General features: G+C 39.5%; 1 protein-coding gene across 1 annotated transcript; it reads left to right on the top strand.

Annotated features, from left to right (window-relative positions):
* The first annotated feature begins 67,616 nt into the window (after positions 1-67,616).
* On the top strand, positions 67,617-189,737 carry LOC140693667 (uncharacterized). The gene is made up of 20 exons (XM_072957379.1): positions 67,617-67,750; positions 73,889-74,106; positions 151,845-152,700; positions 154,188-154,273; positions 154,741-154,861; positions 156,156-156,221; positions 157,021-157,084; positions 158,443-158,510; positions 160,470-160,601; positions 161,969-162,076; positions 163,941-164,051; positions 164,433-164,494; positions 166,718-166,802; positions 175,587-175,831; positions 177,839-177,964; positions 181,600-181,643; positions 182,596-182,682; positions 185,346-185,496; positions 186,254-186,361; positions 189,500-189,737. The coding sequence occupies exons 1-4, from the start codon at positions 67,617-67,619 to the stop codon at positions 154,255-154,257; spliced, it is 1,278 nt and encodes a 425-aa protein (XP_072813480.1). The 3' UTR covers positions 154,258-154,273; positions 154,741-154,861; positions 156,156-156,221; positions 157,021-157,084; positions 158,443-158,510; positions 160,470-160,601; positions 161,969-162,076; positions 163,941-164,051; positions 164,433-164,494; positions 166,718-166,802; positions 175,587-175,831; positions 177,839-177,964; positions 181,600-181,643; positions 182,596-182,682; positions 185,346-185,496; positions 186,254-186,361; positions 189,500-189,737.
* Positions 189,738-288,358: the final 98,621 nt, after the last annotated feature.

Below are 288,358 nucleotides of genomic sequence, written 5' to 3'. Positions count from 1 at the left end.
GGGGTCAGACTCTCCAGGTGTAGAACAAGGCAGAACAATGCAGAGAAGAGATCTGGAGGTGATAAAGATATTCCCTAATCATCAATTTCTCTTTCTGCAAATTGGGGATTATAATCATCTCCTCCGCATGGACGAGGACCAGATGGGATAACGGATGCAAAGCATTCAGCATGAAGCTTAGCACATTGTTAATACTTGTTCAGGATTAAAGTAGCCTCTGAAGGTTGCTCGAGACTCTGATCAGAGGGAACCTAACTGGCGAAAACAATTCTTTTCTAATAAGTCTCTTATTTCAAAACAAACGAAATAGAATCCAAGAATGTGCCTCCCATATTTAGGATAATATACCCACAAGTTTGTATAGTTGCAAACTTTCTTGACATGATGTTTGGATTCAGAAAAACCCTGGCTCCAATCTGGTCTCCAGTATCTTTACTAATCATTTCCTGTGACCTGGGCAATGGTGTATTTAACATGAGCCAATGTTGTTTTTCACCCATAAAAATAAAGGAAAAATAACCACTACCTTACAGATGTGTATCAAAAGTAAGACAGGGTCTAACACAGCACAGAGGCTCAGAACTTAGCAACGTTATGCTTTGCCATCTCCACAGCAGCTCAGTGTGGTACTAGATATTATACAGCGCAGATACATGGCAGACCTTTCTTTTGCTGCTCAGAGTGTTTTCTTTTTAATATTAAAAAGATTTATTTTACGTAGATATTTTAAACACTGTCCATGGATTACCCTACATTAATAGATCAATATCCATGCATTTGAAAGTTTCAGGCAAATATTCTAAAACCAGAGACGGAGATGAATGTTAATATACAATTGACGAAAAGGCAGCAAATCTCAATAATCCTCAAATACACTTTGATGTTTTCTATTACCAGATAGCAAACTCTGAGACCAGGCTGGCTTAACATGCCTCATTTTCCGACCTGACTTTGTTTTCCTTTGACTACGCTACATGGAGTCATTTTGGACAATGACGCAATTTTCCTTGCCTGGCTTGGTCAGGAGACACTAAAGGAAAAAAAAAATGTTTGGGGGGAAATTGAATCACTCTCCCTTCTTTTAGAGGGAACCTGCAAATGTCACTTAATGAGAAATGTTCTCAGTGCAGAAGAATGCACCGTGATGAGTGCGTTCCCCGCTCCCGATGGCTGCATCAAGCCCGCATCACCATCAGCATTCAGCGCGACACCAAGACCCGCAGGAAACCATTCCATTTGTAAAAAGGTCAAACATTGGTAGCCCCAAGCTTTTGAAATGAAGCAGAGAAAACAATTTCAGAGCTATTTACTCCCCTGTTCTCTGACAGCTTTTGTCCCGGCTTCCAGTAAGAGAGATTTGCTTTTATAGTCACAATCATTTAAGCAAATACGATGCTTGTGGCTACAAAAAATGCATTTGATTGCTTTCTTTGAGTCAGAAGGCTTTTATCTTGTTTCTAAAATCATAAAGCCCACCAGGCACTGCATTTTTCCAGTATTGAATGACGTCCATCCTATACATTTAGGTAAACAATTAAGGGTAGAGATGATGACAGAGGAACTTTGGTAATGCAGGAAGGAATTTATAATACATGAGGGCTCTTTCACAGTGGAAGTGATGTGCCTTTTGTAGGGCAGAAGAATTGCTATGATTGTTTGGCAATCACATGTCTCATTTCTGATATATTTCCTAGCTTTTTTGTGTATTAACAAGAATATATTGGGAGATCCTTCAGCATTGCTTAACAGAAACATACATACAATTATCAAACTTGCTGTCATACCCCTGGAAAGCTGTCTCAAAAGCAGGAGAATAGTAAATATAAATGAGACAGAAGCATCAAGTGTAGTTCCTATTAGGAACTGACGGTTGGCATGCATTCTATGTACACTGCTAATAAAATGAGGGATGAAGAAAAAAAATTGCAGGAAAATGGCTTCCATTCAATTTTAAATGACTTACATTTAAAGTGAATCTCTTCATATATCGAGCTCCCAATTTTATAGAAATGTTAGCAATTTATAGAGACATTCTTTTAAAAGAACATTACTACTATTCTCAATTTATAGTGAGGAATTTCAATAATTTCATGACTTTCCGGAGGTCACACACTGGGTAGGAAAAAAGTTTGCTCCTGGATAATATGAAACAAGAAAATGAAATCTTATAGAATGATGTATTCTCAAATGTTTTCTTTAGACCCGTTTGAGGTTTTACTCTGCCTTAAATATCATATAGATCTTTCTGAAATCCACTCAGCAGCTATGAGCTATTTCAGGCCAATAATTGTGACATGTTCCAAAATAGTCAGCTTTGTTCGACATGTATTTCAGCATCTGTTATGTTACAGGCTTTGTTAAACAGAAGGACCAGGAAAGACAAGATCCTTTCTTCTGTGGAGTTCAAAGCCTTACAGGTAATTGTACGTGCAGCCAATGCTCCAGAAGAAGTATCAGAGGAAGATGCTATCATAACACAGAGAGAGGGGTCAGGCGGTCCTGCCTATGGTAATTGTGTTAAACTGAAAATTAAAGACTAACTAGGGATGAACAGACAAAAGGGAGAACCAAAGAAAGTCCAAGAAGCCCAGCAGGACTGGAGTATAAGGTTTATGATGAACAAAAGATGAGGCCCAAGGACTTAAATTAGACTATCTTGCATTAAGATCTATCTGAATTTGCTCAAAGTATCATTTTGTCAAATCAGACTTACTGGAATCTGCAATCGTATATAGTGTCAAGCTTTACTAATAGTTTTAAGGATATAACTAATCTGAAGAATTAGCTACAACAGAGGAAGGTTTGGGACCAACCAGTACAACTCCACATGTCCTTCTTCACACATTACAATGTGTCCTTTGGCCCATATTTAAAGATGCACTGTCTAAAGGATGCATGGAGTCACCGTTTACATGAAAAGGAATCACACTGCCCATTGCAAAGCTTATGTAACACTTCCCCTGGCGCCATGCCCCGTAAGTCCAGAGTTCATGTTTTATTGCCATGAACCATCCTATACACACCAGGTACGTTCTGCTACAAGCATTCTATAAATAATGACTCTCCCACTAGGAAATACCAATGTGGGGCTCAACAGCAGGTCTGTCAATAACACGCTTTCAAGGAAATTCGACCAGGTCCTCTTTTCTATTTTGAGGACATTTCATGGTAAAGTGAGAATGTTCTCACAGTCATGCTATTAATTCTTTCTTTTCTACCTGCAGAAACTATAAATCTATGTTATACATTTTGGATTGATCATGAAAGTGATGGCAAAGGCTTAAAGGATCTTAAGCCTGATATATAGAACATACAGTAACATATGGAGGCTAGATGGAAAAAGGAGAAGGTTATAGGCATGAAGACTGAATTCAGACTTTTGGAATGGTGGGATCACTTGAACTAGGGCATCCCACAGTAGTGCCCAAGAGAAGGATGCAGACGCTAGAGTTGTTTATGAGTCAGCATCTGCAGGACTTGGGGATTAATTCAAAATAGGAGGTAAAAGAGAGCAAGGGAATTAAGGATTGCCTATATTTGGGCAACAAGGTAGATGGGGCCAACAGCTGAGATAAGTAAACATTAGTAGGGGAAATCGATCTGGAAGTCCAAAATATGGTCAGTTTTAGATAAGTCAAGTTTGAACTGATTAGAAAATGTGAAAGGGAAGGCTTTCAGTGAGCAGTTGTATAAAAGGGTCAGAAACCAAGGAGAAAGCCCTGGGCCAGAGAGTTGAGAGGGACTGGCAGAAATATATTAATTGAGGCCATGGGAACTGATGAGTCATCTGAAGAGATCAATTAGGAAGCAGGCCGGAGGAAAGCTGGACAGTTTTAAAGAACGCAAAGTGGATAAGGCAGACGAATAGACCACAGTGTGGAATCGGGAAGCCAAGTGCTGGGCCGATTTTAGATAAATGAAGAGAATGTTTGTGCAAAAAGCTTCTGGGTGTCCAAGCAAACAAAAGCTGCCCTTTGACTTAATAATGTGGATGGGACATTGGACTACAGCCCAAATACAGAGGTGGAGACAGAGTGAGTAAACAGCTCCTATACCAGAAATTGACACATTGTAACTGGCTAAACTTCAATATAAAAAAAAGGAAACATATTGGAGCTTCTCATCTAGGCTATATTAAATTTTGAGACTTGTGTCTTTTTCAGTATTCCCCTTGACCGGCAGAGGGCTACACATAGAACATTTTAAGGAATACTTTTTTGAAAAGGAATATATTTGAAAATTATTATCTGAAGATAGGCTGAATCCAGATTAAGTCTTTGTTTTTTCACGTGCGAGGGAAAACTTTCAAGTTTTCCCTCACACATAACTGTCCAGTGTGTTCACCAAACTCTCTTTTCCTATTTTGTAACTGCTTTTTTTCATTTGTTTGTTTGTTTTTTGACCTGTCAAATCTGGTGAGCATGTGTGCACTTGGGGAATAAATAATCCATTCATTTTGGCTCAATCAAAAGAGCAAGAAAAGAAAATTTGATACATGTTATTATAAAATGCACCCCAATGTTCATAGCAGTGCTATATACAATATCCAAGACATGGAATAATCTAAAATTTCCATCAACAGATGACTGGATAAAGAAGTTCTGGTATATTTATACAATGGAATACTACTCAGCCATAAAAAGTAATAAAATAATGCCATTTCCAGCAACATGAATGGACCCAGAGATCATCATTCTACATGAAGTAAACCAGAAAGAGAAAGAAAAATGCCATATCATATCACTCATATGTGGAATATATATTTGACACTAATGAATTCATCTGCAAAACAATAACAGACTTGCAGACATAGTAAGTAATCTTAAGGTTACCAGGGGAAAGAGAGTGGGAAGGGATAAATTTGGGAGTTTGAGATTTGCAAATGTTAGCCACTATATATAATAATAGATAAAAACCAAATTTATTCTGTATAGCACAGGGAAATATATTCAATATCTTGTAATAACCTTTAATGAAAAAGAATATGAAAATAAATATATGTGTGTATATATATATACATATGTGCATGACAGGGACATGATGTACACCAGAATTTGACACATTGTAACTGACTGTACTTCAATAAAATAAAATACAGTACAATTTATAGAGGAATGTTATTGACTTGCTATTGAATTATCCACAATACTCTCCTCATATTTTTGTGAGTAGTGGAAAGATGACTGTATTTCAAATGAAAAGGGACTAATATGCATTGAGACGTTGATATGCTCATATGGATTCTAAGTTTTAAATTGAAAATGTTGGCAAGAGTAAAAACTATCCATTTTTTTAGCTGGAAATAATAATAATAGCATAATAATAATATATTGTTTTTAAAAGAGATCATATCACTGATTCATCAGCAGTAGGATACTTTTCCTACAGAGGAGCACATATTTTTACTTATTTTCTATTTGGTAATCAATGGCCCTCAGTTGAAAGATTGTTTATTGAATTTAGGAATCAGTATTTAGGCAGGGGAAAGAGGAAAACCATTTGAATGTGAAGAGGATCACTAGTTATCTTTTATTATATTATTTTAATCAACTGAACTTATTGACTCACTGTAGGGCATTCAAGAATCACTATGAGAAATTGCTATTTTGCCTTTTGACTGAGAGGTGGTTCAAGTTTGAGCTCATCGAATCATTAAGGGCTACTTAGCACTTACGTGCAGAATTTCCACAGCCCTTCTGACTTTCAGTGAACTCACTGAGAGAAAAACACCGAAGCTGCTAAACACATAAAACAATTGAGAGATGTGATAACATTTCTGTTACAATTATACTGAAGCTCATGACAGCTCGCCATTCTGAACATCTCAAATGCCATCAGGTTTATGATTCTATAAATCTGCAGAATGCCTCACTGTGAAGTAATGGTCACCTGTTTCCAAATTAAAATGGTATCGTAACACTGGGGGCCAATATGCATGAAGTTGTTAACTCTTATAAGTAAACCATTAAACATCGGGAAAATCTTTCTCCGATTTGCTATTTCTGAAATAGCTATGAATTTAAAGAATTTCAAAGAAAAAAAAAGAATTCCAAAGAGGCGAAGATAATTTTTTTCACTTCTTATTTTGGGAAATAAATTAAGATGTTGCAGACTTCTTGATCCAGTCCTGACTGCAGACGTGGTTAGAGCGAAACACAGCGGGATGTGTAAGGAATCCAATCATCACTTTTAAATTAATAAATGAGGAGTTTCCGAGAAGGCATTCCTGAACAGAGGACACAAAAAATGAATTAACATGTATTAGAGAGACAAAAGGTCTAAGACCATGTCAGAAAAAAAATGTATTACACCAGCTGGACTGGAATCCTGCCATTGTGTCCTTGTTTTCTGTAGAAAAGGACACAAGCCAACAGAAAAATTTCCACACTATTTGCTACAGGCAAACATGTTATAAATTCAGCTTCTGAACGTAGCTTCTGAAGTAGAATCCAAGAAAAATTATAACTCCGCAGGTCAAAACATTTCACCTGTCTTCTAGTCCCGACACCAAGCTCATCCACATGGTACCTGGAAGTACCACGTCACCCCAGAAATTAGGTACCTGTGTTACTGCTGAGAAGAAACGCAGAAACAGGGAGCAGTGGTGGAGGAGGTCCCGGGGAGGACAGGGCCGCCGGCCGCCCCTGAAGCCAGACCCAGTGACCTGCGGCTGCTCCTCCGCCCATCCTCGGGTTGTCAGTGCCACTCCCTGTTCCCGCAGCAGCAGCTGCTTTGGGGGATGCAGCCCCAAGAGAGCGCGTTGCAGGGACCATCTGGGTGGCATGCGGGCTGCACCCCGTTAATCCTCCATGAACTTTTGAGATTCTGCAAGTGGACACGGAGATCTTGTCTTGTGGCCACTGGAGATAAACCTCACGTGTAAGTGCCATTGCTTTTTCGATCTACCAAACTGGAGGCTCTGCCTCTTTCTTCCCTCCTTATGTTCTGAGTAAGGGGGCAGTTTCAGGTTTCACCCGAGAAGCTCCCAAGGTTGTGAACCAACAAACAGTCTATTTGATTAACTCCAAATTAAACAGATACCAGCGAACTGGGCACATTTACTGTGTTCAAGGGATTCAGTAAATATGTATTGAATTAATGAGTTGCCAGCACAGAATAGAAAGACAAAAGAGGGTGTGTGCTATTTAATCTTACTGTGTCTGAGACTGAGTTTTAGACATAAATTTGGCTCTTATTAATTCCCTTCTTGCTGGGGAATCCCTTGGCATGGTTCCTACATCCTGCAGGTTGGCTGTTTGTGAATATTTTGTTAAACGTGGTTTCCCAGGTGTGCCACAGGGGGCCCAGTGCCAATCCAAGCAGACTTTGGTTCTTGAATCCCTTACTAATTACGTGAATTTAGGTAGGACACTTCCCCTAGACGTGTCCAATTCCCTTTTCAGAGCCATTGTGTTAGTTTCTCTCTCTCTCTATTTGGTCTTCACCATTATATGCATATAACTATAAATTTCTTTTGGGGGCAATTGTGTGAGAGTTCCCCACTAGGTAAGTGTTCCTCCACCTTCTCAGGGTACAGCTGCTGGGTGATGGGTTAAGTGCACCTTTGACTCTACCAGGCATCAGTAAATACTTTTCAAAATGTACCAATTTACATTTATACAAGAAGTATATTAGAGTTTTTATGTTATCTCATATCACCATCAACACTTGACATTCTGTTATTCTTTAAAGTTTTCCAATTTTAAGAGAGGGAAAAATTTCAATGACACTTGAATTTTCATTTTGCTGTTTACTAGTTAGATGGAGCAAATTTTGTCTGTTGTTCATTTGGCATCCCATTTTAAGAATCTGCCCTTTCCTAGGCTAGGCCATTTTTTATTTAATTATTCAGGTTTTAAAAGCTTGATGTGCAGTGGATCTTTATAAGATGAAGATATCAATTCTTTGTTGCTTAAACATGCACAAATAGGTTATGCACATCAGAAGATTCACTCTTATTTTTTGTAACATTGCCACTTCATGAAAATATTTCAATGTCCTCACATTGATCATTTTTGTCCTCTGACCTCTTGGCTTTGGGGGCCTTATTTAGGAAACCAGTATCTGCTTTGATAATCAGCATTTTCTCTTGCATTCTTTAATGTTTGCTTTTTATGTTTATGTCTTTAATCTGTGTGGAATTTAACTATTTGTTGGTGGTTTGTTTTAAGACTCATGCATGATTTAGAAAACTCGAGAGGAGAAGGAAAGGATATTGTATTTACCCATATTTTTACTTTTCCCATTGTTCTTTCTTCCTTCCTGATGTCCCAAGATGCTTTTTTATCATTTCCTTTCTGCTTGCAAGCACTTACATTAGCTGTTCTTTTAGCGTAGGTTCGCTGATGACAAGTTCTCTTGGTTTTCCTCCATCTGAATTCTCTGAGTCTGCCTTGATCTCTGCTTCATTTCTGAAGGATATTTTTGCTGGAAATAGAATTCAGAGCTGACAGTTCTTTTCTCTCAGCACTTGAAATATGTCCTTCAAATTCCTGCTGGTCTCCACCATTTCCAGCGTGAAGTCTGCTGTCCTTTGAACTGTGCTCCCCTGCAGGTGGTTTCCCTCTGTCTGCATCTGAGATCCTTTTCTTTTTCTTCAGTTCCCAGCAGTTTGACTGTGGCGTGTCTTGGCTTGGGTTTCTTTGGCTTTGTCCTTTTTGGATAAATCCTTGCTCAGCTTCTGGAATCTGTAGGTTTATGTCTTTTGCCAATTTAGGATAATTTCAGCTATTAGTTATTTAAGTACTTTTTCAGCCCCACCCTCTTTCTCCTTTTCCTTCAGGACCCCTAATATCTGTGTCATTTTGCTGTTGACATCTGTTGATTGTCATTTCTCATTCAAGTAAAGTTTTCCTGTTTCTTGGTTTAATAAGGGATTTTTTTTTATTGGACCCTAGACATTTGGGACATTATGTTGTGAGAGTGTAGATCTTCCTTAAATAATCTATTTTAACTAATTTCCTCTGGCACTATTCCAGTGGCAGAATGGAGAGGGGTGCTATATTCTTACCATGTGGAGGAGCAGTCAGGATTCTCATCTATGCTTTGTTGATGTAGAAAGAGGAGGGGCTTTTGCTATTGCCAGTTGGGGTGGAAGTTCTGACTCCAGCTTCTCCTTCAGCCCACTTCACTGGCTGCAGTGGGAGAATGTGCCCTCTTTTAAGGACTCATGTGATACGATATGTTCTACCTGCTTACCACTTGGTCATCTCCTATTTTATGGCCTGTAAACTTCATAATATCTGCTAAGTCTCTTTTTCCACGTCACATACCATATTCCCATATTCTAGGGTATAGAGCGTAGAACTTTATGCCCACCACACTGCAGAACTGAACTTTTCAATAAAAATAATATCCAGGTCACGAATATGAGCAATCTATATAATTTTATATTTACTATATTAAAATAATCAAAAAGGAAACAGGTAAATTGCTATTAATAATATTAAGTATGTTTTATTTAACCCAATATATCCAAACTATCATCATTTCAATATAATTAGTGTAAACATTCTTATTGACAAATTTACATACATCTCTCATACTAAGTACTTTAAACTTACAGCACATCTTAATTTAGACTAACCGCGTTTCAGGTGCTCAGTAGCTTACGTGTGGCTTGTGGCTACCATATTGAACAGCTTGGGTTTAGACTGCTTTGGTCAATAAAACCTACAACTTTCTTTTCTTTCCTGACTTGGTCCAGTGTCAAGTGTTGTATGAGGTTTTTACTAGCCTCACAAGCTAAGGTTGTTTGCTTTGTTCCTTAGTTTACTCTGAATGTTCATAAATAAATAAAGATAATATGCTACTTAAAAGATTGATATAACCAACTGAGCATGGTGTTTTGGGCATGGGGTGTTGGGAAGGATTCTTATTATCAGTGCAATTAAGTTACAGGTTGCTGGTTTATTCAGACATTCTCCGTATTTAACCAATTTTGATAATTCAGAATTTTCTAGAATCTATTGATTTTTCATTTTCAGTTTAACAGTCTTACAAATCTATAGATATTATTTTATTTTTATCTGGTTTTGTTTATCATTAAGTATAACCTTTTGCATGAAATTTATAGAAGGATATACTATGTAAAGTAAAACATTATTTTTCAGTATGTAGCTCATTACATTTTTATATTTAATCAGTATAACCAACACCATAATCAGAATATAGGACATTTTCATCATTGTAAAAAGTTTTTTTCTGCCTCATTGCAGTTAATTATTTCTTCTTTCCTGGCCTCTGGAAACCACTCTTCTGCTTTTAATCACTAAAGAATAAATTTTTTGTTTATAGAATTTTATGTAAATTCAGTCAGACAGTATGCAATCTTTTGTGTCCAACTGAGTATTTTCAGCATCATTCTTTTGAAATTCATACACTGTAATGAATGTATCAGTAATTCAGTCTTCCTACTTCAGAGTTGTATTCCACTACATGGATGTGCCACAACTATTTACCTATCCCCTTTTAGAGTTGCAAATTTTCAATCATATTTTCTTCTATAAATTGTGTAATTTTAGTTTTTTGTTTGTTTGTTCACTCTTTGGCTCATTTTGAATTAATTTTTCTGTATAGTGTCTGGCTCAAGATTAATTTTTCTAAACATAAATCTAGTTGCATTTCAAACTTTATTAAAAAGATGAGTCTGCAGTTTGAAAAGTGTGCTTTTTCTCGACTCACTGGGTTTTTTAAAGTCAGGTAGTATCAGTCAAATAAACTTCTTTTTCAAAATTATTTTGTCTAGATACCTCTTTGTATATTACAGCTTGGATTTTCCTATAAATATTAGAATTAGCTTAACATTGTAACTGAGACTGCACTGAATCTATCAGTCAATCATGTGATAATTGACAACTTAATAATATTGAATCTTTCAATTTATGAATCTGGTATAAATTTTCATTAATTTAAGTCATCTTTATTTTCTCTCAGTGATGTTTTATCATTTTCAGCATCTTGCACATGTTTTGTTACATTATTTCTAAGTCTTTTATGTTTCCAGATTCTATTATACATGCTATTTCTCAAAATTTCATTTTCCATTTTGTTATTGTTAGCATATAAAAATAAAATTCTCTTGATTTACTCATTTTTCAGTTCTGATAATTTTTTTATATATGCTTTAGAATTTTATACAGTAGGTCAAGTTAGCTGATGGTGTTGTGTTAATCTTAGTTTTTAAAGATTTCTTGTCTTTTCTATCATTTAATAACAGAGGAGTGACATTTGTCTATTTCTCCTTCAAGTTCTGTCAACTCTTTGCTTATGTATTTGAAGTTTGATTGTTGAATATATAGACATCCAGGATTCCTATGTCTTAATGTTAATTGATTGGTGTTCTTCTTTATACTTAATAATATTCCTCTCCTTTAAGCTTATGTGGTATGATACTAATGTAACCACTCTACCTTTGTTATGATTACTGGTCGTGTGGTATATGACCTCTTTAACCAATATTTTACTTATAATCGAACTTTTTTCTTTGTATTAAAGATATTTAATTTGGCTTTTTCACAGACAGCATAAAGTTTTATTTTGCATTCTTCCAGTTTGATAATCTGTGTTTATTTGGAATATTTAAATAGTTTGTAGTTAATAAAATGTTTTGGATAAGAGTGAATTTGAGTTTAATTCTACCAGATCTCTATGTGTTGCTGGTTTACTGATGGGCACAGACCCTCCGGTTCCCTTGGCAGGGCTGATGACGGGGTGTGGGTGGGAGGAGTTGAACCCACGTCCACGTGGGACAGGAATGTCCCAATCCACGGCCAGGGTCACAGCTTTTATCTTTTAGACCATGTCATGTCAATGGAATCTAAATATTTTCCACCTGTTTGAGCTCAAGGAATAATAAGTCGTAAACTCCCCAGTGGTTGTTTTTCACCCTTACCTTGTGAAGTTTGAGCTTCATGATGAAGGTTAATATATGTAGATTCACATAGTATGTAATCTTTTAAGACCAGCTACTCTCCATCAAAATAATACGCCTGTGATCCAATCGAGCTGTTGCATGCATCAATAGTTTATTCCTTTTTATTGTTCAGTAGCATTCTTTGTATGGACGTGGCAAAGCTTTTGGTTTTGTTTTAAATATGTTAACTCGTTGAAGAACATTTGAGCTGCTTCCACATTTGAAGATTTAACAGAGTTTTTGTAAATATTTATATACAGGTTTTTGTGTAAACATAAATCTTCTTTTCTCAGGGGCGTATACTAGTGAGCAACATTGTCAGGTCGTATGGTAGTCTATGTTTAACTCTATAAGAAATTGCCAACAGATTTTTCCAGAGTAGTTACACTAATTTGCATTGCTATCAGCAATTTATGAGGGGGAGGGTGTAGCTCAGTGGTAGAGTGAGTGCTTAGCATGCACAAGGTCCTGGGTTCAATTCCCAGTACCTCCATTAGAGATAAATTAATAAAATAAATGTAATTACAGCCCCCCAAAAAAGATGCTTAAAAAAACCCATTTATGAGAGCTTAGTATGGATGTGTGTAGCTATGTGGGTGTATATGTATTGTCATATATGTGTATGTCATCAGTACTTTTAATTCTGTCTGTTATAATAAACATGCAGTGATAGCCTATAGTGGTTTTAATCTGCATTTTCTTCATGCCTATTGATGTCAAAATCTTTTCATCTTCTCTAAGTACCACTTTAAAATAAAATTATGGTGTCATATATTATCTCTAAGCCATATAAACCTGCTCATTTTTATTTTAGTTTTTGTCTTTTTTATTGAATGAAAGGTTCTTTAAATATTATAGTGCTTTACAGGTTTCATAAGTTCCACACAGATGATTTCATATAATCTGATAAAACCCCTTTTTCCCCATCCCTATATTGCCCCTCGTCCCCTTATCTCTCCCCACGGATAACCACTAGTTTGTTATCTATGTCCGTGAATCTGCTTTTTTTTTGTTGATTTATTCACTAGTTTGCTGTATTTTTTAGATTCAATGTATAAATGATATTGTACAGTGTTTGTCTTTATCTATCTGGTTTATTTCATTTAGCATAATGCCCTCCAAGTCCATCCATGTTGCTGCAAATGGCAACATTTCATTCTTTTTATGGCTGAATATTATTCCATTATATATACACCACATCTTCTTTATCCAGTCCTCTGCTGATGGACTGTCAGGTTGCTTCAACACTTTAGCAATTATAAATAATGCTACTATGAACATTAGGATTCATGTACCTTTTCGAATTCATGTTTTTGCCTTTTTCAGCTGTATATTCAAGAGTGGAATTGCTTATTTTTAAATCATTGTCAGTGCTTACCTAATTGCATGTAGAATAAATTCATATTTGACTTGTACATTTTGACAGCCGTCTTTCTTAACATTAAATATTTTTGTGTTTAAGAATTTTGTTTTGCATTTGCAATTTGAATGTTATTTTTCTTTCATGCTTATATTATATTAGTTACTGTTATTTTTCTCTTACCACTGCTTTCTGTCCAGTATTTCAACAATTTTATGGTTTTCTTCATCATATCACTCCCTGACCCACCTCCCACTCTAAACCAGTCCTAAGCCATCATGAGAAGTGTCTGCACCTTGAAGTGGTTGGTTATCTATTGCTTAAGTGTTCTATCTCGAGTGGAAACTTTAACCTTGGTTTCTAATACTGAATCTGACTTTCTGCTTTGTAGAGTTTTGAGTCTGGGTCATTCGAGAAAATTTGATTCCTTGGCCTTTATTCCCTGCTCTCAGATGGGGGTACAGCCACTTCACAACTTTTGTCCATTCAGGGTTTTGCACTCTCTGCTCAGCTTATAATCTTTTGAGATAATCATACATTTTTAATTCTACACATGGTCATTTCTTTTGATTTTATTTTACTACTTTTGATTTTATTTTATTACTTTACTGAAGTACAGTTACAATATGTCAGTTTCTGGTGTACAGCATCTTGCCCCAGTCATGCATATACATACATATATTTGTTATTGTTTTCACTCTTTTTCATTAAAGATTATTACAAGATATTGAATATCATTCACTGTGCTATACAGAAGATACTTGTTTTTTTAATCTACTTTTATATGTAGTGACTAATGTTTGCAAATATCGAACTCCCAAATTTATCCCTTCCTAACCTTTTTCTTTCAGTTGACCAAAAGATTGTTTACTATGTCTGCAAGTCTGTTTCTATTTTGTAGATGAGTTCACTAGTGTCCTCTGTTTTTCTCTTTTTTAGATTCCACATATGAGTGATATCATATGGCATTTTTCTTTCTCTTCCTAGCTTACTTCACTTAGAATGATAATCTCCAGGTCCATCCATGTTACTGCAAATGGCAATATTTTATTATTTTTTATGGCTGAGTAGTGTTCCATTGTATAAATATACCACAACTTCTTTATCCAATCACCTGTTATGGGCATTTAGATTGCTTCCATATCTTGGCTATTGAATAAGGTAATAAGGTGCTGCTATGAACATTGGGGTACATATATCTTTTAAAATTAGAGTTCCCTCTAGATATATGCCCAGAAGTGGGATTGCTGAATCATGTGGTAAGTCTATTCCTAGTCTTTTGAGGACTCTCCATACTGTTCTCCATAATGGCTGCACCAAACTGCATTCCCACCTTCAGTGTAGGAGGGTTCCCTTGTCTCCACAGCCTCTCCAGCATTTATTGTTTGTGGACGTTTGAATGATGGCCATTCTGGCTGGTGTGAGGTGACACCTCACTGTAGTTTTGACCAGTATTTCTCTGATAAATAGCGATATTGAGCATTTTTTTGATGGTTGTATTTTTATATACCCCAATCATACCTTTTAGTTAGCTCTTTCAATACATTTTCTCTACTATTGCCATGATTTGGGCCAGAGGTGTCTCCTAAATTCTTAGGTCATCTGGAATTTTTCCAAGTGTTCTAATGGTCTATGCTAGCTCTGTAATCCTATGTAAACACCTCAAGTTGACCTAGAGCATCAATTCACTGCATGTTACAACTACGGATATGCATCTCATTCTGTGATGTTAGCATTCACCTGTGTTCACACACTATTTAATTTCAATAGAAATTAATTTTAAAGACCTGCTGTATAGCACAGGGAACTTTATTCAATTTCTTATAAAAGCTATAATGGAAAAGAATCTGAAAATATATGTATGTATATGCATAACTCAATCGATTTGCTATACACCTGAAACTAACATTGTAAATCAACTACACTTTAATTAAAACAAATAAAATTTTAAAAAAAGAAAAAGGAAATTAATTTTTTATTTAATCATTGTATTTTATTTTATTATTATTTATTATTGAAGTACAGCCAGTTTACAATGTTGTGTCAATTTCTGGTGTACAGCATGTTTCAGTCATACACAGACATACATAGACTCTTCGTCATATTCTTTTTCATTATAGGTCACTGTAAGACATTGAATATAGTTCCCTGTGCTACACAGGTTGGTGACCCAGAATGTCTCCAGAAAAAATTATACACCCATGGGATCTTGTGTCAAAAGCAGTCACAAGGTCTGAAAGACAAATACACCTACGTCATCACCTCACTTTAGCTAAGATTTACTTACATGTGATACCTTGAAAATGTGTTGCCTGTGAAAGTAAATGGGCTTCCAAGGATTAAGTGTGATAAAGTAATTTCACACCATCTTTATGAGGCTAGCCATCACAAAGGAAGTGTGGTCTAATGGAAGAATTACTTACCTAATTATCAGACACGAATACATTACACTGAAAGATTGTGTTTCAATTTTTCATTGAAAAATTGCTAAGACCAAATCAAGTTCTTATAATTATATATAGAATTAGCAATGAGTTCCCTAAAAGGATTTTTTTCCTAATTGTATTTTGTCATTACTTTGTGGTCCAGAAAGCTCTGATTAAAATCGGGATTTAGATTCTAAATGTATTATTAATGATTGGCAGAAATCTTATCTGGGAGTAATTAGTATTTAAGATTAGTATTTAAGCTCTTTCTAATTGAAAACAAATTTTGATCATGAGTACTAGAAAGCATACTTAGTACATTTTCTGACTTTAATATATATACTGCTTACACTATATCTCATTTTCTTAATAGTAGTTATATAAGAATCACTTAATGAACATTTTTTATCCATAAATATTATTGAATTCTGCAAAGCAGCACAGGTTAAATAAATTTGTATAAATTTATATTTATATAAATTAAATCAACTGAAACATATTATGAGGGTATGTAACACCAAAGTTATAGTTAAATTTCTAAATAAAAGTTACTAGCTCTCTCCTATTTGAACTTAAGCCCACAAAATCATTTTTCTCCTATAACCTCTTAACGGCATTATTAAATTTCAACTACAAAGCTTGAGAAAAGTGCAGCAATGACTTCTGCCCAGGCAGTCTAGGCTAACTTGTATATTTCTACTGATTTTCTGTCTACTCGCTCGGTCAGTTACTGAGGGAGTGGTGCTGAATTCTTCAGCTGTAATTGTGGATTTATCTATTTTCCCCCAATTCTGTCAGTTGCTGCTTTGTAAATCTTGAAGCTCATTTATGAGGGACATAAATATTTGAGTTCACTATGCCTTCTTGATAAACTGAGCTCTTTTATCATTAAGAAGTGACCCTCTTTATCCCAGGTAAAATTCTTTGCTCTAAAACTTATTTTCTCTGATAGTAATACAACCACTACAGTTTTCTTTTGACTAATGTTAACATGATTGTTTTCTATCCTTTTATTGTAAAACTCTTTGGTTGTTATTTAAAGTGAGTTTTTTTGCAGGTAACATGCAATTGGATACTGTTTATTCATCTAATCTGAGAATCTCTGCATTTAGTGGGGGTTTTTTAGACATTTACACTTAATGTGATTATGGATGTGTTGAGTTTCATTTTACTCTCATGCTTTTTTTTCATTTGTACCATTTTTTCTTTGATATTTCCTCCTCTTTTCTGGCCTCTTTGGGGATTAACTGGATAGTATTTTATATCTTTTATTTGTTGGCTTATTAGGTATAGCTCTTTTTGTGCATCTAATGGTTGATTTATGTTTTATCCTTGATAGCACTTTGATTTCTCATTTTATTTGCTTTATTTTTCTCTCACTCAATATGTGTATATATTTAAATTTAGAAATGTAGTTTCTATTCACTTACATATTACATAAATATTTTATATTTATATACTATGAGTAATTATTTGAGTTTTTTGAGGTATAGTCATTTATAATATTATATTAATTTCAGGTGTATACTATAATGATTTAATATTTTTATAGATTGTACTCCATTTATAGTTATTATAAAATATTGACAATATTCTCTGTGTTGTACAGTATATCCTTGTAGCTTATTTATTCTATACCCAGTAGTTTGTACCTTCTAACTCCCTACCCGTGTTTTGCACCCCCTTCCCTTTCTCCAATGGTAACCAGTAGTTTAGTCTCTGTATCTGTGAATCTGTCTAGTTTTGTTGTATTCACTAGTTTGTTTTATTTTTTAGATAGAACATATAAGTGATATCAAAAGATATGTCTTTCTCTAACTTATTTCACTAGCATAATACCTTCTAGTCCATCCATATTGCCGCAAGTGGCAAAATTTCTTTCTTTTTTATGGCTGAATAATCTTCCATTGTATACATTTACACCACTTCTTACCCAGTCATCTGCTGTTGGGCACTAGGGTTGCTTCCATACCTTGGCTATTGTAAATAAAGCTGCTATGGACATTGAGGTGCATGTAACTTTTTGAATTAGTGTTGTTGTTGTTTTTTAGTTCAGATATATTCCCCAGAATGGAATTGCTTATTTTTGAATTTTAAATTTTAAATTTAAAGACAAACATTCTGGGGGCTCATCTTCCTTGTGCAGGACCCCTGAGCTGGGGGGCCTGATGTGGGGCTCGGAGCGCTTGCTCCTTGGGGGCAGCCTCAGCAATCGTAGTTACTCTCTTGTCTGTGGGTTGCCCGCCTTGGGGTGCAGGACTTGACTCCAGCATTACTCTGCCCCTCCTGCCCATCTCATTGTGGCTCTTTCTTTGTATCTTTGGCTGTAGAAGATCTTTTCTGGTAGGTTCTGGTCTTTTTCATCAATAGTTGTTCTGTAAATAATTGTAATTTCGGGGTGCCCATGATGGAGGTGAGCTCAGGGTCCTTCTCCTCTGCCATCTTAGGAACTTCAACCCGCATATAATTATTTTTGAACCAGTTGAGAATGAACTGCACACATGAGGCCTATGTAACTAAAAAGCCAGTACTCTTTGTGCATAAATGACCCGACTCCCATTAGTGGGGCACTGGGGTCGTCTGAAAGGGCTAGAGGAGTTACCCGAGCTCATCCCTCTCCAGTCCCTCTCCGTGATTCCACTTTAGTAGCTTGAAGCCAGCTGTTGGGAGGATCCTCAACCCGTAAATGGATTAGGATTAGCCTTGTAAACACCCCATGAATCTTCCTTCACCCTCCCACTCTTAACGCCACAACAATAAATTATCCAATTCATTGTATCCCCTGATTTGGTATTAGACATTGCAGCAACTAAACAAGGAAAGAAGGTTAAAAAGGAAAAAAAAGGCAGGTCTTAATTTTCTACCAGTCGGCTTTCTCATGCTTTTCTTTCCAATTTGATTCAGCAACATCTGATTCAGTTCACAGCAACTATAAATGAGTACTCAGAGTACAACCTTTCTTTTCTTACCAACTCCAGAAGGAGCCGCTGTTGAAGTCTTCCTGTGGACGGGCTATGACTCCTGCAGCCCCCACTGTTGCTCTCTTGTGATAAGCCGTCCAGTGTGAATCATTCTTTGGTTTAAAAAGGTAGAAAGGACTCCATCAAAAATGCGCATCTTTTTGCCTAATGGTGTTGCACTTAGAAAATTGCTTCTTCTGCTTAATATTTTTAAAATTTTTGTTCAACTAGAGAAGAAAATGTAATCAATCACTTACCATGTTTGTGTGTGCATAATATTAAAAGCCCAGTAACCCCAAAGACTCAATTTTGTGGTGAGAATGTCTATTTCTTATTAGTTGTGGTGAAATATATGTCAGATGAAATTTACCATTTTAACCAATTTTCAGTGTGCAGGCCAGTGGTGTTAAGCGTGTTCACCTTGTGCACATAATCGCCAGAAACTTATCATCTTGCAAAACTGAAGCTTTGTGCCCTTTAAGCTGTTCCCCACTTACACTTTCTGCTCTTCTTGGCAACCATTCTACTTCCTTTCTCTATGAATTTGACTACTATCGGGTCCTCAGATAAATGATATCATACATTATATATCTTGTTGTGATTGGTTTAAAACCCAAAGCACAATGTCCTCAAGGTTCATCCATGATGTTGCCTGTGCCAGAATTTCCTTTCTTTTACAAGACTGAATAATATTCCACTGTGTACATGTACCATATTTTGTTTTTCCATTCATTCATACATGGACACCGGAGTTGCTTCCACTTTTTGGCTATTGTGAATAATGCTGCTATGAACATGGGTGTGCATATGTTATATTTTTTAATTAACCTAAGAGATTGACTTAGTAATGGCACAGACTCCAAATTCTTAAACTTAAATAAATTTTCAAGTTGAAATAGTGAAGCTGGCTCTTTTTTACCTTTCCCCTTCTCTGATCTGGGACATTTCACTTATGTCTGGGAAAAATATTTCCATTTCAGAAAACCCAGAATTTCAAAAGCTATGAATTTCAGTGTCATCACAAAAGCTATACATACTAAAATAAACAAGGATCCTTTTTTCTCCCCTCATTATCTAAGACCAAATCTTCAGCTTTTTGTCTAGATTTATCCATGCATTATCCCATCAGAATTGTCTACTGTCTTATAATGATTTGAACAATAGATGAAATCTCTTTTTTCTTATTCTGGAATCACAGTTACTCTGAAAACTGGACTCCTTTGCATCATACTTTATTGTGAGTAAAATTATGCTCAGTTTTGTTTTTTTTTTACATTTTTTATTGATTCATGATCATTTTACAGTGTTGTGTCAAATTCCAGTGTTCAGCACAATTTTTCAGTCATTCATGGACATATACACACTCATTGTCACATTTTTTTCTCTGTGATTTATCATAACATTTTGTGTATATTTCCCTGTGCTATACAGTGTAATCTTGTTTATCTATTCTGCAATTTTGAAATCCCAGTCTATCCCTTCCCACCCTCTACCCCCCCCGGTATCCACAAGTCTGTATTCTCTGTCCATGAGTCTATTTCTGTCCTGTATTCATGCTTTGTTTTTGTTTGTTTTTGTTTTTTAGATTCCACATATGAGCGATCTCATATGGTATTTTTCTTTCTATTTCTGGCTTACTTCACTTAGAATGACATTCTCTAGGATCATCCATGTTGCTGCAAATGGCATTATGTTGTTGGTTTTTATGGCTGAGTAGTATTCCATTGTATAAATATACCACATCTTCTTTATCCAGTCACCTGTTGATGGACATTTAGGTTGTTTCCATGTTTTGGCTATTTTAAATAGTGCTGCTATGAACATTGGGGTGCAGGTGTCATCCTGAAGTAGATTTCCTTCTGGGTACAAGCCCAGGAGTGGGAATCCTGGGTCATATGGTAAGTCTATTCCTAGTCTTTTGAGGAATCTACACACTGTTTTCCATAGTGGCTGCACCAAACTGCATTCCCACCAGCAGTGTAGGAGGGTTCCCCTTTCTCCACAGCCTCTCCAGCATTTGTCATTTGTGGATTTTTGAATGACGGCCATTCTGACTGGTGTGAGGTGATACCTCATTGTAGTTTTGATTTGCATTTCTCTGATAATTAGTGATATTGAACATTTTTCATGTGCTTTTTGATCATTTGTATGTCTTCCTTGGAGAGTTGCTTGTTTAGGTCTTCTGCCCATTTTTGGATTGGGTTGTTTATTTTTTCCTTATTGAGTCGTATGAGCTGCTTATATATTTTGGAGATCAAGCCTTCGTCGGTTTCACTTGCAAAAATTTTCTCCCATTCCAAAGGTTTTCTTCTTGTTTTATTTCTGGTTTCCTTTGCTCTGCAGAAGCTTGTAAGTTTCATTAGGTCCCATTTGTTTATTCTTGCTTTTATTTCTTCTAGGAGAAAATTTTTGAAATGTATGTCAGATAATATTTTGCCTATGTTTTCCTCTAGGAGGTTTATTATCTCTTGTCTTATGTTTAAGTCTTTAATCCATTTTGAGTTGATTTTTGTATAAGGTGTAATGGTGTGTTCTAGCTTCATTGTTTTACATGCTGCTGTCCAGTTTTCCCAACACCATTTGCTGAAGAGACTGTCTTTATTCCATTGTATATTCTTGCCTCCTTTGTCAAAGATGAGTTGACCAAAAGTTTGTGGGTTCATTTCTGGGCTCTCTATTCTGTTCCATTGGTCTATATGACTGTTTTGGTACCAATACCATGCTGTCTTCATGACTGTATCTCTATAGTATTGTCTGAAGTCTGGGAGAGTTATTCCTCCAGCCTCTTTCTTTCTCTTCAGTAATGCTTTAGCAATTCTAGGTCTTTGATGGTTCCATATCAATTTTACTATGATTTGTTCTAGTTCTGTGAAATATGTCCTGGGTAATTGGATAGGGATTGCATTAAATCTGAAGATTGCCTTGGGCAGTGTTATCATTTTGACAATATTGATTCTTCCAATCCAAGAGCATGGAATATCTTTCCATTTTTTAAAGTCTTCTTTAATTTCCTTCATCAATGGTTTATAGTTTTCTGTGTATAATTCTTTCGACTCCTTGGTTAGATTTATTCCCAGATATTTTATTACTTTGGGTGCTATTTTAAAGTGGATTGTTTCTTTACTTTCTTTTTCTGTTGATTTATCATTAGTGCAAAGAAAGGCAACTGATTTTTGAACATTAATTTTGTAACCTGCTACCTTGCTGAATTCTTCGATCAGCTCTAGTAGCTTTTTTGTGGACCTTTTAGGGTTTTCTATATATAGTAACATGTCGTCAGCATATAATGACACTTTTACCTCTTCTTTTCCAATTTGGATCCCTTTTATTTCTTTCTCTTGCCTGATTGCTGTGGCTAGGAATTCCAGGACTATATTGAATAGGAGTGGTGATAGTGGGCATCCTTGTCTTGTCCCAGATTTTAGTGGGAAGCTTTTGAGTTTTTCACCATTGAGAACTTTGCTGGCTATAGGTTTGTCATATATAGCTTTTATTATGTTGAGATATGTTCCCTCTATACCCACTTTGGCGAGAGTTTTTATCATAAATGGGTGTTGAATTTTACCAAATGCTTTTTCTCCATCGATTGAGATGATCATGTGGCTTTTGTCCTTTCTCTTGTTGATGTGATGTATTACATTGATTGATTTTCATATGTTGAGCCAGCCTTGTGTCCCTGGGATGAACCCCACTTGGTCATGATGTATAATCTTTTTTATGTGTTGTTGGATTCTATTTGCTAAAATTTTGGTGAGGATTTTGGCGTCTATGTTCATCAGTGATATTGGCCTATAATTCTCTTTTTTTGTAGTGTCTTTGCCTGGTTTTGGTATCAGGGTGATGGTGGCTTCATAGAATGAGTTTGGGAGTATTCCCTCCTTTTCAATCATCTGGAAGAGTTTGAGAAGGACTGGTATGAGTTCTTCTTTGTATGTTTGGTAGAATTCCCCTGTGAAGCCATCTGGTCCTGGACTTTTATTTGTAGGGAGGTTTTTAATTGCTATTTCTATTTCCTTTCTAGTGATCGGATTGTTCAAGTGTTCAGTTTCTTCTTGATTCAGCTTTGGTGGACAGTATGTTTCCAGAAACTTGTCCATGTCCTCTAGGATATCCAGTTTGGTTCCATATAGTTTTTCATAATATTCTCGTATGATATTCTGTATTTCTATTTTGTTTGTTGTAATTTCTCCATTTTCCTTTCTTATTTTGCTAATTTGTTCTCTCTCTTTTTTCTTCTTTTTGAGTTTGGCCAGAGGTTTGTTGATTTTATTTACTTTTTCAAAAAACCAGCTTTTGGTTTGGTTGATTTTTTCTATGGTCTTGTTAATCTCTATTGTATTTATGTTCAGTTTTAAAAAAGATTTTCTACTGTAGTTTTGTTTCACACACACACACACACACACACACACACATGCATGCAATTTACATGGTGGAGTCCCAGGGCAATAACCCACAGAAAACCCTCAATGTAGTTAAATGAATTGTGCTGCCTAATGAGTGAATTTCACAGATCCCTTGTGCCAGTCTTGTCTTCCTTGGTTCTGAGTGTGGGGAGGGTTGTTATCACTATACAGCAATAGGATTTTCACTCATTCACAGTCATTTTATAAAAATCAAATGCAAACTCATGGTTACCAGAGGGGAAAGGGGGGAGGGAATGATAAATTGGGACTCCAAGCTTTCCAGACACTAAACTATATTCAATGCCTTAAAGTAAACTGTAATGAAAAAGAATATGAAATTGAATATATGTAGGTGTATGTGTGGCTGAAACATGATGCTGTACACTGGAAATTGACACACTGTAACTGACTACACTTCAATTAAAAGATAAATCATTGGCCAGTCATTCTCAACCACACGAGTGAAAACCTGCCCTGTGTCACATCCGGCATGACTGATGTTATTCTCATTTGGCTTTGAAAGTGATTCTCCACATGTCTGCCTTCCTTGCAGAAGTGGTTTGCAAGTGTGTTTGTGAATGTATTCATTTCTGAGTCCTAGCTGAGTTGCCAAATGGTACCAGATCTCAGTGTGCTGCTCTGTGAGAAAAGCCTCCTCTTTCACTTTATAAAAAAGCATCAGTAACTGCCAGGGTTGATTTAATTGCAATCATTTCCCCTTTGAATCTCTGGACAACTTTCCTGGAGACTCTCTCGTAGGGATTTATCTGGCAAACAGATCTGTCTATACGTACTACAGGGATATGTAATTCAAAACAGATGGACGCACTATCCAAAAGAAAGACATACATGCAGATATTTAAATATTTAAACCTGGGTTTTCATGACTTGAGGATAAAAGATTACTTTTTTTATATATAGATATATATAACTGAAGTATAGTCAGTTTACAATGTTGTGTCAATTTCTGACGTACAGCCTAATGCTTCAGTCATATGTACACATACATACATTCATTTTCATATTCTTTTTCACCACAGGTTACTGCAAGATATTGAATATAGTTCCCTGTGCTGTACAGTATGAACTTGTTGTTTGTGTATTTTATATATGCAGTTAGTGTCTGCAAATCTCAAACTAATGTCTGGTTTGCATAATGCCTGCAGGAACGAGTCTTAATGCGCATTTTTAATTTTAGGCACCCACCTGCCTGGCAGGCACCGGTCCTTTCAGTCCTTTGGTGTTTGCCTTCTGCAAGTTCATGACCTCCTACTGTTGAGGCTTAGATACGAGTGGGTGCTTTTTTCTTCTTTTCTTTCATACAGAGTAAGTTCCAAAAATGTACACAAATCAATGAGGTCAAACTGTGAGACAAAGCTTTATGTTATGGGAACAAAGTGTTAAATTGTATATTTGAGCCGTTAGCCTGACCCACAGTCTGCACGAGGAAGCGCTACAGAAAACAGCACAGACGCACAGCGAGAAGTGTGCCCGTGACCTTGAACTCCTTCTCCTGGACATTTCTGTGAACTCAGACTCCTGCCCAGAGCTCAGCCCTTGGAGAAAAGACCCTGTTCTCCAGAACAGACTGTGTCTAGACTGCCAAGGTTTATAATCTTCCTCTGTTATGCAATATTAAACATTTCCTGAGCAAAACGTGATTTATACTCAGTTGCATGTCTCTGGAATAGATCAGTATATTAAATCATGTAATCATTTGTATTCAAAAGACCCGTTATTATGAAACAGCTGTTCATATATCTCTAAGATAAGGGAACTCCAGAAATTCTTAGGGAAGACAGAAGAAAAATATTTTCTTTGTGAAGAGAAAAATTTCTATCACAGAAACTGCCAGCTCAGGAAAATTGTGATAAAAATGGCTGATTGCTACTTCAGAACAACAAAAACTAAGAAATAGGAATAACAAAGTCATCAAACGGCACAAATAAAATTAGTAAACTTTTTTTTAGTATATTGTAAAATAAATACAAAAAGAGTAAGATTTCAAGTTCATGTACTATTACTAATTAAGGTAAATCCTTGAACACTATGCACCAGCTTAATAATTTCCTATAAAAGTATTTGCATGTATTCTTTGTAATCTTTGATCTTGCCACAGTGTGAGTTATTATGCAAATGTAACATTTTCTTTTACGTTTGATTCGTATTTCTTTTTTTCTTTCCATTTCTTTGAACTTTCTCAGTTTCTCTTATTGCTTGTATGTGTCTGATAAATGATCAAATCACTTAAATTCATGGAACGTAAACATTTGCTTAACTATATTCAATTATACTGCCTTTTTTCAAAAGATTTCTTTCTGTGAATCTCAGACAATGTTCCCCATAAGTGTTTCTCTGTTTTTTACCACCTGGATCAATTTTAAAATATCATTTCTTTGAAAAATGTTGAATCTGAACAGTTCGATAGATCAACTTAAATTGCAGTTTCAATATAACTCATTTGATACTTTCAACTTAAATTGTAGTTTTAATACAACTAATTGACTTTAAGACCTTGGGCTAATAGGAAATTGAACTAAAGAACTAGGATTGAAAAGATTTAAATTATATGTATATATAAAGAGAGCACAAAAGATCTGGGTCACTGTTGTGGTTTAGCTCACATATTCATGTTTATATAAAATATTTTTGCTAGTTGTAAACTCCAGTTAAAATCATATACCTTTATTGTGACCCATGTATTATGTGGACAAGATTTGTATATTTGGGTTTGTGTGTAACTGTGTGCATATTTAAAGACAAGCCTATAACCGTACACCATTATTATTTGAAAAAGTCTGTGAACTATAAAAAGGGAAACTCAATAGTTTGGAAGGAAAATGACCGCCATCAGTCTGGTTTAAGAAAAGCAGCGCGGAGCAGCCCAGCCCGCTTTGTCGCCCAGCGAGCACAGGCTTGTGTGCTACCAGGATACACTCACTTCACAACAGCAACGGACTTCTTTGTTTGTGCTGTTTTTAGCAGAAGAGTGAGAATTCTTAGCAATTACTACCCGCCCCTGTGTTCGTTTTGAATGTTCTTATGCTTCCAAAGCCTGGAGTGGTTTCTTGTTTTCAGGTCGATTTCCATGACTTATTTTCATGACTTACATCACAATGACTTTCAGGCCCCAAACTCAGAATAATACAGAGGTTGGACTTTTTACATGCAAACCATTTTTGAAGATTAGCACTTGGCCATGGGAGAGCACCAAGTTTGACTTTCCACCTTCAAAAGGGAGGAAAGCTTGAGTTAGCTGCATGTGTTGGTATTTACTGTGTATTTAATTAGTACACTGCTGTTATGATCATTTTATTAAGTCACAATGTCATATCCAATGAAGGAGCTAAATTTTCTCTGCATCTATTATGTTCCTACACTATTCAAAATTTATGTACTTTTCAAGATAGATGGATGCGTACAGACGTTCACGTTCAAAGACTGGCTTTGTGACTTAGTTGACATTACAGAGTATGTTGCTTCATGGTTTAAAGATCTGTGTGGATTGCTGGACTTTGTGACGTATGGTTCACTGGATGAGTTGGAAGGCTCTAGAAATTTGACAGTGTCTTCACTGTCCGTAATCTGGTTTCACCCTCAGGGTAATCAAAAGATTGATTCAATAGTTTAGTGTCATGAGACCCTACAAAAGGATTCTATAACCCTCTGATCTTATGTTGTTTGTTACTATAATAAGTTATCAGAATTGAGTCTTGAAGAATGATGGCTCCACACGGGCTGTGCATGGCTTTGGGGCTGAGGGTGTCGGTGTCATCTCCCTGGGGCACCTTGGAGCCTGGCACCACCATGAGCACCCGGTCAGGGTGGTCTGAGGGCCTGAGTCAGGATCTCCAGCTCCTGAGACAGATGTCTTCACAAAAGCTAACCCAAAATCAACTGAATGAGAATTAATTATAGAGAAAAATGAAATGAGTGAGGAAGAGCTCATGAGATGTTTGTGCTGTGATTAGTCTTGCTATTAAAGTTCTGTTCTCTGATGGGTGCCTGAGAAAACCTTTGTCTTTCTTCTTATCTCTGTTTCTCGATGTAGTCAGCTCTGTTTATGTAAAGTGAAATGGAACATTCTTGGAGTGATATCTTACTTCCTATGACCACTTGGAATTCAGGGAAAATACCCTAATATTGGCATAAATACTAAAGATTCTGAGAGGCTTGCAGTGTGACTATAAAGTCTTCACAAGCCTGTCTTTGGAATCTACAGTCTTTAACCCCTGTTAACATCTCTCTGAACTCTAAGGTTCTCAAAACATAATTTGAAAAAACTTCAATAGTATGTATCTATTTCTAGATTTTCAGAAATGCTAATTTTTACATGGATTAGTCCTTAACAAGCTCACTTTAACATTAGAAAAAAGGGACTTAGGGAGAATTTCAACTTCAACTTCCAATGAATTATGAGAGAATTGCTATAAAGGGTAATCATGAATTACCAGTGGGCTCCAAGCGGTGGCCGGCTAATTCCAACCTGCAGACATGTTACAGTTTGGCTTAAGCAGCTTAAAAGAAACATGGACTCAGCATTGAAAAATCAGAAGATTCAAATAAAAATATTCATTTCTGGCGCTGCCTGACACTGGAGAGCATCTGCCAGTGTTAGAAATATCTTCCCTCAAGGCCACCCTCGGCTTTTGCTAAGTTGCACTGCCTCTTATAAAAGGGGGGTGTCCTGGGTGGAACCCCTGCTGGTCTCCTTTGCTTCTGTTATCAGCGTGGACCCTAGAAGCATTTGAGTTTACAGTCCCTGATGTTTGTTCCTTTTTTTAATTGAAGTGTAGTCAATTACAATGTGTCAATTTCTGGTGCACAGCATCATGTCCCAGTCATGCGTATATATACATATATTCATTTCCATAATCTTTTCCATTAAAGGCTATTACAAGATGTTGAGTATAGTTCCTTGTGCTATACAGAAGAAGTTTGGTTTTTTATCTATTTTTATATATAGAAATGGAAGCAACCTAAATGTCCACTGACAGGTTTTTTTTCTAAACATGAATCTCTTCTCAATAAATGGGAAAAATTCAGAACAGAAAAATAGATACAACTAAGCTCATAGCCTTTGTAAAGATAATGAGTCAATAAAAGCAGGGTTTCATCTTTCTGGACAATGAACAGTATTAGACATGTGTTCTATTAAAACAAGTAGCCCACTGCAGTCCATCAGGACTTGCTGGGTTGAAAGAGACCATCACAGCATTGTAAGGAAAAATTAGCAACTCTACCAAGTGTTTAAAAATTCTCTTTATGTCAGCATCATGTCAGAGGCTAAGATGAAAACTGATCCATATTCTTTCTTCACTTAAAAGTCATTTGTGCATAGCTCTGATGAGTCAGAACCTGTGTGCTGGAATACACCTCATGACACTATCCTAAAGGCTCTTGGCTGGTTATAGTTGGAGGCAGATGAGAAGGGAATGCAAGATAATTTAGCAGCACAATCTAAATTGTAATCCATCACTTTCAGTGACAAATCACAGAAGTCACCTATAAAAAGTTTATAAAAAGTCCAAAGTCAAAAGAAACCGCACAGTTTTGTCAATGAGTGTGGAGCTACAATCTTCATGGCTTAAAGTTAATTTGTGATCACTGAACAGAGTTAAGTTTCATCTTTTGACTAATAATATCTTTCCCCAAATAAATTGTAGCAAAGATAAGTTGCAAAGAAACATTCTCAATCATTTCTGTATGCAGATTGGGCTCTGAGAATCCCAGCTACGATTTGACATATTGATCTTATTCGAATACCATTTTCCTTATTGGAAAACAATTGCTCAGTTTTTATTTTGCTGGTTTTTATTACTCAAACTTTAGCAACTAGACATTAAGATATGAGAGAATCTGTAATAAAAATATGAAAAGATAAGTAAAGAAATATTATGGCATAGAGGTAAAACTGTTTCTAAATAAGATATTTTTTCAAAGCATCTCATGAAAAATCCAGCTACCTTAATCCATTTAGAATAGTTACAGAGCATTTCAAACCTTTTGAGAACCTTAGCTGCAGAAAGATTAGTCAGTCCTCTTTCTCATTTTAATCAAACATTTCAGCATAAATTCACTCACCCAATTCTAAGGGCCATTTCCTCTGAAATTATCCATAAATCTTCTGTGTCCTATGGTAGAGAAATGTAAAATTTAACAACATTTTTAAAAAGCGTTAAAACTAAACTTTGCTGAATTTTTAGTGGAGCCCTAAGTTGAATATGACATCCACAATACTTGGGAAGCTACTGAACACTTGCAAAAAAAATTTGGATGAGACTTTCTGACGTGTGGCTCCATATATATTATTAGTCATTCTAGTTCTTTTATTTCAAGGAAACATTTTTTGACTCTTTCCAAAGCCTTTCATCTTTGGTAAAACTTTTTCCTCTATTGCTAGTATGCTCCATGACCTTGAGCAAATTGTTTACTTGGCTATAGGCTTTTGATCAACCCCATATATAATTAAGATGATAAGTGTTTGAACTTTACAGAGTCTGAAATTAATTATATAGCAAAATTTTGATACCATGCATTTTTTGAGCATTTAATTTTGGAATAATTTTAGATCTGTTGAAAAGCTGCAAAGATAATAGAGAGTTTTGGTTTACTTTTCATTCAGCTTTTTAGTGTTCATGATCTATTTGTCAAAACTAAGAAATTAACATGTATACAGTATTACTAGTTAAAACTTTGGCTTTGTTTGTGCTTCACCAATGTTTCTGCTGCCTTTTTATTTTTCCTGTCTAATCTAATCTGGGATCTAATCCCCAGATCCCACACTGCATTTAGTGCTCAGGTCTCCATAGCCTCTGTCAACCTGAGACCATTTCTCAGTCTTTCCTTGTCTTCACGACTCTCCTGGAAATACTCCTTAGTTAATGTCCCTCCTTGGCCGTGTCCAACATTTCTAGGCACAGATGAAGATGTTGCTGGTGGATGTAACCATTGTCCAGGTTCTTCTCCCATCCCAGAGAGAATTCAGAGACAAGATGTGGAGGTTAAGAAAGCAAAGTGAGGATGGAAAACACACTCTCAACGGTAGGTGGGCAGGCTCAGGTGAGCAGCTTCCCTGAGTTTCTTTGAGAAGTTGGTTACATAGAGTGTAAAAATGAATGGACAGAATACTCATTGGGGAGGGTAGGGTTTGGGGTCCTATTCCCTCATTTTCATCCCAACTCCAGCTTCCTGAAGGGAGGAAGGATTTTTGTTCTTATTTAGTCTGGATCAGAAGTGTCATGGTGTCGGTGCGTGATGGGTGGTTCTAATCTACAAGGCTAATTTTATTGAAATGAGGACATAATAAGCAAGACGTTACATTCAGACACTGGAGATTCCTGCCTTTTCCCACCTTTCCTTGTCGATTCCAGACACCATGCTACCCCAAACTGTGTGACCACTTATCAGCCCAGAGGTACCTGCTTGTCTTTCTCTGCCCAGGGACCCCTGGTGTCTGCACGGTGAAGGGTTTCCTGCATTTGGCCGGTGCCCCTCCTTTCTGCCCAATTCCTGCCATTTGACCTGCGTCCCCTTTTCTCTGTTCATATCTAGCTCTCTGCCTGCTCTCACAGAGGTTTTAGATTCTGAGGAAGAACATCACAGCTGCCCTTCTCACTGCATCCTATCAGAGTGACGTGATATCAATATGACCTTGCACTGGGGGCACTGGCTTTGATCACGGGTTAAGTCGGTGTCTGTCCAGTTTCTTTCCTTCTGTTTTCTCTTTCCATTCTCCCAGAAGCACAGCCTCTAAGTCCAGCCCACACTACAGGGAAGGGGAATGAAGCTGCACCTGCTGAGGGAAGGGCATTGCAGAACTTGTGTTCATATATTAAAACCACACCATATAGAGCAAGTTTGGCGACTACACAAAGACCCTGTTTCTCTTTCAGTTTCCTACCTATGGGTTCTAATGCCTGTCAATGGATCTCACCTGCTGCAAATGCCTCTACAATATTTAATGAGAATTCTTCTGAAGAAAGATTTGCCTCTTCTTCTACACTGCTTTATGCAATGTAGAAACCTCATGGAGATTTACTCTATTTTTTGCATTATAATCTAATATTATCATTATTGCATTGTTCAGCTTTTCCAAATTTTGCCATTGAGAGTCCTCTCCAATTGGCTCCTGGGGCCCTTTGACGTACACATCATGGCTTTTTGCTTTGTGTTTGTGTGTGTTTGTTGCCCCAGAAGGGGAAGAGAAAAGACCTCAGTTCTTGTCATACCCAAAAGATAAGAATTCAGACAGAACATGCAGTGCTGTGTAGTGAAAGATTTTAAAGGATTTATTTAACACCTCCAAGAACGGGAGGCGGGCTGATCCAAGGGCAGAGAGCAGTGGGCTTTGTCTCTCCTCTTACACCCTTGCTTAGAGGTGGTCTCTTGACTGATGGCTCTTGCCCCTGGAGTGCTGAGTCATGCTTGTCCCCTTTTGCACGTGTCCTTACCCACGATGCACACAGAGAAACCCAAGGGGGTGCCTCGACCACAATGCTGATTATTTCACAATGAGCACTGAGTCATGTCTGGTTAGACCCTTGTTGCTACTGCACAGTCATGGCTGTCGGGTTCTATCCAGTTTCTTGCTGGCACTCATTTTGAGGAAATAAAGTCCCTTTATGCTGAAGGCGGGCACACCAACATCTAATGGACCAGCCTCCCTCTCCTCCACCTTACCTGTCAGGTGCCTCCCACTAATCTAACTACATAACATGTTCACTTGCATACTTTGTATCTGATGGACTGCAGGATAATGTTCATCTTGTAGTTTCACTGCCTCCACCCTAGGACCATCACTGCCTCCATGGAGCCCTATTAGTTTCCTAGGACTTCTATTCCTAGCACGTTACCACAAGCTGGGGGGCTTCAAAACAGTAGAAATGACTTTCTCACAGTTGGGAGGCCAGAAGTCTGAAATCAAGGTGTGAGCAAGGTTGTTCCCCTATCTGTTCTGTGCCTGTCTCCCAGCCCTGGTGGCTGCTGGTGACCTGGCTCTCTTTGGTTTGGTGTCATCACAGAAACCTCCTCCTTGCATGTCTCTCCATGTCTTCCCCTGTTTTGCTAAGGATGCCAGTTATTGGATCTAGGGTGCACCCTAATCCAGTATGACCTCATATTAAATAATGACGTTGGCAAGAACCCTACTTCCAAATAAGGTCATATTCTGAGGTTCTGGGTGGACATGAAATTTGGAAGGACGCTAGTCACCTCACCACCATTTTAGAAACCAAGATCTGGGCACTGCATTTTAAAATGAAAAATCAGTGTGTGTATGTCTATGTATAATATACACATAATATATGTCATCATTATATAATTATTTGTAAATAAAATGTGATATTTATAAGATGTTACAACCTACTTGATGAGTGCATTGCCTTTTTCCTTTGTTTTACCCTGTATTTCCAAGTCAAGTAACTTCCTTAGATATATTACTTAAGATATATTTAATCTCTGCAATTTGAATACGTATCTTTCAAAATAGCTTTGCTGAAATCAAATCTTATTGAGAGAGATGATTAGACAGGCTTCCTGATTCAGGCTGGTTATCAACAAAGGGAAGAAGGTGCCAGGCTGTTGAAAAACAGGACCTTTTCTATTCCCCTGCAGCCGGCACCTCAATTCCAAGGACACAACCACATACCGAGACATTTGATGTTCTACAACTGCAGTGTCAGTCCCGAGGACCTACCCAAGTATCTCTTTTTTTGTTCTCTTTCTGGCCAAAGTTTCTGTTTTAGGGCTGAGCTCTGTGAGAGAAAAGAGCAAGTAATAGAAGATGTTTGAGGGGGAGGGTACAGCTCAGTGGTAGAGTGTATGCTTAGCATGCGCGAGGTCACAGGTTCAATCCGCAGTCCCTCCATTCAACAAATAAATAATCATGTATATTCGAATCCATATCCAAAATTATAATGATACATTCACAGACATAACGTTACTTTATTGTTTTCATATTTATGTAAATGACACTATGATATACATATTCCTTTTTGATTTTCTTTTAGTCTTTCATTTTTCAAGATTTATATTACTAAATACAGAGTGTTTTAGTAGCTACACATTTACAATGTCATGGATATAAGAAAATGTAGAATAATTGAAAATTCATTTCTCTATTACCCCAAATGTAGGTTGTTTTGTTTTTCAATATTAAAATCATTCCTTAATCGGTATCTTTGCCCAAAGAATTACTGATCCTTCATGTATGTGGATGACTCTCGAGGATATTGCTAAACGCCATGTTCTCCAAAATAGTTATTCTTATATATGTATGCTTACTAGCAATGTAAGCAAGGTTCTGCTTCTCCAAGTCTGTTCCTAGTTGATATTATCATATATATAATGTTCTTTTACATATCTATACCATATATTTATATTTTTACCATTGATAGATGTGAAATTGTATCTCACTGCCTTAATAAATATTTTATGAAAAAGATTATGAAAATGAATATATGTATATTCATATATGACTGAAGAATTGTGTGATGCACCAGAAATTGACACAACATTGTAAACTGACTATTACTCAATAAAAAAAAATAAAAATCAAAAAAGAAATAATTTCCTTAATTTCTAATAATCTCGAGCTTGGAAAATACGGGGATATTTTTGGTCATCCCAATTCTCCTTCTGTAATTTGTCTGTTCAAATCCTTGGTTGATTTTAGTTATGCTTTGTTTTTATTTTTAGAAACTGTTAATGCATTCAGATACTAAATCTTGTCTAGTCATATGTAATGCTAACATAATTTTGCAGTTCACAGCTTCTGTTTTATCTTCTTTTATTATCCAGAGATTCCAGATTTCCACGTAGTGAATTAAATTGTGCTTCTCACTTTTGGGTGGATGTGTGTGGCAGACTGTGTGTTTGTGTATGATGTACACATAATTATTTTAAAAATTCTTCTTTTCCTCAAGTTATATATTCTTTTAAATTATGTTTCTTCTATCTAGATTCTATTTTTGCATAATACAAGGTAAATACTCTTTTATATTTTGTTTTTCCATTTGGACATCCAATGTTTCCAACATCACGTATTAAATAAGCCATCATCTCTCTAGCAATTATGGTTGAAAACCACTACTTCTGGTACCTTCTGTATCAACATGTATGTGTGGTTTGCTTCTGGGCCACCTTTTCAGTTCCATTTCTCAACTGTCTATCCTCATGCCAGAACTATAATATCTTTTTTTAATCTCTTATTTTTAATTTTGGGGGGAGGGAGGTAAGTAGGTTTATTTCTTTATTTACTTTTAGAGAAGGTACTGGGGATTGAACCCAGGACCTTGTGCATTCTAGGCATGCGCTCCAACACTGAGCTATACCCTGTCCTCCTTATAGTATCTTAACTTTAATCTATTTTGCCACTTTTTAAGTCAAGTCTTCCCTTTTTGCTCTTCTATGAGTGCAGTATAACACACTGGTTTATCATGTAATATTTGAAGGTAACACACCAGGGTTCAAATCTCAGTTTTAGCCTCATTTGCCAACATGCCATCGGCAAGTTACTTAGGTTTCCCGTGTTTCGGTTTCTCATCTGCAAAATAAAAAAATTATTGGTTCCTATATCATAGTGTTCTTTCAAAAGTTAAATATCCTTCTTCACCCAAAGCATTAGAATTGTTCCTAGAAAATAGTAAATGCGTAATAATTAGTCAGGATTCAAAATTGTCTTGATTCTTCTCGGTGTTATACTCTGTACATTTTAAAGCCAGCATTTCAAATAGTTTAGTAAACTGTCTCCAGATTCTGAACTGAAATTTCACTGAGCTTATAGAGTAATTTACATTTTCTAGCCGATTCTCTGAAATCGCTTTGTTTGGACAGCATTAACTCCTAACCCTAAATTATGACAGATATACATTGTTAGTCCTGATGAGCAATATTTTATGAAGGTGTATTGTAAAACTTCATGACTATAAAAGGATTTTAGAAACTGGGGGATTTTTAAGGATAGAGGAATAGCAGAATCAATTAGCCCCTTGTGTTACAAATGGGAACGCGAGGGTCACACTTGCTCTGTGTGTCCCGAGGCCTGGAGCAGGTCTGAGGCCCAGTGACTGACGTGTGGCTATCTGCATGCACTAGAAATTTCTTTATCCAAAAAAGCTTTGCCATTATTGGTCATTAAAAATAACAAGACACTAATGCTAAAACTCTACTGAACGTTACTTAGTGCATTTTTGATGGCTCTAACTACACTTAAATATTTTAAAGTGGTCCAGGTCAATAGGACCATAAATTGATGTTCTGGAGAATATTTAATCGTTTCAGCTGCAAAACAAATAATAGCATAAGAATCAGCTTTTACTGTGTGGATTTCGGCTCAAGTCATAGCCCTCCTTTTTTCTTTTTCCTCCAAAGCCTATTAACCACTTACCCACTCTGTAAACATCTGGGGGCTGGGCACATCCTGGCCAGCTCTGGTTTGGGGCTGATGCAGTCTCAGACACGCCAGGCTCTGGGCTTGGCGAGTCCGTCCAGATGACGGCCTGGGGAGGAGAGTGTGCTGGTCATGTTACTCTTAAGAGCATCTATTTCATCAGTCACACCCACCTGATGGTAAAAACCGTATTTGACTGCAATGCATCTTTCGAATCCTGCTTCACTGTCACCTCCTCTGTGAAGCTGTGTCCGACATCCACCAGAGGAAAAGGAGAAAATGTTTTTGTAAATAGCGCCTTCTTTCAAGAAAAAAATAATATAACTATTTCATAATTGGATACAAGACTGGCTACCAGATGATTTCTTCACAAATTTACTACACCTAAATTTTATTTGTATCTTTTTAAAAATTAAAGTTTAATCCATTAAATGTGCAAAACAAAAAAAGAAAATCTACTTGGCACACTTTCAGACTTGATCTATTTTTGTTAATTTTTGTGTATAGTGTAAGGTAATGGTCCAGTTTCATTGTTTTGCATGTGGCTGTCCAGTTTTTCCAACCAGTGTGGAAGAGATTCTTTCAGAAGATTTCGGTGTTCTTGAATTGGCAAAGACTTGTTTTGTGTCTTATTGTATAATCCACCCTGGAGAACGATCTGTGTGCTCCTGGGAAGAATGTGCGTTCTGGTGCTGCTGGATGAAATGCTTTGTCTGTGTCCGTTTGGTCTAATGTATGTTTCAGTTTACATATTTTCTTGTTGATTTTCTGTCTGGGTGACCTACCGTTTACCAACATTGGTGTATTGAAACCCCCTATTATTATTGCATTATTGTCTATTTCTCTCTTCACATCTTTTAGTATTTTCTTAATAAATTTAGGTGGTCCAAAACAAATTCATGATGATGATTATGCTTTTGGTATTGTTGCTTGTGAGCCACAAATAAATATCCTGGTGATTAGGTTTAAAAGAGGAAAATTTCTACTTATTTCCTCAGGTAGTTTTGCTGGGTTTCAAGCAGGCAGAGTCTTAATTCACTTTCCTGTCTTTAAATCCTTGAATCCTTGAAAAGGATTTTATAGAGGAAAAGAAAATCTGCATTTGTTGTCCGCTCGCTGGTCCATTTTGCAGCAATTCAAAGCAGGATTTGTGATTTCCAGTCCTTTTTGGATGCATTGGCTCAGAGAGCTAGGATTGAAAGGCTTTCCTGCCTCAAAGCCTCTGTTTTCAGTAGCTTGTAACCAAACTAATTAACTGAAATGAAGTGAGTCATGTTTGTTGTCAGTTGAAAAGTGAATCTGGCCCTATGGAAACAAATTCCGTAAAGTTACTTTAGAGGATCAGATTAAAACAATTACATATTTTCATGAAAATGTGTTAGTGGTGTGAGTCAGCCCAGATTCCGCATCACTTACATCCAAACAAGTAACAACCATCCGAGGACCATGGCGCTTTGCCTGTTTTTTATTCTCATCAGGAACACGAGTGTGGTCTCATCATGTTACAAAAGAACACTTGATATGTTAGAAACAAAACAAAACAAGCTATTGTTCATTTCTAGGAATATAAGGGCAAAACCAGCAACAGTTATAGGTATATGATTAACAGCCAGTCACGTGGGAATTTGTTTCTTCACTCCTTCCTTACTAGTTAAGTAACATCGAACAGGTTACTTAAGTATTCTGTGCTGTAGAACCAAGAAACAGCACCCAATTCATGGCATTGTTATAAAAAGTGAAGTAAGCCAGAAAAAGAAAGAAAAATACCATATGATATCAGTCATATGTGGAATCTAAAAAAAGAAAGGGAAAAGAAAAGAAAAATAGGACATTAATGAACTCATCTACAAAACAGAAAGAGACTCAGACATGGTCAACAGTCTTATGGTTACCAGGGGACAGTGTGTGGGAAGGGATAAATTTGGGAGTTTGAGGTTTGCAAATGTTAACCACTAGGTATAAAAATAGATTAAAAACAATATTAAATATCTTGTGACAACCTTTAATGAAAATGAATATATGTAAATACATGCATGACTGCGACATGATGCTGTGCACCAGAAACTGACAGTTCATATTTGACTATACCTCAATAAAAAAAAAATAATAAATAAAAAATTTTAAACTCAAGTGGGATGAGAACCAGCTTCTAGATTTGACAAGGATGTATGGTATCAGTAAAACAGAGCATAAGCTCTGAATGTACAAAGCACAGAATTTTTGCTTATGACAGGTTAAATGAAGGCATCTGAAACTCAACTTTTCCAAAAGGAAACTGACCTGTGTTCTGTAACACGTGCCCATCCTAAGTCGGAATGTCCTCTTGGTCTGCCCCACCTCTTCCCAGCCTGTTTCACCACATGGACAGGTGATGAGCAGAGATGAATCTGCTGTCACTTCAAGATCACCCTCTCCACACAGCACAAAGTCCGATATCCTTGGCACCATATATAAAAACTTGGACACATTCTACTATTCTAAATATTTAAATAATATTGAATCTTTAAACAATACACTCTTCTGGTCAGTCATCTTCAAAAGAACATGGCAACAGTCATTTTTCCCTTCTGTCTTATATCTTGTGAGGGATTATGTGGCATTTTGTTAAGAGCAGAGATCTGTTTAGGACCCATCCTCCCAGGACGCTTGGTTAGAGGAACCTGACCACCCCCACTGTGCTCTTAAGTAACTTGAATATTTGTGTCAGGAAGGCCTTGAAAACATGAATAATGGGGGCAATGGGTCCAACAGGCATTGAAAGTGATGCTGTCTAAGTACTTGTGGGGAGATCTTCTGCATGAGTTTCCCAAACTATTAGGAAAGAGAAATCAGAGCCTCATTTGCTCAGCAGTTGCATTTCTTGAATGAACATAAATAAAATAGCAATTTAGTTTTATGCAATCATGTCTGTGAACTTAATGCGTGCCAGCTCACAAGAGAGGAATGCACTCAGTGGACTGTCACATCAGCTCTTTGCATAAAAAGACCAGATGCTAGATGGTGGTGAACTTACCAAGAGGATGCACTGTGTGAAACTGGTCCAGGGGGACCCCACGAGCTTTTCTGTGAACTGTTACTTGAAAGTCTATTATGCTTTTTTTTTTAACCTTCTAATGCAAAGGAATCTGCCGACAAATTTAAATTTAATTTAGAATAAATAAATCTGCAAAAATAATTACAGTGCTGCATCTTTTGTAATAAACAAAGGGCCTCTTCATTATTTCCAAAATGACTAACATTATTTCTGATAACTAAGTTTCTTATAAGTAATTAACTCCTTCAGTAAAATTTAAGTCAGTGTTGATGGTTTATTTTCTACTTATTTTAAGGAAGTCAGTGATGTCTCATTTTTATTTTGATTTCTTTAGGGTTTTATCAGGTACTTTATGAAATATACTAGCTATGTTTTAGCCCCAGCATGCACACTTTTAAGCTAGAAAAGTTCTTGGGTTGAATTGTAATAGTAGTAAATAACTCATTCATGTAAAATAGCAATTTTTATTATGGGAGGTAATAAGAAAAAATCCTAGCTCGGCGATAAGTGGTGACAGTTTCCATTCTTTCTTGTTAGTTTCTCTTTAGAGCAACTGTTAGAATTTCAGTTTTAATCACAAAATATTGATGTGTTTATTAAATAGATAATGATTATTTCAACCATATTAACTAAGTTAGATAAGTGAAAATGCAGTAGATGTCTAAAAACATAGAATTTTGATTTCAAATTGCAGACTGGAAATCTGAAGCACAGGTCAGGGAACTTTTCTTGTAAGAAGCCAGGTAGCAAACATCGTAGGCTTTGCAGGTGGTGAGGTCTTTGCCGAAGCTATTCAACTCCGTTGCAGTGAAACATCCAGAGGCAGAACATAAACCAACAGCTGTAGCCGTGTTCCATCAAATTTGCAAAACAGGCAGCAGACTGGATTTGATCCACGGACCAAAACTGGCTGACCTCTGAACTCAAGTGTTCAGAAACCCATGCCTACATTGTGACCAAAATGTCCCTGAGGTAACAGTGTTGTTTTGGATCTCAGAGTTTGGCATCTAAACCTGGGTTTGACTCCCAACCCAACCTTTCCCAGCTCTATGACGTTTGACAAGTTACTTTGTGTTTCAAATTCTTCAACTGCAAATGGAAATAAAACCTATTTTGTGAAAAAATATTGGAGAATTCAGTTTGGTGCAGCCATTGTGGAAAACAGTATGGAGATTCCTCAAAAGACTAAATAAAGACTTACCATAAGACCCAGCAATTCCACTCCTGGGCATATATCCAGAAGAAACCCTAATTCAAAAAGACACCTTCACCCCAATGTTCATAGCAGCACTATTTACAGTAGCCAAGACATGGAAACAGCCTAAATGTCCATCAACAGATGGCTGGGCAAAGAAGTTGTGGAATGTTTATACAATGAAATATTACTCAGATATAAAAAAGAACATAAAGCCATTTGCAGCAACATGGATGTTCCTGAAGAGTGTCATTTTAAGAGAAGTAAGCCAGAAAGAGAAAGAAAAATACCATATGATATCACTCATATATGGAATCTAAAAAAAAAGAAGACAAATGAACTTAGATATAAAACAGAAACAGATTCACAGACATAGAATATAAAGTTGTGGTTGCCAGGGGAGAAGGGGATGGGAAGGGACAAACTGGGAGTTCAATACTAACAGGTATATATAGAATAGATAAACAAGTTTATACTGTGTAGCACAGAGAAATATATTCAAGATCTTGTAGTAGTAGCTCATGGTGAAAAAGAATATGAAAATGAATGTATGTATATTCATGTATGACTGAAAAATTGTGCTGCACACCAGAAATAGACACTACATTGTAAATTGACTGTAACTCAATAAAAAAATTCAAAAAAAATTGGAGATAATGACCCAGATAATTCATGTAAAGTGCTTAGCAGAGTGTATTTGGACACATGAAAAGCAGTTAATATACCTTAGCAGTGTTCTCACTTTTCTCTAAGATTATAGAAATACTATATAATATAATATAATATATACACTGTATGATTATCATTCTTCTCTCCCTAATATTATATATTACATAATTCATAAGTCATGCCATTTATGCAGTTCAACCTGACACAGATATTATTTAATTAGGAACAATTTTGTTTTTGAAATTTTTATTGCCCAATAACTTTTGGTGTTTTTTCCCCTTTAGTTTTGTATGTATGTTACTTACAATATCTAAAACAGCTCTGTATTGCTTTAATTGAACACACTTTCATTTAGTCAATCAATTTGGGGGATAAAGGTAGGAATAGGCAAAATAGGAAATGCTAAACCTAGACACTTTAGAATTAAAGAAAACTGGATAATCTGCTGTATTTAATTAAGCTGGATTCACATTAAACTAAGTGATTCCAAAGGTTTTCACATGTTAACCACCAGTTATATGTAACAGCAACATTAGGAAGAAATAAATTTGGTCTTGAAAACAAGGCAAATGAAATACATGCCTTTCATGTTTCAACTCGTACAAATTGGTAAAATCTAGACTTCATAAAATAAAAATACAATCAACATTTACCTTGTACCCTTTCATCTGTCAATGGACATTTAGGCTGTCTCCATTTCTTGGCTATTTTAACTAGTGCTGCTCTGAACATTGGGGTGCAGGTGTCTTTTTGAATTAGGGTTCCTTCTGGATATATGCCCAGGAGTTGGATTGCTGGGTCATAGGGTATGTCTATTTTTAGCTTCTTGAGAAATCTTCATACTGTTTTCCATAATGGTTGCACCAAACTACATTCCCACCAGCAGTGAAGAGGGTTCCCTTTTCTCCACAGCCTCTCCAGCATTTGTCATTTGGGACTTGTGAATGATGGCCATTCTGATTGGTGTGAGGTGGTACCTCATTGTAGTCTAAGATGTGGTATATATATACAATAGAATACTACTCAGCAATAAATAAGAATAAAATAATGACATTTGCAGCACCATGGATGGACCAGAGATTGTCATACTAAGTGAAGTAAACCAGAAGGAGAAAGGAAAGTGATACCATATGATATAAGTTATATGTGGAATCTAAAAACATGACACAAAAGAAATTATTTACCAGACAGGAGCAGACTCACATAGAAAACAAACTTATGGTTACCAGGGTGAAAGGGTGGAGGGAGGGAAAAATTGGGAGTTTGGGATTTGCAGACACACATTACTATATATGTAAAATAAAAAACAAATTTCTACTGCATAGCACTGGGAACTATATTCAATATCTTGTAATAACTAAAATGGAAAAGAATATGAAAAGAAATGTACTTGTATGAATGAATCATTGTGCTGCACACCAGAATTTAACACAATGTTGTAATCTGATTATACTTCAATTAAAAAAATTTACTTTGAGTTATAAAAATAACTTTCAGTGACATTTTTCTTTACACCGCATATATATACATATTTGTATAAATGTATATATGACTATATAATTGTCTAAATATATTGCACAATTTTTGGTCTCAGTAGAGTTTAGTAAACAGCTGTGTTGATCATAATTAACCTTCTGGTCTTCATTCCGCAAAAGTGAACACGACTCCTGAGCTTGCACCCGAGGGCCCTGGGATATTCAGATTATTACTTTCATTTCACCTGATAGTTACAGTTTTTTATCACGTGTCACCTGGTACAAATCAATAAAAATCATACTGCTTCGCCTTTAATTTACCTGCAGTCTGAATGCAGTAGTAGCCTGACTGTGGGATTAGAGCTTTGTGACACCACAATGCTCAAGGTGTTTACCCCTGTTTGCTCTTTTTCAGAGAGACATGAACTTAATATGTACACCCAGAAATTGATGAATTATCTTGTTTCTTCTAAGACCATACTGAGTTTGAATTCTGGAAGAAGATGATACTTTTTGTTGAACTCCACAGGTGACTTGTACCCAGCAAAACTAGAAACGCATTGTTACCAAAGTGCACATTTTGACTATTGGAAGTTTTACATATTTCAAGATTTTAAAGAATTTTTAAACACTATCAAATGATTTTTGACAGCATGGATAGTGAAGATATTCACAAATGTCTATTTGAAATCTCTTTTCTCCCTTGTACATTAATCACTACTGTGATTTAGAGTAATCACAGGACTTTATCACTACTAACAAAATGTGTTAGAATTTTACCATTTTTCCATTTAGCCCTGATTGTAAAAAAACAAACACACAAATAGTGAGTCACCAGAAGTCAGCTTACAAATTAAGTAGCTCTCATTCTCCTTGGTTTCTTTCAAAACCTCAGTTGGTCGGATGCTCAAAGAATTCCTGAGCAGTCTTTTCTCATTTGATTCTAACAACTGTAGGCCAGAAACCAAGATACCTTAAATACATAAATATATAAAGATGTGGTTTACCTCAAATGTCTAAAGCTCCAGAGTTCTTCTACCAGAGGCAATCTAAGCTTAAATTAATTGAAAAAATCAGGAAGGAAGTAGTTATCAAACAATACAGAATTTTTTTTAGAGATAATGATCTGCTTTTCCCCTCAAAAAGAGTAAATGTATCAACTATAATACAACCTTCCCCAACACAAACCAAAATAGATTCCAAAAATCCATCTCATACTCATCATACTTTTATATGAGTTTTAAAATATGCTTCCCCCCAAAAGTTACTTGTAATTTTTTCTCGTGGTTGACTGGTGATCTAAAGATTCTATTTAAAGATAACATTTTTAAGGAATCTGGCAACCTACTGCTCTAATGTTGACATGACTTCTCTACATAGAAGTCAGTCCCTGAAAAAGGAGACTGAAAACCTGGAGAAGAAAGCAACTGAGTGAAGCTGGTTGAGTGAGTGACACAGGAGAGGGTGTAGAGGCCCCCAGGGAGGACCTGGAGGGTCCTTGCTGCTCAGGAGAGCCAGTGGTGCCTCTCTCCCCAGCTCTGTGCTGGTGGCATGTTGGTCGCTTAATACTGGCCACGGTACGTGGTAGGTCAGAAATGCTACAAATCAAGTCTGCCTTTCTTTCTTTTCTTCTTTTTTCCTTCCTTCCTTCCTCTCTCTCTGTCTTTCCTTTTCCCCTCTCCAGAGCCAACTCTTAAAGATTTACAAGCACACTCCTGAATCCAAACCCTGTTAGAGTAGTTTCTGAAAAAGACTCAAATACATTTTCTTTACGTTTATAAAGCATTAAGTGATAATCTCACTTAGAATGGTGATGAGTAGAATGAATAAGGAAATAAGAATGAGTCAAAATCAATAGTAGTCGCACCACTTTGACTTTAGATGATAGACCACAGTTTATTTTTTAATTCATTCACTTAATCACCTCTGGCTTGGTGCTGTGTATCCTGCATGCCAAATGCTATGACTGAGTCCAAGAGTTTTGAAGATGAGTAAGAAAAACCTGCCACTCAAAGAGCTCACATCTGAAGGAAAACTCACATAAACAGAGAATATGTATTAAATGCAAATGTAGAGATGTGCTTGGGATATTGTAAGAATACCAAAAAGAGAACCCGTAACAGTGTAAGAACTTTATGACGGACTTCTAGAGGGCACGGCATCTAACTTTTCAATGAAGCTCCTTGGAATGTAGGTACTACAATGTATACAGTTTATTAAATCAGTAACAAAGAAATGGTTCCTTCCACCTAAAATCCTAAATTCAACAGCATATATTTAAGATGCCTAACTGTATCAAAACAAAAACACCACTCCAGTCTAAAACAGATCTCAGCTCCCTTTGAATCCAAGTATATATCCATCACAATATCATGGCATTTTCTGTGTTCAAATTGTCAAAGAGAACTTGATTTGTTCTCAGACTATGAAACAGAAGGTGCATGTAATGGAAAGAAAAGCAACATTTTCAATGTAGGTTTTTTTTTAATGGCTCAGAGAGTTATAACCCCAGGTATATATGCTTTAAGTTTCATTTCTGCATATGCCAAAGAAAATATATTTTGTACTTGGCATACAAGAGGAATTTACAAGACCTTAGTTGAAGAAATTATAAATTCTTTAAAATGTTGTCAAAAAGTAATTCAAATACTGGAATGCACAGGCCATGTCTAGACTGCATCAGATGCTTTGTGAGGATATCCAGAGGTACTATTACTGCCTTTGCAAACAATCGAAATTAATTGTAGTTTTTGTTAAGTCATTCACACTGGCAGTGATAAAGTCCATTTTGGACCACTGGCCATTGAGTACTGACTGACACCAGAGAAATCATCTGAAAATCTGAGGTCTAAGGAAGAGAATATTTTTGTCTGTATCTGAGGCCGTCCAGCTTGACTAAAATGAATGTGATACTGGTTAGACCCTGAGCCATGGCTTCCAGTCATGCCATTTCATGAAAGCTCATTTTCCTCAACTAGTTTGTGTTGAGCATCTGTCACTGAGGTGTCATTAGTAAATTTCTAGAATGTTCCCCACTGTAATTTTCCAGGGGTGAGGCATAAAACATAGAGAAGATACAAAAAAATGGTTCTTAAAAATAAGTATGTCAATAAACTACACATATTTGAGATGTACAACTGAATGAATTTTGATAGATGTACATGCCCATGAAACCAGCACACAATCAAGATTGCTAACATTTCCATCACTCCCCAAGGGGTGCAGTTTCAAAATCCTAATTTATACAGGAACTATACAACAATAAATGTGTTTTAAAATATATAAATATACCTGTCAGAGGATCATCAACTTAGTAGATGCCATGGAGCTATTCATAGGGATAAACATGATCAGAGCTGCCATATAGAAAATTAAAATAGTGATCTTGGTCATTATTATGTAATAGTGAAAACATGCCAATTGGGTTCACTAGGATGAGAGGATTATACAAAAGACAAGCAAATTTAAAAATGGAAATCGTAACTGAGAGCTGGAGAGTGCTTTGCATTTTCAAAATACTGTCAGAAGCATCATCTCATTTAATCCTAATAAATTCTCTGTTAAAAAAAGAATTATTTTGACAACTGCACTGCATGTGAAGTTCAGAAATGTAATTTAAGTCACTTGAAGACACAGGAGTAAAAAGAGCTAGACTGGAAATTTAATCAGCAATATTTATACCCCAAAGTATAGATGCCTGATCGTATGAGATGGTTTTTCAAGAAAATTCCTTCAGCTTACCTGATATGAGTCATTTGACCATGAATGGACAATGAAAGTTACCTCTGATCACCAGAAGTATTTTCCTGAAAAACATGGCAGGTGGTGGGGTGTTCTGGCCCATTCAGAGTAAGCCTAGGGCCCCAGGGCAGGGACTGTGGCCCCTTATTAATATTCAATCATGAATTCCCTCTTTTTCTTTTGAAATACAAAGGAAAACATGATAAATTTCTTCCTCAGTTCTTTGCAGGAAATAGACAAGAAGGCTTCCAAAGCAAAAATCTTAAGCAAGTGATTCTATAGAACTTCCTTCTCTTTCAGTATAGGGATGCTGGATAATTCCTGAATGTAGGGGAGAAAATATTACTGTGAGAAGGAAGATTTATTCCCTGGTAATAGCAGGGAATTTCCTTGAGACTATCTAAGAACAGCGATGTTGTGTAACGTGACTTCTATGCTTCCTGGTAGTTGTAAGTGAGGTCTGGCTTTTGAAAATGTTGGCTCAGTGACAAGGAGGGTATGAAACTCACCTTTAGTTCAATTTATTGAGCACTGGCTACGTCCAAAGGTGCAAAAGTTATAGGGCAGGGACAGGTTCAGTTCTGAATCTTACTTCTTTGTGGAGAAATTCTAATTGTTGCCCAAACGAGAATATACAGATTCAGAGCTCTGTTCTTTAAAACGTCACATCACAGCAGCAGTGCCTCCATCTGAGAATCAATTTGGCGAGGCTGTTTGGCAGAAAGGCCGGAGATCAGGGTGGACTCTCACACACAGAGCAGCAGACCACAAAAATGAGCTGGACACCTACACTGGAGACAGGTCCACATTTCCTGCAGGTGAGCTTGGTTAAGTATGGACCCACAGATTTCTAACGTCTGGAGGCTGCTCGGTCATCACTACTGCACAAACTGGAGCTGATTTATTATTGCACCAGCTATGGTTCCTGCTTTAAAGCAGAGGTTTTTCTAACTGGTATACTGAGGTCACTGTGTATAATTTAAGGGCTAGGGAATAATACTTCTAAGTGGAGCAAAATATTTAACACAAACAAAATTTCAGTTTGCATATAATTAAAGTGTAACACTAGAGATTCTGAAACTGGTAAGGGGACATTTTAATTAAGTTGTTTCATGCTCAAAGGAAGATTGGCATCAGTTTCATTAAAGGTTTTACAAAGCTCCCCTCGTCCATTCTGGTTTTCTGTTGATGTTCTTACCTTCATCTTCCTCGCATTTCACAATGTCTTGAGTTATTCAGGCTCAGTGTTTAAATAGGGGTAGAGCGTTACTGAGAAGAGACAGTAACAAATGGAAATTGGTTCTTGAATTTTTCATCCTAACCAGAACTATATTTCCCAGAACTTCTCAGCCAAACAGTGAGCTTGTTCTATTTCTGGAAAATTTACATTCTTTTTTTTTTTTACTTTAGATGTTTTTTTCAGTTACAACACCTTAAAGATCAAAACCTATATATATATTGAATTTTTTTCATATGCTCAGCACTGTTCTAGTTGTGTCAGGAATTCAAAAAGATGAAACCGAGGCCATGACCTCACGCCCTGGCAATCTAACTGGGGCTGATTAGCATTGTGCAGGGAATAAAGACCAGGAAACAAGGCGGAAAGTTAGTGGTTAAGTCATGCTTATGACATGCGTTCCCCCAGCAAACATTCACAGGGCATATTGTTTCAGATGCTCTTCTAGGGGCTGTTCATACAAAACTGAACAAAACTGATGAGATACCTGTTCCAGCATGGCTTAAAATGCAGTAGAGCAGACAGTAAGCAAGGTAAAAAGTAAATATATTAAAAAGAAAGCTAAGCAGGAGCATTGAGGAAGAAAGTGTTACTGGGCAAGTCAGGGTCAGTTGAGGAATCTCTGCAGGGCACTCAGTGAAGGACTCACTGGGTAGAAATCTGAAGGAAATGAAGGACTGAATTGGCCATAGAGGTACCTGGAAAAGCACATTCGGGCAGCCGGGATGTCAAGTGCAAATGTCCTGTGGCAGGAATATGTTTAAAGGGGCACAATAGTAGATGAAGCAAAGACAGAGGGAGCATTGGATTATGGGGTGCCAGATCATTAAATGTAGTTCATTGTAAGAACTTTGGTTTTCACTTGGTGTGAGACAGCTTTGAGATAAGAAGGGACAGAAATCAAGTGGTCGGTAGATAGTGTAAGAAATTAATAAACAGAAACCTCACTTAAGTAGAGCCGGGAGACCAGCAGGGGTGCTCTCAGGCAGAACCCAACAGGAAGAAGGAAGTCTCCACTTCTTTCCTAGCAAGGACTCAGCCATTGAAAAGCCATGGGCTCTTTGTTTACTGCAGCACCCCCCAACTTCCTTTCCCCTCTATAAAAGCGGCTCCTCCCCTTGCCCTGTGGAGACTTGCATGTGGCTCCCAAGACTGCAGACCCTGATTTGTAATTCTCTGCTGACTCCAAATAAACCATCTTTGCTGGGGAAATGTCTGGCAGTCTGTTTCAGGATAGGAAAAAGGATAACTTCAGGATTTGAAATTGGAACCGGATTTTGATAGGCGGATAGTGTGAATTAGTGTATTATTATGAATAAAAATCTCAATCTGAGCAAAGACATGGTTGAGACCTTTAGAGGCCTTCAAGGTAAGGTGCCTACTTTGCCCTGAATTGAGAAAACCTCCTGGGATGGGATAACAACTGTGGAACGAAACTACTGATGGCCTCGAAAGATATGAAAAGAAACTTGCATGTGATAAGAGAGAAGAGTTCAGAATCTTGGAAGTTTTTGACCTCCAGGCTTTGAATACATTGGAGAGAGACCAGAGCAGGACAAGAGACAAGAGGAAAAATAGAGAAAAAAGAAAACTGATTTCTACAGCAGTTTGAAAATTCAAACTTCGATTCCTTGCCCTCAGTGGACTTTGAATTTCGCCCCCGGTTTGTGAATGTCAGTGCTTCTGTATGGATGGAGCCATTGATAATGGTAATCTAGTATGAAGAATGTGGTAACGTGTGAACATTTACTGCAGTGGAGTAACCTCAGGCTAACCCCTGCTGATCATTCAGTTGTCCACATTTTGAGAGGAGACAATGTTTTGAAGCCTTTTTTTCTAACAGTAAAATAATAATAATAAAAAAGGACTTTAATGTTTGCCTCCTACTGCTTCTCTGACATGGAAAGATTTTCACACAGGTTGATACACGAGGTAAAAATAAAAATTGTTTTTGCCGAGCCATTGGACTGCAAAATGCAATAAGTTTCTAACTGGCCACACTAGACCAGTGTTTATGACTGTGGGGGACTTGCTGATGGCAGGGTATACTCTTAGGTGAGTGGGGAATTTGGGAAATTCTATTTTCTATATGTGACCTTTAGCAAGTATAGAAGATGAGAGAAACATTCTTTTCAACCTTGACTGGTTTTGCAAAGTAATCCCCATTAACTGAGTTGTCACTGTCAGTGGATGGTTAAGCTAACTGAAGTCAGTTTACATACGTGAGCTGGAAAGTTTCATTTTCTGAGCCAAAATCAAAAAGGTGTAAGGGAGCATTTTGTGAATAAAGAGCAACAGTGTTTCAAATATGTTTTATGAATTGCTGGTGATCTATTCATGTCAACACTTAGTTGTTGTTACTGGCTTAAATGAGTCAAATCTGGCATGGAAATATACAGCAATGCCCTGATTACAACACACAGTCATTTACTGATGGGGAGAAACAGAAAGCAAGGGTCTAAGACAAGGTTCCTTGAACTGCGGCCCATGGACCAAATCTGCCCCCCTCCAGCTTATTTTTATAAATAAAGTTTTATTGAAATACAGCCAACTGCATTCATGGCTGCATTGCTGATGGCTGTTTTTCCAACACCATGGCAGAGCTGAGTAGTTGCTATAGAGATTCCCTGCACCCAGAGCCACATGTGTGATTACTATGTGACTTTTCATACAAAAAATTTGTTGTGTCCATTCTTTTAAGAGAAGCCAGGGGCCTCATGAAACAGCTGTGAGTGTGGTTGTTTACGGAGAGCTTCTGTGAACATCCACCATCATTCAACGTCTGATTTATTAGTAAAAGTAAAAATAGATTTTTCCAAATTCTGTAGCAGTAACGTTTTTGGTTGCCTTAGGAAGAGGTGTATTTATTTTTACGGACCAGACTAATACCAACACAACGAGTTTGCAACACACCAAACAATTGTTAACACTCACGTTTCTTGACCAAGGCAGTAAGTCATCTTTTTGTTCTCAGTGCCTTTTATTATAATAGTGTTGTTTTCAAGCTACATGAAAGAAAACTGCTGCTTGCTGCGATCACAATGGAAAGGCAATTCACTTTTTTTTGTATTTCTTTTTATTGAAATATAGTCAGTTTACAATGTTGTGTCAATTTCTGGTGTACAGCACAATGTTCCAGTTATACATAAATATACAAATATTTATTTTCAAATTCTTTTACACCATAAGCTACTATGAGGTATCAAATATAGTTCCCTGTGCTATACAGTATAAACCTGTTTATCTATTTCATATATAGTAGTTAGTATCTGCAACTGTCGAACTCCCAGTATATTCCTTCCCACTCCCTCCCCCCGGTGACCATTAGTTTGTTTTCTAAGTCTGTGAGTCTGTTTCCATTTCATACATAAGTTCATTTGTCTTTTTTACATTCCACATATAAGTGACATCATATGGCATTTTTCTTTATCTTTCTGACTGACTTAACTTAGAATGACATTCTGCAGGTCCATCCATGTTGCTGCAAATGGCATTATTTCATTCTTTTTTATGGCTGAGTAGTATTCCATTGTATATATATACCACAGCTTCTTTATCCAGTCATTATAGATGAGAAATTCAGATCTATTACATGCCACATATACCAACCATTTATTTAAAAATTGAAATTTGTTGTGTTTACTGAGGAGATTATCCATTTTCTCTCTTTTGGAGAAAAGCTTTATATGCCTCTGTCTCATGCATGAAAACTCAGCAGACATCACACTTTACAAACAGAAGAGAAAAACTTGAATTGTGCCATCAGGTGATGGAAAAGCTAATTTCAGTTACCAAGTACATCAGCTATTTTTATTATTGCTGGCAGAGCTGTCACAGCCTTTGTTTAAAAAACTGAATTGATGAGTAATAAAAAAGTCAATTTTCATTTGTTTCAAGATAATTGTGAAATTTTTTTTGAAGGAACTGAGCTTCTTTCCATTTTTGCAACAGATTTTAATTCTAATGTAATAATCAGCTAAAATAGCAGGAATGGTTGAGAGTAGCTTTTCTCAGACTTTGTGGTCTCAGAACACATTCCCATTCAAAACTTAGAGCATGAAGGGGTGTTTTGTTTATGTCAATTGTATCTACTATTGGTGTTCATACTATTAGAAATTAAAACTGGGTAACTTTAAAATATTTATTAATTCATTTTTAATTCTATTTGTGGTAAAGTACACTTACCCTAAAATTTGCAATGTTAACCATTTTTGAGTGTACAGTTTAGTAGCTTTAAGTATATTCATATTGTTTTGTATTATTAATTTATTTTTAAATGACAATAATCCACACAGTACATAGTGATATAAACATTTTTAATGCAAAATGACTATTCATTTATTTTTAAAAAGATAAATACAAAGATTTTTCTCCCAACATCTATAAAGATAAAAGTGGCATTGTTTTACATGATTTTTGTAAACATTTCTTTAATGTTCTGGCTTAATAGAAGATGCTGGATTCTCATATCTGCATTTGCATCCACTATAGCACAGTACGTTTTTTGGTGGAATTATATGAAGAGATGTGGACTTGGTATAAATATGTAGTTAAAAAAAGAAGAATATTTTAATAGCCTTTCCAAATAATTGTGGATTTGTCATGTAGCCTGCACTGTGCACATGAAACAGAATAAAAATATGAAAGGCAAATGATATCTTTGTATACTGAAAAATAATTTTGACCCCCCGAGGTCCTCTGTAAAGGACCCACATGGGTCCTCAGACAATTACAAGTCTGGAGTATATAGTACTGTGCAAATTATGATACGACTTCTTGGAGGCAGGGGGTTAACACCAAACACTGTAGTTACTTAAAAATCACGTTTTTAATTTTTCAAGAAATTGTGGTAAAAAAAACACATCACATAAAATTTACCATTTTAACCATTTTTAAGTGTAGAGTTCAGTACAGTTTAACAGTACTAACTATAGTCCCATCATTGTGCAACAGATCTCTAGAGCTTTTTCATCTTGCAAAACTGGTACCCAGAGGCCGTATATCCAACATGCACAAGAATAAAGTTGAACCCTTACCACCTGCTTTATTTACTGATTTCACAAGTGACATCTTTTATAGTGTGTAACATTAACAGAGATTTATAGCTACTTCTATGATTTTATCTTTTAAATTATGTACAGAATAAAAAGTGATTTAACTATCAACACTACAATGCTACAGGATTATTTACTTGTGTATATATCTCCTTTACCACATAGCCTTATAGTTTTATATGTTTTTATGTTTCTGTCTAGCTTCTTTTCATTTCTACTTGAAGGAATCCTTTTAGTGTTTCTGCTAGGGCTAGGGCAGTGGTGATGAATACTCTCAGCTTTTGTTTATCTTGGAAAGTATTAATGTCTCCATTTTTTTCCAGCTTCATAAAGGTATAATTGACAGATAAATATTGTATATATTTAAGGTATATGACTTGACGTTCAATATACATATACTTTATGAGGTAACCACCACACTCAAGTTAACGAATATATCCATCACTTCACATAGATTTCATTTTAGTGTATGTGGTGAGATTACCTAAGACTTGCCCTTCCATCAAAGTTCAAGTATGAAACGAAGTGTTAACTATAGTTACCATGCTTTACATTAGGTCTCCAGAACTTATTGATCCTAATTAACTGACATTTTATATCCTTAATCAACATCTCCCTGTTCCCCCTCTCCCTGGTCCCTGGCAACCACCATTCTCTGTTCTGCTTGTATGAATTTGACTATTTTAGTTTCCACATATGAGTGAGATCATGGAGCATTTGTCTTTCTGTGTCTGACATATGTCACTTAGGAGTATGTCTTCCAGGTTGATCCATGTTGTCACAAATGGCTAGATTTCCTTCTTTTTTTAAGACTGAATAACATTCATTTCTGTGTGTATCATTTGCACATATACAATTATATGTATATAAATAAAACATGAATGTATATATACATCCACACATATTAAAGTTGTTTGTTCATTAGCACAAATTTGTTTATTAACATTTGTCTGTTGACACATGTTTAAGTTATGTTCAAATTTGGTTATTGTCAAAGATGCTGCAATTAATATGGGAGTGCAGATATTTCTTCAAGATACTAATTTCATCTTTTTAAAAAATATATAACCAAAAGTGGATTGCTGGATCTATCTGTAATTTTTTGAAGAACTCCCATTCTGTCTTTGTAGGGGTTGTACCAATTTACATTCCCACCAACAAGATACAAGGATTCCTTTCCTCCACATCTTCACTAACATTTATCATTTGTCTTTTTGATATACCCATTAACAATGTTACCAAGAGCACACACTGGGGAAAGGATAGTCTTTTCAATAAATGGTGCTGGCAAAGCTACATGCAGAAGAATTAAACGGGATTCTTACACACGTTTTACAAAAATCAACTCAAAATGGATTAAAGATTTAAATGTAAGATGTGAAAATTTAAAACGACCAAAATAAAACATTGAGTAAAAGCTTCTTGGCATTGGTCTGGACAATGTTTTTTTTTTTTTGGATATGACCCCCAAAACACATGAAATAAAAGCAAAACATAACAAGTGGGATTGCATCAAATTAAAAAGCTTCTGCACAGCAAAAGAAGTAAACAGCATGAAACGTCAGATTATGGAACTGAAGAAAATATTTGCAAACATGTATCTGAATAGGTGTAAATATCCAAATATATAAGGAACTCTTACAGCTTAGAAGCCAAACAGTAAATAACCTGATTTAGTAATGCAGAAAGACTTGAGTAGTCACTTCTCCAAAGAAGACATACAAGTGGTCAACAGGTATAGGAAAGGGGCTCAATGGCATTAATCATCATGAAAATGCAAATATCTGTCATTCTGAAGGACAGTTTACTGGATGCTGTATTTTTGCTTGGTGTTTTTGTTTTTGTCTTCTTTTAGTATTTTGAATTTATCAACCCATACCCTTCTGGTCTGCAAGATTTCTGCTGAGAAATCCATTGATAATCTTATAGAAGCCCCCTTGTATGTAATGAATCATTATTCTTTTGCTGTTTTCAAGATTCTCTTTTTGATTGTGATTTGCCAGTTTGATTATAATCTGTTGGTGTGAGTCTCTTTGGATTTATGTTAATTGGAATTTGTAGAGTTTCTTGAATTTGCACTTCCATTTCCTTCCTCAAGTTTGTAAAGTTTTGATCATTATTTATTCAAATAGGCTCTCTGTTTCTTGCTATTTCATATGCATCATGAATCTATTGCTTTCCTGGCATTATTTCATAGACTCTTAATTTCTCTTGTGTTTCTTCATTTTTTTTCTTTTAGTATCTCTGATTCAATATTCAAGTGACCTGTCTTTAAGTCTGATTCTCTCTTTTTCATGATATCTGCTTCTGAAGCTCTCTAGAGAAAATGTCAATTTAGTTATTGCATTCCTTAGCATCAGAATTTCTATTTGGTGCTTTTTCATAGTTTCTGTCTCTCTTGATATTCCCAATCTGTGCATTCATTGTCATCATGATTGTATTTAGTTGTCTATCCAAGTTATCTTTAGCTTATCGAGCATCTTTAAGACAGTTATTTTGAATTCCTTGTGAAATATTTGCAGATCTGTTTCTGTATAGTCAGTTTCTGGAGATTTATTTTGTTCATTTGATTAGGCTACTTCCCCCAGCTTCTTTGTATACTTTGTGGTATTTTGTTGAGATTTGGGCATTCGAAAAAACAGATGTGATTATAGCAAAGTTGCAGGATATAAGGTTGATATACAAAAGTTAATTGCCTTCCTATATGCCAGCAATGAACAAGTATAATATGGCTTTAAATCCACAATATCATTTATATTAGTGACCAATAAAATGAAATACTTAGGTATAAATTTACCTAAGATTTACAAGATCAATATGAGGAAAACTACAAAATACTGACAAAAGAAATCAAACAAGACCTTAATAAATGGACAGGATGACTCAGTATTTTCAAACTGTTAGTTCTTCCTCCCAATCAAAGTCTCAGCAAACTATTTCATGGATATATATATATAGAAACTGACTTTAAAGTTTATATGAAGAGGCAAAAGACCCAGAACATCCAACACAATATCACAGAAGAATGAAGTTGGAAGAGTGACACTCTCTGACTTCAAGCCTTACTATAAAGCTACAGTAATCGAGGCAGTGTGGTTTTGACAAAGTAGTAGACAAAAGTATCAATGGAGCACAACAGAAAGCCGAGAAACAGACCCACATAAATATAGTCAACTGCTCATCAGTGAAGAAGCAACGGCAAATGGCGCTAGAATAGCTGGACATCCACACTTTGAAAAATGAATCTAGACATTGACCTTAGAGCCTTCACAAAAAATAACTCAAAATGGATCACAGGACTAAATGTAAAACAACAGACCTACTAGGTAAATATAAAATAAAAGTCCTAGAAGATAACATAGGAGGAAGTCTCAATGACCTTGGGTATGGCAATGCAATACCCATGGCATGATTTGTAAAATAAATAGTTGACAGGTTGGATTTTATTAAAATTAAAAACTTCTACTCTGTGAAAGACAGTGTCAAGAGAATGAGAAGATAAGCCATACACTGGGAGATGACATTGGCAAAGACATGTCTGATAAAAGAATGGTACCCAAAACATTTGAAGAACTCTTAAAACTCAGTAAGAACACAAACCAATTAAAAAATGGGTCAAGAGCCTTAACAGACACCTCACCAACGAAGATGTACAGGTGGCAATAAGCACATGAAAATATGCTGCATATCATATGTCATCAGGGAAATGCAAATCAGAATAGCAATGAGATATGATTACACAGTTATTATAATGGCCAAAATCCAGAACACTGACAACACCAAATGCTGGCAAGTATGTGGAGCAACAGGAACTCCCATTTGTTGTTGGTGGGACCTCAAATTAGTATAGCCACTTTGAAAGATAGATTTAGCAGTTTCTTAGAAAACTAAACATACACTTTCCATGTTATCCGACAGTCACATTTCTTGGTATTCACCCAAAGGATCTGAAAACTTATGTCCACACAAAAACCTGCACACAGATTTTTATAGCATATTTATTCATAATTGCCAAAACTTGGAAGCAACCTTGGAAGATGTCCTTCATTAGATGAATGGATAAATAAACAGCTGTATGTCCAGACAATGAAATAATATTCAGCACTAAAAAGAAATGAGCTATGGAGCCATGAAAATACATGCAGAACTTCAAATGCATATTCCTGTGAAAGAAGCTAATTTGAAAATGCTATGTTCTGTAAGATTCCTATATATTTTGGAAAAGGCAAACTATGGAGACAGTAAAATTATTGATTACCACAAGTTGGGGGTCGGGGGATGAATAGATTGAGCACAGAGGACTTTTAGGGCAGCGAAAATATCTGTAGGCTACATAGTGATTGATAGTTGTCATCACACATTTGTCCAAACCCACAGAATGTACAATACCGAGAGTGACCTGTGATGTCAATGATGTCTGGTTAGGATGTGCCAGTGTAGTTTCACCAGGTTTAACAAATGAACCGCTCTGATGGGGGTTGTGGATAACAGGGGAGGCTGTGCATGTGTGGGGGCAGGGGGTATATGGGAAATCTCTGTACTTTCCCTTCAGTTTTTCTGTGAGCCTAAATCTGCTCTAAAAGAAATAATGTCTTAAAAAATTTTTTTTAATTACAAACAAACAAACCAACAGCCACACGTCTCAGTTTTACTGTCTTCATACCTTCACTCAGGGAAAGACCTTGACTGTAAGCTTGGCTGGAGATTTGGGGAGTACCTAAAACCTTTTCTGAAGCTGTATCTTTTCTGAGCTTGTGCGAATATTCCCCAGCTAAAGAAGTTTACCCCCTTCTCTGGATCGTGTAAGCTCTTGCTCCTCCTTGGTGTCCATCTGCAGTAAGGTGGTCTCTCCGATTGTGTCTTGGTGGCCTTCAACCTGGCCCCAAACTGCCAATCATGTTGGTGCTCTGAGTCAGGCCAGATGAGACCCATCCCTTGGGTAGCCTTCTGGAAAGCTGGACCATTGACTCACAGTGCACTCTTCTTTTTCTCTTCTGAGTAGAGAGATGAGCCTGGGGGTTGGCGATCTTATCCAGATCAGGCTTTGCTGTGACAGGGTGTGGTGGGCAGATGCAAGGAACCTTCCTCCTGGCTTCTGCCCAGTGCCTTCTGGCTTTGCACTCATCCAGGGAGCTGCAATATCTTACCTGGTTTCTGGCGTTCTCCCAAAGGCACTTTGGGCCATATGTTGTTAACTCCATGCTTCTGTAGGGGAACCTGGGCCTGAAACTTCCTACTCCACTATCTTGCTGATATCACTCCAGTAAATCTCTTTTGAAATATACATTTTTACTGGAAAGGAATCTAATAGTGTAGTTATGAGTAGAATTTCCTAAAGAATTTTTTTTAAACTTTCAAAAACACCTTTTGCTTAAAATGCATTTTGGCTCATTTAATCTTTTTTTAAACCCTTAGTGTGCTTGACTAATTTTAGAAATCAGCAAAGACATTTTTTATGAAACATCACATAAGTCAATAGGAGCATTACATTATTAATATCTATTTTCAGTGGCCATGATTGGCTTATTATTCTTCCTTTGCCTGTTATAATGTCTAATATATCATCATGAAGAGAAGCAGTATTCAAAACCTAATAAATTTTGTTATGCTTTAAGTGGCTACAATTGAAAAAGTAAAAACATTTTCCAGCATGACTTAGTTTCAGGTGTGCAGGTGAAAAAGGAGATAGCATACTAAAGCACTCAGTCAGTGTTAATTCCCAAGAGAATTTTACTCAGGGTCATTTGTCTCTCTCTCTTTTTTTTTTTTTTTTGCATAAATACATATGTAAGGAAAATTAAGCAATGATGTGTTTTTAAAAGAATTACAAACTAAATTGAATAATTGCTTTTCTTTAAAAGAAACATAGTGTATTGAGAAATTCATAGCTCTGATAATAGTTGATCAATATTGTGCTTCTTTGCCCAAATATAAAAACATTAACACTAATGAATTTATTGAGCATTCTTTATGGACAAGGTCTTCAGGACTGCTGGAGGGTATTTCTCTACCATCACTTAGGCAATGACCAAAGAACATTAAAATTGGATTTTTTTCTGATAAGTAAAGCACATAGAATTACTACTTCTGACCATGCCAAGGTATGCAGATATTTTATATTTAGAGTAAAATATTTCAAAAAAGATACTTTTCTAGAGTAACATTTTTTTTGAGCCAAAGAATAAGTCTCCAAATGCATTCCCATTGGACACACTTGAGTATTCCTGCTTTTAGGGATAAATCCATTGGTTAAGTGGATTAAGATATAAATAACAGATCAAGACCAACTCGAATAATGATATGTAAGACAAGGATATTTAGAATTCGGACTTACAGGAAGTTTTGTATGTCTTTAGAAAACATGCTTTTCAAATTCAAGATGACATCTACAAATATCAGCAATAATGGATATAAATGACAGATTTTTAAAATTTTGACTTTCAAAGTTTTATACCCTTTATGCTTGCATGCTTTGTCTCTTTATCTCTAAATCAGTATGTCTGTCTGTTTTCACATCTACTTATCTGTCTCCGCAATTTGTCTATTACTCTACTTCATCTAAAAATAGTTTTGGGAGCATGTATAACAAATATTTCAGTCAAGAGCTGGGCACTGCAGGACATTTACCAGGTTGGAAGTCCTGTCGCAAATATTTTTCTAAGTTCTCATGAACAGAATTCCTTCAATCTCTTTGCTCATTTTCTGAAGAGTGAATGCAAGTCTGACAAATATTTGATGAAAATATGAATATTTGGTGAGCGTAATTGGGGGTAGGTGGAGAATGAGAGATTTGTTTGGTAATTAATCTTACATTTGCTCTACAAATTTTGTCAAGGATTGAAGCGGAATGACAGATAGTTTGGACTCTAATACTTGAGGGTATATTGGATATCTAGTATTATATGAGTTAATCATTGATTAAAATTTAATAAACCAAAGACTCAGAAAGAACTAGAAAACGATTCATTTCTCCAAACCGTTCCTCCTCCTGATGGAATGCTAATGTAAATTATCACCTGGAGCGAGGTCAGCCTGGTAACTACCCTCCTAGCATTGTTGGCTTAGCTCTCAAAGTTTGCCCTGTTAGATTTTCCCTCTTCCTGCCCAGATGTTACTTCACTGATCAGCCTATGTCTTTTTGGCTCATCTTAGGCCAAGTGAAATATCACAAGACCACCATCAGGGTAAGATGTCATAATAACAATTATAGTGCAAGATGGCAGTGCCAGACTTCCTTCAGTGCTTCAGATGGAGATCAAAGCAATGGAAACTTTGCTTGACTAAAATTGCTAAAATTCTTGAGGTTTTGGTGACTGTCTTGCTGGCTTATACTCTTTTAGCTTATTATGAAACATCTCCAAACCCTTGATGTCACAGTGATTTTGCCAGGCAGCACAATGGGACTCACTCTGTTGCATGTCTATACACTTCTTGTGGGTCTACTTATTTCTGGAATTTCTTCACTTAAAAATCACAAAGGAATAATTTCCATTGCAGTCTTGAGTTTATGCTCATTTATTTTAAAATACAGCTAGACACTTGCTGTGGAAACCAGTAAATCTCTGAAATGCCTTATGTTAAAGTAGAACAGAAATAAACTCATCTTTAGAAAAAATATGTCTCCTTAAGTGTATATGAGTTTCCTTTAAGGATGAAATAATCCACATTTCTTGTCCAGGAAATATTTTTAGGTTAAATCTTTATTCTTTTGGTGACTTGTTTCTGGGAAAAGACCAAGCCCTATCATACACTGAGCCACAAATGTCAAGGCAGATGCAGTGGGAGGCAACTTGCAAGAAGTTATGGTGACTGATAGAGCAGATCATAACGTATAATAATTGCCACTCCCTTAGTTTACAAACATTTTCTGTTATATAGTTAACAGATTCATAAATCAATGCTGGCAAAACAAACAAACAACAACAAAAAAAACTAAAAACAGGATATTAAAAATTACCAAATTTTTTTGAATTTGGCAAAAGTCCAATATATCCAACATTATGTAAAATACAAATGCTGGCATACAAAACTGAAAACGTACTATTCATTCAGAAAGGGCATTTTTCACTGTACAACTTTACTCTTGACTTAGTCATGTTCCTTTCTTCCATAGTTTGATGAAATGAATGGTATATTTGAAAAATTCGAATGAAATAAATAAGATATTAAGGTGCTTGTGATTGGAGTAGTGTGGATTATTAAAATGCAGCGTTTTACACTCTGAATCTAAAAAAGTATCACTTAATCTAATTAGCCACCAAAATACAGTGACATTTTTGTCCATCTGTTACAGCATTACTCAAAAGTGATAAAGAGCTTTCAACTAAATTTGAAAAGCATGCTTGTGATAGTTTGGCTTAATAGGAAAGACTCTACAGTACATGTGAAGCCCACTTTGATCCTCATTAGGAGACATCCAAAAATACAGTCACTCCACAGGAAAGGAGAAACTAAGCATGAATTTCCTAGTTTCAGAAGATGTGATCACATAGTCTGACAATATATAGGCTGACACTTAAAATGTATCCATTTGTGTGCTCAGGAATAAAATGTATGTGACATTTATACGTCTGAATGCCTGCAATAAAATAAAATATATATATATATATACACACACTACACTACTATTTATTTACTTATATGTTTATTTTAAAATAGTAGTAAAATAATAATTTAACTGACCACAAATAGTAGTATATGTGTATATTATTTTACCAATGCTATTAATACTATATGTAAATGTATATACACACACTATTTATGGCTAATTAAATTATTATTTTAAGTGTATATATATATATCTCACCTGTATGTATTACTATATAATGTTCAGTAAAAAAAAAGCTGAAATACAAAGTTAATATGTAGAATGATCACACTTTTGAGACATGGCATTTATTAGGATAGGATCGGCCATTTGGCAGTCAAAGACAGAGCTTTCAGTTTTGGATCACTCATACACACAAAGGCAGACAAGGGTCAGGGAACCCTCCTTCATCTTGAAGCCATGTCAGTGGCACATGTGGTCCCCAAGGGCACTGTGTTTAAGAAGGGAGGGGTGAAGGAGCTACACCAGCCCGAGCTGGCATGCCCAGAGGGTGAAGCATGTTTTGTCACCACATCCATCCTCCAGAACTGGACCCCAAGCCCACACACACATTCAAGAGATCCTAGGAAATGACAGGGATGCAGGAGCATCTGGTGAACACTAACTCTGCCACAAATGTACTACCTTTAGAGAATAAAATATTCTTTATGAAGGATGCTATTAACATCAAGATATTCATAGCTTTCTGAGTGTTTGATTATGGTTAATTTCAATTTGTACTTTTCTCCCCTTTCCCAAATACTCCATAATATATAATGTTTCCATAAAGTAATTTTGAAAGTATTGAAACTGCCAAGTAGTCATTGACTCCATGTCATATTATTATATATATTCTTTTCAAGTGCACATGGAACATTTTCTAGTATTGATCATGTAGTTGGGCACCAAAGAAGCCTCAACAACTTTAAGAAGATAGAAATTATCTCAAGCATCTTTACTGACCACAATGCCATGAAACTCGAAATCAACTACAGAGGAACAAAGGAGAAAAAAAGGAAAGCATGGAGATTAAACAACATGCTATTAAAAAAATCAATGAGTCAATGATGAAATCAAATCAGCAGTTAAAAAATATCTTGAGACAAATGAAAATGAAAATACAACCACATGAAATTTATGGGACACAGCAAAGGCAGTGCTAAGAGGGAATTTTATAGTGATACAGGCCTTCCTCAAAAAAGAACAATCTCAAATGAACAATCTAACCCACCAGCTAAAAGAACTAGAAAAAGAAGAGCAAAAAACCACAAAAGGCAGCAGAAGGAAGGAAATTATAAAGATCAGGGAGGAAATAAATAAAATAGAGATTAAAATAAACCATAGAAAAAACATCAGTCAAATCAAAAACTGATGTTTCTGAAAAGTAAATAAAATTGACAAACCTCTGGCCAAACTCACAAAGAAGAAAAGAGAGAGAAGCACTAATAAGCAAAATAAGAAATGAAAATGGAGAAATTACAACAAATAAAATAGAAATACAGAATATCATACAAGAATATTATGAAAAACTATATGGAACCAAAATGTATAATCTAGAGGAGATGGACAAATTTCTGGAAACATACAGTCCACCAAGACTGAACCAAGAAGAAACTGACCACTTGAACAAACCAATCACTGGAAATGAATTCAAATTAGCAATAAAAAATCTCCCTACAAATAAAAGTCCAAGACCAGACGGCTTCACCGGGGAATTCTACCAAACATACAAAGAAGAACACATACCAGTCCTTCTCAAACTCTTCCAGAAGACTGAAAAGGAGGGAATACTCCCAAACTCATTCTATGAAGCCACCGTCACCCTGATACCAAAACCAGGCAAAGACACCACCAGAAAAGAGAATTGTAGGCCAATATCACTGGTGAATATAGACAAAAAAATCCTTACCAAAATATTAGCAAATAGAATCCAACAGCACATAAAAAAGATTATACATCATGACCAAGTGGAGTTCATCCCAGGGACACAAGGTAGTTCAACATATGCAAATCAATCAATGTCATATGTCACGTCAACAAGAGAAAAGACAAAAACCACATGATCATCTCAATAGATGCAGTAAAAGCATTTGATAAAATTCAACACCCATTTGTGATAAAAACTCCCGTCAAAGTGGGTATAGAGGGAACATATCTCAACATCATAAAAGCTATATATGACAAACCTACAGCCAGCATAGTACTCAACGGTGAAAAACTCAAAAGCTTCCCACTAAAGTCTGGGACAAGACAAGGATGCCCACTATCACCACTCCTATTCAACATAGTCCTGGAAGTCCAAGCCACAGCAGTCAGGCAAGAGAGAGAAATAAAAGGGATACAAACTGGAAAAGAAGAGGTAAAAGTGTCACTATATGCCAATGACATGTTATTATATATAGAAAATCCTAAAAGACCCACACAAAAACTACTAGAGCTGATCAAAGTATTCAGCAAGGTAGCAGGTTACAATATTAACGTAAAAAAATCAGTTGCATTTCTTTACACTAATGATGAATCAACAGAGAAAGAAAGTAAAGAAACAATCCCTTTTAAAATAGCACCCAAAGTAATAAAATACCTAGGAACAAATCTAACCAAGGAGGTGAAAGACTTATACACAAAAAAGTATAAACTGTTGATGAAGGAAATTAAAGAAGAGTTAAAAAAATGGAAAGCTATCCCATGCTCCTGGATTGGAAGAATCAATATTGTTAAAATGGTCACACTGCCCAAGGCAATCTACAGATTTAATGCAACCCCTATCAAATTACCCAGCACATATTTCACAGAACTAGAACAAATCATAATAAAATTTATATGGAACCACAAAAGACCTAGAATTGCCAAAGCATGACTGAAGAGAAAGTAAGAGGCTGGAGGAATAACTCTCCCAGACTTCAGACAATACTACAGAGCTATAGTCATCAAAACAGCATGGTATTGGTACAAAAAAAGACATATGGACCAATGGAACTGAATAGAGAGCCCAGAAATGAACCCACAAACTTCTGGTCAACTCAACTTTGACAAAGGAGGCAAGAATATACAATGGAATAAAGACAGTCTCTTTAGCAAATGGTGTTGGGAAAACTGGACAGCAGCATGTAAAGCAATGACGCTAGAACACTCCCTTACACCATACACAAAAATCAACTCAAGATGGATCAAAGACTTAAATATAAGACAAGATACAATAAACCTCCTAGAAGAAAATATAAGCAAAACATTATCTGACATACATCTCAATAATGTTCTCCTAGAAGTAATAAAAGCAAGAATAAACAAATGGGACCTAACAAAACTTACAAGCTCCTGCACAGCAAACGAAACTGTAAGTAAAACAAAACGACAACCTACAGAATGGGAGAAAATTTTTGCAAATGAAACTGACAAGGGCTTGATCTCCAGAATATATAAGCAGCTCACACAATTTAATAAGAATAAAACAAACACCCCAGTCCAAAACTGGGCAGAAGACCTAAACAAGCAATTCTCCAAGGAAGACATACAAATGATCAATAGGCACATGGGAAAATGCTCAATATCACTAATTATCAGAGAAATGCAAATCAAAACTACAATGAGTTATCACCTCACACCAGTCAGAATGGCCATCATTCAAAAATCCACAAATGACAAATGCTGGAGAGGCTGTGGAGAAAAGGGAACCCTCCTATACTGCTGGTGGGAATGCAGTTTGGTGCAGCCACTGTGGAAAACAGTATGGAGATTCCTCAAAAGACTAGTAATAGACTTACCATATGACCCAGGAGTCCCACTCCTGGGCATATATCCAGAAGGAACCCTACATCAGGATGACACCTGTACCCCATTGTTCATAGCAGCACTATTTACAATAGCCAAGACATGGAGACAGCCTAAATGTCCATCAACGGATGACTGGATAAAGAAGCAGTGGTATATTTATACAATGGAATATTATTCAGCCATAAAAAATGGACAAAGTAACGCCATTTGCAGCAACATGGATGTTCCTGGAAAATGTCATTCTAAGTGAAGTAAGCCAGAAAGAGAAAGAAAAATACCATATGAGCTCACTTATATGTGGAATCTAAGAAGCAAAACAAAACAAATGAAATATAAATACAATACAGAAACAGATTCTTAGACATAGAATACAAACTTGTCGTTTCCAAGGTGGGGGTGGGTGGGAAGGGACAGACTGGGATTTCAAAGTGTAGAATAGATAAACAAGATTATACTGTATAGCACAGGCAAATATCTACAAGATCTTATGGTAGCTCACAGAGAAAAAATGTGACAATGAATATATATATGTTCATGTATAACTGAACTGCTCTACACTGGAATTTGACACAACACTGTAAAATGATTATAAATCAAAAGAAATTGTTAAAAAATAAAAATGAAAATATTGAAACTGCCAAGTAATCATTGACTCCATGTCATATAATCTTAGCTTTTTATTATTTTTAGAAACTGTTCATTTACTTTTATTTTTTAAATCACTTTTTCTCTCAGTTAAAAATAACTGTATTCTGTTAGCATTCACTTTGTGGTGGGTAATATAAAATGTATGATCATAAATAATTAGATTTTAAGATTGAACAACTTAAACACAGTTAAATGTATTCTGTCAATGTGGTAGCATAATATTTGTAAGTTTATGCTAAAACTATAAAAAACAAACTGTCAAAACAGGAATAAAAAGATAATAAACTCTGTAGCTGAGAAGACATGATGGGAGAAAGTAAGAGAATGCATTTCAGTTATAATCGTTGACAAATGTCAAAATCTCAAACATTTGTGTCCCTGAGACAAACACGTGTACCAACTAAGGGGTATGAGTATTGTGAAATCTTTTATTTTTCAAATCAGTTGTTTCAGCATCCATCTTTTGAAGTATATCAAGACATCCATCTCTCTCTCATGAAACCCAGTTTGGGCTTGAATCATCCCAAGAACTCAGAACTCTTCCACTGAAAATGGTCTGTCAGCTGGAGATCATCATCCTTCTAAGTGAAGTCAGCCAGAAAGAGAAAGACAAGTACCATACAACGTCACTCATACTTGCAGTCTAAAAGAAGAACAAAGAAACTAATGAACTTATGTATAAAACAGAAACAGACTCACAGACATAGGAAACAAACTCCCAGTTACCAGGGAGGAAAGGGGGTGGGAAGGGATAAATTGGGAGTTCAATGTTTTCAAATATTAACTAGTATATATAAAATAAATAAATAACAAGTTTCTTCTGTACAGCACACGGAACGTTATTCAGTGTCTTGTAGTCACCTCTAGAGGAAAAGAATATGAAAAGGAATATACGTATGTATATGTATGACTGAACTATTATGCTGTACATCAGACATTGATGCAACATTGTAAACTGATTATACTTTAATAAAAAAAATCATAGACCATTAAAAAAAGAATCAATCATGTTTCTAAGTATCAGGTGAAGAGGAAATCGGAGGATTCATTTCACTGTTTTTGCCTCTGCCAATGCTTCATTGTGGTGTTCCTGAAAATTCTTCCTGCAAAGTCATTTCTTCACAGATTTCTGTGTGCATCACACATTCTAGTTCTTGAAGTTGCAGCTTTTTAATCAAAAGGGACCTGCACAGCCATTGTTCCTAAGTCACACACACTATTATCATGGTGCTTCAAAAAAAAAATAAAGGGGGGGCACAGTTTCCTACCCTTCCCTAATCCACCGCTATTTGACGTGTGGCATCACACCAAAGCAGCTCCTTCCAGCAAGAAATGAGTTTATTCTTCTACCCCTTGAATCTGGGATGGTCTTGTCTCTTGCTTTGACCAACAGAAAATGGAGGACGTCACGTATGGCAGCTCTAAATCTAGGATCCATGGGTCTTGCACCCTCCTTCTCATCCTCATTGAATCCTGCTGCTGCCAGTTGGACACACCCAGGCCAGCCAGCTGAGTGAAGAGAGGCATGTCACCCCTGTCACCAGACCCCATAGTGAGTGAGGTCTCCAGGATGAAGGTTGTCCCCAGCCAACCCATCAGAGAAACACGCAAAGCCAAGCTATGATCCATCATGCATGGCCAGGTCAGCAGAGCCACACGGCTAACCCTGGATTGACAGCAGTAACAGGCGATTGCTGTCTTGAGCCCTGAGCTTTGATGTGCTGTGTTACACAGAAATCTCATCCCCACAAACCTGGAGACGGCCACTCTGGGGCTCAGGACAGCAGTCCACATTAACACACTGTTCTTCATGTTGAGTTTCACTGATTCCCTTAACTACAAGTGGACATCATTCATCAAAGAAGTTCTGCTAACACTGAACCACAAAGGGAAGTGACGGTCTGGGGCTCACTGTCCCAGCAGGCTTTTTCCCTCCGCAAATGTCCTGACCTTTTCAGTAGCCACTGTTGCCAACAAGCATCTCCCAGAAGAAACAGGGACGTTTCTGGAGGTGATGTACGTTTAGCTCCTTGACTGTGGCGAGGGTACCATAGGAGTATGAATGTCTGTCCAAACTCATGAAAATGTGCACATTAAACATGTAAACGTTTTTTGTACGTCAATTATACCTCAATAAAAATGAAAACAGTGTCAAGTGTTGTCATAACCTTCCCTGAGGGAAACAAAAACCACAAAAGTTATGTTCAACTGGATCTGTTTCAAAGTAACTTTCTCTATGTATCTGGACATAGAAGTGACAGATGGCTTCTTTTGTCAACTGGTAAACCTCAACTGTTCTACCCCAAGTGTGACAGAATGGGGGTATCCTGGCTGATTACAGGGAGGATAGTGATTTCAGTTCCCGGGTTTATTGTGCCATAGCCCGACTTGGCCAAATCACTCACCCTCACTGAGCCCTAGACCTCTTTTCAAGAATTGGTGAAGGAAACATGCTGGCTTCTGGATGAAATCATGTAAGCACAACTTGGGCACGGAGCACCCTAAGTAGCAGGATTAAATAAACGCCCGCGATGATTACGACGAGGAAGACAGCACAGGCAGACATCTGTAGGAATTTGGGGACCACAGACACTAAAATCCCAGATAGCAAAAGACCAAAGTCCATGAACTTACACGAAATGTATGGTGCAAAACCCCTTACAACACAGAGGCAGCATCAATGTTCTCAGCAAATCGGGCTCTCCCCTGTGATGTGGTTTCCTAGAGAGCAGAGGCTCATCTCTGCTGCAGATGTGGTGCCCGGTGGGCATTAACAGTAAATGCACGGGGCGTGGTGAAGAGCTCTGGAATAGAGCAGCCAGCCAGCGTTCCCTGGACATCACCACTCTCCTCAGTGAGATAGACGAGGACCTGCTTGTCCCAGGGTTTGCACGAGGACTCTGGGCCTGATGCGCTGTCACTTAACAGGTGTGTGATTTCACGCAAGCTGTATAATTTTCTGGGCCATATCTATAAAATGGAAATGCTAATAACACAATCTCACAGTGTTGTGGTGAGGACTGAATTTTTATATGTATTATATATACATAAATACGTGCTCAAAATTGTCCCTAGCATATAAATTCTAAGGGTTGACTGTTAATAAACATGTAATATAATATAATATAATATATTATAATATAATATAAAATAATATAATATAATATAATATATCATCCCTATATAAATTACCTAATCTTTCTTCATCTATAAAACAAAAATTTTAATCATTTACATTTACACATAGGGTTGTTCGAGTATTTAAAGAAATAAATATACGTAAAAGAATCAGGACAGTGACTGGAAAAGTAAGAATGCAATAAACATTGTTCATCACTAAAATTCATAATTAACATGTCAGTGATTCTTAGAGGTGTTTCAAGGGAATTTCGTGACTTATTTTATACATTTTATCCTTAACTCTCTTAAGAACCCATCCTCCTAAAATTTCCTTAAGTTTCATACTGGCTGTCTTACTAAATATTTTTTGAATTTCAAAGTTATCAACTATCTTATTGGCTTCAAGTTGCTTCTATATGGACACATGAACCTAAATCATATTGGATATAAAAGGATCACAGAAAGTCATTTCTGGGTTTATTTTGATAGCATCCAAGCTAAATATCGGCTCCATTATTTTTAGGGAATATACAATCACAGTGTTTTTTTTTCATTTCAGGATAACTTGATAGCTTCTAAAATATTTTCACCTGCATCATCTCATTTTATTTTTTTAACATTTTTATTGATTTATAATCATTTTACAATGTTGTGTCAAATTCCAGTGTTCAGCACAATTTTTCAGTCATTCATGGACATATACACACTCATTGTCACATTTTTTCTCTGTGAGTTATCATAATATTTTGTGTATATTTCCCTGTGCTATACAGTGTAATCTTGTTTATCTATTCTACAATTTTGAAATCCCAGTCTATCCCTTCCCACCCTCCACCCCCCTGGTAACCACAAGTCTGTAATCTCTGTCTGTGAGTCTATTTCTGTCCTGTATTTATGCTTTGTTTTTGTTTGTTTGTTTGTTTCTGTTTTTGTTTTTGTTTTTGTTTTTAAGATTCCACATATGAGCGATCTCATATGGTATTTTTCTTTCTCTTTCTGGCTTACTTCACTTAGAATGACATTCTCCAGGAGCATCCATGTTGCTGCAAATGGCATTATGTTGTTGGTTTTTATGGCTGAGTAATATTCCATTGTATAAATATACCACATCTTCTTTATCCAGTCACCGGTTGACGGACATTTAGGCTGTTTCCACGTTTTGGCTAATGTAAACAGTGCTGCTATGAAAACTGGGGTGCAGATGTCATCCTGAAGTAGATTTCCTTCTGGATACAAGCCCAGGAGTGGGATTCCTGGATCATCTGGTAAGTCTGTTCCTAGTCTTTTGAGGAATCTCCACACTGATTTCCACAGTGGCTGCACCAAAGTGCATTCCCACCAGCAGTGTAGGAGGGTCCCCCTTTATCCACAGCCTCTCCAGCATTTGTCATTTGTGGATTTTTGAATGACGGCCATTCTGACTGGTGTGAGGTGATACCTCATTGTAGTTTTGATTTGCATTTCTCTGATAATTAGTGATATTGAGCGTTTTTTCTTGTGCTTTTTGATCATTTGTATGTCTTCCTTGGAGAATTGCTTGTTTAGGTCTTCTGCCCATTTTTGGATTGGGTTGTTTATTTTTTTCTTATTGAGTCATATGAGCTGCTTATACATTTTGGAAATCAAGCCTTTGTCAGTTTCACTTGCAAAAATTTTCTCCCATTCCATAGGTTTTCTTCTTGATTTATTTCTGGTTTCCTTTGCTCTGCAGAAGCTTGTAAGTTTCATTATCAAATTTCTTTTTTAGGAAGTAAGTATCCATCTTTACTTCTTTTTCTAATCTGTAACTAATTGTGTCAGCATCATTTGTTTAAGAAAACTTTCCCTCATCTGTTATTATTTTTTATCCCTGTATTTTTAAAATGAGGTAGTATCCAGGGACTTAGCAATATCCACAAAGCATGTCTCAAAAAATCTACTCTATTTTGTTTCTGAATTTACCTGTATTCACAACATGTGCATTTCTGTTAAAAATGGCTTCCCTCCAACTGATAGACACAGAATGAATGCAATCAAAAAAATTATTATGGGGCTGTTGAATCTAGGTCTCAAATGATGAAAATATTCTCTTCAAGAAGAAAGTCAAAGAGAGGGTGAAGATGAGGAGGGGCTGAAGAGAAAGGGAAACATCCTTTGTGTTCTGGCTTCCATATTATTTAGCTCAAGAAGAATATATTCTTAATAACTATCAAATTAAATAACATTTCTCAATGTCATATTATAGAAGATTATGCATATCATGTTTCTGAAGCTCCCAGGGGGAGCTTTTGTGGATTTACAGGAAAAGCCTCATGATCTGGACAATGGGAGAGGATCTGGGGCTTAGACTCTAACAAAGACATCACCGTGTAGCACTACTGTGTGATAACACCCCCAACACCACCGCAGGCTATCATGAAAAACAGGGTTCCTGGGCGAGCATTTACGCAGTAAAACAGAGATTCCAAACAGAAAAGCCAGAGTCATCTGTCCATTTAACACCAAGATAGGTAGTGGACACATGGCCGGGTATCATATGGAAGAGGTCAAACCTCTTCAGATATCAATTCAGGATGATTCAAGTTAAAAATATTTTGAAAAATCTCACAAGCCAAAAATAATTCTCGATGACCTGAAGTGTAACAATAAGATAACCAGTGTGTGCAAGATAGACAAGCCCACCCTCCTACACTGTTGGTGGGAATGCAGTTTGGTGCAGCCACTGTGAAAAACAGTGTGGAGATTCCTCAAAAGACTAGGAATAGACTTACCATAGGACCCAGGAATCCCACTCCTGGGCTTGTATCCAGAAGGAAATCTACTTCAGGATGACACCTGCACCCCAATGTTCATAGCAGCACTATTTACAATAGCCAAAACATGGAAACAGCCTAAATGTCCATCAACAGGTGACTGGATAAAGAAGATGTGGTATATTTATACAATGGAATACTACTCAGCCATAAAAACCAACAACATAATGCCATTTGCAGCATCATGTTTGCTCCTGGAGAATGTCACTCTAAGTGAAGTAAGCCAGAAAGAGAAAGAAAAATACCATATGAGATCGCTCATATGTGAAATCTAAAAAACAAAAACAAACAAATAAACAAAAACAAAGCATAAATACAGGACAGAAATAGACACACAGACAGAGAATACAGACTTGTGGTTATCAGGGGGGTGGAGGGTGGGAAGGGATAGACTTGGATTTCAAAATTGTAGAATAGATAAACAAGATTATACTGTATAGCACAGGGAAATATACACAGAATGTTATGACAACTCACAGAGAAAAAATGTGACAATGAGTGTGTATATGTCCATGAATGACTGAAAAATTTGCTGAACACTGGAATTTGACACAACATTGTAAAATGATTATAAATCAATAAAAAATGTTAAAAAAATAAAAAGATAGACAAGCACACAGGGATGCAAGTATGAGAAAGCTTTGTCACAATCACAAAAGCTCAGGGGACCACATCAGAACAAAGATGAGCCCCTTTGCTGGATGAAAATAACTGGAAATGATCATCCGAACACAAAGTATATCTGTTATTTGTAATTACATTTATATATTCTTTTATCTCAAGCGGCATAACGTATTTTTAAAGTCTATTTTCCAATAATCTTTTAAAAATAACCCTTAAGACCTGAAATAAACTAGTTTTCCACTATTTTCCTATATGGCTATCTAGAAAGCACAGCCCTTCGCTATCTGCTATAATCAAGATCCCTTCACTCAATGAAGTGAAAATTATCCAAAAATATAACCTTGAGAATATTTATTAAAGTATCTTATTTTGCTATTTGTGTCATTCTGCAACAGGAAATCCCTTTAATTTAGATATTGTCTTAATCAGAATATTGTGTTATCACTTCTAACTTATATATCTTTTCATGTTTTTTCCTCTTTCTTCTAAGTGGAAGCAGAATCTTCCAGTCTCAACTTTACTATCACCATTCCAGACAGCATTTCTGAATAAGTCATATTTTAATATTGCTTCTTCACTTTGAATAAAGCATGGATCTTTTCACTACACTTAAAATAAAACTCGATAAATATTTATTGATCACTTAAATATATCAGGCACTGTGATTAAGAATATAAATAAATAAATTTCATCCTTTAAACTATTTTTTTAAAATGCACTACTGTTAGCCCCATGTTATATACAAGAAAACTGAAACATACTGATGTTAAATTAAGTTTGGGGGTCATCGACCACTATGGACTGAATGTTTGTGTGCCCCACCCCATAGTTCATCTGTTGAAATCCTGGTGCCTGTGCGAGGTGATTAGGTTGTGAGGGTGAAGCCCCCAAGATTGGGTCAGTGTCCTTAGAAAAGAGACCCCACAGGGATCTCTCACCCATTCCATCATTTGAGAACACAGGAGAAGACTTGCTATGAGCCATAAGGTGAGGCCCTCACCCAGGACATTAACGTGCTCATACCTTGATCTTGGACTTAGCCTTAGAACTGTGAGAAAGACATTTTTGTTGTTTATGTCACTAATGTGGTAGGATTTTGTCACAGCAGCCCAGCAGAATAAGACATCTGTCAAAGCAATGGTCTAAGATTGGCATCCAACCAGTCAGACTCCAGAACTGACCTGCTCTTGTGATTTTACAATTACTAACCCTTCTTCCTCTTTCCCAATTCTCCACTACTTTAGCCAAACATCAAAATCACCTGTTGAGTTTTTCTTTAACACAGATTCATCAATTCTACTCTTTACCTCCATCCTGATTCAGCAATTCTGAGTTTTACTCTTTGATATTCTCAGCATTCTCCCAATCTTAAACAGAGGAAATCAAATGTGTGATTGTGATGCTCAGTCACCAGGGAGAGCTATGGCCTTAGAACCGACACTTCCTATATTCAGGGACAAAATCTTGACTTATTCAGAACCCCTATTACATCTCTATAGTCTTGCTGCTAATAGATACTCCATAAATATTTCCTCAGTGAGTAAATCTTTATAGGCCTCAACACTATTAAACAGTTGCCTTAGGGTGCTAGTATCTGAAAAGTTAATTGGAAAAACCTAAAATAATGTATTATATTGAGTTGATTGCTAATTTTATTTTCAAGACAGTACAGAAGGGAACTGGGGGGGAAGAAAATTTGTAGTACATTCCTAAAATTTTGAAAATTGTATGGCTACTGCTAATTGACTGTTATATATTGTGTGAGAATAATAATCACAAGGTTTGACAAACTGTAGGTGATGAACACTTTTCAGTCAGAATGTACAAGGCAGTGAACATCAGGTGTGATTACACTGGACTCCAGCAGCTGAATTTCAGACCTGTGTTTAACCACAAGCGTTTGTCACGATCTAAAAGATAAATTCTGTCTGTTACAATGTGATCAATTTTAAAGTTAAGTTTATTTTCCCATTTCATATTAAGTTTGTACTCACGGTTCTAAATAACATGGTCTCCGCATAGTACACTTTAAATGCAGTTTTCTGTGTAATATACATTGCTTTGATATACAGTGACATTAAAGTCATTTCCTTTCTAAGTTTGATTATGTCAGTATGATTTTTACTTGGCAATATTGTGAAAACTATTTTCCTAGCTTTTAATGTGTACACAATATATGTTTATAAATTAGCAATAAAAGTAATTTAGGCAAGCTTCTAATTATTGAAGGTCAAAGAAATACTATTATCTAAAAATTTATGTGGTTTTCTAAAAATTATGGGAATTTCTTACTGGCCTATTTACTTAGATATTTAAAATAGCACAGTGAAATATAAATTATATATATATATATATATTGAATTTGATAGATACATTACTCTTAACACCATTCTTTCCTAAAGTAAAAAAAAATTCATGTATCATTTCAAAGAAACACAGTAGAAACCGAAATGTACAGGAATTAAAATTTTTATTTCAAATTCGTAGCAAACAAAAAGTGAAGCAACTGCGTTATTTGGTAGACAAGCTACCACCAGGCGGCGCAGCTGATCCCCCAGCCAGGAGTGGCCGCGCGCTCCCGCTCGCGGGCGCCGCGCTGGGTAACTGGGAGCCGTATCGCTGCCCTCTGCGCCTGGGCTGGCCGCCGTGGGGCGCCAGCTACCGGCTCGGGTCGGGGCTGGTTTTCTCGCCGGCCATCGGGGAAGGCCGCTGGAGAGAGGGGAGGGAGGACAGGGGGTGGGAGCGGCGGGAGGGCAGCCGGAGAGCAGGGCGAGGAGGCGGTAAGGGGAGGGAAGGGGGAGGGGAGAGTAGGGGAGGGGCCTCGCGAAGCTGGGGCCAGGCCGGGAGGGGTGCTGGCAGGGTTGGGACCGAGAAAGTAACTCCAGGACGAGACCAGAGCGCCCCGCGCCGCGGGCACAGGCGGCGTGGCTGCGCCCGAGGCCGCTCCGCCGCTCCCGCACCAACGTAAGCCCGGCGCGGGCGCCACCGTTCAGCGATGCGCACTCCTGTCCCTAACGTGGCTGCGACGCCCAGAAAGTCGCCCAGCCGGGATTCGGACCTGGGCAGGGGCGGCGGGACACGCGGTGCGGGGACATCCAGCATCTAGGCCTGGCGTGGAAGGGAGGACTGCCCACGTGGCCGGCCCTGGCCCCACGTAGACCCTCTCCAGGCAGGTTGGGGCCTCAGGTCCTGGCACGCGGGCCCCAGTGCAGGGCTGGCGAGTGTCCGGGGTCAGAGCCTGGCTCCCGGAGCTGGGGCTTTGGGCTGTCCGAATCAGAGAGAGAAAAGGTCTCCAGCGGGAAGTATGTGCGCCCTCTGACGCCCACGCGTGAGTCCGAATTGGAGTGGAAGGGGCTGGGGCGCTGCTGGTCGTGCTAAGCGTGCGGGGTCTAGAGACCCAGGGCGGCAGCTGCGAGATGGGATCGCCCCGCGGTAACCCCGTTGCCCGCGGGCATCCCCAGATCTGGACCGCGCATCGCATACACTCGCAAACAGCCCCCTCCCCCGGAGCTGAAGCGTGTTTCCCTCCCTCGTCCCCCACCCCTGACTGCAGAAAGATAAGCTTCAAATTTGCACTCCGTGTCTTAAATGTGCCTGAAGGTATTTAACTGCACGAGTGAATAACAGCATTAGTTTCAACTTCGTTTTAATCCCTGCAACAATAAACTTTGAGAACAACAACAAAAGAAAACTAAAACCAAAACTATGAAAATTCTATGTGACAATATTATTTGTTGGTACATGTAATTAGTTAGATTAATTATACTTTATTTCACTTAAGGAAACAATACTGTAAAAAATTTCTATTAACATGCGCAATAAAAATACCTATAAATATCACTCACTTTTACAGAACTATTATTCAAAGTGTTTTACATTTGCAGAGTCAGACTTGCCATGAAGCTGATGGAATTTGTTTCCGAGCACCTCATTTGTACAAGCCTTTCCAGGGACCTGAAAATAGTCCTAGAATGTGTTTATATGGGCAGTTATTTTTGTTACATTTAGAAATATAATTATAATTGTGATTTTTTTTCTTATTGCAGTTAATATTTTAGTTTGTCACTGATATTTATAATTTGTCTTCTATTTCTTAAATAAAGCCGCTTCAAAAAGGAGGGGCTTTAAAATTTAAAGGGTCATATAGCCTTGAGCTGTATTAGTTAGCTATATGAATGCACTGCATTAATTTGTTTAATTAATATGACAATATGCTTTACACACAAAGAAACAGGACAGGAAAGTTAAGGAACTTCTCTATGAAGGCTGTTTAGTTAATGATATAATATTCAAAACAAGGCCGTCTGGCTCTTGAGTCCCTGTTCTGAAAGTCCACGCTTATAGACATAGATATTAACACAGATGGAACTCCAGACTCTGTCATATATGTATGCAGTATGGCTTAATTTATGTAAAATTCCAAACAGGCAAAAATAAATGGCATGTTTTACAGATACATACATTTACATTAAAAATACAAAGACTAGCAAGGAACTGGTTAACATAGGACCCATGGTAGGAGTTACCTCTAGAGAAAAAGGAGAATTTAGTGGGGAGGAGCCTCCAAGGGCTTCAAGTGTCTTTGCCATCGTATATTTTTAAATGATTATCAGAGTATTATTTTACTTTAAGTCATATGTAGCTAATAGATACCCTCATGTGTGCAATACGTATAAAAAATTCAATAAAAAGTTGTCAAATATTTCAAAGTACATAGGTTCCCCTAAGTATATGTAGAAAATCCCAAATCTCTTTCTTTTTACTTTAAATAGACAGGAACTGTATTTTTTAATTTAATGGAATAAAAATAATACATTTAGATTTTAAGCTATATTTTGGCATATTTCAAAGGAGAACACATCTTTATTTTGGTTTCATCATGAAATATTAATAACATAATAACCAAAAGTACCTGGAATCTTGGTAACCATGAATAATTAGTGATTTAATCACATGTATTACCAAGACCTGGTTCCATCTAAGGATAGACACATGGAAAGAGTGTCATACTTATCAGACCATAAGAAGAAGCTGGGAAATCTGCAAAATCACACTGCTGCTGAACCCATCAGAGTGCTGACTTTGAAGGGATATCATCAGGGTAAAATTTGAGGAATGCTGGCATGAGCCTCCAGACAGACAAGACACTGGCAATCCCTCACCTCTCCCAGAGCACTGGAAGTGTTAGGTAGTTAGATAAGCAGGGGCACGAGGCAGACAGGTGGAGGAGAGGGAGGATGGTCCGGAAGATGGTGGCATGCCTGATTCCAGCATAAAGGGACTTTACTTCTTTTAAGTGAGTGCCAGCAAGAAACCAGTTAGAGCTAAAAGACTGGAACTGCATGGTAGTGACAAGAACCTAACCGGACAAGACCCAGTGCTCATTGTAATATAATTAGTATTGAGGTTCAGGCCCCTCCGTGGGTTTTTCTGTGTTCATCATGGATAAGGGCATTCACAAAACGGGACAAACATGACTGATCACTCCAGGGGCAAGAGCCATCAATCAATCAAAAGACCACCTCTAAGTGAGGGTACAAGAGAAGGGAGCAAGGACCATTGCTGTCTGCACTTGGATCAGCCTGCCTCCTGTTCTTGGAGGGGTACTTCACCTTTCCTAATAAAATATTTCACTGCACAATGCATTCATCTCCCATGTGAATTCTTATCTTTCGGGTAAGTCAAGAACTGGGGCCTTTTCTTTCCCCCTTTTAGGGTAACAGAAGGAGACAAGGTGGCCATGCAAACAGATACAAAAGTATCAAATAACTCCTTAATGAACTGCTCAAAGCTGAGCACTCCCAGTTGGGAGAGTGTGGAGTCCTGGGAACACAGATGGTTGCAGCCCCTTCTCCATGGACCTCACTGTTTGCTTGTGAAAAAGCCTGGGGGCAGGAAAGAGTGGAGAAAACATCCCTCAGCTGGTGTGTTCCTGTTGCCCTGGAATGGCACTGCTGAGGGAGAAAACAATTCTTACCTGGATGCTTTCCCCAGTGGAATAATGTCTTAAGATGCTGAAAATAAAGGGCAGTAAATCCTGTCACTTTCAGCAGGTGAAAACTCAGAGTTTGATTAATTGAGACAGGCAGACATCCTCCTTGTTTCAGAAAATTAAAGATTTTTTTTACCATGGAATGCTGAGCAGGATCACCAAGGAAACTTGGCTCCAAAGACTCAGAGACATGTGAGCTACCTATGACTGATACTAAATGAGGAAAATGTGGAAAGCCTCTTTGTTCCTCACCATCTGGAGTAACCAGGACAAAGAAACAAGCAACAGCAGACCAACCCCCAGCAGAGGGATAAGAGCACACAGGGACCAAGATGCAGGGTCACAGGGAACATCTACAACTGAAGGTGGACCAAGCACATTCCAGAATAAAACTCAGATTGTCTGTCAGTCTAGCTCCCATCCTAACCACAAGGTGACACTGAAGGAACCTGAGGTTAGCCATGCATGGCAGGTAATTGAAACAACCAGCAAAACAGAAACACAGCTCAGCTCCCCAAGAAAGCCTAGCAGGAAAAGAGGCGTGCCTATTTCCAGCCTTAAACATTATTTACTTAGGCTTCTGACCCCCTACATGGAATATGTAGATTTAAAATAAAAGTTATGAGACCTATGAAATTGAAAGAAAAAAATCCACTGTTGAAAGATAAAACAAATAATAGAAGTGAAAATCAGACAGGGGATATAAAATCACTATGATTAATACATCAGAATTTCCAGTGAAAAGACTTGAAGCTATTCATGAATAGATGGGTCATTTCAGCAGAGAAATGGAAACAATAAGAAAATGTCAAAGAGCAGGCTAGGAATAAATTTAAACACATGCCCAGCGAAGGAGATGAAGAACGCCTTTGACAGGCTCATCAGTAGGCCTGACACATTCAAGGAGAGCCTTGGTGGACTTGAATATAGGTCAACAGACATTACTCAAATGAAAACAAAAGAGGAAATTCTTGGAAAATTTTAATAATTTAAATTTAAAAGAACAGAGTATCCAAGAGATGTAGGCCTATCAGTCTGAAATATATTTAATTGAAGTCCCAGAAGGAAAAAGAAAGTAAAAGAATGAGGAAAAAAATATTGCAAAATGAATGGTCAAGAATTTTCAACAAATAATGAATTAAAAAACAACCTAGAAATAAATTCATACTGCTAAAGGCCAAAGATGAAGGGAAGCATTAAACTCTGTCAGAGAAAATACATGATCATCTTTAGGAAATGGGGTGTCTCCCAGGTGTTTGAGGCCAGGTGGAACCAGAATAAAGATATCAACGTGCCTAAAAAAATTATGTATAATTTAGAGGAGTGAATGATCTGCAAAAGGGGTTAAGAGAAATCAGAGTAGGGAGGTAACAAGGTCAGTTATACAGTGTAAAGTATGCTTTTCCTGGCTAGAAGTTGGATCACCCAGTCATATATAGTGTACAAATCAATGAATCAACTAATTAACTGTATGAACATACATAAATAACAAATAAATACAACTTAAAATTATATTCTGATGCTATTATATATCCAAATGATAAAACAAAATATGTCTCGGTATTTGTACTCAAATAATATAAATTTCTGATGATTTTTTTAATGTAAGTATAGTCAGTTTACAATGTATCAATTTCTGGTGTACAGCATAATATTTCAATCAGGCATATAAATACATATATCCCTTTTCATACTATTTTTTATTATAGGTCACTGAAAAATATTGAACATAGTTTCCTGTGCTAAACAGTATAAGCTTGTTGTTTATCTATCTTATACATAGTAGTGTCAGCAAATCTCAAACTCCCAATTTATTCCTTCCCACTCCCTTTTGATTTGCTTTTCAATAACATTTGCTTCTTTCTTTCAATGTAATTTCAGTAATTATGTTTCCAAAATCTTAGGTTGATTTTAATATTCTACTAAGTTGAGCTTAATATTCATTGACAGATATTTTAAAGTTCATAGTTTAAACTGACAAATATTACTATGCAAAGTGCACTCAACTTTACTACTGTGAATCATGTCTTGAATCAGAAGAGCTCTGGGACCCTGAATGAAGCAACCACATCAGTCAAGCACTAATCCAGAGGCAGGAACCATGTGGTACCTTGAATGTGGACATTTTAATTAAAAGTATTAACTATAACAGGGAATCATCTACTAAAGTGTAAAGGGTCCTATAAAAAAATCTAGGAATAACAGATAAAAGAACAACCAGATCTCCTAGAGATGAGTTCATGAACTACAGGGAAAGACACATTTCCTGAAGTGTGGAGAACACCCAGACCTCTTTTTAGATGGTGGGTATATCTATGGCTCATGAGAGAGTGGAGAAGTTCACCGAGGCCACAAGCCTCCCAGGGAGTACAGGAAGAAATTTTTAATAGGAGGTACCCTGCTGGAAAATCCCCACTAAGAAGCCACTGTGGAGTTGCTGGAAAAATCTACCCCCAAGGAATATCCTGAGCTTCTTATAAGTCAGGTACTTCTGGAGTCAAGGGACTGGAGGAGCTATGCCCTCTGCTGAGCTTGGAAGTTGACATGGTGCAGGAGCCTGCCTAGGAAAACAGAGCAGACTTGGAAGAGAAACACCTTTCTTACTCTATTGTCTCTCTGGTACTCTCTACTAACAAAGCATGCCATCTGCCACAGGAGAAACATCTACAGGGTCCAGATATATTATTTCACAGCAGTCATTTAAGAGTGGTTTGCAGCAGAGAGGCAATGCACTGATAACAAGTATACTACATTTTAATGTCTCCCAAGAAAAATGCATCTGGAAAAAAAACACTGTCAGCCATCTGGTCTAGTGTGAGCCACACATTTTGCACTACATGCACTTGCTATTCTAAGTATTTGCCAATAATAAGGGGAAAGAAAGAGACAACAGAGAGAAAACATTCAAAAGCATCCCAGAGATGGTTATGTCAGTGCTTTCAATTTGTGAAATCTCATCAAGCTGTAAAGTTAAGTTTTATGCACTTGCCTTATCATTTTCATATTTCAATAAAGACTTTTAAAGTAAGGCATATATGTGGCAAAGTTTAATTTCTGATTACGTAGCACTCCATAGAATTCATATATTTAGCTCTATTGGCACATGGATTTCTTTATATTTCAATTGCCAATTCAATTGCAATGACTCTGAATTGAACATAATTGTATTTCCAGGCTCTCAATAAAGATTTTTTTTTAAATTGAAGTATGAGTGTATTTTGGAAGGAATGATTTGTCAATCATGCAAAATATGTGTTTTCTTTGACTTCTTAGAGGTTCCTAGGTTGCCTCTAACTGAAAGTTATAGCCATTATAAATGCGATCAGGAAGCTAGTAATTATTGTATGGTAATTGCTTTATGGTAAAAAACCAAATGACCCTCATTTCATTCACTAAGTTCTTTTATTTTGAACTGAAGTATTTTTGACTTACAATATATTAGTTCAGGTGTACAGCATGGAAATTATGTATTTTTATAGATTATACTGCATACAAAGCTATTGTAAAATAGTGACTCTTTTCCTTTTGCTATCCATTAGGTCTTTTTGTATCTTGTTTTATGCATAGTAGCTTGTATTCCATAATCCTTTATATTAGCTTTGCCCCGCCCCACACCCCTCTCTCCTGAAAACCAACAGTCCGTTCTCTGTATCTGTGAGTCTGTTTCTGCTTTGTTATATCTCTTCCATTATTACCGTTGTTGTTATTATTATTATTATTATTATTATTATTATTATTATTACTATTATTATTATTATTATTACTGTCTTCACCATTCAATGGAGAATCAGTCCCTGTCTTAGAAGACATGTCTTCAACATTGTTATTAACAAGTGAATCACCTTTTGTGGTAGGCTAATTTCATTCATGGTCTCATTAATTCTTTTCTAAATCCTGTCATTTTCTTTGTAATTTTCTGCTCTTCCCTTTGACAATGGGCTTTTCTACGTCTCAAGCTCTGGTCAAAACAATGTTAACAAGTGTGATATAAGCTGAAAATTCATTGAAGATAGAAGAGTGCACTTTTGCTTGTCCTGTTCATGACATGACCTACTCTCTCTTGAATCCTCACCATCAACCTGAGAATGAGCTGAGACTAGCTTCCTGGCAGCTAAGAGACCGCATCAAGCAGGGTTGTCGCCCCAGCTAAAGCCAGCCAAGTCTGATCAGTTCACTACTAACCCATAAGCTTATTATACAGGAGAGAGAACCTTTAGCAATGTCAGTCCAACTCAATTCAGAATAGCAAGACCTCCAAACTGAATCAAAACCTTGCAAAAAATAACAGGTAGATGTAAAATTTAAGTCACTAAATTTTGATATGTCATGGGAAAATATCGACATAGCATAACTTTTCACTTCTGACAGAAGGTTTCTCTCTCACTCAATATTTTAAAATTAAAAAAAATGTTTTTTATTTCCTTAGGAAATATTATTCATAGGACACCTCTTGAGTTTTATGCATTAACAAGGAATTAAGAACCAGAAAAAGCAGTGATATTCTTACATGAGATGGTCATGTGAATTTATTATAGTTAGAAAACATTTTTCTTCATACTAGCAAGAGAAATTGTGAATCTAAATTTCACTATAACTAAGATACAGAATATTATGTACTATGAACTTGTAGGGTTCCTTGGGAAGAGTTAAAAATTTAAAGTTAAAATCTACAAGTGTTGAGTCCACCAAATGAGAGAATTGATTAGAAAATAATAATGGTTTTTATTAATTACTTTTGGACCTAGAGATGATCATATTATCTGAAGTCAGAGAAAATCAAATATCATATTATATGCTGAATCTAAAAATGATACAAATGAACATATTTACAAAACTGAACCAGACTTAGAGACATAGAAAAACAAACTATGGTTACAAAAGGGGAAAAGGCAGCGGAGGGCTAAATTAGGAGTCTGGGATCAACAGACACACAAGGTATAGCACAGGGAACTCTATTCAATCTCTTGTAATTACCAATAATGGGAAGGAGTCTGAAAAATTATATATATATATACTAAATCACTATGCTTTACAACTGAAATTAACACAATATTGTAAATCAACTCTACCTTAATTTAAAAAAATATAATAAAGCCAGCAATCTCTCAGTGCTGGTCATTGGCAAAACAAAAACAAACAAAAAACCAAAAAAGACAATACTGGTGATCTGATTCCCTCATTAAGAGATGTTGCAAGAGTTAAGTGAATTTTTTTTCAAAATTATTTAGAAATATTTTACAATAAAAAAGTGATAATTGAATAAGTGTAGGCTTAATCATTGTTACACCAAGTGTGCATCAACCCATAGGTTATTAAAAAAAACAGAGCAAATTTAATGACTGACAATTAGGGCAATAATGATGAACAGCTGCCCAAACCAAACTGTCCCAAGTCCTGAATCATTGTGAAAACTCAGGGAAACAACCTGTGACTTGATGAATAGCCAATAAATATAATTTATGTGAGAAATGCATTACTATATTTTATGAAGATTTGTGTGTGTGTGTCACTCGGTGATGCCACATGTTGGGCTCAGCTGTGATTCATGGGTCAAGAGAGAATGGGGAGCATTATTCTGTTAATAGCACACACAACAGCTAAAACATATATCGTATTCCAAAACAATGACCCTTTGTTTTTATTTTTATACTGTCTGTCTGTTTTGGAGATAAGAATAAACAAGAATTTTAAAAACGAAGAGCACTAAAAACATTCTCTAAGACTATTTTTTTGAGAAATGTTTGTTGAGCACCTCTTCTTTACCAGCTACTATGAGTCACAGGCAAAGACTGTCTAACTCTCCTTGCAGAAGTTGGATGGGAAGAAATAATATCCTTTTAACTAATCACAAAGAAAAAGTTATAATTGATGTTGAGGACCTGAAAAAAGCCATCTGATTCTTCTTCTACTTCTAGTCTTATGTAATTTCAACTCTCCAATTTTATGTTTGCTTATATAGCTAAGAAGATATTTACAGTATTCTTGAATGATGATTATTTATCATCTCTAAATGTTTTTTCTTTTGACCTATCCTTTCTGCTTCTTTGAGCTACATTGGATGACATTATCTACCCACATGTGCACAATAATTTTCCCATGAAAATGAAGCTTCTTAGAGAAAATCTATTGTTGCTTGGGTTAACTTTACAGCACTTCAGATCCAATTATTTATTTAGGCCATTAAGTGTTTGAAAAAGAAAGACTTAGATTTGAAACCCAATTTGGTCACTGACTGGTTTCAAGAAATTGGAGAAAATTATTTCCTATCTCTCTCAGCTTTAATTTCCATACGTACAAAATTGGAATTAAAACATTTGCTCACTTTATCCCACAGACAGGTGTAAGAAGAACATGAAATGCAGTTTCAGAAAGAACTTAGTTAATTACAATGAAACGTGAAGCATACTCCCTTAATGATAAGGAATTAAAAGTTCGTACATTGACATATCTGATTTCTCATGCATTGGATATTTCTAAATGGGAATAATCCTGTTAGGGTTGTAAGGGTGAATGTTTTATAATTAATTCTAGCCATTCATTCCAATATCACATCCCTGTATTCTTTGTGAGTTTGGTAAATTTAAGATGTTCTGGGTTCCCTTATAAGTGAAGCTGCATATTCTTGCTTTCTCAGGGAAGGACTACATTTCTAAGGGTCTCTTTCATTTTGGCTGTGAGGGATCAGACAGCTTCATTGTTCAGATGATAGCTTAACATTCAGAGAAAAATAGGAAGGCAAAGAATAACTGGAAATCAAACTATTTTCACAATTTGGAAAATTTATGCACATTTCTCAAATCACGAAAAATCATACAGTAAAAAGTCATGACTATAAATCTTAAAAAAGTAATCTTGTGGGTTTCTAGACTTTATATTATATTGCCTTTCTAGGAAATCATTACTACATATCACTAAAAAATATTTCATACCTTAGGTTAATAGTTATAAGGGGGGACACATATGGTACAATAAAAGAAAATGCCATGAGTGATCATTTTTCTGAGAGTTTTAAATTTTATATCCAAAAAGAATATCTGATTGCCTCTCCACTTTTATCTCCTGCCATCAGGCTTGGCCCAGAGAGGCCTCATCTAGACCCTCCAGCAGCCATGGATACTTCGTATCTTGTAGTCCACATATTTGTCACCTGGGATACACTTTTCAGAATATCTCCTATGTATCCTTGAGACATTATGTCTTTTCTGGGATAACATAAATTAGGTCCCTTTGTAAAATCTATCACTTGACATGTTGTTAAATAATAATAATAATAATCAGAAAAGTCCTGTGTTTGTGGTGAACATGAAGTTGTAACATTCTGCTGAATACAATACTCACTGTTATATTTTTATAGTTGTATAATGGGTATATTTTTGCTGAATATCTTTCAGGTTAAGAAATATTATGTTGCTTTAATTTCCTTAAATCAAATCACTTGTATATTAACACCTCTTCCTTATGTGGTGAGAAATATTTGTTCTATTCAGCCCAGTTACTCAATGGGGAGATGTTCCCTCCTCACTGGCATTTTTATATTTGACCCTTGGGGACTTTCACTGGCTGGTATGTTAGACAATGCACTCCCCTACACACACACTCTCTCCCTGACATGATCTATTCAGCACATAATCTTGGGTCTCTGCTCATTTTGAAAGCATCCAAACTAGTTGGCTAATGTCCTGTCACTACTATCATTCACATAGACAGAATTGAGGTTGTCAGGCTCCAAGCCAAAAACCTATGTCTAATATAAGTCCAACTATAGGCAATTGCAAAGTATTTACTTGAGGAAACTCACAAGGGAAAGCTGCTCAGCCCACCCAGACTCAGTGCCCAGCCAATGAATTGCAGTCTCAGGACCCAAGGCCCCTAGTCCTGCATGCCTTTACACTTACCTCATTTCCTGGCCCAGGCCCTCCTCTTGGAGGCTTCATCATCAGGGTCTTACTGCAGGGGAGACTCTCAGGCACCTCTGCCAAGTTAACCTTATCAGGGGCATTTGAAAATATTTTTCTCCATGCTATCCTTGCCCTTACCCTTTGGCTCCCCACAGACCTCAGGCTCAATGTGACAGGAGCATTTGGTTTGGGGGCTCCTTGGAAATTAAGACAAATATTTTCACTGATCCACCTGACCATTGTCTTGGGCAATATCCTGGGGGAAAGTGAACCGCCATGGGAACTGGCACTTTCTCCTGTTTAACCTCTAACTGTGTCATCTCAGCAAGTGATAGAAGGCTTTACTGTTACATTCATCTGGCCTTTTGTCTTGATCAACTACTTCAACATCTGACAGCTTATCTCTCTTTAGCTCAGAAGGCTCTGGGTAAGGCCCAGAGATGGGGCACAGCAACAAATGATGCACAGCAACAAATGAAGTGTGTAGTAATAGAGCCAGAGCTTAGGAAAATACTCTATGAACATCATCATTTTCGGCCATACAGCTGTTTTTCATTTATACCCTTTTTGCCTTTACACATTTTGGAATACTGTAATTCTAAAATTTGAATATTAAAATTAGTTTCTAACCATTGTCCTTTTAAGTCCAGAATAGCCACAATTCCCAGGACACAATGCTTCTCTGACTTTGAGGAGGGTTACCATGGTCTCTCACTCTTTGCTGTGTAGGATACAGTTATAAGAATAAAATAGAAATTAACATTTATTAAACAATCCTGTCAAATGTGTGATAGGAAAATATTCTTTCTGTGTTATCCTTCCAAGACTTAATCTCTCCTGTATCTTAAGTCAATTGCTCTCTTTATGAGTCACACCTGCTTCTCTTTCCTGTGTGTTTAATATTTATGCTAGTGGGTTTTTGACAGCATTATCTCTTATGATCTTCATCTCCCCTCTACTCCTCTTCTCTTTCCTTATTTTTTTTGGGTTTTGTGTTTTGCAGTTGTACTTATTTGTTTGTTTGTTTGTTTGTTTGTTTATGCATGCATGCTTTCTGATGGAAAGGATAGTTCACCAACTTCTGGCCACTCTGCACTGTTACATATTGTGAGAAGTTAATGACAATACAATGGGGAAATGGAGAATGTGCACACAATCAGAAAAGTGAATCTTGCCTCACTCTTGTTGTCATGCTTTATTCCTTTTGACACTATAATTTTTATATTCTGGAATTTGCCATGCATCAGTGTTTCATGCAGATTGATTGGGTGGGAGCAGTACAGGGAAAGAGACACCATTTGTACCCTTGAATCATACAGCATGGTTCCTTGACTCTGTTGAGAAATTCCAGATTTTTTAAAAATATAAATATTTTTCCCTAAGGGAAAAACTAGATTTTAAAAGGAATAAAATCAGAAGAATATATGTCCTATGGAAAACATGACTGGCAGCTTCAGGTTTAAAACAAGAAAGAAAAGAATATTGTAGAACAAAATATATGGTTATCCATATTATTTTCTAAAACTGAGTTTCATACATGTTTCTATTTATTTACAATCCCCAAGTTTGAAATGGAGAATAAAACTAGTCTCTTAAAATATTAATTCTCAAATTGTTTTTTAATATTTTAAAGAAGAAAACATTTTGAGTTTATTCCTTTAATAAACTTACAACAATTAATTTTTGAATGTCTTAAAAATAGCTTTTTAATGCATCTGAAACTATATACAACATCAGATATGTTATTAGAATCTGATAGCATAATATCAATAGATGAGAAATTGCATCTGCAACCCTTCTTGTCTTCCTTTATGAGTATGGAAATGAGATACTGTCAAATATCTCTTTTCAATTATCCATTTTCAAATATCCATTGTCAATTGCTCAAACTTTTGATATTTTCTGGGGGTTTTTGACTTGTAATAAATCACAATTGTATCAGATCCAAATTTTTTAAAAAGCAACTTCCTTAGAAAAAAGTGTTCCCAAATTTATATTATAACCAAATAAATTAAACTGACTTTTTTACCTTTGATGTAGGGCTGCTCTCATAGGGTATGATGTCCCTTTGGAGAATTACTGAGGAACAACACTGATAGAAATTGAATACTGTTTGGAAGAAATCTGTGAGAATCAGATTTGTAAGAGGACAATAAAACATGTTTTACTGCTGCATTATTCAGTAACCGTTTGGTTAAAAGTGACATTGATTCAAACTAGTTTAAGCCATAAAAGATTACTTATCAGCCCATACCTTGAGAAGGATAGATACTGTGATAAGGGAAATAAGAATTACCATGGTTCTTAGTGAACTGAAAAAAAAATTAATGAGAGACAGAAAGTGTGATGTAAGCAAGATGTTTATTAGTAAATTAAAAGGTACTAAAAGAGAGTACACTCCTGACAATTGGGAGCAGGCCAACCGAGAGGAAAAGTGCTTATTTCAGGTGAGAATGGATTCCAGGCTTCAAATATGTCACTAGCAACTTGTATCATTTTCTGCATCTCGTTTCTGACTTCTTTCTGAGACACCCTCTCTTAATTTTTATGACTGATGCTCATAGAGTTCCAGTTTAACAAAGAACTTATTTTTCAGGACCTCACATGTAGAGAGAACCCCCTTTCCAAATTCCACCTGGAAAATCCATATATGTCTACTTCTACCACACAGAAAAAGAATCAATCAAGATAAATCAAATTAATCAAGCAATCCCAATTCTGTCTTGCTTAACTTAAACCACATAATCATCCTTAAACCAATTGCAATCTGTGGAATTTACATTCTAACAGAAATGTTGGTCTCTGTGTTTTGCAGTGACTGCTTCTTGACAAATTATCCAAACTTTAGTTGTGAAAATTCATTTTGCTTTTTGGTTCTCTGGGTCAGTGATTCAGACAGGGAATGATGGGGAAGCCTTTCTGCTTCACTTGACATCTGCCAGGGCATCTCAGAGGCAGGGGTCTGAAGTAATCTGAAGTCTCTCTCACTCATATGTCTGCAGATTGAAGTTAGAGGGAGTTGGACAGATTAGGGACAGAATAGACAGGAATCCTATGGCATCTCTCTCTTAATCCATGTGGTCTCATCACCTGACCTCAGTATGATGCTTAGGGTAATCAGGCTTTTAATGTGTCAGCTCAAAAGTTCCAGAACAAGAGATCCAGGTGGAAGGAAGTTGCATTTCCTTTTTCTTAGAGTCAGAATTTATACAATGTAACTTCTGACACATTATATTCATTAGAAGTGAGTCAATAAACCAGTCCATATTCCAAAGACTCACATATCTTGTGACAATTTGAGAACATGTTTGAAACAACCTCAATGTGCCTTATTTCAGGAGTGGTAAATGACACATTTTGATAGAAATTCCCACAAAGTAGAAGAATAGATAACAAAAAAAAAAGGGGGGGTGTATATGTTTGTTACAACCATGTAAGAAATAAATACATAATAATAACAATCAATTTTAGTTTTAATAGCCCAATATGCTATAGATATTATCTAATTAATTATAATTTGCTATTACAGGTCTAATAAAGTTAACAATTATTTATATCATCTCTGAATTATCACTAAGCCTTTTTCATTGTTAGACATTTTAATCAATCTTTCTATTTATGAGTATTAATTTTCATTTTTCTATCAATTGGTTAAAATAGATCTTTATGAATTTTTTTTTAGGCAAAGTAAACAGGTTCAAATTCTTCTTGAGTCCCGTTTACTTTAAGTGGATTTTATCTTGAAAAGGAATATCTGATCATAAGCTTTTATTTTCAACATTAAACTATGGATGATGCTGTGAGTTTGTTTTTTCTTCTATCATTTTGTGTTTCAAAAGAAAATGTGAGGAATATGAGTTTGTTTATATGCTATTTTTAGTATGAAGCTAACCTTTATCTTTGACTTTTCTGTTATATATTTTATGGGATGAAGTTCCTTCGTCTCTCCTCTTTGTTTACATGTAGGTATCTTAAGAATTATATTACATGTAACATAGTGAGCATTTCATTACACATGCAATGATTTTTAAATATTTTTATTTGTCTAGAAAACATATCCACACTATAATTTTGGCTACAACTTCTTCCCTTTTTGTTCTGTTCTATCAGTAATCACCTGTAATCTGCATTTTAGAATCACCAGTTTACAGCTTCTACAGATACTTGCATCTTTTTTCTGTTAATTTCATCTTGTCCTGTGAATTCAGGGAAACCTTTTCAAATTGTTCCCCATGTCACTTAATCAATAACATTCTTCTGAGAATTCAAAACAATTTCCCAAACATTTTCCAAATTATGGAATAGATCATTTTCAGAATTAATATCCTCCTTTAAGTGTTCTGTATTTTGTTCAATATATTTGATTCTGTACTATACTTTCACGGCTCACAAGTTGTTAATAACTATGTTTTTCTTTTAATATCATTTGAATTGTAATCCTTCCAACATTGTTTATCAAGAGGTGGGTTATGTAACTTGATCTCTATTCTTCTGAGAGTGCCACATCATCTTGAATAATGTAATTTATAGAAAGTTTTGAAATTGGGAAATGTGAGTCTTCTACCTTTGTTTATCTTTTCCATTTTCGTGGTATCCTGGGCCCTTGAATTTCCATATCAATTTTACAGTCAGTTTATCAATTTCTGTGAAAAAGTTTGGTAGAATTTCAATAGGGAATTCACTGAATCTTAATCAGTCTGGAAACTACTGATGCTTCAAATATATTGTTTGCTAATTTATGAATATGATATCCCTTTCCACTTATGTAAGTTTATCTTAATTCCTTTAAAAGAGGTTTTACAGTTTTCAGAGTACAAGTCTTGTAGTTCTTTTGATAAATAGATTTTAAACATTTTATTCTTTTATATGCAAGATCATAAATGTATGGAATTTGTCCACTGCTATTGTATAGAATTTCAAATAATATTTTATAGTGATTTGATATCCAACAATCTTGCTAAACTCATTTGTTACTTCTAATTGTGTTTCAGTGTGTGTGAAATCCTTTGTAATTTCTGTATCCACTCACATGTCATCTATAAGTATATGGAAACATTTTTATATTTGGCAAGGCATAACTCATGTTTTCCTTTAGTTCATGAAACATGATTTACATTAGTTCTTGGGAGATATTTGTAGAAGTTGATATAAAGTCTTTGTAAAGTGTATCCCACATCTAAGTTTTCTCAGGGACAGTTTCTTTACTCTTTTTTTCCCTATTGTGTAACACAGTTTTGTGATTCTTTGCATGTCTCATAAACTTGTTCTTTTTTTTAAAAAAAACTGAACATTTAAAGTAATATAATGTGGCAATTGTGGAAAAAAGATTTTTGTTCTTACTGCTTTTTTTTTGGTACATTTCCTGAACAAATCTATAAAGTCTGTGTTCTATATCACTTGTCAGCAGAACTATCTCTTTTGTTAGCTTAGCGGTCACTTAATAACTTCACACATTTTACTTAAATGTGATATTCCAATAAGTCTCCTGGATATTGCTGAGGGGTTTTATGTGCATGTTAGACACATCTTTAATGCTCCTTCAGTTTACAGCTATGCTTCATCTCTCACTTTGGAGTTTCAATATCAGCCAGCAGTGAGATATTAAGACCTTCTCAGTTCCTCCTGGGCTTAAAAACTGCCCAATACATGACCTTCCACATTCTCAGGAATATATCAGAGCTATTTAAAACCCCCATGGATGTCCTATTTTACAATTTTTCCTTTTAAGTCTTTTGGTCTTCTTCCCATTTGCCCCAGTTGTTGTTATTGGCTCAAGCAGTTTTGGTACTAAACAATTATGGCTGATGATTTTTAACATGTGTCCTGGGGTAAAAATTTCCACTCTACATTCTGACTCACATCAAATAAAAAGCAGCTGTTGAATTTGGGCTCACAGGGGGCTGCCATGCCAAATAATAATAAAATATCTGTAGGAATGAGGCTCTATGGGGTAGTCCAAATCTATTCTACCCTATTGGGACACCAACTTCAGGAAGTGCTTCATATTTGTTTATATTTAAATAGATACAGAAAAGTACTTAAAGAATATTATCCTATTAATGCAGTGAACAGAGGGTAGCTATTTTAAGATTGTAAATCATATATAACTTTCTGTAAAAGTTAAATGTGCTAGAAAATTTTATATGGGTTTTCTTGGTATTACTTTCAGGTATGCAGCATAGTGATTCAGTATATTTGCTGATTTTATTTCAGTATATGTTATTACAAGATATTAGGTATAATTCCCCATGTTATACAGTAAATCCTTATTGCTCATCTATTTTATATATTGCAGTCTGCATTTGCTCATTCCATATTTTCTTAAGATTGACAATAAGACCAGGTCACCCATTTCATCATAACTTCAGTGAAGTTTAAATTATAATTCCTGACAAATTATTTTTAGTAAATACTCAACATACATACACAAGGGCATCTATTTAATAATAGTTCAATCATTTAAAAAAAAAAGAACCTGGAAGGCTTTTCCTACCTGAGAAGATGTCATATTTTCATATTTTAAAGAAATAAAACAACGTAGTATAAACATCACAGTCAACAAATCAGCTTCTTGAAATAAAATGGAAAATTTTAAAATAGAAATAAAACACATTTGAATGAATCTATTCTGTGATAAAAGTATCACAAAAATTGGGCAAAGTGCTGCTTGTTTAAGGGAAGGTGTTGGAAAAACTGAATCACAAAGATTATAACTTTTGATTTCTACATATCAAGATACACAAAGACCTATATGGGAATAGTAAAATCATAAAGGTAATAGAATAAAACCAAGGAAACTATATGCAACATTGTGTTCAGTAAGGGATTTTAATAAAGCATTTGAAAGCACATATACAAGGCCAAAATTTAAAAACTCTGGTTCAGTATTGGCAAATTTAATATTGTTGTTCAATCAAAGGCACAATTGGAAAATAAGCTGAGATGATAGAGAAATGAAGGTATTTGCAAAATTAGTATCTGAAAAATACTTCACATCTACACTATACAAGTTTATATAAACATAATAAAAAACAATAGAGACCAAATGCAAAGAGAACAAATCTCACTAATAAGCAAAGCAAAGAGAGACCTCTGTACATATTCTGTACATGATATGTCCTTTAGTGTATATTTTCAAGATATTTATTACAGCATTCTATGTGGAAGCAAATAATTGGAACCATCCTTGTTAGTGATTACTAAAAATAACAATGCAAATGTAGGATATGTGTAATACATACGATGCCATAATAGGTAGCAAAACAGATATGTATTAACTAGAGGCCCTCAGAGCATTTTGATGAATCTTAAAACATGAAGTTGGGTAAAAACAAGAAGAAAAATAAAATGTCATTGTATTATCATTTCTCAATCCCATTTATGCATGTAAACAATGAAGATATGTGAAAAAAAATACATTATACTTAAAAGGATACATAATATTCAACATATGTGTGTAGACACATATATTCAATTATTCATGCCCAAAGCATTAGAATATCTCTCTTGGGGGAACTGGGGATATTGAAAGCATGTAGAAAGTAGAATTGGGAAATATGTACTTAATTCTTGTACTACAAGTCTGCAATAGTGAGAGGAAAAACAAAAATACAGCTATTCTAACCTAATGGGTAAAACTTAAATCTTAACCTGTGATACACTGGTTTTATACTTTACCTCCTACAATCCCTTTTCACAATCAAACTATTATTTATATAACAAATAAATGTTAATTTCCTGGATGCTGATGCCCAATATATTGGGTATGTTTTCCTATAATATCAAGATAATAAAGAAACCTAATTCATTGTGCTGTTTTAAAGATTACATGATTTAATATGGGAAAATATTTAGAACAATGTTTGAGACATATTAAAAGCTCAGCAAAATTGCCTTCTTGAAATTTTTGATTGTATATATATATATATATAAACAAAATTTTAAAATAAATAAATATATATATATACTATACTATGTACAGTATTTAGAATAAATGATATTGCAATTTTATTTCATCATTATTAAGTGATTAGAAATCTGCACTCAGTATTGTTTCACTTACTTCTAAAGCTTACTGATAGTCTCAATTTTGAACTTTGTCTTTGAAAAATTTAAGAGTCTTATAGTTAAATATGACTATATACATAATATATTTAATATATGAAATATTTGTAAATAAATGTATATATACTCATTTAAATAAAACTGTAACTGATTAGATCACAGCAGAAAACCTTAAAGAGACCTGGATTCTTTTGAATGCTAATTTCCACATTCACACATCCTCAGAAATTTTGCTTTATTACTGTGCATTCTGTGATGTTTTGGGCATTTTTCTCCTCTGTGAGTCACTTTCACCATTAAGACAGCTTATCTGATGAGTAAAATATACATAGGAGTTCCTAAAATCCCTATGCTACTCCAACCAGTCCAATATTCTATTGTTCTCAAGGAGTTAGACAATGCTTCTTTCCTTGCTGCCTTAGCTAAGTGTTCTCAATGTCGCGTGACCTGGATTAGATTTTGTGGTCATCTCAGAACTGAATTCTGTGGCTAGGAGAATGGGAGTCCTTCACGGAGTTTAAGATTAATCATTCCCATCAAACTCAAGGAGAGAGTGGAATGGGAATGCCATTTCACAAAAGAAAAGCTGAGTGCTCTAGTTAGAATTCTAGGGAGTGAGTCTTAAGTAAAGTACCAACAAATAGAACCTTTAAAATGAATACACAATAGTTCTATACATTCCCTCTAGAGTCTTTTTCTTCTTTTTTTTATTATAAAGGATTATTCAAGATGTGTATCTCCATTTAATCTGTTTTCCTCATGTTTTTAAAGACTTTCCCAATATATCTAAGTTCTTGGCTTCTCCTTATGACAACATTTCAGATATTGACAAATCCATTGGTTTCATTTTTTAAATATTGTTTGTGGAGTATTTAGAGGCTCTGCTGTAACAGGCAAAAAAAAAAAAAAAAGAAGAAGCACATATATTTTCCTGATAAAACATCTGTGCTACAAAGATATTCAATGTTGTATTTCTTTGTTATTCTTTAGCTTTAGACAAACAAAACCAAGTGCATATAGTTTGATGAAGTCTAACTGAAATTATCATGGTCAAGCTAAAGGATATAGGTTGGTTGCATCACCCAACTACATATTCAGTTTTCCCTACAGTGTAAGCATAAAATCACTGATGCTGACACTCGGAAATGGCCTATCAACATGATGCTGGACATGTGCCTGGTAAGGGAACCAGGAAAATTTCAGAGGATGTACTATGCTTTTCTTTAGAGGCATGCAATATATTTGAGGATGCTTTCAGAGAATGTGTATAAAGAAAGAAATGAGTGTAGGGCTTTTCTCTCTCACCTATAGGTGTCAGATTGCAGAAAAAACACAAGCAAAAAACCTCACATTTGGGGGATTGGAAGATTGTTTAGATAAAATAAAATATAACAACATAAGTAACCATAATAAATTTATCTCTGACCACTGAATGGCAAGGATTATAGTTTATCCAGGAAACTTGGATTTTTTTCATGATTAGTCTAAGCTGCAAGTGAATATTTTACTTGATGTTGCAACATGTAACATGAAAATCACTAAATCAGCTTGTTTTGTTCCTTTCACAAAGTATTTAATAAATAAAGAAGGTACAAAAATTAGAGGAGCATATCTCAGTACTGCAAATTTTGCTGTTTAAAAATAAAAGTTAGAATATATTAAGGTACAGATTTTAAGCTTTAGGACATAGATTATAAAATTCAAGAGTTAGATACAAACCTTCTACATCCCAGAAACAATATTGTAAGGCAATAAAGTCCATCAGGAAATTTTCTAGAGAATCAAGCACAACAGGCCAGTACATATTGTTAGATTTCAAATAACAGAAGACTCCAACACAATTTGCATTTAACTGTATGTATATTATTTGTATACAAGACATTTAGAGACAGGATATCTTGAAACGTTATTTGTTGACATGCAGTGACATCAACAAAGACCCAGTTCTTCTCATCTTTCTTCTTTGCCATCCTGAGGGTTTTTGATTTGTCCAGCCCTCAGATGAGGCTAATGGCTGATGAACAGGAAGGAAGTTGCTGCATACTGATGTAGCCTAGGTGGGTAAATTCATCCTGCAGTAAAAATGTCTTTTTCTGAAGACAAAGTCATTGAATTTATCTACAACAAAGTCCACAAGCTGGGATTAATAGCCCAGTGGCCTGCATTATCAAAAACTCATGAAAATAGTCCCATAGTGCCTTGCACAGCCAAATAAGCACATGGAAGACCGGGCTAGACTAAGAATTTCAATGAGATTTGTGTCCTGAATGGGTGAATTTTTTTTCTGCACCCAGCAGGGATTCCTACAGAATTGAGAATTTTCTTAATAAATCTGAATAAGAATAATAATCTTTCTCATCTAGTGTGATATTGGAGGTCATGAATTTGGTCATTCTTTGATTCCTATGTGTTCAATTCTGCTTTACAAATTTTTTGGTTGGCAAATTTTTGAAGCTGGCTTTACTTGTTTTTGTCTGGGAGTAATTTTTTAAATGTCAAATCTGTAAGAAAATTTTAATCTATTTTGCTGATACAAAATTTTACTTATTTTCTATGTCTTGATGATTTCATTAGAAATGTAGAAGACTAAGCCTGTGGGTAGGAAAACCCATCTGATTTCAATATGTTTTACTCTTTACATGATACTACGTGAAGGTTTTATTTTATGCATATGGACATTAATACATTAAAAATATTTTTCATCAATATGAATATTTTGATCAACTGTTTTATCTTAAATTACTTTATAGAAAAAAATGAACTGTCATTGATGGTAGTTCTATAGGGTATGTAATTATTGCTATTCATATAATTCATTAGGAGGTAAAGATAACAAATTATTTTAATGAGTCCCCAGACATAGATTTGATTCAATCTACAAACTCATGTATGTTTTTGTGATATATTCAAATTAAATTGTCACTATCTGATATTCTCAGAATTGTTCTTTCTTGTAAAGTAATAAATATAGCACATAGATCAAAACAACTTCTTTACTCAAGTGTTATAGCACTTCCAGGAAATTATTAACACTTCCGGCAAACCTTCTACTTATGATTTTAAAAAACAATATTATTATTTTCCATTCAATATGGTAAACTCAGACATCACTGTATGATGATGTGCAGTAGAACCATGAAAAGCCACTTATCTAAAGAATCTTATTTAAAATATTTCATAATTATTTTATCCAAACAATTGCAGCTATCACTACATAAATGTACAAATGTTTAAAATAGTAAACTCTAGAGTAAACTGCGTGGACTGGAATTCTGGCTCAGGCATATTCTGGATATAATCAAGTAACTTATGTGTTAATTTCCTTATCTGTAAAACTAAGGATTAAAATAGTACTTTCCAAATGAGTGATTATGGTTATTGACATTACAATACAGATAAAATGCTCATTGAAGGCATATTATTTTAATTATTAAATACATTTTCTTATCTTGAGTGTATGAATATATATGAAACATAGGATATATATTTGGTCTTTGCTGCCAATTTCTGACACAGAGCTTCTAAATCTCTTGTAACTTCCTGGATGATGAGAATATCTTTTGTTCTAATGAGTAAACTCTTGGTGGCTTTTGGATAGCTTCAGCATCAGAGCTGGTCACCAGAAAGACCAAGCCATTACCAGAAGTTTGGAACTTTCAGCCTCATCCCCTGTTCTCCAGGGAGGAGAGATAGGCCAAAAATTGAGTTAATAATCAATCATTTCTACCTGTATCTCAGCACCTCCCTGTGTCTCAGGGCTGACAGCTTTTCCTTTTCTATGTGAAAAGAAGTGTTTCCTATGTTCTGTGCATTCTCTGAAAGGCATAGAAGGGCTCCTTGTTTCCTTTTTTCTGGACCACTACTTGTCATCTACTTCTAAGCAAAGATCACTCATGCTATTTAAACTTGAAAAGATTCAGTGCTACTATATTTAAGGTGTTAATAAGAAAGAAAAAAGAGAAAAAAGAAAACAGACAAAGATGGAGAGGACAAAAGAGAAATAAGCAAAGAGAAGAAAAGGAAGGAAAGGAAAGGAAGGAAGAAAGAATGATATAGGGAAAATGATAGGCAACAAAAATAACATTTAACATTGTTTTGTTAGCTAAACTATAGAATATAGGATGCAACAGAAACATCAGAATTCTTTGATATGACCCTTTAACATCAGATGAGAAAACTGAAGAACTGCTGTGCTTGGTATCCTTGAGTTCATTCATCAGTGCTTATTTAGTGCTAATAAAAGTCAGGCTTTGGTCTAGACGCTAGAACACAGCAGTAAATAAAAGAAAGTCCCTATTCTGGGGATCTTCTTAGCAGAATTAAGATTCTTGTTCTGATTTCCCAATTCCCAATTACTCTGCCTACCTCATTACACCCATGCCCTAGTGAAAGTGACCTCAATGATGGCATGAACCTGGTGTGTATTTTTGGAAGAAGTGGCTACGTTTAGCATTTTAACATGCTAAGAATCTCTGGTCATAAATATAATTATTTAAAACACCAAATTATTAATTAGAAAATTATTTCCATAAAATGTATTCTACTGAATGTGTGCTGGCCTCACTAAAAAATGAATAAATGACTTGTGGTTGGTAGATAAAAGTAGCAAAGGGATCATTCTTAGAAAGTTACATTATTCTTTGTTTATGTTTCCAGTCTTTTAGTGTGCCAGTTATTCTGGCAAACAAACAAGCAGCCCTTAAATACTGTTACAACACAGAAATCATGCTTAGGAAAAGATAAAGGCTATATTAGAGAGGATTTTAAAATACTTGGAAATATTGCACATGCAAAACAGATAGAGGAGTTGCAGAAAATGCTACATTTTTACTTGTGTTGATTGGCATAGGTAGGGGAATGTAAATTGCTTGGGGTCCATCAAAACACGGCAAGTGACTCAAAGATGCCCCAAGTGACATTGTACAAGCTAGACAATTTGTCACTAGAAACCTCTTTTCATTTTTGAGTGTGTCTTTGTTTGGAATCACATTGTTGATTTATCACATTTTATAGTGCATTTAGTATGCATTTATTTAAAAAATTAACATTATTCTGCAAAAAATGTTTTCTGAGTATAGATTAAAAAAATGTTTAAGAGCTTTGTAGCAGGAAAGCATAAACTGAACAGTCCTATGTCAGGAAGGTCTACAACCTTCTCCTGCTTTTACCTTCTTTTCTTCCTTATCAGAGTCTCTGTCTTTTCTTTTCACTTTTCACCCCCATGGGGAAATGTCTGTCTCTTTATCAAGGTCAGATTTAAATGTCAGCACATTGTGAGGCTGGTCTCACCTCCAGTTCTGTCTTTCTTTTGTTAATCTCCTCATTTTCTGCAATTCTGAATCGTTCACATTTACTTCCTTTATAGTAGTTTAGAAAAATCAGTCCTGCAGTGTTGATAGGATTAGAGTAATGAGATGAGGAGGCAGGAACACTATTTAAGAGTCTGATTGCATAATCCAAGTAAGAATTGATGCTGACCTGATATAAAGTAATGTGGTGGAGATGAACAGAAAACAATAAGAAAGGTATTAGGTAATATAAAATAAAAATGTGAAATTAAACAAAGTAAAGCACAAAACCAAAAAACAAAATAAAGGCAAAAACAGAAAACCAGATGAAATAAACTAACAAAAAAACCTTGATTCATCAGACTAAAGAAAAACAGTAGAATAATTTGGGTGAATATATAATATATCATCTGAATCAGGAAACAGTTTAGGGTGAAAAGGAACACTATTGATAATTAAATCAAACAAGAAGCTTCTAACTAGAGCAGGCTTGTGAAAACCTGGGCATCTGGTCACCCTGAGGATAATGGAATCATTGCTGAATTATACATTGAAATGTATTTAAATCCTAATCTTAATTAATCACTACTTTTCTGGGAAAATTTTTCAAAATTAGCTAAATGATTTGAGGGTTAGTTTTATCTTGCCAAAATTGGTCTAGATGTACTGAAGAACGGTGGGTGAAAAGGACTAAATCTAAGCATCTAGCTATATTTCTAAGATTGTATGAAAACAAAGAGGATAAAAGCTCTCCTTCCTCTCCCTTCCTTCCCCACCCATCCTCCAACTCCTGAACACAGATAAGCAAACCAGACCTCCTCTGAAGAAGCCAGGTGCTCACCATGATCACATTGTCAAACCATGGGAAGATGTTACTCCTTGCTAACCACATTCTTGAATCAAATGATTAAGTTCCAAAGCTTCAACATCGTGTTTTTACTGATGCTTTCAAAATGTGTATCTCCAATCTCAATATCTCCAATGAATGGAAGACAATATATTTTATGGGGTACTCAACTCAAATTTTTGAAAACTAGCATGTATTTTACACTTAAAAGATATCCAATTCAGATACTAGATTTTCATCAATTACTTGATCTGTATTTGGATTTTATAAAATTTGCAGTTCAGAAAGTAGAGTCACAACCTAAGTTGATCCAAATACAAGGAAAATTTTTCAGTGAGTTGAGTAGCAGCTTTAAATTTAAGTTTAACTTCAGTAGATTAAATAAAATGTAAAATTTTGTCTCTGCTAAGTACCAGAGGCTACCACACAAAACAATGTAGGAAAAACAGGTGTCTCAAAGTTACAGATTCACAAATTGCATGTTTACCCTACCCTCAAATCTGCTTCTCTCCTAGGCTTCCCGACTACAGTACCTGGCACTGTCATTTACCAGTGGGCTAAGGTCAAAAAACTTGAAGTCAGACAACTCTAGGCTATTTCCACCCCTCATATTCAGTGTCCAGGAAATTGTAATATAAATGTAAAAAAAAAAAAAACTGACCACCATTCACCAACTCTGCTGTTAAAGCTCAAATATTTATTGATTCTTCTTCTTTCACTTTTAGTGCCTATATGCTATTTCCCAGGCTAACTAATCCTTTTCATCTGAATGTGCTACTTAGTTGCTCAGAGTTCCTCAAAATATTTTCATTACTCATAAAAAACATACTGCAATCAAAAGTCTGACATGATCTGGTCAATTTTCGCTCTGTTGACTCACCCGCCATCTGCAGATCATCCAAGGTGTTTTCCTGATTATGCCCTGACCACAGGAAGCACATCCCACAGTAAGGCTTTACCTTTGCAGACCGCTTTGAAGTTATTTCTCATCTAGTTACTTGGCTAACTCCCTTATCTTCTCATTGAGGCTCTCCTATTTTTTTATTTTATTTCATTTTTTTAATTGAAGTATAGTCAGTTACAATGTATCAGTTTCTGGTGTACAGCATCATGTCCCAGTCATACATATATACATACCTATATTCATTTTCATATTCTTTTCCATTAAAGGTTATTCCAAAATATTGAATATAGTTCCTTGTGCTATATAAAAGAAATCTGTTTTTAATCTATTTCTATATGTAATTGTTGCCATATGCAAATCTCAAACTTCCAAATTTATCCCTTCCTAAACCATTTCCCCCAGTAATCATAAGATTGTTTACTATGTCTGAAAATCTGTGTCTGTTTTGTAGATGAGTCCATTAGTGCCCTCTTTTTCCTTTTTCTTTTCTTTTCTCTTTTTTTTTTTTTAGATTCCTCATATGAGTAATATCATATGGTATTTTTCTTTCTCTTTCTGGCTTACTTCACTTAGAATGACAATCTCCAGATCCACCCATGTTGCTGAAAATGGTATTGTTTTATTCTTTTTTTTTTTAATCAGTGAGTGGCATTCAATTGCATAAATATACCACAACTTCTTTATCCAGTCATCTATCAATGGACATTTAGGTTGCTTCCTTGTCTTGTCTGTTGTATATATTGCTGCTATGAACATTGGGGTGCATGCCTCTATTTCATTAAATAAAAACTCTCTCACCTTTCAAACATTCATTCTATTTTCTCTTAACAAGTTAAACTCTAATTTGTTTTCAGAACTCTTCTTACATGGAGAACTGTCACAGCATAGTGGTTAAGAGTACAGATTTTTTGGAGCCATATTTTCTGGGTTTTACTTTTTAGTAGTTATGTGATCTTGAGCAATTTTACCTTACCACTCTGTGCTCTGGTTTCCATAACCCTAAAAATGAGGCTAATAATAGTACCTTGATAGTGATAATGTTACTTTATCTAAGGGGCTTAAAACAGGGCCTGGCACATGGAAAATACCCAATGTTAAGTTATATATTTATTTGTTATTATTTATTTCTCACATTAGAGTGAAAGATACATGAGAAGGGGCAATTTGTCAGTTTATTTACACAATCTTCCTAGATCCTAGAAAAAATGCCTGGCCTATACATGAATAGAAAGGCCAGAGTTAAAAAATATACATACAGATGCAAGAAGACATCAACAAATAATAATAATTAAATAAGATAATGCCCAGAAGAAGTATTCAAACAGGGAATTGGGAGAAGAGAGGATTAAAAAGAAAATCTATCTGTACTGTTTTGAATTAAATTAAATTGTTCTTTTAGTTTCACTCTTTTGTTAGCTCATTTCTGCATCCATCCTTCATTTAATACTTTACATAGGTAAGGCTAACTTGCCTTGGCTTATCAACAGGGAAAATTATGTGACACCCAAGATGCTCCATTTGAAAGCATGCCATGTATTGCAATTAAGAGAGGACCATGTCAGTAAATAGGAACCTGGATTCATTTCTTGACTATACCACCACAAGGGATTGATACTGCTTTGTGTCTCTCATCTTAGTTTTCTCATGAATGGAACTGGATTAAGTAGTTACTATTCACCTTCTAGCTTTCTAATTTATTGCATTTTTGTGGTATTCTCTGACTTTTTCCTGAATGTGTTCTATCTTTGTCCTCTTTCTGTCCTCAATTGGCACCAGTAGAAGGCATCAAAGTAATTTTAATATCATGGTAAACAGAGCATAATTGCAAAAATAAACATAAGGCACAAAATTTTATGCTATATATGTGTACTCACTGATAGTTGAATGTTATGCTATTTGGATTAGCATGGGTAATCATTTCTTATCTTGCCCAACCAAATATGGTAATATGAATTGTTAATTGATTGCATAAAGCACATGAAAATGAAGCAGTAAAAGTAAGTAAAATAGAGAAAAGAAGGGTACCAGATAAAATTACAAATGGACAAAATGAGGGCAAGCAGATTCTATAGCCATCATAATTTATATATTTCCTATGGCTTCAAATTCTTTCTTGTTTCACAAATTAACCAAAACTGCTTTCTAGTGGAATAAGAGAATGGAGAAAATCAACAAATATGTGTAATCCTGAATCTGATTTCCAAATGGGCATCTGAATCAGTGAGGATGTGTTGTCTTCAAGTTGTAGAAAATCTGAATAATTTTGGCTTCTACTGTAGGCACTTGTATGCTTTCCTTTAATAGAGATTTTAGAAAAAGAGAATCTCACAGAGCGTGCTCCAGTGATGGAATGATGGAATCCTTTTCAAGCATTCTGCTGAGTATTCTGGCTACTCCTCCATTCATCAGATGGTGCTGGGGTTTCAGTATCACATCCTCAGTTAACAACATCTGAAAGCAGCAAGGAAGGAGTGTGCAGAGGAGATCTTTCTTACTACTCTCCCTTTTCATCAGGAAGAAATAATGTTCCCTGAAACACCAAGTATTTTCTCTTATGTTCTCTTTGAAGACAATCTCCAGCAAACTAAGCCAATTGGGCTGAATATTGGTCATTCCCTGAGTTTAAGGTGCCATCTGAAAACACTGATATCCTTATTAAGTTTATTTGTGGTTTTTAACAGATAAGTGGGAAGGAAAGACAGACTGTTGGGTCAAAGTGTGTTTGTTTATTTGTAGTTGTTCTTCCTTTTCACATGTCCTTTAATACGTAATAGTTCTAAACAAGGTCTATATTATTTTGGGCCTTGTATAAGATTGTTCTTCATTTCTTTAACTTTTATTTTAATATGATTTGCCCCTCAGGCTGAGTATCCCCACCGCCTTCCCAGGAGCAGGAGGTGAAAACATGGAGCCCTTTTTTGGAGTTTTGCTGTAGGATTTTGTATAAGTAAAGTTGATAAACACACATAGGAACATTTCTGGACCTACTATGTGGTGGTGCACTTAATGCTTTTTAGATTTTTAAGTATCACAACTGCTGACTTCCATTGATCTTCACAAAATGAAAAATAGAAATAAGTTGTGAACAAATCACTCATAAACTCTTTAGCCACAGTTGAATCAATCATTTCCTTGTGATTGCATTTTGGGAAGAGGGTTACAAATAAAGCAAAGTCCCTACTGGGAGAGTTTCAACCACCAAAACAACCAAACAAGTGTTAGATATGACACTGTCTTCTTAAAAAGGAGCCCTTAACATTGGCCAGTATATGAATTTTGTGTGTTAGTGTGTGAGTGTATGTGTGTCTGCATGTGTGTGTATGGACTAAATTATTAAATATCAGGGCTGCTGTAAATTCTTAGGATTAATTTTATTATTAGGAATAAAGAAGGGAAAAACATTTGCCATAATTTTTTGTGTCTTTTATTATAGTATTTTAATAATTTGTCAGAAAACTTAATACCTATATATTTTTATTAATTATATAATTTGTTGTAACTCATAAACAGTAACTATATAATTTATTAAAATAATATTTATAATAACTTATTAGAACATTTTAAGGTGCTCAAATGTTTTATTATTTTGATATAAAACAGAAATTTATGAGAAATTATCGTTAAATATATTAAAAAATCAAATAAGGATAAAAATTAAAAATAAATTCTTAAATGCTAAGTAGTACACAAATTTCATGTTGTCATGGTAACCTAAATATCAGAGATCAACTGGAGTGTCAGACAGAATGGGAGACAGCTTTAATACATTTGTTTTAGAATTTTTGCCTCATGTAGCAATGTTTTATGCATTTAACTGCAATTTCATTCATATATTATCATCTAATGAGTAATATAAATGACTGTCAATGAACCAAATATGTTACTGTAGAAAATATATTTTTAAAAGACGTAAAATCAAAGCTAATATTGTACAAGTACCATAAATGCAGACTTTCTTCTCGTCACACATTAATTAAAATGTTATTAAAATTCTCTCAGTACAATGATTTTCAAACAGAATAACATATATTCAGCTCTTAAAATCATCTTTATATGAGTGTCCTGTTTTCCTGTGGAGTTTCAAGTTAAGTGACCATTTCTTCCCCTTTTGCTGTTGTCAATCATGCACATATTCAAAACATAGAGCTTACACAGTCATTGTCAAATGAAGAGCCAATCCGAAGGAAAACAAAGAAAAATAATTATCGCGGACATCCTTTGAAAGAAGAATCTAAATAGCCAAAACTAATGCCAAGTAAATGCAAGGGGTTTTTTATTATTTTTTTCTCTATCTCATTACTGCTGTGTTTCCTCTGATAGCAAAATTCTTTTCAAAACTGCTATATAATTTTAGTTATATTGAAAAGTCTCCAATTGATTCTAAATACATGAGAATTTAAATCAACCTATCTGAGACAAGCCTTTGTGGGCAGGAAAATGGACATTTCTGCCTCAAGGTCTTGAGGGTTTTTACGAGTGACAAGATGACAAATGCTAAGGTCATTGTCCTGGATGAGCATATCAGTGATTTGATATATGACAATCTGTTTTGAACAACTCGTTTGGGATATTGAGATTGAATGCTATTGCACCTATGTGATTGAAATTTTATTAAATTTTATTCTCCACCCCCCATATTCACAATCAAATAACAGGGGAAATATTAAATCAGTGGTTATAGATTATTTCATTATGTTTCATTGATGGATTTCAGAAAAACACATAATCCTGATATTTATCACAATTAAGTCTCGATAAATACTCTATCCTTGGTCACACTTTAGGGAAAAAAATATCAAAGTATTGTGAGAGAAGTTCTTAGTGTTTATGAATACTAGCTTTACAATTGGTAGCCTCCACACCAGTGTTTGTGTTTTAGTGTCAGTCTAGCAGTTGTACGTTCTTAAATAATGTCCTAGGATTTAAATTTCCTAATGTCCAAAATTACTAATTTTTTGGCTTCAATCTCCAAATATGTACTGATGCAGCTCTCATCTTTATTTCCGGATTAAAGAATCTTTGCATTCATCTTAATTTAATGTTGTTAAAATAAAAAGCACGGTGAGTTTTTAGATTTACCAAATTCTCTGTAACTCACAGTTTAAATTTTAGTGGGTCATTTTAGGGTAAAGAATAAGAGACTTTGTTCCATTATAAAGAATATGTTATTAACCATTTAAAATAATAGAAAAATTTTAGTCTTTTCTCTTTAGAGCTTGAACTGAATGTAGGCATTAAGAAATAAAGAAATTGTGGTAACAATAGAAGTTACACATAGAAAAGTAAAGAAAATGATCACTTTTAATTCCTAATTTTAGTGACTTTGATAATGATAATAACATCAAACTATAGTATAAAAGTCTAGATGTTCTAATAATTTAATGTATTTTGTCCTTTTAAGCCTCCCTGATAATTCCATGAGCTAGATTTCATTATTAATCTAATTTTACAATCAAGAAAACAGAAGTAAAGAATTTAAGTTACTTGTGCAAAATCACACTACTTATAAATGACAAACTTACTATTAGAGCCAAAGGAGACCCGACTTTTTACACTAGGTTGATACTTCTTTCTCATAAATTTCAGTCTTCTTTGGTGTCCAAACATCACAAATTTCTCCCTGCTTCTTCTTAGTCTATCCATTGCTTTTATCCTGCTACCTTTTGAATATATATGAACCAGAGTTAAGTTCTAAGATTTTATATTCTCACCTTGTACCTAGGTAACTTGTTAATGTAACTAGAGTAATTTACTTCACAAGGCAGCAATCTTTTGGAGATTAAGACATTTTTACTCCATATTATTCGGTGGCTGCTGGAGGCATCTTGCCAATGATATTAAATCTTAAATGCGATTGAGCTCTGCAGTCATCACATAAGCTAATACAGGCAGACTTTCAAGTTTTCATGCTGTTGGGTGTAAGCCTACTGGGAACCATGTGATAGCTCTGCCCTGCTTTCCATCAAGTAGAATCTCATACAAATCAAACCCTTCTGGCATTACATCCAAGAAAATTTGAAAAGATTTGTATGCAAACATCCTTCCCTTTAATGCATCAAGCTTGTAAATATCTGGTGAACATGTTTGATGGCAAGCTGTTTTCCAAGGCAGGGCAAAGTTCTTCCATGAGGAAAATTCATTTTTCAAAAAAAAAAACATAAAGCAATAAAAAAGATCAACTTATATCACCTTTAACAAATGGAACTAGGGGACTTAAAATTTTTCCTGAATGTTTTTCCTATGATGAATGTGGTTAAATTGTATGTCACATATCTAAGGACAAAATGATGAGTTTTCATTCTTTGATTTACTAAGGCCTCTCATCTACTGCTCTCCAACACACACTCCACTTTCCCCTTCATAGGACAGTAGGGAAGAGAGTTCTGGATTTAGAAATAAGAGATCATGGAATAATAGTCCTATTTAAAAAAAAGATCAACAATCGCTTAGGCTCCTACATATGGATATGTGTAATGCAGTCTTTCTTATATGCATATTGTGTTTTAAAAATAAGATACCACGTGAATAGTTCACACATAAAAAAGGAAGTCCTCTATATAAGTTTACAAATATATATAATGGATATTTTGTATGTTTGCTTGTGGATGTGTGGATGTGAAACTAAGTAAATGTATTCATATATACACATACATATATACACATATACATATATATATTTATATACACACATTTACATATATATATATTCAGTGCTGTTCCAGAAGGTAGATTATTACCTACATTTTTCAGACATACTGGAGGTACAAATACACTAATAAACATTTTTCAAAGACATTAATCCATGCATAAAGTCTCTATCAGTTATCTATTTGCTTAGTTTCATCATTTATATTATAGTGGGCCTCATGATGTTAGATATGAATGCAATATGGTCCATTATGTCAGGCCCCAGGTTGTTAAACACTCCCAGTGAGCTGGTAAACTTTTCAGAAAATTGCATTGTCATGATACTTGTCAACCACAAGCAAATATTAAGAACTTACTTCTTCATTGTGCATTGCTAATTGCAGGATAATTAGTTGAAGGGTTTTGTGACTTACAGAAGCAAAGTCCGTGATCTCTCTGGTATCATAGACACAGTTACATAACAGCCTTAGGAAACAGAGATAGGAAATGTTAATTAAAAATGAATATTTGGATAAGTACTAGAACAATATAAAACAGACCTCCAGGAAGCTTTTCATATAGAAACACCAGAGAAGAATGCCATAGAGGTTTGAAAGATTTGGGAAAATATTGGTAAAGTGAGCTGGGAATTAGACATATATTTTTAAAGAAGGAAGGGATATTGATTTGGAATTGGATCAAACATCTACCTTCTTTATGTGATTTAAAGGACTTTTCAAACACTTCTTCTTCAATGATTTGATGAACTTAACAACCACAAAACTAGTTTTCACTAATTCCTGTTAATCCACTGAAGAACTTCATTCTAACTCAACTATCCACATATATATGAGTTTTAAGTTGTTATTAGCTTGTACTAGCAACCATCACCCATAGCTAAATAAATAATTGTACAACTATTTAGATGTCACAATTTACAATATTTTCACTCTTACATTTGAACCTCAATATAATGTGAGTTAAGGAGGACATGGTATATGTTTTTTCAATTTTGCAGATGAGAAAAATGAACATGGCATCTTGAATCAGATATACTCGATTTCAAATTCTGGCTTTGTAACTTACGATCAATTTGCATTTCCATGCATTCTTCAGTATTTTTTAAATAAAATGTTTTGAACAGTTAAATTAAATAGGGGCAGTAAAGCTGTTAGTACAGTCTAACAGATTAAGAAATGGTAGTTATTTTATTTTAAATTTAAAGCTAACATTTTCTCACTCTGTCAAGTTGAATGCTAAATCTCAATCATTCAGGTATTTTAGAATTTTTGTATACTAGACAGTGTATTCATAAATATTCATGAAATTTAACTTTTAAACCCTGAGCTGTATGTTTCGGCACATATTCTATTCCCTATGTAATGACAAAGATATGCGAGTCCCTGTCATTAAGTGGAGTTAGGTGAGGCAGAAAGGAGAAATGACACTGATAAATAATTCCAGGCCATTTCTGTGAACCACAGATGTTTACATCAAGCTGATTAATATTTTCATAGTTCACAATAGATTAATTTATTGTGGGTTGCCACCTCCAGCTCTTTTATAAATCAAATTTTTAAAATTGTATTTAATAAATCACTTTCGTTTTCTAAAAATATGTAAAAAATTTAGCTGTCATATTAACATATACTGTGAGTCCACAAAGGAAGATTTTTTGAACTCTAACTCCCATAATACAGAAAGAGATTTCATATATTGAAATACAGACAGCCTTTGAAAACATTTGTACATCATTATTAGATAATAAGTTTAAGGCAGATGTCATCTTTCCATCTTTATCAATCTGATAAAGTTTGTCCAAATATTGGTCAAAAGAGGAATCTGAGTCTATAATCTTATTCCAGTCTCCTGCCCTGACAAAGGTTTAGTTAATTTCTTTAGAGGCTTCTGTTGGAGGTACATATTTCTTGTTAACAATCTTCTTTTGTCTCTCTGTATATTCTCTTCTCTCACATTTTAAGATTATAGTTTTCATATTATCTTTAAAAATATGAGCAGATTATTCAGAATGATTTTGTAATCAACTAAGTTAATTATTCATTCTTGACCCTAACTAGAAGCAAATCTATAAACTAAAAATGCTGTTAAATAATTGATTTCCTTTCTTGTTTTAAGCGACTTGTTCAAACTGTGATTGTTAATTTTGCTGGAAATTTCAATTTAATCTCCTCTAAGATAGTATGCAGTTATTTTACTAGTTTCTTCTCTCCCCATCATAAATTTTTAAAACAATTTTCTAAATGTATTATTGATGAACTTTACCTACCTATCTATCTATCCCTTCCCTTCCACAGGATTCAACTCATTTCTCATCTCCACACTTCTGCTTATTTGTTGTGGACTGAATTGTGTCTTTCTAAAATTCATATGATGTCATATGATGTCCTAACCCCCAATGTAATTGTGGCCATACATAGGACATTTATGAGGTAATTAGTTAAATTAAGTCATTAGGGTAGGACCCTAATCCCACAGGACTTCTGTCTTTATCAAAAGAGAAAAAGATACCGGGTCTCTCTCCATGTACATACAAAAAAGGGGACATATGAAGACACAGAGAGCAGATCATCATCTACAAGGCAGAAAGAGAGGTCTCCCAGAGACCAACCTTTTGGCAACTAGATATCAGACTGCCAGCCTCCAGAATGGTATGGAAATAAGTGTGCCTGTTGTTTAAGCCACCCAACATGTGGTATCTTGTTATAGCAGCCTAAGCAGGCTCATCCTAAACCACTAATTTCTACCGCCCTTTTAGATTTCTGTGTAAATATCACCTTTTCCAAAGCCCTTTCTATCACATCCATTTTCATCACACCACATTATTAGACTTGCTGCATTTTGATATGTTCTTGCTCATACTGTTTTGGATTTCTGTCATCTGTGACTGATTTAGAAGCTTCTTAAGTTTAGAGACTGTTTCCCACCAATTAGACATCTTTAAGACCTATCGCAGGGAGTGGTGAATGTTAGGCTACAAGAAATGTTTGTTGAAGTGCATTTTTGGAGACATATCAGTACCTGGAAGGCTAGCTACCATAAAGATGTCAAACAATTGTACATGTTCAATTTAACTTGAATTGAAATTCTAAAGACCTTTTTTATGTGGTTCTTCCCTGCAGTGAAGTAAAATATCTACCAATGAGATTATTAATTATATTATGCTATATCAACTCAATAGACATTTAAGTGGCCTCTAAAAGTAATGATTATGAACTCTGTGTAGCATTGTGGAAACATTATAATAAAATGTATGTGAATTGCATGTAACATAATAGAAACATTATAATAAAAAGGAAAAGACAAGAGGTGAAATTGCTCATGAACTATGATTCCAAGTGTTAACAGATAGAAACATGAGAATATTTAGAGAATAATAGTTATAACATGGTGTCAATATGAATATTTTCTCCATTTTCCAAATTTCTGTGTTGTTTTCTATTTTCACCATTAAAATATTAAGTTTACTTAAAAAATCAAGGAAACATGTGAGTAGCATAGATAATATGTATTAGAAGAATATGTGTTAAAAAGGTGAGTCTGTTAGCATGGCAGCTGGACTCGTGGGCATGGGCAACCTGGATGGGGTTAAATCTCATATTTAATGCTTACTAGCTTGATGATCTTGAAGAAGTGATTTGCATGGTATGAGACTTCATCTCCTTGTCCTTTGAATGAGAAATGATATTAACATAATGCCCACCAAAGAACTAAGACTGCTGGAGTATCAGGAGTGCTCTTAAATGCCAGCTAATAATTTCCAATACAGTGTAAACTCTGTGAGGCTAAGGACCTGTGAATTCACTACTATAGATTAGTGCCTGGCATTTGGTAATTTTATAATACAACTTTATTTATAGATAAATGAATAAAAGGGTGAATGTAATGAAGCTAATAGAAAAGACTTCATAGAAAGTCTAGGATTTTTGAAGAAAGAAGAGCAGGACTTTATATACATATACGTGCATATCTATCTATAATTACATTATATGCCTGATGTCTAAGCAGATAACTAAATAAACATTTTCTGCTTCCTTAATAGAATTAATCCAATTTCCCTTTAAGTTCTTTCCTGAGTAAAATAGATACTTTTTTCAGAAACTGCTTTAACCCATACCTTGTGGTAATTTACTGTGTCTCTGTTCAGAATGATTTCCTTGTGGTAGGTTAGCTCAGGTTCTAGTAGAATCAGCCACGGTAAATATGTAAAATATAATTACTGTAAGAAAGATGAATAACATTGGTAAGATCATTTAATATTTTTGGAAGAGAAAAAAAGCAGAAACTGCCCAAAGCTTAGAATGCCCCTAGGAAAAAGGTGCATTCCCTGCTTTCAAAATCCTTCTTGCTACTTCTGCTCAGTGACGGCACTGAAATTCACTGATCCCTCTGCACACAGTTTTCTTTTTTCAATCTCAGGTCATATCACATTTACAGTTTACTTTCTTAAAAACATCTGGAGTGCAACCAGTGTATTGATTATCTCTCATATTTAAATTGAAAAATATAATGGACTTGGAAGGGAGTAAACCAAGTGGTGGGCAGTTTTCTCTATCACTTTTTCTGTGTGTAGCACAGCAGATATATATCTAAACATTTTCAGGATAAAAGGAGATTCGAGTGAGCCACTCAGTGATGTCATAATAAACTTCCTTCCCACACACACATAGGAGTGTAACGCTGACTTAGACATGTTCCAGGAGATATATCACTCACCCATTCTTTAGGAAACAATTATGAATGGAGTAAGTCAGAGTGTGTCTCCTTGTCCCCTCTCCAGCCCTTATTTATATATTCATACATCTATTGATTCAAAAGGTTAGTCATTCAAATATATATACTATGTATTCATCACACATTTTCTCTATACTAAAGGGCTGTGGAATTTTTGCATTCCAAGAACTTACATTCTAACTGGGAGAGAGACACTCTAAATGAAAGAAAATAAGTAATTTCAGAATGCAAAAAATAAAAAAAAGTAAAGAAGAAATAAGGGGGTGAGGTATAGAGTGAGGAAGTTTTCATGGCTAATTTAGAGCTAGCATTCTGAATGGCTTCTCTTAGGGAGTTATAGTTCAAGCTGGGGTTTGACAAATGGACACTCAGCCACAACAGGATATTGGGAGAAGAGAGTGTCAGGCTTAATTTCCAAAGAGGATAGTGGCTTGAGGTTTCTAAAGAATTGAAGAAGGAAAGGAAGGAAGGAAGAGGGGGAGAGAGAGAGAAAGAGAGAAAAAGAGGAGAAAATGTTAGTGGGATTGAAGGAAACAATGACAAGTTTTATGGGGTGGATGTGAAGGAATAATATGGGCTCAATTTGGCCATGAAAAAGTCTTAGGTTTTCTGCTAATTGCAATTGATCTTCAGTGGAGCATTTTCTCTAAGGCAGTGATATTATCTATTAGATAATTTCTAAAAGGTTTTACACACACATACATACACACACACACACACACACACTACTCCAACATCTTGTGTCTTATGAAAAAGTTGTCTAGACACAGAGATAGGACACCAGGTACTTAAAGAAGTCAGAGAAATGTATCCAAAGGAATCAATGCGAGAACTGAATTGTGAAAGCTTTGAGTTCCAGTCCAGATGAACCAGAGGAAAAAAGCATTTTTAAGTATTTAAGTATTGGTGAATCAACTGTACACTAACATTTTTAAACTCTTGATTTTGTCAAAAAACAAATATAAACAAGATGCAACTGAAATTTTTTGACATCCCTGAAGTTTTAAACAATCTAGACATATTTGCTTAAAGTTTGAGTAAAGGTTGGGAGGTTGACTTCTCAAGTATCTGCATATATTTTATTTATTTCAAATATAAAAATTTCTTGTATACCAGAAACAGAATAAAAAGTGGTTCCTCAAAAATATGTTGGTGTATATTTGTAAAATATCTACCCTTTATTGGACTATTACACTGTTCTGTACATATTTTAATTTTTCAAGAATTCAGATTTGAGGGGTAGGGTAAAGTTCAGTGGTAGAGTGCATGCCTAGCATGCACGAGGTCCTATGTTCAATCCCGGACCTCCATTAAACAAACAAACCAAAAAAACAGACCAAATTACCTTGGCCCCTACTCACCTCAAGAAAAGATTGCATTTAAAAAAAGAAATTCAAAATTTACATTGACACTAACAGGGAACTATTATCATGTTCAATTTCCTGTTGAAGAAAATGAGTTTCAGGGAGGCTTCCCCAGCTCATTTCAGATGGCAAATGTCGGGGTAGGACTAGACCTGAGCTCAAGTCCATCGAATTATTCTGCTGTCCCACACAGTTTAAACCATGGCTACTTTCAAAGCATGCTTGAGTATTCAGCAATAGAATGTGGGTTTTCCTTTACTGTGTGGCTTACTCTGAAAACAATAAAAGCACATAAAACTATGAAAAAGAGGAAAGAAAACATATACTTTTTTTGTTATTTTTTAAACTACTCTATATCATTCTCCTCCTCATCCTCTTTTCTACTGTCCTTTCTTACTTAATGGCTTCAATCTTTCTTATATCCCTTCTTCATGTCCTTTTTCCTACTGTGCTTTATTTCTTTGTGGCATAAGCCTTTATTCTTAGATCTACAGTCTTAGAGTACATTTGTAATATATCTTATCTTTTTAAGAGAAAAATATGTAATATATATATGATCATAGAATAGCAAACTTTATAGGGCTCCTAAATCTATAATTTTATATGAATATTTCGGTCATTTTTAAGCTTATAAGCAAAATCTCCATGTGAAGAGTATGTTTGCAAATACACAGACACCAAATATAAAATCATATAATTTAGAATTTTTATATATTAAAAGCTACAGAAATAAGCCATAAGCAAAGTGCTTATAATTGTTGGCCTGGCAGAGAGAAAGTTATGTAGTTTACATAGCCTCGGAGCATCTGTTATCTGAATAAGGACTGAAAACACTCTTTAAAAGATCCTGGGCACATTAATGGAATCATGATTTTCCCTAAAAGTGAATAAACCTATAGATTAATATTACAGGAAACTGTGTAAGAGGATATAGTAAAATATTTATTTAATGTTATTTTAAAAAATTACTTCTATTCTACCACCTGAAGACATTCATGTATCAAGAATTTGACTGGAAAGAACAAAGGAAGAAAAAGAAATAAGTAGGAAAAAGGCTTGCAGTCAATTTTCCTAGAAGCAGTACCTCATTCCTGGGCTTGGTGCTTTATAAAATACAATTGTCTATGCCTGCTCTTCAAATAGAATCATTTATAAACGTTGTGCAAATCCATATTATAAATTTCATAGCTTCTGCCAAAATTAAGGATATTTTCTTACTTTGAAAAACACCTCATTTAATTGTTTTAACTGCAAAATTAATGAAATTCAGAACATCTAAGAAAAATTACAAAACAAATGACTAACATATTTTACAGCACCTCCTATTCAAGAGATGGAATCTGCTTCTCAGTTCTGTGAATCTGGGCTTGTCTATGACTTGCTTTGACCTAGAGAACCTGACAGAAGTAGTGGTTATCTTTTTAAGTTGTTAAGTTTCCTGGTGTTTCTTTTATTCAACACAAAATAACTGATACAACACTGATCAACAGGAATTGGACAAAATTATTTCGATAAGTTTTCCTTGACAAATAAAATATCAAGTGAGATCTAGATATTAAGTTCATTATTCATGCCTTCTGCCAGAATGTGGCTTTCTTCACCTGTTAGAAATTCTAGAGACCCTGAGCTGAGGTTGCTTCTTTCTTAGAGAGGATGGATGAGAGTGTACTAGCCTGCTTATTGACCTTGTCCTCTGTCAGCCACCTCTGAAGTTAGCTGCTCATCTAAAGGTGGGATTCTGCACTGTTCCTATTTATTATTTTCTCCAGAGCAGAAACTGTGGACCTATGGTTACATGTGATCACAATCTATGGAAGGACACATCACCATGGTCTTTTAAATAGATATAAAATGTCAACAGGCCTGGCTTATTAACACACACAGGTCCTTAATAAAAGCTTAGGTAAAGATTGATCTTTGAACTTCAAAAAAGAAACAAAGAGATATTGGAGGTCATCAATGAGAGGATGTGACTTCAGCTGACTCATGAGCTGGACCCACCAATCAGAGGCTCCTCACCCTCTCCTCTGCCCTTGCCATGTACCTTCTGACCACCTCTCCCACAGCTGGAGCTGTTTTCAAGGACACAGCCTTGAGAAAGCAATGTATGATGGAGACAATCTGGAAAGTACATGTGACTGAATCCAGTAAAGGCCTCCAAATAAACTTTTAAGATTCTGGTGGGCAGGTTCAGAAGTCTATTTGTCCCATAGCCACCCAAGACAAACATCATGTGTAACTTCCCATGCTTATTAAACCTGCCACATACCAGTCTGGAGTGGTTTGCCTCTTTCTTCAGTCTCTCTTTGCACTCTATGTATGGGGATCAGTTTTTAAACCAACAAGAGCAGCTTCATTTCTCTAATGTGGCTATTAGCAGAAACCATAGATTGAATAAAGCACATCTGGTTATTACCTCCATCTACCTTAGAGGGTGGAGGAAGAGGGCAAGGGATAAAGGGCTCCTGACTTGAGTCCATGATGTTTGTAGAGAGGAGATTGCTCACTGCTTGGTAGTGAGCTCTTAAGTGCAATATCTCAGCTTTACTACTTCATACAAAGGCAGTGATTTTCGTAGGGAATGGGTGACAGCTGCAGCACTGATTCCACCAGGTTTCCAAGGAAGAGAGGCTGAAGGATTATGCTTTTAAGTGGCTAGGTGGGTTGCTCAGAGTTTTTTTTTTTTTTTTTAAGCAGTAGGTCTCCACCTTGAGTAATTCTCTCCTGGGACATTTGGTAAGATCTGGAAAGATTTTTGATTGTCATACTAGGAGTGAAATGCTATTGCGATTTCATATAAGATGCAGCTAAATGTCATAAAATGTACAAGTCAGCATTCCTCCTCACTCCCCCCCACCACAGACACACACACAAGCACAATCCCATCCAAAATGGCAATAATGCCAAAGTCCAGAAACCCTGGTCTAGAGGAGCCAGGCCTTCCTTACCAGATCAGGAACATGCAGGTGGTTTTTGCTGTCAGTCTTTCAAATTGTGTAATGAAATCCCAATGACACTTCTATAATTGAAACAGAATGGTTGTGCTTAAATTTACACTACTCTATTATAACAAAATAATGTTATCCTATTTAAAATTTACAGGGAACAGATTTCAAATGATTTAGGGAAGAATCTGTTATTCAAAGGGAAAAAAATAGGCCCAGGTTCCAAGTGTGGGATTCCATGAAAAAACTTACATTATACATTTACCATTTACTATAATAAACCCTCCCTTATTATACAATTTTAGTTTTATAAAGAAGCTTTCATGTACCTTGTTATTAACAATAGCCCCAAATCAGTGCTTAAAAAACTCATCTGTTACCCAAGTTGTAAATGAATCATTTCCTTGTGATGTCAGGAATCTTGGGGCCCATAAAAGGAATTTTTTTAGTGTCTATCAGAGTACGCTACAAAACAAATATCATTAAGCATATGGAAAGAAATATAATGTTCTTGCTTTTTGAGAAGACTTAGAAAAAACACTTATTTAATAAGATCCTCACACTGAACTTTATACTAAGTTATGTGTAGCTTAATTGGATTAAATTTAAGCCTATTTTAAGTTGTAATTTAAATTATGCTTTTATGATAACTTTTTTAAAAATCTATTTATGTGTATTTCTGAAATTTATTTGGATGGGCATTTAATTATATAATATTTACTCCTCTCGTTCTTTCTAAAATAGAATCTAGAATAGATTGAGTATTGTTTATCATCTGAAAGTTAAAACTCAGACTATAGATGATTTTTAGCTCCTTACGCTGTTCATTTTTTCCTCCATTGTGAACTGGGCAAATGCTGTAGTTATTTAGAAATCTTTTCCATTGCCTTCTGGAAAGAGTGAAAAGAAACAGAAATGGGATAGGAGAAATTAGCCTAAAGCATAGACTTTAAGAAGAAATAAATGTGAAAGCTGTTATTGCAGTTTTGCAGTTGGATAACTACTGTATGAAGTGACAGAAAACCAATATTAATAGAAGTTTTATACCATTAAATGCATACTTAATTTTTTTCTTTAAATTCTTGTTTTTGCTTTTGTTACTTACAGATCAAAATTTAAAATGAGTGCTTTTTGTTATTTTTTCTTCTCCATGAAAGTCATTTTGTTAATTAATCCATTTATTACTGTGTTCCTTGATTTTAAGTTGTTTCTGCTTCTTCATTATCTTGATTACATTATCTTATACAGTGACACAAAAAACTGCTGTTACCCCTTTTATTCACTGATTGATAAGGCAGTGAATATAGTTAGCAGAAATTTTGTAAAAACTGAAGTGTCTCATGTATGTGGAAGAATTTAATTTTATTTTTCTTGAATCTATATCCTGACATTGATGCTGTCATTCAAAACTGCTTTAGGCATTGCTTTCTAAATTCTAACATTTATTCAACAAATATTGAATACATATAACACATCAGAATATCCTTAGACAAAGGGATATAATGTATAAAACAAAATATGCTTCCCTCCATGAAGCTTGTATTATAGCACCCTCTATCCTTCTGATTATGGTGTTTCTCTTGATTCTTTCTCAATCTATGCATTCATCTTTTTAACAAATATTTATGGTGTTCTTATGTGCTTGGCTTTGTTCTACATGTTTGGTACATAATGGTGAGATGATTACTATCTTTGTGTTTTTTAAATTAGAATGGGGAAATGAATATTATATAATAAAGGCAGACCTGAATACAAAATAATGAGATTTTAAGCACTAAGAAAGAGACAAATTCTCTGTAAGAAAACAATCAGGGTAGCAGATTCTTATATAGAATTTGTAGCCCAGTATTTTCCTTAAAAGAAGTAAATCAACCTGAGAGCTGAGTGAAGAGAAGGATATAGCCATGCCCAAGAATTCAAATTCATGTTTTTCTGATAGAATATCATCACATTTAAGTACTGAGATGGGTAAAAGTCACAGTCTTCAGTACACCAGAGTCCAGTGCAACTGAAATTCAGTGAATAAAAGGAGAGAAAGATATTAGAAGATGCTGGGTGGTGGTCATGATGTTGAAGATCAAGAAGGTGTTTTTTGGAAATGTACTAATCAGGAATTGGTGATATTTTTTATGTGAGGACTAAGGAATACAGAAGTATCAAGGATGACCCCTAAACCTGAGCTTAAGCAGCAAAACAGGGGACATAGTTTATGGAAGGAATGAGATGAGTTTGCAAAATGTGTTAGAGACACCTTTTCTGGCACTAAAGCAGAGATGTCAGACGGAAAGCTGAGTATAGGTCAAACTTCAGAGGAGGTGATCAGATTGAAGTTAGAGGTATAATGAGAGATGTCTTGAGCTGATAGTATAAGTCATAAAAACAGGTTCCCCAAAGAGTGTCTTGAGAAGATACTTCCAGTATAGATTCAATAGTAAGGTTTGAATAGAGGAATAAAATCTGGGAGCATGCACTAGGAAATGGAGATATGTAAAAATTAGAAAAAGCTTTGACTTCTAGGGGATTAAGGTCAAGCTGAAGAGATAAACAAGTATCTGAATAGTTATATGATAAAGGTATGTACTATCTACTAAGGGAGCACAATGGAAGAAACATTTAACTCTACTGAGGGTAGTTCAGAGGAGAGTTACAGTAGGATAATATGGAGCATTTCTGAAAAATCTTCAAAATAAATAACATGCTAATAGGAAACAGGCAAGAACATTCTGAGTAAAGATTTGAGATTAAAAAAATTTAAAGCATTTGAACAATTGTAAATAGTTCAGCTTAATTACATGGTTATAGCTTGTTTCACAATTCAAGATTTAGTTTAACCTTCACTGATGTACATTTTCACCTTTATTTTACATTCCTGTAGTAATTAACAAATCATATTGCTTTTGCCCTCTCATTGTCTGTATTAATATTTTCTCTCCTGACTTGTCTTTAATCTGTACAGTAAAAAGAGGAGCATAATTCCTTCTTATAAGCAAATGCTCATGCAGTTCTATGGACACATCAAATGGTCTACAAATGTATCATTTTCTAAAAAACTGTATTCTTGTCCCTTTGTCCTTGGCAGAGATGGAGGTAAAACTTTTAATTAGTGTGAAAACCAAAATAACTGTATCCAAAATATTACAACATATCATTCTAACCTAACTGTGATGCCCTGATATAAGTAAAACAATTCAGTGATCTGAAATTAACCTGTAATTATAGTGTTGAGAATTAATCAGTACAATTTAGGTTTCATTAAATTCAAACACACTCAATATTGAATCAATTTATTAAGCTTTTTTATTTCCCAGTCCCCAACAGACACAATGATACCAACATATAACAAGTTCAGATATATAAACAGCTTCACTATTCCACATACAGAAGTGAGACTACAACTTCCCAACTAGAATAAGGTACACTCTAAACGCAAATTAAAAGCAAGACAAGACACTCTAAATTGGAGATCTGCTTGCTGTTGGCGAGAATGCTTTGAAATATTGTTCTTGATCTATATGCAAAAGTATAGGGACACACACTTGTCAAAAGAGAATACAAAGTTCAATCTAACCAATCCATCTTGTGCAGATTTTCCCTTCATTCAGTGCAAGTTTAAAATGTATAAATTATTTTGATCAGAAATCATCAATAAAATCTTAATTCAAAACAAATACAACAGAAGTGTCTTGTTCACACAATGCCTGTGTGTCTTTGAAAAAAGAAAACTACCTGGAAGCAATCCTCTCTGTACCTCTCTGCCAATTTTGATTAACAGATTCCCTCATCTTGACTTGGAGCAACTCTCTTAGAACCATAAATTGTGAAAATGAATTGCACATTAAAGTTTCTGGCTCCCGACGACCTTGAGTTTTCCAAATAATGTTTTTCAAGACATTTAACTAAATGCAACTATTGTGCAAGGAGATGGTAGTTGTCAATATGAACACTTCAATAGAGTAGAAGTAGTCATGTTGAATTTTTTGTATTCAATTATTCATTCTATGTTATATGATAACACATAATCTATCAATTATTTGTTAACTATCACAATTAAATTTGTCAGAATTTTTGGTAAAGCCACTACCAAAAACAGCAATGATTAAACATGCTTTTATAAGGATCAAGCAACCAATGCAGTTTAACACATGATCCATTAGAATCTCTCTTATCAAATCCTGGAGTTCTTTGACAGGTGGAAAAATGTAAATACTGTATACATTACAGAAGAGATCTTACAAAATTCTACCAATAAATATCCACAAAACTATTGCATGTCACTGTTAAAATTCAATTTCACTATTCTGTTGAAAAAATTCCATTGGTTACATATCTCATTTAAGTGTTGGAAAGAATACTCAGTGACTTCTAAGAAATGATGGACAATCTGAATTAAATAGCTAATTAACTTAAAATCAAAACTATAAGTTGCATATTTGATAAAAGTAATCTATATGTGTGCTTATCACACTAATATAATGTGGAATAAGATGGCTATAATTGTGGATGACTGGATCTACAGAGGTAGTAAAATGGTCCTGCTAGCTAGTAAGTCTGATTATTAAATTCAGGAAGGAATAAGAAGAAAGTAGGGAAGAGAGGGAGAGAGGAAGATGAGAGGGAGTTAAAGAGAAAAAGAAGGGAAGGAAGGAACGATTTGTAGTCAAACTGTTACATGTCAGGCCCTAAAATAAATTATTTCCTTAATTCTCCAACACTGGCTCTATTGTACCCAGAATTCATTTTAGCTTTTTTTTCCCAAGGTGAAAACATCAAGGTTTAAGAATATTAAATAAACTTCCTGTGAACACATAAATAATGAAGGAAGAAACAGGACTTTAAACTATTGACTTTTTATTATATCTGGAAAACAAAAGTTACTTAAACATAGACTGATTAAACAAATATTTACTACTATTTATTTTTATCATTTACCCACTTTCCTGTAACTATGATAATCACCAGCAAAAACTCAGGTTGTAATGTCTCTTTATTTCACCATTGTAACAGTAGAAATAGAAAAAATATTTCCTATACAAAACATTTGATTTTAAGGTATTTTTTACTCAGCATGCTGAAGATAAATTCAATTAATGGTAGTTAAAATTAATCAGCAAGAAATTGAATGGGACAAAGGGCCTAATTGTTCCTTAAAATATTTATTTCACAGTCTGTTCTCGATGTCATTTTTAATGACGTCTTGTTGGGCTATCTCTTAATAATAAAAATAGTTACTTTTTTGAGATACACTTTTGAAAGGTTGTGATAATATAATACAAATAGAATTATTCCTGTTTTACTAAACTTGCATAAATGCAAATTCTGAAACACAAGCATAAGGTCAGCTTTGTTTCTCAGTACAAAATTAAACTATACTAAATTAAACTATGCTAAAGGGAAGTGCTTGGCTAAGGGAGTTTGGCCATCTAAATAAATGACCATCATTTATGCAGTTTGCTCATTCCCCTGCAATGATTTTGCATGTTAAATAAAAATTGATATGAGTGAAAGGATATGAAATCTCTACCAACAAATTAGAAAGAAAAAATAACACACTAACTTAAAATATACTTCAGCTACCTGTCATGAGCATATTTTAAAAAGCCTTAATGGAAAGAAGTGCAGTACTTGGCAATATCAGTACTTGCTTCTATAGATGATTCAGCTTATTTGAGTCTTAAAAAGGAATTAGACATATTTGTATCTTCATATCTGAATGTTATGTGGTTTTCCTGTGGGATAAGGTGAATTATTTCCATTTAATAACTTTAGAAACAAAAGATAGGATATTTCCATATTATATTTTAGATGTTGGTATTTAAAATAGCACCTTTGGCCATAGCTTGACCTCATATTTTGTTTCTCCTTATTTTATATTAATCTTAAATCAACATTTGCAAAATTTTGTGCATGGTACTTCTTGTGAATAATTAAAATGGGTCAAACCAAGGAATTGTATTTGACTTCTTTAGGGCAGAAAACGGGGAGAAAAAGTTAAGAAATTCTACCATTTTACTAGAGATTGCTCTGCAAGGCTGACTGCAGGGGACTTTCAACTGCTTACCCATGCAAGGGTTTATCAGTAAACTGACAATTTCAACTGTCTGTATTTACAAGTTCCTGCTGTTCAACGTCAATAAACTCACCGACTGAATTCATGCATTTCAGCCACACAGCCAAGCACTGACTGCAACTGCAAGGAATGCCTTTGAAAAATTGAGATCAAAGATTGAAAACTTGCACTTTTAAGTGTAGATCCATTCACATTCTTTAAGACTCTTTAGGGAGCTCAGCAGTGGACAGTCATATAACTGCTATGCACTTACAGTTGGTGTTATTTGTTAAGAAAATATATGGCAATTAGAAACCAGAAAAGGGATTGACAAGATGACAAGAGTAGAAGGACACATGGCCCACCCTGTCCCATGAACACACCAAAAATTATATACAAATACAGAACAATTCACACAGAATAACTCCTGAAATTTGACATAATTTCTCTTACTTTGGAAATACAAGGAAAGCCCCACAAAACCAGGTAGAGGAAAAAAAAGAAAGAAAAAGGAAATTGGTGCATGATATTCTTCACAGAAAGAGAGCAGCATAGAAAGAATAGTGCCCTCACCCTGGGAAGCTCCCTCTCCAGCAAGGAGATCCACAGGGACAGAACAGGAGCTTCAGAGGTTCAGAGGAGGCAGCAACAGCTGCTTAGCAGAAAGAACTAAGAGAAACCAGCAGTGAGAGTCACTTTGAATCCTAGCCTAAGATGCATGCCAGCGGGGACAGGCTGGGCTGGGCTGCTGGAACTCAGGCTTACACGGATGAGCCTGGGGAGAGGACTGGGGTTGACTGCACACAGGCAGCCTCAGGAGCCTGGAGTGTGGTGCGGGCTGTGGCTAGAAGAGAGTGCAAATCAATCTGGGTCCCTCCATAGAAAGCACCATTGCATGTGGGATGAGGGGTGCATTGCAACCTTCATAGCTGCCATCTCTACTAGTGCACAGGGTGTTGCTCTGCACCAATGTTGATGAGCATTCTTGTGAGAAGAGAGGCGGGGTTCAGTCACAACCATCTTCTCAGCATGCTCTGGAGCGTTACAACTGCTGGTGCTCGTCTTCTGGGCAGAGGAGGGGCTGAAACATGAACCATTACTCAGGGGCCCTGCAACATCACAGGCAAGACTGTCATTTTAGTCCCAGGCAGAGGTGGTGGATTTGGTCTCCTGGTGCCTTTGTAGAACTGTGCCTCTAAGACAAATGAGTGGAGATTTGGTGCACATTGGGGATGTGTTTGGCATCAACCGTAGGTCTGTGTACCCTGTTTTCGATTTGTGGTTACCCAGTTTTTTAATTATGTTAGCCCATTAGTATATCTATTTGCTTTAGAGTGGTAGTCATAAAGGCTCTAACACATCCTATGAAGAATGCAAAGATAATTTACATTTGGTTTCACTGGGGAATTCTACCAAACATACAAAGAAGAACTCCTGTTGATCCTTCTCAAACTCTTCCAAAAGATTGAAGAGGAGGGAATACTACCAAACTCATTCTACAAAGACACCATCACCCAATATCAAAACCACGTAAATATACTACCAAAAAAGAAAATTATAGGCCAATATCATTGATGAACATAGATGCAAAAATCCCTCACAAAATATTAGCAGACTCCAATGACACATAAAAAGATCATACACAATGATCAAGTTGGATTCTTCACCGGGATGGTTCAATATACACAAATCAAACAATGTGATACACCAAATCAACGAAAGAAAGGACAAAAATCACATGATCATCTCAATATATGCAGAAAAAGCATTTGATAAAATTCAAAAATCATTTATGATAAAAATTCTTACCTAAGTGGGCATAGAAGGAACATATCTCAACATAATGAAAGCTATTTATAACAAACCCACAGCCAGCATAATACTCAACAGTGAAAAGGTGAAAACCTTCCCTCTAAAATCTGGAACAAGACAAAGATGCCCATTCTCATCACTTTTATTCAACAGAGTAGTGGAAGTACTGGCCAGAGCAATTAGACAAGAAAAAGAAATAAAAGGAATCTAAATTCAAAGAGAAGAAGTAAAATTGTCACTAAATGTGGATTACATGATACAATATATAGAAAACCTTAAAGGCTCTACACTAAAACTAATAAAGCTGATAAAATATTTGGCAAGGTAGCAGGATACAAGATTAACATAGACAAGTCAGTTGCATTTCTTCACACTAACAATGAAATATCAGAAAAGGAAAATAAAGAAACAATCTCTTTTAAAATCTCATCCAAATAAAAAAAATTCTTAGGAATAAATCTGACCAAGGAGGGGAATGATTTTTATCAGGAGAACTAGAAAACATTAATTAAGGGGATTAAAGATAACTCAAAGAAATAAAAAGATATCCCATGTTCTTGGATTGGAGGAATTAATATTGTTAAAATGGTCACACTACCAAAAGCAATCATTAAAAAGTCCATGAATGATAAACGCAAGAGAGAGTGTGGAGAAAAGGGAGCCCTCACACACTGCTGGTGAGAATGTAGATTGGTACAGCTATTACGGAAAACAATATGGAGATTCCTTAACAAAAACTAAAAATAAAGTTACAATATTATCCAGCAATCCCACTCCTGGGCATATATCTGGAGATAACTCTAATTCAAAAAGATACATGCACCCCAGTGTTCATAGCAGCAATATATACAGGTAGCCAAGACATGGAAGAAGCCTAAGTGTCCATTGACAGATGGCTGGATAAAGAAACTGTGGAATATTTATACAATGGAAAACCACTCAGCCATAAAAAGAATAAAAGAATGTCATTTGCAGCAATATGGATGGACCTGGAGGTTATCATTCTAAGTGAAGTAAGCCAGAAAGAAAAAAAAAATTATATGTGATATCACTCATATGTGGAATCTAAAACAAATTAAAAATAAAGACACAAATGAACTTCTTTACAAAGCAGAAAAAGACTCACAGACATAGAAAGTAAACTTATGGATACTAGGGTGAAAGGAGGTGGGAATGAATAAATTAGGAGTTTGTAGATATATGTACTATTATATATATAATAGATAAGCAACAAGCTTCTTCTCTATAGCACAGGGAAGTATATTCAGTATTTTGTAGCAACCTAAAATGAAAAGTAATATGAAAACAAATATATGTATGAATACATATATGACAGAAACATTATGCTGTGCACCAAAAATTGACACAACTTTGTAAACTGACTTTACTTCAGTTGAAAGAAAGAAAGAAAGAAAGAAAGAAAGAAAGAAAGAAAGAAAGAAAGAAAGAAAGAAAGAAGGAAAGAAAGAAAGAAAATAGAAAGAAAGAAAGAAAGAAAGAAAGAAAGAAAGAAAGAAAGAAAGAAAGAAAGAAAGAAACTAAAAAATTTAAAAGGGATAAAGAAGGCCAACAAAAATAATAAACAAAAAGAGGAAAATTGGATTGGATTTTTTCAAAGTACCCCTTTATCTTATTATTTATAATTTAGTCAGTCCTCTATTTAACCATATATCAATTGGTTATTGCCCCTGACCGTCACTGACCTACTTTCTCTCTCTATTGTCCTACTTATTCCAAACATTTCATATAAATGGAATCCAATATATGGCTTTTTGTGTATGACTCCTTTCACTTAGCATAATCAGAACTTCATTCTTTTTATGTCCAAATAATGTTGTATTGTATGGATTTACCACATTTTATTTACCCAATTTCTTATTGATAGACTTTGGCTTGTTTTCATTTTGGGGCTATCATGCATATTGATGCTGTGAATATTTGTGTACAAATTTTTGAACGTATTTTTAAAATTTTCTTGGGCATAACAGTGGAGTTGCTGGATCATATGATAATTCTTTCTTTAACTTTTTGAAGAACCAGCTGCCTTACAAATTGGCTTCACTATTTTACATCCCCCCGACTCAAAGCAATGTATGGTGTTTCCAATTACTTCACATTCTTTCCTGTTATTGCTTGTCTTTTTTTTTTTTTAATGATAGCTATCCTGGTAGGTGTGAAGTGGTACCTAAAATTGTATTAACTTTCTTAGCATTTACAAACTAAGTGATATACAGGTAGATATGAAACTAGATTCATAGGGACATAATTAGATACATGATAGAAAAAGGTATACAGGAATATCTCAAAGATATTGCATGTTCAATTCCAGACAACTACAATAAAGCACATATCACAGTAAAATGAGCCACATAATTTTTTTGGTTTCCAAGTGCATATAAAATTTATGTTATACTACACTGTAGTCTATTTAGCTTGCAATAGTATTATATCTAAAAAGCAATACACATATCTTAATTAAAAATACTTTAAAATCTGTTAGGCATCATCTGAGAAATCAGTGAGTCATAATTTTTTTACTGGTGGAGTGTCTTGCCTCGATGCTGGCAGATCAGGCTAGCAGTTGCTGAAAGTTGAGATGTCTGGCAATTTCTTAAAATAACAATAAATAATAATTGATAGTGAAACATTGATTGATTCCTCTTTCACTTGAACACTTAGAGGCCACTGTAGGTTTATCAACTCATCTAATTTAAATATTATTGTGTCTCAGGGAATAGTGAGGCCCAAGAAAAGAAAGAGAGAGGGGGGAACAGTCAAGTCAATGGAGCAGTCAGAACACACACATCATCTGTGAATCTGGTTTTCATCTCATGTGGGTGGGGTTCATGGCACCCTGAAACAATTACAGTAGTAACATCAAAGACCACAGGTCACCATAACAAATATAATAACAATGAAATAGTTTGAAATACTGGTAAAATTACCAAAGTGTGACAGAGAGATACAATGTGGAAAAATGGCAGTGATAGACTTCCAGAGACCAGGTTGCCACAAACTTTCAACTTGTAAGGAAAAAACTCAATATCTGCAAAGTACCGTTAAGTGAAGCACAATAAAATAAGATATACCTGTATATAGAAACTTCCAAACAAATTATGCAAATTCATGTTTTTTTCTGAGAATAAGCATAGTCACAAGGTCAGATACTCTTTTGTGAGAGGAATGACACTTTTGGAGTCACCGGCATTGACTGCTTTTTGAAGGATGAACACTATTCACACAGAGTGAGAAGAGAGAGAAAACTCTTCAAATAGAATATTTAAAGTAACATTTTGGGAAGGCAAAGTGTACAGGGTATCATTGTGAAACACAGGGTAGATCTACTTTGCTTGAGCAGACAGTTTTACAATTGAAGAAAATAAACCTGGAAAAACATATAGCCATTACAACTAAAATAAGGCAACATAAATAATTAGAGTAATTACATACTTTCAATATTTTGAAACAATGCAAGATGATGATATGTTTAAGTGGCATCATGAGTGAAACATCATAATTAACATGACTTTGCACTGAAATTTTCATAAGAGTTTCAGAAAGGGATAGTATTTGGATGGACATAGACACATCCCAGGTTGGTCCAATAGCGGAAGGAACTATTGAGAATTAGATAAGAGATGGACAAAGCTGTGCCTGCTATTCATTTCTCCCCACAAGCCTTGTGCTGTAACATGATATCCCACTGAGGGACCCTAGAGCTAAGGTTGCTTCTGATCTCCATGTATTTCTATTCTTTTGAACCCAATTTGGCTACTAGTTACATTATGTTTATAAAAACAAAGTGTTTTATGTGAGGATATTAATTAGCTATGTCAGCACTGGACTGCACCCTGCAGGTCTACAAGCCCTGTACTTGCCCAGCTTCAAGACCTGAGAAAAAGCCCAGAGTCAGCAACAGAGATAATCAATAGTTTAATGATTAGGGTGATCTTGCACATCTGAAGCAAAGTCCTGGAGCAAAATCCTGCCATGTGTGGGAGCTGGAGGGCAGGACATGATGGCAGTCTTTGCTTGTGGTGGGGAAGGAAAGGTTACCAGTTATAGGGGAGTTGATGTCAGGTTGGCTCATTGGTTACCAGGGTAATCAGCAGAGGGTCATGGCTCTTACCACCCCTATGATAAGCATAGTGGTGAGTTCTGCTCTAAATCTAGAACAGTCATTAGCTGGGGCCTGGGGCAAATATGAAGGAAGATCAGTCATGTGAGTTGTGTGTAGGTGAAGCAGGCACCAGTCAAGCAGGAGATGTATAGAGAGCAGCCATCTTGAGTTGCCTGACCATACAGCCATCATTAGAGGTACATGTTATTTATTGACTGAAAATAAAGAATCATGGAGTAGTGACATCAGAATTCCCATGCTCTCTTAAGGTTATAATTGCTTGTTCTCACTGTATGGGCAGAACCCTTGCCCCCAAGTTTCTGTTGAAACTCATGTTTCAGGGAAGTGTCTTCCAGAATAATGTTCCTTGTATACAGGAGATGGAACTGCAAATTAAGAGAATGGTTAGGATATTAGAAAACTAGACAAAATGATGACAAAGGGATGGCTATCCATTCAGAGGAGAACATGAGAAAAGAGAGGGGAGAATGGCAATCTGATAGTGGACACTTAACCAACGTCAGAAAACAAACTTTGGGAGGACATTTTACTTTTCAATAGTAGGAGATCACCAATAAGGAAATCATAAAGTTGGCTTGGAATGTGTGCCATCATCCTAAATAGTCTTAAGACATGTGATGTGATATGTCGAGTTCTCTGGTGAGTGGAATGATTAAGCTGTAATGACAGCTCCACAGGGCACAATGTCAGGAACCAGTCCTGTTGCTTTTCTGTTAAGGAGGGCAGTAGGGTGGAGGTGGGATTCCATTTTCAAGTTCTTTCAATATGCTGGTCCTCAAGCCAGCGCATATGTATCCGGGGCAGCTGAAAAGAAGAAGGATGAAGAAGGGCATTGAAACCCTTTAAAATTGTACTCAAAGAACAAGTAACACTTACTTTTATATGTGGCTGACTACAATTTAGTCACTAAATCTAGCTACAAGTCATGCTGGGAAATGTTCCCAGATAAGAACAACTATCATTTCTACCCAGGAAAGGAGCAGCAGACATTGAATGATAGAAAACTGGCAGTCTGGCCCACAACTCCTTTAACGAAGAATCAGTGTAAATCCTCTTATAAGCCTGTAGTTTTATGACTCTCAACCCTTGTCTCACAGAAAAGAAAAGTGAGTTTCAGAATCAAGAGTAAGCATTTGTGTCCTGCCTTCCTCTGCTCTAACGTCACTTGCTCTCAGTAAGTCAGCTGCTCATTCAGAGGAGAAACTATCAGATGCCAAAAGCAAAATTGATCTATTGTGAAAGAGATGAACTGTGTTCTAAAGAAACTTTAGACACTTCTCTGTCCTCGACACTGAAGGCCTTCAGGATGTTATGAGATTGTTATAATTATTTTTGGTTCCTTTAAGTTTAAGCTTAGAGCATGGGACAGGTAGTTGTATTTTATTTTAAATATATTTGGATGATACTATTCATTGAGTAAATTTTGATCGGACTTAATGCATATGAAGATCTGTGTTAGTCCTGATAATTACTTTAGGAGAGAACAAAATATACATAAAATTGTGATGTGTTACAGACCCCCAGGCACCCATAGTACAATGAGAATATGACAAGTATTTCAACAACCAGCATGAACAGCTTTACCACACATACACATGCCACATATAGAATATGTTATGTTACACATGCTATAACATATATGCTACATATTATATTATACTATAATGTATTATACTATACACTTTACTGTAGAGGTGAGTAATACATTCTTCCCATTTTCCAGGAGATAAATCCTTAGTAATTTGCATTCAAAGGGAAAGTAGAAGAAGAAATGTTTCCACTTGTTTCGGGAAAGAGACAACATGTAAATATACTCAATCAATAAGGCAAATGAGTTTAGGGTACTTCTTTTTTTATGTGTTCCTCAATACATGTACTTTCTTGTAGAAGTGTACTTGAGCATTTTGATCACTAACATGTACACATTATGAAGATGCTGGGTGAAGATGAGTGTTTCAATAGGAAACTCCATAGCATACTCAACTGGAGATTTCTGCCACTGGCTAGAATGACAGATTCAGTGTAAATGTCTAAGTACAGCACTAAGAAGATTTAAGTTTCCCTTTTGTATGTGAAACACTGAGGTCATGCTCCTTACATGAAGCTTGCTTGCGGGGTAATTGGAGTAGGTGATCAGGGCAATCACACTACCTGTGGATGGCTGGAGGGGATGGTGGGCACAGAATGCTCTGGAATATGACACGATAGATTTCTACTCCTCTTACAATGTGCACCCCCCAAAAAATAAGCTACTTTTTAGTATTTTTATATACATATACATATATATAATATTATAATATATATAGATATATATATATTATATCTCCTTAGATATTTAGTTTAATTCAATTAAACTTTTGGATAAATTATGCAGTCTTATAGTCTGTCAGACAACCTGATGTTACAGGTAAATAGAATATAAATTTAACACATTTTAATTCACTGTATAGAAAAGAGCACTTTAACATGAGAAAATTCACAATTTCAAAATTTTCATATCAATCTTTAAAGGGCACTATCTGCTTTATTTTGGGGAAGCAAACACCGAGGGCTTTTGTGATTGAAACAACATTGTGGTTTACCATTTTCTCAATGGCATCATAGTCATTACTCACATCTAATTTAATCAATCCATCTTATTAGTGTTTTCTGATTTTAAAAAGGATATAAAATTACATTTTATTGAATTATAAATGTGAGTATAATAGCTATTAATATTTCCTGTGGGTTGATGTCCATGCACCAGAATGCAATTGTACTATTTTATTAAATTCAAAAATATTTCTGTTTTGCTGCCCATTTGGTTTGCACATTCTGTGTCTTGAGTGATGTTCACAAAGTTTTCTTAAGATTTGTTTCTGCCATTGCCACAATACAACACATTTTTATAGTAATACATTCCTTTAGTATTTTAAGACAAAAAGTTGTACTATTTTGGAAAGATGGTTATGTTTCTAACAATCCTTCTTATGCTCTGGTAATCATAGGAAGTCAAATTCTGCATTTTCTAAATGTTTATAAAAGCTTTATAGCTAGACAGTATAAAATGATGCTGACAATATAAAAAAATTATACACATATAATATTTTGATAAAAGTGCATTTAGACAACATTATAATATTTAATTTTCATAACACTCTGGTACAGGAATGCTATTATCTACAATTGAAGAGAAGTGAGTCCGAGAGAGGTCAGTAAACATGTTCAAAGTTGCACAGTTTAGATTTCAGATCCAGAACCACACAGTGAATCTTGTGACTCAAAATCTCTTACTCATTCTGCTAGACCATGCTACTTCCAGAAATAGACCCAGGCAGCCCAGGTCTATCTCCACAGAATACTTTCTCAAAAGAAATTTCAAGGTAGGCCAAATTAAATAAAAAAATGAACATCTATCTTTTTCTCATATTTAATTCAAGATCAATCTCCCTCTTCTAACCGTGTCTTTATATTTGGCCTTCACTTCAAATCCAAGTGCCTTTTTAAATGAGTTTAAATTTATTGTCTCTAGTTTACGTTTTAAACTAAGTAAATGATTTTCAACATCAGCCTATACCACCAATTGAAATTGGTTAGAAAAAATGACTTTCCTTGTGATCATATTTTTTAAATTTTGTTTTGATGGGGGAGGTATTTATTTATTTGTTTATCTATCTATCTATTTATCATTTGTTTGTTTGTTTGTGTCTTTAAATGAAGATACTGGGAATTGAATCCAGGATCCTGTGTATACTGAGCATGCACTCTACCACTGAGCAAGAATTTTGTTATAGAATGAACTGTGTCCCTGTATAATTTGTATGTGAAGTCTAAAATTTGGCTGCCTCAGAATGTGACCTTATATGGAATAGAGCTGTTGAAGGTGTGATTAGTGAAGATGAAATCATGCTGGACTAGTGTGGGCCTCTAACCTAATATGACCGGAGTCCCTGTGATAAGGGAATATTAGAGCATGAATACACATGGACACAGGGACAATGCCACGTGAAAATGAAGGTAGAGATTGGGGCAATGCTTCTTCACACCAAGGAATTCTCAGGACTGCCAGAAAACCACCAGAAACTAGGGGAGAAACCCTAGAAGGAATCAGCCCCACTAAAACCTAGATCTCAGACTTTTAGTATCCTAATCAATAAATTGCTGCTTAAGCCACTTAGTTTGTGGTATTTTGCAGGCCTCATCGGTTAATATATAGCCTTTTCTTTTCTTTATCAAATCCACTATTCTTTCCAGGCTTTTTCATCTTTATTATGATTCTTTAAGAGTCTCTAAAAAATTTGAATTTACCATCCCCTATAATGCCTAAAATGCTGGTCTTCTTGAGGATCGTCCTTTATATACAGTTTTAGAATAATATCAAAATCTGTGGTTTAAACTAGTACTCATTTATATACCGAAATTGCATATGCCTTCTAAAATCAGGCACAGATTACCCAACATATCTTAAACTGAATTCACTACACTTGGTGAATTTCCCTATCTTCTTGTCTCTTCCCCACTCTCTCTATTGTTGTAAGTCACTCCTTTGACTCAGTTACTCCAGCAAGAATCTTGAATGAAGGTCAATCTATATTTGTCAACTTCATGTCCTAATTTTAAATAGTACATAAGCCCATCAATTCTATCTCCTTAAAAATTCTTCAATAAATCCAGCTTTTTATAACACTTTACATTCTCTCCTGGTCAACTACAGTACTTTCCTACCTAGCATTTCTGACTTCTGCCTTATGTACTTCCCCCAATTCATTGCTTGAAAGTTGTTCTGTTTAAAGACCCATTCTGTTCTGAAAGATATAACAGAGTGTATTGTGACTTTTTAATTTTATTTTTTATTTAACTCAGGAATAATTGACAAATAAATTGAAATTGTGTTTCTTAATACACATTAATGAGAATAACAGTTTTTAGATGCAGTTCATTTATGCAAAACATCTATCTATTTTTAGCATCTAGGTTTCTTTAATCTTAATGCATTTTGATTTCCATTCTTTGTAATGATGAAACATTGCAGATTTAAGTAAATTTACATCAGAGTTTTTATTATCTCTTAAGTTTAAAACACCATAATCAAAGCCTCTTTTTCCCTGTCTACTTCACCTTCAAACCTCCTTCCCCTCCCCAAACACATGCATACACACACACACACACACACACACACACACACAAAGTCATCACTCTCTTTTTTTCTCTTTTGTGTCAGCAACATGCCATGGATATAGCAAACATATTTCTTGGTTGGTCTTTTTGTGAGTCTAAATGAGGTCCTTGTGCATCTGTAGGTGATTAAAAGGGAATTTTTGATTTCATAGAAAAGTGGTAAAATGCTTTGGAATGTCTTTTAAAATAGCATTTCTAAACTTGAAGTGGAATTTTGACATTTTGGCATTTAGCATTTTAAGTTTTATCCATTTATTAAGCAATTTTATGTGTTTTTGTCACCTGGCCTTTTCTGTCTTATTCATATATTTCCAGATGGTACAAATTTCTTCCCCAAAGAAAGTTCATAATGGCAAGAATGTTAGTTATATTCTTTATTTTGTGTTCTGTAAGGCTTTATTGATCCATACAATTCTAATAGCATCTTTTTTTCTGTTTTGATGGAAATGGGAGAATAAAAAATCATTTGTATCATTATAAGTCAAATACTACTTTCTTTCAATAATGAAATATTTTAAGTAAACTTATCTATTAACAGTTTCTCTTTTTAATTTTTTCTTGTTCATTTCCCCCCATGAATATCCCTAATTTTTAGCACAGTAAGCAAAATTTCCTTGGGTGACTAGTTCTTAGAAATTGTAAAATGCATTTGCTCAGGCAATAAGCACTTTACTATATCAACATATTTCTGCCATGCTTATAAAGTCATTAAGCTTGCACCTTTGGGAAGATTTTAATTAATTACAAAATGTCAATTAATCGATGGAGTAAAATGGGCAAAGGTAACATGGAACAGATTTAGCAATATACAAAAGAGTTGGATATCTTCAGTCTATGCTTGATAGAAAGTTCTAATTTCCCTATCTTGAGAAAAAAGGACACTGGACTTAGACATCTTTTTTCAATTTTGCTGTTAAGGAGATTTGGGCCCAGGAAGGTCACTTAACTGATGGACATCTCTTTTCTCATAAATGAAAGGACAGGACCAGAGTACGTAATTTCTAAAATTCTTTTCAACTCTAATATTTTATTTTTTTGTCAAAATCTATCAGCCTCAGTGATACATGTTGTCAAAGACTAGAGATATAGAGAATGATGATGATGATAATGATGATTTTGATAATGTTTAATATTATTGAGTGCTATATGCCTGCATTTGATTCCCTAATTGTTCTAATAGTGGAATATTACTGCCTTCCATTTTATTAGTGAGAAAATTGAGGAACAGATAATTTAACAGATAATATACCCAATACCATAAAGCCCTATGCCAAAGTCAAATATTTCAAATATTAAGCTTTATGGAAAAATTATTATCAGTGTTCATTAGTATCCTTTCTGTGCACAAGCAAGACTATATTATTTATCCACTTGAAGATAATTGAGGTCATGTAATTAGCTTTGTCCAATGGCCATGAGTCAAATTTACATGTATAAGTTTTGGCACAAAACATGGAAAACCCAGCAATGGCTCTGCAGGTGCCTCTTTTTCTGAGATGCCCATGAGGAGGCAGTAAGCTCCATATGGTGTTGCTTCAAGATGGTGGTAATTTCCTTGTTCTGAATCACTGAGTTTCTGGTTTTGGAACAGTTCATCTCGCTTCTTATCTGGATACAGACTTTGCTTGAGTAAATTCTAAATCTTTGTTGTTTAATCAACTGAAATTTGGAGATATATATATATGTGTGTGTGTGTGTGTACACACACACACACATACATACACACACACACACACACACACACATATGAGTATACCTAGCCTATATACAAAATCAGGACATTTTTATCCTCAATGAAATTTAAGAGCATGAAACTTTGAAAGTTTTCCATGTTATCAATTATACCAGTATTTTCTGATATAACCAGCCACCTGGCAGTTAGCATTGGGTACCATGAAAACATTCTTAAGCATGAATTATTCTCTCCTGCTAGATTATCTCCTTTTTTCTCACTTCTTTCTCTCTTGAAACCTCTTATTCTTGCTCCCAAATTCTTTTTGAGTAAATACATACCCTAACAAATCCTCTTTTTTTTTTTTTTGGAAATATTTTTTCTTTCAAGATTGAGATATAGTAAGAAATATTTGATTTTCAATACTGACATTTAATAACAGTGTGATCTCATCAAAGTTATGTCTCAGTCATATTCAATCTGAAAATGAAAAAAAAGTATGAGTATTATGTAAAAAAGGGTTAGATATGTGATAGCACTTCCCCAAATTGTGTGTATTGCTGGGGTCATAAATTTCTAAAAGGGAGAATTGGAGGATCAGAGAAAAGACGATATCCAACCCTTTGAAATAAAGCAGTTTGGGCTGCCCAAGTGGGTCTGCAAAGGTGGAAAAGATTATGGAAAGCTGCTGTCTCCAATTATCTGTTGGGTCTCAGTGGCTCTTGGTCAGCAAGATTTTCATTTGGGAAGATGATGTGGGTGTGGAGAGAAAGACAGCAAGAACTAGCTAGAATCCACATGTATCTGTTTGTTTGTTACTCGTACCTCTAAAATAACAGATTTCAGATGAGCTGCTTTATTTTCCCCTTCCAAAATTTGTAAAAAGAATTTCTTATTTGAGCCAGTTAACAAAGTATCATACAGGATAGGGGATTCTTGTAAACTATTCTAGCTTAGCCAAGATGACAGTGCAAAAAATTGCTGCAAGTCAATTAATTTTCCTATACTTTAATTTCTTTATTTCTAAAATGTTTGATTTTGCTTCAGCAACTCAGTGTCATAGTTGTTGGAATCACATGTGAATATACACTGAAAATTAGGATAGTGATAAAAATTATTGTTGTTTCCAAAGTAATTGTGACAACATATTTTAAAACGATTTGCCTAAACACATCAATCTGTGAAAATAAATATTTAATACATTTTAAAAATAGAAGCCTCTTGAAACAGTGTGGGCTTAACTTGTCTTGTGTATATCTGCTTGTTCTATAGTCTATGATTGTAGATTTCAAATTTTTACAGTGCAGGACACAAAATTTACATAAAAAATTCAATAATCATTTGTTAACTAAATCCTTACTTTTAACTTCTAAGATAATATATTAATAATTTAATATTCATGACACATACAAAGAGATGGATAGCTTACATATTCTATTACATGGAATTCTGAAGTTCATGTACTACCAAGAAAAATATAAATATAGATTTGAATCTTATGTAACTGCTGCTCTGATAAAATTAGTTGGAAGAAAATTCAGTACTTTGAATTTTAAATAGTTATTATTTTTAATAGTTATTTACTTCAATTTTAGCTAGTGAACAGTGGAAACCAGCACACATTTAAGCCAGTAATTTCTACTTCTAGCCAGAAACACATAGGAACTGTGTATAAATAAATGCAAATGCCATTAATATATAGATTTCTAAAGTTCTACTATATTTTTCTTGGAAATGAAGAGAAATTTCAAAATTATCTTTCTTAATCCTATCATTTGATAGATAAAATAGAAAATTACCCAAAGTAAGAAAAATTATATAGATCATAAATAAACTTTTTGTATAATTTACTGAACTATTCATGTGCCTGTTTTATTTTATTATTGTTTTTTGTAATACAACTGACTACTTACACCAACCACTGTGGTATATATTTTACCAATTGTGCACATATTTCTATGATTCATTCATACAAATGTTGATTATGGTGTGTTCCAAATTCATTTGGGTTTGCAAACCTTATCATAACTAAGACAACTGAGGAATTAGAAATTCATTTTAAACAAAAATCAAAGGAGAATTTGCAAGAGACTATCCCAATCAAACCTATGGCCCTATTGCAGAAAACAGATTTTAAACAAATCTGGGCTAGGCCTTGTTATGTACACGGTATATAGACTGAGGTTCAAACCACAGTGCCTGATGTTGGGAGTATGTGGTCTTATTAAGATAGTGAAAGACATGTAGTCAGTAGTTACAGAGCAGTGCAAGTGTTTGACAATGACTGTTTCATAGGAGAGGCAGTGAAGGATTCATTTCTGTGTTTTCATCAGAGACATAGAGTTCAAAACAATGACTTTGGTCCTAAACTTAGGAGATTTTATACTACAATAAATAGTAGTAAGGAGGGTGTGTGGATATATTGTGTTCTGTATGTGGGGGCACACACACACATGCCTGTTGTGGGCAAAGATAATGTGTATTTTGCAGGGTTAGCTCATTTAGCCAATACTAAAAAAAAAGGGGGTGGACAATAGATCCCAAGTGACTTTGTGATTTTTTACTACTAATAATTATAAAGAAAAACACTGGCAAAATAAGTAAAAAGTACAGAATTTTTCTAGTTTTTTATTATTTTTTATTTTTTTATTTTCTTTTTTTAACATTTTTATTGATTTATAATCATTTTACAATGTTGTGTCAAATTCCAGTGTTCAGCACAATTTTTCAGTCAAAAATGGACATATACACACTCATTGTCACATTTTTTTCTCTGTGAGTTATCATAACATTTTGTGTATATTTCCATGTGCTATAGAGTGTAATCTTGTTTATCTATTCTACAATTTTAAAATCCCAGTCTACCCTTCCCACCCTCCACCCCCCTGGTAACCACAAGTCTGTATTCTCTGTCTGTGAGTCTACTTCTGTCCTGTTTGGTGCAGCCACTATGGAAAACAGTGTGGAGATTCCTCAAAAGACTAGGAATAGACTTACCATATGACCCAGGAATCCCACTTCTGGGCTTGTATCCAGAAGGAAATCTACTTCAGGATGACATCTGCACCCCAATGTTCATAGCAGCACTATTTACAAAAGCCAAAACATGGAAACAGCCTAAATGTCCATCAACAGGTGACTGGATAAAGAAGATGTGGTATATTTATACAATGGAATTCTATTCAGCCATAAAAACTGACAACATAATGCCATTTGCAGCAACATAGATGCTCCTGGAGAATGTCATTCTTAGTGAAGTATGCCAGAAAGAGAAAGAAAAATACCATATGAGATCGCTCATACGTGGAATCTAAATCACAAAAACAAAAACAAAGAATTTTTCTAGTTTTTAAATTCAAAGTTTGTTTATTCTTTCAAGCAACTGTTATACTTACTGAAGGGGAATAACAGTTCCTGCCTTTTACAGTGAAGGAATAAAGAGTATTCATGATGTTACTTTTCATTAAAATATAAAATTTTCCATCCTAAGGTCCTAGAGAATGAGTTATTCTACCCTGATCAAAAATGGTCCTCTGGGCATTGACTCATATGGGGTAATTTAATGGAATTTCACATTCTGTAATCGAGACTATATGTTCATCTAATGATGCCAAGCATATTTTAAAAACCCCTCAATGCTGAAGTTTCAGTCTCCTGCCATGATTGTTCATATCTCTCAGTTGATTAATGAATCTAAATGACAATGCAAATCAAAGTCAATTTTCATATTGTGTTTACACCATTAGTGAAAATCTAATTAAATATCTAATAATTAATGCAACTCCTTCCAGGAGAGTTAATACATCAGAGAATGTCAACGGGGAATATCAAGTGGGAATATTACCTTCATTGTTGTGTTTCATATTGTGAATTGAGTGAATTATACTGTATATTGTATTTTATATGCATATTTTTTAAAAACTGCGTGGGCAAGACAATCCAGTTCTTGGTACAATAATGTAACTTTCTTTTAGTTGGACATTATTATATTGATAACATGTCTATGTGTCTGACACCAGGTCACCCAGCCAGCTAGCCAGTAAACATTTAGAGAGTGCCTAATACGTGACCAGCACTGTCTTAAATGTCAGTGATATAGAAAGTGTTAATATAGAGTCCTTTTTCTAAAAAAGATCTTTTTTAAAATTACTAACCATTACAATTAAGCTTCTAATTTTCAGTGGGGAACTTTCGAGTGGAGGTCAGGGAAGGTTATGGTGCATATTAGAATATCCTTTGCCATTATATTTCCACATGAGGAGTATTTATCTTCTCCTACTTTTGGGCTTGAACTTGTAACCTGCTTTGGCCCTTAGGCTATCAGCAGATATGATGTGATGCAAGCCAAGGCTTGAAATGTGCCTATGCACTGGGCTTTCTCTCTTGTACTCTACCTCTACCATGAAGACATGCTGAGTAGGCTGATTGGTTTCAAACAAATCAAAGGCACTTAAGATTAGACCTGAACTGAACCCATGTCCTAGAACTAAACAAAAGTGAGGGCATCAGACGTCTCAGCAGAGCTGGCCTAGTGGGTCAGCAGTTTGAGTTAGAACCCCAGCTGAACAATTAGTCAGTGCATAAGAATATTTATCTTTATCAGCCTCTAAGTTATGGGATGTTTTGTTGCAGACCCATAGCTGACAGACACAAATGAATCTGTGTTTTACAGTGATTGCAATATCAGATATGTTTTTCTTTTTAGATCTTCTATTTAAAAATATTTACAGGAGTATAAATATGTGTTCCCTGTTTTAAGGAAACAGAGGCTTCATCACTATTTAACTATAATTTAAGAACCAAGCAACAAAGGCAGAAACAGTGAAAACATCAATGGTATAAATGTAATAATATGAATGATTATATTCTACCAAATGTATCCATGACAATTTCTTAAGTGATCATCAAAGTATAGGCAAATTATTCTCCTCAGAAGGCCCTGTAAGCTCCCTGTGTAGTTAACCAGTTTACATAAACATGGAAGACAGTGATGGAGTTGCTTCTTGATTTAAAAAAAAAGTTGTGTCAGTGTGTTTAGGTAATTTTTTAGAGTTGTGTTTGTGTTTGATCTGAGTTGGCTCAAAAAATGACAAATAGGCAATGTAAATATAAAAATTCAAGGCCACTAAGAGAAAGAAATATATGCTAGACTTAAAGCCATTAATATGTAACTGTTAACTCCTTAAAATAAAGCACACTCTTATTTTATATTATACACCTCTAGTCCTTAGAGCTATGTCTTTCATGATTTTGGTATATCATGTATGAGCAATAAATAGTATTACGTGATTAAAACAATGATCACACATAAATATATTACTAATGAAAATTTAAATGTTTAGGGACCTTTGTATTGTTAGTCCTTGTATAATGTACTAAATTTACTAAAACAACCTTTTCATGTACATATGTACATTAATAATAGAAAGTCATTTGGCATAAATTAACTGTGTATTTTCAGTGATTATGGTCACACCTCAAATCTCTGGAAGTAGTTATTTGGTACACTTTGACATCGACCCCCTTAAAATTAGATTAAATTTTTAGTAACTATAAAATCTCTGACAAGAATATGCTCCTTCCAGCATATTATATATAAATATAAAATTAAAAGAAGGATGTACCCTCCTGTGAGAAAAGCAAATGTAAATATCCAGTTATGTGGATTAGGTGAAGCAAGGACCTAGCGTTCACTTTACAAAGTTTTATAGTGGGCGTTTTTTCACCATGACTCTTTCATCACAGGTTGACTAAATGTTACTTGTTCATAACTCACAATTTAAATAGTTTGAGCTCAGGTACCCCTTATGAAAAAAGTGAGATTCAGCATTGCATATTTAATTCTTAAAGCATAAACTGTCTCATATTTACTATCACACAAAATAACAGAACAAAAATAAGTAAATTCAGTAGAAAAATATGAATCTGTAGGCAAAATTGACCTGTAAAAATAAATGGGATTATTCCAACAATGCAAATTAGTTTGCCTGTATACAATAAATTAATGTATTATGGCACATTAATAGATTACAAAACTACAAGGGGAAAAGCAATTGATCATTTCAGAAGATGCAGAGAAAGTACGTGATTAAAGTCCAATACTATTCCTGATAAAAAGCTCTTAGAAAACAAGAAATGAAAGAACTTCTTTATTCTGACAAAGAATATCTGGAAAAAAAAAACACCCAAAGTAAACTATTGTGATTAATACAAAAAAGGTAAAAACATTAAATTCAAAATTAGAAACAAGATAACAATATCCTCTATGACCTCTTCCATTCATCATTGTAAGGGAGGTACATAAGAACTTAGTAAGAAACAGAATCAAATGTATTATTTACTAGAATCTGAAAGAAATAATCTAAACTGTTTATGTTTAAAAAAATAAATATAAAAGAGTAGTTTTCAGGGACTAAATATCAGGTGTATTTCTATGCCTAGAAACAAAATGTTAGATATACAATAAACAGATACAATTTTAACCACAGAAAATATGAAGAAAAGGAATTCACCAAGTAAATGTCTTGTGAGCCATCAGAAAAAAAATATGACTGTGTGGAAATGCATTAAAGATACAAAAGTAAATGGAGAAATATAGCTTCTTCATGAATATGGAAAGCCTATATTTTAACCATATAAAATCTTACCAAAGTGATTCACAGATTTAATCTCTATGATTAAATGCTGGCAGAGGTTTGAATGGTACTCAACAAACTTACTCTAAAATTTATATGGAAAAAGACACAGCCAATGATAGTCAAGTTATTCTTGAAGAAATTTAGGTGAGTGTAAATTCCAGCCATAAATATTAGGCAGTAACACTTAGCAGAAAAGTTAGAAAAACACTTACCCAAACTTGAAACTTTAAGTTTAAACTTTAAACTTTAAGTACAAGAGATGTGGTGTTGGGGCAAGGAATAGCGACTTTATTTGGAAAGCTGGCAGACCGAGAGGATGGCTGAATAATGTCTTGGAGAACCATCCAGGTCCAGTCACAATACAGGCTTCTTTTATACAAAACAAAAACAAAAACAAACAACAACAACAAACAAATAAAAAACAAGGGAAGGTGTATGGTAGGTTGTTGCAAACATCTTGCTGTAGAAATTCTTTGTTCTTGCAGCTGTCCATGAGGGGCAGTTCATGGTGTCCCTGTAAACCTCCAAAAAACAAATGTTATTCTCTATTCTACAGCTTGTTATCTTTATGTGAGTGCAAAGCTAGCAAGACCAAGCCTAGGAAACAGGGCACAGTGGTCAAAGCTAAAGGAAGAGATCTAATATAGAGTCAGATTTTTTCTCCTCTATTACGTTAACTTCAGAAAATTATAATATCCTTATAAATTAAAGGTTTCAACACACAAACTCTAGCAATTTCTTTCCTAAGTTACCTTCAACCTTCTGCCTGTGTTCAGTGTGCACCAAGATAAATATACAAGTATGTTTATAACATCATTGCTTATAGTAATCAAACATCGTAAATAACTCAAACATCCACTTTTTGGAAAATGGATTAATGGAGTAATTTTTAAGTTGCATTCTAAAAATTTCAGTTTTATAAAAATTAATAATTCTAAATATAAAAATTGCAGTAAAGAGAATGTTTCAGGGGAAATTGAACAACAATATAACATTTAATAAATATAAATGGCAACTTAAACTAAATGATATCATTTTATTGATATATAAGTGTGTTCAAGAAATTATAAAGAAAAGCAGGAGAATGCATTTTAAAATCTCAGGATACTCCGTAGTGAAGAAAGAGAGGTAAATAGGATAAAATAAAAGCACATTAAGGGCTTTAATAATAAAGTACATGTTTTAGTTAATTTCAAAAAGAAGGTTGATAAATTTCAGTTAGCCAGACAATTAGCCATTTTTGTTGTTTAAATTTTATCTTACTTATTTTTATGAAAATAGTACAACTTTAGCATCATGAAATTTGTGGACACTTCCTTTCTGACTTACTATATAGTTATTTTTTGTCATTTTTATATGTACATTTAAAAATATATATTCTGTGAGGTGTACAAATTGTTAGACAAAGGTTGGAAACTCTATAAGAAAGTCCTCCCTGTTCTTTTTTGTCTAATTAATCTAGAAATCTTCAAGGGATTAGTTGGTTTTTATTATTGTAAATCTTCTCACTTTAATTTTGAGTTTCTCAGTATCCAGACATTCTTTTTTTGTCAGTCTACCCTATATCTACATATGTGAGAGGACCAAGACCCTGATGCAACAATCATTCTTCCCAGAGAAAGCCCATGTCCTGGGATCTATAGGACCCAGCAGCATATATAAATATATACTTATCTACACTGGCACATTATAATCACTCATAATTACCTTTGGACTCACTCGTGGTGTTGAATACTCTATGTGTCTGGACAAGTGTACAATGGTATTTATCCACTGTTACAGTACCACACACAATTGTTTCACTGCCCTAAAAATCCTCTATGCTTTACCTAATCAATGTTCCCTTTCTCATAACACTTAGCAACTTTTCATCTTTTTATTATCTCCATAGTATTGTTTTTTCCAGAATATCATGAGGTTGGAATCATATAATACATAGCCTTTGTAGATTGGCTTCTTTCACTTATCATTATACATTTAAGGATCTATATTATCTTTTTATGGCTTAATAGCTCATTTATTTTCAGCACTGAATAATAATCCATTGTCTGATTGTTCTATGGTTTATCCATTCTCCTACTGAAGGATATTTTTGTTGCTTCCATGTTTTGATAATTACAAACAAATCTGATGTAAATATCCTTGTGTAGGTTCTCATGTGGACATAGTTTTCAGCTCCTTTAGGTAAACTGTAAAGAGTAGACTTGAAGGATTTTATGGTAAGAGCACATTTAGTTTTGTAAGAAACTGCCAAACTACTTTCCAAACTGTTTTAATCATTTTGTATTTCCATCAGCAATAAGTAAGAGTTCCTGTTGCTCTACATCTTGGCAGGATGTTTGGTGTTGTCAGTGTTCTACATTTGGTTAGTCTAATAGGTATGTAGTAGTATCTTCTTGTTTTAATTTGTAGTTTCCTAATGGCATACAATGCTGAACATATTTTCGTATGTTTGTTATCTGTCATCATCCTTGGTGAGGTATCTGCTCAGGTAATTTGCTCATTTTTTAAATCAGGTTGTTTAATGTTCTATTGTTGAGCTTTTTAGAATTCTTTGTATATTTTGGCTAATAGCCTTTTATCAGATATATCTTTTGAATATGCATCCTCCCAATCTGTGGCGTCTTATCATTCTTTTGACAATGTCTTTTGCAAAGAAAACAAATTGTAATTTTTTTTAAAGGTCAGCTTAGAAATTATTCCTTTCATTGATCATGCCTTTGATGGTATATCAAAAAGTAAAGTGAACAAAGTCAAAATATGGACTAGATAATCCTTTAAATAGCAGAAACTAATTTCCAAAGATGGAGCAAAATACCATAATGAACTTATAATATAAAAAACAGTTAACATGACTATTTTCTTGATATAAAGTAGAAAATATATATAAAAATATATAATTAGAAAAAATTTAACTATCCTTGTGTAGGATAGAATAATAACTATCAGAAAATAACAATAAACAGGTTGTTTTTTATATAATATTGGCAAAACTGGATTAGAAGACAGCTTCTTGAAATGTATGTTTTGTAGAAAAGTCATCCTGAATTTTAAAATCTAGAAAAGGCCAAAATATTATACAAGTATGAAATAAATGAAATTATCTTCAGTGGTATAATGAATGAGGTGTTTAATGCCTGAAAAACGCATCTGAAGGAAAAACAAAAGAAAGTCACTCAAAAAAAAGAAAATTAATGAACAAAGTTATATGTGGAAAACAAAATAAAGTCATAAATAAATTAGTCAATAATACATATGGATAAGCCTAAATTAAGTCAATTTCCCTATTAAAAGACATTAAAATGCATAAATTCTCAGAAATTTGGGGGGAATCTCTAGGATATTTGCAAGAGGAACACTTAAACATGCTGCAAAAATTATTGAAAATAAAAATATAGAAAAAGAAACACCAGAAAGAAATACCTATTACTATAAAATGTAGTTATATCAGTTTTAGTTTTAAGCAACATAAATGAGCAAGGGTAAATATATTGGAAATGTCATGTTTTATTTCTCAGTTTGGGTGGTAGAGTAATGGATAAATATTTTATAATCATAACCTGTATGTATCAAATGTTTCATAATTTAGAAATGCAAATAAAAAATATAATCAAATCTTACTGTAATGTAACAAATAAAGAATTAAACATTCTTTTTTGTATGTAATTCCTGGGTATTATGTGTGTGTATATTATATATATGTATATTTTTGTCCTAGAATCAAATTATGCACACAATTTTGCTTTATGAACATTAGACATTCTATATTGAGAATCCCTGATTGTTTTCAAAGACTGTAAATATAATTATTAATAACAAAGTAACATTTTATTTGTGAAAACCATAAGAAATATAATTACTCAGCTTTACTGATGTTGTTACATTGTTTTTAATGCTTCACACTGTAATTTTTCTATTAAAATAACCATTCTAATATCTCTTTATTTATACATTTGAAATGATTTTAACTTTGTAATTAAATTATTAAAAATCTTTAGTGAATAATATAGATTATGAAATATAGAAACAGAAAAAATATTACTCACAAGCCCATAATTAACTAAATTTAATCTTTGATATAGAGACTTCCAGAATGCTATCATTAAAAATATACTCATTATTTTAATTATAAATTTTGCACAGAAATTTTAAAATGTTTTACATATCCAAGAAGTCATTAACTCTGTTTTCCTTTTCTTCTTTTTCCCCACTACTTATACCTGATAGGGATCAGTCTTGAAGGGATCATCAAGAGGACATGACTACTGGAATGTGTTTCGCTTGCCTTCCCTGCAGAAGTCCCACCAAGTACTCAGCCTTGCGACAGTAATGTGCTTGTTGCCGAGACCATCGGACAGTATTTTAAGGCTTCTATATAAACTTTTAAGATTCTGGTGGGGTTGCAGGGAGACTCTTGTGGCTGCTCAAGACAAGTCTCATAATTAAGTTATCTTGCTGATAAAACCTGCTGCCCACTAAGCTGCAGGGCTCTGCTTCTTTCTATGGTCTCCTTCCCGTCTGTGTTGGACCAGTTCATGGATCATCAAGCAGACTGGGCTGAAGTACATCCTCCAGAAATTCTATGTGAAGATGTCTGGGTGTAAATTTTTTTTCATCCTTTTTATTTCTAGAAGTATATTTGGTTATTACTCTCACAACTGCTAATTTGTCCAGATGCATAGTTTTAAGCTTAGAGTGATTTATCTTCCTTTCATCATGCTGAAAATGTCTCTCCTTACACAGATTCATTATCATGGTGGCCCAGTTTTTTTTTTATTTCAATTTGAAATTATATAGGCAGAGGTATCTTTTCACCAATTGTTACATCAATGTTTTGAACTATTTTAATATACATGCTGTTTACTAAAATAAAATTGTATAACATGAGAGTTGTGGATTAAGTTTTATTTGGGGCAAAATGAGGACTATAATCTAGGAGACAGCACCTCAGATGGCTCTGAGGACCTTTTCTGAAGAGGCAGGCAGGGGGAAATTCAATATTATATATGTAATTTTAGTGAAGGGGATTACGTGCAATCAAACACACATTGAGTTCTTTTGCCAGTTATGAGGAGCAGACGTCACCATTAATGAATTTTGTGCTCTTCTAGATATAAGGAGATGCAAAAATTGGGGCTTATAAAATCTTCTCCTGAAAACATCTCTCTGAAGCTCTATTTTGTCAGTTTCCCCACAGCACAAAGTGCTCCATTCCTGATCTCCACTGTGAACTTTTAGGGAGTGATGGAGGTCAGCGGCTACAGTGGCTTGTGATTGGTTATAGTACCAAGCAGAGGTAGCTGGCAAATGTTATAAACGATTATTCCCCTTAACATTTTTATTTGAATCATTTTTTGCTTACTTTTTTCTCCATTATAATTTTATATTATACTTAAAATATAAAGACTTATGATTGATAAAAATTCACTGTTAAATCTTTTATTTGTAAATATTAGAAAAGAAAGTTATTTTTGCTATCTCAACTTTTTTATAATTTTCTTTTAATTGTATCTGTGTTATTAACCATATAATAATCAATAATGCAAATTGATATAAAGTAACACGCATTTACAAAATCAAACAAGTTAGACGGAAGTATCATTTTAAGAATTACTTTTATTTATTGGCATTTATTTTGAAATATTTTCAAAATAGACGTGATCCTTATTTTGTCTACCTGTAGATTCAATACCCTTTAACATAGCATTTATATAATCATATCGTACTTCTTAAATTTTAAAAAATGTATCCTTTACTTAGTATTTATATATATATTTTTAGGATAAATATATAGTTACCATTCCTTCTGATTCTTTGAATGTCTTGGTATTACTTTGGCTTAACTACAAACATAACAACATTAGTGGTAACACAATTATAGAATTATAATATTTTTTCTTAAAGCTTTATAGCTATTTCCATAATATTTGGTGGCTAGTCAGTCTTTAATAGAAGAAGACAAGGCTATCCTTTGTTTTCTCTATAGAAGTAATTTTGTTTTTTGTTTTTTTTCTGGTCCACTTTTAAATTTAACATTTTGAAATAGATATAGATATATATCTATTTTGCATTATAATTAAGCTTTAAACATGGTATATTCTTTTACTTATCTTGATATGCCTATTTCCCTGCCCTGGGAACAAATCTGGATATCCAACAGTTTGGCACATTTTCTTGGTTGTTCTCTGATTGCTTAGAGTCAGGTCATACCCATGCTTTAGCTACTGCACTGGATGACTGAATTTCTAATGCTATTTCCGTCTTTTGAGCTGCAGTTTCATTAAATTTATGTATTATTTATTGTAGAAGCAAATAAAAGCTTATATTTGTAGGTAAATGGCATAAGTTTTAGTGGAATGTGGAGGTCACAATACAAATGTTTAGTTGATATAGATCTTTACTCTAAATAATGATGAAATTTTTTGATGTTAAGTTGCCTTCCTGCTTTCCTTCCCTCTTCTTTTCTTTCTTTTTGATTGGTATTTTTGGCTCTAAAATTTATTTTTTTGGCAAAATCTTATTTGAATTGATACAGAGATGAAGGATACATACACACACATAAATGTCTATATAAGCTCTGCTAAATAATCATAAAATCTGTTTCTCGAATCAATTCAAAATATTTTAAGAATGCTGCTTTCCTTGAATTAAACTTAATTCTTCTCACTTATTTATTAAGCAGCATTCCTTTGTCATGCACTGACTACAGCCTTGTTCTTCCACTAAGTAATTGTGTTTTATAAATTTGCAAGCAACCAGAGTGATTTCAGAATTTGTTAAAGATTTACAAAAAATTGACATGATCTTAACCGCATGCTGCTATTGCCAATATGCCCGTTAGAGTGATGATTTTACTAAAAGCAATGTCTAACTCCTTCACATTCCTACAATAATGGCCTTATTATTATACTACAAAAGATGACATCTTCAAATAAAAATGTCTAACTCTATAACAATATTCCATGAATTCACTTATTACACAATATTAACAAACTACTTAAAGAATGAATCAAAACCATATAAGATATTATTTCACATGTATTGGAAAAAATAATACGATGAAGTAAATTAAATCTAATAGTGTTAAAATATTCAAAGCCTTTCTAATGATAAAAACTTTAAATATAAAATATTCTACTTCAAAAATGCTTTCAGAGATGTTATAAATGGTGAGAGGATTATATATCATATATAGTTTTCTGTTTATGAATTTGATTATAGCAATGGAACAGTGTAGTATTAAATTTAAAAAATGCATATCATTTGAAGATATAAATTAACCTCAAATTTGGGTTGTAAATAATTTTATATTTAGCTTTCAGTTTTCTTTTTGCGTTTTTATATAATTTCAGGAAAATAATTATCATATACAAATGTACAGATCTGAGTTTTTATCTAATATGTCTCAATCTCAAGAGTTCTAAAACCCCTCCATATCCTTCTTTCCTTCCTTCCTCTTTCCTTCCTTGGTATAAAAGTTAATTGTTGGCAATATTTTATCAGAACTTATAATGTGAATGAAGGATGAAAGATATATACATATATACACACACACATATAGTGATGATCCAACTTGGAATAAATATTTCTATATTTCTATGAAAAAATATGAATGAATTTAACTATAGTATGTAATTCCTTAACATTTTTCATAATATAGAGTATATGTACTTACAACTTCATACAGTGAACTTAATTGTTGAATATCAACCTTCATGCATGGAAGAGTTTTTATGTTATTATAAAGTATACTTTAATAATTGTGATAAAGGAGAATTACATGGTGTTAAGGAATTATGTTAATGTAATGGGCTTTATGAATTCACAAATTAGCTGAGCAATGAGAGTGATTGGAATTAGATAGTCAAATCCCTTGAGGGGAGTAGGGGATTGATCTGTAAAAGATTATTTCTAAGAGTGAGAATAGCATGTGCATGCCCCTGTAGCATGAGGGAACATAGTTAAGTACGAGGATTGTCAGAAGTATATCTATGGTAATGATCCTGAAGGTGAACAAGGAGTGATTTGAGGCTACTAACAAGGGTAAGGCCAAATATGTAACAGTCAACATATTATAGCAGGCTGTCCGGCGAGCCGGCCCTCCGCCCGCGCCGCGGGGTGGGCAAGCGCCCCGCAGGGGTCTCGGGCTCCCAGCCCACTGCCCGGCCTCCCTGCCACATGCTATGCGTCATCCGGGGACGCCCCTCGCCAATAGAGACCCTCAATCACAAGTCACCCGCCCTCCCCACCCTCCTCGCCGTGCCTTGCAACCCCGCCCCCGAACCGCCCTCCCGATCCCCGTGCAGTACCCCCCGTCCATCGCCGGGAAGAATGGCAGTAACTCCAGCAGCCGTGGCGGCTCTTTGAGTCCAAGGGGCGAGCGAGGCAGCCATTGGCGGAGGCCGCTGCTTCTGGCTGTCAATCCCGCGGCCCGGCCCCGCCCCACCGGCGGAGCATGGCAGGACGCAGGGCCGCGGGGACTGTCGGGACGGTTCCAAGATGGCCGCGCGCTTGGGGTCCGCAACTGCTGGCGGCCCCGAGCCCCGTTCACTGCCACCGCTGCTGACCAGAGACGCCGGTAGGATCGGCGACCACGGGGGCTGTCCCCGCGTGGCGGGAGGCCGCCATGGCGACCCTGGAAAAGATGGTGAAGGCCTTCGAGTCCCTCAAGTCCTTCCAGTAGCCGCCGCCGCCGCCTCAGCCCCCTAAGCCGGCATCGCAGCCGCCGCCGCTTCATCCCTTCAGCCGATACCGCCGCCGATGCCGCCTCAGCCCCCTCAGCCGTCACCGCCGCCCGCCCAGCCCCCTCAGCCGGCACCGCAGCCGCCGCCGCCTCGGACCCCTCAGCCGGCACCGCAGCCGCCGAACCCCCAGCCCCCTCACCCGGCACCGCAGCCGCCACCGCTTCAGCCGGTACCGGCGCCGATGCCGCCTCAGCAGGCACGGCAGCCGACGCCGTCTCAGCCCCTTCAGCCGGCATCGCAGCCGCCGCCGCCTCGGCCCCCTCAGCCGGAACAGCCGCCTCAGCCGGTAACGCCGCCGATGCCGCCTCAGCCCCTTCAGCCGGCACCGCAGCCTCTACCGGCACCGCCGCCCGCCCAGCCCCCTCAGCTGGCACCGCAGCCGCCGCCGCTTCAGCCGGTACCGCCGCCGATGCCGCCTCAGCCCCCTCAGCCGGCACTGCAGCCGCCGCCGCCTCGGCCCCCTCAGCCGGAACAGCCGCCTCAGCCGGTAACGCCGCCGATGCCGCCTCAGCCCCTTCAGCCGGCACCGCAGCCTCTACCGCCACCGCCGACCGCCCAGCCCCCTCAGCCGGCACCGCAGCCGCCGCCGCCTCGGCCCCTTCAGCCGGCATCGCAGCCTCTACCGCCACCGCCGCCCGCCAAGCCCCCTCAGCCGGCACCGCAGCCGCCGAACCTCCAGCCCCCTCACCCGGCACCGCAGCCGCCACCGCTTCAGCCGGTACCGGCGCGGATGCCGCCTCAGCAGGCACGGCCGCCGACGCCGTATCAGCCCCTTCAGCCGGCATCGCAGCCTCAACCGCCATCGCCGCCCTCCCAGCCCCCTCAGCCGGCACCGCAACCGCCGCCGCTTCAGCCCCTTCAGCCGGCACTGCAGCTGCCGCCGCCTCAGCCCCTTCAGCCGGCACCGCAGCCTCTACCGGCACCGCCGCCCGCCCAGCCCCCTCAGCTGGCACCGCAGCCGCCGCTGCTTCAGCCGATACCGCCGCCGCCGCCGCCTCGGCCCCTTCACCCGGCACCGCAGCCGCCGCCGCCTCGGCCCCCTCAGCCGGAACAGCCGCCTCAGCCGGTACCGCCCCCGATGCCGCCTCAGCCCCTTCAGCCGGCACCGCAGCCTCTACCGCCACCGCCGCCCGCCCAGCCCCCTCAGCCGGCACCGCAGCCGCCACCGCTTCAGCCGGTACCGGCGCCGATGCCGCCTCAGCAGGCACGGCCGCCGCCTCCGTCTCAGCCGCTTCAGCCGGCATCGCAGCCTCTACCGCCACCGCCGCCCGCCCAGCCCCCTCAGCCAGCACCGCAGCCGCTGACCCCCCAGCCCCCTCAGCCGGCACCGCAGCCGCCGCCGCCTCGGCCCCCTCAGCCGGTACCTCCACTGCTGCCACCGCAGCCGCCGACCCCCCAGCCCCCTCAGCCGGCACCGCAGCCGCCGCCGCCTCGGCCCCTTCAGCCGGCACCGCAGCCTCTACCGCCACCGCCGACCGCCCAGCCCCCTCAGCCGGCACCGCCGCCCGCCCAGCCCCCTCAGCCGGCACCGCCGCTCGCCCAGCCCCCTCAGCCGGCACCGCCGCCCGCCCAGCCCCCTCAGCCGGCACCGCCGCCCGCCCAGCCCCCTCAGCCGGCACCGCCGCCCGCCCAGCCCCCTCAGCCGGCACCGCAGCCGCCGCCGCCTCGGACCCCTCAGCCGGCACCGCAGCCGCCGAACCTCCAGCCCCCTCACGCGGCACCGCAGCCGCCACGGCTTCAGCCGGTACCGGCGCCGATGCCGCCTCAGAAGGCACGGCCGCCGACGCCGTCTCAGCCCCTTCAGCCGGCATCGCAGCCTCAACCGCCATCGCCGCCCTCCCAGCCCCCTCAGCCGGCACCGCAACCGCCGCCGCTTCAGCCCGTTCAGCCTGCACTGCAGCTGCCGCCGCCTCAGCCCCTTCAGCCGGAACAGCCGCCTCAGCCGGTAACGCCGCCGATGCCGCCTCAGCCCCTTCAGCCTGCACCGCAGCCTCTACCGCCACCGCCGACCGCCCAGCCCCCTTAACCTCCACCGCCGCCCGCCCAGCCCCCTCAGCTGGCACCGCAGCCTCAACCGCCATCGCCGCCCTCCCAGCCCCCTCAGCCGGCACCGCAGCCGCCGCCGCCTCGGCCCCCTCAGCCGGAACAGCCGCCTCAGCCGGTACCGCCCCCGATGCCGCCTCAGCCCCTTCAGCCGGCACCGCAGCCTCTACCGCCACCGCCGCCCGCCCAGCCCCCTCAGCTGGCACCGCAGCCGCCGCCGCTTCAGCCGGTACCGCCGCCGATGCCGCCTCAGCCCCTTCAGCCGGCACCGGAGCCGCCGCCGCCTCGGCCCCTTCAGCCGGCACCGCAGCCTCTACCGCCACCGCCGCCCGCCCAGCTGTGGGTCAGGAGCCGCTGCACAGACGGTGAGTCCCTGCGGGCCCCTCCCCAGCCCTGCGCGGGTCTCCGTCCCTCCCTCGGCCTCCCACGAAGGCCCCGAAGCGGTCCGGGCCCCACGCCTCTGCTTTCCCGGCTGCGAAACTCGGGAAGGAACAGGGCTGTGTTGTGATCGGGGGCCGCGCGTCCTGTTCGTCTTCCTCTGAGCCACTCCCCACCCCTCTCCTCCTCTGGGCCAGGTGTAACATTTTGTCTTCCCTTTTCAACTGACGGTTTAAAACAGTGTTTCAGATAACTGTCAAAACACTGTATATGCAAAATACTAGGTTAACTTAAGGGAAGGAGTAGGTGAGAAGGGGGAAAGGAGCGAAGTTCACCGGTCACTTCTGCGGGGGAGGGTTAAGTGGTCACAGTGGTGAACGCGTAACTGCTACATGGCCCCGTGCGCTTACCATCATAGTCGTTACCGTTACTAACCCCAGACAGTTCTGGTATTAAGGAGGCATGACCACAGAACATGTGCTCATTGAGCTTAATTTTACACAAACAGTAAGTTTTCCACGGAATCAAGACAGGCAGTAAACGCCAGCTGCAGAGGACAGCTTGTGCAGGGCTGGGAAAGAGCATGGCATGATCAGAACTTTAGTTTGACTGGCTTGAAATGTAGAGGGAAAGGGAAACTTCACACTGATGAATCAGAGAGGAGATAGCTGTTTTTTATTAAACTAAAATGGTTGAATGAGCCTTGTTGATTAATGATTTGCCTTAGCAATTTGAATTTGGATTCTGCAAGTATTTTATAAGTTCTGTAAGAAGCTTGTTTTAAAATTTCAGAACTCTTAAGGTATTAGAAGTTCAGTTTTATTTTATAAGAATTTTTAAAAAGTGTTTATTTAACTCAATTAGAACAGAGTTCCTTTAACATAGGAGACTTTATTATCTCATGTATTAATACCCTCTAGAGGTACACAATGAAAAATGTGATTTATAAACAGATACATACAGACACAAGGAAAACAGAGCATGTAGCTTCAGTAACAGTTTAAGAGAAAAGTCAGAAACAGAAATCTTCCCTGGTCAAAATACCAAAAAAAGCACCTGGGGCTTATATCCCTTAATTGATTTGAGCTCTAAATGGACAAATACACATTTTTTTTAAAAAAAAATTGCTAAGAACAAGATTCTTTTTCATGTTGAGTAATAATTTTGGAGTTTAAATAAATACCAACAATAGAGCTATGAGGGAGGAAAAATATAAAATACTGATTTTTTTATTTGATTTCACCGTAAGGTGCATTCTTAAATACATAGGAGACAACTGTCATGATTTGCACAACTCGCTTGCAAATAGTTCAACAGTATTAACAATGATTGAATTTAGGTGGTGGGCATATGGGAATTTATCATCTTATTAAACAGTTTTCTGTACTTCTGAGACTTATAATAAAACATTGGAAGGAACCTGTTAGACATAATGCTCTATGTGAAGTAATTTGTTCCCTTTGTGAAATTCTAGGAAGGTTAAAATGCATGTTCATAACTTCAAGAAAGTCGCAAGCATTTATGATGTAATCAGAACTACCTGAGGATCTGTGAAACTTGGTGAGTTGGTGAATTTTTTAAAATGTCTTAAAACATTTTGTTTTTACAAAGATTACAGGAGTAAGAGAAGGTAAATCTTAATCAACTCTTAATATTTTTTTCCTGGTTGATGTGATATAATTAAATGTGGGGAAAAAAAGGTAAATTCTAAAAGGAGACAGTACCTTGATGGTTTTCTATGGAGGAAACTCAAGCAGGAGGAAGTTTAATTTAAAAACATAAATTACTGCTCTTTATAATACATTCTAAGTTGTCATTCTTTTGAATGCCTTCCTTTCCAGACAGATGTGTTATTCTGGGAGATCATCAGGACTTCTGGGTATTTGGAGGTATTGACCTAACCAGTGGAACTGCTGATTTATAAGAAGTTGTCCAGAATTTTGGAAAACTGATTAGTAGAGGTAAATAATGTTTCCATGTCAAGTGATGACAGAAAGTGACTTCAGTGAATTTTCCTTTGTTTTTAGGCAGATGTACCTAACCATGTATGTTAACAATGATTTCAAGCTGAAGACTGAGAAGAACTGCCATTTTTGCCAGCTGGGATGCAGAAAAATTTGGACTTCTGGGTTCCACAAATGGGCTGAGGTAACTAAGACAGTAAACATATCTTCTTGGTCAACATGTATCTCAGGGTAATCACAGATGTGTTCCATTACCTGATACTGTTTTAAATTGGATAAAAACAAGAAAATTTAAGAAATAGAGTTTGTTTTTGCTTTTACATCAGTTTGGCAAAACAGAACAACCTCTTAATTACTAAGCACAAACCAATTTTTTCATTATTTTTAAAATATTTTAGTTTCTATTTATATTGCTTTTGTGATAAGTAAGTAAAATCTGTAAGCTCAGAAAATAGTCAAACCTAGGAAACTACTTCTGACAAGTGAATTAGCCTATTGAAAATCTGATTTAGATCCTTGGCATTAATTTTCAAGTTTTTACAGTTTCCTTGGATTTCTTCTATCCAGGAAAACAACATGCTCTTTTTAGATGACTATACTCTGATTATAGTCTCTCCTTTATGGATTCAACACTAAATTGTAACCATAGGTATATTTTACCATTTACAAAAGTGCCTGGTTGGGGAGTGTAATACAATGATTTTGTAAATTGAATTACTCTAAAATTTCAAGGATTTATTTTTAATTCAATTATGATTAATTTTCATTTGTCACTGGCTCTTAATGCTTTATTTTAAAGTGTCTCTCATAGACCCCCTTCTTTCATCTTCTTCCCTTAGTCTCTCTGTCCAGTAACTCTAAGTTCTTACATGTTCAAGGTAGGCTTGTGTATTTTTTTAAAGGCAGGCGCACCAAAAAGCACTTTCCTGTGACTATCCTCTGTTTTGTTCATTTATGAGTCCAAATTTTATAGAATTGATTTAAAGAATGTCATATCTTTCTTATTATTGTGAATGGTTTTTAAAATTCTTTCCTTCTGACTCATTTCTGCATACTTTAAAATAATAATATGAATCAAATAAGTATGGGAATAAAATCACATTTACTTGTATCACATTTGATTCCATTTATATGGCAAAGTCTTATTATTATGTTGTTGTTATGAACATGCATTTCATAATACACTTATTTAGATGAATCAGAGCTTATTCATTAAGGTCATTTACTTTTAGAAATATGTAATTTCTTGTGAACACATGTATATAGAAATACATGTGTCTTTTTATAATTTAAGCAGCTTAAAATACAGATAAAATAAATTCAAGATACAAGATAATATGCCTTGCATTAATTTAAATTCATGTGAGTTAAAAGACAATTTGAATATTGTTTCCCATTTTCTACTAGCTTCTTGATCATATTCAGCAGCACATTTACCTTTACATATAATTAAGGAATCTTTTTTATTTCTACTGTAGCTCTGTCATAATGGATACTCTGCCGCAGAATCAGCTGTCATCTATCCCATGTGGTCAAGCGCAGAGGTGAGAATTCTCATTTGTGGGATGACCACTCACAGCTTTAAATGTTTTTACTGTAACTGCTTTTATAAGGTAGCAAGCTAGAGAGAGAGAGAGAAACAGAGAGAAGAAAAGAGTTCTCTCTGCATATTCCCATGTTGTGTGATGGCATTAGTCTTCTTCTGCTGTATTTTTCTAGAATGTGTGTGCGTGTGTGCATGTATGTGTGAGAAATGTCTTGTCTTTGTCCTAATAGCCACTCTTCTCTCCCTCTAGTTTTTTTCTCTATCCTCCCCTCCTATATTTTTCTTTTTCATCAATATCTTCTCTTTCAAAAAATTCTTGATAAATCAAATTTCCAACTTCCTCACTTTTAATATGGTAAAGTTACTTGGATCCCCAACATCAAGGGATCTCATACTTTAATGTCTGTAAGGATTTCCAGAGACACCTTTTAAAAATACAGATTTCCAGGCCTTACTTTGAGCAGTCCTCTTCCAGTAGATCCAGGGTGAGGCTGAGCATCTCCGAGCCTTCCCCCTTCATATTATGGTGCAAGGGATCAGGGGCAGTTTTCCTCTGGGTCTCCCTGCTGTTGCTATTAACAGTGGCTACAGCATCACTAATATTTTTCTTTCTTGTTTTAATTGCATTAATATTATCAACCAGTTAATAGCATTTTCTTAAAATTATGGTCAAAAGCATAGGTGTTTGATTTATAATGGTATCTGCAAACCACTCTTTTACTGAATTAATTTGTTTTGCTTGTATTTCCAAAATTGTAAATGCTGTGAGTTAAGTGACTGCTTTGCTTCAACTACAGGAGAATGTGAAAACACTCCAGGAGAGAGAGGTTGCATATATCAATGCAGACTCATACACAGAAGGTAAATTTTATTTCAGATTGTCATTAAATAGTATACCAGTATTTAAGTCTATCAACTCCAACTCATAAACTAGGATTATCCTCTTTCTATGAGATGCCTCAATAATACCTCCATTTCTCCATTTTACCAGAGAGAACATTATTATGATTCAAATGAATCAATATGATTCATAACTAAGCTATTGATCCTAATTTCTTTAGTATATTTACCATTTGCCTATCTTGGATTACTACTTAAAACTTTAGTACTTTTGACATTCTTCCTGTGGAGCTATTTTTAAAAGTTGGGCTAAAATATTTCATACAGAAATAGTTCCTGTATGTATTGGAACAACTCTGAAATAAGCACCCACTACAAACTTCCTTTTGACCCTGACATGTGGCATGTGCATCTGTAGGCTTTCATCGTATTATGGTTATTTCTAGGTAAGTGTCACAGGACACATGTTAGTTACTGACATGCTCTAGTCTAAAGTCTTCATATTGAATTGAATAAATGAATAAAAACATGAACATTATGGCCTTACCACTTCCTTTGCCAAAGACCCCTAGGTACTGCTGCCGTAATGAGCAATGACCCTTACTTTTACTGCAGGAGCTGCAGCCTTAGCAGCAGAGTCCGCCTCTGCAGTCTCCTATCCTGAGTGTGTGCTGCAGCCTCTCTGGCTCCTGAAGAGTTATTTCCACCTTGTGTTTTAGTTTTAGCCAGACTATCTGCCTGTCTATTTATCTCCCTACCTATCTGTCTATTCTAAAATTTTATTTATTTCTTTTTACTGAAGTACATTTGATTTGTAATATTAGTTTCAGGTGTACAGCAAAGTTACTCAGTTATATACATATACATATACATATACATATACATATACATATACATATACATATACATTGTTTTTAGATTCTTTTCCATTATAGGTTATTATAAGATACTGAATATAATTCCCTGTACTATACAGTAGGTCCTTGTTGGTTATCTGTTTCATATATAATAGTGTATATCTGTTAATCCTGAACTCCTAACATATCTCTTCCCTTCCCCCTTTCCCCTTGGGTAACCATAGTTTCTTTTCTATGTCATGAGTCTATTTCTGGTTTGTAAATAAGTTCATTTGTATCATTTTTTTGTTTGTTTACATTCCACATATAAGTGATAGAATGTGATATTTGCCTTTCTCTGTCTGACATACTTCACTGAATATGATAATCTGTAAGGTCCACCCTATTTTTAATTCTCCAGGAATGATGCCTTGAATTTGAAATCTGTTATATATTGTTTATAATTAGAAAATAAAGTTAGAATTAAATACAGGTTTGTAGTCCATTTGGAGGTATTAAAATTCTCTCTTATTTATTTTGCAGGCAATTATACTCTCAGAGTTGACTGTACACCCCTTCTTTTCCAGTTGGTATATAAACTGACAGAAGAGGTATGTAAATAGATCTGTTGTAATGATTTCTGATGAGTAGATAAATCAATAACTTTTGTTTTCTAAATTACTAATATTTAAACTGGTGACAGACATAGCTGATTTGTATAAACAAGAAATCAGAACGAGCTTTAATACACTACTTATGTGACATAACTATGAGAACAGTAGTGCTAGTCTCTGTTCTAATAATAGTTCCTAATAATTGTATACATTTGTTAAAATGTGCAGGGTCTATTGTTTCATGGGGCAGAGTCTCTTTGATATAACAGAAAGAATACTGAGCTGGGTTGGGGAAGCCTTGGCTGTGAAGATTGCCTTGGCTATTCATTCATTCATTCATTTATTCATTCAGGAAGTATTTATTGTGTGGTTACTATGTATCAGGTCCTATGAAAGGAACTCTAGCAGCAAAAGTGATAAAAGGACAAGGTTACTGAATCCAAATACTTTGTAATCTAGAGAGGCCACAGACCTGTAAATGAGGACTCATACTTCACTTGAATATTGGATACTATATACAGTGGAGGACAGTTGCAGAAGAGAGAAGTTAAAATCCTAGGGTAGCTGGTGAGGTTGGAAAGCATTAGAAGGTGTTTAGAGAAGGATTAGTGGTTAGGCTGTAAAATGGAAGGATGTGAAAGTGGGGAGAATGTTTCTCCTCAGAGGACACAGGACCTAATAAAGATGTGGATGTGTGAAAGAACATTTCCTGACCTCTGGGTAATGCAATATAACCTCAATGTAAGGTGTTGGTGAAAAAGCTGGTAAGAAACGGGGCCTGACACATAGGCCTAAATGTTCATAAATCTGGTGATGGTGAAATTAAAGAATCTTTAACAAGGTTGTACATTATCATTTTTATTCATTAGAAAAATTACTCTGTATCAGTGCAGTGAATACGTTAAGCTGTAGTAAGTCTAAAAGCAAAATGGAAATAATTCCACATACTTGTTTAGCACACAGGAATTTATAAATACTAGTTATTGATGTAAAAACTACTCTGAAAATGCTACTGCACTCTGAATCTCTAAAAATTATGTGATCTACTCATTGAGTATATGTGTGCTTCATTTAAATAACCCCATTATAGAATTTAACTCTAGAAATGTTTCTTTCAAGTAGGTATCACTTAGATGACAGTGGGAAGTAGATGTCACATCTCTGTGGTCCTGTTTCCCAGTCGCCCTTCATCTTGCCCTGTCCTTTTCACTGTTAGTGTCTTTAACATCTCATCCTCCCAAGTGAGCATCCTCCCATGCCCATCACAACGCCCACCATACTGGGAAGCTTAGGTCCTTGATCCTTTTATTGAAATGTCCCATAAAAACATCTAAAAGCACGCTGAAAAGACAGCCCTTGTTGGGGAATCCTTCTCATGAGATACATTTACTCTCTGTCCTACAGAGGAGGCTCCTGCCTTTATAGGAGGGGTAGTAAGAATTTTAGGGCCAAGAAGGAGAAGCTTAGGTCTATCCCCTTTGTACATTTATTTAATAAGTATTAAATGTGTAAGTGGTTACCATAGTGACAGGATAAATCAAACATAGTTTCTGCTATTAGTGTGTTACCTGTGTAGCCAGGAGAGACTATGATCAAGAATTTTCAAATCCAAGATAGAGATTAAAATCACCAAAGGGTATACAGATAAAAGTGTGGGAAGCAAAAAATAAGTATCTTAGTTTATTATTTTACATGTTGGAATTAAACAGCCTGCTTAATGGGAAATTGCAAATTTTTTCCCATTCTAAAGCCTCTATTACATTAATTTGAATTTAATTTTCATGCCACTTTAGATACAATATATTTGACTTTCAGAGTTTTTGTTTTAGGTAGTTTTTTAACAGTTTAACTGGGAAATTAAAATGTGTATTTAGAAGTTACATTATCAGGATGAACTAATTAATTGTCCAGAAGAGAAGAGTGAGATTTTATAATCTTGTTTGATTTGATTGTCAGTGGAAGAATCAGACATCATTCATCTGGAGAAATGCTATTGGTTGCTGAGGGCTCAATCCTGAACTGGATGATTTGATTTAGAGACATTTGGCCCATTGGCTTCACCACCAATTCGTCCATCTCTGAGTGAAGGTGGGAATCCTTCTATTTTCTACAAATGTTCTTTGCTAAACACCTGAGCCTTGTTCCACCTTTGGAGCCTTGTGTAAGTCGGTTTACCTTTCTGCACTTGAATATTCTCATATATAAAATCAGTTTGACCAAGACAATCATTATGAAAGTGTGCTCCAGTGTGGTGCCTCAGCATCTGGTGCAGGGTCAGGGTGGTGGACACTGAATAGGCAAAGCTCTAGCTTCCACACATGACCCCACCTCTTCCTCAGCTGAGGAGTGTCTATTGTATTTCTTTTATATAGAAGAAGGTTCCACTGCTGTATACTTCCCCCACCCTTAAAAAATTAAGAAACCACTAGACCATCTCTAAGGTCCCCACTTAGCTCTAAACTTTTCACTACTATATATATATATATATATATATATATTTTAAATGAGGTTTACAAGGAGCAGTTGTGGGTGATAATCACAAAAACTGTATTTGAAATCTGAAAGCTTGGGTTCTTCTTCTGATTCAGACTTTTTAAAAAAAATTTCTTACTTTTAGCAAGTCATGTAACTACTTCTTAGCTTCAATTTTCTGCTCTTTGAGGGCACAGAATTAGATTCTTGAAATAGACAGTCTGTATTCTTCAGGTTTCTAGTGTGTTTTAGAAATATTTATTTGTTAGGGGAGCTAGAACAGACAGGGTTTCCACTTCAGCAGTGCAGTTATGTTTTTAACTTTTTATAATTAGAGATTGAGAAATCATTTCATTTGAAAATAAAATGATTCCATTTATTTTTTAGGAAAAGTTTAAAAACCACAGGATTAGATTATAAATTGCCCTTTATTTCTGAAATTTAATATATTTAGTTATACAGATTAAGTGGTACAATGAAGACTGCAGTACAGAATTTCTGTCTCTTATAATATAGTGTGTTAGTTTTCTTTGCTTCATGAAGGAGCTGTATGAATCTCATTAATAACAACACAGTATATCTTTGATAGAGTTCAACTTTTCTTCTTCTTTTTTCCTTTTTCTTCTTAGTCTTTCCAAATTAGGATAATTGTGGTCTCTGACATTTTTCCAGTTAAATTTTTAAAATACATTTTTATTTTTTACATTCTACAATCACTTTTGACTTTTGGAATTAATATAAGATAGAGACAGGTATGCAGACAAAACCAAACACTAAATGATAGTATTTTCTTCTAGGAAGTTAAATGTTGGTTATAATTATGCCAGGGGGTGGGGGAAAAACTTCCTAAGACAGTGGAAACTACTGATAACTTTTAAAAACTAAATCAGTTTATGCGAGTCATGCCTCCTTTCATAGGCATGTCATTATTAACAGAAAGTTTGTTGGCTGTGATTTATTCTGTCTGTGTTCCTATTTTACAGGTTTATTTAATGCTTTTGGTGAAAATCATGACAGCCACATAGATTTTAAGGAGATATCCTGTGGGCTATCAGCTTGTTGCAGAGGACCTCTGGCTGAAAGACAGAAATGTAAGTGTGTTAAACATCACAAAATTTGGAAGCTATACAGAGAAAAAAATTAGCATCCATTCATGTAAAAAATCATCTGATTAAGGCTTGAATTTTCATCCCTTTTGCAAATAGCAATCTCTTGCTAAGGTTTTACTGACGTCAGTGTAAAGGTTCAATCATCTATTCTTTTTTACTGTGGAGTAATTTAAGATCTTTGTTATTAATAATGGTTGATTTTCCAGATAAATGTACAATTCATGATAAATGAACTACATCAGTCATGATGTGTTTGAAAATGTTAAGCATATAGAAAATATTTTCTGGTAGTCTATATAGAAAATTTGTCTTGCTTAACTTGAATTTCAACTTATTTTCTATCACTGTGTATATTGATATTTTATTAGCAAAATTAAATTTATGATAAAACAATTTTATTAAATACTAAATTTATCTTTTAAACCTATCTAAAATATTATGGCATAATTTATAAGCATATTACATTCCTAAATCTTAACCATATTTGTTTAGGAAAATGCAGCAGTTTACATTTAATTGGAACCTAATTCTTACATATTCACTAGGGTCATTATCTCTGCATCTTTCTAAAATACAGCTTCACAAATACTGCATATTTTGGGTATGATACTTAATAGTTCAATATTCTTTAATAATGTTGTACTGTGATGCACTCAGTTAACTTAATAGCATAATTATTACATGGGTGTGTGAAGTAGATAATTATTTAATCTTAAAAATTTAGATTTCTTTTATCTTCCCTGATAGTATACCATTACTCTAACCTGGCTTTGTGATAGATTATTTGTTCACATTAAAGTTCTGGTATTAAAGAGGCTGAAGTCTTTGTTTCTCAATTGAGGTTGTTGTCTTATTTTTTTTTTAATTTATTTTTTTGCCAGTGGACTAGTGGAAGTTAACCAAATAGACTAACTAGCAATTTTGCTGATATTGATGTTAATTAGCAAAGTGCTGATATTTTGGATTTTTAGCTTGTTGTATATAAACTTCATTGAAGAATTGAAATTGTTCTTAGGCAAAAATATTGGGTGCACATTAATTACATTGGAGAGGCAAAATCTTTATACAGTCATCTCTCATTATCTGCTGAGGATTGGTTCTGAGACCCCCTCAGATACCAAGTCCATGGATGCTCATGTCCTTATGTAAAATGGCATAGTATTTGCATATAATCTATGCACATCCTCTTGTATACTTTAAATCATCTCTAGATTACTTTTAGTACCTAATACAATGTAATTATTTGTAAATACAATGTAAATGATATGTGAATAGTTGTCAGTGCATAGCAAATTCAAGTTTTGCTTTTGAGAACTTTCTGGGAAAATTTATATATATATATATACATATACATATATACTTTTGATCTATTGTTTATACCTGTGAATGCAGAACCAATGGATACGGGGAGCTGACTGTACCAGCTTTTTGTTGATTCTTAATGTAGATGGAATATTTTCAGCATTGTAAGAATCAACTCTAAAGTGATCAGTTATAAATATTAGAAATTAATTTAAAAGCTTGAATTACCTTCTCAAAATCTGTGAGATATTGTATAGTAACTTGGCCCTTCTTTTTCAGTTTGCAAGAAATTTAACTTTAGATTTAGATGAAGGATAGAGTTCTCTAAGCTGGCTAATTATATAAGGAGAGAGACTTGTGAAGTGTACAGGAATTCCTACAAGTTCAAAGGACTTTAATGACACAATCTCCTCCAAATAAGAACTTAATCCAGAATGTAGTTGTTTGAGGAACTAAGTAATTTCACTAGGGCAGGTTGTAATAAAATGTATTATACTTCAGAATATAAAAGTAATTTTCCTCCATAAGAGTTTCTTTTCTTTAGTTTGCTTCAAGGTATTTGATGTTGATGGTGATGGAGTTCTCTGTAGGGTTGAACTGAGAGACACGTGGTTGCACAGAGGTCTGGAAGGACAACTGCACCGATGATACCCTGGTAAAGTCTGATTGTATACATCTTCTTGCATGTAAACTTCCAACAGGAACATACAGTGAAGAATTTTTTAAAAGAGGTTGAGAAAAAGATTTCTTACTACTTCAAGGTTCTATATTATGCTACTCAAAATATTCATAGCCAAAGATGCAAAATTGGGAAGAGAATTTACCTTAGAAAATTTAATAAACTGAATGTATTATGTAAAAAAAAAATGAAACCACTGGAAAATTGTCATAAATTTTTAAGGTAAACAAGCAATCTATATCTGGAATTAAAAAAAAACAAAACTTGACCGAAAAAATATTTTATACTTCAGCTACTGTCTAATAAAAATGATACCTTCTCTTTCCTAACTACTGATTTGGGTTTCTGGTTTTAAAGGAATTACTTGTGGATCTATCCAACATTGTAGAGACACATAGAATGCACATGACACCACAAAGGTGAGTCTAGCAGAGACTAATTTATTCTTTTCTAAAAATACATTATATTCTGAATTGGTATACATACGTTACATATACATACTTGAATCTCTTCTGCATCATCCCTGCTAAATGCTTATTTGGACCTGTGGTTACAATAACTCCAAGTTGTCCCTAAGGAAAGCCCATTCGACCTTTAAACAACTCCATTAAGTGTTATTTACATAAAAACATTATATTTTATAAGCTAGGCATTTTGTAAAAATTAAGTAGAGACAGCCCTTGCCATCTGTAGTTTATAATCTTTACTTCTCCCAGTTTAATACATTATGGTAAGACAAAACTTATATTGAGCAAAAGAAGCCACAATAAAAGAACACATTGTACAATTTAATTTATATGAAGTTCTAGAACAGAGACAGAACTAATGTTAATAAGTGTTACAATAGTGATTTTGGAGATGGGTGAGTTAACTGAGAAGGAGCATAGGATATCTGGGATGATGGAAATTATTTTTCATCTCAATCTGGGTGGTGTATATAGTTTTTAAATTTTTTTTTCAATAATATTGGTGAGGGTCTGTCCTAAGGTCTTTAATAGCAGCCAGAATAAGTGTATAATAGCAGAAACAAGCATGTACTTTACAAAGAATAAAGCCTTGAATTTTTTTAGTTTCAAAACATTTATTAAAGATATTATAATAGGTTTGCCTTAATGTCTATGTATCCCTGTGAAACTGAAGATAATCCATATATGTGAGACACATATGAGTTAATTTGACCCTTTCTATTCAAATGTTGACATGTACCAAGTTGCAAATGGTAGGATGTAGACCATAGTGGCCTTACACAGGCTTAGAAAAATAAGTAACATTTTTTTCAATCACAAATTCAGAAGAAATCATCATAGTCTTATTAACTGACACTCAATAGAAATAAATAATAGAAATGAATTTTTCAGGGCTTGATCTTTGTTTGGCAATTCAGATAACCGTCTTCATTTACTTTTCTGCCCAAAACTAAGGTAGCCATTTCTATTTGGTATATATGAAAACAGAAACACAGGAAAGTTTCTATTAGGAAATACCTTATGTAGAGATACAATTTCCATCGCCTTTCTTCTGGGTGTTTGATAAGTATGGAGGTTATCATTGCTGTCTATTTTTATATAAGACCGAGTTTCTTCTTATGGCTGTACTTTTGAACATTAAAAAAAAAGATCATTTAGCCGCTCCATCTCCGTGTAACCATAATAATGAAATGGTAAAAATTTAGAATAGATTTTGGACCTTTCAACCAAACCTATTACCCATATTCACTGGTGACTAGACGGTGACAATATTACCCATTATTTTGTACCATTACATTGGTGTTAATATACTTCAATGGAAGTTGCATCATGAAAGCCATTAATTACCATCACAGTGCTTTAAAATCTTTTCTTGTAATAAATGGTAATATATATTGAATGAATACATGAATATCATTAATAGTAAATATTATTAAATATCTTTAAATAATAAATCATTAGATAATAAAAATATAATTAAGTAATAAACGCTAAGAACATTATTATTCATCTAGGATTGTTAAGGTGATTGTTCAAAACATGAAGTAAGAAGCATTTGGTTATATTTTTGCCTGCCAAGAAATATTGTCTACTGTATATAAATGTAATTTTTGGTACACTTTGACACCAAAAAAAAAAATACTGCTTTACTCAACTTGTGAAAGTAATGTTACATTTTATTTTGAGGAAATGTTAATATAGATACTCATTTATTATATATATTTAGTTCTTTTAAATCTCTTAAGAAGTCTAATAATATTGCCAGATGTTTTAAAGATCTTAGAAAATTGTTAGGGTCAAAGGGCATAATCCAAAGAGTTTGGAAAAATGCTTTCAAAGTTAGTAAATAGTCCTTTTTCTCTACCCAGAACCTTTTGTGGGTTCTGTTAGTAAACTTCACCTTGAACCAGAAGATACTGTGAGTTATTTCCCAGGTCTTACTGGAGGAAGATTTTTGGTGATAAATTGCCCACGTTATGAGTGACTACTTCAGAGTTTGGTTACTTTTGAACTTATTCTTGCTGGCCTACTTTCGGATGAATACACAGCATCTACATTAAATCATTAGTTTTCTTTCAGACAAATGACCATTGCAAGTTTAATAAAACAAATTTAATTCAAATAATATAAGAAAATGAAGATTTAAGATATTCTTAAATATTGTTTCTCTTTCAGAATGGCCATCTTAACTCTAGAAGAATATCAGATCTGGAGTGTGAAAAATGTTCTTGCCAATGAGTTTTTGAATCTACTTTTCCAGGTATGTTTAAGGTAAATGACAGAGACCGAGGGCAGTGGTACCAGTAGTTCTACATCTTTTCCATTATGTAGTAGTTAGACAACTAGACTACAAAACCATATATTGTCAAAAGAACTGCATTAACCTGTACACCACCAGCAGATGGTAAGTTAGAGCGTGCGTGCTTCTTAGAGTCATAATGTGCATGATAGGAAAGTAGAGTATAGCTGATAATGTTTATCTTAATAACTCATGATAGAGCAGATTGTAGACACATAGAAAAGCATTTAAAATGTAAAAGCCATTATAATTTGCTATTTTTCTTTACTTTTTTTTAAGACCCTCCCTAACAAGTAAGGCAGTGTGGACAGAGACATAGATCATAAGTTGGCAGCTGTAAATTTTTCACAAAGTATACCATCTTTCCAGTTAGGAGGTTATTTTAGATGCAGAGCTGTTTCTTAATTTTCTTTCTTTCTTTCTTTTTTTCTTTTTTGTAATTTAATTCTTTAGAAGGTCCAATAAAGATTGAAGGAGAAAGGAGGAAAGAAAAGCTGTCAGGGGTGAACATGAAATCATAAAACTTGCCAGATTTTAAGTATTTTTCCAGTTAAAGTAGTTCTCTTTGCTCCAATTTAAAGAAACAACTTATAGTTTCCCATTTTTCATAATTCTTCAAAAATATATGTTGATTTAATGGTATTTTACAGGGGGGAGGGGTGTGAGTAGGGACAGACTGGAAGTTCAAGATTTGTAAATACTGACAGGTATATATAGAATAGATAAACAAGCTTATACTGTATAGCACAGGGAAATATATTCAAGAATTTGTAGTAGCTCATGGTGAAAAAATATGAAAACAAATATACGTATATTCATAAAGGACTGAAAAATTGTGCTGTACACCAGAAATTGACACAACATTGTAAATGGACTATAACTCAGTTAAAAAATAAAAGATATAACTGTTAGAACACTATAAAAAAAGTAGTATTTTAGATTTTTTTTTATTTTATTCTCCTTTTCTTATAAAAGCACCCCTATGAAGATCAATAAGGCTTGATATCTTCATATCTATCATGATCCTCCATTGTGAATACAGAGTAACCTGCCTGTGGCACAGCTATGTTAGAATAAATGAAAATTGAACTCTTCCTGACAGCTAATATCTAATGTATATTTAAAGCATATGAAATCTGATAAGCCTGTGATGCCCATTTAAATCAATCAGTTGCTCCACTGTCAGTTATCTGCCAGGATCTAAGTTGATATGTCTTTATAAAATATAAATACATATAAAAATAATATAAACCTACTATAAACAGAAATGACTTGGTTAGTAATACGAAAATTGAGCAGCTATTTTTATCTCATTTAAAATGATGCCCTCAATTACTTTAAGTTATCATTAATTATATAGATATTTTGACCACTGAAGTTTGTGTCTGAGTCATGTTGCAGCTCTTACATAGCAAAGCATTTTGAACTTTTATATTGCCTTTCCTATTTTCTCATGCTTATCAGGGACTTGCATAGGCACTATTTTTTCTATGACTCTATAAACAGATGTATGCCTGAAATTTTCTTTTGTGTCTCAGGGTTTCTAGCATTATATTACTGACAGATTTTTTATTGGTTAGCAATCTAATTTTTTTCTTGGTATATATAGTCCTTTCAGTCCTTTCAAATATATATATATATATATATATGTAGTCAGTTTTCAATTTTGTGTCAATTTCTGGTGTGCAGCACAATGCTTCAGTCATACATGAACATACATATATTCATTTTCATACTCTTTTTCACCATAAGTTACTACAAAACTTTATTGGATATAGTTCCCTGTGCTATACAGTATGAACTTGTTTATAAATTGGGAGTTTGAGATTTCCAGGTACTAAATATTAACATTACATTTTATGATGCTCACTTTATCCCATATTCAGACATGCTTTTAAAACTTTATTTTCACTTAATATATAAGCAAGCAGGCTTACTCTAAATTGTTTTATTTTCTGTCTGTTTCTAAAATAGAATTAGCTAATAAATTCAGTGATAAAAGCTTGAATTATACTTTTATTTTATTTGCCAAGATCCCACTCCTGGCTGACCATTTTGGGTATTTAAGTATAAAGTAAGTAAATGTCAGTAGAATTAGGAAACCATTCCTGTGGTAATATTATTTTCAGTCCTTTCAAATAAACTCAGTGCCCAATATTTTGCAGAGGAAGCATTCTAAACATGACCAGGATCTTCTATCTTATACGTTTGTCAGAAAGTATCAAATGTTAAACAGTTTGATAAACAGAATAGTGCACCACACTGACCCCTACCTATATCCATGTTCTAATCCTGAAATCTGTGAATATGTTATTTTACATGGCAAAGGGTATTTTGCAGATGTATCAGGTTAAGGACTCTGAGACAGGGAGATTAGCCTGGATTATCTACATGGGCCTAGTCTAACAACAGGAGTCCTTAAAAATTGAAAATCTTTCCCAGATGTGGTCAGAAAGATATGACTTTGGAAGAAGGATTAGAAAGCTGTAAAGCTGTTAGCTTTGAAGATAGAGGAAGGGTCATGGGTAAAGAAATGTGGGTGAACACTAGAAGCTGGAAAAGACAAGGAAATATATTCTTCCTTTGACTTACAGAAGGGCATACAGCCCTGCTGACATCTTGATTTTTAGCCAAGTGATACCTGTTCCTGACTTGACCTACAGAATCATAAAATAATAAGTTTGTGTTGCTTTAAGCTGCAAAATTTGTGATAATTTGTAACAGCAGTGATAAAAATAAGTATAGGAGAGGTAATCCAAATTTATGGATTGGAGGGTTCAACATTTTAAAGATGTCAGTTCCCCTTCAACTGATTCAAAGATTTATATGTGCACATCAAAATCCCCAAAACTTAATTGTTGTTACTGTTTCTTTGTAGAACTTGACAAGCTGATTCTAAATACATAGAGAAGCTTGAAGAGCCAACAATAGCCAAGCTGATATTAAAGAACAATGTTAAAGAACTTATAAAACAATATTAAGTCTATGTGATAACTACCTAAAGTTAGACATATAGACCAATGGAACAGTATTGAATTAAACCCTGTACCATACATGAACAGTAATTTTAGATAGATTATAAATCTAATAAATTTGAAACAAAAAGCAAAGCATCTGGGGGAGGGTAAAGCTCAGGTGGAATGTGTGCTTAGCATGCATAAGGTCTTGGGTTCAACTCCCAGTACCTCCATTAAAATAAATAACCTAATCCCCCACCAAAATAAAGCATCTAGAAAATAGTGTAGGAGATATTTTAATGACTTTGAAGCGGCAAAGAGTTCTTAAACAGGACACAGCACTAAACATAAAAGAAGAGTTTTAAGTTAGACTTCAGTAAAATTAAGAATTATTTTTATCAAGAGATACCATTAAGAAAGTGAAAAGCCACATGGTGCGAAAATATATTTGCTATATCTATATCCACCAAAAGACTTGTATCTAGGGCATATAGAGAACAAAAACCAGTGGAGAAAAAGGCAAAACCTCAATATTAAAATGTGCAAAAAAATTGAACAGGTGCTTCACACACAAAAAGAAAAATCCAAATAAGCTATGAAAAGTGGCTGAGCTCGTTAGTAATAATAAAAATACGTACTAAAACCACACTTGGAACACCATTAGACATCCACTAGAATAGTTAGTTGTTAAGTGATATGAAGCATTGGTGAGGGTAACATGCAATGGGGACTCTTACACATGGCCAGTGGGAATATAAATTCTTACAAATAATTTGAAAGTAGGCTTTTTGAATGAAAGTTATATATGTATATGTGTGTGTGTGTACATATATACACACACACACATATACATACATACAAACACACACTCCCTGTGTACCCTTCAGAAGCTTCTACATCAGAGCACAAAAGGACATCCAGAAAATTCTCATAATCACTATTTGTTATAGCCCCAAATAGAAAATGACCCAAACACCTGTCAACAATAAATACATAACCATAAGTGGTGGCACATGCATACAAGTTGTATACTTTAAAGCAATAAAAATAAATATACTAGTTTACAGAAAACACTAGTGGATGAATCTTACATAATGTTGAGTGGAATGTACGGGACTAAAAATTTCAAAAGCAATAAAACCAATCCATGGTGGCTGAATTTAGGATGGTGAATCCATCAAAGGGGTGCCATAGTATCTGGGAAGAAACCCAAAGTGGAACAGCAATGTTCTGTTTCTTGACTGGATGAAGGTTACATAGATGTGTTTACTTTGTGAAAAATCAATGAGCTGTATACTTAAGATATGTTCACATGTAAGCATGTATATTATATTTGCATTTTTTAAAAAAAATGTTTGCTTGCAAAAAAAGATATCCAAAGCCTAAGTATTTATCAGTAGGAGAATGGATAAAACAAATGATAGTATATTCAAACAATGGAATACAATTCAACAATAAAAAAGAATCAACTACTGATACAAGGATGAACCTCAAAAGCCTAATTTATACATTTCATTGTCAGGTAAATTTTAACTCAGAAGGTAAACAAAACTATAAGCAGGCATGTGCCCTGGGGGAGGGGTGCTGAAGCCTTTGTCTCCTCAGACCTGTGCCATTACTGGCACATCTCGCAAGAAGAAAGGCAGGGCTCAGCCACAGCTACCATCTCCTCCTGTGCATATTGCGAGGGCGGGGGCAGGGCTGAGACCTGAATCTGCACGTGGGGGCCCCACAACCTTTTAGGCAGGACTGAGACTTGTTTATAGCCTGAGGCAGAGAGGATTTTTCTACCCTGACACCTCAGAGAACTTGTGCCGCCAAGGGAAACAAGGAGCTCAGATTTGGCACAGAGCGTAGGCGGGGCTGTTCCGTGGTCTTCCCTGAGCCCACCTACAGACCACCTACCCGAGGCAGAGCAGGCAGCTGCACAGAGCAGCGGAGCGACCAGCACCAGGAGAGGGCAGGTGGGCAGCCACCCACCTTCCTGGCAGGAACACAGCACCTGACCACAGTGCTGGGACAGGGTGTGATCTGCCCACCTGCTTCCCCCTAAGCACAGCATCTGACTGTGGCATCAGGAGGGGGAGTGACCTGCCCACCCACTGGATAAGAGTTCAGCTCCTGACCTAGTCTTAGGAGGGGGCACAATCTGCTGGCCAACAGCCACTGAGAGCAGCACAGATGAGGGTGCCAACAGAAGGCCTATGAAACAGCAAGCTGAGTTCATGAAGCAGGGCAAAGACACAAAGACCTCTCGATAAAATCATTAAGGGCACACCATCTCCAGGATAAGTAGGTAACTGCTACTCCTTAAGCCACGGTGCCAGAGAGATATGAGCAATGTGAAGAAGCAGAGAAACCACTCCCAATGAAAAGATCAAGAGAAATCCCCTGAAAGCATGAACAAAGAAATAGACATTGATGGTCTATTAAATCAAGATTTCAAAAAAGAGTGATCAAAGTACTGAAGGAACTAAAAGAAATAGTGTTTAGGTATATAAAATGTATCAAAAATGAAATAGAAACTATAAAGAAGAACTAGGTAGGATTAGTAAACTCATTGGCTGAGATGAGAGCTGACCTAAAGGCTGTGCAAAGCAGACAAGAAAATACAGAAGAATAAATAAGTGACCTAGAAGACAGGACAACAGAAAGCACCCAATCAGAACAGCTGAGAGAAAAACAAATGAAAAACAAAACAATATACGGGACCTATGGGGTAATATAAACTGTGCCAATGTATGCATAATAGGAGTTCCAGAAGGGGAAAAAGAACAAAGCGGATTGAAAAGGTATGGGAAGGACTCATGACTGAAAATTTCCCAAACCTAAAGAAGGAATCATATCCAAGCACAGGAGGCTCAGAGGGTCCCAAGCAGGAAGAACCGAAACAGACCCACACCAAGGCATATCCTAATCAAGATAGCCAGATTCAAGGATAAAGAAATGATCCTAAAGGTAGCAAGAGAAAAACAAAGAGTGAGTTACAAGGGAACCCCCATAAGGTTTTCAGCTGATTTTTCTACACTATTTACAACAGCTAAGGCATGGAAACAGCCTAAAATGTCCATCAACAGATGACTGGATAAAGATGTGGGATATTTATATGATGGGATACTATTCAGCCACAAAAACTGACTACATAACGCCATTTGCAGAGATATGGATGCTCCTGAAGAATGTTATTCATGGTGGAGCAGTACAGAAAGAGAAAGAGAAATACCATGTGAGATCACTCATGTGTGGAATCTTAAATATATGCAAGATCTTGTGGTAACTCACAGCAAAAAAAAAAAGTGACAATGAATATATGTACGTTCATGTATAACTGAAAAATTGTGCTCTACACTGGAATTTGTCATAACATTATAAAATGACTATTACTCAATAAAAAATGTTTAAAAATAAATAAAATAAAATATAACCTTTAAAATACTGTATAATGAGAGGTGTGATGTTCTAGTATCTGTTCTAAGAAGTACGTTAGACACACATAAGAATAGCCAATGGTCAGAAAGATCACATGTTATCAGCTACCACCCCATGCAAATTAATGACATTTAGCAGATATTCATATATGTGTGTAAATATATAAAATAGGTATTAGTCTATATGTAAATCAAATCAAATATTATATTATAATCTAATGTAAAATCATATCAGCAAAAGCACTGTGCTGACATAAGTGTCTTGGTGTAAACAGATTACAATTTTTTATTGAGTTGTCATAATGGGATAATATTGTGAACCAAGTGGAAATTGTAAAAAAAAGTTATCCAAAAAAAAAAAAAATCCTGACTACATGAAAAGATGCAGTTACTATAAGGCCTTTCCCATTATTTACTATCAGTGTCAGAAAGTCTTGGAATAAGTTAGGAGAATTAAAAACTCTAACAAGACACAAGAATGCACTCTCTGTTAAAGAAAATAAACGAAAAGAAAAAAACAAATGAATAGACAATTAAGGTCCTACAGATAAAAATACCAATTTTTATGGGAAATAGCCTTAAAATAAAAAATAAGGAGATTATATTCTAATTTCACCTTTTGAATTAAGATATACAAAATTTAGCTGAATACCTTCGTATTTTGCACTTATGAAGAAAAAAATGTATTTGCAATGAAAAAGCAGCCATTACCCTGCCTTTTGAGTATTCTAAAGTTTTAGGTCTGAATATATTTCATCTTAAATGATCTTAAGCACTATGCAGTGGTTGGTGTTTTAAAAATACCACTGTGTGTGGAACTTCTAAAAGTGCTTCAAAAAATTTATATTTTTGTAATAATTTAGCAATGGCCTGGATATTATTTTTAAGAAGACAACTCACCATGGAATACTGCAAGATTTTTTCAATGAGTTTATATTCACACATGTTTAAGATTGTCACTGTATTATGAGAAAATGTCAACCGTGGCAGTATTTTGACTTGAAAATGAGATAAGCTGAGAAGCATATTTTAAGTATAAACTAAATGATTGCATTCCTTTAAAGACAAGAAAGTAAAAGCATGATAAACTCTGACTTTGACACACTTAAAATATAAAAATTAACATAATGTAATTTTACACACTTCTCTTTAACTCTCAGTACTTTCTCAGCCCCTTTCCCATTACACCCGCGTCCCCGCTCCTGACCCTTGGTGTACACACCTCCGTTCACACGGAGAAAGGGGGGACCCGGGCGGTGAGGACCAGGGGCGCGGACACCCCCGCGGCCCGGATGGACACGGACACTCACACCCGCATCCCCGCTCCTGACCCGCGGTGTACACACCTACGATCACACGGGGGAAGGGGGGACCCGGGCGGTGAGGACCAGGGGCGCGGACACCCCAGCGGCCCCGATGGACACGGGCACTCACCCGCTCCCGGCGGGCGAGGAGAATAGTCGAAGCGGGCGCCAGCGCACCCGTCCCCTCCTGCCCTGCTGGCCGGGGCCCCAGCTCGGTCAGGTCCACACACACCCCGGCAGGAAGCGGGCTCAGGCCGTGGGAAACCGGCGTAACTTCAGACAGAGAGCGGGGAGCATCCTCCCGCAGACACGCAGGCAGCGCTGTCCAGGAGCCTCCTTGGCGCCGCCCTCTCAGCCCTGAGGAAAGCAAGCTCCGCCCCCAGGGAAGACGCTGGCTGCTGACGCGGACTGCGCATGCGCACCGCCACCTAAGACACGCTGGCTTCGTTCGCCCCCTGCAGGTCCTCGAGGGCGGTGCAGGATACTCGGAACTCACTGTAGAACACATGACCCCTCCCAGCCATGATGCTAAATCAATGGAAATCTCAGTGCCCTGGCCTCTTTTTTAATGGCACTGGTGATGCTCTCATCCAGCCATGCCTGCTCTCTTGCCTGGCACATGCCTCAGTCCTTGGAATCCCGCCTGAATCAGATTCTGTTCTGGAGGAAGGACAGGTGCAGAAGAATCTCAAAATTCCAGACTTAGAAGATGACCAGGAACCCAAACTCAACTCTGTCAACTCCCTGGGGTCCCCTGAGGAGTGTGGTTTTCTCAGAACCATCTGCCCTGTGTCAGGAGCAGACCAAGCCTCAGGTAGCTTAGAGAGGCTATCATGCAGCACATGCTTTGGATGGTTCTCAGTTCTGACCTGCATGATCTTGAGACCCTTTTGTAACTCCTAACACTCTGTTTTCTCATACCTATAGTGATGGTTATTGATGACTGAGTTAAACCTCTTACAATGCTGAGGTGCTATTGTTCCTTGGATAACAGAATATTTTGAAGGGATCAACTGTTTATCACTTCCCCCTAATGAAGTATGTTTTTAAAACTAGAAATATTTCAGGGGGCACTCAGGTCCTCCTCTTGCACCAGTTCCTGAGGTGTTGGCAGTTTCTGCTCTGAGCTCCAGATCCTGATCCTGCCGGTGGTCTATGGTGATGCCAGTGTGTACATGCTCTTCCTTTTGCACCGGTGTGGAAAGGAGACAGCCCTTCCCCTACATGAGGCTGCAACACGCTGACACTCAAAGCAGGCACAATGAAGAACCAGCTAGAGTCCCCGGTACCAGCTGTCCCAGGTAGAAACGTCACCTTCACCACAGTGTTCCTGTGCTCCTATCAGGCCTTCACTACTCCCAGCAGGCCATGCATGAGCAGTGTGACAGTGTGACACCTGCACAGCATGGTGGTGATGATCCCACCTTATCTGTTTCTTTTTGGAATGTCCCCACACCTCTCTGAGCTTCACTTTGCTCTTCTCACAGGCAGAGTTGTACAGGCATGAACCTCACAGGGTTATGGTAGGTAGTCACGGTAGCTGCTCACCCAGTGGCAGGCTCTGCCGAGAGGGCTGCTGGGAGTGCTGTGTGTCTTCACACTTGTCCTTCACTCTCCCCAGTGAAAACACTCTTGGCCTTATCCTTCCCTGGTCTGCAGCCTTTCTGTGCTTGCAAAAGAACATGGAAACTATCTGCAAAGAAGTTTTGAGGTTCTGTCCATCTGGTCCAGGAAATGCTGACTCTCCGTGATGTGCTGTTGGGTGGGCTCTCATTGGAGGGGCTTGGGCAGGACTTCCCTTTGCAATAAGCTGCCCCACCCAGCCCTTTCCATGATCCAGACTCCTGGGACCAGGGTGCAAATCCCCAGCTCCGCACTTGTCAACCATGTGACCTGGGCAACTTTCTCAAACCCAAGCTTTGTCCACCCACGGTTAGCAGAGATGGGGGATAACAGGATGTCCCGCACAGAGTGTCTGTGCAGATTAAGTGAGGTAGAACAGACAGAACAGTGGTGGGGCCTGGCCCATTGGTTGACAGAAGGGAGCTCACCATGTGCAGCAAGTTCCACGGGTCACCAAGCAATCTGCCCAGAGGCTTAGCCACTCCATCGCTATCATGCATCTGAAGTCCACTTAACCACATGGGAGAGAAACAAACACATATTCTGAGTGTAGCTACCACAGGGAAAATTGCATCTGAGCGGGGAGTAATACCAGAGGGTGATCAGGATGTAGGAAGATGCCCCCTGGGTTTGAGCAGACTGGAGCTGCCCTCCAGAGCCTGGGGTTAGTGAGGATGGGCTTGTAGAAATGCCCCTCTCCTTTACCCATCAATGCTGGGTCCTGCGGGTACTGAGTCCCACAACCGGTGTGCTGCTTGGGTCCTCAGCACAGAGAAAAACCCAGGGGTTCCCACAAGGCTTCGGCCACATCCTCTGCTTCCTGAACTCCCAATCTGGTGACCCCACCTGGGATGCAGAGATGAGGTGAGGCAGGGACCTGTGCTGTCAACATCACTGCTCTACCCTGGGAATCTGGCACACAGTAGGTGCTTGGTAAGACATTGTTGAATGAACAGCAATACTGGGCCAATTTTCTGTGGGTGTCTGTGCCCCCAGATCAGGGACCCCTCAGGGCCCACCTCACAAGTGACATGAAAATAATAATCCCACCAGGAGCAATAACAGTTCCTCAGAATAAATGGGCTTTTCCAAGCACTCTCCACCTGTTGCAAAGGCCTCCCAGCAGGGAAGTGGGCTGTCAGGGGCAGCACTGCACTCTCCACTGTAACAAGGAGAAAGCCAAGGGCCACAGAGAGGAGTGCCTTTCCAGTGTCACTGCTCACTTTCCCACCTTTTGGGAGACCAGGAGGCTTTTCTACTACATTCTGGCTCTGAAGCCCCAATACTGTGTGGACATGCCTCCCTCCCTGGAGCAAGGAACCACTAAGTGACCTGTCACTTGTCACCAAGCAGTCAGGCTCATTCCAGCTCATTGTGCCACCAGCAGGTTGTGCTAGAAGCAGAATCCTCTGGGAGACATCACACTCTCCCAAGCTGGAAACAGGTGAACAGCTCACAGGTTTCCTGAAGAGGATGGTCACATGGCCTTGATCTGGCCGATCAGCATTTTCCATCCTCTCTGGCCACTGTGATTGGCTCAAGGCTGGGCACCAGCCCAATCAGGCTCCACGGAGGTCAGGCCTAGTTGCTGGAATCCTGGGAGCAGAGAAGTTCTATTTCAGTTGGGAGTTGAGGGGTGGTGATGTCAGCCTGTGGCAGTTGGTGACTATCTTGCTTTCATAAAGGCAGAGCCATGTGAAGATGACACCAGTGGCAGAGCCCAGAGGTGGGGAAGGATGACTTTTGTTGATGTCACTGAGCACCAGGTACAGACCTGCCTGAAGCTATCTCCCTGTGGACGTCTCAGTTAGGTAAGTCATTCTCTCCTGCCCTGTTTGCTTCTTAAAGCCACTTTGGTTTTCTGACACTGGTTTTAAGAAAAAGTTTGACTATTCCTTCAAGCTGGCTAAATGGAGACCCTGGAACTGCAACAGTGAGGTGACAGGCAACAATGTGGCAAATAGACTCCAGAGGCCTCTGTTCAAACAGGGGATTGTAAATGACAAGGGAGAGTACACATGGCCTCAGTGAACAGATTTGCTACTGGTAGCTCCCAGTTCCTGGATATTAGAGTGCATTCACTCAGCCAAGTCTCAACTCTGCTGTCACACCTGCTAACCCACACCACTCCTCTCCCACCTGCCGGGCCTAGGGGGGCTGGACACCCCCGGGCACCTGAAACAGCCCAGGGCTTTGTGTTGTAATTTACACAGGCTGCCCCTAGTTCTGAGGGTGAGGGTGACTGGGTTCCAGTTTACAGAGAAAACAGACTAGACGTTCTCACTGGTGAGATGTGGGGGTGGGACCCCAATCTACCATCTGACCTATGACTTCGGAGTGGACAGCCTCCCCACCCTCAGCCAGGATGCTTGCTAAGCCTCGGGGCTCAGGAGTCCTGTTCCCTCCATCACCCCTCCTGGAGGTGAGAGTGGGGGGCTCTTCTCTATACAACATTCACCCCTGCAGGGGCACACGTGTGACCTCACAGTCTGTCATCCCTTCCTTATGACCTGGACCTCCTTGATGTGTGAGCACTGCAGATCATGGGTGCACACGTGGGCAGGTGCACCATGACTGAGAGGACAGCACTCCAATTTAAGCCCCCTCCATGCTCAGATGATTACATCCTGGAATTGAGGGGTTCCCAGGGGTCAGGTGGCCAATTCTGGCCTTAGGGGCAAATTCTTATCACCCAGGGGGCTAATGTTTAAATTAAATTACACATTTACAATTCAATAGTCAAGCCTCTTTCTAGGCAGCCTTGTAGCCTCTCAGCTTTTACCCCTCGCTGTGACCATGTTCTAAGCTTCAAATTGAGTGCCATTATGGACATGAACATGTCCCTGTCATGTGTCACCTTCACAGTAAGCGGCCACCCCAAACTCCCCTCCTTTCCCCTTGTCGATATCTCCACACAGGGAGTAGGGCCCTTTTGATGCAGTTGTGCAAATGTGTGAGCTAAGGGTTTAGAATGTCCAGGCTAGGAGGGGTCTGCTCCACATGGCAGGGCAGGTGGGCTGGCAGGGGGTGATGGTTCACTTGTAAAACCTCAGCTGGTTTCAGGCAGTGACAACAGACTGGCAGCCAAGGGCTCACCTGGTGCAGAGTAAACGGATTAAATGTGTTCACCCAGACGCCTTGGGGGTGGCAGCCCTGGAGTACGACTACAAGTGAGGAAGGTGGAGGGTCCCCAGTGCCTGGACCTCCACCTTCTAAAAATCAGGACTGAGATGTGGCTTTGAAATCAGAACACTGGAGTTCAAAGCTTCTCCCACCACTTTGTCAATAATTCAAAGCAAATGAGCCTCAGTTTTCTCATGTGTAAAATGAGAACTTTGAAGCCTCTCCCTCTGAGGGTGTGGAGGGAAGTAAATGCGGTGACAGCAGAGCATAGGAGCTGTCTGGGCTGAGCCTGCATACAGGCAGGCCTTTGTTGCTGCCATGACCACTGTCTTCCAGGGCAGGGTCTGCACTCTCTACCTGTGAAGGTCCAGACAGTAAACATTCCAGGCTTTGAGGGACCTACAGTCTCTGTCACAACTACCACCCTCTGATGTTGGAGGGCAAAGGCAGTTCCTGCAGTAGGTAGTCCAGGCTCGCACCCCCGCTTCCTGACATAAGTATTCCTGAGATACAATTTTCACATAACTTTGTTGGCTTTAGGTGTGCAGCAAAATGACTTGTTACATGTGCATATTGTGAAATGATCAGTTCATTAACTATACTTGACGTCTGTCATCACCCATAGTGACACACTATTTTCCTTGTGATGAGAAATTTTAAGAGGTACTCTCTTAACTAACAAATGCACAACGCAGTGCTGTTAACTACAGTCACCTTGCAGTACATTATGTCCCCAGGACTTGTTTATCTTCTAACTGGAAGTTTGTACATTTTGATTATCTTCCCGAATTTCAATCACCCCCTGACTCACCTCTGGCAACCACCAACCTGATCTCTGTTTCTATGTGTTTCGGTTTATTTTGTAGATTCCACATATAAATGAGATCATAGGTATTTGTCTTTCTGTCTTATTTATTTCACTTAGCATAATACCCTGAAGGTCCACCCAAGTTGTCACAAATGGCAGTATTTCACTTTTTTAATGTCTGAATAAGATTCCATTTTATATACATATATATGCATCACTTTTTCTGTACCCATTCATCTGCTGATGGACACTTAGGTTGTTTACATATCTTGGTTATTGTAAATAATGATACAGTGAACATGAGGGTGCAGTTGTCTCATTGACATAGTGATTTCATTTCCTTTGGATATATTTCCTGCAGTGGACTTGCTGGATCATATGGAAGTTCTAATTTTAAATTTTGGGGGAGCCTTCTTACTCTTTTCCCGAGTGATAGCACCAATTTACATTCCCACCAACATTGCACAAGTTTCCCTTTACTTCACACCACCACCATCACTTGTTATCTCTTGTATTTTGATGACACCCACCCTGACAGTTGAGAGGGGGTATCTCATTGTGGTTTTGATTTGCATTTCCCTGATGGTGAGTGATGTTGAGCACCTTTTCATGTACCTGATAGACATCTGTGTGCCTTCTTTGGAAAAATGTCTATTCAGTTCCTCTGCCCACTTTTTAAATCAGATTGCTTGTTTTTTGCTGTTGAATTGTAAGAGTTTTTTATATGTTTTGGGTGTTAACCCCTTATCAGATATATAGTCTGAAAGTACTTTCTCCCCTTCTGTCTGTTATCCTACCCTCTGCTTTCTGGATGACAGGGGTCCAGGCACTTGGGAATCTCTGCTTCTCACGTGTTTCCAATGGTGGGTGGGTGAGGGCTGTGTTCTGATAAAAGTGTGCACAACCGTGGGTCACTACCCCTTAGTTTAGAAGGTGGGCTCTGAAGAGTGCAGTGTGGGCAGGGATGTTTCCCTGAAGTCATCATTTGGATGGTCATGTGCTCTGGAACTCACATCATCTAGCCCGGGTGTGATGGGGCAATTTGCAAAGGGAGGACCTTGTAGCTAAGACACTGACCAGGTGATCTTGTGTCTTGTTGGAAGGACCTGGAAACAAAGTTGTGTGGAACAGGGACTCCTCCAGGTCACAAGGCTCAGTTCAGACTTCTGGGATGCAGAGACCTGCTCAGAGCCACTGTCACTGAGGAGGGAAGGGCCTCAGGCAGGAGGGAGGAGTTGCTGGATTTCACTTGCCCTGTTTGTCAAGTTTCAGCTCTGGTGATGTGTGGAACATGGGCTTAGCTTTGGGAATGTAAGAGGAGAGGTTCCTGGGGAAGGGCTGGCTTTTTCCTCTGATTGAGGTCCTACTGTGTGCCAATCACAGCAGTCCTCTGAGTCAGGGCTGGAAAGCCAGGCACAGAGAGGTCAGGGAGTTTCCAAGTCACACAACATTAGGGGCATCATTAGGGTCTGATGCAGACCTGACGCCCAGCCCACATTCTCTCTCCTTTCTCAGGACCATCATGATCCCACATGTCAGAATCACCCAGAGAGGCCCAGGTATGGGCACTGGGACCTTTCCTGCCTAACATGCCAGGAGCCTTAAGAGGGACGACAAGACACTTCCTGAGTCCATGATGCCCAGAGGCTGCTCTTAGCAAGAGGCTCAGCACACACTCCTGGATGAATCCTAGCTCTGTCCTGAGTCACTCTGTCCTCCCTGCCTCAGTTCTTCTGCCCACATGGGGCTGCAAACAGCAGCCACTTCACAAGGGTCTATGGAACCTCCAGGATCCCGGAAGCAGCGCCCTCACACAGGGAGCACGGTCTCCTTAACTTTTCCTCACCTCTTTGCTGGATGTAGAGTCCCAGAGGGGCACTGGCTTGTCCCAATTCTCACCCCAGATCAGGGTCCAGCAGGGGGTGGTGTCCAGGCTGGACTCTGTCCTCTGCCCCTTTTGGGGACCCTCATTCATTGCACCTTGGCTGCCTGGACACTGTCTTCCAGGGGCCACTCTGTGCCTCCCACACCTACCTAGCATCCACCCACCCTGGGTTACTCCAGCGCCCTCTGGCCCTTGGCCACACACCTACTCCGTGTTGAGTGGAAATGAGGTGACCGACATGCTGGGCCTCCTGGACAGTCTGGAGGAGCCCGATATCCCCAACCTGCCCACCACACCAGGTGCCCAAGTTGGGGAGAGGGTGTGCCTCCATTCATACTCTGATTTGCTCAGATTCTCAGCACCTACATTGCTGGGTGGATATGGGGCAGAGGTATGATGTAAAAGCAGGAGACATGGACAGCAGACCATGAGAAGGGGGCTAGCCCAGGCTGGTCTCATAACCCCCTTAGATTTGACTTTATCATCTTTAAAGTGGGACAGACTCTTGTGAGGTGAGCAGGATCCTGACCCATAGCCAGGCACTGTCCTAAACACCTTAGAGAAGCTTACTGACTCCTCATGAAAATCTGTGGGGCAGGGACAGGCATTATCACCCATTTCTGCAGAAGTAACTGAGGCGCAGAGAGAACAGCTGAGGTGACCACCCCAGATTACAGAGCCCAGGTCATCTGGTTCCAGTGTCCAGGCTCATGGTAAGTGCCCATTCTGGGTTTTCCTCCTCCCTTCATCCTCCACTGGGACCCATGGCCGCAGCCTCATCTCAGTGTGATTGTTCATGGGGAGCAGGGTGGTTGCACTGAGGGCCCGTTTCTCTGAGGACTGCTTTCCCAGAAGGCTCAAGGGGTTGACTGTATTCACTACTGGACACCCAGGCCTGGGCCCAGGCCAGCCACACTGCAAAGCCTGAATCAGTGATTGTTGAGTGAATACCTGAACCTCTGCGTGTATCTGCATGTTGCCCCCATTTCCTCATCTCCACAGCTGGCTACCCGGCCAAAACGTTGTGTAATCAGGCCTGGGCCAGGGACAGTCAAGGGGACCAGAGCTGCTCAGCTGGGGACAGGAAGCCTCAGGGGCCCTGTGGCTGTCCCAAGCACCTCCTGGGGCAATTCACAGGGAAACCCAGACAGCTTCCAGGAACAGCAATCAGGTCCCAATCCCAGGGGTATAGGGTAGGTCTTGAGGGGTGTTCCTGAGACTGACTTTGTGTATGAAGGGGGCCTGGGGGTCAGGCTGCTTTCAACGTCCATTCCAGGCCCACACCCCTGCTGGCAGCATGGAGCTAGTCATAAAGGACACAGGTCGTGGGGCCAAGGATATAGCAGGGCTCTGCTCCCTCTCTGTGGCTCAGTGTCCTCATCTGTAACAGAGAACTAGTAACAGGGCCATGGGAGGGCTCACTGAGACCCTCCTCTGTGGCTTTGGTTGGACACTGCCCTCTCTCTGCTCAATGCCCTTCTCTGTAATAGAGAACTAGTAACATTTTTCTTAGCCCGTTTTGGCCCCATTTTTCTGAGTCTCTTTCTACATTGGGCCCAGGGCTTTCACAGAGATCACAGACTTGGGATGTAATCAGAGTGTGGTCACAGCCCTAGTGGTCTCAATTGAGGCCAGAGGAGCTTCAGGGGGGGTGGGAATCCAGAACTGCTTCATGGAGGAGGTAAGATCTGAGCTGTGTCCCCAAGGATGAGCTGTCATCTAGCTGAGGCCTGGCATTGAGCAGGACCCATGTACATGGTTAATGAGGGTGTGAATGAATGGATGGGCACCCCTCTAACAGAGAGTGGGGGGGGAGTCCCCTAGGCCAAAGCAGGAAACACAGGGCACCCTGGGGGAGCAGAGGGCGGGGCTGCAGTGTGATGCCTGCCTCACCCTTTATGGGTGTCTTGCCACCACTTTAGCGTGTGTTCTGGTGGATTTAGAGCCCTTTCCTCTCCTCTGCTAAAGTATCCTGCTCTTCATTCCCAGCAACATCCGCCTGTGTCACCTCAGTGTCCCCAAGTGGACCTGGACCTGTCTTGTGGGAGATTGTGAAGAGGGATTTGGTGTGCATCCCAAGAATGATGTGGGAGGGAGAGGATAATAGGGACCTCCATAGGGGATCATGGGCTGGAAGACATCGGAGGGGTGGGGAAGGCAGAGCCTCAGAGCTGTAGGATCCTGCTAGTGGTGGCTCCTTCACGAGGGGCTTCACAGGAAGGAAGCAAACATGGGGTAAAGGCAGAGCTCAGTTTGGGGCTTGCTGACATGGAACAGCTCATCACAGAGATGTCCAGAGGAGCTGGATGTAGGGAACGAAAATGCCACTGATGTCAGGGTCAAAGCCTGAGACCCAGATGTGGTGGGGCGGTGGTGCAGGGGAAGGGGCTTGAGGATATCAAGATGTTCATTCATTGGGGTCCTCAGGGTGGGGACCTTCATGTTCATTTCATAGCCACCTGGTGCCTGACAGAGTTAGGCTTAGGGAGGTCACTGAGTAGACACGTGCCGATAACCTAGATTCTCCTCTTTCCACATAAAGTCCCTGGTGTGAAGCCAGCAGGCACTCTTCAGAGTCATACACCCTCACCCATGGGCTCTCTGTGTGCCTAGAGCCCAGTGGCCCCTTACCTCCCACTCCCCACTGCAGGACCCTTTGCACACCTGCATTTCCACAAGCTATAAAACATCTTCTCTTGCTGTGTGTTTACCCTATGAAACCTCATTGCCCCAGGAAGAGAGAACTCACATCCTTCCCTTATTAAATTGGTAAAGCCTTTTGTTCAGAGAAGCCCCTGACAGATCTCACAACCAACAAGGTACCTGTGCATGAATTGATCATGCAGCCCCCTCCTCCTTGTGTGCACAGCACCCCCCCAATAACAGACCCCACACACTCAACATTGGCTCTCGTGTAGGCACCTCTTGCCTGTGTGGCCTGATGTTGCCTATAGCAGTGTCCCTATTGAACTTTCCTAAACCCTTCTCAGACGCTGGTAATTCTTTACCAACCCAAGTAATTAGCCTGCCATTGTGCCCACAACACCTGAAACAGAGTTGACTAAATTATGCAGACTGATGATGCAGGTTAATTTGCTATAAAGGTGAAATCAAGGTTTACAAATGAAAGCAACATACATACTCAAGGCAGGACTAAGAACTCACACGGATAACTAAGACCCTCCACATACATCCCACTTTGCCCTTAGGGCCTTTGGGATGGCTGCTCTTTCAGCCAGGCTCTCTCTCCCCCTGCTTCTTAAACACCTCCAGGAATCTGCTCAAATGTCCTCCCTGACCTTATTTTTCTCCATGGAACATATCACCTCCGGACATTGTATATATTTTACTTAATTTTCTCTGTGTCCCCCACCAGGCTGTCTGCTGCATGTGGATGGAGACCTGACTGCTTCACTACCTGCTGTGCCCGGTATCTGGAACCCACCCAACACAGTAGGACCTCAGAGATTGTGTGACGGGTGTGTGATCACTGTAGGCCACAGACAAAAGCCTTCCCAGCAGTCATGGTAAGAGTCATTCATACTCTACTTACTGAGCCCTACTGTGTGCTGGTTACTGACCTGGGTGGGAGGCATGCAGTGGATTAGACACAGTGAGCACACACAGCATGTTAGGAGGGACCTGTGCTCTGGAGAGCACATAAGGCTGGGGGAAGTCAGGAGTGCAGGAGTGGAGGAGAAGAGGGCCAGGTGGAGACAGTGGTGCCAGAGGAGACAGAGAGGTGGGGCCCAGGTCGTGTAGGGCTTTATGGCTCCTGTGAGGGCTTTTCCTCAGGGCAGCGGAACCATGGCTGGGTACGGAGCAGGGGCCCGTGTCCTGAATGCTATGCAGGAAATGGAGCAGGTGTCTGCTGGGGAGATGTGCTTGGAGGAGGCTGTCCCTGTAGACTGTGCAGGCAGAGAAGGCTCCTCTGAGGAGGTGACATCTGAGCTGAGCCCTTGTATGGACCGTGTTTCCACCTTCTGTAGACTGGATGCTTTCATCTGCCCTGCAGCCCTGTGCAGGACACACCCTGTTCTCAGTCACCTGGACTTGGCCTCCTGCCTCCCTTGTGGGCCCTCCCACCCCAGAAGGAGTCCTTCTAGATCTAACTCACTACCTCCTCCACTGGACTTGGACTCACACTGAGCCACTGTCCACCTGCCCAACTCACCCAGAGTCAAGTCCAGAAACTTGGGGGAGCCCCTCCACCACAGAGCCCATGAACTTACTCAAATGGCCAGTCCTCAGCCTGCTCACATGCCTCACACTCCCCTCCTGCAGAAACCCTGTGACAGATCATGTCCACAGCACCCTGCTCCTCCGATCCTGACCCCAGGCTTTCCCATGGGGTGTGACCCCGCATGGGTTGCAGTCCCCTCCTCCAGTCTGGTGAGTAGAAACTACCTTTTCTTTTTTCTTTTGTTAATATATTTGTTTTTTTAATTTTTATTTTATTGAGTTATAGTCAGTTTGCATTGTTGTGTCAATTTCCAGCATAGAACATAATTTTGTCAATTGTGTTTACTCTTTCAAGAAACCATCTCTTGGCTTGATTTTTTCAAATGTTTCTTATATCTCTATTTTATTTATTTCCTCCCTGATCTTTATTATTTCCTTCCTTCTGCTTACTTTTGTTATTTTTGCTCTTCTTTTTCTAATTCTTTTAGGTGGTAAGTTTGATTGTTTATTGCAGTTGTTCCTCGTTTTTGAGGTAGACCTGATTCTCTCGCTATAAACTTCCCTCTAAGCACTGCCTTTTCTGGATCCCATAGGTTCTGTATGGTTGTGTTTTCATCATCATTTGTCTGAATGTGTTTTTTATTTCTTCTTTGATTTCATCATCCACCCATTTTTTTTTAAAGTAGTATGTTGTTTAACCTCCATACTGTCATTTATTTCTCCTTTATTTTTCTGTAGTTCATTTCTAGTTTCATGGTATTGTGGTCAGAAAAAGTTGCTTCAAATATTTTCTATCTTCTTCAAATTGTTAATACTTCTTTTGTGACAAAGTATATGATCTATCCTAGAAAATGTGGTATGTGCACTTGAGAAGAATGTATGTTCTATTTTAGGGAAATATAATGTTCTGAAAATATTACCCAAGACAAATTGTTCTATTGTATCATTTAATTTCTATGTTGTCTTATTAATTTTATGTATGGAATATCTGTCCAGTGATGTTAATGGATTGTTAAAGTCTTCTACTGTGATTGTGTTCCGATCAAATTTTCCCTTTTTATCTGTTAGTATTTTCTTGTTATCTGTTATATATTTAGGTGCTCCTATGTTGTGTTCATATATGTTAATGAGTGAAATATCTTCATCTATGACTCCTGTAATCATTATAAAATATCCTTCTTAATCTTTCTTTATAATCTTTGTTTTAAAGTCTATTTTATTTGAAATCACTGTTGATATTCCTGCTTTCTGGTCATTTCCATTTGTGTGGAATATCTTTTTCAATCCTCTCACTTTCAATCTATGTGTGTCCTTCTCCCTAACGTGGGTCTCTTCTATACAGCGTATTGTAGATACTTGCTTTATTATCCACTCTGCACTCTATGTCCTTTGATTAAAGCATTTAGTCCACTGACATTTATATTAATTATTGATAGAAATGTGTTTATTACACTTTGAACTTTGTTTTGCAGTTCATTTTGTATTTCCTCTTTGTTCCTTACTTTTTCTTTTTGTGGTTTGATAATTTTCCTTTTTATTATCTTGGTGTCTTTTTAGTTTTGTGACTCTATTGTAACTTTTTGGCTTGTGGTTAACCTACTTTGTACATATATTAACCCATTACTATATCTGTTTGTTTTAAACAGATAGTAATATAAGCTCAAACCCATCCTACCAAGAACAAAAAAGAGAGAGAGACAGAGAGAAAGAGAGAGAGAGAGAAACCTGTATATTTTCTTGCTCGCCTCTCCCACCCTTAATGATTTAGATGCCCTCTTTTATGATTTCATGTTTATTCTGTTGTAATTCATTGTAGCAATCACCTTTCCAATTATGGTTTTCTCCTTTTTGTAGCATCCTGCTTCTTTTCTATTTAGAGTAGGTCTTTCAATATTTCCTTTAGCATAGGTTTAGTGTTGCTAACTTCTTTTAGTTTTTGCTTGTCTGTGAAGTTCTTTATCTCTCCTTCTATTCTAAAGGATACCCTTGCTGGATAAAGTATCCTAGGCTGCATCATTTTTTCATTCAGGACTTTGAATATACCTTGCTTCTCCCTTCTGGCCTTTACTGTTTTTGTAGAGAAATCAGCTGAAAGTCTTATGGGGGTTCCCTTGTATCTCATTCTTTGTTTTTCTCTTGCTGCCTTTAGAATCATTTCCCATTCTCAACCCTGGTCATCCTGATTGTAATATGTCTTGGTGTGGGTCTGTTTGGGTCCTCCTTGTTTGGGACGCTCTGTGTTTCCTGTACTTGGATATCTGATTCCTTCTTTAGGTTTGGGAAGTTTTCAGTCATGATTCCTTCAAATATCTTTTCAATCTCCTTTGTTCTTTCTTCTCCTTCTGAGACCCCCATTATGAGTAGGTTGGCATGCTTTATGTTATTCCATAGGTCCCTTATATTGCTTTCATTGGTTTTTATTTGTTGTCTCTCAGCTGTTTTGTTGTCCTGTCTTCTAAGTCACATATTCATTCCTCTCAATTATCCAGCCTACATTTTACATCCTTTACCTCAACTCTCATCTCAGCAAATGAGTTTTCCAATTTTCACTGGCTCCTCTTTAGAGTTTCAATTTCGTTATTTGACATATTCTCTGTCTCTATACACAATCTCTTTTAGTTTCTTCAGTACTTTGATCACTCCTTTTTTGAAATCATCTAGTAGACTATCAATGTCTATTTCATTGATTGTTCTTTCAGGGGGTTTATCTTGTTCTTTTAATTGAGACAGGTTGCTCTGCTTTTTTATCTTGCTTATATCTCTGTGGCACTATGGCTTATGGAGTATCAATTATCTACTGTGGTCTTTTAAGAGTTTACTTATTTATATAAAATGGATGCAGAAATAAAACTAAGCACAAAGAAATTAGTTTTAAAAGCAGTATAATCAATAACAGAAGAACATATTGAAACAAGATAACAATTGAGTTGGGATGAATTTTTAAAATATTAAAGGAAGAAAAAATATTTGACAACAGAGTATAATCACAACAGAAGAAAAAAACAAGGATAAAAATGAAATTAGACAAATTGAAAGATAATAATAAAAGTATTTTAAAAGAAAATTTTAAAAGGGATTAAAAATAGAAATATAAAAATTATTTAAGAAGTAACATTTAAAAAGTAAAAGAAAATGGAACAGAAAAAGAAAAGAGTATGTTCCCGTGGAGATTGTGTGCCCTTAGTAATTTTATCAAGAGGTCCTTCTTAAATATGTGTGGTTACCAAGTCTTACTTCTGTGCCTTTTGTCTGTTATCCCTTTGGTTAATGATGTGGCCATTAACCTGTTAACCAGAGCCTACCCTGGCTATTGAATGGGGACTCCTCTTTGTTTTGTGGTTGTCACAGCTCCTGCCCTTGCCTTGCTTCATGAACTCAGCTCGTTGTTTCCAGAGACCCTCTGGTCACACCCTTGGTCTGTGCTGCTCCCAGTGCCTGTAGGTAGACATGTCACATCTCCTCCCAGTGCTGCATCTTGGTGCTGCACTCCTGCATGGTAGGTGGGCAGGTTGTGCCCCTTCCCAATGCCGTGTCCAGGTGCAGCAGTCCTCCACAATAGTTGGGTTGGTTGCTCCCATATTCAGTGCAACTCCCCACTCCACATCTGTTCCACACTCTGTGGGTGGGCTTGAGGCAAATGGCCACACCAGCCCTAGTCCCTGCTCTTTGCCAGAACTTTGCTCCTTGTTCATTTGTCTTAGAGGTGTGAGTTCGTAGAGGCACCAGGACAGAAACTTCCTATATGTCTGGGGATGTAAACAAGTCTCAGTCTCACCTATGAGGTTGCAGAACTGCCAGGTACATATTCAGGTTTCAACCCCATGTCTGCCTGGGTGGGTATGATGGCTGTGGCTGAGCCTCATCTCTCTTATTCTGAGAAATCACCAGTTATGTTGCCATGAGTCAGCAGAAACAAAGGACGAAACACCCCTTCCCCCAGGCAAGCCAGCAATATTGCTTTGCTTTATTTTTTTTCTTATTTTATGGGAGGCCCAGGCTGTTCTGACCTGTATACAATCCAAGCAGATGTCCACAGCACACTGCAGTCCCCCAGGGTTACCTATGTACAGTCATCCAGAGTCTGCCTGGATCCAGCAGCCTGTCCCTTCCCATCCCTGATTCACTTCTAGGTTTGGGGGTTGTTGTCACACTTTGTGCCCATTTAACTTAATTCTGTCAGTCAAGGGTGGTTCTGTACACATCTGGGCCTCAGAGGTTCCCTGTCCATCCTGCTGACCTCTCCATTGGAAAGAGGGAGACCCAGTCAACCAGCACTATCCCTCCTTTGCTGCTCCCTCTTCAAAGGACCAACCCCAAGCCATTTTGCATTTTCTTCCTTCTTTTTTCCTTTTCTCCTACCAGATTGGTGGCACATTTTGTCTTTTGAAGATGGCAATGTTTTATCAAAGTTCAGCAGATGTCCTGAGTGGATGGGTGTGTCTGTGAATGTCAGTCTTGGTGAATTTATTGGAGAGGATAAGATACAAGCATCCTTCTACTCCACTATCTTGGCCTTTCTGCAAGAATATACACTCTTAATAATTTTGTCATAAGGTTATTTTTAACTATGGGTGGTTGCCAAGTCTTCCTTCCACGCCTTTTGCCTGTTATCCCCTTTGTTGGTGGTGTGGCTGGTGTTCTGGTGGCCTGAATCTGCCCTGGCTATTGAGCAGGAGCTCCTTTTATTCCACAGGTTGTCACACTCCTGCCCATATCCTGCTGTGAAAACTCCACTTGCTGGTTCCAGAGGCCGTCTAGTCGTGCCCCTGGTCTGTGTCCCAGCATCAGTAAATGGGTGGTCTGCACCCCCCACCAGATGCCTGGTCCCAGGACCACACTTGTGCAAGGTAGTTGGCAGGTAGCTCCCCTGCCGCATTAGGTCCATGCTTTGTAGGTGGACTCAGAGGAAACAGCTGCACTAGTCCTCACCCCTGCTCTGTTCCAGAACACTGCTTCTTGTGCATTTGTCTTAGAAGAGCCAACTCAGAGAGGCATCGGTGTGTAATGGTCCCTTCTTCTTGGGACTGTAAACAAATCTCAGTCCCACCTATGAGGTTGTGGAGCCCCTAGGTAGGGATTCGGGTTTTGACCCCTCCTCTACCTGGGAACCATGCACCAGAAAATATGGTGGCTATGGCTGAGCCTTGACTCTCTTCTCCCAAGAAGTCTCCAATAATGGCACTGTGGGTCTGCGGACACAAAGGCTATGGCTCCCCTTCCCCCCAGGGCACACCAGCAGTGTTTTCTGCCTTTTTTTTTTTGTATTTTATGGGGGACCCAGGCTATTCTGTATACTCTCCCAGCCATGGCACACAGAACATTGCAGTCCCCCAAGTTTTCCTCTGTAGAGTCAGCCCAAGTCCTCTGCTCAACTCAGACAGCCTGTCCCATCCCACACCTGCTGGTTCGCATCTAGGGCTGGGGATCGTTGGGACCCTTTGTGCCCCATTAACTTATTTCTGTCAGTCAAAGTCTATTCTATACAGATCTGAGCCTGTGAGGTTCCATCTCCATCCTGCTGAACTGGCCAATGGAGTTGGAGAGACCCAGTGTATTAATGCTATTCCTCCTTTGCAGCTCCCTCCCCATTGGAATGGTCCAGAACTATTTTCCTTTTTCTTCTTTTCTCCTGTTCTCCCACCAGATTTGTGGAAAATTTTATCTTTTGAAGAAGCCAATATTCTGTCAAAGTTCAGCAGGTGTTCTGGGTGGTGGGTGTGTCTGTTGATGTCACTCTTGGTGAATTTGTGGGAGAGGGTGAGCTCTGAGCATCTTTTTTACTCCACCATCTTTCCTCCTCCTTCACTCTTTTTCTTTTGATTGGAACATTTAGTCCATTGACATTTATAGTAGCTATTTTATAGATGTGGGTTTATTGCTATTTTGAAATTTGTTTTCCAGTTGATTTTGGTAATTATTTGTTTCTTTCTTTTAATTATTTTTATTTTTGTGGTTTGATAAATTCCTTTTCTATTAGCTTGGTTTCTTTTTGGGTTTTATGACTCTATTATATACTTCTGATTTGTGGTTATCTTGTCATTCAAGTATGGTAACCCCTTACTTCATCTGTTTGGTTTTAGTTGATAGTCATGTGGGCTCAAGTGCATCCTAAAAAGAAAGAAGACAAAGAGAAAAAAGAAAAAAAAGAGAAAAAATATATATTCTCTTGCTCTCCTCTTCCACCTTTCATGATTTTGCTATTCTCTCTTTCTTGTTTGCCTTCTTGTTTTCTTTATTGACTTACTGACTTATTTATATCCTCATGTTTTCCCTTGCAACTCACTGTATTTATCGCATTTCCAATTATGGTTTCTTAATTTCTATAGCTTCCTGTTTATTTTTTATTTAGATTAGAACTTTCAAATTGTTTTTTAGCATAGATTTAGTACTGCTGAATTCTTTTAGTTTTTGCTTGTCTGTGAAAATCTTTCTCTCTTTCTGTTCTAAAGGATAGTCTTTCTAGATAGAATATCCTAGTTTGCAGCCTTTTTCTTATTCAGGACTTTGAATACATCTTGCCACTCCCTTCTGGCCAGAAGATTTTAGGTAGTGAAATCTGCTGAATGCTTATGGGACTCCCTTGTAACAAACACTTTGTTTTTCTCTCACTGCCTTTAGAATATTTTATTTTACTTTAACCATTTTAACTATAATATGTCTTGGTGTAGGTCTGTTTGGTTTCTCCTTGTTTGGGACCCTGTGTGCCTCCTGTAGTTAGATAATTCTTTCCTTCTTAAGGTTTGGAAAGTTTTCAGTCATGATTTCTTTAACTAACTTTTCAATCCCCCTTTCACTTTCTTCTCCTTTTGGGACTCACCATTATGCATAGGCTGGCACACTTTATATTATCTTGCTTTAATTGGTTTTTATTGACTTTTCTGTCTGCTGTTCTTTTTGGGTTATTTCTTTTATCTTGTCTCCTAAGCCATTTATTCATTCCTCTGCATTATCTAGTCTTCTTTTGATTGCCTGTAGTTGAATTTTCTATTTTTAACTAGCTCTTCTTTATAGTTTAAATTTTCTTTTTAAAGTTTTCTGTCTCTATTGATAGTCTCTTTTATTTCTTTCAGTGAGTTGATCATTTCCTTTTTGAAGTCTAGTAGACTATCAAAGTCTATTTTACTGATTGTTCTTTCAGGGGATTTCTCTTGTTCTTTTAATTGAAAGTGGTTCCTCGGCTTCTTTATTTTACTTATATTTCTCTGGCTCTATGTATTTCTTTTAGACCCGTTTCTGAGCTGTGATATGTAGTAGGCAGGGTTGGAGCAATTCAGTTGTGAAGAAGAATAGGCAGAAGATGTTCACTGGGGAGTTCTCTCTGTGGTGTTGCCTGTCACTTGTTATGCAGACTTACAAAGTACAATTTGTTGATGTTGGCTTTATCCCTGCCTTAGCTATGGGAATGTCAGCCACCTACTCTGGTGCCCCTCAGGTTCTGAGCCCCAGGAAACATCAGTGCAGATCCAGCAGTGTCAGTCCCTTGGACCTGCCTTAGCAAGTGTGCAGTCACACACATGAATTTGTGGTCCACTACAGGTTCACCTCAAACCCCAATCCCGCACCCACATATGGAACCATACACCACCCTGTTGTAAATACCCTCACTGGCCACCCTTCTTGAGTCAGAACTCCACTCACTGCCTGTAAGTCTCAGAGGTGTGGATCCACAAAGTGACCAGATACAGCAAATCCACCCTCTCTGCCTGGGGCTGTAAACAAATCTCATTCCTGCCTGTGAAGTTGCAATGGCACAGGGTATGGAGTCAACATTCAGCTCTGCCTTTGTGCAGAAGTGTTGCCTATCACCAAGCCCCATTTCTCTTCTCATGAGAACACACCAACAATGGAGCCAAGTGGAGAAAGTGACTTTGGCACAGCTGTGTTTCATTCCTCCCCCATTATACCAACATCGGTGCTTTTTTATGAGAGTTTCAGTCTGTTCTGTTCCACACACACACACACAGCCAGAGCTCACACTGCCCTCTAGTTTCCTGAGGCTGCCTGTCTGCAGTGTGACCCAGCCCTCTGCCTGGGCTCTTCACTGACTCCAGTAGCCAGTTCTGGCTCATCCCTTCTAGCTCATGTCTAGGGCTGGTCATCACAGGGACCCTCTGTGTCAGTTTTCTCCAGTTCTGCCTGCCATGCAGTTGCCACTGTCTCCTCCAAACCTTGGAAGCTCTGCTTCTTTCCTAGCTGATCTCCCAGCTAGAGAGGTTGTGTCCCAGTGTGAGTGTGCCTTTCTTCCTATGCTACTCTTTCCCTGCAGGATCAGTTCTGCACTGAATTTTTCTTTTCTCTTTTTATTCCTTACCATATTTTGTGAGAATCTTCCTGTATTTCAAAATAAAAGACACTCTACCAGAGTTCAGGAGGTTTCTGTGCAATTCAATGTTTTTGTAGATGTAATTCTTTGCGTATTTGTGGGAGAGGTCAAGCTGTGAGTCTGTCTACTCTGCCATTTTGGCTCCTTCAAATTTTAAAATAGTGCTAGGTCTTTCTTAATTACTCTTAACAAGCTGTTGTAGTTTTCAACGTACATGTCTTGTAATTTTTCCTTGCCTCTATTGGATGCTGATTCAGAACATACACAACCTTCTGGAGAAACCTGTCCCACCCTGCCATTTACTGCCAAATAGCTGGCCTGTGTCTGAGTCACCAAAAAGTTTTGTTCTTTATCTGATTCTTAATTCTTTAGAATTTATCATTTTACTCTCATAAATGCTGATTGTACTTGTAACAAATATTTTAAAATAAAAATAATAAACTTTATTCTATAGATGAAATATGAATGAATCTCAAGTAACATATGCTTTTAATACCTTAGAATTAGTAAAGCAATATAGATACATTATAAACGCTTGAAATGTTGCCTAAAGGAAAAGTGCAGAGATTTGCAAATCCCACTCCCAGAAGTGACCGTCATTAATGGTTTGGTGAACATCTCTCAGTCTCTATCTCTCTCATTCTCTCTGCCTCTGTCTCTCACACACCACAAGATTCATTTACATCTATGATGATTTGACACATATGTGGTCATAGAGATGGCATCTTGGATGTAGATGATGGATTAACAGGCATCCAAACTGAGGGCTTCCTTGACATCAGGTAAAGACCTAGCACTCATTTTTCCAGCTGCACAACAATCATTCCTCCATCTGAACCAGAACTGATGAATCCCACCCCCTCTCCATGAACATTAGTGTTGCTTCCATTTCCCTAGTAGTTTAAACAGGACTGTGATGAACATCCTTGAAAAGACATCTTTGAACAATTGTGCAAGAATTTTAGTATGATCAACGGTAAGCATTAGCACTGCTCGAAAAGTGGTGCACTTGTGGAACTGTGATGCATCCTGCATACTGTTCTCCCAGAGAGGAGAGTCTGCTCACTCTTCCCTCCAGGGGATCTACTGTGGCCTCTGTCTCCTCATGTTGTCACTAGAGCTGGTTGTCACCAGGCTAAAGGCCTGCCAGTGTGATGTTGACCAATGCTGTCTCCGAAGTGTGAACATCTTGCATTCTCACTTGAGAGGTCGAGCATCTCTAATATACACTGGCCACCTGCATTGCCTCTTGTTGGAATTGCATGTGTTTGTTCTGTTTCTGTTTAGAACACAGTGTTTCAAGATATTTTTGGACCACAGGGATGTGAAACCTTTCTCTGACTTTAGGTTATGAAAAATGATATTTCCATGTTGTGGTTTGTCTTTCATGGATTTTGATTATTATTTTTTTTTATTTTGTTAGGTTATGTTTTGCCACAGGAAGAGCTAAGCATCTCCCTCCTGGCTCTGGTTTCACACATAGAATAGCAGTGCCTATCTCGAGATTATGCACATAGTTTCTAAAAATATTCATTTTGTATATCTCATATTTAATCCACCTGGATTTCCCTTTGAAATAACCAAAATGCTACTTCAAGTAAAAAAAAAAACACCAATCCCTTGTTAAAATATGAGAGCAGACACAAACAGCCATCTTTTGTATGATTTCATTGATAGGGAACATCCAGTGTAGGGAAAGACACACAGAGAGAAAGAGGATTAGGGCTTGTCAGGGGTTGGGGGAGGGAGAAAAGAGAATGTGTGCTTTGGATACGGGGTTTTATTTTGAGGAAAGAAACAGTCTGAAACTAGACAGTGACGATGGTTATACAGCATTGTGAATGCACTTAATGCTCCTGAATTGCACAATTTAAAATGGAAAAACATCTAAATTTTATTATGGTAAACTTAAAACATAAAAATAGATGGTACTCTAAATGACATGAAAGAAAACAAGGAAATGACAGAAAAAAGAAACAAAAATGATGCCAGGAGAAGGGAAGTAAAGTTCGGGTCTGAGAGTGGGTTGATTCTTAGAATTAGATGACAGTGTTGGTGGTTGCAGAGACATCTCAGCCCGTAGGGGTGGTGATGCCTGAATTGGCTCTGGGTCTCATAGAAGTATGTGTGTAGGTGCAGGGGGAGCTACAAAATCAGGCTCAGGGTCTCCCTGCAGGACTGGTAATGTAACCTGGTTCTAGGTCTCCTTTAGGGCTAGTCTTACAGTCTGCAAAGCTGGTGGGATGTGACACGGTCCTGTGTGTTTTGCAGGTGCAGGCTCGGGTTCCCCAGCAGGGTTGTTAGAATGGGACACAGTCCTGGGTCTCCTGAAGGAGCCAGCTCAGGATCTCATGCAAGACCAGGCTCAGGGTATCCTTGTAATGCTTGTGGAATGAGACCCCATCATTTTTCTCCTGCAGCAGCAGATTCAGGGTGTCCCTGCAAGGTTTTGCAATTTCACCCTGCTCTATAACTCCTGCAGGAGCAGGCTTGGACTGTCCCTGCTGGGTTGTTGGAATATGACCCATCTCTGATTCTCTTTCAGAAGCAGGCTCAGGGTCCCCCTACAGGGCTAGTCGATTTTGTTCCAGTCTTAGGTCCTTTGCAGGTGCAGGACTGGGGTCTCCCTTCAGGGCTGGTGAAATGTGACTCAGCTGTTGGTCTCTTGCAGAAACAGGAAGAGTTTCTCCCTGCAAGCCTTGTGGAATGAGACCCATTGCTGGGTCTCCTACAGGAGCATGCTCGGGGTCTACATGCAGGGCTAGTGGAATTGGACCTGGCTAATGGTGTCCCTGCAGTGCTGCTGGAATTGTTGCAATTCTTGGGTGTCTTGAAGGTGTAGGCTCTAAGTCTCCCTGCATTGCTAGTGAAATTTGACCCAGTTGTGGTTCTCCTGAAGGGACAGACTCAGGGTTTCCCTGCAGGGCTGGTGGATGGGACATAGTCCTGGGTCTCCTGGAGGAGCAGGCTCATGTTGCAACATGACCAATCTCAGGTTCTCCTGCAGGAGTAGGCTTGGGACCTTCCTGAAGGGCTAGTGGAATTGGACATGGCTCATGGTCTCCCTGCAGTGCCATTGGAATTGGTCCAATTCTTGGGTCTTTTGAAGGTGTAGGTTGCAGGCTGATAAATTACCTGTAGGGCTGGTGGAATGTGACATGGCTCTTAGTCTAATGCTAGAGCTGATTCAGGGTCTTTCCACAGGGTTGGTAGAATTGGTCCCAGGCCTGGGTCTCCTGCATGTGCAGGCTCTGGTATCCCTGTAGGGCTTGTGGAATGTGACTGGGTTTCTGTTTCCTGCAGGGGCAGGCTCAGAGTCTCCTTGCAGTGTTGCTGGAATGGCACATGGTTCTGAGTTTCCTGCAACAGCAGGCTTATGTCCTTCCTGCATGGCTAGTTGAATATGACTCAGACCTTGGTCACTTGCAGGAGCAGGCTAGTTTTCTCACTGCTGGGATGGTGGAATCAGACCCTGTCCTGAGTCTTCTGCAGAAGCAGCTCCAGGTCTTCCTGCAGGGCTGTTGGAACATGACCCATCACTGGTTCTGCTTCAGGAGTAGGCACAGAGTCTCCTTGCAAGGATAGTGTAATTGGTCCCAGCTCAGGGATCACTACAGGGCTGATTAAATGTGTCCTGGCTCTGTGGTTCCTGCAAGTGTAGATTCTGTGTCTCCCTTCAGGGTTGGTTTAGTGGGACCCATTCCTGGGTCTCCTGTAGTAGTAGGCTCAGAGTCTCCCTGCAGGGCTGGTGGAATGGGCCCCTTCTCTAGGTCACCTGCCAGAACAGATTTGGACTCTGCCTTCAGGCTGGTGGAATTGGGCCTGTTCTTGCATCTCCTGCAGGAGCAGGCCTTGGGTCTTCCTGGAAGAATACTGTAATATGACCCATCTCTGGTTCTCTTGCAGGAGAAGCTCATGGTCTCCCTAGAAGGTTAGCAGAATTTGTCCCATTCCTTGGTCCAAGGCTCAGGGTATCCCTGCAAGGTTGGTGGGATGGGACATAGTCCTGTGTCTCCTGCAGTAGCAGGTTCTGTTCTCTTTGCAGGGCTGGTGGAATGTGACTCCACCCTGTGGTTCTTTTGCAGATGCAGGCTCAGGGACCCCACCAGAACTGATGGCTCTTAGTCTCCTATGGGAGCAGGTGAGGGATTCCCTGGAGAGCTGTTGAAATTGGTCCCAGTCCTGGGTCTCTTACAATTGCAGGCTCAGTGTCTCCCTGGAGGGTTTGTTGAATATGACTTGGCTGTGGGTATGCTGCAGGAGCAAGCTCAGTGTTTCCATGCAGGGTTGGTGGAATGGGATCTAGTTCTGGCTCTCCTGCAGGAGGAGGCTGGGGTTCTCCCTGGAGAGGCTGATGGAATTGGACTGGGATGTCTGTCTCCTGCAGGAGCAAGCCTATGGATTACCTGCAGAGCTGGTAGAATGTCACACAACTCTTGTTCTTCTGCAGGAGCTGGCTCATATTCTCTGTGAATGGCTTGGTCTCCCCCAGGAGCAGGTTTGTAGTCTCACTACAGGGCTGGTGTTATGTGACCCGCACTGTGTTTTCTGCAGATACAGTCTTAGTGTTTGACTGCAGGTTTGGTGGAATGGGACTAAGTTCTGGGTTTCCTGGAGTAGCAGGCTCACGGTCTCCCTTCTGGGGTATTGGAATGTGACCCAGTCATGTGTTTCCTGCCGAAGTGGCCTCAGGATATCCCTGCAGGGCTGTTGGAATTGTACCTCACTGTGTATCACCTGCAGGATCAGGTTTGTGCTCTCCCAGCAAGGCTGGCGTATTTGGACCTATTCCTGGGTCTCCTGCAGAAGCAGGCTTTCAGTCTTCCTGCAGGGCTTCTGGAATATGACATATCTCTAATTTTCCTGCAGGATCAGGCTTGTGGGTCACCCAGCAAGGCTAGTGGAATTGGACCCACTTCAAGGTCTTAGTGCATGATTGATGGAATGGGACCCAGTCCTGGGTCTCCTGCAGGAATTGGCTCAGAGTCTTCCTGCAGGACTGGTGAAATTGGACCAATTCCTGAGTCTCCTGCAGGAGGAGGCCCTGCATCTTCCTGGAGGGATGGTGGAAAATGACAGAGATCTGTTTCTCCTGCAGGAACAGGCTCAAGGTCTCCCTACAAGGCTAGTGTAATTGGACACATTCCTGGATCCATTGCAAGTGAAGGCATGATGGTCTTCCTATGCAGCTGGTGGAATGTGATTCGGCTCTCAGTCTCCAGCAGGAGTAGGCTTAGGGTCTCCTTGAAAGATTGGTGAAATGGGACAAAGTGCTGTGTCTCCTGCAGTAGCAGGCTCAGGTTCTCCCTACAGTATTGGTAAAATTGGACCTGGATCTAATTCTCCTGCAGTAGCAGACTGAGGGTATACCTGCATGGCTGGTTTAGTGTGAAGGAACAGCAAGTCTTAATACATTGGCCCACTCCTGGGAAAAGGATAAACAGGGCTTGGTGCATGGTCTCTTGTATTGTCTGAAAAAGCCCCTTGAGATGTGTTGATTCTGATGACCTCTTCCAAGAACTTGAACACTTTTAGAATCTCTGCCCATTCATCTTGTTTAGACTGAAGGAATCTGCCTTTCATCAGTTCTTGGAATAGAGATCAACACAAAAGGAAAGAGGGAAGAAAAAAATACCAATCTATCTGTTGAGAAATCAGCTGAAGACATTAAAAAGTTCTCTTGCAATACACTTGTTCCTATTTTGGTGCAATTAGAATCATTTCCTTATTATCAATTTTTGCCATTTAAATTAGAATATATATTGTTGTAGGCCTACTGGGGTTCGTTATGCTTGGACGCTCTGTGCTTGTTGTGTTGAGATAGCCGGTTCTATATTTGGTTTAAGAAAATTTCAGTCTGATTTCTTCAAATACCTTTTCAAACCATTTGTCTTTATTCTTTTCCATGTGGGATCCCTATGAGTCATACACTGGTATGTTTTCTCTTATCCCAGATTTCATTTGCATTGCTTGCATTGCTTTTCACTAGCTTTTCTATGTCGTGTTCTGACTGAGTGATTGCGGTTATCCTGTTTTCTAAGTCATTTATTTGTTCCTGTGCATTATCTAGTCCGATTTGGACTGTCTTTAGCTTAGCTATTCTCACCATTGAGTTTTCTGATTATATTTGGCTCATCTAAAGTGTTTCTCTTTCCATTTATACTAGCCTGCATTTGTATTCATAGACTCAAGATTTCCTTCAGTGTTTTATGTCCTCCCTTTTCAAGTCATGTTCTAGTAAATTTTGGGGGTCTAATACATTGGATGTTCTTTCAGGAGACTCCTGTCTTTTGAAAATTTGGAATAGTTATTTTAACTTTATTATATCTCTCTATCGCTATGGGTTAAGGATTATCAGTTATCTATTATAGAGTTGAACGGCTTTTGTAAGTGAAATCATTTCTGTGCACATTTAGTTTTAATGCTGTGAGGATTGTTTTTGGTATGTAATGATGCCATGCATTCCTTCTGTGTCTGTTGCCTGTTATATCTATGATTGCTACTGCGGTTTTTGTTGTGGTGAATATAACCTATTCTAGTAAAGTTAGCAGAGTGTCATTTTGGTTAAATGTTTATCATAGCTCTGACAGTGCTGGGACTACTAATTTTTGCTGGAATAGAGGTTTCCAAATGGTTTCTGGGCTGCAGGCTGGATATGTGGAGAGGGAATTGTTCCAATACACACTCATGAAAGTGCATTCGTCCTCACTGTTGCCACGGAAAAGTCAAAATTTTATAGTGGGTTCCCTCAGGTTCTCTGCAAACAAAAATAAAAGTGGAAACAAATCTAATGATGTCACGCATTAGAACCTGCTGAAACAATCCTGCAGTGCCACAATTGGGTCCTTAGTGTAGTACTGGGTCAGCACCACAACTATAGTTGCATTAGCATGTGGTAGGCAAGGTTGATGGAAAGGCTTCAAATTCTCCTATTTTTCATCAGATCTCTGCTCCAAGAACTTTTGTCAATAAGGCATGGGAACTCAAAGGCAAGCCTGGAGCATTTCAAAAACCTCTGCACTGGACAATAAGAAATTTCAATCCTGCCTATGAAAGTTGCAGATCTTTTGGCTATAGAATCTTATTTCAACACTAAATTGCCCTGGATTCTAGAAACCAGATAAAGATGGCTCTGATTGAGACCATTTCTCCTTTATGGAGAAAATGAGCAATTATACTGTGGATGTGAAAAGACTGTGACAAAGTCCCTGGGTTACTAAGCTAATCCACAACACATATGCCAGCAGATTTAATATTAAGAGAGGACCCAGGCAGATCTGTTCTCTAGATAGTACCAACCACAGCCCAAAACAATCTCCAAACCCCTGGGAATAAATTTGTGACATCAGCCACACCCCTAACACACAGATTCCACAGGCACTCCTAACTCAAAATTGGCAGATGCAGTCTTGGTCTGGGAATCAATTGCAGAGAAATTTTGTGATTATTGCTTTCAGTTATGTCAATCAAACGTCCACTATGCACTCTTTTAACCCTCAGCGCATCGTCTTCCATCTTAAATGACCTGTCCACTTTAGAGTGTGCATCCCAGTAAAACAGTTTCCCCTTTACTGCTCCTTCACCAAAGGTCAGGACCTGTACTGATTTCCATTCTCTACTTTGCCTTCTACTCTTTCCAGGTTACATGAGAATTCTTTCTGACTTTTGAAGTAAGAGATGTTTGGCCATTATTCAGCAGGGATCCTGAGCCAAGGGCCGGGAGAGTGGATGTTTATCTTGCTGTATATATGGGAGAGAGTGAGCGAAGTTTGCACTGGTACTCTGCCAGTTTGGCATAGATAAATTAACACAATTTAGACATAACTCACAGACACTTGATCCTTGTTTAGATATTTTTCTCTATATCAATTGTGGAAGGATGTTTTCGAAGATTCCAAGTCTGACAGTGTGTACATACCTCCATTGCAGACTTTCAAATAGTTAACAGAATTGAATTACATACTATGGGAAGTGTATCAAAATAAAGATAATTTTAGAAATATACTAAATCTAACTACAATACAGAGTTGCCATATTTAGGTATCAGCTTGAAATACCCAAATAAGAAAAATACACAGAAAATATAAATTAGCAGCCAAAAGTCATGAAGGAGGCAGGTCAACACTTTTCTCTTGGTGCTTCCAACACTAAGAAAAAAAATGAAATAATTCTTAGAATCATTAACAACCACAACCATGGGTTTCCATTGTTCATGTGGTGCCCTTTCCTAATAATGGCACATACTGGTCAATGTTGGTGATTCAAGGGGCAACATTACTATTTAGGAAAGCACAAAGAAATCCAAACAATGTATTTTTATATAGGCTTGGTTTCAATAGCACTTAGAGACATTATAGATACGAGAACACTGCAAAAGTTTTGCTAGGCTATTGAGAATCATGTGCTCTTCTATGAAAGATGAGAATGTTTAATCATCCAATTATGTTGAGAAACACAATTAAACCTGACAAATATGGCAACCACATATTTGCACCCGGTACATGCCTGAAGGGAAAAATGGTCCACAAAAAATGTGTCACTACATATCTATGCCAACAATTACACTTCATTTCAATAACAGAATTATAATAGTTACAAATACTGTTTTGAAAAACTGAGGATAAATAAATATTCAAATTCAGGCAAAGAATCCACTCACTTACAAAACACCGTTCACACCAAAGTAGATATAACCCCAGCATGATCTGAACCTGGGGGAAGGTCATCATTTCACAGTGTGAGCTAAGAATTCAAACCAACCTATTTTAGTCCAGAGTAGTTGACCATGGAGGAGTTCACTGTTGTGCACAGAATGTGAAGGTGGAAGAACTCTGAATCTAGGAGGGTCTTCCTGTGCTCCTACTGGCTTCAATGCAGTTCAAGGGCTGATTCTCTGAAATGTATAACTGAGTGAAGGGGAGGGAAAAGCAAGTGCTTGAGAGCAAGGAACAACCCTGGGAAAAGGCTTAGCAGGGCTTGGTGCTTGGTCGTCTGAGTGGTTTGTAAATGCCCAGTGGAACGTTTGGAATTTCAAGACATCTGCGAAGAACATGAGAGCTTCTATCATTTCTATCTTCTCTTATGTTTTGGATGGAAGAAATCTTGGACACGTACTTGGAGCAGAGAATTAAGTACCTTCCTCAAGTGCACGTTCACATTCCACATGTTAATGACAATATCAACGAGGCTCAATATGTCCATGAATGTCTTCCAAGCTTGGTATTCTCTACAGCTGTTTCCATGCCAGTATTATTCATTGTAGCAAAACAAATCTCATCAATGAGATCGCATCTCTCCTCAATCCGTGCAGATATATTTTCTGCCAGATTCACTTCGTGTCTCCTATAAAGTCAAATTCTAAAGGATTGGGCAATTCTGAAAGTACCTCGGAGAATCACCAGTGAGCAGATGACAGGCATTTCTTCCACTGTTTGCTCTTAAAGTTTCTGAAACTGACCCGTGAACACAGGCCATAGGGCAGCAACAGTATCTCGAACTTACACAGCTTCCCGGACCAAAGACTTAAGCCAAGCTCCACAGAGGGAGGCAGACCCTCCATCACACTGATCCACCCACAGGACTCTGCCCGGTTACCTAGGATCCACCAGCCACAACAAGCCTCGCGGTACACAACAATATTCCACCTGGAATCCAACAGATAACTGCCATCCCCAATGGCTGCTGCATCTTGTCAGTGTTGGGGGAGGGGCTGCATCCGAGAGGTTCCTAAGGTAAATGTGATTCTACCCACTAGCATCCCATGGGCCTTTCTTCTTCCCTCTTTCTTTGGTCCAGATCTGTATGCACAGTACCAACGGAGGGAAGTGTGTCCATTTTCAGTTAATGGTTTCACACGTCTTTAAACTTTCTAACAGTTCACAGCACACAGAGACCCAATAAAGGAAACTTATGTTCCTATAATATCCGTGCACCCGGAACACATATCCGTCGGTTGATTTCTGCTGAAACACCCGCACCCTCAGGACATGGATCCATTTGGTTCATGGGGGCTGAAATTCCTAGAAATGAAACCAACCCCAATGTGCACTTTACTGTCTGTCTTTTTTGCCCTTAGTACACTATTGCAGAGCTAATTGTTTTTGTTATAGGCTTATGCCATTTCTTCTCTACGTAGGGAAGAATATGGCATTCATTCATCCTATTGGAAGACTTGCAAGTCTATATCACGGACTAGGACTCTATTTTCTTCCAAATCGGCATTTGGGTTAGGTCACGATATGCTCTTAAGAATCAATATTTACGAATATGAATGCACGCCTCTGATTTCCAAATACAGGTGTGTTGAGTACATGCAAGCCGCTATACTGGGTCGATGCGTGCTGAATGATCCTTGACATCACCTTGAGTATTTTCTTTTGAATAATCATGGTTCCTTTCACAGTTGGTGCTTGTTTGTTTGTTTGTTTGAATCTTTGTTGGTCTGCATACCGTTAGTTTTGCAAAAACATCAGGCCATGAATTTCTCGGTTAGCTTCAGAGAGTCATATAAGCTGAATCACTTAAGATAGTGCTTCCAATCACCAATGATTTCCTGCTTCTCTCTCCCAACTTTAGGGTTTTGATGTCCTCCTTGCATTCTTCTTGTTTCTTCTTTGCTACTCATGCTCTTCTTGCATTTCCAATAAAGGTCTCTTCTTTCCACTTCACCTTGCTGATTTTTTATTCAGGGTAGATTTCTCAACCATTTTTGTAGGATAAGATTTGAACTGCTGAATTCTTTTAAGATTTGCCGGTCTGTGGAATTCTCTAGTTTTGCCGTTATTAGAAATGGCGGTCATGTGTCATAGGCTACCCTAGATGGCAGCATTTTCCCATTCAGGATGTGAATTATGTCCTGGCACTCCTCCCTGTCCTGCAATATTGCTGCCGAGATATCAGCTGAAACCTCTCTGGAGGTTCCATTGTGACTATGTTGTTTCCTCCAGGTGCATTTTAAATCAATGGGATATTCGTGAACTTTGTTGATTTGAATCATACCGCTGCTGGTAGGTCTATAGGGATTCCACCTCCTTTGGACGCTGTGTACTTCCTGAATTTGCATAGATGACTCTTTCTTGGCTTTCAGCAAGTTTCAGTCTGATATTCCTACAGATAAGTTCTCAGACATTTTTTGTTTCTTTATCTCTGGCTTTTCCATCTGGGACTCTAATGAATTCTAGTCTTTCATGCCCTGTATTAACCCAGGATTCAACACCAATGTTTTCATTGGTTTGCACTTGCTTTCCTATGTCTGCTTCTGACCGAGGGATTTCTGTTCCCCTGTCTTCAAAGTCATTCACGCGTCCCTCTGCATTATCTAGTCTGCTAAGGACTGAATTTTAGCCCTGATATATTCACATCCATTGAGTTTTCTGATATACTTTGGCTCGTCTTCAGACATTATCTTCCCCCTTTTCTGGTATTATGCCTTTTGTGATTCTGAGACTCTGTTGTTTTTCAGTGATTTCCTGACCTCCATTTTCAACACTTGGTCTGGATAGCGTTTTGCAGTCTAGTTGTTTGAAAGCTTATCTTTTGGGCCTTCAATATCTTTGGAACTGAAAATGGTACTTATTGTTTCTTTTACTGTACTTCTTCAAATCTACTGATCACGTAATATCAGGTATCTAATGTAGTCTTCTAGGGCTTTGTTAAGTGAAAATTTTAGACACTTGTCTCTACGCAATTCCATGGGATTTCTGTGAGGACAATTTCTCCTAGACATTGATGCCATATTCTGTTCCTGTGTGTGTTGTCTGGTCTATCTCCAATTGCTGGTGTTGCCTTTGTTGTGATGAACCCCCCATACTATTTCGATTAGGATAACCTCATTTTGATTACGCTTATCTCACAAATCTGAAAGAGCACAGGACACTTCCTCTGGTGGAAATGGAGCTTCTAAAGGTTCTCAGCTCTGCATTCTACTCTCTGTTATTTTGGAGTGTTTCCAGAAGAGCAGAGTGTGAGTGCGCTTGTGCTTTGTAGTGCCACGGGAATGTCCCACTGAAACCAGTTCTTCCAAGAGCTTCTCTGTCTACAGAAACACCAGTGGAAGCATATCTATGGATGTCACACATCAGGGCCTGCTGGAATGATCCCGCAGCCCGAACTTGGTGTCCTCGCTGCCGAACCGTGCTGGTGCCATCCAAAATGTAGCATCGGCTTTTGAGAGATAAACTGAAGGAAATCCTTCCTCTTCTCACGCTGTGGTCTTGGACCACACTTCCTTGTCCTCTCATCCTTGTGGCACGGGTGCACGAAGGCAACCACAGAGCTGTTGCACATACTGTGCCTCAAACCAAATCATAATCACAGCCCAGGTTATGAATGTAGCAGATCCTAAGGCTTTTCATTTTGAATTCAAACCCAAGGCCCCATGGATCCCTGAGACCCGATGCACAATATCCCTGATTCAGCCCCACACATGCTCTATTGGCAAAATGCCAAATTGGTCTCTGGTCCTGCAGATGCACTGGGTGTGGCCATGGGACATATCGATAATTTCAACTGCGTGCGCCAGGGTGGTTGCTTGCTCATTGGGGTCCCAGGTCGGTTTGCTCTCTTGATAGGACCCACCACATCCCACAACGCACTCCAGATCCCTGAGACTCAGCGTGTGCCATCATCCGTAGCCCTATCCCTCCCTGAACGCTGCCTCTGCTACCTCAAATTTGGCAGCTCGGAGCTTGGTCTCAGAATCAACTGTGGGGATATTTTGCACTGGATTCTTTGAGTTCTGTCAGCCAAGCATCTGCTGTGCACTCTTCTAACACTCAGCACATCACCTTCAATCCCATGTCTCCTGTCCGCTTGTGAGTGTGCGTCCAAGTTAAAGAGAGTTTCATCTTTACTGCTCCATCAACAGGGCTCAGACCATGCACTGGTATCCATTCCCTGCTTTTCCTTCTCCTGCTTCCAGGTGTTCTGAGGCCTCATCCTGTCTTTGGAAGTAACAGACCTCTCTTCGGCAAGTGTCCTGTGCCAATGGCTGGGTGAGTGGATGTTTCCATTGCTATGTTCATGGGAGCGAGTGAGCACAGGTTGCACTGCTTCTCTGTCAACTGGGCATCGATGAATCAACACTTTCCAGATACATTTCACAGAAATGTGATTTTTTTTTATCCCTTTGTTTCTATACAGCCGTGGTGGGAGGGATTGTCCGAAGACTCCAGTTTTGACATTGTGTTGATATCCCATTTGCAGTCTTTAAAAATTTAATAGAATTTATATAAATGTTTTGGGAGTTATACGAAAATGAAGTTAGTTTCTGAAACATACTAAATCGACCTAGAAGCCAGACTTGTCAATTTCGGTAACATTTTGTCAGCTCTAAGGAAAACATAGACAGATAGAATGCAAACTAGCAGTCCGAACTGTTAAAGGGGTCATGTCAGCTCTTTACTGTTGAAGCCTCCGAAACCAACAGGAACCATGAAATAACTAATGGAAACATGAAATAACCCCCAAGCTTGGTTTCCCTTGTGCATGTGGTGCCCTTTACTCCCGATGACACCTACTGGTCAATGTTGCCATTTCAAGGTGTAACATCCCTCTCAATGAAAATACAAGAGGAAACGAACTAAATATATACATTTAGCTTTGAATCCAAAGAACCTAGAGGCATTATAGGTATGAGAACCCTGCTGCAGCTATGCTAGGCTACTGAGAACCAGGTGTTCTTCTATCAGTGATGAGAACGCTTAATCATCCGATCATGTTGGGTAAAGCACTTGAATGCAACCAAGTCTGCACCCCCATGATAGTTTGCCCCCGGGGGCTTGACTCAATTGAAAGACGGTCCACATAAGCTGTGTCTTTCATGTCATTGGCGACTTTTACAGTTCCGTTCACTATCTGACTTCTAATATTTACCTAGACTGTCTTGAAAAACGGAGGCCAAATACAGATTCAAGTTCAGTCAAAGATTCCCCTCACTTACCACACTCCCTTCACCCCAGAGAGGACATAAACCCAGCATTTGCTGAATCTAGCGGAAGGCCATCGTTTCTTTGTGGGAGCTAAGTATTCAATTCCTATCTATTTCATACGAGATTATTTGACCTTTATGGGGTTCCCTGTTGTTCACAGAGGATGAAGCTAGAGGAACTCTGATTCTAGGAGGGGCTTGCTCTTCTCTTACTGGCTTCATTGCAGCTCAGGTACTGATCCCTCAAAATGGATGCCTGAGTGGAGGGGAGGGAAGAGCAAGTGCTTGATAGCTAGGCCCAAACCTGGGTAAAGGCTTACCTGGGCTTGGTGCACTTTGATCTGAATGGCTTGGAATTGCCCCTTGGGTCGTGTGGATTATCTGACCTCTTTCAGGAACATGAGCGTTTTTATCATCTCTGCCATCTCTTCTCTTTAGACGTCAGGGATCTTGGACCCGTTCTTGGAGCAGAGAATTGAGGAACTTCCTGAAGTCCACGGTGGCCCTCCGTAGGTTTCTGCTAGTATCAGCGAGGTTCAATATGTCTCATGAATGCCTTTCAAGCCTGCTATCCTCTACAGCTGTCTCCAGGCCAGTATTCTCTATTGTAGCAGAACATCTCTCATCAATGTGTTCGCATCTCTCCTCAATCCGTGCAGCCATGTTTTCGGCCAGCTTCTCTTCGTGTCTCCCATAAAGTCGACTTCAACAGGACTGGGCAAGTCTGAAAGGACCTCGGAGCCTCTCTAGTAAGCTGAAGACAGGCAGATCTTCCACTGTCTGCCCTTTCAGGTTCTGGAAACTGACCCGTGAACTCAGGTCTTTGGGCAGCAGCAGTATCTCGAACTGACACAGCTTCCCGGACCAAAGACCTAAGCCAAGCTCCACAGAGGGCGGCAGCCCCTCCATCGCACTGATCCACCCACAGAACTCTGCCCGGTGACCTAGGATCCACCAGCCACAACAAGCCTCGCGGTACACACCAACATTCCACCTGGAATCCAACCGCTAACTGCCATCCCCAATGGCTGCTGCATCTTGTCAGTGTTGGGGGAGGGGCTGCATCCGACGAGAGGTTCCTAAGGTAAATGTGATTCTACCCACTAGCATCCCATGGGCCTTTGTTCTTCCCTCTTTCCTTTTGTACAGATCTGTATGCACTGTAGCAACGGAGGGAAGTGTGTCCATTTTCAGTTGAATGTTTCACACGTCTTTAAACTTTCTAACAGTTCACAGTACACAGAGACCCACTAAGGGAAACTATTGTTCCTGTAATATGGGCACACCCGCAATACATAGCCGTCGGTTGATTTCTGCTGAAACACCCGCATTCACGGGACATCTATCCATTTGTTTCAAGTGGGCTGAAATTCCTAGGAATGATACAATCCCCAATGTGCACTTTACTGCCTGTCTCTTTTGATCTTAGTACACTTTTGCGGAGCTACTTTTCCTTGTTATAGGCTTGTGCCATTTCTTCTCGACGTAGTGTAGAATATGGCATTCATTCATCCTGTTGGAAGACTTGCAAGTCTCTATCACGGACTAGGAATCCATTGGATTCCAAATCGGCATTTGGGTTAGGTCACGATATGCTCATATGAATCAATATTTACGAATATAAATGCACGCCTCTGATTTCCGAATACAGGTGTGCTGAGTACATTCAAGCCGCGATACTGGGTCGATGCGTACTGAATGATCCTTGACATCACCTTGAGTAATTTCTTTTGAATATTCATGTTACCCTACCCTTTTTGTGTTGTTTGTTTGTTTGATTCTTTCTTGGTCTGCTTCTCGTTTGCTTTGCAAACACGTCAGGCCATGCATCTCTCCGTTTGCTTCCAACAGAGAGTCATATAAGCTGACTCCCTTAAGATAGTGCTTCCAATCCCCTATGATTTCCTGCTTCCCTCTCCCATCCTTAGGGTTTTGATGTCCTCCTTGCCTTCTTCTTGTTTCTTCTTTTCCACTCATGCTCTTCTTGCATTTCCAATAAGGGTTTTCTTCTTTCCATTTCATCTTGCTGCTTATCCCTTCAGGGGAGAATTCTCAACCTTTCTTTTAGGATAAGTTTTGAACTGCTGAATTCTTTTAAGATTTGCAGGCCTGTGGCATTCTCTAGCTCTGCTGTTATTAGAAATGGTTGTCATGTGGCATAGGCTACCCTAGATGGCAGCATTTTGCCATTCAAGCTATTGTCTATGTCCTGGCACTTCTCCCTGTCCTGCAAAATTGCTGCTGAGATAGCAGCTGAAACCCCTCTGGAGGTTCTCTTGTGAATATGTTGCTTTCCTCCAGGCGCATTTTAAATCACTGGGATGCTCATGAACTTTGTTGATTTGGATCATACAGCTGCTGCTAAGTCTATTGGGATTCCACCTCTTTTGGACGCTGTGTACTTCCTGAATTCGCCTAGATGATTCTATCTTGGCTTTCAGCAAGTTTCAGTCTGATTTTTCTACACATAACTTTTCAAACATTGTTTGTTTCTTTATCTCTTGCTTTTCCATCTGGGACTCTTTCGAATTTTAGTCTTTCATGCCTTGTCTTCAACCAGGATTCAACAGCAATGTTTTCATTGGTTTGCACTTGCTTTCCTATGTGTGCTTCTGACCGAGGGATTTCTGTTCCCCTGTCTTCAAAGTCATACACGCGTCCCTCTGCAATATCTCGTCTGCTTAGGACGGAATGTTAGCCCTGATATTTTCTCATCCACTGAGTTTTCTGAGATTATTTGGCTCGTCTTTAGGCTTTCTCTTCCCCTTTTCTGGTATTCTGCCTTTTGTGATTCTGAGACACTGTTGTTCTTCAGTGTTTCCCTCACCTCCATTTTCAATACTTGCTCTGGAGAGCGTTTTGCAGTCTAGTTGTCTGAAAGCTTATCTTTAGGGCCTTCAATCTCTTTGGAACTGAAAATGGTACTTCCTTTTCCTTTTACTGTATTTCTTCATCTCTACTGGTCAGGTAATTTCAGGTATCTAATGTAGAATTCTAGGGCTTGGTTAAGTGAAAACTTTAGACTCTTGGCTCTACACAATTGCATGGGATTTCTGTGAGGACAAATATTCCTAGACATTGATGCCATGTCCTGTTCCTGTGTGTGTTGTCTGGTCTATCTCCAATTGCTGGTGTTGCCTTTGTTGTGATGAACCCCCCATACTAATTCGATTAGGATAACCTCATTTTGATTACGCTTATCTCACAATTCTGAAAGAGCACAGGACACTTCCTCTGGTGGAAATGGAGCTTCTAAAGTTTCTCAGCTCTGCATTATACTCTATGTTATTTTGGAGTGTTTCCAGGGAGCAGAGTGTGAGTTCGCTTGTGCTTTGTAGTGCCACGGGAATGTCCCACTGAAACCAGTTCTTCCAAGAGCTTCTCTGTCTATAGAAACACCAGTGGAAGCATATCTATGGATGTCACACTTCAGGGCCTGCTGGAATGATCCCGCAGCCCGAACTTGGTGTCCTCGCTGCCGAACCGTGCCGGTGCTATCCAAAATGTAGCATCCGCTTTTGAGAGATAAACTGAAGGAAATCCTTCCTCTTCTCACGCTGTGGTCTTGGACCACACTTCCTTGTCCTCTCATCCTTGTGGCATGGGTGCACGAAGGCAACCACAGAGCTGTTGCACATACTGTGCCTCAAACCAAACCATAATCACAGCCCAGGTTATGAATGTAGCAGATCCTAAGGCTTTTCATTCTGAATTCATACCCAAGGCCCCCTGGATTCCTCAGACCCGATGCACAATATCTCTGATACAGCCCCACACATGCTCTATTTGCAAAATGCCAAATTGGTCTCTGGTCCTGCAGATGCACTGGGTGTGGCCATGGGACATATCAATAATTTCAACTGCGCGCGCCAGGGTGGTTGCTTGCTCTTTGGGGTCCCAGGTCGGTTTGCTCTCTTGATAGGACCCACCACATCCCACAACGCACTCCAGATCCCTGAGACTCAGCATGTGCCAACATCCATAGCCCTATCCCTCCCTGAACGCTGCCTCTGCTACCTCAAATTTGGCAGCTCGGAGCTTGGTCTCAGAATCAACTGTGGGGATATTTTGCACTGGATTCTTTGAGTTCTGTCAGCCAAGCATCTGCTGTGCACTCTTCTAACACTCAGCACATCACCTTCAATCCCATGTCTCCTGTCCGCTTGTGAGTGTGCGTCCAAGTTAAAGAGAGTTTCATCTTTACTGCTCCATCAACAGGGCTCAGACCATGCACTGGTATCCATTCCCTGCTTTTCCTTCTCCTGCTTCCAGGTGTTCTGAGGCCTCATCCTGTCTTTGGAAGTAACAGACCTCTCTTCGGCAAGTGTCCTGTGCCAATGGTTGGGTGAGTGGAGGTTTCCATTGCTATGTTCATGGGAGCGAGTGAGCGCAGGTTGCACTGCTTCTCTGTCAACTGGGCATCGATGAATCAACACTTTCCAGATACATTTCACAGAAATGTGATTTTTTTTTATCCCTTTGTTTCTATACAGCCGTGGTGGGAGGGATTGTCCGAAGACTCCAGTTTTGACATAGTGTTGATATCCCATTTGCAGTCTTTAAAAATTTAATAGAATTTATATAAATGTTTTGGGAGTTATACGAAAATGAAGTTAGTTTCTGAAACATACTAAATCGACCTAGAAGCCAGACTTGTCAATTTCGGTAACATTTTGTCAGCTCTAAGGAAAACATAGACAGATAGAATGCAAACTAGCAGTCCGAACTGTTAAAGGGGTCATGTCAGCTCTTTACTGTTGAAGCCTCCGAAACCAACAGGAACCATGAAATAACTAATGGAAACATGAAATAACCCCCAAGCTTGGTTTCCCATGTGCATGTGGTGCCCTTTACTCCCGATGACACCTACTGGTCAATGTTGCCATTTCAAGGTGTAACATCCCTCTCAAGGAAAATACAAGAGGAAACGAACTAAATATATACATTTAGCTTTGAATCCAAAGAACCTAGAGGCATTATAGGTATGAGAACCCTGCTGCAGCTATGCTAGGCTACTGAGAACCAGGTGTTCTTCTATCAGTGATGAGAACGCTTAATCATCCGATCATGTTGGGTAAAGCACTTGAATGCAACCAAGTCTGCACCCCCATGATAGTTTGCCCCCGGGGGCTTGACTCAATTGAAAGACGGTCCACATAAGCTGTGTCTTTCATGTCATTGGCGACTTTTACAGTTCCGTTCACTATCTGACTTCTAATATTTACCTAGACTGTCTTGAAAAACGGAGGCCAAATACAGATTCAAGTTCAGTCAAAGATTCCCCTCACTTACCACACTCCCTTCACCCCAGAGAGGACATAAACCCAGCATTTGCTGAATCTAGCGGAAGGCCATCGTTTCTTTGTGGGAGCTAAGTATTCAATTCCTATCTATTTCATACGAGATTATTTGACCTTTATGGGGTTCCCTGTTGTTCACAGAGGATGAAGCTAGAGGAACTCTGATTCTAGGAGGGGCTTGCTCTTCTCTTACTGGCTTCATTGCAGCTCAGGTACTGATCCCTCAAAATGGATGCCTGAGTGGAGGGGAGGGAAGAGCAAGTGCTTGATAGCTAGGCCCAAACCTGGGTAAAGGCTTACCTGGGCTTGGTGCACTTTGATCTGAATGGCTTGGAATTGCCCCTTGGGTCGTGTGGATTATCTGACCTCTTTCAAGAACATGAGCGTTTTTATCATCTCTGCCATCTCTTCTCTTTAGACGTCAGGGATCTTGGACCCGTTCTTGGAGCAGAGAATTGAGGAACTTCCTCCAGTCCACGGTGGCCCTCCGTAGGTTTCTGCTAGTATCAGCGAGGTTCAATATGTCTCATGAATGCCTTTCAAGCCTGCTATCCTCTACAGCTGTCTCCAGGCCAGTATTCTCTATTGTAGCAGAACATCTCTCATCAATGTGTTCGCATCTCTCCTCAATCCGTGCAGCCATGTTTTCAGCCAGCTTCTCTTCGTGTCTCCCATAAAGTCGACTTCAACAGGACTGGGCAAGTCTGAAAGGACCTCGGAGCCTCTCTAGTAAGCTGAAGACAGGCAGATCTTCCACTGTCTGCCCTTTCAGATTCTGGAAACTGACCCGTGAACTCAGGTCTTTGGGCAGCAGCAGTATCTCGAACTGACACAGCTTCCTGGACCAAAGACCTAAGCCAAGCTCCACAGAGGGCGGCAGCCCCTCCATCGCACTGATCCACCCACAGAACTCTGCCCGGTGACCTAGGATCCACCAGCCACAACAAGCCTCGCGGTACACACCAACATTCCACCTGGAATCCAACCGCTAACTGCCATCCCCAATGGCTGCTGCATCTTGTCAGTGTTGGGGGAGGGGCTGCATCCGACGAGAGGTTCCTAAGGTAAATGTGATTCTACCCACTAGCGTCCCATGGGCCTTTGTTCTTCCCTCTTTCCTTTTGTTCAGTTCTGTAGGCACTGTAGCAACGGAGGGAAGTGTGTCCATTTTCAGTTGAATGTTTCACACGTCTTTAAACTTTCTAACAGTTCACAGTACACAGAGACCCACTAAGGGAAACTATTGTTCCTGTAATATGGGCACACCCGCAATACATAGCCGTCGGTTGATTTCTGCTGAAACACCCGCATTCACGGGACATCTATCCATTTGTTTCAAGGGGGCTGAAATTCCTAGGAATGATACAATCCCCAATGTGCACTTTACTGCCTGTCTCTTTTAATCTTAGTACACTTTTGCGGAGCTACTTTTCCTTGTTATAGGCTTGTGCCATTTCTTCTCGACGTAGTGTATAATATGGCATTCATTCATCCTGTTGGAAGACTTGCAAGTCTCTATCACGGACTAGGAATCCATTGGATTCCAAATCGGCATTTGGGTTAGGTCACGATATGCTCATATGAATCAATATTTACGAATATAAATGCACGCCTCTGATTTCCGAATACAGGTGTGCTGAGTACATTCAAGCCGCGATACTGGGTCGATGCGTACTGAATGATCCTTGACATCACCTTGAGTAATTTCTTTTGAATATTCATGTTACCCTACCCTTTTTGTGTTGTTTGTTTGTTTGATTCTTTCTTGGTCTGCTTCTCGTTTGCTTTGCAAACACGTCAGGCCATGCATCTCTCCGTTTGCTTCCAACAGAGAGTCATATAAGCTGACTCCCTTAAGATAGTGCTTCCAATCCCCTATGATTTCCTGCTTCCCTCTCCCATCCTTAGGGTTTTGATGTCCTCCTTGCCTTCTTCTTGTTTCTTCTTTTCCACTCATGCTCTTCTTGCATTTCCAATAAGGGTTTTCTTCTTTCCATTTCATCTTGCTGCTTATCCCTTCAGGGGAGAATTCTCAACCTTTCTTTTAGGATAAGTTTTGAACTGCTGAATTCTTTTAAGATTTGCAGGCCTGTGGCATTCTCTAGCTCTGCTGTTATTAGAAATGGTTGTCATGTGGCATAGGCTACCCTAGATGGCAGCATTTTGCCATTCAAGCTATTGTCTATGTCCTGGCACTTCTCCCTGTCCTGCAAAATTGCTGCTGAGATAGCAGCTGAAACCCCTCTGGAGGTTCTCTTGTGAATATGTTGCTTTCCTCCAGGCGCATTTTAAATCACTGGGATGCTCATGAACTTTGTTGATTTGGATCATACAGCTGCTGCTAAGTCTATTGGGATTCCACCTCTTTTGGACGCTGTGTACTTCCTGAATTCGCCTAGATGATTCTATCTTGGCTTTCAGCAAGTTTCAGTCTGATTTTTCTACACATAACTTTTCAAACATTGTTTGTTTCTTTATCTCTTGCTTTTCCATCTGGGACTCTTTCGAATTTTAGTCTTTCATGCCTTGTCTTCAACCAGGATTCAACAGCAATGTTTTCATTGGTTTGCACTTGCTTTCCTATGTGTGCTTCTGACCGAGGGATTTCTGTTCCCCTGTCTTCAAAGTCATTCACGCGTCCCTCTGCAATATCTCGTCTGCTTAGGACGGAATGTTAGCCCTGATATTTTCTCATCCACTGAGTTTTCTGAGATTATTTGGCTCGTCTTTAGGCTTTCTCTTCCCCTTTTCTGGTATTCTGCCTTTTGTGATTCTGAGACACTGTTGTTCTTCAGTGTTTCCCTCACCTCCATTTTCAATACTTGCTCTGGAGAGCGTTTTGCAGTCTAGTTGTCTGAAAGCTTATCTTTAGGGCCTTCAATCTCTTTGGAACTGAAAATGGTACTTCCTTTTCCTTTTACTGTATTTCTTCATCTCTACTGGTCAGGTAATTTCAGGTATCTAATGTAGAATTCTAGGGCTTGGTTAAGTGAAAACTTTAGACTCTTGGCTCTACACAATTGCATGGGATTTCTGTGAGGACAAATATTCCTAGACATTGATGCCATGTCCTGTTCCTGTGTGTGTTGTCTGGTCTATCTCCAATTGCTGGTGTTGCCTTTGTTGTGATGAACCCCCCATACTAATTCGATTAGGATAACCTCATTTTGATTACGCTTATCTCACAATTCTGAAAGAGCACAGGACACTTCCTCTGGTGGAAATGGAGCTTCTAAAGTTTCTCAGCTCTGCATTTTACTCTATGTTATTTTGGAGTGTTTCCAGGAAGCAGAGTGTGAGTTCGCTTGTGCTTTGTAGTGCCACGGGAATGTTCCACTGAAACCAGTTCTTCCAAGAGCTTCTCTGTCTATAGAAACACCAGTGGAAGCATATCTATGGATGTCACACATCAGGGCCTGCTGGAATGATCCCGCAGCCCGAACTTGGTTTCCTCGCTGCCGAACCGTGCCGGTGCCATCCAAAATGTAGCATCCGCTTTTGAGAGATAAACTGAAGGAAATCCTTCCTCTTCTCACGCTGTGGTCTTGGACCACACTTCCTTGTCCTCTCATCCTTGTGGCATGGGTGCACGCAGGCAACCACAGAGATGTTGGACATCCTATGCCTCAAACCAAACCATAATCACAGCCCAGGTTATGAATGTAGCAGATCCTAAGGCTTTTCATTCTAAATTCATACCCAAGGCCCCCTGGATCCCTCAGACACGATGCACAATATCTCTGATACAGCCCCACACATGCTCTATTTGCAAAATGCCAAATTGGTCTCTGGTCCTGCAGATGCACTGGGTGTGGCCATGGGACATATCAATAATTTCAACTGCGCGCGCCAGGGTGGTTGCTTGCTCTTTGGGGTCCCAGGTCGGTTTGCTCTCTTGATAGGACCCACCACATCCCACAACGCACTCCAGATCCCTGAGACTCAGCATGTGCCAACATCCATAGCCCTATCCCTCCCTGAACGCTGCCTCTGCTACCTCAAATTTGGCAGCTCGGAGCTTGGTCTCAGAATCAACTGTGGGGATATTTTACACTGGATTCTTTGAGTTCTGTCAGCCAAGCATCTGCTGTGCACTCTTCTAACACTCAGCGCATCACCTTCAGTCCCATGTCTCCTGTCCGCTTGAGAGTGTGCGTCCAAGTTAAAGAGAGTTTCACCTTTACTGCTCCATCAACAGGGCTCAGACCATGCACTGGTATCCATTCCCTGCTTTTCCTTCTCCTGCTTCCAGGTGTTCTGAGGCCTCATCCTGTCTTTGGAAGTTACAGACCTCTCTTCGGCAAGTGTCCTGTGCCAAGGGCTGGGTGAGTGGATGTTTCCATTGCTGTGTTCATGGGAGCGAGTCAGCGCAGGTTGCACTGTTTCTCTGTCAACTGGGCATCGATGAATCAACACTTTTCAGATACATTTCACAGAAATGTGATTTTTTTTTATCTCTTTGTTTCTATACAGCCGTGGTGGGAGGGATTGTCCGAAGAATCCAGTTTTGACATTGTGTTGATATCTCATTTGCAGTCTTTAAAAACTTAATAGAATTGATATAAATGTTTTGGGAGTTATACGAAAATGACGTTAGTTTCTGAAACATACTAAATCGACCTAGACTCCAGACTTGTCAATTTCGGTAACATTTTGTCAGCTCTAAGGAAAACATAGACAGATAGAATGCAAACTAGCAGTCCGAACTGTTAAAGGGGTCATGTCAACTCTTTACTGTTGAAGCCTCCGAAACCAACAGGAACCATGAAATAACTAATGGAAACATGAAATAACCCCCAAGCTTGGATTCACTTGTGCATGTGGTGCCCTTTACTCCCGATGACACCTACTGGTCAATGTTGGCATTTCAAGGTGTAACATCCCTCTCAAGGAAAATACAAGAGGAAACGAACTAAATATATACATTTAGCTTTGAATCCAAAGAACCTAGAGGCATTATATCTATGAGAAACCTGCTGCAGGTATGCTAGGCTACTGAGAACCAGGTGTTCTTCTATCAGTGATGAGAACGCTTAATCATCCGATCCTGTTGGGTAAAGCACTTGAATGCAACCAAGTCTGCACCCCCATGATAGATTGCCCCCGGGGGCTTGACTCAATTGAAAGACGGTCCACATAAGCTGTGTCTTTCATGTCATTGGCGACTTTTACTGTTCCGTTCACTATCTGACTTCTAATATTTACCTAGACTGTCTTGAAAATCGGAGGCCTAATACAGATTCAAGTTCAGTCATAGATTCCCCTCACTTACCACACTCCCTTCACCCCAGAGAAGACATAAACCCAGCATTTGCTGATGCTAGCGGAAGGCCATCGTTTCTTTGTGGGAGCTAAGTATTCAATTCCTATCTATTTCATACGAGAGTATTAGACCTTTATGGGGTTCCCTGTTGTTCACAAAGGATGAAGCTAGAGGAACTCTGATTCTAGGAAGGGCTTGCTGATCTCTTACTGGCTTCATTGCAGCTCAGGTACTGATCCCTCAAAATGGATGCCTGAGTGGAGGGGAGGGAAGAGCAAGTGCTTGATAGCTAGGCCCAAACCTGGGAAAAGGCTTACCTGGGCTTGGTGCACTTTGATCTGAATGGCTTGGAATTGCCCCTTGGGTCGTGTGGATTATCTGACCTCTTTCAAGAACATGAGCGTTTTTATCATCTCTGCCATCTCTTCTCTTTAGACGTCAGGGATCTTGGACCCGTTCTTGGAGCAGAGAATTGAGGAACTTCCTCCAGTCCACGGTGGCCCTCCGTATGTTTCTGCTAGTATCAGCGAGGTTCAATATGTCTCATGAATGCCTTTCGAGCCTGCTATCCTCTACAGCTGTCTCCAGGCCAGTATTCTCTATTGTAGCAGAACATCTCTCATCAATGTGTTCGCATCTCTCCTCAATCCGTGCAGCCATGTTTTCGGCCAGCTTCTCTTCGTGTCTCCCATAAAGTCGACTTCAACAGGACTGGGCAAGTCTGAAAGGACCTCGGAGCCTCTCCAGTAAGCTGAAGACAGGCAGATCTTCCACTGTCTGCCCTTTCAGGTTCTGGAAACTGACCCGTGAACTCAGGTCTTTGGGCAGCAGCAGTATCTCGAACTGACACAGCTTCCCGGACCAAAGACCTAAGCCAAGCTCCACAGAGGGCGGCAGCCCCTCCATCGCACTGATCCACCCACAGAACTCTGCCCGGTGACCTAGGATCCACCAGCCACAACAAGCCTCGCGGTACACACCAACATTCCACCTGGAATCCAACCGCTAACTGCCATCCCCAATGGCTGCTGCATCTTGTCAGTGTTGGGGGAGGGGCTGCATCCGACGAGAGGTTCCTAAGGTAAATGTGATTCTACCCACTAGCGTCCCATGGGCCTTTGTTCTTCCCTCTTTCCTTTTGTTCAGTTCTGTAGGCACTGTAGCAACGGAGGGAAGTGTGTCCATTTTCAGTTGAATGTTTCACACGTCTTTAAACTTTCTAACAGTTCACAGTACACAGAGACCCACTAAGGGAAACTATTGTTCCTGTAATATGGGCACACCCGCAATACATAGCCGTCGGTTGATTTCTGCTGAAACACCCGCATTCACGGGACATCTATCCATTTGTTTCAAGGGGGCTGAAATTCCTAGGAATGATACAATCCCCAATGTGCACATTACTGCCTGTCTCTTTTGATCTTAGTACACTTTTGCGGAGCTACTTTTCCTTGTTATAGGCTTGTGCCATTTCTTCTCGACGTAGTGTAGAATATGGCATTCATTCATCCTGTTGGAAGACTTGCATGTCTCTATCACGGACTAGGAATCCATTGGATTCCAAATCGGCATTTGGGTTAGGTCACGATATGCTCATATGAATCAATATTTACGAATATAAATGCACGCCTCTGATTTCCGAATACAGGTGTGCTGAGTACATTCAAGCCGCGATACTGGGTCGATGCGTACTGAATGATCCTTGACATCACCTTGAGTAATTTCTTTTGAATATTCTTGTTACCCTACCCTTTTTGTGTTGTTTGTTTGTTTGATTCTTTCTTGGTCTGCTTCTCGTTTGCTTTGCAAACACGTCAGGCCATGCATCTCTCCGTTTGCTTCCAACAGAGAGTCATATAAGCTGACTCCCTTAAGATAGTGCTTCCAATCCCCTATGATTTCCTGCTTCCCTCTCCCATCCTTAGGGTTTTGATGTCCTCCTTGCCTTCTTCTTGTTTCTTCTTTTCCACTCATGCTCTTCTTGCATTTCCAATAAGGGTTTTCTTCTTTCCATTTCATCTTGCTGCTTATCCCTTCAGGGGAGAATTCTCAACCTTTCTTTTAGGATAAGTTTTGAACTGCTGAATTCTTTTAAGATTTGCAGGCCTGTGGAATTCTCTAGTTCTGCTGTTATTAGAAATGGTGGTCATGTGGCATAGGCTACCCTAGATGGCAGCATTTTGCCATTCAAGCTATGGTCTATGTCCTGGCACTCCTCCCTGCCCTGCAAAATTGCTGCTGAGATAGCAGCTGAAACCCCTCTGGAGGTTCTCTTGTGAGTATGTTGCTTTCCTCCAGGCGCATTTTAAATCACTGGGATGCTCATGAACTTTGTTGATTTGGATCATACAGCTGCTGCTAAGTCTATTGGGATTCCACCTCTTTTGGACGCTGTGTACTTCCTGAATTCGCATAGATGATTCTATCTTGGCTTTCAGCAAGTTTCAGTCTGATTTTTCTACACATCACTTTTCAAACATTGTTTGTTTCTTTATCTCTTGCTTTTCCATCTGGGACTCTTTCGAATTTTAGTCTTTCATGCCTTGTCTTCAACCAGGATTCAACAGCAATGTTTTCATTGGTTTGCACTTGCTTTCCTATGTGTGCTTCTGACCGAGGGATTTCTGTTCCCCTGTCTTCAAAGTCATTCACGCGTCCCTCTGCAATATCTCGTCTGCTTAGGACGGAATGTTAGCCCTGATATTTTCTCATCCCCTGAGTTTTCTGAGATTATTTGGCTCGTCTTTAGGCTTTCTCTTCCCCTTTTCTGGTATTCTGCCTTTTGTGATTCTGAGACACTTTTGTTCTTCAGAGTTTCCCTCACCTCCATTTTCAATACTTGCTCTGGAGAGCGTTTTGCAGTCTAGTTGTCTGAAAGCTTATCTTTAGTGCCTTCAATCTCTTTGGAACTGAAAATGGTACTTCCTTTTCCTTTTACTGTATTTCTTCATCTCTACTGGTCAGGTAATTTCAGGTATCTAATGTAGAATTCTAGGGCTTGGTTAAGTGAAAACTTTAGACTCTTGGCTCTACACAATTGCATGGGATTTCTGTGAGGACAAATTTTCCTAGACATTGATGCCATGTCCTGTTCCTGTGTGTGTTTTCTGGTCTATCTCCAATTGCTGGTGTTCCCTTTGTTGTGATGAACCCCCCATACTTTTTCGATTAGGATAACCTCATTTTGATTACGCTTATCTCACAAATCTGAAAGAGCACAGGACACTTCCTCTGGTGGAAATGGAGCTTCTAAAGGTTCTCAGCTCTGCATTCTACTATATGTTTTTTTGGAGTGTTTCCAGAAGAGCAGAGTGTGAGTGCGCTTGTGCTTTGTAGTGTCACGGGAATGTCCCACTGAAACCAGTTCTCCCAAGAGCTTCTCTGTCTACAGAAACACCAGTGGAAGCATATCTATGGATGTCACACATCAGGGCCTGCTGGAATGATCCCGCAGCCCGAACTTGGTGTCCTCGCTGCCGAACCGTGCCGGTGCCATCCAAAATGTAGCATCCGCTTTTGAGAGATAAACAGAAGGAAATCCTTCCTCTTCTCACGCTATGGTCTTGGACCACACTTCCTTGTCCTCTCATCCTTGTGGCACGGGTGCACGAAGGCAACCACAGAGCTGTTGCACATCCTGTGCCTCAAACCAAACCATAATCACAGCCCAGGTTATGAATGTAGCAGATCCTAAGGCTTTTCATTCTGAATTCAAACCCAAGGCCCCCTGGATCCCTCAGACCCGATGCACAATATCTCTGATTCAGCCCCACACATGCTCTATTGGCAAAATGCCAAATTGGTCTCTGGTCCTGCAGATGCACTGGGTGTGGCCATGGGACATATCGATAATTTCAACTGCGCGCGCCAGGGTGGTTGCTTGCTCATTGGGGTCCCAGGTCGGTTTGCTCTCTTGATAGGACCCACCACATCCCACAACGCACTCCAGATCCCTGAGACTCAGCATGTGCCAACATCCATAGCCCTATCCCTCCCTGAACGCTGCCTCTGCTACCTCAAATTTGGCAGCTCGGAGCTTGGTCTCAGAATCAACTGTGGGGATATTTTGCACTGGATTCTTTGAGTTCTGTCAGCCAAGCATCTGCTGTGCACTCTTCTAACACTCAGCGCATCACCTTCAGTCCCATGTCTCCTGTCCGCTTGAGAGTGTGCGTCCAAGTTAAAGAGAGTTTCACCTTTACTGCTCCATCAACAGGGCTCAGACCATGCACTGGTATCCATTCCCTGCTTTTCCTTCTCCTGCTTCCAGGTGTTCTGAGGCCTCATCCTGTCTTTGGAAGTTACAGACCTCTCTTCGGCAAGTGTCCTGTGCCAAGGGCTGGGTGAGTGGATGTTTGCATTGCTGTGTTCATGGGAGCGAGTCAGCGCAGGTTGCACTGTTTCTCTGTCAACTGGGCATCGATGAATCAACACTTTTCAGATACATTTCACAGAAATGTGATTTTTTTTTATCTCTTTGTTTCTATACAGCCGTGGTGGGAGGGATTGTCCGAAGAATCCAGTTTTGACATTGTGTTGATATCTCATTTGCAGTCTTTAAAAACTTAATAGAATTGATATAAATGTTTTGGGAGTTATACGAAAATGACGTTAGTTTCTGAAACATACTAAATCGACCTAGACTCCAGACTTGTCAATTTCGGTAACATTTTGTCAGCTCTAAGGAAAACATAGACAGATAGAATGCAAACTAGCAGTCCGAACTGTTAAAGGGGTCATGTCAACTCTTTACTGTTGAAGCCTCCGAAACCAACAGGAACCATGAAATAACTAATGGAAACATGAAATAACCCCCAAGCTTGGATTCACTTGTGCATGTGGTGCCCTTTACTCCCGATGACACCTACTGGTCAATGTTGGCATTTCAAGGTGTAACATCCCTCTCAAGGAAAATACAAGAGGAAACGAACTAAATATATACATTTAGCTTTGAATCCAAAGAACCTAGAGGCATTATATCTATGAGAAACCTGCTGCAGGTATGCTAGGCTACTGAGAACCAGGTGTTCTTCTATCAGTGATGAGAACGCTTAATCATCCGATCCTGTTGGGTAAAGCACTTGAATGCAACCAAGTCTGCACCCCCATGATAGATTGCCCCCGGGGGCTTGACTCAATTGAAAGACGGTCCACATAAGCTGTGTCTTTCATGTCATTGGCGACTTTTACTGTTCCGTTCACTATCTGACTTCTAATATTTACCTAGACTGTCTTGAAAATCGGAGGCCTAATACAGATTCAAGTTCAGTCATAGATTCCCCTCACTTACCACACTCCCTTCACCCCAGAGAAGACATAAACCCAGCATTTGCTGAATCTAGCGGAAGGCCATCGTTTCTTTGTGGGAGCTAAGTATTCAATTCCTATCTATTTCATACGAGAGTATTAGACCTTTATGGGGTTCCCTGTTGTTCACAAAGGATGAAGCTAGAGGAACTCTGATTCTAGGAAGGGCTTGCTGATCTCTTACTGGCTTCATTGCAGCTCAGGTACTGATCCCTCAAAATGGATGCCTGAGTGGAGGGGAGGGAAGAGCAAGTGCTTGATAGCTAGGCCCAAACCTGGGAAAAGGCTTACCTGGGCTTGGTGCACTTTGATCTGAATGGCTTGGAATTGCCCCTTGGGTCGTGTGGATTATCTGAACTCTTTCAAGAACATGAGCGTTTTTATCATCTCTGCCATCTCTTCTCTTTAGACGTCAGGGATCTTGGACCCGTTCTTGGAGCAGAGAATTGAGGAACTTCCTCCAGTCCACGGTGGCCCTCCGTATGTTTCTGCTAGTATCAGCGAGGTTCAATATGTCTCATGAATGCCTTTCGAGCCTGCTATCCTCTACAGCTGTCTCCAGGCCAGTATTCTCTATTGTAGCAGAACATCTCTCATCAATGTGTTCGCATCTCTCCTCAATCCGTGCAGCCATGTTTTCGGCCAGCTTCTCTTCGTGTCTCCCATAAAGTCGACTTCAACAGGACTGGGCAAGTCTGAAAGGACCTCGGAGCCTCTCCAGTAAGCTGAAGACAGGCAGATCTTCCACTGTCTGCCCTTTCAGGTTCTGGAAACTGACCCGTGAACTCAGGTCTTTGGGCAGCAGCAGTATCTCGAACTGACACAGCTTCCCGGACCAAAGACCTAAGCCAAGCTCCACAGAGGGCGGCAGCCCCTCCATCGCACTGATCCACCCACAGAACTCTGCCCGGTGACCTAGGATCCACCAGCCACAACAAGCCTCGCGGTACACACCAACATTCCACCTGGAATCCAACCGCTAACTGCCATCCCCAATGGCTGCTGCATCTTGTCAGTGTTGGGGGAGGGGCTGCATTCGACGAGAGGTTCCTAAGGTAAATGTGATTCTACCCACTAGCGTCCCATGGGCCTTTGTTCTTCCCTCTTTCCTTTTGTTCAGATCTGTATGCACTGTAGCAACGGAGGGAAGTGTGTCCATTTTCAGTTGAATGTTTCACACGTCTTTAAACTTTCTAACAGTTCACAGTACACAGAGACCCACTAAGGGAAACTATTGTTCCTGTAATATGGGCACACCCGCAATACATAGCCGTCGGTTGATTTCTGCTGAAACACCCGCATTCACGGGACATCTATCCATTTGTTTCAAGGGGGCTGAAATTCCTAGGAATGATACAATCCCCAATGTGCACATTACTGCCTGTCTCTTTTGATCTTAGTACACTTTTGCGGAGCTACTTTTCCTTGTTATAGGCTTGTGCCATTTCTTCTCGACGTAGTGTAGAATATGGCATTCATTCATCCTGTTGGAAGACTTGCATGTCTCTATCACGGACTAGGAATCCATTGGATTCCAAATCGGCATTTGGGTTAGGTCACGATATGCTCATATGAATCAATATTTACGAATATAAATGCACGCCTCTGATTTCCGAATACAGGTGTGCTGAGTACATTCAAGCCGCGATACTGGGTCGATGCGTACTGAATGATCCTTGACATCACCTTGAGTAATTTCTTTTGAATATTCTTGTTACCCTACCCTTTTTGTGTTGTTTGTTTGTTTGATTCTTTCTTGGTCTGCTTCTCGTTTGCTTTGCAAACACGTCAGGCCATGCATCTCTCCGTTTGCTTCCAACAGAGAGTCATATAAGCTGACTCCCTTAAGATAGTGCTTCCAATCCCCTATGATTTCCTGCTTCCCTCTCCCATCCTTAGGGTTTTGATGTCCTCCTTGCCTTCTTCTTGTTTCTTCTTTTCCACTCATGCTCTTCTTGCATTTCCAATAAGGGTTTTCTTCTTTCCATTTCATCTTGCTGCTTATCCCTTCAGGGGAGAATTCTCAACCTTTCTTTTAGGATAAGTTTTGAACTGCTGAATTCTTTTAAGATTTGCAGGCCTGTGGAATTCTCTAGTTCTGCTGTTATTAGAAATGGTGGTCATGTGGCATAGGCTACCCTAGATGGCAGCATTTTGCCATTCAAGCTATGGTCTATGTCCTGGCACTCCTCCCTGCCCTGCAAAATTGCTGCTGAGATAGCAGCTGAAACCCCTCTGGAGGTTCTCTTGTGACTATGTTGCTTTCCTCCAGGCGCATTTTAAATCACTGGGATGCTCATGAACTTTGTTGATTTGGATCATACAGCTGCTGCTAAGTCTATTGGGATTCCACCTCTTTTGGACGCTGTGTACTTCCTGAATTCGCATAGATGATTCTATCTTGGCTTTCAGCAAGTTTCAGTCTGATTTTTCTACACATCACTTTTCAAACATTGTTTGTTTCTTTATCTCTTGCTTTTCCATCTGGGACTCTTTCGAATTTTAGTCTTTCATGCCTTGTCTTCAACCAGGATTCAACAGCAATGTTTTCATTGGTTTGCACTTGCTTTCCTATGTGTGCTTCTGACCGAGGGATTTCTGTTCCCCTGTCTTCAAAGTCATTCACGCGTCCCTCTGCAATATCTCGTCTGCTTAGGACGGAATGTTAGCCCTGATATTTTCTCATCCCCTGAGTTTTCTGAGATTATTTGGCTCGTCTTTAGGCTTTCTCTTCCCCTTTTCTGGTATTCTGCCTTTTGTGATTCTGAGACACTTTTGTTCTTCAGAGTTTCCCTCACCTCCATTTTCAATACTTGCTCTGGAGAGCGTTTTGCAGTCTAGTTGTCTGAAAGCTTATCTTTAGTGCCTTCAATCTCTTTGGAACTGAAAATGGTACTTCCTTTTCCTTTTACTGTATTTCTTCATCTCTACTGGTCAGGTAATTTCAGGTATCTAATGTAGAATTCTAGGGCTTGGTTAAGTGAAAACTTTAGACTCTTGGCTCTACACAATTGCATGGGATTTCTGTGAGGACAAATTTTCCTAGACATTGATGCCATGTCCTGTTCCTGTGTGTGTTTTCTGGTCTATCTCCAATTGCTGGTGTTGCCTTTGTTGTGATGAACCCCCCATACTTTTTCGATTAGGATAACCTCATTTTGATTACGCTTATCTCACAAATCTGAAAGAGCACAGGACACTTCCTCTGGTGGAAATGGAGCTTATAAAGGTTCTCAGCTCTGCATTCTACTATATGTTTTTTTGGAGTGTTTCCAGAAGAGCAGAGTGTGAGTGCGCTTGTGCTTTGTAGTGTCACGGGAATGTCCCACTGAAACCAGTTCTCCCAAGAGCTTCTCTGTCTACAGAAACACCAGTGGAAGCATATCTATGGATGTCACACATCAGGGCCTGCTGGAATGATCCCGCAGCCCGAACTTGGTGTCCTCGCTGCCGAACCGTGCCGGTGCCATCCAAAATGTAGCATCCGCTTTTGAGAGATAAACAGAAGGAAATCCTTCCTCTTCTCACGCTATGGTCTTGGACCACACTTCCTTGTCCTCTCATCCTTGTGGCACGGGTGCACGAAGGCAACCACAGAGCTGTTGCACATCCTGTGCCTCAAACCAAACCATAATCACAGCCCAGGTTATGAATGTAGCAGATCCTAAGGCTTTTCATTCTGAATTCAAACCCAAGGCCCCCTGGATCCCTCAGACCCGATGCACAATATCTCTGATTCAGCCCCACACATGCTCTATTGGCAAAATGCCAAATTGGTCTCTGGTCCTGCAGATGCACTGGGTGTGGCCATGGGACATATCGATAATTTCAACTGCGCGCGCCAGGGTGGTTGCTTGCTCATTGGGGTCCCAGGTCGGTTTGCTCTCTTGATAGGACCCACCACATCCCACAACGCACACCAGATCCCTGAGACTCAGCGTGTGCCATCATCCGTAGCCCTATCCCTCCCTGAACGCTGCCTCTGCTACCTCAAATTTGGCAGCTCGGAGCTTGGTCTCAGAATCAACTGTGGGGATACTTTGCACTGGATTCTTTGAGTTCTGTCAGCCAAGCATCTGCTGTGCACTCTTCTAACACTCAGCGCATCACCTTCAGTCCCTTGTCTCCTGTCCGCTTGAGAGTGTGCGTCCAAGTTAAAGAGAGTTTCACCTTTACTGCTCCATCAACAGGGCTCAGACCATGCACTGGTATCCATTCCCTGCTTTTCCTTCTCCTGCTTCCAGGTGTTCTGAGGCCTCATCCTGTCTTTGGAAGTAACAGACCTCTCTTCAGCAAGTGTCCTGTGCCAAGGGCTGGGTGAGTGGATGTTTCCATTGCTGTGTTCATGGGAGCGAGTGAGCGCAGGTTGCACTGCTTCTCTGTCAACTGGGCATCGATGAATAAACACTTTCCAGATGCATTTCACAGAAATGTGATTTTTTTTTATCTCTTTGTTTCTATACAGCCGTGGTGGGAGGGATTGTCCGAAGACTCCAGTTTTGACATTGTGTTGATATCTCATTTGCAGTCTTTAAAAATTTAATAGAATTTATAGAAATGTTTTGGGAGTTATACGAAAATGAAGTTAGTTTCTGAAACATACTAAATCGACCTAGAAGCCAGACTTGTCAATTTCGGTAACATGTTGTCAGCTCTAAGGAAAACATAGACAGATAGAATGCAAACTAGCAGTCCGAACTGTTAAAGGGGTCATGTCAGCTCTTTACTGTTGAAGCCTCCGAAACCAACAGGAACCATGAAATAACTAATGGAAACATGAAATAACCCCGAAGCTTGGATTCCCTTGTGCATGTGGTGCCCTTTACTCCCGATGACACCTACTGGTCAATGTTGGCATTTCAAGGTGTAACATCCCTCTCAAGGAAAATACAAGAGGAACCGAACTAAATATATACATTTAGCTTTGAATCCAAAGAACCTAGGGGTATTATAGCTATGAGAATCCTGCTGCAGCTATGCTAGGCTACTGAGAACCAGGTGTTCTTCTATCAGTGATGAGAACGCTTAATCATCCGATCCTGTTGGGTAAAGCACTTGAATGCAACCAAGTCTGCACCCCCATGATAGATTGCCCCCGGGGGCTTGACTCAATTGAAAGACGGTCCACATAAGCTGTGTCTTTCATGTCATTGGCGACTTTTACATTTCAGTTCACTATCTGACTTCTAATATTTACCTAGACTGTCTTGAAAAACGGAGGCCTAATACAGATTCAAGTTCAGTCAAAGATTCCCCTCACTTAACACACTCCCTTCACCCCAGAGAAGACATAAACCCAGCATTTGCTGAATCTAGTGGAAGGCCTTCGTTTCTTTGTGGGAGGTATGTATTCAATTCTTATCTATTTCATACGAGAGTATTTGACCTTTATAGGGTTCCCTGTTGTTCACAGAGGATGAAGCTAGAGGAAATCTGATTCTAGGAGGGGATTGCTCTTCTCTTACTGTCTTCATTGCAGCTCAGGTACTGATCCCTCAAAATGGATGCCTGAGTGGTGGGGAGGGAAGAGCAAGTGCTTGATAGCTAGGCCCAAACCTGGGAAAAGGCTTACCTGGGCTTGGTGCACATTGATCTGAATGGCTTGGAATTTCCCCTTGGGTCGTGTGGATTATCTGACCTCTTTCAAGAACATGAGCGTTTTTATCATCTCTGCCATCTCTTCTCTTTAGTCGTCAGGGATCTTGGACCCGTTCTTGGAGCAGAGAATTGAGGAACTTCCTCCAGTCCACGGTGGCCCTCCGTATGTTTCTGCTAGTATCAGCGAGGTTCAATATGTCTCATGAATGCCTTTCGAGCCTGCTATCCTCTACAGCTGTCTCCAGGCCAGTATTCTCTATTGTAGCAGAACATCTCTCATCAATGTGTTCGCATCTCTCCTCAATCCGTGCAGCCATATTTTCGGCCAGCTTCTCTTTGTGTCTCCCATAATGTCGACTTCAACAGGACTGGGCAAGTCTGAAAGGGCCTCGGAGCCTTTCCAGTAAGCTGAAGACAGGCAGATCTTCCACTGTCTGCCCTTTCAGGTTCTGGAAACTGACCCGTGAACTCAGGTCTTTGGGCAGCAGCAGTATCTCGAACTGACACAGCTTCCCGGACCAAAGACCTAGGCCAAGCTCCACAGAGGGCGGCAGCCCCTCCATCGCACTGATCCACCCACAGAACTCTGCCCGGTGACCTAGGATCCACCAGCCACAACAAGCCTCGCGGTACACACCAACATTCCACCTGGAATCCAACCGCTAACTGCCATCCCCAATGGCTGCTGCATCTTGTCAGTGTTGGGGGAGGGGCTGCATCCGACGAGAGGTTCCTAAGGTAAATGTGATTCTACCCACTAGCGTCCCATGGGCCTTTGTTCTTCCCTCTTTCCTTTTGTTCAGATCTGTATGCACTGTAGCAACGGAGGGAAGTGTGTCCATTTTCAGTTGAATGTTTCACACGTCTTTAAACTTTCTAACAGTTCACAGTACACAGAGACCCACTAAGGGAAACTATTGTTCCTGTAATATGGGCACACCCGCAATACATAGCCGTCGGTTGATTTCTGCTGAAACACCCGCATTCACGGGACATCTATCCATTTGTTTCAAGTGGGCTGAAATTCCTAGGAATGATACAATCCCCAATGTGCTCTTTACTGCCTGATTCTTTTGATCTTAGTACACTTTTGCGGAGCTACTTTTCCTTGTTATAGGCTTGTGCCATTTCTTCTCGACGTAGTGTAAAATATGGCATTCATTCATCCTGTTGGAAGACTTGCAAGTCTCTATCACGGACTAGGAATCCATTGGATTCCAAATCGGCATTTGGGTTAGGTCACGATATGCTCATATGAATCAATATTTACGAATATAAATGCACGCCTCTGATTTCCGAATACAGGTGTGCTGAGTACATTCAAGCCGCGATACTGGGTCGATGCCTACTGAATGATCCTTGACATCACCTTGAGTAATTTCTTTTGAATATTCATGTTACCCTACCCTTTTTGTGTTGTTTGTTTGTTTGATTCTTTCTTGGTCTGCTTCTCGTTTGCTTTGCAAACACGTCAGGCCATGCATCTCTCCGTTTGCTTCCAACAGAGAGTCATATAAGCTGACTCCCTTAAGATAGTGCTTCCAATCCCCTATGATTTCCTGCTTCCCTCTCCCATCTTTAGGGTTTTGATGTCCTCCTTGCGTTCTTCTTATTTCTTCTTTTCCACTCATGCTCTTCTTGCATTTCCAATAAGGGTTTTCTTCTTTCCATTTCATCTTGCTGCTTATCCCTTCAGGGGAGAATTCTCAACCTTTCTTTTAGGATAAGTTTCGAACTGCTCAATTCATTTAAGATTTGCAGGCCTGTGGCATTCTCTAGCTCTGCTGTTATTAGAAATGGTGGTCATGTGGCATAGGCTACCCTAGATGGCAGCATTTTGCCATTCAAGCTATGGTCTATGTCCTGGCACTCCTCCATTTCCTGCAATATTGCTGCTGATATAGCAGCTGAAACCCCTCTGGAGGTTCTCTTGTGACAATGTTGCTTTCCTCCAGGCGCATTTTAAATCACTGGGATGCTCATGAACTTTGTTGATTTGGATCATACAGCTGCTGCTAAGTCTATTGGGATTCCACCTCTTTTGGACGCTGTGTACTTCCTGAATTCGCCTAGATGATTCTATCTTGGCTTTCAGCAAGTTTCAGTCTGATTTTTCTACACATCACTTTTCAAACATTGTTTGTTTCTTTATCTCTTGCTTTTCCATCTGGGACTCTTTCGAATTTTAGTCTTTCATGCCTTGTCTTCAACCAGGATTCAACAGCAATGTTTTCATTGGTTTGCACTTGCTTTCCTATGTGTGCTTCTGACCGAGGGATTTCTGTTCCCCTGTCTTCAAAGTCATTCACGCGTCCCTCTGCAATATCTCGTCTGCTTAGGACGGAATGTTAGCCCTGATATTTTCTCATCCACTGAGTTTTCTGAGATTATTTGGCTCGTCTTTAGGCTTTCTCTTCCCCTTTTCTGGTATTCTGCCTTTTGTGATTCTGAGACACTGTTGTTATTCAGTGTTTCCCTCACCTCCATTTTCAATACTTGCTCTGGAGAGCGTTTTGCAGTCTAGTTGTCTGAAAGCTTATCTTTAGGGCCTTCAATCTCTTTGGAACTGAAAATGGTACTTCCTTTTCCTTTTACTGTATTTCTTCATCTCTAATGGTCAGGTAATTTCAGGTATCTAATGTAGAATTCTAGGGCTTGGTTAAGTGAAAACTTTAGACTCTTGGCTCTACACAATTGCATGGGATTTCTGTGAGGACAAATTTTCCTAGACATTGATGCCATGTCCTGTTCCTGTGTGTGTTGTCTGGTCTATCTCCAATTGCTGGTGTTGCCTTTGTTGTGATGAACCCCCCATACTATTTCGAATAAGATAACCTCCATTTGATTACGCTTATCTCACAAATCTGAAAGAGCACAGGACACTTCCTCTGGTGGAAATGGAGCTTCTAAAGTTTCTCAGCTCTGCATTCTACTCTATGTTATTTTGGAGTGTTTCCAGAAGAGCAGAGTGTGAGTGCGCTTGTGCTTTGTAGTGCCACGGGAATGTCCCACTGAAACCAGTTCTTCCAAGAGCTTCTCTGTCTACAGAAACACCAGTGGAAGCATATCTATGGATGTCACACATCAGGGCCTGCTGGAATGATCCCGCAGCCCGAACTTGGTGTCCTCGCTGCCGAACCGTGCCGATGCCATCCAAAATGTAGCATCCGCTTTTGAGAGATAAACTGAAGGAAATCCTTCCTCTTCACACGCTGTGGTCTTGGACCACACTTCCTTGTCCTCTCATCCTTGTGGCACGGGTGCACGAAGGCAACCACAGAGCTGTTGCACATCCTGTGCCTCAAACCAAACCATAATCACAGCCCAGGTTATGAATGTAGCAGATCCTAAGGCTTTTCATTCTGAATTCAAACCCAAGGCCCCCTGGATCCCTCAGACCCGATGCACAATATCTCTGAATCAGCCCCACACATGCTCTATTGGCAAAATGCCAAATTGGTCTCTGGTCCTGCAGATGCACTGGGTGTGGCCATGGGACATATCGATAAATTCAACTGCGCGCGCCAGGGTGGTTGCTTCCTCATTGGGGTCCCAGGTCGGTTTGCTCTCTTGATAGGACCCACCACATCCCACAACGCACACCAGATCCCTGAGACTCAGCGTGTGCCATCATCCGTAGCCCTAACCCTCCCTGAACGCTGCCTCTGCTACATCAAATTTGGCAGCTCGGAGCTTGGTCTCAGAATCAACTGTGGGGATATTTTGCACTGGATTCTTTGAGTTCTGTCAGCCAAGCATCTGCTGTGCACTCTTCTAACACTCAGCGCATCACCTTCAGTCCCATGTCTCCTGTCCGCTTGAGAGTGTGCGTCCAAGTTAAAGAGAGTTTCACCTTTACTGCTCCATCAACAGGGCTCAGACCATGCACAGGTATCCATTCCCTGCTTTTCCTTCTCCTGCTTCCAGGTGTTCTGAGGCCTCATCCTGTCTTTGGAAATAACAGACCTCTCTTCGACAAGTGTCCTGTGCCAAGGGCTGGGTGAGTGGATGTTTCCATTGCTGTGTTCATGGGAGCGAGTGAGCGCAGTTTGCACTGCTTCTCTGTCAACTGGGCATCGATGAATCAACACTTTCCAGATACATTTCACAGAAATGTGATTTTTTTTTATCTCTTTGTTTCTATACAGCCGTGGTGGGAGGGATTGTCCGAAGAATCCAGTTTTGACATTGTGTTGATATCTCATTTGCAGTCTTTAAAAATTTAATAGAATTTATATAAATGTTTTGGGAGTTATACGAAAATGAAGTTAGTTTCTGAAACATACTAAATCGACCTAGAAGCCAGACTTGTCAATTTCGGTAACATTTTGTTAGCTCTAAGGAAAATATAGACAGAAAGAATGCAAACAAGCAGTCCGAACTGTTAAAGGGGTCATGTCAGCTCTTTACTGTTGAAGCCTCCGAAACCAACAGGAACCATGAAATAACTAATGGAAACATGAAATAACCCCCAAGCTTGGATTCCCTTGTGCATGTGGTGCCCTTTACTCCCGATGACACCTACTGGTCAATGTTGGCATTTCAAGGTGTAACATCCCTCTCAAGGAAAATACAAGAGGAAACGAACTAAATATATACATTGAGCTTTGAATCCAAAGAACCTAGAGGCATTATAGCTATGATAACCCTGCTGCAGCTATGCTAGGCTACTGAGAACCAGGTGTTCTTCTATCAGTGATGAGAACACTTAATCATCCGATCATGTTGGGTAAAGCACTTGAATGCAACCAAGTCTGCACCCCCATGATAGATTGCCCCCGGGGTCTTGACTCAATTGAAAGACGGTCCACATAAGCTGTGTCTTTCATGTCACTGACGACTTTTACAGTTCAGTTCACTATCTGACTTCTAATATTTACCTAGACTGTCTTGAAAAACGGAGGCCTAATACAGATTCAAGTTCAGTCAAAGATTCCTTTCACTTACCACACTCCCTTCACCCCAGAGAAGACATAAACCCAGCATTTGCTGAATCTAGTGGAAGGCCATCGTTTCTTTGTGGGAGGTATGTATTCAATTCCTATCTATTTCATACGAGAGTATTTGACCTTTATGGGGTTCCCTGTTGTTCACAGAGGATGAAGCTAGAGGAACTCTGATTCTAGGAGGGGCTTGCTCTTCTCTTACTGGCTTCATTGCAGCTCAGGTACTGATCCCTCAAAATGGATGCCTGAGTGGAGGGGAGGGAAGAGCAAGTGCTTGATAGCTAGGCCCAAACCTGGGAAAAGGCTTACCTGGGCTTGGTGCACTTTGATCTGAATGGCTTGGAATTGCCCCTTGGGTCGTGTGGATTATCTGACCTCTTTCAAGAACATGAGCGTTTTTATCATCTCTGCCATCTCTTCTCTTTAGACGTCAGGGATCTTGGACCCGTTCTTGGAGCAGAGAATTGAGGAACTTCCTCCAGTCCACGGTGGCCCTCCGTATGTTTCTGCTAGTATCAGCGAGGTTCAATATGTCTCATGAATGCCTTTCGAGCCTGCTATCCTCTACAGCTGTCTCCAGGCCAGTATTCTCTTTTGTAGCAGAACATCTCTCATCAATGTGTTCGCATCTCTCCTCAATCCGTGCAGCCATATTTTCGGCCAGCTTCTCTTTGTGTCTCCCATAATGTCGACTTCAACAGGACTGGGCAAGTCTGAAAGGGCCTCGGAGCCTTTCCAGTAAGCTGAAGACAGGCAGATCTTCCACTGTCTGCCCTTTCAGGTTCTGGAAACTGACCCGTGAACTCAGGTCTTTGGGCAGCAGCAGTATCTCGAACTGACACAGCTTCCCGGACCAAAGACCTAGGCCAAGCTCCACAGAGGGCGGCAGCCCCTCCATCGCACTGATCCACCCACAGAACTCTGCCCGGTGACCTAGGATCCACCAGCCACAACAAGCCTCGCGGTACACACCAACATTCCACCTGGAATCCAACCGCTAACTGCCATCCCCAATGGCTGCTGCATCTTGTCAGTGTTGGGGGAGGGGCTGCATCCGACGAGAGGTTCCTAATGTAAATGTGATTCTACCCACTAGCGTCCCATGGGCCTTTGTTCTTCCCTCTTTCCTTTTGTTCAGATCTGTATGCACTGTAGCAACGGAGGGAAGTGTGTCCATTTTCAGTTGAATGTTTCACACGTCTTTAAACTTTCTAACAGTTCACAGTACACAGAGACCCACTAAGGGAAACTATTGTTCCTGTAATATGGGCACACCCGCAATACATAGCCGTCGGTTGATTTCTGCTGAAACACCCGCATTCACGGGACATCTATCCATTTGTTTCAAGTGGGCTGAAATTCCTAGGAATGATACAATCCCCAATGTGCACTTTACTGCCTGTCTCTTTTGATCTTAGTACACTTTTGCGGAGCTACTTTTCCTTGTTATGGGCTTGTGCCATTTCTTCTCGACGTAGTGTAGAATATGGCATTCATTCATCCTGTTGGAAGACTTGCAAGTCTCTATCACGGACTAGGAATCCATTGCATTCCAAATCGGCATTTGGGTTAGGTCACGATATGCTCATATGAATCAATATTTACGAATATAAATGCACGCCTCTGATTTCCGAATACAGGTGTGCTGAGTACATTCAAACCGCGATACTGGGTCGATGCGTACTGAATGATCCTTGACATCACCTTGAGTAATTTCTTTTGAATATTCATGTTACCCTACCCTTTTTGTGTTGTTTGTTTGTTTGATTCTTTCTTGGTCTGCTTCTCGTTTGTTTTGCAAACACGTCAGGCCATGCATCTCTCCGTTTGCTTCCAACAGAGAGTCATATAAGCTGACTCCCTTAAGATAGTGCTTCCAATCCCTATGATTTCCTGCTTCCCTCTCCCATCTTTAGGGTTTTGATGTCCTCCTTGCCTTCTTCTTGTTTCTTCTTTTCCACTCATGCTCTTCTTGCATTTCCAATAAGGGTTTTCTTCTTTCCATTTCATCTTGCTGCTTATCCCTTCAGGGGAGAATTCTCAACCTTTCTTTTAGGATAAGTTTCGAACTGCTGAATTCTTTTAAGATTTGCAGGTCTGTGGCATTCTCTAGCTCTGCTGTTATTAGAAATGGTGGTCATGTGGCATAGGCTACCCTAGATGGCAGCATTTTGCCATTCAAGCTATGGTCTATGTCCTGGCACTCCTCCCTGTCCTGCAATATTGCTGCTGAGATAGCAGCTGAAACCCCTCTGGAGGTTCTCTTGGGACTATGTTGCTTTCCTCCAGGCGCATTTTAAATCACTGGGATGCTCATGAACTTTGTTGATTTGGATCATACAGCTGCTGCTAAGTCTATTGGGATTCCACCTCTTTTGGATGCTGTGTACTTCCTGAATTCGCCTAGATGATTCTATCTTGGCTTTCAGCAAGTTTCAGTCTGATTTTTCTACACATAACTTTTCAAACATTGTTTGTTTCTTTATCTCTTGCTTTTCCATCTGGGACTCTTTCGAATTTTAGTCTTTCATGCCTTGTCTTCAACCAGGATTCAACAGCAATGTTTTCATTGGTTTGCACTTGCTTTCCTATGTGTGCTTCTGACCGAGGGATTTCTGTTCCCCTGTCTTCAATGTCATTCACTCGTCCCTCTGCAATATCTCGTCTGCTTAGGACGGAATGTTAGCCCTGATATTTTCTCATCCACTGAGTTTTCTGAGATTATTTGGCTCGTCTTTAGGCTTTCTCTTCCCCTTTTCTGGTATTCTGCCTTTTGTGATTCTGAGACACTGTTGATCTTCAGTGTGTCCCTCACCTCCATTTTCAATACTTGCTCTGGAGAGAGTTTTGCAGTCTAGTTGTCTGAAAGCTTATCTTTAGGGCCTTCAATCTCTTTGGAACTGAAAATGGTACTTCCTTTTCCTTTTACTGTATTTCTTCATCTCTACTGGTCAGGTAATTTCAGGTATCTAATGTAGACTTCTAGGGCTTGGTTAAGTGAAAACTTTAGACTCTTGGCTCTACACAATTGCATGGGATTTCTATGAGGACAAATTTTCCTAGACATTGATGCCATGTCCTGTTCCTATGTGTGTCTGGTCTACCTCCAATTGCTGGTGTTCCCTTTGTTGTGATGAACCCCCCATACTATTTCGATTAGGATAACCTCATTTTGATTATGCTTCTCTCACAAATCTGAAAGAGCACAGGACACTTCCTCTGGTGGAAATGGAGATTCTAATGGTTCTCAGCTCTGCATTCTACTCTATGTTATTTTGGAGTGTTTCCAGAAGAGCAGAGTGTGAGTGCGCTTGTGCTTTGTAGTGCCACGGGAATGTCCCACTGAAACCAGTTCTTCCAAGAGCTTCTCTGTCTATAGAAACACCAGTGGAAGCATATCTATGGATGTCACACATCAGGGCCTGCTGGAATGATCCCGCAGCCCGAACTTGGTGTCCTTGCTGCCGAACCGTGCCTGTGCCATCCTAAATGTAGCATCCGCTTTTGAGAGATAAACTGAAGGAAATCCTTCCTCTTCTCACGCTGTGGTCTTGGACCACACTTCCTTGTCCTCTCATCCTTGTGGCACGGGTGCACGAAGGCAACCACAGAGCTGTTGCACATCCTGTGCCTCAAACCAAACCATAATCACAGCCCAGGTTATGAATGTAGCAGATCCTAAGGCTTTTCATTCTGAATACAAACCCAAGGCCCCCTGGATCCCTCAGACCCGATGCACAATATCTCTGATTCAGCCCCACACATGCTCTATTGGCAAAATGCCAAATTGGTCTCTGGTCCTGCAGATGCACTGGGTGTGGCCATGGGACATATCGATAATTTCAACTGCGCGCGCCAGGGTGGTTGCTTGCTCATTGGGGTCCCAGGTCGGTTTGCTCTCTTGATAGGACCCACCACATCCCACAACGCACTCCAGATCCCTGAGACTCAGCGTGTGCCATCATCCGTAGCCCTATCCCTCCCAGAACGCTGCCTCTGCTTCCTCAAATTTGGCAGCTCGGAGCTTGGTCTCAGAATCAATTGTGGGGATATTTTGCACTGGATTCTTTGAGTTCTGTCAGCCAAGCATCTGCTGTGCACTCTTCTAACACTCAGCGCATCACCTTCAATCCCATGTCTCCTGTCCGCTTGAGAGTGTGCGTCCAAGTTAAAGAGAGTTTCACCTTTACTGCTCCATCAACAGGGCTCAGACCATGCACTGGTATCCATTCCCTGCTTTTCCTTCTCCTGCTTCCAGGTGTTCTGAGGCCTCATCCTGTCTTTGGAAGTAACAGACCTCTCTTCGGCAAGTGTCCTGTGCCAAGGGCTGGGTGAGTGGATGTTTCCATTGCTGTGTTCATGGGAGCGAGTGAGCGCAGGTTGCACTGCTTCTCTGTCAACTGGGCATCGATGAATCAACACTTTCCAGATACATTTCACAGATATGTGATTTTTTTTTATCTCTTTGTTTCTATACAGCCGTGGTGGGAGGGATTGTCCGAAGACTCCAGTTTTGACATTGTGTTGATATCTCATTTGCAGTCTTTAAAAATTTAATAGAATTGATATAAATGTTTTGGGAGTTATACGAAAATGAAGTTAGTTTCTGAAACATACTAAATCGACCTAGAAGCCAGACTTGTCAATTTCGGTAACATTTTGTCAGCTCTAAGGAAAACATAGACAGATAGAATGCAAGCTAGCAGTCCGAACTGTTAAAGGGGTCATGTCAGCTCTTTACTGTTGAAGCCTCCGAAACCAACAGGAACCATGAAATAACTAATGGAAACATGAAATAACCCCGAAGCTTGGATTCCCTTGTGCATGTGGTGCCCTTTACTCCCGATGACACCTACTGGTCAATGTTGGCATTTCAAGGTGTAACATCCCTCTCAAGGAAAATACAAGAGAAAACGAACTAAATATATACATTTAGCTTTGAATCCAAAGAACCTAGAGGCATTATAGCTATGAGAACCCTGCTGCAACTATGCTAGGCTACTGAGAACCAGGTGTTCTTCTATCAGTGATGAGAACGCTTAATCATCCGATCATGTGGGGTAAAGCACTTGAATGCAACCAAGTCTGCACCCCCATGATAGATTGCCCCCGGGGGCTTGACTCAATTGAAAGACGGTCCACATAAGCTGTGTCTTTCATGTCATTGGCGACTTTTACAGTTCCGTTCACTATCTGACTTCTAATATTTACCTAGACTGTCTTGAAAAACGGAGGCCTAATACAGATTCAAGTTCAGTCAAAGATTCCCCTCACTTACCACACTCCCTTCACCCCAGAGTATACATAAAACCAGCATTTGCTGAATCTAGCGGAAGGCCATCGTTTCTTTGTGGGAGCTAAGTATTCAATTCCTATCTATTTCATACGAGAGTATTTGACCTTTATGGGGTTCCCTGTTGTTCACAGAGGATGGAAGCTAGAGGAACTCTGATTCTAGGAGGGGCTTGCTCTTCTCTTACTGGCTTCATTGCAGCTCAGGTACTGATCCCTCAAAATGGATGCCTGAGTGGAGGGGAGGGAAGAGCAAGTGCTTGATAGCTAGGCCCAAACCTGGGAAAAGGCTTACCTGGGCTTGGTGCACTTTGATCTGAATGGCTTGGAATTGCCCCTTGGGTCGTGTGGATTATCTGACCTCTTTCAAGAACATGAGCGTTTTTATCATCTCTGCCATCTCTTCTCTTTAGACGTCAGGGATCTTGGACCCGTTCTTGGAGCAGAGAATTGAGGAACTTCCTCCAGTCCACGGTGGCCCTCCGTATGTTTCTGCTAGTATCAGCGAGGTTCAATATGTCTCATGAATGCCTTTCGAGCCTGCTATCCTCTACAGCTGTCTCCAGGCCAGTATTCTCTATTGTAGCAGAACATCTCTCATCAATGTGTTCGCATCTCTCCTCAATCCGTGCAGCCATGTTTTCGGCCAGCTTCTCTTCGTGTCTCCCATAAAGTCGACTTCAACAGGACTGGGCAAGTCTGAAAGGACCTCGGAACCTCTCCAGTAAGTTGAAGACAGGCAGATCTTCCACTGTCTGCCCTTTCAGGTTCTGGAAACTGACCCGTGAACTCAGGTCTTTGGGCAGCAGCAGTATCTCGAACTGACACAGCTTCCCGGACCAAAGACCTAAGCCAAGCTCCACAGAGGGCGGCAGCCATTCCATCGCACTGATCCACCCACAGAACTCTGCCCGGTTACCTAGGATCCACCAGCCACAACAAGCCTCGCGGTACACACCAATATTTCACCTGGAATCCAACCGCTAACTGCCATCCCCAATGGCTGCTGCATCTTGTCAGTGTTGGGGAGGGGCTTCATCCGACGAGAGGTTCCTAATGTAAATGTGATTCTACCCACTAGCGTCAGATGGGCCTTTGTTCTTCCCTCTTTCCTTTTGTTCAGATCTGTATGCACTGTAGCAACGGAGGGAAGTGTGTCCATTTTCAGTTGAATGTTTCACACTTCTTTAAACTTTCTAACAGTTCACAGTACACAGAGACCCACTAAGGGAAACTATTGTTCCTGTAATATGGGCACACCCGCAATACATAGCCGTCGGTTGATTTCTGCTGAAACACCCGCATTCACGGGACATCTATCCATTTGTTTCAAGGGGGCTGAAATTCCTAGGAATGATACAATCCCCAATGTGCACTTTACTGCCTGTCTCTTTTGATCTTAGTACACTTTTGTGGAGCTACTTTTCCTTGTTATAGGCTTGTGCCATTTTTTCTCGACGTAGTGTAGAATATGGCATTCATTCATCCTGTTGGAAGACTTGCAAGTCTATATCACGGACTAGGAATCCATTGCATTCCAAATCGGCATTTGGGTTAGGTCACGATATGCTCATATGAATCAATATTTACGAATATAAATGCACGCCTCTGATTTCCGAATACAGGTGTGCTGAGTACATTCAAGCCACGATACTGGGTCGATGCGTACTGAATGATCCTTGACATCACCTTGAGTAATTTCTTTTGAATATTCATGTTACCCTACCCTTTTTGTGTTGTTTGTTTGTTTGATTCTTTCTTGGTCTGCTTCTCGTTTGTTTTGCAAACACGTCAGGCCATGCATCTCTCCGTTTGCTTCCAACAGAGAGTCATATAAGCTGACTCCCTTAAGATAGTGCTTCCAATCCCCTATGATTTCCTGCTTCCCTCTCCCATCTTTAGGGTTTTGATGTCCTCCTTGCCTTCTTCTTGTTTCTTCTTTTCCACTCATGCTCTTCTTGCATTTCCAATAAGGGTTTTCTTCTTTCCATTTCATCTTGCTGCTTATCCCTTCAGGGGAGAATTCTCAACCTTTCTTTTAGGATAAGTTTCGAACTGCTGAATTCTTTTAAGATTTGCAGGTCTGTGGCATTCTCTAGCTCTGCTGTTATTAGAAATGGTGGTCATGTGGCATAGGCTACCCTAGATGGCAGCATTTTGCCATTCAAGCTATGGTCTATGTCCTGGCACTCCTCCCTGTCCTGCAATATTGCTGCTGAGATAGCAGCTTGAACCCCTCTGAAGGTTCTCTTGTGACTATGTTGCTTTCCTCCAGGCACATTTTAAATCACTGGGATGCTCATGAACTTTGTTGATTTGGATCATACAGCTGCTGCTAAGTCTATTGGGATTCCACCTCTTTTGGACGCTGTGTACTTCCTGAATTCGCATAGATGATTCTATCTTGGCTTTCAGCATGTTTCAGTCTGATTTTTCTACACATCACTTTTCTAACATTGTTTGTTTCTTTATCTCTTGCTTTTCCATCTGGGACTCTTTCGAATTTTAGTCTTTCATGCCTTGTCTTCAACCAGGATTCAACAGCAATGTTTTCATTGGTTTGCACTTGCTTTCCTATGTGTGCTTCTGACCGAGGGATTTCAGTTCCCCTGTCTGCAAAGATATTCACGCGTCCCTCTGCAATATCTCGTCTGCTTAGGACGGAATGTTAGCCCTGATATTTTCTCATCCACTGAGTTTTCTGATATTATTTGGCTCGTCTTTAGGCTGTCTCTTCCCCTTTTCTGGTATTCTGCCTTTTGTGATTCTGAGACACTGTTGTTCTTCAGTGTTTCCCTCACCTCCATTTTCAATACTTGCTCTGGAGAGCGTTTTGCAGTCTAGGTGTCTGAAAGCTTATCTTTAGGGCCTTCAATCTCTTTGGAACTGAAAATGGTACTTCATTTTCCTTTTACTGTATTTCTTCATCTCTACTGGTCAGGTAATTTCAGGTATCTAATGTAGACTTCTGGGGCTTGGTTAAGTGAAAACTTTAGACTCTTGGCTCTACACAATTGCATGGGATTTCTGTGAGGACAAATTTTCCTAGACATTGATGCCATGTCCTTTTCCTGTGTGTGTTGTCTGGTCTATCTCTAATTGCTGGTGTTGACTTTGTTGTGATGAACCCCCCCATACTATTTCGATTAGGATAACCTCATTTTGATTACGCTTATCTCACAAATCTGAAAGAGCACAGGACACTTCCTCTGGTGGAAATGGAGCTTCTAATGGTTCTCAGCTCTGCATTCTACTCTATGTTATTTTGGAGTGTTTCCAGAAGAGCAGAGTGTGAGTGCGCTTGTGCTTTGTAGTGCCACGGGAATGTCCCACTGAAACCAGTTCTTCCAAGAGCTTCTCTGTCTACAGAAACACCAGTGGAAGCATATCTATGGATGTCACACATCAGGGCCTGCTGGAATGATCCCGCAGCCCGAACTTGGTGTCCTTGCTGCCGAACCGTGCCTGTGCCATCCAAAATGTAGCATCCGCTTTTGAGAGATAAACTGAAGGAAATCCTTCCTCTTCTCACGCTGTGGTCTTGGACCACACTTCCTTGTCCTCTCATCCTTGTGGCACGGGTGCACGAAGGCAACCACAGAGCTGTTGCACATCCTGTGCCTCAAACCAAACCATAATCACAGCCCAGGTTATGAATGTAGCAGATCCTAAGGCTTTTCATTCTGAATACAAACACAAGGCCCCCTGGATCCCTCAGACCCGATGCACAATATCTCTGATTCAGCCCCACACATGCTCTATTTGCAAAATGCCAAATTGGTCTCTGGTCCTGCAGATGCACTGGGTGTGGCCATGAGACATTTCGATAATTTCAACTGCGCGCGCCAGGGTGGTTGCCTGCTCATTGGGGTCCCAGGTCGGTTTGCTCTCTTGATAGGACCCACCACATCCCACAACGCACTCCAGATCCCTGAGACTCAGCGTGTGCCAACATCCGTAGCCCTATCTCTCCCTGAACGCTGCCTCTGCTACCTCAAATTTGGCAGCTCGGATCTTGGTCTCAGAATCAACTGTGGGGATATTTTGCACTGGATTCTTTGAGTTCTGTCAGCCAAGCATCTGCTGTGCACTCTTCTAACACTCAGCGCATCACCTTCAATCCCATGTCTCCTGTCCGCTTGAGAGTGTGCGTCCAAGTTAAAGAGAGTTTCACCTTTACTGCTCCATCAACAGGGCTCAGACCATGCACTGGTATCCATTCCCTGCTTTTCCTTCTCCTGCTTCCAGGGGTTCTGAGGCCTCATCCTGTCTTTGGAAGTAACAGACCTCTCTTCGGCAAGTGTCCTGTGCCAAGGGCTGGGTGAGTGGATGTTTCCATTGCTGTGTTCATGGGAGCGAGTGAGCGCAGGTTGCACTGCTTCTCTGTCAACTGGGCATCGATGAATCAACACTTTCCAGATACATTTCACAGAAATGTGATTTTTTTTTATCTCTTTGTTTCTATACAGCCGTGGTGGGAGGGATTGTCCGAAGATTCCAGTTTTGACATTGTGTTGATATCTCAATTGCAGTCTTTAAAAATTTAATAGAATTGATATAAATGTTTTGGGAGTTATACGAAAATGAAGTTAGTTTCTGAAACATACTAAATCGACCTAGAAGCCAGACTTGTCAATTTCGGTAACATTTTGTCAGCTCTAAGGAAAACATAGACAGATAGAATGCAAACTAGCAGTCCGAACTGTTAAAGGGGTCATGTCAGCTCTTTACTGTTGAAGCCTCCGAAACCAACAGGAACCATGAAATAACTAATGGAAACATGGAATAACCCCCAAGCTTGGATTCCCTTGTGCATGTGGTGCCCTTTACTCCCGATGACACCTACTGGTCAATGTTGGCATTTCAAGGTGTAACATCCCTCTCAAGGAAAATACAAGAGGAAACGAACTAAATATATACATTTAGCTTTGAATCCAAAGAACCTAGAGGCATTATAGCTATGAGAACCCTGCTGCAGCTATGCTAGGCTACTGAGAACCAGGTGTTCTTCTATCAGTGATGAGAACGCTTAATCATCCGATCATGTTGGGTAAAGCACATGAATGCAACCAAGTCTGCACCCTCATGATAGATTGCCCCCGGGGGCTTGACTCAATTGAAAGACGGTCCACATAAGCTGTGTCTTTCATGTCATTGGCGACTTTTACAGTTCCGTTCACTATCTGACTTCTAAAATTTACCTAGACTGTCTTGAAAAACGGAGGCCTAATACAGATTCAAGTTCAGTCAAAGATTCCCCTCACTTACCACACTCCCTTCACCCCAGAGAAGACATCAACCCAGCATTTGCTGAATCTAGCGGAAGGCCATCGTTTCTTTGTGGGAGCTAAGTATTCAATTCCTATCTATTTCATACGAGAGTATTTGACCTTTATGGGGTTCCCTGTTGTTCACAGAGGATGGAAACTAGAGGAACTCTGATTCTAAGAGTGGCTTGCTCTTCTCTTACTGGCTTCATTGCAGCTCAGGTACTGATCCCTCAAAATGGATGCCTGAGTGGAGGGGAGGGAAGGGCAAGTGCTTGATAGCTAGGCCCAAACCTGGGAAAAGGCTTACCTGGGCTTGGTGCACTTTGATCTGAATGGCTTGGAATTGCCCCTTGGGTCGTGTGGATTATCTGACCTCTTTCAAGAACATGAGCGTTTTTATCATCTCTGCCATCTCTTCTCTTTAGACGTCAGGGATCTTGGACCCGTTCTTGGAGCAGAGAATTGAGGAACTTCCTCCAGTCCACGGTGGCCCTCCGTATGTTTCTGCTAGTATCAGCGAGGTTCAATATGTCTCATGAATGCCTTTCGAGCCTGCTATCCTCTACAGCTGTCTCCAGGCCAGTATTCTCTATTGTAGCAGAACATCTCTCATCAATGTGTTCGCATCTCTCCTCAATCCGTGCAGCCATGTTTTCGGCCAGCTTCTCTTCGTGTCTCCCATAAAGTCGACTTCAACAGGACTGGGCAAGTCTGAAAGGACCTCGGAGCCTCTCCAGTAAGCTGAAGACAGGCAGATCTTCCACTGTCTGCCCTTTCAGGTTCTGGAAACTGACCCGTGAACTCAGGTCTTTGGGCAGCAGCAGTATCTCGAACTGACACAGCTTCCCGGACCAAAGACCTAAGCCAAGCTCCACAGAGGGCGGCAGCCCCTCCATCGCACTGATCCACCCACAGAACTCTGCCCGGTTACCTAGGATCCACCAGCCACAACAAGCCTCGCGGTACACACCAATATTCCACCTGGAATCCAACCGCTAACTGCCATCCCCAATGGCTGCTGCATCTTGTCAGTGTTGGGGAGGGGCTGCATCCGACGAGAGGTTCCTAAGGTAAATGTGATTCTACCCACTAGCGTCCCATGGGCCTTTGTTCTTCCCTCTTTCCTTTTGTTCAGATCTGTATGCACTGTAGCAACGGAGGGAAGTGTGTCCATTTTCAGTTGAATGTTTCACACGTCTTTAAACTTTCTAAAAGTTCACAGTACACAGAGACCCCCTAAGGGAAACTATTGTTCCTGTAATATGGGCACACCCGCAATACATAGCCGTCGGTTGATTTCTGCTGAAACACCCGCATTCACGGGACATCTATCCATTTGTTTCAAGGGGGCTGAAATTCCTAGGAATGATACAATCCCCAATGTGCACTTTACTGCCTGTCTCTTTTGATCTTAGTACACTTTTGTGGAGCTACTTTTCCTTGTTATAGGCTTGTGCCATTTCTTCTCGACGTAGTGTAGAATATGGCATTCATTCATCCTGTTGGATGACTTGCAAGTCTATATCACGGACTAGGAATCCATTGGATTCCAAATCGGCATTTGGGTTAGGTCACGATATGCTCATATGAATCAATATTTACGAATATAAATGCACGCCTCTGATTTCCGAATACAGGTGTGCTGAGTACATTCAAGCCGCGATACTGGGTCGATGCGTACTGAATGATCCTTGACATCACCTTGAGTAATTTCTTTTGAATATTCATGTTACCCTACCCTTTTTGTGTTGTTTGTTTGTTTGATTCTTTCTTGGTCTGCTTCTCGTTTGTTTTGCAAACACGTCAGGCCATGCATCTCTCCGTTTGCTTCCAACAGAGAGTCATATAAGCTGACTCCCTTAAGATAGTGCTTCCAATCCCCTATGATTTCCTGCTTCCCTCTCCCATCTTTAGGGTTTTGATGTCTTCCTTGCCTTCTTCTTGTTTCTTCTTTTCCACTCATGCTCTTCTTGCATTTCCAATAAGGGTTTTCTTCTTTCCATTTCATCTTGCTGCTTATCCCTTCAGGGGAGAATTCTCAACCTTTCTTTTAGGATAAGTTTCGAACTGCTGAATTCTTTTAAGATTTGCAGGTCTGTGGCATTCTCTAGCTCTGCTGTTATTAGAAATGGTGGTCATGTGGCATAGGCTACCCTAGATGGCAGCATTTTGCCATTCAAGCTATGGTCTATGTCCTGGCACTCCTCCCTGTCCTGCAATATTGCTGCTGAGATAGCAGCTGAAACCCCTCTGGAGGTTCTCTTGGGACTATGTTGCTTTCCTCCAGGCGCATTTTAAATCACTGGGATGCTCATGAACTTTGTTGATTTGGATCATACAGCTGCTGCTAAGTCTATTGGGATTCCACCTCTTTTGGACGCTGTGTACTTCCTGAATTCGCATAGATGATTCTATCTTGGCTTTCAGCAAGTTTCAGTCTGATTTTTCTACACATAACTTTTCAAACATTGTTTGTTTCTTTATCTCTTGCTTTTCCATCTGGGACTCTTTCGAATTTTAGTCTTTCATGCCTTGTCTTCAACCAGGATTCAACAGCAATGTTTTCATTGGTTTGCACTTGCTTTCCTATGTGTGCTTCTGACCGAGGGATTTCAGTTCCCCTGTCTGCAAAGATATTCACGCGTCCCTCTGCAATATCTCGTCTGCTTAGGACGGAATGTTAGCCCTGATATTTTCTCATCCACTGAGTTTTCTGATATTATTTGGCTCGTCTTTAGGCTGTCTCTTCCCCTTTTCTGGTATTCTGCCTTTTGTGATTCTGAGACACTGTTGTTCTTCAGTGTTTCCCTCACCTCCATTTTCAATACTTGCTCTGGAGAGCGTTTTGCAGTCTAGGTGTCTGAAAGCTTATCTTTAGGGCCTTCAATCTCTTTGGAACTGAAAATGGTACTTCATTTTCCTTTTACTGTATTTCTTCATCTCTACTGGTCAGGTAATTTCAGGTATCTAATGTAGACTTCTGGGGCTTGGTTAAGTGAAAACTTTAGACTCTTGGCTCTACACAATTGCATGGGATTTCTGTGAGGACAAATTTTCCTAGACATTGATGCCATGTCCTGTTCCTGTGTGTGTTGTCTGGTCTATCTCTAATTGCTGGTGTTGACTTTGTTGTGATGAACCCCCCATACTATTTCGATTAGGATAACCTCATTTTGATTACGCTTATCTCACAAATCTGAAAGAGCACAGGACACTTCCTCTGGTGGAAATGGAGCTTCTAATGGTTCTCAGCTCTGCATTCTACTCTATGTTATTTTGGAGTGTTTCCAGAAGAGCAGAGTGTGAGTGCGCTTGTTCTTTGTAGTGCCACGGGAATGTCCCACTGAAACCAGTTCTTCCAAGAGCTTCTCTGTCTACAGAAACACCAGTGGAAGCATATCTATGGATGTCACACATCAGGGCCTGCTGGAATGATCCCGCAGCCCGAACTTGGTGTCCTCGCTGCCGAACCGTGCCGGTGCCATCCAAAATGTAGCATCCGATTTTGAGAGATAAACTGAAGGAAATCCTTCCTCTTCTCACGCTGTGGTCTTGGACCACACTTCCTTGTCCTCTCATCCTTGTGGCACGGGTGCACGAAGGCAACCACAGAGCTGTTGCACATCCTGTGCCTCAAACCAAACCATAATCACAGCCCAGGTTATGAATGTAGCAGATCCTAAGGCTTTTCATTCTGAATACAAACCCAAGGCCCCCTGGATCCCTCAGACCCGATGCACAATATCTCTGATTCAGCCCCACACATGCTCTATTGGCAAAATGCCAAATTGGTCTCTGGTCCTGCAGATGCACTGGGTGTGGCCATGAGACATTTCGATAATTTCAACTGCGCGCGCCAGGGTGGTTGCCTGCTCATTGGGGTCCCAGGTCGGTTTGCTCTCTTGATAGGACCCACCACATCCCACAACGCACTCCAGATCCCTGAGACTCAGCGTGTGCCAACATCCGTAGCCCTATCTCTCCCTGAACGCTGCCTCTGCTACCTCAAATTTGGCAGCTCGGATCTTGGTCTCAGAATCAACTGTGGGGATATTTTGCACTGGATTCTTTGAGTTCTGTCAGCCAAGCATCTGCTGTGCACTCTTCTAACACTCAGCGCATCACCTTCAATCCCATGTCTCCTGTCCGCTTGAGAGTGTGCGTCCAAGTTAAAGAGAGTTTCACCTTTACTGCTCCATCAACAGGGCTCAGACCATGCACTGGTATCCATTCCCTGCTTTTCCTTCTCCTGCTTCCAGGGGTTCTGAGGCCTCATCCTGTCTTTGGAAGTAACAGACCTCTCTTCGGCAAGTGTCCTGTGCCAAGGGCTGGGTGAGTGGATGTTTCCATTGCTGTGTTCATGGGAGCGAGTGAGCGCAGGTTGCACTGCTTCTCTGTCAACTGGGCATCGATGAATCAACACTTTCCAGATACATTTCACAGAAATGTGATTTTTTTTTATCTCTTTGTTTCTATACAGCCGTGGTGGGAGGGATTGTCCGAAGACTCCAGTTTTGACATTGTGTTGATATCTCATTTGCAGTCTTTAAAAATTTAATAGAATTGATATAAATGTTTTGGGAGTTATACGAAAATGAAGTTAGTTTCTGAAACATACTAAATCGACCTAGAAGCCAGACTTGTCAATTTCGGTAACATTTTGTCAGCTCTAAGGAAAACATAGACAGATAGAATGCAAACTAGCAGTCCGAACTGTTAAAGGGGTCATGTCAGCTCTTTACTGTTGAAGCCTCCGAAACCAACAGGAACCATGAAATAACTAATGGAAACATGAAATAACCCCCAAGCTTGGATTCCCTTGTGCATGTGGTGCCCTTTACTCCCGATGACACCTACTGGTCAATGTTGGCATTTCAAGGTGTAACATCCCTCTCAAGGAAAATACAAGAGGAAACGAACTAAATATATACATTTAGCTTTGAATCCAAAGAACCTAGAGGCATTATAGCTATGAGAACCCTGCTGCAGCTATGCTAGGCTACTGAGAACCAGGTGTTCTTCTATCAGTGATGAGAACGCTTAATCATCCGATCATGTTGGGTAAAGCACTTGAATGCAACCAAGTCTGCACCCCCATGATAGATTGCCCCCGGGGGCTTGACTAAATTGAAAGACGGTCCACATAAGCTGTGTCTTTCATGTCATTGGCGGCTTTTACAGTTCAGTTCAATATCTGACTTCTAATATTTACCTAGACTGTCTTGAAAAACAGAGGCCTAATACAGATTCAAGTTCAGTCAAAGTTTCCCCTCACTTACCACACTCCCTTCACCCCAGAGAAGACATCAACCCAGCATTTGCTGAATCTAGCGGAAGGCCATCGTTTCTTTGTGGGAGCTAAGTATTCAATTCCTATCTATTTCATACGAGAGTATTTGACCTTTATGGGGTTCCCTGTTGTTCACAGAGGATGGAAGCTAGAGGAACTCTGATTCTAAGAGTGGCTTGCTCTTCTCTTACTGGCTTCATTGCAGCTCAGGTACTGATCCCTCAAAATGGATGCCTGAGTGGAGGGGAGGGAAGGGCAAGTGCTTGATAGCTAGGCCCAAACCTGGGAAAAGGCTTACCTGGGCTTGGTGCACTTTGATCTGAATGGCTTGGAATTGCCCCTTGGGTCGTGTGGATTATCTGACCTCTTTCAAGAACATGAGCGTTTTTATCATCTCTGCCATCTCTTCTCTTTAGACGTCAGGGATCTTGGACCCGTTCTTGGAGCAGAGAATTGAGGAACTTCCTCCAGTCCACGGTGGCCCTCCGTATGTTTCTGCTAGTATCAGCGAGGTTCAATATGTCTCATGAATGCCTTTCGAGCCTGCTATCCTCTACAGCTGTCTCCAGGCCAGTATTCTCTATTGTAGCAGAACATCTCTCATCAATGTGTTCGCATCTCTCCTCAATCCGTGCAGCCATGTTTTCGGCCAGCTTCTCTTCGTGTCTCCCATAAAGTCGACTTCAACAGGACTGGGCAAGTCTGAAAGGACCTCGGAGCCTCTCCAGTAAGCTGAAGACAGGCAGATCTTCCACTGTCTGCCCTTTCAGGTTCTGGAAACTGACCCGTGAACTCAGGTCTTTGGGCAGCAGCAGTATCTCGAACTGACACAGCTTCCCGGACCAAAGACCTAAGCCAAGCTCCACAGAGGGCGGCAGCCCCTCCATCGCACTGATCCACCCACAGAACTCTGCCCGGTGACCTAGGATCCACCAGCCACAACAAGCCTCGCGGTACACACCAACATTCCACCTGGAATCCAACCGCTAACTGCCATCCCCAATGGCTGCTGCATCTTGTCAGTGTTGGGGGAGGGGCTGCATCCGAAGAGAGGTTCCTAAGGTAAATGTGATTCTACCCACTAGCGTCCCATGGGCCTTTGTTCTTCCCTCTTTCCTTTTGTTCAGATCTGTATGCACTGTAGCAACGGAGGGAAGTGTGTCCATTTTCAGTTGAATGTTTCACACGTCTTTAAACTTTCTAACAGTTCACAGTACACAGAGACCCACTAAGGGAAACTATTGTTCCTGTAATATGGGCACACCCGCAATACATAGCCGTCGGTTGATTTCTGCTGAAACACCCGCATTCACGGGACATCTATCCATTTGTTTCAAGTGGGCTGAAATTCCTAGGAATGATACAATCCCCAATGTGCACTTTACTGCCTGTCTCTTTTGATCTTAGTACACTTTTGCGGAGCTACTTTTCCTTGTTATAGGCTTGTGCCATTTCTTCTCGACGTAGTGTAGAATATGGCATTCATTCATCCTGTTGGAAGACTTGCAAGTCTATATCACGGACTAGGAATCCATTGGATTCCAAATCGGCATTTGGGTTAGGTCACGATATGCTCATATGAATCAATATTTACGAATATAAATGCACGCCTCTGATTTCCGAATACAGGTGTGCTGAGTACATTCAAGCCGCGATACTGGGTCGATGCGTACTGAATGATCCTTGACATCACCTTGAGTAATTTCTTTTGAATATTCATGTTACCCTACCCTTTTTGTGTTGTTTGTTTGTTTGATTCTTTCTTGGTCTGCTTCTCGTTTGTTTTGCAAACACGTCAGGCCATGCATCTCTCCGTTTGCTTCCAACAGAGAGTCATATAAGCTGACTCCCTTAAGATAGTGCTTCCAATCCCCTATGATTTCCTGCTTCCCTCTCCCATCTTTAGGGTTTTGATGTCCTCCTTGCCTTCTTCTTGTTTCTTCTTTTCCACTCATGCTCTTCTTGCATTTCCAATAAGGGTTTTCTTCTTTCCATTTCATCTTGCTGCTTATCCCTTCAGGGGAGAATTCTCAACCTTTCTTTTAGGATAAGTTTCGAACTGCTGAATTCTTTTAAGATTTGCAGGTCTGTGGCATTCTCTAGCTCTGCTGTTATTAGAAATGGTGGTCATGTGGCATAGGCTACCCTAGATGGCAGCATTTTGCCATTCAAGCTATGGTCTATGTCCTGGCACTCCTCCCTGTCCTGCAATATTGCTGCTGAGATAGCAGCTGAAACCCCTCTGGAGGTTCTCTTGGGACTATGTTGCTTTCCTCCAGGCGCATTTTAAATCACTGGGATGCTCATGAACTTTGTTGATTTGGATCATACAGCTGCTGCTAAGTCTATTGGGATTCCACCTCTTTTGGACGCTGTGTACTTCCTGAATTCGCATAGATGATTCTATCTTGGCTTTCAGCAAGTTTCAGTCTGATTTTTCTACACATAACTTTTCTAACATTGTTTGTTTCTTTATCTCTTGCTTTTCCATCTGGGACTCTTTCGAATTTTAGTCTTTCATGCCTTGTCTTCAACCAGGATTCAACAGCAATGTTTTCATTGGTTTGCACTTGCTTTCCTATGTGTGCTTCTGACCGAGGGATTTCAGTTCCCCTGTCTGCAAAGATATTCACGCGTCCCTCTGCAATATCTCGTCTGCTTAGGACGGAATGTTAGCCCTGATATTTTCTCATCCACTGAGTTTTCTGATATTATTTGGCTCGTCTTTAGGCTGTCTCTTCCCCTTTTCTGGTATTCTGCCTTTTGTGATTCTGAGACACTGTTGTTCTTCAGTGTTTCCCTCACCTCCATTTTCAATACTTGCTCTGGAGAGCGTTTTGCAGTCTAGGTGTCTGAAAGCTTATCTTTAGGGCCTTCAATCTCTTTGGAACTGAAAATGGTACTTCATTTTCCTTTTACTGTATTTCTTCATCTCTACTGGTCAGGTAATTTCAGGTATCTAATGTAGACTTCTGGGGCTTGGTTAAGTGAAAACTTTAGACTCTTGGCTCTACACAATTGCATGGGATTTCTGTGAGGACAAATTTTCCTAGACATTGATGCCATGTCCTGTTCCTGTGTGTGTTGTCTGGTCTATCTCTAATTGCTGGTGTTGACTTTGTTGTGATGAACCCCCCATACTATTTCGATTAGGATAACCTCATTTTGATTACGCTTATCTCACAAATCTGAAAGAGCACAGGACACTTCCTCTGGTGGAAATGGAGCTTCTAATGGTTCTCAGCTCTGCATTCTACTCTATGTTATTTTGGAGTGTTTCCAGAAGAGCAGAGTGTGAGTGCGCTTGTGCTTTGTAGTGCCACGGGAATGTCCCACTGAAACCAGTTCTTCCAAGAGCTTCTCTGTCTACAGAAACACCAGTGGAAGCATATCTATGGATGTCACACATCAGGGCCTGCTGGAATGATCCCGCAGCCCGAACTTGGTGTCCTCGCTGCCGAACCGTGCCGGTGCCATCCAAAATGTAGCATCCGATTTTGAGAGATAAACTGAAGGAAATCCTTCCTCTTCTCACGCTGTGGTCTTGGACCACACTTCCTTGTCCTCTCATCCTTGTGGCACGGGTGCACGAAGGCAACCACAGAGCTGTTGCACATCCTGTGCCTCAAACCAAACCATAATCACAGCCCAGGTTATGAATGTAGCAGATCCTAAGGCTTTTCATTCTGAATACAAACCCAAGGCCCCCTGGATCCCTCAGACCCGATGCACAATATCTCTGATTCAGCCCCACACATGCTCTATTGGCAAAATGCCAAATTGGTCTCTGGTCCTGCAGATGCACTGGGTGTGGCCATGAGACATTTCGATAATTTCAACTGCGCGCGCCAGGGTGGTTGCCTGCTCATTGGGGTCCCAGGTCGGTTTGCTCTCTTGATAGGACCCACCACATCCCACAACGCACTCCAGATCCCTGAGACTCAGCGTGTGCCAACATCCGTAGCCCTATCTCTCCCTGAACGCTGCCTCTGCTACCTCAAATTTGGCAGCTCGGATCTTGGTCTCAGAATCAACTGTGGGGATATTTTGCACTGGATTCTTTGAGTTCTGTCAGCCAAGCATCTGCTGTGCACTCTTCTAACACTCAGCGCATCACCTTCAATCCCATGTCTCCTGTCCGCTTGAGAGTGTGCGTCCAAGTTAAAGAGAGTTTCACCTTTACTGCTCCATCAACAGGGCTCAGACCATGCACTGGTATCCATTCCCTGCTTTTCCTTCTCCTGCTTCCAGGTGTTCTGAGGCCTCATCCTGTCTTTGGAAGTAACAGACCTCTCTTCGGCAAGTGTCCTGTGCCAAGGGCTGGGTGAGTGGATGTTTCCATTGCTGTGTTCATGGGAGCGAGTGAGCGCAGGTTGCACTGCTTCTCTGTCAACTGGGCATCGATGAATCAACACTTTCCAGATACATTTCACAGAAATGTGATTTTTTTTTATCTCTTTGTTTCTATACAGCCGTGGTGGGAGGGATTGTCCGAAGACTCCAGTTTTGACATTGTGTTGATATCTCATTTGCAGTCTTTAAAAATTTAATAGAATTGATATAAATGTTTTGGGAGTTATACGAAAATGAAGTTAGTTTCTGAAACATACTAAATCGACCTAGAAGCCAGACTTGTCAATTTCGGTAACATTTTGTCAGCTCTAAGGAAAACATAGACAGATAGAATGCAAACTAGCAGTCCGAACTGTTAAAGGGGTCATGTCAGCTCTTTACTGTTGAAGCCTCCGAAACCAACAGGAACCATGAAATAACTAATGGAAACATGAAATAACCCCCAAGCTTGGATTCCCTTGTGCATGTGGTGCCCTTTACTCCCGATGACACCTACTGGTCAATGTTGGCATTTCAAGGTGTAACATCCCTCTCAAGGAAAATACAAGAGGAAACGAACTAAATATATACATTTAGCTTTGAATCCAAAGAACCTAGAGGCATTATAGCTATGAGAACCCTGCTGCAGCTATGCTAGGCTACTGAGAACCAGGTGTTCTTCTATCAGTGATGAGAACGCTTAATCATCCGATCATGTTGGGTAAAGCACATGAATGCAACCAAGTCTGCACCCTCATGATAGATTGCCCCCGGGGGCTTGACTCAATTGAAAGACGGTCCACATAAGCTGTGTCTTTCATGTCATTGGCGACTTTTACAGTTCAGTTCACTATCTGACTTCTAAAATTTACCTAGACTGTCTTGAAAAACGGAGGCCTAATACAGATTCAAGTTCAGTCAAAGATTCCCCTCACTTACCACACTCCCTTCACCCCAGAGAAGACATCAACCCAGCATTTGCTGAATCTAGCGGAAGGCCATCGTTTCTTTGTGGGAGCTAAGTATTCAATTCCTATCTATTTCATACGAGAGTATTTGACCTTTATGGGGTTCCCTGTTGTTCACAGAGGATGGAAGCTAGAGGAACTCTGATTCTAAGAGTGGCTTGCTCTTCTCTTACTGGCTTCATTGCAGCTCAGGTACTGATCCCTCAAAATGGATGCCTGAGTGGAGGGGAGGGAAGGGCAAGTGCTTGATAGCTAGGCCCAAACCTGGGAAAAGGCTTACCTGGGCTTGGTGCACTTTGATCTGAATGGCTTGGAATTGCCCCTTGGGTCGTGTGGATTATCTGACCTCTTTCAAGAACATGAGCGTTTTTATCATCTCTGCCATCTCTTCTCTTTAGACGTCAGGGATCTTGGACCCGTTCTTGGAGCAGAGAATTGAGGAACTTCCTCCAGTCCACGGTGGCCCTCCGTATGTTTCTGCTAGTATCAGCGAGGTTCAATATGTCTCATGAATGCCTTTCGAGCCTGCTATCCTCTACAGCTGTCTCCAGGCCAGTATTCTCTATTGTAGCAGAACATCTCTCATCAATGTGTTCGCATCTCTCCTCAATCCGTGCAGCCATGTTTTCGGCCAGCTTCTCTTCGTGTCTCCCATAAAGTCGACTTCAACAGGACTGGGCAAGTCTGAAAGGACCTCGGAGCCTCTCCAGTAAGCTGAAGACAGGCAGATCTTCCACTGTCTGCCCTTTCAGGTTCTGGAAACTGACCCGTGAACTCAGGTCTTTGGGCAGCAGCAGTATCTCGAACTGACACAGCTTCCCGGACCAAAGACCTAAGCCAAGCTCCACAGAGGGCGGCAGCCCCTCCATCGCACTGATCCACCCACAGAACTCTGCCCGGTTACCTAGGATCCACCAGCCACAACAAGCCTCGCGGTACACACCAATATTCCACCTGGAATCCAACCGCTAACTGCCATCCCCAATGGCTGCTGCATCTTGTCAGTGTTGGGGAGGGGCTGCATCCGACGAGAGGTTCCTAAGGTAAAAGTGATTCTACCCACTAGCGTCCCATGGGCCTTTGTTCTTCCCTCTTTCCTTTTGTTCAGATCTGTATGCACTGTAGCAACGGAGGGAAGTGTGTCCATTTTCAGTTGAATGTTTCACACGTCTTTAAACTTTCTAACAGTTCACAGTACACAGAGACCCCCTAAGGGAAACTATTGTTCCTGTAATATGGGTACACCCGCAATACATAGCCGTCGGTTGATTTCTGCTGAAACACCCGCATTCACGGGTCATCTATCCATTTGTTTCAAGGGGGCTGAAATTCCTAAGAATGATACAATCCCCAATGTGCACTTTACTGCCTGTCTCTTTTGATCTTAGTACACTTTTGCGGAGCTACTTTTCCTTGTTATAGGCTTGTGCCATTTCTTCTCGACGTAGTGTAGAATATGGCATTCATTCATCCTGTTGGAAGACTTGCAAGTCTATATCACGGACTAGGAATCCATTGCATTCCAAATCGGCATTTGGGTTAGGTCACGATATGCTCATATGAATCAATATTTACGAATATAAATGCACGCCTCTGATTTCCGAATACAGGTGTGCTGAGTACATTCAAGCCGCGATACTGGGTCGATGCGTACTGAATGATCCTTGACATCACCTTGAGTAATTTCTTTTGAATATTCATGTTACCCTACCCTTTTTGTGTTGTTTGTTTGTTTGATTCTTTCTTGGTCTGCTTCTCGTTTGTTTTGCAAACACGTCAGGCCATGCATCTCTCCGTTTGCTTCCAACAGAGAGTCATATAAGCTGACTCCCTTAAGATAGTGCTTCCAATCCCCTATGATTTCCTGCTTCCCTCTCCCATCTTTAGGGTTTTGATGTCCTCCTTGCCTTCTTCTTGTTTCTTCTTTTCCACTCATGCTCTTCTTGCATTTCCAATAAGGGTTTTCTTCTTTCCATTTCATCTTGCTGCTTATCCCTTCAGGGGAGAATTCTCAACCTTTCTTTTAGGATAAGTTTCGAACTGCTGAATTCTTTTAAGATTTGCAGGTCTGTGGCATTCTCTAGCTCTGCTGTTATTAGAAATGGTGGTCATGTGGCATAGGCTACCCTAGATGGCAGCATTTTGCCATTCAAGCTATGGTCTATGTCCTGGCACTCCTCCCTGTCCTGCAATATTGCTGCTGAGATAGCAGCTGAAACCCCTCTGGAGGTTCTCTTGTGACTATGTTGCTTTCCTCCAGGCGCATTTTAAATCACTGGGATGCTCATGAACTTTGTTGATTTGGATCATACAGCTGCTGCTAAGTCTATTGGGATTCCACCTCTTTTGGACGCTGTGTACTTCCTGAATTCGCCTAGATGATTCTATCTTGGCTTTCAGCAAGTTTCAGTCTGATTTTTCTACACATAACTTTTCAAACATTGTTTGTTTCTTTATCTCTTGCTTTTCCATCTGGGACTCTTTCGAATTTTAGTCTTTCATGCCTTGTCTTCAACCAGGATTCAACAGCAATGTTTTCATTGGTTTGCACTTGCTTTCCTATGTGTGCTTCTGACCGAGGGATTTCTGTTCCCCTGTCTTCAAAGTCATTCACGCGTCCCTCTGCAATATCTCGTCTGCTTAGGACGGAATGTTAGCCCTGATATTTTCTCATCCACTGAGTTTTCTGATATTATTTGGCTCGTCTTTAGGCTGTCTCTTCCCCTTTTCTGGTATTCTGCCTTTTGTGATTCTGAGACACTGTTGTTCTTCAGTGTTTCCCTCACCTCCATTTTCAATACTTGCTCTGGAGAGCGTTTTGCAGTCTAGGTGTCTGAAAGCTTATCTTTAGGGCCTTCAATCTCTTTGGAACTGAAAATGGTACTTCCTTTTCCTTTTACTGTATTTCTTCATCTCTACTGGTCAGGTAATTTCAGGTATCTAATGTAGACTTCTAGGGCTTGGTTAAGTGAAAAATTTAGACTTTTGGCTCTACACATTTGCATGGGATTTCTGTGAGGACAAATTTTCCTAGACATTGATGCCATGTCCTGTTCCTGTGTGTGTTGTCTGGTCTATCTCCAATTGCTGGTGTTGCCTTTGTTGTGATGAACCCCCCATACTATTTCGATTAGGATAACCTCATTTTGATTACGCTTCTCTCACAAATCTGAAAGAGCACAGGACACTTCCTCTGGTGGAAATGGAGCTTCTAAAAGTTCTCAGCTCTGCATTCTACTCTATGTTATTTTGGAGTGTTTCCAGAAGAGCAGAGTGTGAGTGCGCTTGTGCTTTTTAGTTCCACGGAAATGTCCCACTGAAACCAGTTCTTCCAAGAGCTTCTCTGTCTACAGAAACACCAGTGGAAGCATATCTATGGATGTCACACATCAGGGCCTGCTGGAATGATCCCGCAGCCCGAACTTGGTGTCCTCGCTGCCGAACCGTGCCGGTGCCATCCAAAATGTAGCATTCGCTTTTGAGAGATAAACTGAAGGAAATGCTTCCTCTTCTCACGCTGTGGACTTGGACCACTCTACCTTGTCCTATCATCCTTGTGGCACGGGTGCACGAAGGCAACCACAGAGCTGTTGCACATCCTGTGCCTCAAACCAAACCATAATCACAGCCCAGGTTATGAATGTAGCAGATCCTAAGGCTTTTCATTCTGAATTCAAACCCAAGGCCCCCTGGATCCCTCAGACCCGATGCACAATATCTCTGATTCAGCCCCACACATGCTCTATTGGCAAAATGCCAAATTGGTCTCTGGTCCTGCAGATGCACTGGGTGTGGCCATGAGACATTTCGATAATTTCAACTGCGCGCGCCAGGGTGGTTGCCTGCTCATTGGGGTCCCAGGTCGGTTTGCTCTCTTGATAGGACCCACCACATCCCACAACGCACTCCAGATCCCTGAGACTCAGCGTGTGCCAACATCCGTAGCCCTATCTCTCCCTGAACGCTGCCTCTGCTACCTCAAATTTGGCAGCTCGGATCTTGGTCTCAGAATCAACTGTGGGGATATTTTGCACTGGATTCTTTGAGTTCTGTCAGCCAAGCATCTGCTGTGCACTCTTCTAACACTCAGCGCATCACCTTCAATCCCATGTCTCCTGTCCGCTTGAGAGTGTGCGTCCAAGTTAAAGAGAGTTTCACCTTTACTGCTCCATCAACAGGGCTCAGACCATGCACTGGTATCCATTCCCTGCTTTTCCTTCTCCTGCTTCCAGGTGTTCTGAGGCCTCATCCTGTCTTTGGAAGTAACAGACCTCTCTTCGGCAAGTGTCCTGTGCCAAGGGCTGGGTGAGTGGATGTTTCCATTGCTGTGTTCATGGGAGCGAGTGAGCGCAGGTTGCACTGCTTCTCTGTCAACTGGGCATCGATGAATCAACACTTTCCAGATACATTTCACAGAAATGTGATTTTTTTTATCTCTTTGTTTCTATACAGCCGTGGTGGGAGGGATTGTCCGAAGACTCCAGTTTTGACATTGTGTTGATATCTCATTTGCAGTCTTTAAAAATTTAATAGAATTGATATAAATGTTTTGGGAGTTATACGAAAATGAAGTTAGTTTCTGAAACATACTAAATCGACCTAGAAGCCAGACTTGTCAATTTCGGTAACATTTTGTCAGCTCTAAGGAAAACATAGACAGATAGAATGCAAACTAGCAGTCCGAACTGTTAAAGGGGTCATGTCAGCTCTTTACTGTTGAAGCCTCCGAAACCAACAGGAACCATGAAATAACTAATGGAAACATGAAATAACCCCCAAGCTTGGATTCCCTTGTGCATGTGGTGCCCTTTACTCCCGATGACACCTACTGGTCAATGTTGGCATTTCAAGGTGTAACATCCCTCTCAAGGAAAATACAAGAGGAAACGAACTAAATATATACATTTAGCTTTGAATCCAAAGAACCTAGAGGCATTATAGCTATGAGAACCCTGCTGCAGCTATGCTAGGCTACTGAGAACCAGGTGTTCTTCTATCAGTGATGAGAACGCTTAATCATCCGATCATGTTGGGTAAAGCACATGAATGCAACCAAGTCTGCACCCTCATGATAGATTGCCCCCGGGGGCTTGACTCAATTGAAAGACGGTCCACATAAGCTGTGTCTTTCATGTCATTGGCGACTTTTACAGTTCAGTTCACTATCTGACTTCTAAAATTTACCTAGACTGTCTTGAAAAACGGAGGCCTAATACAGATTCAAGTTCAGTCAAAGATTCCCCTCACTTACCACACTCCCTTCACCCCAGAGAAGACATCAACCCAGCATTTGCTGAATCTAGCGGAAGGCCATCGTTTCTTTGTGGGAGCTAAGTATTCAATTCCTATCTATTTCATACGAGAGTATTTGACCTTTATGGGGTTCCCTGTTGTTCACAGAGGATGGAAGCTAGAGGAACTCTGATTCTAAGAGTGGCTTGCTCTTCTCTTACTGGCTTCATTGCAGCTCAGGTACTGATCCCTCAAAATGGATGCCTGAGTGGAGGGGAGGGAAGGGCAAGTGCTTGATAGCTAGGCCCAAACCTGGGAAAAGGCTTACCTGGGCTTGGTGCACTTTGATCTGAATGGCTTGGAATTGCCCCTTGGGTCGTGTGGATTATCTGACCTCTTTCAAGAACATGAGCGTTTTTATCATCTCTGCCATCTCTTCTCTTTAGACGTCAGGGATCTTGGACCCGTTCTTGGAGCAGAGAATTGAGGAACTTCCTCCAGTCCACGGTGGCCCTCCGTATGTTTCTGCTAGTATCAGCGAGGTTCAATATGTCTCATGAATGCCTTTCGAGCCTGCTATCCTCTACAGCTGTCTCCAGGCCAGTATTCTCTATTGTAGCAGAACATCTCTCATCAATGTGTTCGCATCTCTCCTCAATCCGTGCAGCCATGTTTTCGGCCAGCTTCTCTTCGTGTCTCCCATAAAGTCGACTTCAACAGGACTGGGCAAGTCTGAAAGGACCTCGGAGCCTCTCCAGTAAGCTGAAGACAGGCAGATCTTCCACTGTCTGCCCTTTCAGGTTCTGGAAACTGACCCGTGAACTCAGGTCTTTGGGCAGCAGCAGTATCTCGAACTGACACAGCTTCCCGGACCAAAGACCTAAGCCAAGCTCCACAGAGGGCGGCAGCCCCTCCATCGCACTGATCCACCCACAGAACTCTGCCCGGTTACCTAGGATCCACCAGCCACAACAAGCCTCGCGGTACACACCAATATTCCACCTGGAATCCAACCGCTAACTGCCATCCCCAATGGCTGCTGCATCTTGTCAGTGTTGGGGAGGGGCTGCATCCGACGAGAGGTTCCTAAGGTAAATGTGATTCTACCCACTAGCGTCCCATGGGCCTTTGTTCTTCCCTCTTTCCTTTTGTTCAGATCTGTATGCACTGTAGCAACGGAGGGAAGTGTGTCCATTTTCAGTTGAATGTTTCACACGTCTTTAAACTTTCTAACAGTTCACAGTACACAGAGACCCACTAAGGGAAACTATTGTTCCTGTAATATGGGCACACCCGCAATACATAGCCGTCGGTTGATTTCTGCTGAAACACCCGCATTCACGGGACATCTATCCATTTGTTTCAAGGGGGCTGAAATTCCTAGGAATGATACAATCCCCAATGTGCACTTTACTGCCTGTCTCTTTTGATCTTAGTACACTTTTGCGGAGCTAATTTTCCTTGTTATAGGCTTGTGCCATTTCTTCTCGACGTAGTGTAGAATATGGCATTCATTCATCCTGTTGGAAGACATGCAAGTCTATATCACGGACTAGGAATCCATTGCATTCCAAACCGGCATTTGGGTTAGGTCACGATATGCTCATATGAATCAATATTTACGAATATAAATGCACGCCTCTGATTTCCGAATACAGGTGTGCTGAGTACATTCAAGCCGCGATACTGGGTCGATGCGTACTGAATGATCCTTGACATCACCTTGAGTAATTTCTTTTGAATATTCATGTTACCCTACCCTTTTTGTGTTGTTTGTTTGTTTGATTCTTTCTTGGTCTGCTTCTCGTTTGTTTTGCAAACACGTCAGGCCATGCATCTCTCCGTTTGCTTCCAACAGAGAGTCATATAAGCTGACTCCCTTAAGATAGTGCTTCCAATCCCCTATGATTTCCTGCTTCCCTCTCCCATCTTTAGGGTTTTGATGTCCTCCTTGCCTTCTTCTTGTTTCTTCTTTTCCACTCATGCTCTTCTTGCATTTCCAATAAGGGTTTTCTTCTTTCCATTTCATCTTGCTGCTTATCCCTTCAGGGGAGAATTCTCAACCTTTCTTTTAGGATAAGTTTCGAACTGCTGAATTCTTTTAAGATTTGCAGGTCTGTGGCATTCTCTAGCTCTGCTGTTATTAGAAATGGTGGTCATGTGGCATAGGCTACCCTAGATGGCAGCATTTTGCCATTCAAGCTATGGTCTATGTCCTGGCACTCCTCCCTGTCCTGCAATATTGCTGCTGAGATAGCAGCTGAAACCCCTCTGGAGGTTCTCTTGTGACTATGTTGCTTTCCTCCAGGCGCATTTTAAATCACTGGGATGCTCATGAACTTTGTTGATTTGGATCATACAGCTGCTGCTAAGTCTATTGGGATTCCACCTCTTTTGGACGCTGTGTACTTCCTGAATTCGCATAGATGATTCTATCTTGGCTTTCAGCAAGTTTCAGTCTGATTTTTCTACACATAACTTTTCAAACATTGTTTGTTTCTTTATCTCTTGCTTTTCCATCTGGGACTCTTTCGAATTTTAGTCTTTCATGCCTTGTCTTCAACCAGGATTCAACAGCAATGTTTTCATTGGTTTGCACTTGCTTTCCTATGTGTGCTTCTGACCGAGGGATTTCAGTTCCCCTGTCTGCAAAGATATTCACGCGTCCCTCTGCAATATCTCGTCTGCTTAGGACGGAATGTTAGCCCTGATATTTTCTCATCCACTGAGTTTTCTGAGATTATTTGGCTCGTCTTTAGGCTGTCTCTTCCCCTTTTCTGGTATTCTGCCTTTTGTGATTCTGAGACACTGTTGTTCTTCAGTGTTTCCCTCACCTCCATTTTCAATACTTGCTCTGGAGAGCGTTTTGCAGTCTAGGTGTCTGAAAGCTTATCTTTAGGGCCTTCAATCTCTTTGGAACTGAAAATGGTACTTCATTTTCCTTTTACTGTATTTCTTCATCTCTACTGGTCAGGTAATTTCAGGTATCTAATGTAGACTTCTGGGGCTTGGTTAAGTGAAAACTTTAGACTCTTGGCTCTACACAATTGCATGGGATTTCTGTGAGGACAAATTTTCCTAGACATTGATGCCATGTCCTGTTCCTGTGTGTGTTGTCTGGTCTATCTCTAATTGCTGGTGTTGACTTTGTTGTGATGAACCCCCCATACTATTTCGATTAGGATAACCACATTTTGATTACGCTTATCTCACAAATCGGAAAGAGCACAGGACACTTCCTCTGGTGGAAATGGAGCTTCTAAAAGTTCTCAGCTCTGCATTCTACTCTATGTTATTTTGGAGTGTTTCCAGAAGAGCAGAGTGTGAGTGCGCTTGTGCTTTGTAGTGCCACGGGAATGTCCCACTGAAACCAGTTCTTCCAAGAGCTTCTCTGTCTACAGAAACACCAGTGGAAGCATATCTATGGATGTCACACATCAGGGCCTGCTGGAATGATCCCGCAGCCCGAACTTGGTGTCCTCGCTGCCGAACCGTGCCGGTGCCATCCAAAATGTAGCATTCGCTTTTGAGAGATAAACTGAAGGAAATCCTTCCTCTTCTCACGCTGTGGTCTTGGACCACACTTCCTTGTCCTCTCATCCTTGTGGCACGGGTGCACGAAGGCAACCACAGAGCTGTTGCACATCCTGTGCCTCAAACCAAACCATAATCACAGCCCAGGTTATGAATGTAGCAGATCCTAAGCCTTTTCATTCTGAATACAAACCCAAGGCCCCCTGGATCCCTCAGACCCGATGCACAATATCTCTGATTCAGCCCCACACATGCTCTATTGGCAAAAGGCCAAATTGGTCTCTGGTCCTGCAGATGCACTGGGTGTGGCCATGAGACATTTCGATAATTTCAACTGCGCGCGCCAGGGTGGTTGCCTGCTCATTGGGGTCCCAGGTCGGTTTGCTCTCTTGATAGGACCCACCACATCCCACAACGCACTCCAGATCCCTGAGACTCAGCGTGTGCCAACATCCGTAGCCCTATCTCTCCCTGAACGCTGCCTCTGCTACCTCAAATTTGGCAGCTCGGATCTTGGTCTCAGAATCAACTGTGGGGATATTTTGCACTGGATTCTTTGAGTTCTGTCAGCCAAGCACCTGCTGTGCACTCTTCTAACACTCAGCGCATCACCTTCAATCCCATGTCTCCTGTCCGCTTGAGAGTGTGCGTCCAAGTTAAAGAGAGTTTCACCTTTACTGCTCCATCAACAGGGCTCAGACCATGCACTGGTATCCATTCCCTGCTTTTCCTTCTCCTGCTTCCAGGTGTTCTGAGGCCTCATCCTGTCTTTGGAAGTAACAGACCTCTCTTCGGCAAGTGTCCTGTGCCAAGGGCTGGGTGAGTGGATGTTTCCATTGCTGTGTTCATGGGAGCGAGTGAGCGCAGGTTGCACTGCTTCTCTGTCAACTGGGCATCGATGAATCAACACTTTCCAGATACATTTCACAGATATGTGATTTTTTTTTATCTCTTTGTTTCTATACAGCTGTGGTGGGAGGGATTGTCCGAAGACTCCAGTTTTGACATTGTGTTGATATCTCATTTGCAGTCTTTAAAAATTTAATAGAATTGATATAAATGTTTTGGGAGTTATACGAAAATGAAGTTAGTTTCTGAAACATACTAAATCGACCTAGAAGCCAGACTTGTCAATTTCGGTAACATTTTGTCAGCTCTAAGGAAAACATAGACAGATAGAATGCAAACTAGCAGTCCGAACTGTTAAAGGGGTCATGTCAGCTCTTTACTGTTGAAGCCTCCGAAACCAACAGGAACCATGAAATAACTTATGGAAACATGAAATAACCCCCAAGCTTGGATTCCCTTGTGCATGTGGTGCCCTTTACTCCCGATGACACCTACTGGTCAATGTTGGCATTTCAAGGTGTAACATCCCTCTCAAGGAAAATACAAGAGGAAACGAACTAAATATATACATTTAGCTTTGAATCCAAAGAACCTAGAGGCATTATAGCTATGAGAACCCTGCTGCAGCTATGCTAGGCTACTGAGAACCAGGTGTTCTTCTATCAGTGATGAGAACGCTTAATCATCCGATCATGTTGGGTAAAGCACATGAATGCAACCAAGTCTGCACCCTCATGATAGATTGCCCCCGGGGGCTTGACTCAATTGAAAGACGGTCCACATAAGCTGTGTCTTTCATGTCATTGGCGACTTTTACAGTTCAGTTCACTATCTGACTTCTAATATTTACCTAGACTGTCTTGAAAAACGGAGGCCTAATACAGATTCAAGTTCAGTCAAAGATTCCCCTCACTTACCACACTCCCTTCACCCCAGAGAAGACATCAACCCAGCATTTGCTGAATCTAGCGGAAGGCCATCGTTTCTTTGTGGGAGCTAAGTATTCAATTCCTATCTATTTCATACGAGAGTATTTGACCTTTATGGGGTTCCCTGTTGTTCACAGAGGATGGAAGCTAGAGGAACTCTGATTCTAGGAGGGGCTTGCTCTTCTCTTACTGGCTTCATTGCAGCTCAGGTACTGATCCCTCAAAATGGATGCCTGAGTGGAGGGGAGGGAAGATCAATTGCTTAATAGCTAGGCCCAAACCTGGGAAAAGGCTTACCTGGGCTTGGTGCACTTTGATCTGAATGGCTTGGAATTGCCCCTTGGGTCGTGTGGATTATCTGACCTCTTTCAAGAACATGAGCGTTTTTATCATCTCTGCCATCTCTTCTCTTTAGACGTCAGGGATCTTGGACCCGATCTTGGAGCAGAGAATTGAGGAACTTCCTCCAGTCCACGGTGGCCCTCCGTATGTTTCTGCTAGTATCAGCGAGGTTCAATATGTCTCATGAATGCCTTTCGAGCCTGCTATCCTCTACAGCTGTCTCCAGGCCAGTATTCTCTATTGTAGCAGAACATCTCTCATCAATGTGTTCGCATCTCTCCTCAATCCGTGCAGCCATGTTTTCGGCCAGCTTCTCTTCGTGTCTCCCATAAAGTCGACTTCAACAGGACTGGGCAAGTCTGAAAGGACCTCGGAGCCTCTCCAGTAAGCTGAAGACAGGCAGATCTTCCACTGTCTGCCCTTTCAGGTTCTGGAAACTGACCCGTGAACTCAGGTCTTTGGGCAGCATCAGTAACTCGAACTGACACAGCTTCGCGGAGCAAAGACTTAAGCCAAGCTCCACAGAGGGCGGCAGCCCCTCCATCGCACTGATCCACCCACAGAACTCTGCCCGGTTACCTAGGATCCACCAGCCACAACAAGCCTCGCGGTACACACCAACATTCCACCTGGAATCCAAAGGCTAACTGCCATCCCCAATGGCTGCTGCATCTTGTCAGTGTTGGGGGAGGGGCTGCATCCGACGAGAGGTTCCTAAGGTAAATGTGATTCTACCCACTAGCGTCCCATGGGCCTTTGTTCTTCCCTCTTTCCTTTTGTTCAGATCTGTATGCACTGTAGCAACGGAGGGAAGTGTGTCCATTTTCAGTTGAATGTTTCACACGTCTTTAAACTTTCTAACAGTTCACAGTACACAGAGACCCCCTAAGGGAAACTATTGTTCCTGTAATATGGGCACACCCGCAATACATAGCCGTCGGTTGATTTCTGCTGAAACACCCGCATTCACGGGACATCTATCCATTTGTTTCAAGGGGGCTGAAATTCCTAGGAATGATACAATCCCCAATGTGCACTTTACTGCCTGTCTCTTTTGATCTTAGTACACTTTTGCGGAGCTACTTTTCCTTGTTATAGGCTTGTGCCATTTCTTCTCGACGTAGTGTAGAATATGGTATTCATTCATCCTGTTGGAAGACTTGCAAGTCTATATCACGGGCCAGGAAACCATTGGATTCCAAATCGGCATTTGGGTTAGGTCACGATATGCTCATATGAATCAATATTTACGAATATAAATGCACGCCTCTGATTTCCGGATACAGGTGTGCTGAGTACATTCAAGCCGCGATACTGGGTCGATGCGTACTGAAAGATCCTTGACATCACCTTGAGTAATTTCTTTTGAATATTCATGTTACCCTACCCTTTTTGTGTTGTTTGTTTGTTTGATTCTTTCTTGGTCTGCTTCTCGTTTGTTTTGCAAACACGTCAGGCCATGCATCTCTCCGTTTGCTCCCAACAGAGAGTCATATAAGCTGACTCCCTTAAGATAGTGCTTCCAATCCCCTATGATTTCCTGCTTCCCTCTCCCATCTTTAGGGTTTTGATGTCCTCCTTGCCTTCTTCTTGTTTCTTCTTTTCCACTCATGCTCTTCTTGCATTTCCAATAAGGGTTTTCTTCTTTCCATTTCATCTTGCTGTTTATCCATTCAGGGGAGATTTCTGAACCTTTCATTTAGGATAAGATTCGAACTGCTGAATTCTTTTAAGATTTGCAGGTCTGTGGCATTCTCTAGCTCTGCTGTTATTAGAAATGGTGGTCATCTGGCATAGGCTACCCTTGATGGCAGCATTTTGCCATTCAAGCTATGGACTATGTCCTGGCACTCCTCCCTGTCCTGCAATATTGCTGCTGAGATAGCAGCTGAAACCCCTCTGGAGGTTCTCTTGTGACTATGTTGCTTTCCTCCAGGCGCATTTTAAATCACTGGGATGCTCATGAACTTTGTTGATTTGGATCATACAGCTGCTGCTAAGTCTATTGGGATTCCACCTCTTTTGGACGCTGTGTACTTCCTGAATTCGCCTAGATGATTCTAATTTGGCTTTCAGCAAGTTTCAGTCTGATTTTTCTACACATCACTTTTCAAACTTTGTTTGTTTCTTTATCTCTTGCTTTTCCATCTGGGACTCTTTCGAATTTTAGTCTTTCATGCCTTGTCTTCAACCAGGTTTCAACAGCAATGTTTTCATTGGTTTGCACTTGCTTAACTATGTGTGCTTCTGACCGAGGGATTTGTGTTCCCCTGTCTTCAAAGTCATTCACGCGTCCCTCTGCAATATCTAGTCTGCTTAGGACGGAATGTTAGCCCTGATATTTTCTCATCCACTGAGTTTTCTGAGATTATTTGGCTCGTCTTTAGGCTTTCTCTTCCCCTTTTCTGGTATTCTGCCTTTTGTGATTCTGAGACACTGTTGTTCTTCAGTGTTTCCCTCACCTCCATTTTCAATACTTGCTCTGGAGAGCGTATTGCAGTCTAGTTGTCTGAAAGCTTATCTTTAGGGCCTTCAATCTCTTTGGAATTGAAAATGGTACTTCCTTTTCCTTTTACTGTATTTCTTCATCTTTACTGGTCAGGTAATTTCAGGTATCAAATGTAGACTTCTAGGGCTTGGTTAAGTGAAAACTTTAGACTCTTGTGTCTACACAATTGCATGGGATTTCTGTGAGGACAAATTTTCCTAGACATTGATGCCATGTTCTGTTCCTGTGTGTGTTGTCTGCTCTATCTCCAATTGCTGGTGTTGCCTTTGTTGTGATGAACCCCCCATACTCTTTCGATTAGGATAACTTCATTTTGATTACGCTTCTCTCACAAATCTGAAAGAGCACAGGACACTTCCTCTGGTGGAAATGGAGCTTCTAAAGGTTCTCAGCTCTGCATTCTACTCTCTGTTATTTTGGAGTGTTTCCAGAAGAGCAGAGTGTGAGTGCGCTTGTGCTTTGTAGTGCCACGGGAATGTCCCACTGAAACCAGTTCTTCCAAGAGCTTCTCTGTCTACAGAAACACCAGTGGAAGCATATCTATGGATGTCACACATCAGGGCCTGCTGGAATGATCCCGCAGCCCGAACTTGGTGTCCTCGCTGCCGAACCGTGCCGGTGCCATCCAAAATATAGCATCCGCTTTTGAGAGATAAACTGAAGGATATCCTTCCTCTTCTCACGCTGTGGTCTTGGACCACACTTCCTTGTCCTCTCATCCCTTTGGCACGGGTTCACGAAGGCAACCACAGAGCTGTTGCACATCCTGTGCCTCAAACCAAACCATAATCACAGCCCAGGTTATGAATGTAGCAGATCCTAAGGCTTTTCATTCTGAATTCAAACCCAAGGCCCCCTGGATCCCTCAGACCCGATGCACAATATCTCTGATTCAGCCCCACACATGCTCTATTGGCAAAAGGCCAAATTGGTCTCTGGTCCTGCAGATGCACTGGGTGTGGCCATGGAACATATCGATAATTTCAACTGCGCGCGCCAGGGTGGTTGCTTGCTCATTGGGGTCCCAGGTCGGTTTGCTCTCTTGATAGGACCCACCACATCCCACAACGCACTCCAGATCCCTGAGACTCAGCGTGTGCCATCATCCGTAGCCCTATCCCTCCCTGAACGCTGCCTCTGCTACCTCAAAATTGGCAGCTCGGAGCTTGGTCTCAGAATCAATTGTGGGGATATTTTGCACTGGATTCTTTGAGATCTGTCAGCCAAGCATCTGCTGTGCACTCTTCTAACACTCAGCGCATCACCTTCAGTCCCATGTCTCCTGTCCGCTTGAGAGTGTGCGTCCAAGATAAAGAGAGTTTCACTTTACTGCTCCAACAACAGGGCTCAGACCATGCACTGGTATCCATTCCCTGCTTTTCCTTCTCCTGCTTCCAGGTGTTCTGAGGCCTCATCCTGTTTTTGGAAGTAACAGACCTCTCTTCGGCAAGTGTCCTGTGCCAAGGGCTGGGTGAGTGGATGTTTCCATTGCTGTGTTCATGGGAGCGAGTGAGCCCAGGTTGCACTGCTTCTCTGTCAACTGGGCATCGATGAATCAACACTTTCCAGATACATTTCACAGAAATGTGATTTTTTTTTTATCTCTTTGTTTCTATACAGCCGTGTTGGGAGGGATTGTCCGAAGACTCCAGTTTTGACATTGTGTTGATATCTCATTTGCAGTCTTTAAAAATTTAATAGAATTGATATAAATGTTTTGGGAGTTATACGAAAATGAAGTTAGTTTCTGAAACATACTATATCGACCTAGAAGCCAGACTTGTCAATTTCGGTAACATTTTGTCAGCTCTAAGGAAAACATAGACAGATAGAATGCAAACTAGCAGTCCGAACTTTTAAAGGGGTCATGTCAGCTCTTTACTGTTGAAGCCTCCGAAGCCAACAGGAACCATGAAATAACTAATGGAAACATGAAATAACCCCCAAGCTTGGATTCACTTGTGCATGAGATGCCCTTTAATCCCGATGACACCTACTGGTCAATGTTGGCATTTCAAGGTGTAACATCCCTCTCAAGGAAAATACAAGAGGAAACGAACTAAATATATACATTTAGCTTTGAATCCAAAGAACCTAGAGGCATTATAGCTATGAGAACCCTGCTGCAGCTATGCTAGGCTACTGAGAACCAGGTGTCCTTCTATCAGTGATGAGAACGCTTAATCATCCGATCATGTTGGGTAAAGCACTTGAATGCAACCAAGTCTGCACCCCCATGATAGATTGCCCCCGGGGGCTTGACTCAATTGAAAGACGGTCCACATAAGCTGTGTCTTTCATGTCATTGGCGACTTTTACAGTTCCGTTCACTATCTGACTTCTAATATTTACCTAGACTGTCTTGAAAAACGGAGGCCTAATACAGATTCAAGTTCAGTCAAAGATTCCCCTCACTTACCACACTCCCTTCACCCCCGAGAAGACATAAACCCAGCATTTGCTGAATCTAGCGGAAGGCCATCGTTTCTTTGTGGGAGCTAAGTATTCAATTCCTATCTATTTCATACGAGAGTATTTGACCTTTAAGGTGTTCACTGTTGTTCACATAGTGTGAAGCTGGAGGAACTCTGATTCTAGGAGGGGCTTGCTCTTCTCGTAATGGCTTCATAGCAGCTCAGGTACTGATCCTTCCAAATGGATGCCTGAGTGGAGGGGAGGCAAGGGCAAGTGCTTGCTAGCTATGCCCATACCTGGGAAAAGGCTTACCTGGGCTTGGTGAATTTTGGTCTGAATGGCTTGGGAAGGCCCCTTGGGACCTGTGGATTCTCACGACCTCTTCCAAGAACAGGAGCGTTTTGATCATCTCTGCCATCTCTTCTCTTGCAGACGTCAGGGACCTTGGACCCGTTCTTGAATAAGAGAATTGAGAAACTTCCTCAAGTCCACATTGGCACTACGTATGTTTCTGCCAGTATCAGCGATGTTCAAAATGTCTCATGAATGTCTTTTGAGCCTGGTATCCTCTACAGCTGTCTCCACGCCAGTATTCTCCATTGTAGCAGAACATCTCTCATCAATGTGTTCGCATCTCTCCTCAATCCGTGCAGCCATATTTTCGGCCAGGTTCTCTTCGTGTCTCCCATAAAGTCGACTTCACCAGGGCTGGGCAAGTCTGAAAGGACCTCGGAGCCTCACCAGTAAGCTGATGACAGGCAGATCTTCCACTGTCTGCCCTTTCAGGTTCTGGAAACTGACCTGTGAACTCAGGTCATTGGGCAGCAGCAGTATCTCGAACTGACACAGCTTCCCGGACCAAAGACCTAAGCCAAGCTCCACAGAGGGCGGCAGCCCCTCCATCACACAGATCCACCCACAGATCTCTGCCCGGTTACCTAGGATCCAACAGCCACAACAAGCCTCGCGGTACACACCAACATTCCACCTGGAATCCAACCGGTAACTGCCATCCCCAATAGCTGCTGCATCTTGTCAGTGTTGGGGAAGGTGCTTCATCCGAAGAGAGGTTCCTAAGGTAAATGTGATTCTACCCACTAGCGTGCCATGGGCCTTTCTTCTTCCCTCTTTCCTTTTGTTCAGATCTGTATGCGCAGAACCACTGGAGGGAAGTGGGTCCCTTTTCAGTTGATGGTTTCACACGTCTTTAAACTTTCTAACAGTTCACAGTACACAGAGACCCACTTAAGGAGACTTATGTTCCTATAATATCCGTACAAACGGAATACATATGCGTCGCCTGATTTCTGCTGAACCACCGCACTCTCAGGACATGGATCCATTTGTTTCATGGGGGCTGAAATTCCAAGAAATGAAACCAACCCCAATGTGCAGTTTACTGTCTGTCTCTTTTGCCCTTAGTACCCTTTGGCAGAGCTACTTGCCTTTGTTACAGTCTTCTTTCATTTCTTCCCTACGTAGCGTAGAATATGGCATTCCTTCATCCTGTTAGAAGACATACAATTTTACATCACGGACTAGGAAACCATTTGATTCCAAATCGCATTTGGGTTAGGTCACGGTATGCTCTTATGAATCAATATTTACAAATATGAATGCACGCCTCTGATTTCCGAATACAAGTGCGCTGAGTACATGCAAGCCGCGATACTAAGTCGATGGGTGCTGAATGATCCTTGACATCACCTTGGGTATTTTCTTTTGAATATTCATGGTTCCCTTGGTAAATTTCAGCCATCCGTACCCTTTTGGTGCTTGTTGGTTGGTTTGATTCTTTGTTGGTCTGCTTCTCGCTAGTTTTGCAAACACGTGAGTCTATGCATCTTTCCTTTCGCTTCAAACAGAGAGTCAAATAAACTGATTCAGTTAAGAGAGTGCTTCCAATCACCTATGATTTCCTGCTTCCCTCTCCCATTTTTAGGGTTTTGATGACCACCTTGCCTTCTTCTTGTTTCTACTTTGCCACTCATGCTCTTCTTGCATTTCCAATAATGGTTTCTTCTTTCCATTTCATCTTGCTGCTTTTGTATTCAGGGGAGTATTCTCAAGCTTTCTTTTAGAAGAAGATTTCAAATGCTGAATTCTTTTAAGATTTGCCGGTCTGTGGAATTCTCTAGCTCTGCCGTTATTAGAAATGGTGTTCTTGTGGCATAGGCTACCCTAGGTTGCAGCATTTGGCCATTCAGTATATGGTCTGTGTCCTGGCACTCCTCCCTGTCCTGCAATATTGCTGCCGAGATATCAGATGTAACCCCTCTGGAGGTTCCCTTGTGGCTATGTGTTTCCTCCAGGTGCATTGTAAATCACTGGGATATTCGTGAACTTTGTTGATTTGAATCATACAGCTGCTGGTAGGTCTATTTGGGTTCCACCTCCTTTGGATGCTGTGTAATTCCTGAATTCGCATAGATGATTCTTTCTTGGCTTTTAGCAAGTTTCAGTCTGATTTTTCTACAGTTAAATTTTCAGACATTTTTTGTTCCTTTATCTCTTGCTTTTCCATCTGGGACTCTTATGAATTCTAGTCTTTCATGCCCTGTCTTAACCCAGGATTCAACAGCAATGTTTTCATTGGTTTGCACTTGCTTTCCTATGTTCGCTTCTGACCGAGGGATTTCTGTTCCCCTGTCTTCACAGTCATTCACGCGTCCCTCTGCATTATCTAGTCTGCTAAGAACTGAATTTTAGCCCTGATATTATCACATCCATTTAGTTTTCTGATCTGTTTTGGCTCGTCTTTAGACTTTCTCTTCCCCTTTTCTGGTATTCTGCTTTGTGTGATTCTGAGACACTGTTGTTCTTCAGTGTTTTCCTGACCTCCATTTTCAACACTTGGTCTGGATAGACTTTTGCAGTCTAGTTGTTTGAAAGCTTATCTTTGGGCCTTCAATATCTTTGGAACTGAAAATTGTACTTCCTGTCTCTTTTACTTTACTTCTTCAACTCTACTGGTCAGGTAATATCAGGTATCTAGTGTAGACTTCTAGGGCTTTGTTAAGTGAAAATTTTAGACTCTTGGCTCTACGCAATTCCATGGGATTTCTGTGAGGACAATTTCTCCTAGAGATTGATGCCATATTCTGTTCCTGTGTGTGTTGTCTGGTATATCTCCAATTGCTGGTGTTGCATTTGTTGTGATGAACCACCCATACTATTTCGATTAGCATAACTTCATTTTGATTACGCTTATCTCACAGTTCTGAAAGTGCGCAGGACACTTCCTCTTGTGGAAATGAGGCTTCTAAAAGTTCTCAGCTCCGCATTCTGCTCTATGTCATTTTGGAGTGTTTCCAAAACAGCAAACTGAGTGTGCGCTTGTGCTTTGTAGTGCCACGTGAATATCCCAATGAAAGCAGTTCTTTCCAGAGCTTCTCTGTCTATTGAAACACCAGTGGAAGCACATCCATGGATGTCACACATCAGGGCCTGCTGGAATGATCCCGCAGACCTACCTTGGTGTCCTCGGTGCCGTACCGTGCCGGTGCCATCCAAAATGTAGCATCCGCTTTTGGGAGATATTGCTGAAGGGAATGCTTCCTCTTCTCATGCTGTGGACTTGGACCACTCTTCCTTGTCCTCTCATCCTTGTGGCACGAGTGCACGAAGGCAACCACAGAGCTGTTGCACATCCTGTTCCTCAAACCAAACCATAGTCACAGCCCTGGTTATGAATGTAGCAGATCCTAAGTCTTTTCATTCTGATTTCAAACCCAAGGCCCCCTGGATCCCTCAGACCAGATGCACGATAGCTCTGATTCAGCCCCACACATGTTCTATTGGCAAAATGCCCAATTGGTCCCTGGTCCTGCAGATGCACTGGGTGTGTCCATGGGACATATCGGTAATCACAACCGCGTGGCCAGTGTGGTTGCTTTATCATTGGTACATAGTTCGGTTTGCTCTCTTGATTAGACCCACCACATCCCACGACGCACTCCAGATCCCTGAGACTCAGCGTGTGCCATCATCCGTAGCCCTATCCCTCACTGACCGCTGCCTCTGCTACCTCAAATTTGGCAGCTCGGATCTTGGTCTCAGAATCACCTGTGGGGATATTTTGCGCTGGTTTCTTTGAGTTCTGTCAGCCAAGCATCTGCTGTGCACTCTTGTAAATCTCAGCACATCACCTTCAATCCCATGTCTCCTGTCGGCTTGAGAGTGTGCGTCCAATTTAAACAGAGTTTCACCCTTGTTGCTTCATCACCAGGGGTCAGACCCTGCACTGTCTTCCATTCCCTGCTTTGCCTTCTCCTGCTTCCAGGTGTCCTGAGGCCTCATCCTGTCTTTGGAATTAACAGACCTCTCTTCGGCAATTGTCCTGCGCCAAGGGCTGGGTGAGTGGATGTTTCCATTGCTCTGTACATGGGAGCGAGTTAGTGCAGGTTGCACTTCTTCTCTGCCAACTGGGCATCGATGAATCAACACTATCCAGATACATTTCACAGAAATGTGATATTTGCTTAGCTCTTTGTTTCTATACAGCCGTGGTGGGAGGGATTGTCCAAAGACCCCTGTTTTGACATTGTGTTGATATCTCATTTGCAGTCTTTAAGAAGTTTAGCAGAATTCATTTACATGTTTTGGGAGTTATACGAAAATGAAGTTATTTTTTGAAACACACTAAATCGACCTAGAAGCAAGACTTGTCAATTTTGGTAACATTTTGTCAGCTCTACGGAAAAACTAGACCGATAGAATGCAAACTAGCAGTCCAAACTATTAAAGGGTCATGTCTGCTCTTTATGGTTGAAGCCTCCGAAACCAACAGGAACCATGAAATAACCCCCAACCTTGGATACACTTGTGCATGTGGTGCCCTTTACTCCCAATGACACCTACTGGCCAATGTTGGCATTTCAAGGGGTAACATCCCTCTCTAGGAAAATACATGAGGAAACAACCCAAATATATACATTTAGGTTTGAATCCAAAGGCACCTAGACGCATTATAGCTAGGAGAACCCTGCTGCAGTTATGCTAGTGTATTGAGAACCAGGTGTTCTTCTATCAGTGATGAGACGCTTAATCATCCAATCATGTTGGGTAAAGCCATTTAACGCAACCAAGTCTGCACCCCCATGATATAGTGCCCCCGGGGGCTTGACTCAAGTGAAAGACGGTCCACATAAGCTGTGTCTTTAATGTCATTGGCGACTTTTACTGTACAGTTCACTTTCTGACTTGTACTATTTACCTATACTGTCTTGAAAAACGGAGGCCTAATACAGATTCAAGTTCAGTCAAAGATTCCCCTCACTTACCACACTCCCTTCACCCCAGGGTAGACTTAAACACCACATTTGCTGAATCTAGCGGAAGGCCATCGTTTCTAGGTTTGAGCTAAGTATTCAATTCCTATCTATTTCAGCCGAGAATATTTGACCTTTAAGGAGTTCACTGTTGTTCACAGAGTGTGAAGCTGGAGGAACTCTGATTCTAGGATGGGCTTGCTCTTCTCGTAATGGCTTCATTGCAGCTCAGGTACTGATCCTTCCAAATGGATGCCTGAGTGGAGGGGAGGTGCGGGGAGCCGCTCGTGACGGAGGGCTGCCGAGCACAAAACTTGGGCGTAAAACCCCAAAGTGCAGGGCGCCAGGCTCTGAGATTGAGGCTGCCGAGCACAAAGGTTGGGCCTAAACACAAAGGTTGGGCCTAAACTCCCACAGTGCGGGGCGCCCGGCTCAAAGGTCAATTGAGTCAGAACAATCTCTGTCCCGCCACACCTTTTACTAAAGAATGCACTAGGTGCGCCTATGCCTGAGGAAATACCCTTGAGCTACTAAGTCACAAAGGACCTTCAGAGGGAGAGATACAGTTGGCACACAAATCAGTAATCTATTTAGAGAACAATCACCTGAGCTAAATATACACGAGTCACGATGTTAGCCTAGAGGAACAATGTCTTAGCTTATCATCTTGGTTCCAGGAACTCTTAATCTTAGTTTTACAAGAACTGTAAACAATAATGATGTCTGTAACAATATACAAGTTAATGGTTTTAGTACACGCCTTAAAACAATACCTTTGCCTCCAGGCAGGAATGTATGAGCTAATCGGTTAAAATCATATAAATTGACTGCAAGAAATAAACTCGTCGTTCACTCTTGACCTAGCGTCTTGCGGGCTAGAGTGAGACCCTCTCAACCCCAACTTTTCTTGTCTTGCTGTCTCTTTGTTACGTCTTTCCTTTTCTCAGTCCTGCAGCACAGGTTTCTGGACCTGATCGATTGTCGGCTGGCTCCGACAAGTGGCGCCCGAACAGGGACCCGAAATCTGGAAGGAGTTTGCTGCAGCGACCGCCGCGGAAGAGAACGGAGAGCTCTCGGATTTAAAGTGAAAGTAAGTTTCCGCGGGGAGTGTATTTGAGAGTATGGGACAAAATAATAGTAAAGGTTTATTTGTACAGATACTTAGAGTGATGTTAAAGGAAAGGGGAATTCAGGTCTCGAAACAATGTTTAGAACAATTTCTTGTTTTTGTAAAAGAAATCTGTCCTTGGCTTCCAGAGCAGGGTACTGTTAATTTAGAAACTTGGAAGGTTGTTGGAGTTCGCCTAAGAGACTATTATACTGCCAATGGTCCAAATAAAATGCCAGCTACTATACTTCCTTTATGGCTACTAATTAGAGATTGCCTCGACCCAGCCACTGAGGGAGAGAAATTTGATACTGTGAAAATAGAAAATATTGAGCCCTCTGCTCCTACTTATCCAGATGTTAAAGAAATTCCTTCTGCTCCTCCTGCAGTAAATGCAACCGATGGTCCTTTTGATTCAGAACTAGATCCAGCTGATCAAGAGGAGTTAGAGGATCAAGCTGCCCGTTACCACAAGGATGAAGATCCTTGGGGCATCTTTTTTGAGGAAAATAAAACTTTTGACATGTCTAAATTTAAAGATATTATTACGGAATGTGTTCAACAGAATCTTTCTAAGAAGGAGCAGAAAAAGCCGCCAATAATTTCGTCTCCTCCTCCTAGTTATTCTTCACAGGAGGAGAAGGCATCAAAATTTGTTGTTTTAAGTCCTTTACAAAAGGCTTTGCAACAAGCTAGTAAAGAAGGAAAACACATTCCTGGTTTTTCTTTAGTATATCCAGTCCTTGAGGATGCCCAACAACAGAGATACTATGAAACTATTCCTTTTAAACAATTAAAAGAATTAAAAATGGCTTGTGCTCAATATGGACCTACTGCGCCTTTTACACAAGCCATTGTTGAAGGTTTAGGAAATCAATATTTACCTCCAAATGATTGGAAGCAAGTGGCACGTGCCTGCCTATCTGGTGGAAATTATCTACTTTGGAAATCAGAATTCTATGAAAATTGTGCAGCTACAGCTAGTATTAATCAGAGACAGGGCATCCAAGTTACATTAGAGCAATTAACTGGAGAAGGACAATATCAAGACACTCACTCACAATTGGGTTATTTGCCTGGTGCCTATCCTCAGATAAATGCAGCAGCGTTAAGAGCATGGAGAAAGCTGCCCAATTCTGAGAATAAAACTCAAGATTTGTCCAAAATTCGGCAAGGGCCTGACGAGCCATACCAAGACTTTGTTGCTCGTCTTATGGAAACTATTGGTAAAGTGATAGGAGACGAGCAAGCAGGATTGGTTTTGGCTAAGCAATTAGCTTATGAGAATGCTAACTCTGCTTGTCAGGCCGCTCTAAGACCATACAGAAAAAAGAGTAATTTAGCTGATTTCATACGAATCTGTGCTGACATAGGACCATCCTATGTCCAAGGAATTGCTTTAGCTGCAGCTTTACAAGGAAAAACAGTTAAAGAGGTTTTGTTCCAACAAAACCGCCCAAAAAGAAATTTTCAAGGAACTTCCAGGGTAGCTGGCCCTCCTGGTAGTTGTTATGCATGTGGACAACTGGGGCATGGAGCAAATCAATGTCCTAAAAGAGGGCAACAACCGCCTGGTCAAGATATATTAGTAACCAGTCCTGGTTTATGTCCAAAATGTAAAAAAGGAAAACACTGGGCTAAAGATTGCAGATCTAAGACTGATATAAATGGACAACTTCTGAACCAGGGAAACTGGGTGAGGGGCCAGCCCCAGGCCCCGAAACAATGTTACGGGGCAATTCAGGAGACCTCTCAGGTCAGCCACAACCCATTTCTTCCAGACCAAGTATTTCAGACCTCTATAGAGCAACCCCAGGGAGTGCAGGATTGGACCTCTGTGCCACCACCTACACAGTATTAACCCCAGAAATGGGAATGCAAGCCCTCCCTACTGGAATTTATGGGCCTTTGCCTCCCAGCAGTGTAGGATTATTATTAGGGCGTAGCAGTACAACTATGAAAGGGCTACTTGTTGCTCCAGGAGTGATTGACTCTGATTTTGAAGGAGAGATCAAGGTACCGCTTTTCTTTCCTGGAAAGATGAGGAAGGACATTCTGGGATATTTCAACCATATATCCTTCCAAATTTGCCTGTTAATTTATGGGGAAGAGATATTATGTCAAACATGGGAGTATTTTTGTATAGTCCTAATCCTACGATTTCTCACCAATTGCTGTCACAAGGACTATACCCAAATCAAGGCCTAGGAAAACACAAACAGGGAATTACTCAACCTTTGCAGGTTAAAGGAAAGAGAGATAGAAAAGGCTTAGGGCATTTTTAATGGGGGCCTTTGATCATCCTGCAGCTCATGCAGACCCTATCGTATGGAAATCCGATCAGCCTGTGTGGGTTCCTCAATGGCCCCTTTCTCAAGAGAAAATTGCCGCTGCAAAACAATTGGTGCAGGAACAGTTGGACAGCGGGCATATTGCTCCCTCTAATTCACCTTGGAATTCTCCTATATTTATCATTAAGAAAAGGTCTGGAAAATGGAGATTGTTAGAAGATTTACGCAAAGTAAATGAAACTTTAGAATTAATGGGTGCCTTACAGCCCGGTCTGCCTACTCCTATGGCTATACCTGATGGAACTTATAAAATTATTATTGATTTAAAAGACTGTTTTTATACTATTCCTCTATATCCTGATGATTGCAAGAGATTTGCATTTAGTGTTCCTTCCACAAATTTTAAAGAGCCTATGCAACGATATCAGTGGCTGGTTTTGCCTCAGGGTATGGCAAACAGCCCCACCTTATGTCAAAAGTTTGTTGCTAGAGCGTTACAGCCTATTCGTCTGAAATATCCAGACGTTTATTTGATTCATTATATGGATGATATTTTAATTGCTCACTCTCAAGAAGGTTATTTATTAACTGTATTTGATCAAATGTTGATTTCTTTAAAAACTTTTGGCCTTCAGATTGCTGATGAAAAGGTTCAGCGATTTTGTCCATATGCATATTTGGGATTCCGTTTACATAATTTTACTTTTCAAACACAAAAGATTCAGCTACGTACGGATTCCCTCTTAACTTTAAATGATTTTCAGAAGTTTTTGGGCGATATTAATTGGATTCGTCCCTATTTAAAACTTTCAACTGGAACTTTAAAGCCTTTGTTTGACATTCTTAAAGGAGATACTAATCCTCGTTCTCCTAGAAAACTAACCGCTGAAGCTTCTTTGGCTTTACGAGAAGTAGAACAAGCCATTGAAAATCAGCAATGTACTTACTGTGACTATAATCAAGAATGGGGTTTACTTATTCTACCCACTCCTCATATGCCAACTGGAGTGCTTTATCAGCATAGTCCTATGTATTGGATACATATGCATGTGTCCCCTTCAAAAGCTTTAGCTGCTTATCCTGATTTAGTTTGCTCCTTAATTGCTGAAGGACGCTCTGCCTCAACCTTATATTTGGGAAGAGATCCACATTATATTACAGTCCCATACACCGGAGAGCAACAAGCTCATTTGCAACAATTTAATGATTCTTGGGCTCTTGCTCTAGCCCATTTTACAGGGCGCATTACTACCCATTATCCAGCTGATAAATTGATTCAATTTGCAAAGTTGCATCCATTTCTCTTCCCAAAGAATACTGTTCACTCTCCTCTTTCTTCAGCTATTACCGTATTTACTGATGGATCATCTAATGGCATGGCTGCCTATATTATTAAAGATAAAACAGTATCTTGGCAGACGTCTCAAACTTCTGCCCAAATTGTAGAATTACTTGCAGTTCAAGCTGCTTTAATAGCAGTACAGCATATGCCCTGTAATCTTTTTTCTGATAGCCAATATATTATTCGTGCCTTACAAATTTTAGAAACTGTTCCCTTTATTGGCACTGTTAATTCCTATGTCAATCGTTTGTTTTTTGATGTGCAGCTTCTTATCCGCAGTCGTTCATCCTTGCTATTTTGGTCACCTACGGGCACACACTAATTTACCTGGCCCTCTTTCTGAAGGCAATGCTAATGTTGACCGAGCTACTCAACTTTTTCCAGCCCTTGAGGCGGCAAAACGATCTCATGCGCTTCACCATCAAAATAGTCATAGCTTGCGGCTGCAATTTAAAATTCCTCGCGAAGCTGCTCGTCAAATAGTAAAAACCTGTTCTGCCTGTCCTACTACAATTTCTGTCCCTCACTATGGAGTAAATCCTCGGGGACTTTTACCTAATCATCTCTGGCAAATGGATGTTACTCATATTAAAGAATTTCATAACACTCCATTTGTCCATGTCAGCATTGACACTTATTCAGGTTTTATCCATGCTACTTTACAAACTGGAGAAGCAAGCAAACATTGTATTAATCATCTTTTGAAATGTTTTGCTGTCATGGGCCAACCTCGTGTGCTGAAAACCGACAACGGCCCTGGCTATACTAGCCGAATGTTTCAACGCTTCTGCCAAACCTTAAAAATAGAGCATAAGACTGGAATTGCCTATAACCCTCAAGGGCAAGGTATTGTGGAGCGCTGTCATCAAACTCTTAAAAACCAAATTCTAAAGTTAAAAAAGGGGGAACTATATCCCCTTACTCCACAAAACTATTTACATCATGCTCTTTTTATTTTAAATTTTTTGACTTATGATATTAAAGGCAATTCAGCTGCTCAACGCTTTTGGAACCAAAAACCCTCTCACCACCCTTTGGTGAGATGGAAGGATCCACTTACTAATCAATGGGCCGGCCCCGATCCAGTTTTAATGTGGGGAAGAGGCCATGTTTGTGTTTTTCCAAAGGATGCCGACACGCCGCGCTGGCTACCGGAAAGGCTGGTACGCCAGACGGAAAAAAGCAATGCTGACCAAACTCCAGCGACTGCAACTTCAACATATGCCAACAAAAACCCAAGTCCAGCAGTTCATTCAACAAGCGGAACAGATAGTGAGTACGACTAAGAATCCACCTGTGTCAAAGATGTTTTTAGTCAAAATGAAGCAATAGACTTATATCAAAAGGTGCCACCTCAAGCAAGACAGCCAGATTCAGATATTACTGAACGGCTTACAGGACAATTTTACCAAATATGGGACCAACACATGTGGGTTACACCGGAATCTGGACAATTGACAGGCCCAGCCGACATCTGCTGGGAACAACGAGAACAACCATGTGGTTACAATCACATGTCTTTGACTAAAAAGGACTGGAAATATCTGGGGTATATATCCCAGAGATTTTGCGAATGGACTATTGATGTGACTTTTGTTTGTAAAAAACCTTTTGAATGGCCTGGCTCAGACTGGAATAATCCAGGCTATCGTTGGGTTGCACCTAATGGAACAAAATGGCTTTGTGGAACTAATATTTGGCCCTGGTTACCTTGTGGTTGGGTAGGACGTTGTACGTTGGGATTTGTTATAGCACCTGGTAGAATTGTAAAATCTGTACATGGTATTCCTGCTAATTGCCTAATTTACATGCTCGATGGACTCGATCAGCATTTAAATGGTATGACTATCTAGCTGCTATTTTTGTCCCTTCCTTAGGAACTGTGGATATTATGACAAAAGTTAATGCTTTGACTAACTTTACTCAGAAAGCTTTGATTGATGTAAAACATGCTGTGGAAGAAATTAATGATGAACAAAAACTTATGAGGAAAGCTGTACTGCAGAATAGAATGGCTCTTGACATTCTCACTGCTGCGCAAGGAGGAACTTGCGCTATTATCAAGGTAGAATGTTGTGTGTTTATTCCTGATTTGTCTGCTAATATTTCTCAGGAAGAATATGGATTCTCCAACGCCTTTCTTACCAGCACAATGGTTTGATTGGTTTAAGAGTGACTGGTGGAAACATGCTCTGGTGATTGTCATAATAATTTTGATCCTGATTTGCATGGCCCTTTGTATACTCTCTTGCTTATCTGAATGTTTGACGCAACGTTTGCTTGCGTTTACTCGTATTCATCGTCCTCAGCCATATAGCACCTAGGCCTTTGTTTAATAAAAGTAAAAGGGGGAGTTGCGGGGAGCCGCTCGTGACGGAGGGCTGCCGAGCACAAAACTTGGGCGTAAAACCCCAAAGTGCAGGGCGCCAGGCTCTGAGATTGAGGCTGCCGAGCACAAAGGTTGGGCCTAAACACAAAGGTTGGGCCTAAACTCCCACAGTGCGGGGCGCCCGGCTCAAAGGTCAATTGAGTCAGAACAATCTCTGTCCCGCCACACCTTTTACTAAAGAATGCACTAGGTGCGCCTATGCCTGAGGAAATACCCTTGAGCTACTAAGTCACAAAGGACCTTCAGAGGGAGAGATACAGTTGGCACACAAATCAGTAATCTATTTAGAGAACAATCACCTGAGCTAAATATACACGAGTCACGATGTTAGCCTAGAGGAACAATGTCTTAGCTTATCATCTTGGTTCCAGGAACTCTTAATCTTAGTTTTACAAGAACTGTAAACAATAATGATGTCTGTAACAATATACAAGTTAATGGTTTTAGTACACGCCTTAAAACAATACCTTTGCCTCCAGGCAGGAATGTATGAGCTAATCGGTTAAAATCATATAAATTGACTGCAAGAAATAAACTCGTCGTTCACTCTTGACCTAGCGTCTTGCGGGCTAGAGTGAGACCCTCTCAACCCCAACTTTTCTTGTCTTGCTGTCTCTTTGTTACGTCTTTCCTTTTCTCAGTCCTGCAGCACAGGTTTCTGGACCTGATCGATTGTCGGCTGGCTCCGACAGGGAGGGAAGGGCAAGTGCTTGCTAACTAGGCCCAAACCTGGGAAAAGGCTTACCTGGCTTGGTGAATTTTGGTCTGAATGGCTTGGGAAGGCCCCTTGGGACGTGTGGATTCTCACGACCTCTTCCAAGAACAGGAGCGTTTTGATCATCTCTGCCATCTCTTCTCTTGCAGACGTCAGGGACCTTGGACCCGTTCTTGGAGAAGAGAATTGAGAAACTTCCTCAAGTCCACATTGGCACTCCGTATGTTTCTGCCAGTATCAGCGAGGTTCAATATGTCTCATGAATGTCTTTTGAGCCTGGTATCCTCTACAGCTGTCTCCACGCCAGTATTCTCCATTGTAGCAGAACATCTCTCATCCATGTGTTCGCATCTCTCCTCAATCCGTGCAGCCAGCTTTTCGGCCAGCTTCTCTTCGTGTCTCCCATAAAGTCGACTTCACCAGGGCTGGGCAAGTCTGAAAGTACCTCGGAGCCTCACCAGTCAGGTGATTACAGGCAGATCTTCCACTGTCTGCCCTTTTAGGTTCTGGAAACTGACCCGTGATCTCAGGTCTTTGGTCAGCAACAGTATCTCCAACTTACACAGATTCCAGGACCAAAGACTTAAGCCAAGCTCCACAGAGGGCAGCAGCCCCTCTATCACACAGATCCACCCACAGATCTCTGCCCGGTTACCTAAGATCCACCATCCACAACAAGCCTCGCGTTACACACCTTCATTCCCTATAATTGCCTTCCGTGAGCATGGGGATGCAGCCACTGCTACTGGGATTTCCAGCACAAACCTCAAGCTTTCCTTGGCAGTCAGATATAGGAAAACACTCAGGGGACACGAGCTAAGGGATTCCATTAGTACCCACGCGCTGACAACCGTTGGTTGATCCTCCCCACGCTAAGGATTCAGGAACCCTTCTGTGTGTGTGGGGAAGCTCGAGAGACACATCCACGTATTTATCTTCAGTCACAGATGTTCCCTGTTATGGGATATTCTGATAAATACCTTCCCTAACCTTGGGGAAGCTGCCGCTTCCACTGGGATTTCCTGCACAACCCCCTATCTTTCCCTGGCAGCCAGACTCAAGAAAAAACTCAGGGGCGTCAATATAAGTGATTCCGTTAGAACCCATGCGCTGCCGACAGTTGTTGGAACCTCCCCACGCTTAATATTCAGGAACCATTCTCTGTACATGTGTTCACATTAGAGACCGCTCCACACATCTGTATTCAGTCACAGGTGTTCCCTGTTAGGGGTAATTCCTATAATTACCTTCCCAGAGCATGGGGATGCAGACGCTGCCACTGGGCCTTCCAGCACAAACCCCAAGATTTCTCTGGCAGCCAGACTTAGAAAAATACACAGGGTGACGAGTTAAGGGATTCCGTAATAACCAACGTGCTACTGACCTTTGGTGGAACCTCCCCACGCTCAGGATTCCGGAACACTTCTGTGTGCGTGGGGGAGCTCGATAGATCAGTCCACACAGCTATCTTCAGTCACAGGTTTTCCCAGTTACGGGAAACACTGATAAATTATTTCCCTGAACTTGGGGTGGCACCCGCTGCCACTGGGCTTTCCAGCACAAACCCCAAGCTTTCCCTGGCAGCCAGAATCAGGAAAACACTTAGGGGAGACGAGCAAAGGAATTCCATTAGAACCCACGCGCTGCCGACCTTTGGTGGATCCTCCCAATGCTCAGGATTCTGGAAACGTTCTGTGTCTGTGGGGGAGCACGAGAGACCGCACCACGCAGCTATCTTAATTCACAGGTATTCCCTGTTAGGGGGAAGTCCTATAATTACCTTCCCTGAGCATGGGGGTTCAGCCGCTGCCACTGGGGTTTCCAGCACAACCTCCTCGCTTTCCCTGGCAACCAGATGTTGGAAAACACTCAGGGGAAACGAGCTAAGGGATTCGGTTAGAACCCACGCACTGCCGACCGCTGGTGGAACCAGCATGGGGAGGCAGCCGCTGCCACTTGGGATTCAAGCACAAACCCTTAGATTTCCTTGGCAGCCAGACGTTGGAAAACAATCAGGGGAGGCGAGCTGAGGGATTCCATTAGAACCCACATGCTTCAGACCGTTATTGGAACCTCCCCACGCTTAGGATTCCGAAACAATTCTCTGTGTGTGGTTTAGCATGAGAGACCGCTCCACGCAGCTATCTTCATTCACAGGTGTTCCCTGTTAGGGGGAAGTCCTATCATTACCATCATTAAGCATGGGGATGTAGTCAATGCCACTGGGCTTTCCAGCACAAACCCTAACTTTCCCTGGCAGCCAGACTTAGGAAAACACTTAGGGGATATGAGCTTAACGATTCCGTTAGAACCCACGTGCTGCCGACCCTTGATGGTACCTCCCCGTGCTCAGGATTTCAGAACCATTCTCTGTGAGTGGGGGAGCTCGAGAGACAACTAAACGCAGCTATCTTCAGTCACAGGTGTTCCCTGTTAGGGGGTCTTCCGATAATTAAATTCCCTGACCATGGGGATGCAGCCGCTGCCACTGGGATTTCCAGCAGAACCCCCTAGAATTCCGTGGCAGCCAGACTAGGAAAACACTCAGGAGTAATGAGCTTAGGGATTCCGTTAGAACCCAAGCGCTGCCGAACGTTGGTGGAACCTCCCAACGCTCAGGATTCCGGAAACATTCTCTGTGCGTGGGGGAGATTGACAGATAACTCCATGCAGCTATCTTGAGACACAGGTGTTCCCTGATAGGGGGACTTCCAATAATTAACTTCACTGACCATGGGGATGCAGACACTGCCACTGGGATTTCCAGCAGAACCCCCTAGCTTTCCCTGGCAGCCAGACTCAGGAAATCACTCAGGGGAGACGAGCTAAGGGATGCCATTAGGACACACGCGCTGCCGAATTTGGTGGAACCTCCCCACGCTCAGGATTCCGGTATGCTTCTGTGTGCGTGGGGGAGCACGAGAGACACATTCACAGAGCTATCTTCAGTCACAGGTGTTCCCAGTTAGGAGGATGACCGATAATTTCCTTCCCTGAACATGGAGAGGTAGCTGCTGTCACTGGTCTTTCCAGCAAACCCCTAGCATTCTCTGGCAACAAAACATAGGAAAACCCTCAGGGGAATGAGCTAAGGGATTCGGATAGAACCCACACGCTGCCGACCGTTGTTGGAACCTCCCCACTCTCAGGGTTCTGGAACCATTCTCTGTGCGTGGGGGAGCTCGAGAGACAACTCCACGCAGCTATCTTCAGTCACAGGTGTTCCCTGTTAGGGGAAATTCTGATAAATACCTTCCCTTACCTTGGGGATGCATTTGCTGCCTCTGGGCTTTCCAGCACAACCCCTAGCTTTCCCTGGCAGCCAGAATCAGGAAAATACTCAGAAGATGAGCTAAGGGTTCCCGTTAGAACCCACATGCTGCCAACTGTTGGTAGAACATCCCCACGCTCAGGATTCCGGAACCATTCGCTGTGCGTGGGGGAGCACGTGAGACTACTCCACGCA

Source organism: Vicugna pacos, unplaced genomic scaffold, assembly GCF_048564905.1.
Source record: "Vicugna pacos unplaced genomic scaffold, VicPac4 scaffold_20, whole genome shotgun sequence".
NCBI lineage: Eukaryota > Metazoa > Chordata > Mammalia > Artiodactyla > Camelidae > Vicugna > Vicugna pacos.
Note: the sequence above shows the minus strand (reverse complement) of the source record. Positions and strands in the feature narration are given on the sequence as shown.

Coding starts and splice junctions, on each gene's coding strand:
- LOC140693667 (XM_072957379.1), top strand. CDS start 67,617: ATGTGGTGCCCGGTGGGCATTAACAGTAAATGCACGGGGCGTGGTGAA. Junction 67,751..73,888: donor GAGGACCTGCTTGTCCCAGG/GTTTGCACGAGG, acceptor TCAAATTCGTAG/CAAACAAAAAGTGAAGCAAC. Junction 74,107..151,844: donor CTCGCCGGCCATCGGGGAAG/GCCGCTGGAGAG, acceptor CAGCCCCCTCAG/CCGGCACCGCCGCCCGCCCA.